This window comes from Cataglyphis hispanica, chromosome 7 (assembly GCF_021464435.1).
Source record: "Cataglyphis hispanica isolate Lineage 1 chromosome 7, ULB_Chis1_1.0, whole genome shotgun sequence".
Lineage (NCBI taxonomy): Eukaryota > Metazoa > Arthropoda > Insecta > Hymenoptera > Formicidae > Cataglyphis > Cataglyphis hispanica.
This window is the reverse complement of record NC_065960.1, coordinates 7,506,467-7,767,936: the sequence shown is the minus strand read 5'-3', so window position 1 is coordinate 7,767,936 and position 261,470 is coordinate 7,506,467. Positions and strand designations below refer to the sequence as shown.

At 36.9% G+C, this 261,470-nt stretch overlaps 14 protein-coding genes across 40 annotated transcripts; 6 read left to right on the top strand and 8 right to left on the bottom strand.

Annotated features, from left to right (window-relative positions):
• Positions 1 to 26,801: 26,801 nt before the first annotated feature.
• Positions 26,802 to 50,939, top strand: LOC126851014 (signal-induced proliferation-associated 1-like protein 1). The gene is given in 15 exon segments (XM_050594532.1): positions 26,802 to 27,007; positions 41,993 to 42,170; positions 42,423 to 42,902; positions 43,003 to 43,251; positions 43,489 to 43,660; positions 43,662 to 43,882; positions 45,059 to 45,270; positions 45,628 to 45,869; positions 45,941 to 46,047; positions 46,297 to 46,531; positions 46,815 to 47,189; positions 47,431 to 47,697; positions 47,890 to 49,395; positions 49,524 to 49,724; positions 49,810 to 50,939. Coding segments are annotated over 15 exon segments (4,866 nt in total). The 5' UTR covers positions 26,802 to 26,839; the 3' UTR covers positions 50,063 to 50,939.
• A 5,348-nt stretch (positions 50,940 to 56,287) lies between these two features.
• On the bottom strand, positions 56,288 to 59,259 carry LOC126851036 (menin). Its single transcript, XM_050594596.1, has 4 exons — positions 58,403 to 59,259; positions 57,990 to 58,300; positions 57,785 to 57,924; positions 56,288 to 57,639 (listed from the first exon to the last, which is right to left on the bottom strand). The coding sequence occupies exons 1-4, from the start codon at positions 58,965 to 58,967 to the stop codon at positions 56,838 to 56,840; spliced, it is 1,818 nt and encodes a 605-aa protein (XP_050450553.1). The 5' UTR covers positions 58,968 to 59,259; the 3' UTR covers positions 56,288 to 56,837.
• Positions 59,260 to 60,719: 1,460 nt separating this feature from the next.
• On the top strand, positions 60,720 to 76,096 carry LOC126851038 (uncharacterized protein DDB_G0284459-like). Of its 4 annotated transcripts, none has more exons than XR_007687625.1 (4): positions 60,720 to 60,933; positions 61,135 to 61,254; positions 61,974 to 62,143; positions 71,900 to 72,036. XR_007687625.1 is itself a non-coding variant. In XM_050594597.1 (3 exons), the coding sequence occupies exons 1-3, from the start codon at positions 68,865 to 68,867 to the stop codon at positions 74,869 to 74,871; spliced, it is 1,698 nt and encodes a 565-aa protein (XP_050450554.1). In that variant the 5' UTR covers positions 66,259 to 68,864; the 3' UTR covers positions 74,872 to 76,096. The 4 variants fall into 4 exon arrangements, 1 of the variants encoding a protein (XP_050450554.1); XR_007687626.1 differs by lacking the exon at positions 71,900 to 72,036 and adding an exon at positions 62,918 to 64,294; XR_007687627.1 differs by lacking the exon at positions 71,900 to 72,036 and adding an exon at positions 62,217 to 62,911.
• Positions 76,097 to 80,163: 4,067 nt separating this feature from the next.
• LOC126850967 (E3 ubiquitin-protein ligase TRIM71) lies at positions 80,164 to 86,420 on the bottom strand. The gene is made up of 7 exons (XM_050594458.1): positions 86,380 to 86,420; positions 85,850 to 85,945; positions 84,708 to 84,837; positions 83,432 to 84,562; positions 82,969 to 83,268; positions 82,279 to 82,854; positions 80,164 to 82,127 (listed from the first exon to the last, which is right to left on the bottom strand). Exons 1-7 carry the CDS (start codon positions 86,418 to 86,420, stop codon positions 81,456 to 81,458), a joined length of 2,946 nt encoding a protein of 981 aa, XP_050450415.1. The 3' UTR covers positions 80,164 to 81,455.
• A 4,778-nt stretch (positions 86,421 to 91,198) lies between these two features.
• Positions 91,199 to 96,316, bottom strand: LOC126851025 (DNA replication licensing factor MCM4). Of its 2 annotated transcripts, XR_007687622.1 has the most exons (10): positions 96,030 to 96,316; positions 95,630 to 95,946; positions 94,656 to 95,548; positions 94,216 to 94,538; positions 93,845 to 94,122; positions 93,361 to 93,761; positions 93,052 to 93,262; positions 92,752 to 92,914; positions 91,624 to 91,854; positions 91,199 to 91,366 (listed from the first exon to the last, which is right to left on the bottom strand). XR_007687622.1 is itself a non-coding variant. In XM_050594572.1 (8 exons), exons 1-8 carry the CDS (start codon positions 96,187 to 96,189, stop codon positions 92,819 to 92,821), a joined length of 2,679 nt encoding a protein of 892 aa, XP_050450529.1. In that variant the 5' UTR covers positions 96,190 to 96,316; the 3' UTR covers positions 92,446 to 92,818. The 2 variants fall into 2 exon arrangements, 1 of the variants encoding a protein (XP_050450529.1); XM_050594572.1 differs by lacking the exons at positions 91,199 to 91,366; positions 91,624 to 91,854 and having other exon boundaries at positions 92,446 to 92,914.
• A 67-nt stretch (positions 96,317 to 96,383) lies between these two features.
• On the top strand, positions 96,384 to 100,260 carry LOC126851048 (equilibrative nucleoside transporter 1). The gene is made up of 11 exons (XM_050594611.1): positions 96,384 to 96,926; positions 97,185 to 97,336; positions 97,430 to 97,511; positions 97,586 to 97,758; positions 98,117 to 98,211; positions 98,314 to 98,364; positions 98,479 to 98,711; positions 99,106 to 99,343; positions 99,456 to 99,541; positions 99,621 to 99,820; positions 99,895 to 100,260. The coding sequence occupies exons 2-11, from the start codon at positions 97,194 to 97,196 to the stop codon at positions 100,004 to 100,006; spliced, it is 1,413 nt and encodes a 470-aa protein (XP_050450568.1). The 5' UTR covers positions 96,384 to 96,926; positions 97,185 to 97,193; the 3' UTR covers positions 100,007 to 100,260.
• Positions 100,261 to 100,634: 374 nt separating this feature from the next.
• On the bottom strand, positions 100,635 to 103,528 carry LOC126851072 (protein-L-isoaspartate(D-aspartate) O-methyltransferase-like). 3 transcript variants are annotated; one of them, XM_050594669.1, is made up of 6 exons: positions 103,268 to 103,528; positions 102,975 to 103,192; positions 102,444 to 102,583; positions 101,942 to 102,167; positions 101,752 to 101,837; positions 100,635 to 101,673 (listed from the first exon to the last, which is right to left on the bottom strand). In XM_050594669.1, the coding sequence occupies exons 2-6, from the start codon at positions 103,033 to 103,035 to the stop codon at positions 101,497 to 101,499; spliced, it is 690 nt and encodes a 229-aa protein (XP_050450626.1). In that variant the 5' UTR covers positions 103,036 to 103,192; positions 103,268 to 103,528; the 3' UTR covers positions 100,635 to 101,496. The 3 variants fall into 3 exon arrangements, with proteins under 3 accessions (XP_050450626.1, XP_050450627.1, XP_050450625.1); XM_050594670.1 differs by having other exon boundaries at positions 102,975 to 103,166; XM_050594668.1 differs by having other exon boundaries at positions 102,975 to 103,172; positions 103,268 to 103,527.
• An 811-nt stretch (positions 103,529 to 104,339) lies between these two features.
• On the bottom strand, positions 104,340 to 107,391 carry LOC126851071 (protein-L-isoaspartate(D-aspartate) O-methyltransferase-like). Of its 10 annotated transcripts, none has more exons than XM_050594660.1 (6): positions 107,130 to 107,391; positions 106,397 to 106,503; positions 106,133 to 106,283; positions 105,257 to 105,482; positions 104,829 to 104,920; positions 104,340 to 104,703 (listed from the first exon to the last, which is right to left on the bottom strand). In XM_050594660.1, the coding sequence occupies exons 2-6, from the start codon at positions 106,444 to 106,446 to the stop codon at positions 104,521 to 104,523; spliced, it is 702 nt and encodes a 233-aa protein (XP_050450617.1). In that variant the 5' UTR covers positions 106,447 to 106,503; positions 107,130 to 107,391; the 3' UTR covers positions 104,340 to 104,520. The 10 variants fall into 10 exon arrangements, with proteins under 10 accessions (XP_050450617.1, XP_050450614.1, XP_050450622.1 ...); XM_050594657.1 differs by having other exon boundaries at positions 106,397 to 106,500; positions 107,130 to 107,390; XM_050594665.1 differs by having other exon boundaries at positions 106,133 to 106,272; positions 107,130 to 107,387.
• Positions 107,392 to 108,992: 1,601 nt separating this feature from the next.
• On the top strand, positions 108,993 to 113,382 carry LOC126851047 (facilitated trehalose transporter Tret1-like). Its single transcript, XM_050594610.1, has 4 exons — positions 108,993 to 109,395; positions 110,867 to 111,434; positions 111,508 to 111,706; positions 112,050 to 113,382. The coding sequence occupies exons 1-4, from the start codon at positions 109,332 to 109,334 to the stop codon at positions 112,674 to 112,676; spliced, it is 1,458 nt and encodes a 485-aa protein (XP_050450567.1). The 5' UTR covers positions 108,993 to 109,331; the 3' UTR covers positions 112,677 to 113,382.
• A 61-nt stretch (positions 113,383 to 113,443) lies between these two features.
• LOC126851055 (WW domain-binding protein 4) lies at positions 113,444 to 144,881 on the bottom strand. 2 transcript variants are annotated; one of them, XM_050594629.1, is made up of 9 exons: positions 144,809 to 144,881; positions 144,329 to 144,406; positions 144,007 to 144,098; positions 116,331 to 116,538; positions 116,122 to 116,223; positions 115,795 to 115,869; positions 115,362 to 115,593; positions 114,620 to 114,956; positions 113,444 to 114,189 (listed from the first exon to the last, which is right to left on the bottom strand). In XM_050594629.1, coding segments are annotated over exons 3-9 (1,176 nt in total). In that variant the 5' UTR covers positions 144,009 to 144,098; positions 144,329 to 144,406; positions 144,809 to 144,881; the 3' UTR covers positions 113,444 to 113,969. The 2 variants fall into 2 exon arrangements, with proteins under 2 accessions (XP_050450586.1, XP_050450584.1); XM_050594627.1 differs by lacking the exon at positions 144,809 to 144,881 and having other exon boundaries at positions 113,445 to 114,189; positions 144,007 to 144,415.
• On the bottom strand, positions 129,829 to 136,309 carry LOC126851060 (calmodulin-lysine N-methyltransferase). Its single transcript, XM_050594638.1, has 2 exons — positions 135,131 to 136,309; positions 129,829 to 132,211 (listed from the first exon to the last, which is right to left on the bottom strand). Exons 1-2 carry the CDS (start codon positions 135,782 to 135,784, stop codon positions 131,858 to 131,860), a joined length of 1,008 nt encoding a protein of 335 aa, XP_050450595.1. The 5' UTR covers positions 135,785 to 136,309; the 3' UTR covers positions 129,829 to 131,857.
• Positions 144,882 to 145,642: 761 nt separating the features above from the next.
• Positions 145,643 to 147,759, top strand: LOC126851064 (post-GPI attachment to proteins factor 2-like). The gene is made up of 4 exons (XM_050594646.1): positions 145,643 to 146,246; positions 146,535 to 146,781; positions 146,878 to 147,090; positions 147,173 to 147,759. Exons 1-4 carry the CDS (start codon positions 146,055 to 146,057, stop codon positions 147,298 to 147,300), a joined length of 780 nt encoding a protein of 259 aa, XP_050450603.1. The 5' UTR covers positions 145,643 to 146,054; the 3' UTR covers positions 147,301 to 147,759.
• A 23-nt stretch (positions 147,760 to 147,782) lies between these two features.
• LOC126851051 (L-2-hydroxyglutarate dehydrogenase, mitochondrial) lies at positions 147,783 to 151,697 on the bottom strand. Of its 9 annotated transcripts, none has more exons than XM_050594622.1 (8): positions 151,486 to 151,697; positions 150,641 to 150,786; positions 149,821 to 150,016; positions 149,272 to 149,484; positions 148,836 to 149,027; positions 148,478 to 148,749; positions 148,136 to 148,315; positions 147,783 to 148,056 (listed from the first exon to the last, which is right to left on the bottom strand). In XM_050594622.1, the coding sequence occupies exons 2-8, from the start codon at positions 150,727 to 150,729 to the stop codon at positions 147,861 to 147,863; spliced, it is 1,338 nt and encodes a 445-aa protein (XP_050450579.1). In that variant the 5' UTR covers positions 150,730 to 150,786; positions 151,486 to 151,697; the 3' UTR covers positions 147,783 to 147,860. The 9 variants fall into 9 exon arrangements, with proteins under 9 accessions (XP_050450579.1, XP_050450580.1, XP_050450578.1 ...); XM_050594623.1 differs by having other exon boundaries at positions 150,641 to 150,772; XM_050594621.1 differs by having other exon boundaries at positions 151,546 to 151,697.
• A 3,953-nt stretch (positions 151,698 to 155,650) lies between these two features.
• On the top strand, positions 155,651 to 241,873 carry LOC126851029 (E3 ubiquitin-protein ligase TRIM9). 3 transcript variants are annotated; one of them, XR_007687623.1, is made up of 10 exons: positions 155,651 to 157,198; positions 161,323 to 161,598; positions 222,218 to 222,313; positions 223,021 to 223,414; positions 224,804 to 224,836; positions 232,408 to 232,580; positions 236,697 to 236,835; positions 237,886 to 238,116; positions 238,927 to 240,924; positions 241,100 to 241,873. XR_007687623.1 is itself a non-coding variant. In XM_050594582.1 (9 exons), exons 1-9 carry the CDS (start codon positions 156,707 to 156,709, stop codon positions 239,253 to 239,255), a joined length of 2,163 nt encoding a protein of 720 aa, XP_050450539.1. In that variant the 5' UTR covers positions 155,651 to 156,706; the 3' UTR covers positions 239,256 to 241,873. The 3 variants fall into 3 exon arrangements, 2 of the variants coding, with proteins under 2 accessions (XP_050450539.1, XP_050450540.1); XM_050594582.1 differs by having other exon boundaries at positions 238,927 to 241,873; XM_050594583.1 differs by lacking the exon at positions 224,804 to 224,836 and having other exon boundaries at positions 238,927 to 241,873.
• The last annotated feature ends 19,597 nt before the right edge of the window (positions 241,874 to 261,470 follow it).

Here is a 261,470-nt window from a genome sequence, read left to right as displayed (position 1 = left end):
ATCCTAACACAAGATGCAGTGAATACTGTAATGTGACAAGATATCGATATATTTCAACGTTTACTCGGTAACGATGTTGCTTTTTGTTTAACAGCATTATTTCTCTCGATACTTATTAATTATTGAATATCATCAAAAAATTAAAAGGAAATATTTCTGTAAAAAATTTATAAATATTTTTTTATTATTATTTGATATACAATTTTTATTAAAATTTTCACATTTTTTTTTTTCGATTGCATTACAAATATTCTACATAAAGGTGTGATAATTTTCTTTTTTTTGTAAATTTAAAAAATTAGTTGAATTATATATAAGTAAAACGAAGGGTAAATCGTTATATCAAATCTATTAAAAAACTGCACGTTGTAACATGTACATAGTGATTGGTTACGCTTTCTATGCGGCACACGATGCAACGTCGTTCCTTCGGAATTCGAAGTCGCCTGTTGTTTCCTTCGACAACGGCGTGCAGACACAGACATGTTTCAAACACGCTTATTCCTTCCCGGAATGCTTAGAAACTGGCATGTTTCGTGTGGAATTTTTCAGAGCAGCTGCAGACGCATACCTAATCGACTTCGACGTTCTGTCTGTATATACAGATAGAGTTTATACTTTCATGTTTATAGAAGCGCATGAACTATAAATTTTATCATAAATCATGACACTGATATACTCGGTACACAATGATTTATACATATCTTTCTCCATTTCTTCTATACCTGACCAAGCATTAATAGTAAACTATTTGACAAAAGTCGAGTCGATTTACAAAAACGCGTCGTAAACATAATTTCATGCAATTATACATATATATGGTTTTTAATATTAAATAACTGTGTAAAAATATAATTCCTCGAATAAAAATTTGAATTGAAAATTTCATTAAAATTGGAGGAAAAAAAATAAGGAATTAAATTTATGTATTCTTTATCTATTTGATACTAAAATACTGAATATATGAAGAACGCGTACTCATTTTGGGGCTTGCGATCTTTCTTCTCTACAACTTGGAAGAATCGCGAGATGATCGCCTCGCAGCGACACGCGTGAGACACGCATAACGCGCGCGTAAATTCCGGCCGATTCTCCAATTAATGTGTATCTTACGGTGCATCTCGCGGCAACGCATCGGGAACGTATACCTGACCGAGAGTCATTCAATGCCATGCTCGACGGCGACTTAAGCCGGTTTCACGCGGAGTATCGTATCTTTAGAAATGGAAGTGCTTTTAAACACAGGATGTATTTCGGACACGCACACAATATTACCATATATTCTTTTCCTTTTATCGAGCATTTCTATATAGAGAAAGAAGAAATATTTGCTAATTAGTGCATTCGGTTAACGGAATATTTCTTGTTAAGAAGCGGATTGATTTTTCCCCTCTATTATAATATTCGGTGAAATGCCGAATTTTTCTTGCACTTTTAACAATTTTAAAATTAAATAGAGCCTGATATTCTATACTTCTCTCAATCTCTATTAACAAGGTTTTCATTAATTTAATGACATATTTGCAATTCGCTAAAATTCTTATTTTTCATTGTTAAAATTTTGCTTTTTATAAAATAATTTTTTTTTATAAAAGAAAAATTATTTTTTGACGAGATTATTCGCGCGTGCGTCGAATATCCTGTCTTTGTCCTGCCATAACGAATAAAACAAGAAATCTGTCGCTGTAATATAATACGGCATAAAAGTGGAGCGCGTCTCGTATAAGTATGATACGGGCTTTCGACCGTGCTACGTGGGGGAGTGCATTGACTTTTCGACTTGATAAACGTCGGTGAGCGAGGTGGAGTCGTCGAGTCAAGTCGAGTCACGATGTCGGTCGCTTCCTCTCTACGAACTCGGGAGAAGTGAGAGCCTCCTCTCCGAGGAAAGGAAGAAGGGGCTAGGGGGAAGTGGCGGGAATGGGAAAAGCGCTGTTGGAAGGGCCGTTGTCTCGAAGATGAATTCTTCCCGGACTGTGTGCGAGCCCTCTCGACCCCCTTTCCTTTCGCGGGCTCCGTTTGGCTGGCGCTTTTAAAAAAAAAAGATCCGCTTGTCACCGGGGCCAAGTGATAGACGAAAGGCAGAAGAGCCTTCTGGAGGACACCAAGTATTTGAAGGGAATTGGTGGGGAAAAGGGACTCACTCTTTTTATGGGATTTTAATGGCTCTCGAAGGATCTCAATGAGATTGGGGGAATCGCGGGTAGATAAAGAATTTTCGAAAGGCCACATTGTGCTGTCGATAGAATCGGCTTTTATTGTGCATGGATGAGAATTTACCTCGAGGCGCGCGGTTACGGTGAATTACGATAATTTATCAAGACTCAATGGGGTGGTTAATTTGAAGAGGAATTTTTTTTCCTTGCCGTGCAACAGTTTATATACATGAATTAATCGTCGGAATTTCTCGGCGATAACAGTGAAAAATTGATGTCGCGTATAATTGTGAAGACTCGCGTTGTTATCGCGGGAAGAAGTTAAATTTTAAAATTGAGAATTAGAATTGTATTCGAAGTATCATCATTTCCATGCCTGTGGAGATGACAATATATCTTTTTTTCTCGCAATTATTATGGATTCGCAAAAATTGGAGCGGTTAACGGGTTAATCATCTTTCCGCCGCGTCGGTCGCGCTGTCGTTATCGCGTAGCTACGATTTCACAACGCTCTAATTGCCCTGACACACCTTGCTCCACGTATCACTTTTACGATTACGCTGTTAACGCGTCGAACTCGTTTGGCACAGTAACACCATTCACTTCGATGACGAGCTACACCGACAACAATGTAATATATTCAATGTACGACTTTTCTTTCTTTCGCGAACCCCCAATCTCTCGAAGGGAGGAAATTCCCTATTGTATCTATCTTTACGACCGCCAATAGCTCGTAGCGACGAAAGAGAGAGAAAGAGAAAGAGAGAGAGAGAGAGAGAGAGTGACTGGACTGTTTCCTGCCTTGATAAAACTTCCCCTCTCGTCGCCGTCCAGTTATTAGGAACTATCGTGCGTTGTCGGCTGGTGGGACGGGATACAAGTTCTTTAAAACCAACCAATCGCAATTAATTAGGGCCGGAAGCGCCGATTGGCCTCTTAATAGTTCACGAGAGGCCGTCGTTCGCAGGCTCTTTCATTCGAGCTCTTTGCTTCTCGTCGCGACTTAATGAGTGCGCGATTGCCGCTCACGCCGCACGTTCGCGATAGAACACATACACAGACACACACAGTTTGATATCGACTTTATCGATTTTTTATATGGAACTGGTAACACGCTAGTCAAACGATAATGTAAATATCAAATTTAGTTTTGATATTTCTCTGCAACTTTGTTATAATTAATTCTTAACAAAGAATGTAGCAATTATATAAGAAATATTATATATGAGTAATACATATATATATATATATATATATATATATATATATATATATATATTCATATCTCGAAAGTAAATTAAAGATAATTTCAAGATAATTATTTCATAACACAACTGCAAAAATTAATTTAATTTAATCCAATTTTAATTATTACCTCGAAATTTTAATTTACTTTGAGATGTGTCTAAATATATAATTCGAATTCTTTTTCATCATTGTCGAAAAAACATTTTTCTCATAGAATTTCATTGCTATTTTTCCAACATTCGTAACTCGAAATTACACATACGATAAGCTACTTTCTGCCGGAAACGTTATTCATGATCGTATCAGTAACGGTGACGCCGGCTTTCTTTGAGAAATCCAATAAAAGGCGATGGAATCTCCCTCTCTCTCCCCGCCCCCCTCCCTCCCCCTCCCCTCATCGAAGGAATGCGCGCGATGGAGATTTCTGTGGGATCGTTCCAAGAAGGGCGGACGTCTCCCTTTTCTTCTTTGGGGACGCCCGTATCCCGCGTCCTCTTCCATGCGAGATCCCGCATTCTTTCGCATAGCGGCTGCATTGTTTACGCGTGAACGGCCGCGGCTGCGCAACAAAAGATGCAACAGCACGAGCACGCGTTTTCCCGTACGCGCGTGACCGCCACCCTCGAGATAGAAATGGAAGCGCGCACATAATGTATGTCGCGATGGAGAAAACGGCTACGTGAAAAATGTCGTGGGGTGCGTATTTTAATCCGAGCGATGGAATGTCGGATAGGGGGGACGCGAGCAAACGCGGAGAGGCATTGAGGCACCTATTCGGAACCCGAACCCCCTACAGATGTGCGCCCTTTATTCTGACACAATAATGCCAGCCGAATATTACAATTTGTTTTTGTTACAATTACTTCGTGGCATAATACATTGCGAATATTTATCACGAGCAAAGAAGCGAGTAAGAGAATATACTAATGCATATTACACGGAGTCATGCGATTTGTATCGCGTTTTTTTTTTTTTTTTATTAAGAGATACTGCCATTAGAAAAGAAATAATTATCAAGATTTGAAATAATTATCAAGATCTTGTATTATTTATTAATATTTTTTTTTATTTTGTTCTTTATAGTATTGATCAGCTGATCTGTAACTATTTTGAATATTATGTAAATTATAAATTACATAAAATGCGTTCTGGAAAAGCGCACAAGTTTTCATTAAGAGAGAGATGACTAGAAGCTAAATTAAGAATGACATTTATAAGAGATATCAGATTTGACACACGTTGGACACAACCAATAACTAGGATATATAAAAATAGATGTCATTCGTATATTAGATATCATTGATTGGAGTTATTATTACTATTCGATAACTGCGTAGGTACTAGATCAGCTCGCGAGAGTGTAGAATTCTTTTGGAATAACATGGATGTCATAATTTTAATATGAAATAAATAATGTATAATATAATATATATTAATTATATATATATATATATATATATATATATATATATATATTAATAATATATATTAATATATAATAATTTATATATGATTTTATCATAATATGAATTATTATATGTCGTATGTAAAATCTGAGGAGAAACGTGTAGGGAAAAATTAATGAAGAAGTGAAAGATGTTCTTCTCACGCTCTTCTTCTGTCATGTCGAGTAACTATGTTTCTCTACATGATGACGGATTGATTATATTTTACGGTGCATCCTCCTCGTGTACGGATGAGGCGACGAATATACTGTTACAACGCAAGGCGCAACTAACTGTAGAACGTTCGCCGTAGTTTAAGACTCGATTTATATATTATAGGCATGATTATATCACGATCCGGTTGCTAGCTGATCAAACGATGGCTCTAAAAGAGCGATCTCCATTTCTAATCAAAGATAAGCCAACTATAATTCGTATATATATGTATGAGATAATAACAGATAGCGTACAAGATTAAAATTTTTATGGAATTATTTTTTCACATAACACACATCCCAGTCTATAAAAGTCAAAAATCGCATAAACTATATTTTATTATATAATATATTGATAAGAATAAATGGCTTATTATTAAAAATAGAATTTACGCTATTGAAATTTTTAAATATTTCAAATAATAATAAACGCGATATACGTCACGCTGTTCTAAAAATATTTGTCAATTTCTCAGAAATAAGAATATAAAGATTTCAATTTGTCTCTCTGTCCCATCCGTTATTCTCTATTATTGAACCTTAAGTAAAAGTGTCAAGTGGTCACAGACCGTTGCATCAATTCGGTCACTATCTCTCGACGCTCGCATGACTCGTCGCATTCGCGAGACAGAATCGACCAATATACTGTTACGACGCCAGCATGCGACTAACTGTAAAGCATCCATCGCCGTAGTTGCGTGCCGTTTGACCGCGAGTCAAAATTATCAACGGCGGAGCAACGCCAACGTCACCTGGCACACGAGGAGAGACCCCTCGCTGCGCCTTCGTTCGCTCGATCCTACGGATTCGTGTCAACTCGGACACGCACGTGACCGCGTGCGCGCGCGCGTGCGTCCTTTCCGGATTATCGCGCGTTTATACAGCGTTTATTCTCATTCGTCGGAAATGACGCGACGTTTTGTCAAGATATGGGGTATCTAGGTATTCAGAATTTCGGGGAAAGATATAGGAGGATATCTCCATCGGATATTATCTTAAATATTCGGATATTTGACTATTAAATATCTTATTGTGAGCAATATCTTGAAATATCGTTTATGAATCAGAAAAATATCATCTCTTATCTATTTTACTTATTCTTACTTATCTTTAACTTCTTTTATTCTCGATCAGTTGTACGTCTTGGAATTTATGAGGCACAGTGTACATCGTAGAATGAAAACGAACTATATAGATAGCAGCTGATGTTGAAGATGGTCGGTTAATTGGATCATTCATATGCGTCGTGCGATTCATTGTCGACCGGTTACTGCCTCCTCATCATTTTAACGCTTCGTCGCCTCTTCCCGTCCGTCTAGCGGCAATCCGCATTCATTCATTCATTCATTGTCAGTGTCTATTTTTCTCTTTTTGCGTCTATCATTCACTAGGCAGTTCGGAACACTTGATGTGAAAAATCTGCGGCCGCTTTGATTTCATTACCGATAACGTCATGTGTTTGGTTCCTGATAACTCCGGGATAGAGATACGTATATATGTACGTAAATTTATGCATACGTTGCATATATTCTATGCAAATGTATTAATAACGCTAGTACTTATGCAATAATAGCGACATTTTTATTAGAACGTAAATTTTAAAATAGATCTTCTAGATAGATAGTGTGCGAGTAAAAAAATTATATGATATTGACACACGATGCAGAAGATGTTTTTTACATCCAATATTAAAACGGCAAAAAAAAATCGGCTCGTAATTACATCGATAACGTGAGTCAGAAATAGATTTCTCAAACCTCAATGATATTCGTCTTTGTCTCTCAATCAGGTTCGATTAAAATCGGTGCACATCGGAATGTTTTATGACGAATCTAATAATTGCGAAATCGTGAAAAGCACTGATCATCATTGATCCATTCATAAAAACAATCCGCGATCACGCCAATAATCGACCGTTAAACGCATATGGACCATTTGCATATGCATCTCCGCACCCGGTACGCAGCTACCGCGGTGTCGAAAAGAGCGTGCGTGCATTCGACGACAAAGTCCCGCAGATGTTGGGACTGGATCATCGCACGCGCGGCGAGGAAGGGGGTGGGGGGTGGGGGGGTCCGAGATGCCGTTAGTCCGGAGAATCACTCAGGGCACACGAGCGATTCGCCAAACCGCGCGAGAGATAGGAACGGAGACGCGTTCACTTCTCGTTATCTGAATTGGATTGTAAGAGAAATTTGGAGAAAAAAGAAACCACGATTAAAAAGATATTTTTATGCTTCTAACTTTTACATAAAATGTATTTGACAATAAGTATTGATCTACCTAAGCTTCGAACATATTTCTTGACTCTCTTCTCAGTGAGGATATTTAAAAGTATCTCGTATAGATATCTCTCTTTATATAGTGTTCATATACGGATTCGTTTATTCAAAATGAAATATGGAAATTTTATAAGCGATCATTTACGTGAATGCTATTTTTAAAAAAATTTGCAACAGTGAGACATTGCGGAAGCTGTATTGAAAACCGGGTCATATTTAAGTTGATACATTAAAATAGTATCTTTTTAGCCGCTTATTGTGTATTGTATATTGTTTTTAAATTTGCGAGAGATGCAAATACAAAGAAAATAACTCAATCCGATGCAGACATCGTTTTGGCATTATCATATTTCCCCCATTTTTCCTGGAAAAGTTCTCGCCTTTAGCTTCGCAAGCCGTGCCCAGCAGTTATCCAGCCGCATCCTCGTTTCACAAAGGAATTGCAAAATGATCTCGGTCGCGTTTGCAAGCATTACCGCTAGCACGATGGGCGTTGTTCGCAGAACTTGGGAAATCACTTTTCCATCATCACCGTTGGCAAGGTCGACGCGATAGGTTGAACAGTGTTTGACGCAATGGAGACAATCTGAATATTAATGTATCCCATCCGCAATATGAATTTTGATCGACCGATGCTTCAATAAATCAAGATGGATAAACTTAACGCACTATCGTGAAGTTGCTGTAGCTCGTGAAATGTCAAAATATTTTTTCATACAATTTTCTAAGATATTGAATTTAAAAGTGTATGTTGCAAAACATTATATATGTGTGTAGTGTTAAAAAATATATATATTTCAAAATTTTAAGAAACTTGCAAATAATATTCTAAGATTTTATGCTTTAAATCTGGCAATGGGGTGTCGCCTTATAAAAGTTTAGAATAGGAATACACATACACACACAAATATACATACAGAATAATATGAAAAAAGGATAAGTTAACAAAAAGTCTGAGACATGTGGCGAACCTCGCAGCGATGTCGCGACAATCCTAATCTCCCCGTATCACATTTCCGACAACAATGACTGCGAAGCCATATGATCGGCCGACCAATCCTCTCGTTTCTTACCTTTATATACGTACTGCTCTTTCTGGGTCAGGCGGTTCCGTGGTGTTCTCCATTGGCCTTTCTATTTCAGCGCGTTGCTCACCGCCGTATGTCGGCGGGTTATGCGTTGTCCGATTGACTCATGTGAACGATCAGGAACAGCGAATCTGTATGCATGCTTAATTATAGTCAGGTGTTCTTACAGCGACAGTCATAGTCGCTACTGTGCGAAGCACAGTAACCATCAACAGAGCGAAATGTTTAATTTGACTTTAATTCAATTTGTATATTTTTCTGGACCGATGCAAACCTTTGTCTTAAATGATTTATTAAAATTAAGGGAGATGTGTTTAATTACAGTACACTTTTTATACATGTACATACACATCTTTGTATCGTATATTTATAGTTATTGTTTCAAAGATTATAATTATTTTTTAAATGTAATTCCGCATATATGGCCTTTATTAAATCCTCCTTCATTAAATTATTCAAGACAAACTTTGATCTCAATAATTAGATTGTACTAATATGATGTAACTAATAATTAGATTCACTCTGTATTCATGAAAAAGAATTCAACTGTACAATTATATTTTTAAATTGTAGATGGGTCAATTTATTTTTGAATTCCAATGGATTATATCTTTAATATATAAATTTACACATTTACGCACTTTTTACAATTTCTTTGATAGCGAAACTAACGAGATAAAGAGCGTTTTATTTTTCTCTCAAATACTTTATGTACAAAAATCAAATAGATTGAGGTATAAAGTTTAAATGTGCGTAACGTCAAAAGAATCGAGCAGATGTATTTGACCATGGCCGGCTGCTTCGCCACTCGTAAAAAACCATTGGACGGTGCCTAACAGACCAAGAATGTCGAATAGCCGTGGAACACGTCAATGATATCCCCGTCAATGAACCGTGGCCGTCGTGCATTCTCGCCGAAACGTGCACGTCAAACTCTGTTCGACGCTATTCTCGTTGAAGGGGCAAGCTCGGGCGCATTTTCAATGGTCTCGGCGACGAAATGATCATCGTGTTATTTTTGCAGTCGAACCGATTACCCTTGCCTTTGTTACAATTTCGCTTACTCGTCTCTCCCTGCACCTGCGTGAACGCCAATCGAGTCGCGTTGTTGGCGCTCGTTGTTTTTTCAGCCAGCCTCAGCTGCCGCGACTTGTACGTTCGACGAGTAATCGACGTGGTTCTTCGAAACGATTCTCGATCGCGAAACTCGATGTTGTATTCAAAATCCCTCAACTATGACGTATTGTATTGATGACTTTGAATAACGCGAAGTCTCTCTAGTTTCAAAAAGTGGAGAAATACATTTGTTTTTGCGCTCGCGTTTTCGTCGATACAATGCATATAATTTCTCCCTCTTTTAAATTTCTGCACAACTAGCATAAAAAGGCTTACAGAGAGGGTAATGTAAAATAATCAGAAGCCGAGTATATTTTATAGAAAGAAGAAACATTTCATATATCGAATTCACACACAGCCGTTCAATTGCACGTGTTATACATATATATATATATATATATATATATATATATATATATATATATATTTTCTGTCAGTATCGGTTATGTAAATATCGCTAAACGGGTTATCATTTTCTGCGCAGTCACGCACGCGTTTAAGTATATGACGCTCGGCTAACAAATTTCCGCGAAAGTATCGCCTTCGCGTTTTCCTCAGGGCGGAATGCGCGAAGGGTGGAAATCGTTGTCTGCGAGGGGCGGACTAATCGCTTAAAATGCTTAAATCACTCGTAGAAGGGGTCAGAGCGGGGAGGGGGAGGGGAAGCTGCCTCGAGGTGCTTCGTCTTGTTCGTCGTCGGCCTTCAACGGTCTTCAGCTGCTTCGAGTCGCGCCCGGTGTTTCGTGAATCGCGAGCGACCGATAATTGCCACGCAGGTGCAGCTCCTTCATTATCATTACCGATACCAATGCCTCTTGAAATCTCGCGATGCATGCGCGATTAACAACAGTGTATATGATCTCGTGAATTGAACTTTCCCTTCGGCCATTCCGCCAGCGTAAATATCCGGGGCGTTTCTGTAAAGTACCGTTTTCTCATCGATAGGAACAAGTGGATTTTGTGTGCGGAAAAAAAAGCCCTCCCTGCTCCTAAAAATAATTCCCAAAAATAATTGTGTTTAAAATAATTTCAATTTTTCTACGATCAACGTGACATATAACCATTATGTTCAATAATGGTCGCTTTTAAGATTGGAAAAATATACGCGATTTGCATCACTATTGTCTCGCATTACTCATTTATCTTTAATTATGATTAAATTATGATAAAATGATATACAAGGCGAGATATAAAGAGAGAGATGGGGAGGGATTTTTACCGCACATATATATCTCTATCGAATCAGAATGATGTCTGCAATTCATTCAACAAGACACGATGGAAGTTGATTAAACGTGACGTATATCTTTTTTATCGACTCTATTGTTTTAACGTCATCGAATAGCTGGAACTTTAAATAATAGAAGAAATCGGTAGATTCTCTCTTTGGAAGATTTTTGTTCAGATTCGTTGGATCTCTCTCTTCGTCGCTTCTTGCCGAGCGGCTTCCTGCGAGTAACTCTCCGCGCGAGATAACAATCGGCCCCCCCATTGTGGGGAACGAAATGTTCTGACAGTACAAACAACACGTCACGGTCGCTCGGCTCTAATCACGTGAGATAAAGGGGCTAGATAAGGACTAACGCAGCCTCGATCTACGATACCGCGAAATATGTTCATTCATACTTCTCCTTAAGATTGACGCGCGTTAGTTCATGCGAGAAAGCTGATGAAATCCGATATCTTCCTGTCGACCGTAATAAAGAGCGATCGCGCTATCGAAAGAGCCATATCTCGGATATCAAACGAAATTCGCGTGGTCGGAGATTTTTTAAATGTAGGAAAATTCTCTAATGCGATGAAAATCTCGATTCGTTTTATGAAAATCGGATGAAATTCTCTCGATTTTCTCGATGACATCTGCGATCATGCGAATTAATATTTTTTAATGCAGATTGCACCAGATCTCGCAAGCAATAGATATGTTAATAATGTTCGTATATTCGTGCTTACGAGTACGTGTACACTCCGGACACACATGTGTGGTATCGACTGATTTAACCGACTAGATCCTCATGTCATCCTGTCAGTCACGCATGCAGTTGCACAATTGCATCGTGCAATGTCGTCGTCGAGGATTCACCGCGACTCGAGCCAATCTCGATTATCTACAGGATGGGATTTCTTCCATCTATGGGAGAAATCGATCGAGAGATGCATTAATCATCGAATGATTTCGAACGAGGACTAATGCAGAGATATATTATATGAAATTGATGTAAAAAATAATCTTTTACGATATTTCTATGTGAATCAAAATTAAGAGAATTATTCTCGAAAACTATTAATTATAATTTCGAATTATTCTCAATGATTTTCATCTCGAACACCATGTATATACCGTCGGCTTCGTATGCGCATAACGGCAGTGAAAGCCTCGCCGACCCGCGATCACATGCGCTTCTCTTAATACCACGGGATTCTCACCCCAAATCTAGTTAACATTCGCAAAACAAATATGGCTCCTTGGCATTTTGTCTTAGGTCTCCGCGATCGATCCATGGATAGACACTCGCGATCGTGTTTAAATGCCAAGCGCATCTTGTCAAACAAGAGTGATTAAATGATTCGTTTAAATTTAACGAATTCGTATTAATCTCCGATATCGATGTAATCGATGTATTTACTCGTCTCTATACATTACTCATTTATATTTCTGCTTGAAAGAGACCTCTTATGCGATCGTCGTTACGCACGCCAATCCCGCCGGATGCGTTACACGAAAATGACTTATCCACGCGCCTTCCGCCAGCGACTACTACTCGGCACTAGCGGCTACTATCGGTCCGCGCTGATCTCCGCCGTCTCTTCAGCCCTGGAACGACGGAAAGCTACGCAACGATTCGTGTCGGGTATGCGATGGTATAGGTGGTTGCAATAAAGAGCGCATAATACACCATGCACGATGCATCCTGAATGGCGGACGGCGCCAATTTGTATCGCTGCGGGCGATGAGCGCGCGCGGGATGCGCTTCAGGTGACTTTCCGCTCTCCTTCGATCGGGCATTCCGCTTTCGAAATCTGATCGCCCGGTGGCGAATACGGTTTGCGAATGTGAAAAAAAAAAAAAAAAACTAAGAAAAAAAAGAGGAAGAATATCAATTTCGTTCTGTATGAGCGTCCATTATTGAGCGCCGCTTTCTAATCGCGTAGATTGCGAAATTAATTTATTGAATGCATTGTCATTTTGTTTCTTTAATCTTTCCGTTACATAGGCAAGATCCTCAATGTATTTTAGTGGCATTAATTAAATGTATTTCACATTTTTGATGATTGAAAATAGTGTGTTGAATTTTTTAAATACAAGAAAGAAAATATATCATATTTCTAAAATCGTTAAATATAATTATTACATATAATTATATTTAACGATCTGGCAAGAAATACCTTTCATGAGATACAAAAGACGATTTTAGCATTTTAAAAACAAATTTCATTTTTGCTTTAATGATATAAAAAAAATTTATCATTATTTTTTTCAATTAATTCGATTATTTTTTTTATTAATTCTGAAAAAAAAAATATGAAATATTATTCAGGCATTCCAAGATATATATGTGTTAATAATTTATTGACACAAAACAATGTAGACAGACTTAGAAACTTATTTAAAACGAAACCGGACGATGTGTAGACGCAAACATTACGTTCGATATATCGATCGTTGAGAAATAGCGAGAGAAAGGATGAGGGGGGCAAGAGGAGGAAGTGGAATCGCAGATCACTGGCTTGAGAGAAAGAGCCAGACATGATCCACGGGCCGTTCTTCCTGCGGCTATTTTTCTGTTTTTGTAGACATTGATGCGCGGGAAGAGGGTGGAGAGAAAGAGAGAGAGAGAGAGAGAGAGAGTAAAGGAAGGCAGGACGCGAAGCCTTCGGGCTTCAATCTATTAACACGCTACGGCGATTACGCCGTCCTGATGACCTCGTGGGAGTGCATCTCCGCCAGACATTTTTTCTACGGTGGCTGGCTCGCTCTCTTCTTTCTCATGCTTCATCTCTCGCTACGCTCATCATCCCAATTCCGGCTTACTCCGGAATAATAAATAACGCATTGCCTGAGGAACAATAGCTCACATTTGCGCTTGATATATTATAGATATGTAAACTCTTGTGCTTAATTTATAATTTATGAAAGCAATGCTCGTAATGTGATTTTCTCCTCCTTTCTCTTTTTTTTTTTTACATTATATGGCATAAAACTAAAAAGCGAAGAATAATATAATTATTTGCTAATCTTTCTTTTGCAATTTATCAATATCTTTTTATAGAGACTGTGTGTGTGTCTCTTTAAAACCACTTCTTTCTAAATTATTAAAAATTTTTTGTATAGTTAGGGATTAACCATGCATGTCATTCTTAACGATCGCAGAAAGATGCGTCGAACATCCTGAAAATAAGGCAATCCGGGGGGGATACATATCCGATTAAGCGAAGGTAAATGGGGATCGGCCGCGAGCGAAGAGCGGCGAGGGGACGAATTTCCGGTACGCAGGATCGTAGCTAGCCCTCGACTCTTCTCTTTCAGATTCTCTTCTTTCACAAAGAACAGAGCCGAGGGACGAGAGCATGTCCTTTCCTTTATGGCCTCCAATACTGGAGGAAGGCTCGTTTTCTTGCCAGATGACGTCCACCTCGAGAAAGGAAAACCGCTCTGCAGCAAATCTTTTTGGAATGCTGTGTTCCCTCTATACAGTACATAATGGTTCACTATCATCATAAAACAATTCAACGCTAGTTTGAAAAATCTGAAATAATCTTTTTTCGAGGAAAATTTGAAGAATCGTCATTTTGATTAATGATAATTAATTTTTTTAATATATTAATATTGATATTGATATTGAAAATGTATAATAATGATTAATTATATAATGATGTATTATTTTTAATCTTTGAACAGAAAAGAATTGTGAAAAAAATTACCAGAAAATTAATTAAAATTACAAAATGTAATTTTAATTAATTTTCTGGTAATTTTTTTCACAATTCTTTTCTGTTCAAAGATTAAAAATAATACATCATTATATAATTAATCATTATTATACATTTTCAATATCAATATCAATATTAATATATTAAAAAATTAATTATCATTAATCAAAATGACGATTTTAAAATTTTCCTAATATATATATATATATATATATATATATATATATATATATACTATTTTATATAAAAGAAGACTATATAGGATTTATGATCAGAGTAAAACAAATATGAAAGATATTTTTAATGCGGGTACTTTATAAACATTAGTTGAGTAAATAATTCTATCTGCTACTATCGTAATATAAATTCCTTAAACAACGCAGGAAATTAGAATATGACTCATTGGCTTTTTTAATCACAACAAATAGAGTGATCATCCCAAAGGGGGAAGATAATTTTTCCGAGAAAATAATTTGCTTTACGAATGTATAAAGCACTATAAAGTAGAACGACACGTATGTGCGTGAAAATTTATTACAGTTGATGAAAAATGTTACATCGATTACAATCATCGCGTTGCATTATCCTTAATTAAAGCTGGAACAGTATTTAAATATCGCAGTGTTGCAATCTCCGCGTTATATTGCTGCTTGAATTACGAGTTTTAATACATTCGCATAATTTTCTGTGCAAATTAATAAACATATACCTACCTGAAGGCTTGCAAACGGAGTTCACGTGATTGATTGACAAGTTATTTTTATTAGAATTTTTATTAAGAATTTTCAATCATATGTAATATAAAGTAGAAAACTTTGGAAATTTGTGAAGAGATAAGTTTAGCTTGTTTTAAATGATATTTATTTTTATAAAGATTTTCTTTACTTTAATAATCAATTTAAAATAGAAATTTATTTGCCAATTTTATACCGCAGTTCTTTCGAGTTTATAGATATTTTTTTCACAAAGAATTTTTGTTGTCGTCTGTTAAGAGCAGATTAACCTAAACCCTTTTCGCGTGTTGCTGTTAGTCTTTCGACGCCAGAAAGGGAGATGATAATCGCAGTCGCATTGTATTCAAATAATGATTCAAGGTTTGTGAGTTCTGTTAGACGTGACACGCAACGCAATTTTTCCATGCAGCTTCCCCTTTCACGTGAATTACTATCATTCTCTGCAAGTGAAAATTCTCGACAGAAATTGCAAAAATTTTATAAAGAAATATGTATTTTGCAAAATAATATATTTTTTTTTTTTATTTTAATTAGAATATTGCATGAAGATAAATAATCTTGGCATTTCTATTTTATATTCAATACGCAATATTTACATAGAATAACTTGAAGTTATGTAAAATCTAACGCTAATGAAAAACATCGACCGACATTCTAGGATGAAAATGTATGTATATTTATTATTACTACCAACAGCTGTAATTGTACGTACACGCGACGTAGCATCGATTATATCTGCCAGCAATAAACTATGCGCATTGACAAGAAGTTAATGAGAAAAGCTTGTGTGCCATACGTAACATATACTTTATATGAGTTTAAAAAGAACGAGCGAGGCACGCTAGTGCTACGATGAATGAAGCAAACAGAGTTGAAAGCGAATATCACGGTAAATTAAAGCACCATTTTTTTGACATCATTAGTATGTAGATTCGTAGTAAACAATGTACCCTTTGTCGCAATACGTTTAAAAGTAAAATTCGTGGGGGGGAGGGGGGGGGGCGAGAGAAGGCGAGAGAAACTCGACCTATATAAATAAGTAATAAGGCAAAAGGGTTACGCTTAAGGGCCCAAGAATTACGCAAATACATCACTGCGGGGCCCTCGATTTCCCAGCAGGGAAGAGGCCCCCCCTTAACACTCTCCTTCAAGGGAAAAGAAAGATGGAGAAAGAGAGAGAGAGAGAGAGAGAGAAAGAGAAATAGAACAACGGAGAAAACGTCCGTAGAAGCGAGAGCGAGCGATCGTTCGCCATTTATTTACTCCGGGATTTAATCGCATCCGCTGACCGCCGTTTCCTGTCGCTACGGGCAGCCCGTTTCTTGCGCGAGTGTGGGACATTAGAAAAATATTAGTCGCTCGCGCTCGCTGGCACGTCGGTCGAGAGGCGAGGTAATAACGTTATTCCGGTGGCGCGCCGCGACGAGAATCTGAAATTGATGGTCGCGGTAGCGATTTCGTAATTGCCCTACCTGTGTACGTACGCGTTGGCCTTATTTATTGCTGTGTGCCATTATGGGCTTGCTATTTTTGATATAAAGAAGGAATGTCGTACACACTGAGAGATGCTGCAAATATTTCTTCACATTTCGCTTCGACTGTCTCTTACATTTTCCGAGATCACACCGCATCCTTCATATTCTTAAAAAGCGCGATCGCTTTGTTTCGAGTAAACGCTCGTATCGTAAACACCATCTCATCCTTTCGAACGCATAACTTTGAGGATTTATCGTTTACGTAGAATTATGTATAACCGAGGTATACCGAGTCGGAACCGCGAATCATTGTTGCACCAGAGGTTGAAGTTATTATTCGCAGAGTTGATGTCCCGCGGTTTGCATCATCGCGAATTAAAAAAAAAAGATATTCTGATTCAAGAATATTATTTCAGCTGACAAGTAGATTGTCCTTAAATAATATTTAAAAATTGAAATATTTTTCTAGCAACCCTAAATAAAAGTTGACCCATTTTAACTAATTAATTTTCAAAAATCTTTTTTCTCAACAATTTTCTAAATTTTTTCACATTTCTGAGAAATTGTTTACCTTCCTCTTACCGTAAAAAATGTCTTAGATCCGTCCCTGATGCAGATCGACGTCTTTTGCATTTCTTTTCCTCCCGCGGACGAAGATTCGATCGGGAGGAGGAAATCGCGGCGGGGGCCCCCGTGCGGCTTTGATGGATATCTGCCGGTAAAAATTATCATATATCGCGGAGCGGGGGTAACGACCGACTAGTACGGCGAGATCCCGGCGCGTAGTATGCGTGCGCGCGGTGCGTATCGACGACGCAGCGATGACCAACGTGTGCCAGGCTCGCTTCGCGATTCTCGATTCGCGTCGTCCGCGTGCGGGGTCAACGTTCGGATACGTCGTATGTATTTCTTTGCGACACGCAGGAATCGATCGGCGTTAAACGCGGCTAGTTTGTGCATCCAACTCCGCCGACCGGCGCTCGCGATAGTTGACACTTGAGCACGCACGTGGAAAAGTGGCCGTCAAGTTGTCGACATACACATTCGAACGGACAGATGATAGCCAGTATTATGTCTGGCGTGATTGAAAAGAAAATAAGAAAACTAAGAAGCAGTATTTTTGATAAGAAAAAAAAAATAAAGAGATTAGTTTATTTACATTTATATGAAAATAGATCAAATTCTTTTTTTACTAAATTAAGACTCCATCTGAATTTCTCTCAAAAGCCATTTTCTCTATTCCTCGCGAATCTTATTATTTTCATCATTAAAATTTTATCAATTCAAGCGCTTGATTAATGTCATTCGACTTCAATTATAATTTACGTCACTTGAAGAGTCACCACCTTCGCGATGAGAAGATTCGCTTCTTCAACACGATATTGACATTAGAACAACGTGGCATTAAAAGTCGACGTGCGATTTACATGCTGAAAATGGGTCTGTTTGTTTTAGCTGAACTGGCTCTCCATATTGGAAAGGAAAAGATAAACTCTGAACTAGTGCAGCCAGTTCAGCTAAAACGAACAGACCCATTGTCTCGGCCAAAGAGTCTCAGGCAGCGCCGTGAGACAATCGTGTCAGACCCATCGACGACACACGTGTGCGACATCGCTACCGAAGAAAGTGCACGCGGCCAATCGCTTCCGAGAAAATGGCATAAAGTGCAAGGAAATACCCGCCGTGCATTGTTTCGTCTGTCGGTTAACGTCGGAGAACCAATCGTTTGCTAGTATCGTACATAAAGTTTCAACGCCGAACGCGTAGTGATCGATGTCTGTGTATACGGAAACCAGAGCTCTCTGGCGACATCCTTTTCTTGAAACTGTGTTTTTCTCTTCGAACGTCTCTCTTTCTTCTTCTTTCTCGACGATTTTATATTAAATTTGTCTTGATTTCTTATTATTATTTAGAATTTCGAATTTATTAATTATTTCGAATTCAAACTTTGAGGTGAAATTTTAAATTGAATATTTAAAAAAAAAAGAAAATATTCAGTATCTGATAAAATATATTTTTTAAAATAACAATACTCAACTTTGTGAATCATTTTATTGAGAATGTTCTTACTTATTAAATCTTAAGAGGTAAATGTAAAGAGAGGAAGACTAGTAAATCTCGAATGAATTTGCATTGCAATGAAAGGACGAGTTGGCTTAAAATTTCCTTCTATGATCCTGAAGCTTTAGCGAATCGTTATTTAAACTTCACATATTATAGAATCTACGCGTAGAGAAAAAAAAAAGACGTATTCGACATAATGTATAATATTTGCAGCGCCGACTGTAGTAGTCCCTTAATCTTGGAGAGTCTCGCTCTTATACCAGCGCGAGTTTATACACCACAAAGAATATAACTATTACTAAAGAGAAAGAGAGAGAGAGAAATACGCTATTCATATACACACCATTGGCTCATGTATCCCATATGGCCGCGCGGTCGTACATTTGCGTGTTATCGCTCGGCCCGGACTCAAATGGGTTTAGAATTACAAGACAAAGTGAGTGGACCGAGTGCATTATCGCATGCGCTGACATCGTGAGACTTCGCCGCTCAATTATGCAGCTGCGCGCGCTCGATGTTAGCTTTCCTCTTCTTCTTTGTTCTTTCTTCTTTCTTTCTTTCTCTCGTGGCGCTTGCATTATCACATCTGGATCGTCGATTTTAAGTATTACCCATGGTAAAATAATCTCAGATATATGTATAATAGAGTACTTTTTCTCCCATAATTTTTTCGCGGTGTACAAATTTGAAACTTAAAACTAGAATCTTACATTGATCTCGAAAAATTCCATGAATATTTCACGTGCATATTGAAAACTTGTCCTCGACCATAAATTAAAAATTCAGGTAAATTTGCAAAAAAGAAAGAGGTGCATAAAGAACGCGAGACAATTAATCTTTAATTTAGAGTTTAATCTTACGAACGTTTTAATTCCGAGTCAAACTTTTTAGACACTCGCGAGTAATAATCTCGGATGATTTCCTCGTTCGGATTTGCATTTACGAGGCGAATGTTTCGGGATTTATCGCGACGAACCTCTCGGCATCGCCGCGGTTTTATCGGCGTGCACGCGGTCCGGTCGTATTTATAGTTTGACCGTTAAAAACAACATGTAGCGCCGACTTGCCGCGGCTTCGGTGGCCCGTTCAACGGGCCACGTAGAGTACGGGACCGGTCTCTTAATCCTCACTCGAAATAAACACGCACACGTGCGCTGTGCACCGTCGTCGCGTCGGCAAGCAAAAACACGCCTTCGCTTCTCGACATCTTCGAGACATTACCGATCCCATACGTTTTACGACGACGAACACCCGTTATATACTTCTGCGATCGCCCGTCAAATAGAGAATTTTGAATTTCGCCGATAATGAGATTTAATGTCATTCTAAAAAGTGTCAATAAATGACACCATCTCGTTCATCGATAAATCCATCAATATATGTAATCGTAAATTCTTCATAATAAACAATAAAGAATTATAAATTTTTCATAATTATAAATTCTCAGTTTTCTTAAAGATATACAAAATATGTTAAAGTTGTGTGTAGAAAATTATGAAAAAACAAAAACATAGATAATTGAACGAATATATATATATATATATATATACATATTTTTGAATAATCAAAAATTATCAAAAAAGCTTCGATAATTTTTGTAATCCTTTGTTGACATCACATCATACATTGTACTGGTAAAGTTGACGTGTGGGATACACAATGTAAACAAAGAGAATCGTTCAAAGAGTCGTAAAAATAATCGTGTCAGTTCCGTTCGAATCCCTTCGGACAAAGAAAAAGAAGAAGAACCGTCCATTCAGAATGAAATCGAAAGGATAATCCGAGAGAGAGAAAGAGAGAGAGAGAGAGAGAGAAACCGTGCGGCATATGCGCTCAACACACGCAAATATCCTGTATGCTATGATCGACATATGTTCTCATTCTTTCTCGCCGCGCTCAACCGCGTTCGTTAATGAATATGCTAATATTGCGTTGCCGGCATCTGTCGCTCTCAATTTAATTGAAACCGCTTTCATTGAGCGTCGACGATTTTCGTAAATTGACGAACGAGCGGGCACGAGATGCTTTGTTTATTGTATCGGTTTTAATTAATTTTACCAATTATTAATCGTGTTCTTATATCCCGAATTTCGCGTTACTTAAATTTCTTTCTCACCTTGATAAAATCGATAAGACTCATCAAGGACCAAGAAATTCTTCATCGTGGGATTATCACAGTAGTGGTCGGTTTGAGAGAAGGGCTCACCTTCTTTCGACGATCTCGGGTGCGAGTTAGGTCCAGTTACAAGCTGATCGTTTCCAAGTAACGATCCCATACACGGGGATCGCCGGACACTTTGGGCCACGAATATGCGCACAAACGATGTTGAGGTGATTGGTGAGAGGTGGGGGAGGGGGGAGAGAGAGGAAGGCCTCTTGCCATCGACAAAAATCTGCTTGCCCCGCGGTGAGACGCGCGGCTTACACCGCCCGAGTCATTATCTCCCGTAATGGCAGCTCTTAATTTCATTGCGGCCCCCATTGGCGAGGGTAACGGTACGCATCTTCGACGCAGACACACTTGAATGACCAATGTCAACCGGGATCAATTAGACAGTTTATCAATGCGTGAACTGATCCGGAATCACATCGAATGTCTCTTTCGATACGCGTGAATTAGACGACACAAGATGACTTTTAATTGTCCAAGTTGTGCCACGTGTACGGAATAAATGGAGAATGACGATATTGTTCGATATCGCGATCTGATAGGATAATTTTATTTTAATTTCTATAACCAGTTTTTAATAAACATAATAATTTTTTTGCTCTGTTCTCTTATCTGAAATTTTAATAAATAATAAAATTTTGGATATGCTGTGCGCATATTTTCGCAATCCAGGCGCCTCAGATAAAGGTTACTCGGTGTATCTACAGATATCTGTCGACTGGATAATCTTTCGAATCTTTAAACGAGGGGATCAGACTAAACAAGAGAGTCGACAGTAGATAGAATAAGCAGCGGTATTACTAAGCCGTAGTGTTACGGATCGTTTTACTCGAGCGGCTAGTGAGTAATAGACTGGTTCCAAGATGCCGTATCTTTCATCTGGTTTTATCTTTAATAATCGAGCTAAGGTCATAACGTCGTAACTGTCCTCTGACAGGCTCAATGGGACAAGCGTTCGAAATTCTGGCGATTCGGTTTCATTATTCATTTTCATTTTACTATCGTATTCGTAAATGTATATGAATCTCACGAAAGTCGGAAATAAATTTTATTCTTTATTATTTTTTATTTTTAAAACAAAATAATCAAAACGCAGCGCGATTTCGCGAAAAAAACAGTGGCGATATGACGGAGAAAAATATGCAGTGATCTCTCTCTTTCTCTCTCATTCTCGCCTTTATTTTCTATAAACACCGTATAACAATTCCCAAATTTTTTTTATTACGAATCTTTTTCTTTCTCTTTTCTCTCGTGTGTTCGTTCTCGTCAACCTTTTCGTAAGCTGCCATAAATTTGCGCCAATTAATGCTGATGAATGTGAAACGTTTGCATGTTAAATCACGAATGGTAGGTTGCATTCTGCAAATTTTTTTTAGCAATTCTGCATCGGGCAGGTAGAAAAAAGTAAGCGCAAAATCAATTCTTTTTTATATATAAATGTCTTTTTGGAAAACGTTATAAATTATATGTTGAATGAGAAAATTATTTAAAAATAAATTAGACACGTTTTAACTTTCAATCATGTTCAAATTCAATTATTCGTCGCGAGTTGTGTAAAATCGTTGCGCTGTTTTAAAGGCAATTAATGCATTTCCTTTTCAAATGCTCTTAACATTATCGCTAGTGAAAGTATAATGAGTATCGTGATGGTTGCGGAAAAAAATAGCTTTATGTAACGTGCAATGCGTTCAAATTTATGCAGATGCTGAATTAGGGAAGACTTTTATTTGCTTATTCAAGCGTATTTATATCCGCTTACATTCCATAAGACGAAATGCATGTCGTGCATATATGATTCCATATCATTTCTCGTTTACCGATAGAAGGCTTTCGAAATTCCATTAACGTTATCGCGACATCCCATTTTAGTGTAAGTAACGATAGATGAGCGAGCGACTTTTGTCATGAAACATCTCCCGTAAAGATCTCTCGGAAATATGTCCAAGCTCGACGAAAGATTCAAAATTCCAATTCCTTTGAGAATTTCAAAGTGAAACATGTGTATCCGGTTACGTAAAACTTCCGTTTGAAGATAATCGAAATACTCGTAAGTGAGACGCGATAACGCACACACCCATACATCGGAAATTCCAAGCGAGTTTGCACTCGCGAGACACCCCGTATTATCTCACGATATGAAAGGAAGAGCGAACAATAAAATAGCTCACCTAGGTACTTAATTATCATGGCCGCTGAGCATCATGGCGTTAAAGCAATTTAATAGCGCCGTAATTAAATCAACAATTAAAATTAAATCGTGTCCCGGTCCCTTGTTCTCAATCCGAGGATACCTCCCGGAGGAGCTGACACTGTCACGTGGATAAAAGACTCGTTACGCAACAGTGATGCATATCGGGTCGATGGGACCTCATTGTCTCCGTATGCACCTGTGTACTAACTAAGAAGGCAACCAGTAATTAACCGAACAAGAATTTACCACGATTATCGTCTACTATGATCTTAATTCCGCAGCGACATTCCGCACAAGTTATTATTATCAGAATGACTACGTTGCGAGAAAGTGCTTTTCAAGAAGCACATATTAAGTATTTAATGCGTAATGCACTGCATGGCAACTTTTGCGCATTGCTTTATCTAGTCGAATTGCGCGCATAAAGACATGATATTTCAAGAAAACGTGTACTACCATTCTTAGGAAGAAAGTTAAGAGAATGTGAAAGAATAATTATCTCTTAAGGAGGAGTTAATTTGAGCTTGTTACTCTCTAAACAGAAGTCGTGAAATATTTCTTACGTATAATAAAACTCATTTTTTCTATAATATATAATAGATATAATATATATATAGGAATTATAATTAAATAACTTTGTGTTCTATATAAATTTTTAGTCCTTTTCATCCAAAATAGAAATTTCCAATAAACATTACATCTAACGAAAACGATTAAATAGAAGCAGTTTTATAGATCGACAATATTTTATCTCTCTGTTCCATCGAATCGAAGTAACAGAAATTTTTATTTACTCTCACGGTTTTTTTATCGCTCCTTACATAAATGGCACTCTTGTGCGATCGATCGAAAAATCGATTGATTTTATCGAAATATTTGCACAATATCCGCCTATAAAAAGTGGCAGTTCTCCTTCGATTTACCAATATTTGAATATGCGATTGATAAGCCGCGATTACTCACGAGATATTATTTATTACTATTCGAGTCATCTCTTTAAAGCAATGTGTGTATTACTAAACACTTTTTATTAAAATATTTACTTTATATTAAAATATTTTTAGATATTTATTAATAGAAAAAAGTATTAAAAAAATAATATAATTAATTAATATATTAATATATAAAAATCTCTTGTTTATTCATTTTCTGCAAATAAATATTGTCTCGAGGAAAGATAAATTTAAAGAAAATGATTATTTGAAAGTGAATATAAATATAATGTCATTCTTGGGATTAGGACGCTATTCTCGATACACTTTAGCGGAGCGAAATAGGGATTCTTCCAAGGAATCCTCTCGCGAGACATAATGAACGGCGTGGTTGCTTACCTTGAGCCGTGATGCAAATCATCCAGTTACTGATTATTATTATCCCTTCAAGAATCGCCTGTGCTAATGCGCTCCGCGATTAGGTGTTTCACCGCCGGATCGTCGTCGGAGATTCACTCGCGTTGTAATGGCCGATTCCGCAAATGGATTACCGCGTACAGGTTGCACTAGAATAAGAACGTTAACGTTCTCGCGACGGTGCGTTTTGCACGACGCGTCTGTCGCGATGACTTGTAAAAGGGACAAACGATTATGGGGGGTATAATAATTGGAAATAACGGGGCGCTGTTTTGCTGTGAAACGACACTTGTTACGGAACAAGATCCGAAAATCTGTGCGACGCGCTACTTGAAGGAAGAAAGGGAGGAAGAGATCTTCTTAGCCGCGCCCTTTTTGTACTTTCTTCGGAATGCAATGTTTTGTCTGCCTTCTTTACGTCTGAGTATATATACGCATTCCTGAGCGTAGAAAGTGTAACATAGCGCGCCTAAGCAGAACATACAATGCTGAGTCTCTTTCTCTCTCTTTTTTGCGTGCGAGAGTTTCTTTTATCACGCATATCGGAAATGCATTCCAACGCAGTGCCGCGAATACGTCTGTAGTAATATTTCTCACAAGTTCTTTAGGGGAAAATTTATTATTTACGTCGCATGTGTTACGAGCCTTTGAGTTCGCGTTTATGTTTCTTCACGATCGTGAAAATAGAGACAACTTTTAAGATTTCGCATATTGTTAGAAAAATATTGGACTTTAAAATAAATTTTTCATTATTAATTCCATGATTTATGAAGCAATTCTTCATTTTCTGTTCAAATTCGTAATATTTAACTTTTATAATTTTACAATGATTTTATATTTTGAAATAACGCATAGAATATATTTGCAAAAAGAAGTATTGCTTATGTGATACATTTTATACACATAAATTTTATTTTACCAAACTTGTTATATATAATTTTATTCGCGAATAATTATATCTTAAGCCACAAATTTATAACCAGAATTGTGTGCGTAAACATGTGTTTATGCGCAATAAAATCTTTTTCTATCAACAATTATTCTTAATGAAGGCTCGTTTTATTCATCAAGGGATACAATGTACGTTGATGTATCAGACATTAATTGCACGCAAGATAACGATTAATCAAAGCTACCCCACTGGAATAACTAATAATTATCCAAGGGAGCAAGCTTTCGTAAAAGGAAATGCGTCTTGAACGTGATTTTGTACGTTCATTGAAAAAGTAGATGAGAACGATGCAATGAGCTGGATCAAGTTTACACACACACACACACATACACACACATATAGTCAGCTGAGTTGTGATTACGTCTCCTGCTGGCGTCGCTAATCGTTCGCTTTTTGCTCCGTTGTATCGAAACGGTTGCGTCTATAAACTACTGCAGTTTTGCAGATGTGTCACGTCCCGACAGCACTTACTTTGTTCTTTCGTTGTGGCTGAGAGCGTAAATGGGACCCTTTCAGAGGCGAAAGCGAGGGAGTATGTAATTCGATCCGCAAACAAGATCGCGCTGCAGCCACAGCCGCAGCCGCGATAAGTAATTAGCTATAAACTCGTCGAAGCTTATGGACTGATGAAAGATATTTGATCGCGCAAAACTATTTTGTTTTCATTAACTCGATATACTGTATACGTGCGTGTGCCTTTTTTTTCTTTTCCTTTGCATCTCAATCAAATATATTTCATACGAGTCGCCATAATATACATTCGCGATAATTTTTATTGATTACAAAATTATTCCTTCTCGGACAAATTTGCAACTTGATTAAAAAATTGATCGAGTACGTTGTTTTCCGATGAATATCGTTGTAGAGAGAGAAACCGATTAATAACGATGATCGTTACAGAATATTTGTCCATGTATTTAAACGCATAGACATTTACATTTGCATTGACAGAAATCATTTTTAATTTTAATTTTTAATTTTATTTTTTTTTTATTTTACTTTTAAAATATTATTTTGTTTAAAAAAATGTATGCAATTATATGCCACAGTATGTCATTGATATTCCTCGCGAAATGTCAATATTGAATGACGTAATACGTAATTGCAGGGGGTAATCCCGATGAAAAGCTCGAGTTATCGGTTCGATTATCGAATCGAGATTAGCGTTACGATGACGAGGAGGTAGAGGAGAGTTTCAGGTATGTCCCCCGTTACGCAGGGCTAGGCTCTCATCTCCCCATCTCCCCCTCTCCCCTTCCCTCTGCGAGAGGAGCTGGAACACGTCGTTGCATGTACTCTCTCGTGCTCTGCACGAACGGACTCGCGATTCTGCTATTGTTATCATGCTGGATTCCCGCTCAGTTCGGTCATGACCACCGGGCGAGCAACTGCTTAGATTAATCGGTCGCGCATCATCACGCGATGTCAAAAAAGATAATCCGTGGCATTATAGACGCGATGACGTGCTTGACGCCGTCGCCGAAGAAGCGGAAGAGAGAAGAGAATGATAGCGGGGACGAGAAAATGAATATGCCGCGAAATGACATGTTGATTGCAGACGCTGAGGAGAAACTTGATTCCGCGGAAAAGGTACGGTTTAGATATGCTTGAGTCTTTTCTCAACACCGTATATATTTTTTATTTTTTACATTAAAAAAAAGATTTAATTATATTTCCTCCTTTAATACTACTCCTATTATTATTATGATTATTTTTTAATGGATAAATATTGAAAAAAAAAACTCTCTTATCAGATTATTTGACATTTATTTAAAAAAAAAAATCGACTCCAAAAATTCATTAGAGATTAATTTTGTCATTAAAATGAAACGTTGCAATTTTTTAAGTACGTTGAATACCTGTTGACAAGACCACCCTGAGAATGATCGCGGGAGATCATATAACGATAGCCTATCAGGTACGATACACTATGCACTCGAGGGTTAAGGTCTGTCGTGCGACGCGACGCGATGCACGAGCCTCGTGGATGACTCACTGCCAGCGGAGAGAAAGAGAGATTCCACACACACACACACACACGCGCGTACCCACACTTTCTCATTTCTCTCTCGACGATCCGGAACCGAGACGACGCCGCCGACGGTTCTCGCATTCCTGCCCGATTGTCCTGAATCGAATGGATACATTCCTGAAACTTTACCGAACCGTGCTCGGAATGCGGCAACTATCGCGTACAAAATATGCGCAGCTGTCCGACATTCGACTTGCAAATGAAATTTTCATAACAGCGCGAGTTTTTTTAAATTTTTTTTTTTTGCAGTTACTCATCCGTAATGCAAATTGCGCAATCGAATGACTAACGCGCGCGATTGCCATTGATAATCCTGTACGTCCTGCTGGCAAACTTCGCTGATCGCGATTACAGCAACCGCAATCTTTGATGTATGCGTTTTTCGCGCGTGCATTTATTAAAAGAAAAAAAAAAAAAGAAAAAAGGTTAGCCATTACGATATTGTGCGAACATTTCGCGCGAACGATTAATGTTCTAGAATTTGAGGATGGAATTAACGTTAAAAATAAGGATTATAAAATTTTGCTAATCAGAAATTGATCTTAATTTCGAGACATCTGTAGCAAACTTTAATGCACCGCGTATACCGTAATATCTCGTCCGGTCCGTAGCGGTTTCCAAGAGATATCCTATTACGGGACCGTGAAATATTCGTCGTGTGTCGGCAATAAAGTATCGCGATATATCAAGCGGAGATAATAAACGGCTTCCAAATGTCGGAGTCAGCTACTGCTGGTGGTACGGTTTAATTCAATTCTAAATGCACCATTTCGCAAATGTGATCGCGACAAGAATTTTAATATCTCTCTTCGTTATAAAAAATTTGTAATTATAAATCAGTATTCATATATAAAAGCACTCTTGTGCAAAAATGATTAGAGCTTTATGTACTTAAAAAGTCATCGTAAGCTCGTAAAGTATATACTGATATTTGATTATATATATATATATATTTTTAATTGATTGATATATCAATCAATTGATAATTATTAATTTTATTATTGGAAAGAAATTATATTCAATTCATTCATTATTTTATTTAATCTAAATTCGAGATAATGATCAGAGCGCTCTATTTAAAAAAGTCATCGTAAAATATATCAATCATTAATAATTATCAATTTTATCATTGGAAAGAAATAATATTTAATTAATTCATTATTTAATCTGAATTTAGATTAGATGTATTGATTATTAGATTAAATATATATATTTTCTCTCAAATTGTTTATTTCTTTTTTAAACTTTTCGTTATTAAACTATATACAGTTAAGCGTTTTATCCCATCAGGGACGTTCTCGGGGAACAATCGACGCGTAAGAAACGCTCGTCGACAGAATCTCCGGACCTCCGTCGCGAACATTAACAAGAAAATTTCGCATGTGTTTGCGAGCCGAACAGAAAAAGGGTTGAGAGGCCGATGCCTCCGCATGATGTAACCGCGTAGTAGCAGTGCGGAGTGACTGCCCTTGGTGCTTCTTCCTCTTTTTTTTTTTTTCACAAAGGATGATGATCTCGATTACATTTAGTCCCGTGAACCTCCTTTCCCTCCGCTCCCTTTGCTACCCCTCCGTCTTTAGCTTCCTTATTCTCTTATTGCTCGTCGTCGTTGAAACGGAGTCTGTGATTGATGGTGTTGCGCTTGTATATGTACAGTCGCTCGATACGTCGATATACCGTTAACTTATCGTCTGCATTGTGTCGAGTTAAAACGGTGCGAAGGCTTCGTGATCTGTTGCTCCAACAACGGTGCGAGTAGTTGCGCCGAGTTGTTTCTTTCTAAGATAGTGGTTCTCAAGCTTTTTCTCGCTCTGAGCGCAATAATATTTACTGCTAACGCAATCCTTCTTCGTAAGAGCTTGCGATACATATTGCTTTAAATTAGATAACAAATATATAATATTCATATTTATTAAGCGAGAGAGAGAGAGAAAGAGAGAATACATATTTATATATTTTAAAACAGTTTCTAGAAACGATGGGATTCAAGTTGACTGAGATATACAGGATATGATTTTTTCTTCTTAGATTTATTTTCTAGAAAGAGATAGAGAATTAAAAATTAAAAATAGACAAAGATAGTTATTTTAAGATCATACTTCTTCTCAATCGTTCGTTAAGAATAAAATATTGTTAGTAATATAATAAACCAATTTTATCGTTTCTTAACGAGAGTTTTGTTTAGACAACATACACGTTTCAGACTACCAACATTTAAAAAAAGAAAAAAGAAAAAGAGAGAGAGAGAGAGAGAGAGAGAAGACTCGCGAGATTCTTCGGGAAACCATAAAACGCCTTGGCATGACCGAGTGTTTTTTGTGTGCCGATGTAGGATCCGTCACATTGACTGCTGGAGAGGAAGAAAAAAAAGGAAGCGGCGGCTTAGCTTCGCCCATTATGGGATGTAATGCTGCCTACGACCAATAAGATGAGCGTCGCGGTGGGAAGCGACCGGTCGCGCGTCGAGTTCGTCGATCCCTTTTTCCTTCGTGTTTAACTCGGGACGATTAGAGACGCTTCGCGGAAGCCAAGTGGATGCGAGGATACATGGCTAGCGCGCTACATCTGTCCCTCTATATTAATTGACGTCTCTAATCCGCCGTGGATCTCGTTAACTCGCGAACGAGCGCGCTTAATAATGTTTACCCCTTTTATCCTGAGCAAACACCATACACTAATAATACCATCCCGGCGCCTACGGACACACTTTGATTTTACGTTATCAAGTATTCGTGCTTGGCACAATGCACGGGGACGATTAGCATCATATGTGTGTGATAACGCTTTGAGAACATTAGACGCAAACTAATTACTCGGCTAATTAGGCGCTTTGCACGTGATTAACGTCGATTAATTCGTAATTATGGATAGCCGGGGAATGCGTTGCGGGTGTAATCAAAACTCAATTTATATCCGCACAATCACGCGTATATATTATTAGATAAGTACGATATTACTCCGTAATGCTTTCGATGAAACAATCTCGAGCCGTAAATAAGTAATACGGCAACAAATCGCTATTTCGTCAGATAATATCATATAGACCGCGCACTCACGGACAATCGCATCCCGCTGCGAGATATTAAGTTCGCTTCTTAGCGAAGGGGGAGGTTTACGTGTGAGACGGCGCGCCTGCAATTAATTGTCTCTCCCCGCGTGTCGGGATGATGTACCGGGCTTATCGTCGAGCGAACGCTACTTCGAAATGCACTCTCCAGCATTCGTCATTACGGGCACTCTGCCCGCGCGCATTCTCTCTCTCTCTCTCTCTCTTTGTTGCCTTTATCGCCTACAATAATCATTATCCATTGCAGTCCCATACCTTCTTTTTTCATGAAGAAGCGCATTTGATTTGCCACTGATTTTACTGCGCACCATTGCGCTCCGCGCACGATTTAATATACATCGTGCACGCCTGTGCGCAATCAGAGGAATATTAGAGACATTTATCATTTTATATAAATATGTATAGTGGGTACCCCTCGAATTTTTTCTCCGTAGGAATATTCAGTCACGCCGATTGCTTGCCTAGCATCCATAGAAATTTTGAACGCGCCTTCGGTTCTTACAAGTGTATACGTATATAATAATATATAGAGCAGGATGTCTATGGAAAAACATGGAAAATGTGGCATTCTCAGGGCTTCCTTTCGTGGAGAAATGAGGGAATTCTTATGGAATTTTATTGAGACTCGGGGAATTTTTTTTAAAGTCCTTTCTTTGATAGTTTTATTCCTTACTCTTTAGTTTTCTTCTTATATTGTAAGCAATCGGCAAGTCAAGTGAATTATGCGTTTAAAATATATTATAAATATATGTCTATCTCTTTTTATATTATATGTATTCAATTACAACAAAATATTGAATATATAGTACATATTTTTTATTGCAATTTTTAGTCATTAGAATATTAAGATTATAAAATGCGTATCATTAAAAAACTTATTTTAAAAAATTGCACCAACAAATTTTTAAAATATTCTTTTGCCTGTAATTTTGTAGAAAAATCTAGAAGATAAGAGAATTTTTTACAGGAATGAGTAGGACACTTTGTAGAAACTCTGAAGAAGAAATTCTTTTCTCTCTCTCTCTCTCCCTCTCTAAAATATTTTATAGAAATAAGAAAGAGAGAATCTAACAATAAGTATCTGTATAAAGAATTTTCTCAAAATTTTCAAAATCATTCTTGCATGTAGGCTGCAGAAAGACGAGGGAGAACACGCAAAATCATCAATATCGCGTCCGTTTTATTGTTGCGTCGCGAATTTGCATCTTCGTCAACAAAGATAGTCTCGATCTCACTCTCTCTCTCTTTCTCTCAGATGGCGATGTCCTGATGGGACGAACGCGTCGGCGTCCTTGAATTCACATGTATTAACATTTACGTATGTATATGTCAAATCGACTTCTGGAACCAGTCGCTTGCGCACCATTTGATTTCCGATTATTTACATATTTTTTCTAAATTGAGTAATGCAATATATTATCGAATTTCTTTCGTTACAGAATGTTGAATTAAAACGTCAAGTACATTAATTTAATAACGAATATTTAATTCGCGAAAAATTAATAGCCGTCTATTCACAAGCGTAATGCATCTACTTTAAGGCAAAAGAGAGCGGTGGAAAAATTAAATTACCATTTATAGCGTTTAAGAAAAACCTTGGATCGTACATCCGTCTAAAAGAGGAAATCTCTGTCGGCGTCCATGCGCACGGGATACGCACGTTCTGCTTCTTCTACCCTCGTCCATTATAACGCGCGAGCTGAGCTTATTTACACCGCAACGTAACTCCGTAACTTTGCATGTTTCACGGCGTACACACAATAGGAGAATTATAATTTTTAATTTTTGGATAAATTTGAATCGCATTATGCCAATTAATCCGCGACCGGACGCTCCGCTTCGATGCAGCCGCGTCGGGAAAATTGCTCTGCAAACATACGAGTTATTATGTTACAGCTATGGGGGCGGAGGGGAGGGGGAGATAAGTCGGAGAAGTGAAATACGATTTTGTAATCAGCTGTTCGCTCGCGCAACATAGCTCTCTCAACATGTGTTATAACAACTTAATAACTCTGCTATTTGTTATCTCTCATATTTTATGCACGAGTTAGAATTTTCATAAATAATAATAACGAATTTCTAAACAGCATTATCATATAATTATATCATATAATTTACTACTCAGCTATAATTAAATACCTCACTTCTTCTTATGCATTTAAATTTCTACCATGCTTAATATATAATTTTTCGAGAATCTGAAAAAAATGGAATTATATCTTTATAATAATAATTATAATTTCGAAATAACATATTTACAGCAAGCTTACATATATCTCAATTGATAAGAAATTGCGATATGTTGTATCACAGCGTATCTTGTAATTAAATAATTAGCTTTAATTAATCAAAACATTCCTTATCTGAGATATTGTTGACTTCTTAGTCATTAATTCGGATTTCCGAAGGAAGTTTGATAACCTTCGATAAGATCGGGGACCCGGAAAACTGTAGTTGCATTATATAACGGCTTTAACTCGAGATTGATAAGCCTGTGTCCAATTGTAGCTGCTGTGTCACGATTAAAAAAGCTGCCCGATTATTTATTGCCGCTTACGTCTCCGCGTCAGGTACTTACGGCGCGCAATCTTTCCGCGATAATCTCTCGACAGGAAGTTCAGCGAACGGCTGTGCATTTATTCTCTTCAGGAAACAATTAACGTCCATTCTCGTTCTCATCCGCGTTAATCCGGTCGCGAGTTCCTAGTCGCGATAACAGAATACTCTTCTTGTTATCTCGTTCTCGCTTTCTTCGGCGAGATTTTCACGCACGAGGGGACACTCGCGAGAAACACGGGTCGATCCGTATTTTCGCCGCCGCTGCGTACGAAGGGAGAGGAAAAACGATACTTTTCCGAGTATATCGGGAATATTAATGATTATTACGTCTCGGGGAGAAAGCCAACGCGCGCGCGTCGCTCATCGAGCTGGCAAAAACCGGACGCGAAATTAATGTTCGCCTCGCTAGAAATTTCTTTCTCGCCGGGGATGCGCGGACGCGCTGGCATCGTGTTTGACTTTTTTTTTTGTAATTTGTATCAAGTTTTGGTCATCACGCCGGACATATGCCACTTGGAGTAATCGCCTCGTGAAATTGCTATACAGGATGATTAAAGCGTTACCGTCCATCGATCTGACCCTTTTCAATATGCATAGATAAAAATGTATGCATGGGAGAACAGCGCGCGTAAAAAAGTTACTATGTAGGATGGATCTTATTTCGAAAAGACGAAGAGTTCTCAGACGATAATCTTTATTCTTCGTTCATTGCTCTTATTGCTGGGGCGTTTTTCCTTCGTGACGATCGATATTGTCGCCGAAGACAAATACATGTTTACGTTAAATAGAGAAAAATATAAAATCCAACAATTTTTTTACAGTTAATAATTCTTTTATTCATATAGATAAAAAATGGAGAACAATTTTTTTTAATCACAGTATATGTATATGTACACACTGAAAAAAACAGTTTTAATAAAACTTGCGGTTGCGTCGACTCGTTAAATGTGATGATGCTCCTCCTTCTATTCAAGCACGGAATAATTAAAGATATAATGACTTTCCCACTGCGGTATAAAGAGGCGCGAACGCAATCAGCGGACGGAAACCGACGGAAAAACATTTTCCGGCGGCAACGCCTATTATATACTCAGTATCCTGGTTTCGTGAAAGAAGTGAAGCAATATTCCATGCTCCGCATCTTTATGCGAATTGTGCGTTCACGCTCGAGATACTCGAAAGGAGGAGAGGGCGAGGCTCTAGGGGGAAATGCGAATAGTTTCTCCCATCGTGATGGAAATTCGCGTAATTAAGAAAAACTTTATTACTTATAGTGTTGTCATAAATAACGAAGGGAGCAAGATCCTATTAGAATTCTAAAAAAATCTCTGGGAAAGAAAGGCAGAACTTTATGAATTATAATTTAAATTTTATTGTCATTTTATTATTTTAGTAATTTTATTATTATTGAAATTTTTAAAATAATATATTAATACAAGATTAATCATAAGAATTAACACGAGCTTGAGAATATATTTTTAATGCTAGAAAACATATATCTCTGATCAGAAAAGATTCTTATCGCAAACAAATTGATATCAAAAGATATCATTTAATTATTCCATTTTAACTTTAAAAGCGTATACAGTATCTCTGGAAGGATTTGAGATTTAATATCATTGCAGAGCAGGAAGAACCCTGTTCGACTCATCATATATGGGCAGCGATAACTCTCATATAGTGGCTAATAAAAGTCGCGTGTTATCACACGTGTACTCGCGATAGTGGCCTCGTAAAAGAGCGGGCATATCTCTCTCTCTCCCTTATCGCGCATTTTTATCTCACGCACAATTGCGTGAAAATGGCACCGTATTGTTCACGATGTTCTTTCTTAATCTACTCTCTCTCTTTCTCGTATTGCATTAATATTACGAGATCCCGAGGCCAATGGCTAGAGGAATGAGCGCAAATTTTATGCCTCTTACTTTTGCAATTCTTTCTATGACACCTTCAAGAAAAATTCGAGCTGCTCATCGCGCGATTGCTGTTCTCGAAAACATAATTCATTCATTACGTAATCCCATAGCTCAGAGCAAATGCGATTGTTATTCAAATTCTAAATATTTTCTTTTAATAGAAGTTATTAAAAATAACAATTTGGTTTTTCAAATTAATATAAGTAAATCAATTTTTGTTAATTAGCATTGCAGTGTAATCATCTGTCAATGCGAGTTTATATGATTGATTCGATCGCGCTCTTAGCAAATCACCCAAAGAGAATCGATATCTTTTATAATCTGACATTTGTATTTAAGGATTACGAATGAAGAATATATTTCACGGTTGCGTTCTAAGAAGGACATCGCGGTACTGTAGATACGTAGATCGCATCGGGAATGCGCAGCATGCATTTACATAACTAGTTCGGATCTCATCGGCATTGCGTTTCACGCACATATACACACGTACGCGGTGCTTAAGAAATTGTGGGATAACTACGCGCTCGTATTATCGAGAAATAATGTGCGAAAGAACGTTGCTCGCGATTTCTTCATTGAGTATCGGTACTTGCATTTCCCATCGTAAGGAATCCGTGTCACGAATTAATTACTAATGACCTCGCTGTACATGCGAAGAAAGATACCTTGGATTGGAAGATTTATCTGAAAGATACACATTATGCAATATTCATAGATTCGCTTCTCTCCACGATCGTGCAATGTGACGCAAACTTTATAAAAATTATTTTAAAAAATTTTGTTTTACACTTTATAATTTTTTATGCTGATGTGTTAACCAAGTTAATGGAATCTTGTAACATTTAATAATATAGACCTCTTGTTGACTTGAAAACTTATTTTGAGAAAATCAAATTTTTATTATATATAAAATTAAATTAATTTTATTATATATTATTGTATATTATTGAATATATTACTTTTGAACAATTGCATCTTCAATTGAATTTTCCTCCTTCCATATAGCTCGTAGAGACCTTGACTTTTCAATTGTAGCGAAAATATGTGGAAAGCCGCAATTTCGAAAGTGACTCCCTTTTACTTCTCGGATGTAGTGAAATGACAGTGAATTCTCCATGAGTTACAATACACTTGGTTCTGCTCGGTGGAACATGGCGATGCTACGAGCGGACCATCCGTGAAACCTATCCAAGCGGACATCCGATCCGAGAGAGAGAGAAAAAGAAAAAGGGGAAAGAGCGAAAGAACGAGAGTATAGCAGAAGGATACCGGACGATGATCCACCTGCGCGTCTCGTATCTGCGATGACGCGAGAACACGCGGTCGCACGCACTTCACGACGTGTGCTCGAATCACTCTCGGCTTTGCGGTTGCACGCATCGCGAGCATTCCCACAGCGTGGTACGCGCGGAAAAGTCGTCGCACAAGTGCGACTTGGTTGCGATTCCGCGACGAAGAAATTCGATACACCGGCACATCAGGATTTCTATCCGGCAATCGAGGCGTGAAAAATTTCGGAAAATAACATTGCAAGTAAAACGGATTGTTTTTGGTGACAATTATTACAAGATATTAAAAAATTCTTACATTAACTTATATATAAAATCAACTTTCTTAATTGCATAATTTAAATACACGTGAAGTTAAAGCTGAGAGAAGCACTTAATCACCGGATACATCTTATTGATTAATTTGACGATATGATATTATAGCGATAAAACGAAGATAGCATAAGCAAAGATAGAAATAAAAGAACTTTAATATTTTACAAAATATTCCACGTATATATCCACCGTTGTTACGGATTGTTGCGTAATATACTGCGGGATTAAGAGATGACTAGACGTTGAATATCGACATGACAAGCTCTATGTTATACCAGCATGCGAACACGCCTAATCAGACCTTACCTTTTCATCTCGTCACGCCTTTGTCCAGCAACAGCTGTTTCGTGCGCTTCTTTCGAGATTGCATTAATTTTTTTTTAATTAATCAAATTTTCCTGTCTTTAAACGGCTTTTTTGAAACTGGAATGCACTCGATATGCGAGCATGAATAATTTACAAGAAACTTAAGTAAGCGGGTCACGCATATCCCGCTGATCGCGAAAAGAGGGTCAACGTTAAAACGCGCAGATCATAAATAATCGCGATTATTACATTCCGCATGCCACATATATGTCTAAAATGACCGCGGATCTCTGGCTTCCTTTTACGTACCGTATCATTCGTCGTAGTGTAGTCAACCACAAACCAACGCCCGCGCTTGTCGGTATGACAACCGTCCGCGACCGGTTATCGCGGCATTCGTGAGCTTCTCGGTAGTTCGAAGGTGGTCTTCTTATCTCTCGGAGTGGCTGGAACGTGTAACATCAGCTGTCGTTCTCTCCTTCGTCGACTCGGCCATGACTTTGTCGGCGAATCGACCCGACAAAGTGCATGAAATGTACGCGGAATGCATATACGCGCAGGATTTTTAAAAGAGAAGAGGTATATTTTCGTTTATATATTATTATAATTGTAGGGTTATTCGACATCAGCCTCTCCAAGTAACAGTAGTCATTAAAATAATAAATCATAAATAATCGTCCATTCGATGTATATTAAACGTTTGACATTAAGCTGTCAAAAGTTTGACATTAAACTGTGTAGCTGCACTTGGGCGTAACGCATTTTCATTTTACGATAATCACCCACCTATCTCGTTCCCGTTGGACGAGCCGCATTGTTCGAATGTGAGAGAATCGTCGCATAAATCATCGCGATACAAGGCCGATCGCACGTGAACGAAGCACACGGAACAGCTGTTGCCGGACAAAGGCGCGACGAGACGAGACGCGTAAGCTCTGATTACGGTGTAACATGGATGGCTCGTCATGTCGATATTCAACAGTCATTGGTTAGATTTCTTCATCTCGTAATATATTACACAACGAACTATAAGACGCTGGATATACATGTGGAATTTTATAAAAACTTTATTAGATTATCAAAGATTTTTATTTCTTTGCTATATCTTTATTTTAATTCTCTCGTTCATATTTTGCCGTGTCAATTTAATTAATTATATGTAATTGGTTGATTAAATGTTTCTCGAATTTAATTTTAATAAAAATTCACAAATTATATAATTAAAAAAATTTTCTTTAATTTTTAAATAGCCATATTATATAATAATAATATTTGGCTGTACAATAATCGGTAGCTATACATAAATATAATACACATAAAAATTTATTTCAAAAATATTCATATATACAATTATGCGAGATATCTCTCTATAACATGACTATATTCTTAATACGGAATGATAATCTTAGATATTTAGATAAGCATCACGCGTCCTTTTATATTACGCATTACGTTCGATGTGTCATATGTCATATATATATATATATATATATATATATATATATATATATATATATATATATATGATCTTTGAACGATTGAGAGTGACTGCGATTATTATCATACAATACAATCGTCGGCTGTTTACGGCAAACATAACTATTTCCTTCCGGCGGAACGAAGCTTATGCGGACACGGTTGTCCTTGGTGAGTCGAGAGCTCGATGAGTCAACTCCGCTTGACCGTGGGATTGCTTCTTAAGTTTCTCCATTATCGCTTCACCGACTGAATTTCATCGTGCTCATTTTTTCGCGCTCTTCAGCCGCGTGTTTCTCTGTTCGTCATGTGTCATTTTGCCGGTCTCTCATTTTATTAAATAATCATTTTATTAAATAATCATAAAAAAAATAGAATAATACATTGTAAAAGCTTGGGACGCAAAAACGACGGCTGTGAATGGAATGCGAGAAGATGAAAAAATTTAATATTTAAAATATATTAAATTTTTTTATATATTATAAAATTAAAAAAAAATTAAAGTTATTATATTATGAAATATATCATTAAATACATTATATTAAATACATTATAAAAACATATTTAATATGTTTAATATATTTATTCGCAAAATTTTCTCTACATTATATAAATACAATATTTTATACTTTCTTGCCCTTTTCTACCGTGCAAAAATGCGCCGTGTAATTCTAGGACACTATGTTGTATTTTCCAGCGGAAAGCAAAAGATCTCCTTCTCCGTAAAAGTCTCTGAAAGAAACGATCGGAGCCGCGTTAAAGACGCAGTTCGCGCGTGAAATGAATGCGGCATAGAACGCGGTATGTTTTACGCACGCTACCTTGAAATAAAGACCCGCGCCTTATGCAGGTCGCGGCTACTTGTTTTCTCTGTGTATTGTACAAATTCTCACCCACGCGTTCCAAAGCATACGTGTGTCTAACTTATTACGAGGCAGAGGAGATGCGTCTGGTACTTTACGACTACCCGTACGGATTCTGTGAGTATCGTTATTGTCTCGCTTCGAAAAATAGAAACTATTTACAGCGTATTCACGATGAAGCGAGCGTTGTGCGTGTCTTTAATGTAACGCATTTTGAGGAAAAAATAAAAAAATAATTTTAGATTAACAATAATTCGTATAACTGATCGCAAAAAATACGTCACGCGTACAGTATCTATGAGATCACAAAGACACGAGGTAGATGAACAGCGCAAAATCAAGTTCAGCGTCCTTTTTACCAATATCTCGCAAAGTGTCGGCGTTTGAGATTTGACGTCGCGATAAACGGGACGAAGATTAATATTCGCGATGCGCGCGCGTGCATTCTCGGCTATGGACGGACGTTGCGCATCCGGTGTGCATGCGAAACGACGGCGCGAGAGGAGTGCGAGCGAACGCGCGGCAGAGAGATCGCGCGGAATGCGCGGAATGCAACGGGGGCCCCCTCGATGATCTCGAGCCGAATACCTTCGGGGTACGGAGCTCCCTGTTTTTCGCGACCCGCCGTCACTCGTCACTCCGTTCCGAGCCGAGGGCGAAGTTCGGCACGTCGATCGCCGAATAATCGCGGCGCGTTGTACGAGAAATCTGTGGTTATCTGATAGGAGGCGAAGCTGCTGGATAGCAATTGCATCCTCGAGTTGCATAATTTCTTGTCTACGTGATAACAAAAAAAAGAGAAACGGACATCTGCGATTTTTAAGAATGAGATAAAGTTAAAATTATTAATATTTCTTATATTATTATTAATGTAATATAAATTATTATATTATGATTTTTTATTAATATTAAATTAATATTTTTTTTTATAAAATGAAATTTATAATACATATAAGTGAAAAAATATATTTCTAGTAAAATGTGATATCTGTATAATAAATTGTTTTCTCTTCTTGAAATTAAAAGTTGCAATAAAAATGTGTACGAATATAGATATTATTAAAATTGTACTCCTTTAAATTAATAAACAAGATATACAAAATACGTATAAATTTATTATGTCACACGCACGATGTAAATAAAAACTAGGATAACTCGAAATAAATTTATATTCTCTTTGAATATAGAAGTGGACATCTGTCGGCACGACTGTCCGTACGTTTGCCCGGGGTTAAATAATGCGATACGAATCCTGGAACCGTTGATATCCGCTGCCGGACATACGCCTTGTTCCCGGATACGGTGCGTGTCGTTAGAATAATACGGTATCGGTCGACAAACACAAATGCCGATTTCCGCGCGCTCTTGGGTGACTGGGGCTGGGGGGTTAACAATGCGAATGACCATTCACCGGACACGGTTCGGGCGAGAACCGGTCAACGGTCTACGATCCGCTAATTCCGGATCGGGAGTCAGAGTCCCCCGCGTGCGGCAGGTGCATCCGACGATGCTCTCGCATTGCGTAGGTGCGTACGTACCGTATCGCCGGCGAGGCGCGCGTTGCGCATTTTGTATGAGGATGTGGAACGGGATCAATTAACGCTCCCTGCCGCGGAAGAGAACGAGAGAAAGAGAAAAAAATCCAGACGGCGCCAGTTCGAATGCCAGCCTTAATCGGATCTAGAAGAAAGATTGCGATCTTTCTTTTGAAAGTTCCATTGCAAGGCGTACAAATTTCCGCCAGTTTCTTTCGAATTGGAAATGCAATATTCAAATAATAAAAATATTTACAATGGATCAGTTTGGATTGTATAAATATATATACTAATATATATATATATATATATATATATATATATATATATATATATATAATTAATTTATATATAAAGTATTTAATTATACGCATAATCTTATAAAGAGATGAATATGAAAATTGAAATAAAATTAAAATACACTGTGAAAAAAAAAAAGAAGACACATCAATAAAATAATTAATTTTTCTTATCTCATATATTATTCTCATGAGAGAGAACATCGAAAATTACTTTTAAGATTAAAATATAAAAGAGATTAAATTATAGAAGAAAAACCGTCGTGTGTGTAGGGTAATTTTATTATGTTAATGATAGGACAGTGAAAATGCAATTTTGGTTTTTGAACCTAGAAATCTAGTAATATCGACAATGACAAGCAAGACCGATGTTCCTCCGCAATTTTTAATACATCCTATCTCTACTCTTTGCTTTTACCTCATCCCCCGCCTACGTCTTGCTATCGTAATTAAGGGCCAATTTAATTAAGAGGGAAGGATAAAAAAGAAGTCGACAACGGCACGACAGCCACTTCGCAGGATGAATGAACTCGTCGCGCGAATATGTAGAACCCTTGGGTATATTTTTGATCTGTGTGTGTGTGTGTGTGTGTATGTGTGTGGGTGTGGGTGTATGTGTCTGTGTCAAGCGTGAGATGCGCGTCTGCGAAAGGCTCAATGATTCTAATTAGTAGTCCTAGTTTGCGCTTGTTTAAAGACACTTAGTTTATTTCTACTTAACTTGCGTGACAACCAACCATCCAATTTCTTTTTTTAACTAGACGTGAATAACGCAAAAACGTATTTGGCAAAAATAAATGTATTACTTCATAATATTCCAGATGCTATACAAGCACCTGATGTCTATATTATTTTATTCTTACATGTTTCTTCGTATTTATATCTTTTTTTTTTCATATTTATATGTTAATATAGAATGAAGAGATGATCGCGAGTTTGCCAATCAACGGCAGCGGCAGCGGAGGGCCGGTAAGTCGCGTGGGTCGTGGATTGGCTCTTCACAGGTCCAACTCCAGTTTGGAGCTTCCGCACAGTCCGGATCCTGCTTCCCGGGTGCCAGAAACTCCTCTCAGGAGAGAGTATGGATCTCACGGTACGAGTCGAATTTTTCAGATATTTCACAAAACTTGAAAGACGGACAAAAATAAATTCGTAAAATGTCCATCGTTTATGGTTCATTCCAAGTTTATTTATTTATTTTTTATTTTTTTTTACTGAATTTTATAATTAAGAAAAAAAAATATTTACATATAATAATATATAATTTCGATCTCAATTTTTAAAGTTTGCTTTTTTTACTTTGATGTAACCATTGCATAAACATTTCGACTTTAATCTGTTATAGGGAGCATCGACGTAGTGGCGCAGTCCATTACAGCCGGCGAGAACTTCTTCGCTATACTGCAGGACTTTCGACCGTCAGAGCAGCGCGGCGTCGTCGCCAGCGATTATCTGCGCCGTGTTCATCAGCAGGACGGCGGCGGCCAGCCACTCGACGTCGACGAGATCTGTCCGACTGGCGCCGGTTCCAGTCCGAAGCTACGACTGAAGCTAAACAGACTGTGGGGCGGTAAACCACCGCGGACGATGGAGGAGACGTGCACCAGCCCGATGGTGTCGGCCGACGTAGAGGAGCGTCATCGGAGACGCGCGTTCGCTCACTACGACTGTCAATCGTTGACGGCGAATTTGGGCTACGCCGCGAAACTTCGGGGAATTCTTTTGGCCAGGAGAAGAAACACGGCGACCGGAGCATCCGCCGCTAGTGCTCTGAGAGCCTCCACGCCCGACGAGACTCCCGAGGAAGATGCCGGTGATGGAAAAGGTACGTTAAAAAAAAAAAAGATATGAAAAGACAGAAAGTTAAAGAATCGTGATTTGCTTTCTCTTTAGAGGATCTCACTTTTTACTGTTTGCGGTTTCAGGCAACGATCTGTTAGAGCCGTGTCCCTTCTTCCGCAACGAGATCGGCGGCGAGGGAGAACGCGAGGTTGGCCTTACTCGTTGCTCGAATGGCAACGGAATTCACAGACCGCCGCTGTCCTATGGTGTCTCCGTCTTGGAACCGCCGCCCGGAGAGACTCTATGGAAGCACACTTGTCCGTTACAGAAACGACCCATGCCTATCGAGAGCGTTGACGAGGGAGCTCATTATTACCGACGATATTTCCTTGGTAAATGAATCAAGATACACGCCAGCTTACGCAAATCTTTTGTCGCGTTAACTAAAGAATTTTTGCGAATTAATTATAAATCATATAACGCAATCTAATTTTTTTTATCTGAACAAGGAATTCATAGCGTAAAGGGATTAAATATAAAAATGCGCGAATATAAATGCAAAACATTTTGCAAAGATTTTAATAATTTGGTCGAGCACAATACAAAGAGAAAAAAATATCCTGCCGTAGGACGAGAGCATCAGAACTGGTTCGGTATGGAGGAACAATTGGGACCTGTGGCCATCAGCATTCGCAAAGACGTCAATCAGTATCGCGTGATCGTACGTACATCAGAGTTACTGACACTACGCGGCTCCGTGCCCGAGGAAGCTCTCGGCATCAGGCCACAAGGCCGGCCGCCTACGAGAGCTCTTGGAGTTGGTCGCGCCGGAAGTGCAGATGGGCTGCCTGAGGCTTGGCACGCCCGCCGCTGAGGAAGCGCTGGCCAGATTGGACGAGCAGGGATTATCCAGCAGGTACAAAGTCGGCGTCCTGTACTGCCGGTCCGGCCAAAGAACCGAGGAGGAGATGTATAACAATCAACACGCCGGTCCAGCCTTCCTAGAATTCTTGGACACTATCGGTACGTTATTCTTCATTGCAAGTTTTATATGATATTTAAAGTCAACGTAAAGTTCTCAAAAACTTCTAGTGAAAAATAGAACATTTGGTGACGGAAATTTAAAACATACACTTTCGGTAAACAAGAGAATATTGAAGATATTTTAAAGAAATATGAAAATTATAAGTAATAAATTATATTATTCTTCCGCTTTTTATTTTAACGAAAACTCATTGTCTTCACTTTTTGACAAGGCCATCTGTTTACTTTTACTAATTTGAATCATGTTGAAGAAACTACTATGCCTACTACTATGTATAATTCAGTGATATGTGATTCCCATTTATTATTTCTAATGTCTTTCTATCTTTCTATCTATTCTATCTATTAGGACATATTTCCTTGCAGCAAGAATATCTTCTAGATATACGCATTAACAAGCCAGTTAACAGAGTTTAGTGAGCCGGAAATCTCTCATCAAAAATCGATAAAATTATTCTCTCGTAAACATCGCAAATAAAAGCCAGAGAAGATTTATACATGATCTTATACGTGATTTTCATTGGTTTTTTCATGGATAATTTGAGACGCTTTATCGCTGATTAACCGATTCAATGTTTCGAAATGATTTTACCTAATGCACATCGTAAAGTTAATCATCCACGAATGCATGCACGTAATTTTGCGATCGTTATATCTGGATATCGCGAATCGTTGCCTTGGTTATCCCTATTAACGAATTACTGTTGCTTTCTAAAAGAGAAACGCGTGTTCTATTTTTTTTCCAAGCGTCACACACATCGTTGCTTTTTGCGTCGCTTCCGCGGGCGTCACATCGATGATTATCTCGATATTTAATTTGTGGAAACGCGACGCGTTTCTGAAACTAATCTTCAAAATAAAGGAAACAATTTAAAAATAAATTTATATAACATATTATTTTTTTCCTTTTTTTTTATAGTTTGCTGCATTTTATATTTTTCTTCGAAAAGATATGATCACACAATTTCCATGAAAAATATTCTTTTAATATAATAATTATCCATGACTAAACCGCGAAAAACAAAATTAATTATGTCGCTTGATGTGCGAATGTAAGTGCGCACACAGAGGAAGTCGAAGACACGTAACGACGACGGCCGACAATTCTTGGACCGCGCGCCGGGCAATTGAGATAATTGTAGGTTTTCATGACAGGCCAAAGAATAAGACTGCGAGGATTCGAGGGTTACAAGGCCGGACTGGATACCAGAACCGACTCGACGGGTACGCACGCAGTAGCGGCGACGCATCGTGGAGCGGAAGTCACCTTTCACGTGTCCACCATGCTACCCTTCACGCCTAATAACCGGCAACAGTTGCTGAGGAAGAGGCACATCGGAAATGACATAGTCACGATAGTTTTTCAGGTACAGTTCTACACTTAACACTGTAAATTATAAAGCCGCGCGATTACGCAATCGTGTAATAATGAACATATAAATATGACGCACAGCTCTCGGCGACGCACTAGATTTATTGTTGCAGCCTGTTTGCACACCAGCGAAATGCACATCGCAATTATGTTCGAGAATGAATCATTATTTAATTTTGAGATCAGATTCTGGATTGCATACTTACGTCAGAATTTGTGAAATGATTTATAGACATTGATGATACTTTCATTAAATAGACTTTCATTAAATAGAACGAGTATATTGATGTTGCCTGTTACTAAAAGCTTGTTAATAAAAGTTTAATCAAATATTTTGTAATTGCATTTATAGGAACCTGGTGCATTACCATTTAGTCCGCGAAGGATACGCTCCCAATTTCAACATGTATTTATCATTGTGCGAGCCATAAATCCTTGCACCGACAATACACAGTACAGCGTGGCAGTGTCCAGGAGCAAAGAAGTACCCATCTTCGGGCCACCTATTCCACAGGGTGCTACGTTCGCTAAAGGAAAGACTTTTGTGGATTTTATTCTGGCCAAGGTCATAAACGCCGAAAATGCAGCTCACAGGTAAAATGCCGTGTTCTTCGGTTTTTATATGTCGATAAAATTAATCGAGCTAAATTTATACCTTCCTTCAGGTCTGAAAAATTCGCCACGATGGCCACGAGAACGAGACAAGAATATCTGAAGGATCTGGCTACGAATTATACAACCACCACAGTTGTTGACACTGGCCAAAAATTCTGTATGTCGCAAATCCTTTTAGAATCTTCTCTATTTGTTTTTTATTACAGTAGTAGAATTTTGAAATTTATATATTTTTACTTATATATTTTATTTCTAAACATTTTTATATGCGATTTTCCAAATAATAAACTGATTATTTATAATTATTTGATTTGTTTAGTATATTAAATTATATAATTAGATAACAAATTATGTAAAATTGCAATGGCATTTCTGAAATATATGTTATTTCTTTTTTGCAAAACAGCGATGCTCTCCTTCAGCAGCAAAAAGAAAACCACGGTACGACCGAGACTTTCCTGCGACGCATCTCAGCGCGGCGCGATTTGCTGGCAGGTCATACTCGAAGATAGTAATCAGAACACAGATTGTTACTTAGGTATAAGCATAGACACCATCGTGCTGATTGAAGAGCATTCCAGGCAGATAGTATTTGTCGCTCCGTGCGTGAGCGTGCTCGGATGGCATGCTCAAACAAACAGGTAATCATTCTTGAGTTCTTTTAATTAAACCAAATTAAAATATTTTCATTCATGCACGCACGGACACACACATGTATTATTTTACAATTTTTTTAATGTCAATAGAAAATTAAGTTCTTCAATATTCAATCGCAATTAAATTCTGAAATCGATTGTTAAACGCGCAACCATCACTTATTGCTTTACTGCATTATTCAAGATCAATTTATCGTAAGAACCACTTGCGGACGATCGGAAATCAAACGACTGATTGCATTCGTAACATTTTTGCTCTGCGTCTCAGTTTAAGATTGTATCATCATCAAGGCGAATGCATCACCATACACGTACGCGGTGATTATGGCGAGAGGGACGAGTTAATGGAAATTGTGGCTCGGCTACGTGCCGTAACTCAAGGTGCACCGGCTTCGGAACTGTCGTTGAAGAGGAACAATCTTGGACAATTGGGCTTCCATGTTCAACCCGACGGTGTTGTGACGCAGGTCGAAAGTATGGGGCTGTCGTGGCAAGCGGGCCTGAGACAGGCCTCCAGGCTAGTCGAAATTTGCAAGGTGGCCGTATCGACCTTGAGTCACGATCAGATGGTCGATTTGTTAAAGACCAGCGCCCAGGTTACCGTCACCGTAATACCGCCAACTAATGATGGAAATCCGCGAAGGTATAGTTTCTTGAATATTATTTTCTGTTAATTAATTTTTAATTAATTTATAGATTCGGGATGAATTTGAAGTTCAATGAATCGGACGTAAATTTCTTTTACATCGCTTTTATAAAGTTAAATCGCGCACTATTTTTAGTTCAAATAATAAAATTACATTAAAATAAAAACGCGTTTTTTTTTCTTTAAAGGTTATCAAAGATATTAAATAATTTTTTTAATTCTTTTTTCTACACGATAGAGGCTGCACGTTGCAAAATTGCCATTATCTGTCGAATAATTATGAAGGAGATTATGAGAACGTGACAAGCGCAGATAATACGCCGAGTCAGCAAACGGCAATGTCGCATCAACGGCGATACGATCGATCGTTCAGCCCACCGCGATCGAGCAACAGCTCCGGGTACGGTACTGGATCAAGCTCTAGATCGTTCAACGATCCGCGGTTTCCGTTGGAGGGTACAATGACTAGCAGCAGTAGCGGACACAGTAGTACCGATGATCGTTGGTGAGTGAGATCAGAAAAATGAGATCACATTAACCCCTCGCCACTCATCATAACATTAACAAATCGTTCCTTTTCGAACTGTTGATCGTTGAACGTATAAAATTGTGTGTGACATCTTTTCATCAGACTCAATTAATATTAGATGCACGATTAGAAAACGAATCAGAAGAAATAAAGCATTTCTTATTCTAGGTATGAGCTTCTAGAACCTCAAGATCAAGATGGCAATCATCGCGCGGACGGCACACCACCTCCATTACCAGCGCGACAAAACTATCAAATTGTGACACCCAGCAAGTCTGGACAGAAAAAGGACAAGTCTCATTATGCCAGTGCCAAACAGCTCGCGGATAGCTCAAAACATCGCGAACATAATCATGAACACTATACGAAAGAGAGCAATTATGTATCGTCGAAAATGATACAAGATAATAATGCGCGTCATGAGAATTATCAGCGACAGCTAGACAATGCACATCGCGGTCAGGAACACGTGACGACGAATTACGTGAAATTGCAAAAAGAACGTTATGAGATCAAGCAAGAAAATTTATACGCTTCTCAGAGAGAGCTCCATAAAAACGATACGCAACATCATGGTGGCCATCAGAAGCTAAGTGTATCGAATTCATTGCCATTGGCGCATAATGCTGTTTATAGCCTACCAAAATCAGGCAGTAACAACAATCTCGGCAGGTATAATGAATACGAACAGTCTGGCAACAAGTACGATTACGAAACACCTACAAAAGTGGACAGAAGTTCCAAGTACGAAATACAAGAAGAGAAAATTGTTGAGCGACCAGCTGCCAAATACGAGCATGATATACGAGGATGTCATGAAAAGAGAATTGGCTATGAGTATTCGGAAAATATTTACGAGAAGAGGAACAGCAAGTACGATCTAGAGTTGGCTAAATACGAGATGGAATGTCAGCATGTTGGCAATGAAAGAAAACATAACAATGACGGAAATAATGAGCACAACCGAGAATCCACGAAATACGAGATGCCGCACGATTTCAAAGTAGGCGAGAAAGTCACCTGCCTGAAGACTAGCATATCGGAGCGACCAGTGCACAAGGTTAACGTTGATTACCGACAATCAAAGGATTTCCCGGCGAGTTTACCCCCGGAAGTTAGAATATCTGACGTCAATTGTCCGGAAGTAACTGCGCTACCTAGCGAGGATGAGCTGTCAAACGGCTCTGGCAGCGTATCGCCCAGACTGCGACGGGCCAACAAACATCGCGGCGGCAATCGCACCCCGTCCAGTGGCAGCTCCAGAAATCAAAGTCCTCGACCAAAGCCGGGCATGAGAAACTCGCACAGAAATTCCGCGAATTTGACATCCAGCACGCTACAGGAGGACCTCATGAGACTGATCAATCCCGATTATATCGCCGACGACAGCCAAATAGTTAACAATAATCTCGTAAACAGCGTTATGAATCCGAATCAAAATTCAAATAAAATAAACAATAATATGCTGGAGATTCAAAACAGATGCAGATCAAGAGAGAATTTGTGCGGCAATAGCGCGTCTACCTTGAGCGTATTGCCTGCGAATGGACAAGAAAATGGAAACAATGGATCGGAAGTGATCCTGACGATGGCCAGACCAGCCACAGTGATTTCCAACGCCAGCACTGCCTCAAGCCCAGCACCAAGCGAGAATAAATTGTCAAAAGAAGAAAGGTGTGAAAAATGACGGACTTAATACTCTTAATTAATAAAATTAATTTTACACACACACTAAAATAATAAATGTAAAATAGATAACGTATAATGATTAATCATCTTATAATGTAAAAATTTTTCTTTAGATTATCGCCACGTGTTACAAAACCGCTTCATCCAATCTCGAAACCCCATAGCAATCTGACACCGATTAAAGATACGAAAAATCACAACGACGCGAATGTGGATTGTTGGAAGAATCAACATGCGGATTCCAATAGATCGATGAAACAACATCCTCAAGAATGGTCCGATGATAGACTCATCGATGGATGCAATGCGAATACGTAAGTAATATAATACGTAAATAATATATGTGAGCATACGATGACACAATGTTGAACACGATTGATGACATCAACGTTTCCGCAGGAATTCCGTTTCGGATTTGCAATCTCATCTATCGACTCTCGAATTAAGAATGGTGAGAGAGACACGTTTGCGACTCTCATTGGAGGACGAGGTGCGTCGATTGCGCGATGAGAATCGACGTTTACAGGAGTCCGAAAATCTACGACTTTCCTTGGAAGATGAGAATCGTCGTCTGAAGGACGAGAATCACGCAGCTGCGCAGCAACTTCGGCGTTTCACAGAGTGGTTCTTTCAAACGATGGATCATCAATAATCAGTATAAGAATAAAATTAGGATGTTTTATTGTCCAATCAATGTTTCAAATGTTGAATCATCAGATAGCACGATAATCAATAAGCTATACTCCTTTTTTATTTCCACTATCATAAAAATTATTTACAGAGATCAAACTTTGCGTATATTCTCTTTAATATTCTTAAAACATGAACTAAACGAGTTATCTTTTCTCGATCGTTAGATCGATTGCATTTATTTCGTCTGCATTTTGTCGCGTTGCTCGGATCGGGGCATAATTTTTGTAAGTGCAGTATTAACTTGAACCTGGACATGTAGATGTTACAGATCGATCGGAGATAGCCGCAAGGGATTGCGGATGCATACAGTATAAACAAAAATATTTTATCATTCGCAACTTTTCTCCCTGGGCAGTCTTTGATATTTTGTATTATATAGATTCGTTAGATTTTATTTGATTGTAAAGTATATAAGTTACCATCGTACTATTTTCTTGACTCGAAAATTAGTGCGTTGCAATTAAACTATTATTTAGATCATATTTCCCAAAACTAATTACTGTGCATCTGGATTCATCTTTAAGAGGACAGTGCACTTTAAAATATATAAATGTTTGATTTTACGAAAACGACCAAATGACCAAATATTATTAGAAAAGCTAAGAGTTATTACTTTAATTCTGTAATTTATTATGCCTTTTATATCAGTCATCTAGAGTGTTAATGTAGAAATTTCGCACGTGCTAAAATGCGAAGGACGCAAGGCGCTCACTGCGTCTGCGTTATGAATTCTTTCTTTTTCATAAGTAACATAAAACATGATTTCGACATAATGTACAAAATGAACGTTTATTGAAAATCGTGAATCGATCAATAAAAAGAAATATATACTTCAACACCAATCTCATTTTTTAAAAAGGACCAAATGTAGAATATATTTTCATGCTCTATCAAAGCATTTAAGAACATTGCATTTACATAACATGGATTACATAGTAATATGTGCATGTAAGAAACAGGGATAGAGAAAGGATAGAACTAAACTGTTACCACCAGTTAGAATAAAATAGTTTATTGTAATCCACAGAAAAAAAACAAGACATTTCCATGATGCCTTAAGATCTGTCTGTCTCACTGTTACTGTCAGTTTAACAATTAGCTGCGATTACATTCCCTTCTGTTTGAAACAGCGAAAATGCTACGTTTCGCTGCCGTATCGCGATATCGATAACAATTCTTAATACTCGATACTACCGGATCTATAGCTAGGATCCGGCCGATTTATGATCGGATCGGATTATGCGTTTGGTATCCTTATAGATAAAAAGAAGCTAGGCTCGCTGCCAAACGATATCGCGATTCGGATGATTTACGCTGGTTATCGCTATCTCATTGTATCGCAATATACTTATCCTTCTGTTCATTACGGAAGAATATCGCGTGTTCTCTTTCTTTTTTCACTCTTCTCTCTCCTGTTATTTTATGACGCCCATAGATCTGGACAGTCGATTTCGATCGTACAATTATCGTTATCGGTATTATCCAGAGGCAAGCAAAATATTACTCCATTCTTGCGAGCGTCACATCTCATCACATGTTCTTCATATCTGACAGTCTATTATTTATGCGTTAAATCTGTATGTGTATCCATAATTAGTTCGTTTCTCTAATCTCTAGATCTAGGTATACTGATGTCCGAAGGACATCGCGATTACTGCGTCTTCTGAGAGAAAAGTGATTATGCGAGAGAATATTTGACTGCTTATAATCGAAACACTGTGAAGTAATATTTTACACAGCTCTGCATGTGTGTATAACGCTTATATTACCGAGGCTTCTCTTCGGTTTTCTTCGCTTAAGTACATGAGAAGTTTTATGCCTAGCAAGAGTAATTTACTCGTAGATGTAGATGTAGATGTAGATGTTTAAACACTCGAACTTAGTTTTATATTCTAATGTAGCATTTTCTCTATACAACTCTCTAATTAACATGTCCCCACATGGAAGTACATCTCCATTACGAAGTTCTGAATGAATTATCATCAGCGTGAATAAATCTCGAAAATAGGAGCACTTTACGCAGAAGATCGGTATAAAATGCTCGGACGTTAAAGAACTATTTTAATAAAACTTAACATCATTAACAGCGCAAAGAATCTAAACTCGTAACGGGTCATTCGTTGCAAGAGCTCTTCAATCGGCAAAAAATCGCGTATCATTCATCTGTCATGGAAATTAATGAAACACGATGAGTCGAGCGAAAGCGAAAGAGATGTAGTTCCGGCAAGAACTTTGAGATTTCCACAAGATAATTACGTTTTCTTGCCGGTTAAATTCGTGTGTCTGTGCAAGCCAAACAAACATATAAAATCGAAAAATATTCTAAAGACATCTCTAGAAAACATCTACAAAAATTTAGAGAATCTTTACGATATATTTCAGATATTTCTATTAAACTCAGAAATCTTGTCATGTTGCGTATATGCCTCAAGTATCAATCTTGCGAAAAGCAACGAACAATGAGGCTCTTATTAAATATATCTCGTAGTTATATATAGCGTTAAACGGATATTCGCATTTAAGATTCCGATTAGAGACTTGGTATGAATACGTCAGTGTCAAGGAAACGATAGCTATAAGCGGAATGAGTTGCGCATGACAAAAAGATTGATCGATTCTATAAAGCGTAAGGAGACTAACAGCGTAGCTAAACACGTGTCCGTCTATGAATCATGCACGTTCAGCAAGCGGACATTATGGCACACAAGGATAAATAAAGATATCGGATGGATTGAATAAAGAGCACCAGTTCTCACATTACGAGAAGCAAAAAGCTTTCATACACAAGTATTGAGATTATGTAACAAAAATCTCGTGGAAAAATTTTCTGAATAAAAAGGATCACAAAATGAGTAGCTGACACAGAGCATTAAAAAAAAAAAATTTTTACTGAGCGATAAAATATATGAGATTTTATATATTATCTTCGCGTAATTAATTTCATTTAATTTTCTCGAAAACTTGTTTTTACTCTATATATATTTTATATATATTACATACTTATTCAGCTGTAACAATTAAGAAACATTGCCAATTATTAATAATTATAGTTCATTTATCAGAATTTTAACAAAAATTCTCATTACGGATTGATGTATCAATTAATTTTTTAAAACATGCTCTGATAGAATTTTATATAAAGTGATTGTTGCTACAAATAATTCCCATTGATCATTTCAATTATTTCATCGTGATAAAAAGCAAAACGACTTCCAAGAAAATGAATTTAAAAAAAAAAGAAAAAAGTAAGAGAAATATATATATGTATATGGCAGACACTATTTTCTATTTACGGTAATACGGCATCAAGTTGGAAGTAAAAAGGGCACAGCATATAAGAAAGACGGATATAAAGACGGAGATTAATCTACCGTGTACAGTTTTCCACATTCTACAAGATATTTCATCTTCAAAATTTCAAGTTTTAATGATGAAATTTTTTTACAAACTTAAAATGATTTTTTTCTCAACAATTTTTTACGAAGTCTATTTGCAAATATTATTGTATATTAAGAGAACTGAATTTTTGGGAAGGACTCAAATTTCATAAAATCATTTATCGATTGATCATAAAAAAAAAATTTAAAGTAATATTTTCCCAAAAACGCATTATATATTATATAATCGCAAATTTCATTAATAGAATATTCCAAAATTATGCATCGTTAAAATTTGCTGTGATGAGGATGAAACATCATGTATTTCGCAATTCCGAGCAATCGTTTACGAACGAAAGTGAGAAGACGTGACTTACAAAGAGGATTTCTCATGAATATCATGATGATTTTATCTATCTTGTTTCGTAATCGTCATTTTCGATTGCTCAAAGTCGCCACTCGTTTCACTCGCACGCAAGATTTGCCTGATTCGTACGATTGATGGCCGCATACAATCCGGCCGGAAAATTCCGGTGAAAATCTACAAAAAGTATAATGTTTCACGATAAATTCGCCGATCATACGGTTGTCGTCGGGACGTTCCAGCGAATATTACATTCTGATTTTCTACGCTCGTAAACATTACCAATAATACGTCGATTCGGAGGGCGCGTCCTCCGTTAAATACAAAAATACTGTTCTGATGCATCATATCTCTTCACCTATTATCCCTACCATTATGCACATTATAATCCCTGTAGTCTTTAACGCTCCGTTATCGTGGACGAGGAAAGAATACTGACACAAAAATATAACGAGTATATGTGTTTGTGAGAAAAAAGGGAATTCAGGAAAAGTGCGATTCGCAATTATTTCTATTTCAGGCCTGGTTGCACCAACATCGGTTTTGCGACCAGATGTTATCATAATTCTGACATTCGCCAATTCGGAGCAATGACTATAAAGTATCCATTATAACAATATAAATATTATAGATAATTATAAATATAGAATATATTATACAAAAAACGTCGAGAAATGTGATTTATGCTATGATCAAGAATACGGTTCCTCCAGATAGTAGTATCTCGTTGAAAACTACTGCTTTTTGCAATTATCTTTAAATGGATAATTATGCATCTAATTTTCAATGTGGGCATTTCAGATTCCACTAAAAGCCACTGCTCGGAGTTTGTTAAATCATCGTTGGTGCAACGTAGTCTTGATAGACGCCGACCAAGAAAGACATATGATGATATACGTCAAAAGAGAAAAAGAGAGGAGAGACAACGCTATAGCACAACGTTAATATAAAAAAAGGAGCAACAACGGAGATGACTTCAACGAAAACGATCGTTCCGCAGAAGAATCTTGCGTGAATTTTGGTATGCGCGCGTTGTGCAACAGACTGTCACTGCGTATCCATGTTCCATGATTAACATTAATACTACGTCGTTTAAATAATCTTTTTTTTTTTATAATCGCGGCGCGGGCGTGAAGCAAAATCTCGTCTCTTTTACCGCGCCGTTCGTTTCTTTTATAAACTACGATTATTAAATCATATAATTACATTTATATATATATATATATATATATATATATATATATATATATATATAATATACATATATATAGTATATATTCAGCATCACAGTAAGATAGCCCTTCATTATTAAGTTATCGTCGATCAGCTCGGACCATTTATATTTTCATTCCTGTCAACAATATACTGTACAACAATCCGCTTAAACATTGTCAAAGACTCCTCGGTTGCGAACGAGTTTTTACATAGTGTGAATAGATGACGGAAAATATCCATCACACGCGAAAATCCGAGACAAATGAGAAAGTATTAATTATAAGTCGTGTGAATCATAATATAGCCAAAGAAGAAGGCATAACTGCTAGTTTCAAGTTTTAGTAATTTTGCGCGATTAATGAAACGTGATGATAATCTTAATGCGCGAATGAGTCGCCGTTCTATTTTTAAGATAAATTAACAAACAAATGATGGACAAACTAATTTCTAAAGTTCGCGAATGAAAGCGTCACAAACAGGTCTCAGTTCTCATATCGTCAGATAAATATATGCACGCATTCTTATACTAAGAAGGAAGAGAGATTGATCAAACGACACGCGATCTGTGATACTGATGCGATCGCGTACGCTTCTATTTTCTTTCGCGCAAGTAAAACGCGATGTCATCTCGCATTCGGACGATTCAGATTCAAAGATGACGCACTGTCTAACGCACTGTCATTTCGCCCCTATCGACAAACAGTAAAATAGAGAAGTCTTACAAATATACATAATCTTACAATTATATACTCTGAAAATAAATAGTTATATAAAAATAAGCGAGAATTTTATGCTTAAAATACCTTAAAGTAAGAACTTAATTAGTTTGCACCACATACGGAGTGGAATGTGTTTCTCTTACTAGAACATACAAGCGTAATTCTAACAGAAGTTCAACTACCAAGTGTAAAAAACATTAACGGCAACGTGTCAATCATAATCATCGATAGTGCAATAGCTCAAATAGAAAAAAACGTGAATCAATAAATAAGAGTGCAACAAGAGATTATAGACGTATGACAAAGACGATTACCGAGAGAATTAGTCAGCGATATCGTCGGCGAATTGTATAATTATATAATTCGTAGAATAAATATATATATATATATATATATATATATATATATATATATATAAATAACTGTGCTCCAAAAAGAGATTGGTTTACCCATGGAGACAGATTAGGTACAATATTCGATTCTTTTTCTCATTTTCAGCCCCTCCCCTTGCACCGCAAGTCACAGCTCAATGCACTGTGGAAGAATCAAGAGATATTTACACGCAAAATACTCGAATCGTTGACAATCACGAGACAACTCGCGATCTCGTCCGTTAACTTAAAGCGGGGAAAACTTTTTTGTACTTTTCTACAAATTTTCTCTCCATGCCTACTTTACACGCTACATATCTAACGGCGATATATCCCCGACGGTAACGTAAACGTTGCCTCGCAAGTACTCGTGGCGTCGTTGCAAAACGAGAGGAGCATCGTGGAGAGCTTCGTTCAAATCAAACGGCACGAAATTCATCACGATGCTCTCGGGAGTCGAGATTCCGAAGAGGACAATTCGCGTCCTAAAAATAATATCGGCGGGGAAACACCGATAGCGAGGAAAGTCGGTTTAACTTTAATGACTGTTTTGCGCAAACCACGCTGGATGGCCGACCATTGCGTCTCGCATCTGCTCGAGCTCGCCGAGCGGAGTGTTAATCCCGCTAAGTGTGTGGTGGCACTTTCAATATTTCACTATACCGAAACGTCGGTCGAAGATCTTATACTATTCACGACGTGTCCTCTTAGGACGCTGACTTACTCCCACGTCATCGTTACCGCGCGACTTCTTACCGATTTGTACCTGACTCTGCGCCGTCAGCTGCAACGAGATTGCGTGGGTGTTGAGTTTTTCCGCCAGTAGGAGATCTTTGAGACCCTTCATCTTTTGACTATACAACGTTATCTTCGGCTTCTCATTCTCGGAATCCGTTTTTACTTCGGGCTCGATCTTCTCCTGGGATGTGGAAGGTGCCGGCGGTAAAGTATCGTCCGGTGGCGCGACGAACGGCTCGCCCCCTCCCTGCAGTAGGTAATCTCTGTTAAGTATCTTTTCGCTGCAGGCTGCCGTCAAAGCTTGAATACTAGGATGCGTCGATGTCGAATTGGAGGGCACTTTAGACTCTAGACTCTTGATTAAATCTCGCGCCGCGTTACCCCGTTCCTTAGTCTTGCAATAATTATTGTTGTTGTTGTTTAGCGTCTCCTCGGGACTCGTCTCTCTCTTTTGCGCTTCTTCCTTCTGTTTGGATTCGATTTCGTAACACTCGATGACAACTTGTGCACGAATACTAGCATCGAATTTTGAAATTGTATTTACTAGCGGCCGAGCCCAACCTATATGCAGCACGGGGGTGTTGGCGCCCTCCTCCCACTGACAAATACCGTCGTAAAACCTCAACAGATAAGCGAAGCAGCGTGGTTGCCGCAACAAGCGCTCATCGACACGTACTGCGTGCGGTATTAATTCATTGGCGATTTCCAATAGCTCCTTATATATTTCGCCGTCGTCCCGGGAATAATCATATCTAGATTTATAATAAACACATATCAACATAGCAGCAATATTTAACATATTTATTGTCACTGATGTATTCAAAGACATATATGTAGTTGTATCTAATATGTTCAAAACGTTAGCAAAAAAGACTAAAAATAAAATCAAATACTTACTTTCGCAGAACATCGGCGGCATCGGCCCAGGATGCAAACGCATTCACATGTAACCCATTGCGATACAAGTATCCTCCTTGATAGGTGTAAGGATATACATGTGCGTTCGCATAAAATTTTCTAGCGGATTTTACAGCCTCCTACAAAAATATTATGTTTAGAATAGATATGAAGAAAAAATATCCAATATTTTAGCATGACAAACCTGAAAGAGATCCATGGGTGGTGGTCTTCCTGGTGTGGGCGCAGCCTCCTCCAATTCAGCAAGATTACCCAATGCCATGGGATATCTCGCTAAGTGACCCAAGTCATACAGCAACCACAATAGTTCCTGCTGGACCAGCGCCACTTCAATTGCGTCAGTAGTTGCACTTAGACTAGGATTGATAGCTGATACTAAAGTAGCCACTTCCAAAGCTCGATTGCACACCATTGCTTGACCGTTTAAATATAACCATGATCGAGATGCTACACCAGGCTCCACTGGTTGTCCACGTTTATCCTCGTTTCCTTTACCTGGTAACAAATTACGATTGCTACGTTTATCTTTAATTTAAAATTAAAAGATAGAATCTAACAAAGATACTTTACACTCTTTCAAGGCTCTATATAACGTACCGTGCCATGTGACCTCTGCTGTTTCTGTTCCATCCTCTCCATATACCACCCACGCGTGATCCTCTGACATGGCAAGATGCACATCCTTGAATCCCAAAACTTGACAGCCAGCCACCACAGCAAAGGCGACTCCGTAACAGTCCAGCTTATTCGTCGTCAAATAACTGTAGAGACTCTGCAGATGCGCGCGGTCCTTGTAGTAGCTCCTGGTAAGCGAGTTCCATATCACGTCCGACACTTTCTTGACGAGCTCCCTGGTAGCGTACTTGGTATCATATACGGTGAGATCGACGGCACCCTTGATCACCGCGTGGAATTTGTCGTAGAGCGCCTCGGCGATGTGGTACTCGAAAGCCGGCAGCATCGGCTCGTCGTAGACGGCGCTCTCCTGCGTGGTGAGGACGCGATTGCACGTCAGGGAGTTCTCCACGGCGCCGACGAGGATCGAGAGCAACGCGAGATCCGGCTCGGCGCTGTTCTCCAATTGATTCTTGAAGACCTGCACGATCGCGGAGATGCTCCGGATCGGGAACAGGGCCCTGTCCCTGTCATGAAAACCCGCCATGTCGCGTAAAAGGCCCGCCGGATAACTGGGAGGCTGGGGACGGCACGCACTCGCGCAAAACGACGGTGGCGGCCGACTAGAGATCTACAACACCCGAATCAGACTCGTCATGTCTATTTTATCCCGGTTTAAGCGGCGCGCTTCTGTCAGAGAATAACACAACGGACGGTATGCCCCAGGTCGTGTCTGCCGATTCGGGTCGTCGGTCAAGGCGCGCGCGTTACTCGGCTCCGCCAGTGAACGCTACCCCTGATGCGCAGATTCCTTACATCTCCGCACGCACGACAAAAGCCGCGGCGACACTGCTGCTGCCTGCTGCTGGTGCTGCTTCTTCTCGCTTCTCACCCGTCTGCTCTCTCATTCACTCTCTCTCTCTCTCTCTCTCTCTCTCTTTCTCTCTCGCTATCGCGGCCGTCCAACGGCGTCGCTCGGAGCGTTTCCATTCGACCGTCGTCGAACGCCGCGCCACGGTCAGGGATAGAAGCCGGTAGAAATTTCGACGGGTCGCGATTTTCGACGCAATACATACGGAAAAAAAGGACACGCCAATCGGGCCAATCAACCTGCCGCTTTTTCGGAAATAATAGATATGCGAAAACATAACGGGAGATTGATTATACTGCGTCGCGCCGTCGCATATATACAAGAGCCATTACGTCAATTGCTTTTTCTCTCTTCTCCATTGTAACGAGTGAGGATAAATATTATTTTTTTGCATTCTAAAGCGAAAATTGAAACCGATGAAATTTTTGATGGAATTTACTTTTCTATGCGATATGTGGATATATATATATATATATGAAAAAAGATACGTATATATATCTCTATCGCGATAATTGAGGCATCTCCATTAATAAAGCTGAAAAATACGAATATTTTACAATAAAAATTAAAACCGTAAAACGAAAACCAGTGTTTTCGATAGGTACACGTCATAGAAAAAAATATATTGGTTATTGCGTTTTATATTGTACTGGAATAAAGACGAAAATAATTTCTACCTTTCACAAAATAAAAATCAGAAGCTGCAATATTTATAAATAAATTTTTGTAAATTCAATTCCTTATGATACAAACTCTGACTTATAAAATATAATTTATATTAAAATATAGATTTAAGAAAACAAGATTATATATATATATATATATTTAGAGATAAATTTTAGTTTTTTATTATATTAATTTTCTTTAAATATCTCGTTTTCTGTCGTATATAATATCATTAGACAAAATTCACGTACAAACAATTGAGGAAGCTTGAATAATTAGGACATATCTACATTGTTATATGATAATGATTAGTCGCATTGAGCTCTATAGCATATTGGAGTGAGCCCTCAAGGGTTGAGGAATGACCCAATTTGTAGAAAAGGATGCGTACATTCTGGGTGAATCCGCTATCTTTGTCAGAGATTCTCTGTTTAGTTGATCTACGTAGTATATCGTAGTCAAAAACATTGACTTTACATATATGTACTATTTACTTTACTTGAATGGAAAAAAAAATAAGTCACAATCCTTTCCAATTTCACTGTTTAAATTTCTAAATAAGACCAAAATATTTTCTGCATCATCGTTTTAATTGCTAATAATAAAAATCCGATGAGAAATTTCTTTAGTTGAGATGGTTATTAATGTAAAAAGAAACAGAGATCCAGCCAAAAATACACAGGTCTCTTTCCAACTCTTGCCCCGATTATCTATAGGATAGTATAGGAAAGGCTCAGTTCAATATACTATAGAGTGTGCAGTATAGAGTCCAACATGTGTTAGTCGCTTCATATTCATCTGTTGCAGTTGGTTGCGCGTCTTTCGATAAAAACATCTTTTCTCAAGTCCATTGTCACCGCTTCATGTTATTGAAAACAACAGAAGACTCATACAAGAGCCGGTAATCGCGTTTATCTTAGCATTTGCATTTCCCAAGCATTGCTTTTTGACTTCAAGATGAAAGTAACGATCAAAAGTAAGTATATTTAAGGAACATCAGCAAGTTCTGTTACTGTCCAATCTTTATAACAATATAATATACTTGTACAATTCCATTTAATTATGTAGAGTTTTTAATCGCATAAACGCGGTTATGTTGCGACTTGTATTTACAAATTTTCTCCGTCATGAAGTATCCTTCATATAGACCACCTAACTATCAACATTCTTTCTTCAGGTTGGACAGGCGTCGCCACCTGGCGCTGGATTGCCAACGACGATAATTGCGGCATATGCAGAATGCCGTTTGACGCCAGCTGTCCGGATTGCAAGATTCCTGGGGACGACTGTCCACTAGGTATTTTATTTCAAATCCATTATTTTATCTCCCATTTATAAATATTACATACAACGCGATAAGTACTCAAAAGTATGATCTCGGAATCTATTTACCGTAATATTTATTTACTATAAATTCTGCATAAACATTTTTAAAAAATCATATTAAAAATTATTTTAAAAAATCATTGAAAAAAAAAATTATTTTTATATATATTCCATGAGTGGAAGAGAGGAGAATTGACAGGAATGATTATCTCGTTGAAGCCTTTATAAAATCGAATCATTTATTTGAAACAAGAAAGAATTGCAAAAAGATATTTACTTCACATATATAGTTTCGGTCTGGGAAAGATTATTATTTTACGTAGCCTGGCTCAAAATCACGAAACGTATATCGCGTACAAGCGTAGGAAGTGCGTAGGGGGAACGAATCCCTCTCGTAAAATGCCGCCGCGGCGGGAACGCTTGTCCGCGACGGCGCGCGATATCGATCGACGCGTGCTGGTGCTCGGGAAGACAACGCGGCTGACACAAGGGCGCCGGCTGCCTCTTCCCCTCGCCCTCGTTCCGTAGTCCCTCGCGCGTATCGATGCGCGTGTGCGAGCGACGAACGCACCGTCCACGCAAACGCTCTTGCCAGGTGCGCGTTTTATGCCCTTGACGAGAGATCGCCGGCCGATGTCAACGTGGACGAAATTAATTTAACGCGCGACTGACATTGCTATCTCGTTCCAGTCTGGGGGCAGTGCTCGCATTGTTTCCACATACATTGCATCATGAAGTGGCTGCATTCGCAGCAGACCAGTCACATCTGCCCGATGTGTCGCCAAGAGTGGAAGTTTAAGGAGTAACCGCCGACGCTTTCTGGACGGGCCCGCAGGTGTCAGCACGCAGCGAATAATCAGGTAATAATGCGTATCCGTACCTTGGACTCGACGAAATATGGATGTAATAAACTAGATGAATAATTCTTTTTAGGGCATGCTAATCTCTATAAAAAAGATTTTTAGATTTACACGAGCTGAATATTTGATGAGCAATCGACCCTATATAAGTCTGTTAAAAAAAAGACAGTTACAAGCAGCAGCAGATGGCAATACGCTTGTTAACATCTATCTAATCGTAAACACATTTCTTAAATCGATTCAATACGTACATGTATACTATTTAGTATGCTGTTCACTGAAAACTCAGTCTCCTGACGAAACTGGTATAAACGATTTATACGAACTTATGTTCGTTTTCCTAAGAGAGAGTGCATTTGTGTGTGTCGCTATAAATTTAGAACATTATCTAAAAAAAAAAGAAACCACCCGCTGAAGATTAAAATTCCGCCTGCCATATGACAACCCGACGTGCATTCTCGTACGCAGTCGTGACCGGTGCAACCGGTTCGCAATCATCGCTTTTTTTACGGATCTTGCATCTTTCCATTCGATCTTCCTTCCAAGTCTTTGGTATTCTTATCTCAGCAATATGTAAATCATTTCTACAATCTTTTCTCAGTACACATGAAATGCATACATACAGAGAACATACATAAGGAGAACATCTCAGAAATCTTAACTATAATTGTAAGATAATGTTTATTGTGTGTGAATTTAGGGACCACACAATTTTCATCATTGTTGAACTTATAAATAATTTCCGCATTCTCAAGAGGCAAATATACGTTTCAGGTTCAAAAGGTTACCATGCGGCTTATCAGGGTGACCGTATCTCTATTTTCGTATCTGCACATCGTAGATGACGCATTCGTTCGGCTCTCGTTGAATTATTAATAAGTCGCATACAACGATACGCGCTGTCAACGTCTCGTGTCAAGAATGTAACGTAATAGCCGCGTGCGGCATAATCATTTTCTCAGTGATTACGGTACCCATCGTCCGAGTCTTCTTTTTCGCTTTAATTGCGGGAACGCAAGTATTTTGCCGACATAATCATGTGCGAGGAAACTCCGACATGTCTAATGGAACGTGGAGCATGCATGGAGTAAATAGTGAAGAAAGTCGAAGTAACACCGTGCGAGCGTATTATTTTTAACGTTGCGATTCTATTTCGCTCGTTTTGTGAGTCAATTTTATGTTTACACATTTGCAAAAAGACTGAATTATTTACTAACTGTATTCTCAATACGGCCGCATAAAACGGTGGTCAAAGTACACAAGAATAGCATGCAAGTCACGTTTGAATTCCAAGACATACCGTCTGTTAACAATTGAAGAGTATTTACTAACATTTCTTATTTATTTACCATTAGCTTTGTGCCAAATATATTACCGTAACATATTTTGTAAGAAACGTAATACATTACAAATTTGTTTATTTATTGAAACGTTACGAAAACGTTAAGAAAAAAATTATTGAGAGTGTTCAAAATATAGTATTATTTTTAATGCAGCACATTTTCCAAAGGCTTCCAAAAGCGAAAATACTGAATTATAACGCGTATGAGATATGTTGAAAAAACAGCTTTTTTAAACTGCAAAGGCACTAATCTAAAAAAACAGTTTACTAGCATCGGTATTCGAAACACGTATCTTGGGTCGTGTATCTCGAGAAACCCCATGACACAGTTTCGAATCGAAACTGTTTTGACGGTCGCGTTGTAGTATAGTATAGCCATTGGACGGGAATATCTATGAGCGATATAGAAATATACTCACGATCCGATTTCGACCGATCTAGGGACCGGCCGGACCGTGGGGGCGCCGATTTGCATTTTATCGGCGGGAGATCGGTCACAAAAGTGGAACGGCTGGGTTTTTTACCCGCGCCAGAGCGAAACAGAGTGTGAATAAATTCCGAGCCCGCGTTTTCCCGGCCGGCCGACGTGCCACTTTGGCCTTAATTGCGCCGTGAATGGGCGGGCGGGATAAATGCACGCGGCGATCGCGCGCTGATAACGCGTATCGTCGAGATGTCATCCCACATAGCACGCGAGTTTCTAGAATGGAGACGTGTTAGAGATACATCCGAGGAAAGTTGCATCGAATAGCGGTTAATGAAATGTAATTTGATATCTTGAACAAAATATAAATGTTTTGATACGAAAATCCGTAAGCATATATTGTAAGCCTTGTGGTCGTCAAAATTTATCAAACTATGTATTATATGGAAAAAAATAATTTTTATTAAAATTGTTTTACAACACATATATCACAACTTACTTGCAAATTATTCCGCGATATATTACATAATACAATATAATTCTTAGATTAGTTTTGAAAAAATAAATTTCATATGAAAATATGATATGTCTCGCAAAATATGATATATAAGATTTTATCTTAACAGAATATTAATTACATTCCAAAGATACTCTGAAGATATTCGTATGTGCGCATTTTTAAGGATATTACAATTTTTTATCTCTGAGCGAAATATAATCGCATTAAATTCTATCATAAAAAATAATATGAAGATAATATAATAATAAAATAAAAAATCTTTAAAATTTTCCATAGATCTTCTAGCGATTATAATATTTTACAAAACAAATTTTACTGATACAGCAAATTAAGTAATTTAATTTGATAACGATAAAAGTAACAACGAAGTAACTAGGTACTAATAAAGGAAGGGACGCTAAGGACACCTTTAATATCAAAGAAATGAATGCATCTCTATTTCTAAAACCCCTTATATAAAATCGGAGTCGAAAATAAACTCAAGAGCAAGGCATGTTTGCAACGATGTTTTAAAGCAGAGAATCGCTTTGTTAAGACAAATTACGCGTGAATCAGGGAGATAATAGTTTACTTTTACCGCGATCTTCGAGCATGGCGAAGAAATGAGAGAAGAAGAAATGAGCGAGAAAGCTAAAAATTGTCGTGCAAGCTACGGCACTGGAGAGCGGACCTCCTGCACCATCGGGGCAGCTCATCGCGAGACGGAGGGGACCTAATGGGTCCCTTCCCTTTTCTCTGTCTCGCTCCGTTCGTCACTTCCTTCGATCATCCTTCTCCTTCTTCTTTCCCTCTTGCCCGTCCCAATCTCCTCGTCCGTTACGGGTTATTCTCTCACGCGATACCACCGACGATACCACCGGCGGCCGCGTTACATGTACACCTACATCCGACTCTGGAGGTAGGCGAGACGGACCGCGGAGATGGTCGGCCCCGAGTCCAGGTCTCGCGTTTCATAACATGTGACTTCTACTTTTTTTAATTAGTGCTAATTCCATGGCAGGTGACTTTGTTGTTTTCGTCCCGATATCTTTTTGCATACGCGCGTCATATTTTTGCATTTTACATTTACAAGAATCTTGTAAATGTTTTTTTTTTTATTTTTACTTTACATTTGCGTTTGAGTTTTTTTTTTCACAAAATATTATGACGTCATGGAAGAAAATCGGAAATGAACGCGATCGATAAGACGCTCTTTGTTCGAATTCAAGAAAGTTTATTGCAAATCGCCATTGCGTTCGCGTCGATGCGAGTAATACGCTTTCGAAATGAACGCATTTGCGGATAATTAACACCTGCACTTAATATGATGTAAAACGAAGAAACGATTTGTGACGGATACCGTGAAGTGCAACGTGAATCTTGTTATTTCATCGAAACGTCATGACGAAATCGGCTTACATAAACTTATAAGTAATCTCGGACAAATATTATATATTTAATTACGACTCGCCAAATACATAAAACACCTTGTATATAAATGAATAACTCTTAATCTCATTGTATCTATTTTATCGAATCCTATGGGAATCATACATGCTTTATATCGATGATAATAATAATTAATAATAAAGTAAGAAATATTATTTAAAATATCACAATATAAAATATATAATAATTCCTTAAAATTTTGATAACTTAATCATAAAATAAGATAGAATCTTTTTAGAATTAAGTTTTTTTTATTTTTTTCCAATATTTCTAGCAATCAAGAATTATATTTGTCCTGAATTTGAAAAAAAAAAAATATATATATATATATATATATATATATATATATATATATATATATCATGAAAGAGCAACATCCGAGAAGAAATTTCAGTGCTTCGACGATGTTAGAAAGTGCACGACCGCGACTTTCCGTAAAGCTTAGAACCGATAATCACTTTTTCCCCAGCTTCCCCGTTCTTTTACGTAATATGCCGAGCGCGTTGAACGCTCCGCGTTTTTCCTATCGGATCGAGAGAACTCGTACAACATCGGCGCGATCCTAGCATGCTAAGAGACCGCGTTGAACCCTCGTCATCTACGACCGCGGGTCCTCCTTACATTTACCTGCTCTGTTGCCTCTCTTCTACATACACACAGGACACGCTCACCCATCGGTTTACTCGCTCACCCACTCGCTGACTCACACATCCGCTCATTCACGCAACACGCAACAAGCCTGCACGTACATTCGTTGACTACCTGACGAGAACTCGAGCTCGGCCAGTCACGTGGCCACGCTGATTGCGAAGGATGTTTGTGGGATCGCAAAGTCAGTCCGCGGCGGACAGTCTGTCGAGAAAGAGAGGATAGAGGCGGCGCGATCGGATGGAAGAGAAGGAGGAGCAGAACGGAGAAGGAGATACTGAATCGGGGATATTACCTAAGGTCTTCGTCGTTGCTCTAGCTCTACCTGTCCGAAGGCGTTCGGAGCGCGTTGTTTCGGCTCGCTTCTTCGTAACTTTGCGAAATATATAAAACACTCGGCAAAGTGTTGGCGCGATCGAGAGCGGGAAAAATCTTCGTCGACGAGATGAAAAGAGGAATCCCCGCTATTTGGAGCTATGTGGATGGAGGGAACTCCTCCCACGAGGAGTTTTAGAAAATTATTATAAGAAAACATTTACGTTGGAGGCGAAGAATTAATCATTCTATTGTGCATTAGAAAGTGAGGATCGCGTGATATTTTGCGGTGCACTGAAACGTGGAAGATGTGCAATGTGACGCAGAGCGAGACTCGGAAGTGAAGATGCGGATGAGATCGAAGACGAAGTGATTGAGTGTTTCTGCTTTGCAACGCTGACGAAGTTTTATTTGTTTTTTTTATTTACATTTTCTTCTTCATCGAACTGTCGAGTGAATTTTTAAACAGAGGATTCCAGGAAGGAAATATAACAAAGGGATACATTACATTCGGGAAAGCTTCTGCAAATTCATGATAACGACCGATCGCGAATTTTTAGTACGCGCTGCGGAAGCGGTATGCGGTAGAAAGTTTATTCGCGACACGCGATAAACCAGATTCGTAAAGAGCAGCGAGACTGTTGGAGAATCTATTTGTATACACTCTTCATAAAAAGAAAGCACGAACGATCGAGATAGAAAGCCGAGTATCGAGACCGTAACAACATCTCGAAGATCAGCCGGAATAAAAGTTGAGTTAAATAAATCTCCGATGAAAAATCCAAGCCTTCTTTAACGTAGAATTTATTAACCAACGCAAAGATATTTAACAACAAAGTGATTCCTACAAGGTTTTGTATATAAAATTACTCTAGTGATTTCGCAAGATGACACATCACGATCGCAATTCGTTCGCGAAGGAATGAAGAATTTAAGAAATTTAAACCGCGCATGTGAGAGAATTAATGAGCCAACTATGTTCACGATTTTCACGGAATTGCATGCAAAATCCTATCGGTGGTGATATCGCGGGGCATCGGCACGATCGCGACCCGCTTACGAATAAAGAGGACGACGTGGGGACTTGAGGGGAGAGAAACGAAAGAGAAGAGACGAAAAAGAAGGAAACAGTGAATCGATGCGCAGTAAGATTGCGGTGATTTCGCTGGCGCAATAGTGTAAAAGCGTGTAGCGACGTTGCACAACACTCCTGTCATTTCTGATCCGCATTCAGCGTACATGCTCGTTCATGCGTTTTAAGCGAATGGAAATTCTCACACAAACACGTAGCTTTGTAAACGATATCGCTAGTTATCTCGCATTTCAAAGGAAATATCGACGTTTTATTTATTCACAATCGCGATCGCGATTCTAATAACGAAACACTATTGTCGCAAATGTTAAATCAATTTTTCTGTTAGAAATTATTTATTTTTCGATTTTAGAAGAGATAGTAACATTTTGTTGATTCATGGTATGATTCATTAGTGGAAAAAGTTTATGAAGCACGTAAAACACTTTATTTATCGAGAGTTTATTTCATATTTCTCACATTCATAACTGATACGTACGCGATAAGAATGATGATAAATGTATCGTCTCTTATCTTGGAAATACCCGAACGTAGTTTTCATCGCGCCAGGTGAAGGTGCCACGCGTTATACTGACATATAGTGGATAGTACGCATATTTTTATTGAAGAAATTGTTTTAGGGAAGTAGGCAATTAGTTGGTTCGAGAACTAAGATCTAATTAGCAATCGTAACTAGTCTTTATTTAATCATATTATGAAATCATTTTATAATGATATATTTCACACTTTGAAGTGCTGCATATATCTTTGTTAGCATGACATTTTAAAAGCTGTCGCTAATATTACGAATGACATAAAATTAATGGAACACCGTTAATCGACATTAAAGTATTTTCCATCGAGAATTTCATTTCGAATGTGACATTTTGTCGTATTAAATATATACTTTCGCACAAATAAGCGCGTTGTCATCGAGAAATGAGCGGTTAGGCGATCCGAAAAACGTGCGGAATGCAGTTGGCAACCAGTCAGAGGCCTCACCCGCCTCCGGTGCCACCTCGGCCGAGTCGGCAGGTGGTTGCCGAAGCCCTTAAGAGGTCGCCAAGGCCGCCCTGTCCTACTAGACAGGCACCGCCGCCGCCCAACACGAAGCCCTGGAGATCCAATCAACAACAAACGCAACAGCAACAAGTGGACCCAACACCGGGTGGACGCACGATCGTGTATGAGTCCATCAAGGAGGATTGCAAGGACGAGAATGCGCCCGACGATATGCGAAATCGCAAGCAAGTGCGAAACACGATCGACAAAAATGCCGAGAACAGTCGGTTAGAAAATGCAGGCAAGATCGCCACGTCTCATGAACACCATGAGGTCTGTACGAACACTAGCTCAGGAAAGCTTTATCCTACGGGAAACATCCCGGCGAACATCGTGCGGAAGCACAACAGTCTGACTGAGGATCAACGGCCTCAACACAGACTGGAGACTCAAAGAAATTCCCGCGGGAAGGATTCGATTGATTTCGGATCGGATTATCGAGGACGATGCACAGCTTCGCCAGGTAAAGATCAACGGAAGGAGAGTAATTCTGTCGCCGCGACGGAGAGAGTCGAAGCGACGTTGACGATGACGAAGCTACCGGCAGCTGTCAGAACTGTCAACGTGTCCTTGGAAGACGGGCATCATGCTTCGTTATCTAGTCCGGATTCCGCTGATGGGCAAGTCATGGTGAGTCAACCGGAAAAATGCAACGGCAATCCGGAGAGAGAGGCGGATGACGAGCAGGTTAAATCGACGCCCACGTGCAGATCGTACTCTGGTGAGCAGCAGCAGCAGAAACAGCATCCGGAAATTTTCTCGAAGGCGAAGGGAAAGGCTACCGGGAATGACGACGCTGAAGCTGTATCCTCGATCGAGAGATCGACGAACGTCCCGAGCGTTGACCGCGCCGCCACCGCGGTGCTCGTCATGGACGAACCAGAGCATAAAATCGCGCATAGCGATCACGAGGACAATAACGATGATGATAATGACGGCGACAACAACATCCATCGACAGGATTGGCTAGAAGCAGGAGTCCATTACTCTTCCACTCAGATCACTCTACACGGAGACGACATCATCGACGGGGATCGTATCAATGGTTACGATCATCACGAGGAGGAGAGGATCACTGATCTTGATTTTATCAGGTAGATCGAAATCGTGATAAAAAAAAAAACGACTATCTTACAGAATACGTTATTGGATCATTTACAAATTTATAGTAATGCTAATAATTAGATATAAAAGATATGAGACTTTTTCTCTTGTCAAATGGTAATGGACTTGAAACCTTTTAATTGGAAATAAATTGCTTTTTTAAGAGGACGCACGTAATCTGAGACTCAAGGTGCTCTGCTTAGTTTTATGAATCTTTTACTATATATTACATTTACAATAACAAAAAGATTATATTACGTGAAAAAAAGTTTTTTTAAATATGTTACGAAGCTATATTTTAAAAATAAAAAAAATAATGCTTTAATTTAAGAAATTAAACGCTTCAAATTTTTTTTCTACATTTTTATTAGAACGCTTAACATGGATTTTTTCAAGCAATTTGACAATTCTTATTCTGAGCGTGCAATATGACTAATAAAGATATTGTTGAAATGCTACATTAATTTATCGATTAAATGATCTTTTTGACGTCACAATGCGATAGAATGTATCAGTGCTAACATATTAATTGATTGAGGAGCGATAGATGCTAACGTATTTAATTATCGATAGCTGCAGAGAGAATTGCCTATTGTTACCGTACGCGTTGATCTGGATTCAACGATTTGGAGATACGAACGTGCCGCTTTCTCGCGTCGCGCGATAAATGCCATGTCGACGAACTATAAAAACTGACCGTTCGTTAGTGTAACTAACGTTAAAAACTGCACGGTTTTCCTCTCTTTTCTATCTTATTATCAGATAGTCCCCAAATCGCTCTTGATTTTCTCCTTATTATGAAATTTCTTATCATTTTATCATTAAATTTTAAAAAAACACTTGACATTTTGATATTAAAAATAATATATAATGCACACAAACATATATATAGCAAATAAATACACATAATTTAATTAATATTAGAATAAAAAAGTATAGGAAGGAAATATATATATTTTCTATTTATTTTATATACATTACTTTTGAAAAATAAATGCAAATATAGAGATTAATATATAAATATTCTCCCGTTTTATAAAGAATTTATTAATCTAACAATTAAATTAAATTAAGTAATTTTGAAATAAACTGATATATATCGCTATCTATATTATAAGCTATGTTTATCAAATCAATATTACTTATGTCAATGCATCGAATCGATTTCATTTCAATGTGCGGAGAATAAAAACGAAACAGATAGGCAGAATCAAATCAGATATCGATAAGAATGAGCGCGCACTTGTACGATTTACGCGATGAAAATAACCGCAGGATAAAATGAGTCATTCACGAAATCCTTCGCCTTTTCGACCGCAGGCGACCGACACTCTCAAGACAGATCGATTTTTATTCCATAAAATGATCATGTAACGGTATCCCCCGTTTCCTGCGGCCTCCATCATATTTCGCCTTTGGCAATTTACAGGAAAGAATATTCGACTCCTCTCTCTCTCTCTCTCTCTCTCTCCTCTCTTTCTCTCTCTTTCACAGGTATTTTTCCATATACAACTAAGTTTATTTCCCTCGCGGATTTCTGTTTATCAGTAAACGTGTCACATGCCAGAGAACAGGATTAGTTTTAAATTAAAATATATGTCTTGATCAATACATTAATTCAGTCATGTTAATGTATACATACTTGCAGGCATATTTTAGTCATTATAAGTATATATTTAATTATTAAAAAATTTTATCTATTAATTTTGTCACTGGAAATTTGTTGCAGTATCCTATTTATTAAAGAATAGGCAAATTGATGATGTCACTTCTACATTAATGGCATTACTCGTTCAAATGTAAATCCGCCATTAAAAGTGAAACTTTGCGCTTTGTTCCAGTATACAAGAAAGGATCGCGATGTCTTCCTTGCAAGGATTACCCCCGTTACCTAGGAGCCTGAGCGGTTTCAACCTGAGCGGACGCGGCGAGAGCGGCGAGCCACCTCCACCGCCCACGAGGTCGTCAAGTAAATCCCAAAGAGGCAATAAACCGTCGTCATCGAGGCCATCGCCACCTGCCAGACAGCTCACCACCCTGGATACCCAGCTGGCGGTGCTCAGGAGAGAAATGGTATTCTATTCGAGAATCGTTTGCGTACTCTTTCTTTTTCGCACTTTCAACGCCGAGGAATGCGGTCTCGTTACTTCATTTGGGAAACGCAACCCTCTCGATACTATTATAAATTTCTTCACGAAATATATAACTTCTCGGCTTTTCGTATAATTATTACGTACTTAGTATGACGCATTTTTCTACAGTTTTTTTTACGTATTATTTATTTAATTATCTACTAATGGAAAAGCAATAAATTTTACTGACATTTAAAATTTTTTTTACAAGCAATGTTACGGAGCATGGTAAATAAGTGGCTGAAACAATTACTATCGAACAAAAACAGGAAAGAATGGCTGAAATACTTTGAGAACAACTGTAAAAATATTGGAACATTGTATTTTACGACGCGTAGCAGTATCGTTCGAGATACAGCAACTGGTAAATTGTCGATGCTGTGTTCAAAGTGGTGTCTAAAATTGTGCATCCTCTAACACGGTAACCATTAACTCCAATAGAAACCATTAGTCATCCGCTGCGATGCGAAATGTATTTACGAGCATGCAGGAAAATTCCACGCGTCCGCATAATACGCGTGATTTAAAAATAACTGTTGAGAGATTTCCGTTGTCATTCATTGATCGTTGAGATGGAAGTCTATTCGAATATCATTTTTTCGCGAAATAATTTGTGTCATTTGAATTTTTTTAATTTTATTCTTTACATTTTTTCCACAACTTGTTTTACAAGTTGTATATATTTTTTTTTATTCTTCCATTATATCTTATTTAAATAATTTTTTTTTTCCATTATTTTTTTCTTTCTTCTGACTTTTTGATTTCTTCAAGATACTTTTTTTAAATTGTCGACTTTATTGTTTTAATGTAAGCTTCGCAATTCTCGCCACTCCTTATCCTCGATATTTCAGTGCGTCGTTAATCCGAGCACGTTCCGTGAACCGTCGTCATTTTCTAGTCATTCTCAGTCGTTGTCCACGTCTGTTACTCCTGCTTTTTTTTCTCTCTCGATTCTTCCGCGTTTGTTTGGGCGACCCGACCGACCCGTTACCTCGAGGCCGCGATCGCGTGTGAATAAATTGCGGAACGCGATGAGCGTGTATTTTATGCGTGGGATCATAAGCAGCGAATGAAATCGTATCATAACGCGGTAGAATACTTATATCATACTCTCGTCGTATATAGAGATTCTGCTTTTTTAATGGATACATATTACGATTGCAAATTTCTGTTTGCGCGACAAAATATGCAAATTTACTACTTTAGATTCTTTTGACGATATGTTTTTTTATATTATCGATATCATGCGCGATTCAAATTTTATTTTGATTAAAATTGTTACATGATATCGTGTACGAAATTTTTATCTGCAGATATTTATCTCGTTCACAATACATAACATGTTCACAATATTTTTCATTATTATCTTATAAGAATAAAGATTCTTCGAGTGTCCTACTGACCCGATGATCTTGCGAATTACTACTCGTTTCGCACAAAATTCTTGCTACATCGATCATATTCGCTTAGCATTCACGGTCAATCTTTGCGAAATTAACTCGTAACGGGACCTCGTGTAGAATTTCTCCAAAGGAAGAAAGACGCTCGCGTGACAAGTGTTTTGTTATCGTTCGCGCTAGCATCTCGCGTACCTAAGTTAGGCTAATAATTTAATAATCATCCAGACAACACACGATGCGAACTGGCACAACCGCTCCCACGCTACCTTTCGACGGGCATCACTCGATTCCTTCGAGGAGGAGACCCCCTTTTCCTCCCGATCGCTCTCTTTCACCTTCATTCTCTTCCCTGCTCCTCGTTATAATCCTTCTCCTTCCAATCTCGTTTCTCGCACTTCTCTCCTTTGTCGCACTCTTCGCCGTTGCCTCGAGTATTCTTCTCATACTCATTTTACGTCTCTCTTTCTATTCGTTCCCACGACCGCCGAGTCGCTTGGAAATACGTCATTTCAATCCGTAAATCATAAGGTAACATTTACCTTGGTGACCGTATAGTAAAAGTGAATGCGCCTCGTGCCAGGTACATTGCAATTTCTAGATTGAGTTCTGCGAAATTTCGCAACAATTCAAAGATAGCTAAGAATAACAAAAAAAAAAAAATAATCACGAATTTGTGTAAAAAGAAAGAAAATGATAATTTTAATAAATAAATATCTTCTTTTTTTCTTTTTTCGAATAAAATTATTTGTATGAGAAATGACATAACGAACTTGTATATATGTACTTCTAATTAAATACAGAAATTGTTATACTTTCAATAAACTTTTCGATGCTGTAAAAAAATAAACTTCACGATAATAATCGTTTCTTTTTTATTGTTAAAAAAAGAATATACTTTTCAAAATATCTATCGAACTTTGCTATAACAATTTCAATCTATTTTTGATCTTCGATTATCAATCTATTAATATTATAATAATTATTTTTACATTTACATAGTTTGGATTGCGGCAACTCGACCTCTCTTTGCTATCGCAATTGTGGTCCTTGAACGAGTCGATCCAAGAGTTTCGACAATTGCTACAAGAGCAAGAGGATCGAGCGCCTTCGCCGTCGCCCAGCAGCGAAGAGGGAGACGACACATCCGGAACGCTTCCGCCACCACCTCCAAGAAGGCCGGCGCCCACGCTGCATCATCATCGACCGCCGCGACCGCCTAGGCTACCCAGACCATCAGCCAGCGACGAATCGCCATCGAGCGAAGAGTACGGAGCCGTTTGACGTATCGTTACTGAGAGGAAGAAATACTCGAGAAAGTCTCGATCCTCTCATCGCACTTAAAGCGGCGTGTCTTGGGGAACGCCGATATATACGAGAAAAGATCTCGAGAGACTAACGTGAAAACAGAAATTGCGAGGATGGGCATTTTCTATCGGCAGTTAAGACTCGCATGTGATGTGACATTTAATTACAAACTACTAATTCCTAAAGGTACCTGCAACGTTATTTGTCGGGTTACTCAAGGTTCTATAAAATCAACGATCTATAAAAAGGTTTAATTCTCTTTAATTCTCGATTGGGATCGACTCAATCATTTGACCGAGAGAAATTATACTCGGTAAATAAATCGCAATTGTACACACGCAAACGGTTATCTATTTAAGGAAGGTGTTGCTTGAAGAAATTATGATCTATGACGCTGCTTTAGCATGAAAGAAGGACTTGTAATCAAATGGAAGATTATGATAGTTTAACCGTTATTGCGGCGATCGTTTTCCTTATGCAGGGTAATAATTGTTTTGCGCAGGCTGAAGAAGAAGAGTGTTGATTTGCCAATTCGCAACAACCAACGACATTCCGTATATGTCGCACTCTCTAGATTAAAAAAAAAAAAGGATTCGATTGCCACGAGTGAGAGCTAATTTTAGCTCGGCTGTTCTCCTCTCTACTTGTGATAGTGCTCGAAGGGGCCTTTGATTAATGATAATCACATCCATATTTGTGCAGATTAAGATTCAAGACTTCGCCCCGCCGCGAAGCGACCATAACAGATCCGAGCCCGTTGCACCACGATTCTTTGGTGCTATAGTCCGAAAAATAGCACGATTTATTGACATCATTTATCTAGAATCTAGAAAATAGCTAGTGAGTTTGAAAGAATTACGATGTTCTTTTCTCTTTCGTGTTTTTATACTGTTGTGCTCATTGCAAAGTTCATCCTCCTTGTTGATATTCTCGAGTTACTTGCGTAATTAGATCTATTGTACACGCGAGAAGGAAGAAAAAATATATCTTTGAAAAATATAATTAGCGGGATTTCTATAAACATGCGATTTCCCACTAAGTATTCTTTTCTCTGTGACATCCATCGAATTTCCGTGCGTATGATATTTTCGAAAAACTTAGGATTATCAATGTTTTGCAGTGTTCTTTCGCTTAGATTAGCACGAGTTGTGTATAAAGATATGATGTAAGACTATGCAAAATAAATTAAACTTAATTTAAATATACTGTGTCACATAATTACAATTTTTTTCATGTATATATACTGTCATTTTGACACAGATAATGATCGACAATATTACGTCTCTACTTATATGCTACATATATGCAAATTGCATCTTGCACTTTAAGATACAAATCAGCAACAGGGTGTGTACGGAAATAAATGACAATAGCAGGTCAGCGAGGATGAAGAAATCGCTGCATATAGTCTTTGTGTTATGCAAGGTGTGATGCAATATATAATCTCTACTACATTATTTATTCTAATCACATGTCATTTAATATCTTTTCGATGTATATATAGTTTTTAATATTACGATATAAATCATGAGATATATAGTAAGAAAAAACTAGTATTTCAAGAATATTTTTGCATATGTAAAAAAAGATACAATTTGTTAAAAAAAGATACAATTTTGTACTAATTAAAGAGACCATTTAATCATATTTTCAACATTATTTTCGCGATCATTACGTATTATATAACTGTAATAAAATTTTATGTTTAAATCTATAATCTTTCTTTTTAGAATTTCTAGATTCTCTTAAAATTGCAATTCTTGGAATTTTAACTAATTAACTATTGCATCATTTTTTTACATATTATATTTTTCTGATATTTTGTAAATTTTTTTCGCTATTTAAATTTTTGGACTGAAAATTTCTTTAGGAATTTTCTGTTTATTTAAATTTTGAGGAAAAGAGAAATGGAATCGTGAAGGATCTGAGGATGAAAATTTTTCGGACATTACTGAAGAAATATTATTAAAGTAACCTTGGCATTAAAGTAATATAAATGACAGAAAAGGGAATTTGTTTGATAAATGCATTTCTATAATTATTTTGACATGTTTAATCATTGAAAGTTTATCTCTTCATAAATACTTAAACGCACGTAAATTGGCGGTCAGATCTAATACAGATACTCATACGTAGATATGCACGCACACGGACACATACGCGGCATTCACAAATTATTCGTAATCGAATGCCGATCGATGAAACGTTTGCGATTCTACGATTACAGTGAATTTGTAATTTTAATTGTTATTTAAAAATCTCGATGAACGATGAAATTTATGATAGGAAATAAAATATGTAGCATTTTATCATAAATATGCAAGTTTAGCGCCGATTATTCAGGAAGAAGCTTTTACAAAGCATTTGCGAAAAAATTCATTGTCAGTTAAGCCATCATTAAGCCAGATATTTTACAATTGTAACGTCAAAATAGGAACTTTGTAACATTCTTTCTTATTTTTATTCGTAAATGTTACATCACCGTGAAAGTGTGTTTTATTTGTTATAAAACTGTAATTTTTATCGTTATGCATAACGTTATTTTTTACAATAGCACGTTAGCCAACTTCGATGTTAATGGACTGATATTTGATAATTGATTGACTTTAGCGTCATCTTTGCTATCTTTAATCGCAAAAATATGACGTTAACCTAATTTCATAATCAATTTGCACATTCCCTCATCTTTTTCATGCTTTGTTCTTTTACGAATTACATAGTTTGGCACTGCGTTACTATTAAAAGAAAAGTTGTTATAAATTTTTATATGAAAGAATTTTCGATGAATTCGCTGCGATTTATGCGTTTCCTTTCCTACTTGCGCTCTGCGCATTGCGCTTTTAATATAATATACATAATTCATACTTCTCGGTTTTTTAGCATCCATTGAACATCGATGTTTGATACAAAAACAAACGAAAAACAGAGGAAAAATGCAAACACAAATAAACTTGCTAGCTAAATTATTTCTGAATTATTTTTTATGCATAAATGTAGCATAAATATGTATAAAAAATTTACAGAGGGAAAAAGTATATCTTTTTATACAAAAAGAAATATATTGCACAAGAGGCTGTCACATAACATAAACCTGTGTATGAAATATACAAAAATTATAATATAGAATGAAAAATTGATGCATATAAAAGAAACGCATCATCAATATGATTTGAAAACTTAATTAAAAAAGCATCACGTTTCTTAAATTGATTTTTTCTTTTGTGCTTAAAAGCTAATAATAAATTGCTAATTGTTGTATGAGCAAATTTATGATATGCAAAATGAGTGTGAAGAACATTCTTTTAGTGTCTTCTCGGACAGATGTATGTTATTTTTGATTTTTATTTGTTTAATTATTTATTTTGGTATATATTTCCAATTTCTTCTCTTGTCGCGTCTTTTATTATTCTCATATATCTCCGCAACGAGACAGAAGAAGCGTTAGTTTAATATACCCGTTTTTCAAACGGATTTGCGTCATATAATCCGCCGTGAGAACCTGTTTTATAAATCCGTTTCGATCGTACCTGCGTTTTGGAATGATATCTGCGCGTGTGTAAAAATAGTATCGCGAATGCGCGTTTCGAAATGACGCGAAAGACATACATCGTCCTTACAGAATCGAAGAATAATTTTGTGATCTCAGGTGACCGTCGACGCAATTTATATAGGAAAAGTTGATTTTCATTAAACATTGCATGTAATAGACGTTATGTTTACAGATATATTATCGTCTCTAATATATGTAGAAAGTTTTGCCCTAATTACATTTACGAGAGATTGTTTAAAGAAAGTCGCACGCGATCCCTTTCGGATCCTGTTATCGAAGTATGTATTTATGTATGTGTGTGTGTGTGTGTGTGTGTGTGCGTGCGTGCGTGCGTGTGTATGTTTGTATATATGTGTATATGTTACGTGCTTTTTTATCATATAATTAAAAAAATACCATCGCGCGATTTTCTTTTTTATCATACAGATATATCATAAAGTGGACTCGCGTTTTTTTTTTTGTTATTTTCTTGTATGTTTAACACAGCCAAAATTTGGCATCACACGAATGTGTGCGTTGCATTGAATACTAACACACGACATTCGTGTCAGATGAGGTAAGAGAGTGAGATAATAATATATCGTCACTTTTTTCTATATTATCGCCACTTTACGAGATATTCGAGCAAATAATCAAATCATTTCTCGCATATGAGACATTCATAAAAAAGCATTGTTATCTATTATTATGCAGCGCATCTTCCACTCTCACATCAGGCAATTTCTTTTTTCTCTAAAAATATTTTTCTTTTATATCAGATGCTACTTTGCTATTTTTGAATATTAATTAACAATAAGTATAACCTACAGAGAAAAGTCTAATATTCTTTCTAAAGAACGAAAACGACTAATGCCAATCCACAGCTTATAGAGGTAGAATTATAGCCAAGGATACAACACTGGTTGTTTTAGTACCAGAATATTCATATAATACATGGAAGTATATGCTGAAGGGGCAAGGGGCAACGCGAAAATTTGCATATGGATCCGAGAGAGTTGGTAGACTATTCGTGCGACATATTACGATAATCGCAATAATAAATCGCACATAATACGTGTCTCGTTAATACAATGGCATTAAAGATTATGCGAATATACGTCAGATGAACGGCAGAATTTCAATCGGACCTTGTTCGCCAAACGACGCCAAAAAAAACAATCAACACTTCCACTGCCGTTCCCTTAACGAGAAATTTCTATCGCGGTCTCTCTCATACACACGCATGCATAACTTTGTACTGATCGTCTCAACCGTGATAACGATTAATTCACGTTAATGTCTAACATAATATTAGATAATTATCCCTTAACAATAAACTTACCCGCTAATTCTTAACGATACCAATTTATATTGATAATATATGTTTCCTCCTCGAGCTAAGAGAATCGTAACGCGCTAAATGCGGGGATTAAAAAAATTGGACATCTCCCCCGTCTGTCACTTTCTTATTTGATACTTTCTCATCGACATTTTTCCGTTTTGTAGTTCAAGACATTTCATCATCCATGATATTGTGTGTATATATGTATATGTATCCGATATTTTCCCGTTTATTTAATGAGATGGATTGAGTAATTGGAAAGAATACGGAAAATTATTGGGTATTTTAAAGTTCAACTTAGATTAAAAATATTTTGCTTTGTTCTAAACTAAAAAAAAATAACAAAAATTCTTGCGATTAAATTTATATTTAGGAAAATAACAAAAATAAAAAAATATAGTCACTGTGTTTTTTAATTGCTGTTTCTTCTTTCTAAAATCGAATTAATAAACAGAATCGTGTTCGGCGTCGAATTTGCATTCAGGAAAAATACACAATCATAGTAAAACTGTTTTTTTTTTGTTTTTTTCAAATTTGCAGATAAATTTAATTCATGTCTTAATAATATAAATTTTAGACAAGACTAATAGTATTTCATTAAAAAGTGTGAAAATAGAAGAAAAAAGTTGATTGCAATTCAAAAAAGACCGAAATCTTCTAATAAATGAACCTTCTAATAAATAAGAAGCATTAATAAAATATTATTGCTGGCATTATGTGAATTTGCCAATTCCTCGTTAATTTCCTTCGTCATCATATTTTTCTAACAATGCACTGCTGATTAATCGTTCGATCAATTATGCAAAACGTGTAGCGCATACACGGTTCTCTTTCTCCGCTATTGTGCTTTGTTTCAAAATTTGTCTGCTTTTAAATTGAAAAATAAATATCTAAAAATATCTAAACTACATTTTTCGATGTGTCTATCCGACTATAACATGCATATAACGCATTATATAATAAAATTATAAAATATATATACGACAATTGTAAAAAATAAAGACATTTTATAAAATAAAATTAATAACAATAAAAATAAAAAATCAGTAATAGAGATTAAAGATGAAAGTTGCATTTTCGATGAATATATATTGATAGATATACCAAAATAGTAAATTGCCGTTTTTTTCTAGAAAGAGGGGAATTAAACGACCGATATATAAAACAATTTTGTAATAAATAAAAAATAGATGAGATAGGAGAAAATAAACAGACAGGTACATAAATAAAAAAAATTTGGAAATAACAAGAAATATAAGAAAATAGATAGATAGATGAATAAATAGAAAAAAATCTAAAGATGAAAGAAGAAACTAAATATATAATACATTTTTAATTCCGAAACCGATCGGAGATATGTGTGTAACATATATATGTTTATATGTCGATAATTATAATGTGGCGTTGTGCATACGCGCATAACTTTCATCTCTCACGATTATTACCAACTTGTTATTTTTACTGCTGATATTTTTCTTATAATTTCTCGCGTTTTTAACAAAACGTTATATTTCCTAGCGCAATTTACTGGTGGCAGAAAGTGAATAATTAAAAATCTCGCCACGCGTTGCAATTGTAAAAGTTGCGGCACTTGATGCCGTTTGCACGTTCGATGCAAACAAGAACTTTGTCCTTCTTGTCTACATCTTTATTGATTCGCGGAGGTAATGCATCCGATATTTTAGGATATCAACCGAACATAATAGCATTCCTCGATATCGGGTCCACATGATGTTCCAGCCTTACCAAACGCACATAATTACGTCCGTAATCCGTGAAGGCCATTCTGCCATCCCAGTGGAGGGTTACACCGAGTGGACGATCCATTTCTTCTTGACCCGGCTTATACGAATAAATTAACGATCCGACCGAGTTGAATGCCTTGATCGAATTATGGCGGGAGTCCGCGACGAGAATACTGCCATCGTCGGCCACTATTACGCCCTGTGGCCTTTGAAACGTAGGTGCGTTTTCCTCGTTTTGCCCGTCACCATTTTCCCCGCTGCCGTCCTGCTTCTTCCCCTTTAACTCTTTCTCGCACTTGAGTATTCGCATATCCGTCATATTGTGCTCAATTATTAATAGATGATGATTGTTGAAATCCGTGACGATAAGCTTGCCCTCCTGATTGAAACAAATGCCACGCGGTGAGTCCAGATACCTGAGCAGGTGCGGCTGACCGCCAAACATGCGCAGCGGAATACCCTCGGCGCTAAACAATTGGACGCGATGATTCCTAGTGTCTGTGACTGCGATTTCGCAAGCGGTGTTTACCGCCACGTCCCATGGGTAACAGAACTGGCCTTGTTTCTCGCCATGCTCGCCAAAGGATCTCAAGAATTCACCTTCCATCGTTAAGATCTGAAACAAGATGATTTTATATTAAAAGTTATTTAGATTTAAAGATTTAAATTATAAAAGATTTTATATTAAAGTTTAAATTTGCTAAAGAATCCCAATCTCAATATAACGCGAAAGAAGGAATACTGAGATCGAAAGATATGCCACGAACCTGAATACGATGGTTATCCTTGTCGACCACGATAAGACGACGTCTGGAGTCGACGGCGATTCCGGCCGGGCGATTGAATTGGCAAGGGCCATTACCGTAGGTTCCAAATTTTCTGACGAGCGTGCCGTCGTCGCGATAAATCTGTATGCGATTATTGGATCTATCGCTGATTATGATGTTACCCTCATTATCACAGGTTAATCCCCACGGGCGGCAAAGATTTTCGGGGTCATTCTCACCAAAATGACCGATGATTCGGACATCCGTACTCTTGATCTGCAACTCGGGTTTCCTATTCGGAAGAACAATGCTGCGCTCGAAATTCGATATCGGACGACCGCGCGGTATCGGTTGCATCATTTGCTCATTTAATCCGTACGGAAAATATGATTGTGATAATTTGTAATCACGATTCGGCGGGAGACGATCTCCGATCGTGCCCGGACTGTTCACCAAGACGTTTCCGCCGTTAGCAATAACGGCTAGTACATTGCTATCGGAACTCTTGAATGATATCCAATTCTCCTCTCGGGTGCACCTGCTCTTCATCTTTCGACTCTGACGAATCTGCCAGATCTGTGAACATAGAATTAAAAAAAAAAATACGAGCTATATAATATATATCTTTATAGAATAATTTATAAATATTAAATCAACATATATCTGACGTGTAAAAAGATTGTGAGATACCTCAGCCAGCACCATGTCTTTCTTCTTCAAGAGATCGTCAGGATTACACGGGAGATTAGGAAATCGCGCATCGTAGATAGCGTATTTGAGGGCGCTTACGGCCTGTGACAGCCGGATCTTATCCTCTTTCAGATGCATATATCTATCGTGAAGAACCTCAAACTTCCATCGTCGTGCTTCCACAATTTGTTTAAATAATTTCTTTTCCCTCTCTTCCACAGCAGACCACATTCTACGTGAGAAGAACTTGACGTCAGTGAGTGCCTCCCTGGTTCTCTGATCTAACGCTGCCATATCCAACTGCAAAAGAAGTGTACAACGGATTTTTTTAGAATCTATACTTTCAGAATTTAATTTTCTATATTTATTCTTTTTTTTACATTTATGCAAAAATATGCATAAATATATATATAATCTTTTTTGAGAAACTTTCGCATTGATCGAGTAAATAAAATTGACTTACCCCCATATTTTCCATATCATCCGCGAGAACGTCTATCCCGAGATAAGCTTCGATCAATACTTCTTCAGCTTGACGCTGAGCGGACTCGATGAACTCTAGGAGATCGACCGTCATATGTTTGCAAATACAATTAGAGGTACAGGTTTTGCAAATCGGCCTGCAGCAAGTCTGACAGTAAAGCAGCTGAGTAGATGGATGTTCATTGCAGTGGTACGGCAAAGTCTCTTTTGATGAATGGTCAAGCGATTGATTCTTCTCTACCTCTGCCGATATCTCTGTCTCCTGTGTTACTTCTAACTCCTTCGTCATTAACGGTACGCTAGGCACATCCTTCTGAATACTTGGACTACATTCATCACACATAAGTGATCGTAGAGTTTCGATATAATCATCCTTCTCTGTCTCACTCGCTATCTCAAGCTCCTTCGGTATATCAGTCTGCATATTCGGACTATGGATTTGTTGCTCGGATACAGATGATTTTTGTTCGAAATAGGTCTCCTGCTCCATATCCTTCGTTATTTCTAACTCTTTCGTTACCAATGGTATCAACGGTTCGTTAGGCATATTTTTCTGGACATTCGAGTTACAGATTAGCTGGTCGAGTGATTGTCGCGCGGAATAGTTGTCGTTTATGTCCAGCAAACCAATCTTGAGAAAATTCATGTTGAGATCTTCGAACGGCTCGCGGCAATCCGTTTGGCATTTCTCGCTTCGATTGGCGCTCGAAAAGCTCAGACCGGAGACATCTGGTATACTAGCATCTTCAAACATTCGAAAATATCCGAAATCGTCTGGGGAACTGGTATCCAACTGGCGAACCGGCGAACGATTTGCTAGACTGTCATCCGAAGAACCTGGTCGACTGTTACCTGTGGAGCCCAGTGAATCGACAACCATAGTGTTTTGATCGTATAGCCTTGAAGATTGATATGGAAACAGGGGATCTGTTTCATCGAGAATTGAATGGCCTAATAAATTGTCACTTGGATGCTGTTGTAAAAGTTTCTTTGGAGAAAAATGCTTCAGGAACTTCTCCGGACTGGGACTTGAAAATGTTCGAGTTTTTTTCGCGTTAAGTCTTTTTGGTGTAAAGTGTTGATCTTCTTGCTTCCGAGACTTATTTGTCATCTGAAACATATTCGTTATGCGTATTTCACGTGTATTTGCGTACTCGAATACATACATTACGTTTTTAAAAATGTTTTAATGTGCAAATCTATGTGTGTTTTTAAATATTCCTTTATAAATTACAGAAGATATATGAGTTACTTACTTGCATGAAATGGCGATTATAATCTATCCTGTTACGGGGAGATTTGAATTGATTCATAGTGGCTGGCAAAAATGACTGATAAACCTCCAAGGGAGCGTCTCGTGTCGTACTATTGAAAAATCTTGTTTGCCTGAAACGATAGTTACGACGAAATGTTGAAATACTGCTATATTGATTAATATTTTGCTGTCTTTTTACATTTTATAGAAACATTATTTTCCATTTCAATTGTCAGCAAATCCATTTCAATTTCAGCAAATATATTACGAAATCAAATAATCTATGCAAAGGAGAATCGGATTCAATTAATCATGTTCCACTTTCGTATTGTAAATTTAATTGAACTTTGATATTTTCAGTTTGAGAAACCCGGGAGGAATAAATATATCCAAGCAAAAATTGTATCCAAGTAAAAATTGTGATTTTGAAAGAAATTTTATAGCATTGAATTGACAAAAATAATTTTACTCAAATTTACTTTATTATTTGAAAATGTATTTCTGCTTTATTAAAAGCACCTAATAGAAAATATATCGAATGTGTAAATATATCGAAGTGACCTTCCCATTTATTCGTGATAAAGAAAACACCACGTTCTCTTTCGCCACACATGTTTCCGTATATACATATTCACAACACTGAAAATTCATCTTTTTTCAAAGTTATAACGGTTTCAATCTTTAGTAAAGTCAGCTTGTTCATTAAACTTATCAATTTATATTAAAAAATGCGTTTCATCTTGCAAATGTTTTCGCGACTTCTATTATAATGCGTAGAAAACTGTGCTGTTTGCGAATCTGCGCACTGACTGAGTGACATTTTCGCTTATTCGAAGCAATGACTCGATCGTTATAATCAAGAGTTATGAAGAAGAGTTTTGAAAAAAAGATATAATGTTAAAAATTTATACGATATTTTTGATATCTTCGCTCGATTTTATATATTAGCCAAGGAATCTAACTGATCAAAAAGTAATGCGTTAAAAACAGTATAGGTATATAATCCGAATTATGAAATGATCTTATCGCGTTCGCAAGATAAGTTTACCTGAAATTCGGAAATCGATTTAATCGACACATAAAGATTTATAAATGTGAAAATTCTCTTCGAATCGCATAAGAAATCAATTTTGTAATTTATACCTGATCCTTGTTACTGAAACCACTACGGCCTGTCGTTCGCACCAAACTAACTGATCATCGAGAGTCTCTTGTTGACAATATTCGGTTTCAAGATCACTACGAGGTCGCTTCGTATAATAGTGTATAACAGTGTATCTTACTTTTATTGCATTACTTTTTGTAGTAAATTTCTTGACTAACTTGATATCAATTATTCCTTAGCTAATAATAATAAATTAAAAGCGAACACGTCCATATAATATTTAAATAAAAATATTCCAATACTATATATTTTTTAAAATCTTGTCTTGAAATTTAGATTAAATTAATTAAAGAATATATTTTTGTTATTTGCTCTTTTGCAATAAAAAAATCTTATTGTTAGATAATTTATTAAATAGAAGAATTATTTTAAAAATTATATTTTCGTATTAACGTTTTATATAGAGATAATATTTTGTTATTAGATTCCACATTAGATCGTGTATACAAGAGAAAGTTCACTCGCTCTCCAACGTAATAAACATAACAAGCAACAAGTCCGTGTTTACCATATGATTCTCTGGATTAATCCCAAAATCATAAAGTTCATGTCCTTTTGTTTTGCCGAAGCTATATTAAAACTAAGTTTAAATTCTGTTCTCTTTAGAATGTGCGAAACGAGCACTCGCTTTAAGATCATTTATGTAAATTAGCGACATTACTTTTCCACAACTTTATATTTATTCGTAAAAATTTTTCTATTAAAATTCCATTTTGTAATGTCAAAGTTATATAAGACTTTGCAAAAACGGAAGCATTTACCGAACGATTATAAGTATCGATGTTAAGTTAGGCTTTGTCTAAACTGTCACATATACATTATAATTTTTTAATGTTTTTTCTCAATGTAATTAAACGGGAAGGACTTTGTTTATTAAAATACACATACACATGTGCAAAATATATGTACAAATTATTGCTGGTATTGATCTGATAGTAGAGTAAGATACTAAAGATGAACTTTTCGCGATAATTAAGAATCAAGACATGAAAATAATAAAATACGGAAATAATAAAAACTCAAATTATTCTTTTTCTGTAATATTTATATTCGCGGAAGAACCTCATACAATAGGCATGTGATAGATCGCCAAACTTGTGTCTTTTTCCGGATGCTTTATGGCGTTCGGCAGACCGTATCCTTGAAATCGCCATGGCGACCAAGGTCAGATCTGCTTTTCCTCTAGAGAATAAAGGGAGGAAGGAGGAGAAAGTAAAATGGCCGATATCTGCGTGTAAATGTGTCGTGTGCGAGCGCAACCGCGGGTACGCTATTGTGTGATTGTGCGGGCATGCGTGATTGGATATATTCATCTAAAATATACGACGGGTGTGTTAGCCTTTATATATACCTATATAATTTAATTAAATACCATCGGTACAAAATCCTTCGTTCTTGTTCATGTATCGATTCGTGTATGTGTATATGTGTATTAAAATTTTCATACAGTTTCATTGAATAAAATAATAATACCGCGAGAATATGATTAAAGATTTATTTTAATATCCATGTTTTTATATTCTTTTATATTTTAGATTTATTTTAATATCCATGTATTTGTATTCTTTTATATTTTAGATTTATTTTAATATCCACGTTTTTATATTCTTTTATATTCTTTTCTGTACTCTTTAATATAGCCTAATATCCATGTTTTCATATTCTTTTATATTTCCAGCAGCTTTTTTGGTATATTTTATAAAGTTTTGCATAAATTTAATGATAATGTCTAGAGAGAAGAGATTGTATTTAAATATTTCAGATATTTTCAAAATAATTTCCAAAGTTTAACGTTTGATATCTTGACATCTAAATCAACTTTGAAATCAATGTCTGCATTTTTTTCGGTGAAAAAGGTCAAAGTTTTCCGGTTTCGTTTTCACTGATGGGCGCCGAGTGGCATCGTCCGCTACTTTCGCTCTCGTTTCAATGTCACAAAGGAAACGCTCTATGACAGCAGGTAACACAGAGAATTGCAAAGACGTGATGTTTCTCAATAAATATTGTAGAAATAATAGATATAAAGACAACGTAATATAATAAATTCCATAATATTTAGAAAATGTAAAAAAAGAGCCTGGATAATTAAATAAAATTAGTAAGTATTAATGAAAAAAAAAATAGTAAAATAATAATCTGCTTTGATCTTACCTTTCGTGTGAATGCTCTTCCGCGAAGTAATCGAACTGACGTGCAGCAAGCATGCCTCTCGGAATTTATTTGTAACCGCGTGTTCTTTCAAGATTTAACGCCTTCGATGACCAGACGATATACCTGATCTCTATACCAAGTGTCGGACACAGGTGAATAGAATCTCGGCGTGTCTCCTACTGTAGAAAGAGAGTCACAAATTTTTTTATATGAGAAATTTAATTAACCGGGATAGATAAAAGACTTTGTTAGCCGGCTTGTCTCGCGTAAGCTTGAGCTCGACTACTTTACTTTAGAAAGAGTAGTTGGAGACAACTAGGGCACATTATTGAGCTTTTCTCACATTTTAAGCTTCTAAATTCCTCTATCTTTATAATAATTGTCATCTGTCTCCTACCCTGCGCGCATCCTACACTTTCCCAACTTTCGCTCAACCCTTTTAGAATCCGTTCTTACTTATATCTCCACTTCCTTTCTCGTAAATGTTAAAAAAAGTTTTTAGCATTTACAACGATTTATCTTTTATAAATTATATCTTTGCGTAAATTATTAATTATAAAAATAATACACTATGTAATATATATAATAATATATATAAAATATATAAAAATATTTTGAAATAATAAAAAATTTAAATAATAAAAAATATTTTGAATTAATAAAAAAATAAAAATCTGATAAATTCAAACCGAGGAGTAAGGAGACTAGAATTATGAAACATTTAAGAAATGATTAACAAAATGTAGTCATACAAAATAAGTCAAATATAAAATATTACCGACAAACACTGATTTCACGAAACTTAATTATATGACTTAAATATGACTTTGATTTTTTACAAAATAATTCAGATAGAGAAATGATTTTTAATACAGATGTCGACGCGTCCGAAGATTGAGAAATTGAATAAATTTCTCATTAATTATTTCAGGAATGCGCGCGATAAAATCATAATTTAATCAGATAGATCGTAATTTAAAAAGTTCACAAATACAATTGTCGAGGGGATCGCGTTTATCCGGCGATTTTTTCCGCGTGTATTCTCGACGATTGCACGATTCTCGCACATGATAACGCGTATCTCCGATACAGAGATTCTAGGCGGATTCGACCGGAAAAAGCGGCCAGAGAAGGAGAAAGGAGTCGTGAAACACTCACTTGATGTGTACACGTCGGCGAATGCGAGCCATCGCTCGTCGGGAAGGATGTCGGAGAAAACTTGAAGCAACACACCACTTCGCGACAGAAACCTGTCAGTCGAAGATCTCAATCGTGACGTTTTTTTTACGCCAGTCACCCTCGAAGCCGGGTCGCGGCTCCAAGTCGAGCCGGCGCGCGAGAGAACTGTGTGATCCGCCCTTACTCCGGCTCGCTCTACCTCTGAATCATCCACGTCGCCCACGTATCGCGATGCCGGGGGAGCAGAGCGTAGGTGACTCCTCGCAAACCCCTTCCCTGGGCAACGCCATGCGGTTTCACGATGAGGCGCCTGCGCCCGGAAACCATGAATGGAGGCACCCGCTCAATGCCGGGCAGGACTTTTATTTGCTCGGCTCGCGGGAGCACTGCGGCATCCAAACCCTCCTTTTCCCATCCCCCTCCCCTCATCCTACCCTTCAACGACGACGACGACCTTCAGCCGCTAGCCAGGGTCGATCGGGCAAGTCAGATTTCATCCCGAGGAACAGGTGTTGCATTGAGTCACGCAGGAGCGGTCAATCCTCCGTGGATCGTTAAACATTATCAATGAATATGTCCTGGGATTTTTACTTGTCATAAATCATTATCAATTTGTATTACACTTACAGCTTCAAAGCTAGAAAAAAAATATTGTAAAGTCTATATTACATGATCCATCATTGTTAGATATAATTTAATATCCGCAAGAACATATAAGCAGCAATATGTTGATAATCAAAATTTAAATTACCATCAAGATTACATTTAAAAAATTTCAATTGATTATCTTTGAATTTTTATCAAATTCTATTGTGGAAAACTTTAATGATAGTCGTTATCAGTCTGAAAAATAATTAGAATTTCAATTTTCAAAAATTTCTTTGGAGAAAAAAAAAAGAGTATTTATTTTTAAGACCCTTTGTTCTAAAATTCCCCTACATTATCCTAATAATCACTTGTCAGTTAAGAAGCAGAAAGGAGAGCTAAAGATATAAAAGATAAATCCGAAACATATGTATGTATGGATAAAAAATGATCTCTCTTTTGTGAAAAGAAATGCAATACCAATACACTCGCGTGGCGATATCGAGAAAACGTTGAACGAGATACTAAGAATTAGCGGGTGCAACTTTATGAATGGGCGTGAGGGGTCACGCGGTGGGGGATGTCGTGCTGCTTTAACGATCGAGTGCACCCCCGCTCATCCTCCCTCACCCTTTCTCTCTTTTCCTCCGTCTCATTTGCGATCTTTCTCTCTCGATTCATCCCTTCCGATACGCGATTTCATTCTCTTCCTCCCTCGCGCACATATACATGCGCGCGCGAGCGCAATTGTATCGGTCGTATGTGAGTCGGCCATTTGCAGATAAACGATACATACATAGTGTACATAGTTTGTGCGTAGTACACATTTACGGGGGTGAATCGCGCGTGCATGCTCTTTCACATATATATATATATTCGCGCGCGGGCGTACGAGATACTTTCGCACGGAGTTGAGAGCATAACGGATGGCAATGTTTATATAATTTTGAGAGCTAATAAATTACTTGAATCTATTAAATGCGTGCGGATCGAATTTAGAAAATTAATTCTAGAAATTTGAATTCAAAGTCGCATTACTGATTAAAAAACAAAAGAAAAATGATTTCAAAAATATAACTTCATTAATATAAATGATATTAATTTCTATAATAGAGTCGAAATTAAATTTTAAGAAAATTCACAATTTAAAAATGTCTCATTTGCATGTGCAAGATACAAGTTTTTAATAAATCTTTGTTGAGTACAAAACGTCAGGACATTCTTTTTGTTTTCAAGAAAAAAGTTTATTAATTTAATAAGCTCTGACATTTGCCGGAAAAAGATTTTCTTGTTAATGCGAAAGAGGATAGAGAGATAAAAAAAAAATGCACATTAGTTTCCTAACTATGTATATATAAATATTATATACGAATATATGTAAGTAGATATTAAGATAGTCAAAAATTGTCACTATGCTTCCAAAATACATCACTTAGCTTCTATTAAAAACCATTCAGTATGAAGTACTTATCTTTTAATGACAGAATTATTTAATGGCATATACTTATATTATGCAGCAAGATTATTGCGACAGAGAAATTATTGCAGGAGTTAGCAACGTTCCTAACAGCTGATTTGATCTGAAAAAAATCACATTACATCTGATTGATTCAATACCCGATATATTACTTATTATGCTTTTACGAACTTTTATTCTTATTAATTTTTTTTTCCATAACAGTAATTCTTTTAATAGCAAATTTAATAGATTTAGCATGAAATTCTAATATAGTTTATTTCGTCAACAAAAAGTTAATTATCGGGAACTTTTAGAAAATGACATTTGAATTCAAACGAACATCGTTTTAATGCTCCGAACATGATAATTTGGAGATACCTAGGTTCTCCTGCCATCGATGCGTAGCGAATATCGTGATTCGGAGGGGCGGAAGTTACCCGGCGTGAGTGGGTAGGACGTCGATGAACGAGTATCCCCACCAAAACTACCCGGCGCTTAAGGGAGCGTAGGAGTTTCCAAGGTCATCGCAAGAGCAAAACTACGTAGTACGACGCCTCCGTCGCGACGCCCGCGCACGAGGCGTAGGCGTAAAACATATATACACGTCAGCTATAAGATAGTTCAAATTGTCAATGGCAATTAATTGCTGCATTTTAAGCCAATATTTCGTGTAATTATTGTGATTTATACGATATCAATGCGTGTGAAATCGAATAAACGACATGAAAATAATTTCTTATTGATAATAGAACATATGATCATTCTACAAAATTAGATATATATGTTAATAACAGCGCTCAATATGTACGAGTATCAATTCAAGCGTCAATATTACGAAACTCCACATTACCATGTTTATAAAAAATTGTGCGTTCTATTTGTGCGTTATATCATTTATTATCGACAATTATTTAAATGCTGTATGGAAAGTACGCTAAAAAAGATGTTTCTTAAATTATTAAAAACAAAGTATTACGACAAAATTTAATATAATAAGAAAAAAATCTGGAAAGATTTACTTTAATTCAAGAAGCTTATAAATAGTTATTTATAAAAAAATATAAAAAATAAATTTTTCAAAATTCCAGCTATAAATTTAATATTCATAGATATCAAAACTCATACAATTATAAATACTACATACAATTATAAATTTTAAAAATGAAGATACAAAAGAGATCATATCATTAAAATATTCAGTTTAAAATGATGTACGAATTTTAAGCTTTGAATTATATTCGTTATTTTACTGTAAATAAATAATTTGAAAAGAACTGTTTGAAAATTAATGATGCAACTTATTATAAACATTCTATAATCTTTATAATTGTTCGTAATATTAATTATTAAAATTTCACATTATCTATTCTGTGCTATTTTGGATTAAAAATGGATTTTATAAAAATCATAATGGAATATAAAATAAATTTTTACAATAATCTCTTTCATATATAAAAATATTTAGCAATTTTTTTTTCATAGAATACACCAATGAATAAATTATACCTGCATATTAATCGTCCAGAAATGTCCTACGCAAGATGCTACAAAAATTGTAATAAAAATAATAAGTTTAACAAACACGAATGGTATTTTTGCCAGTTACAATTACAACACCATTATCTTGCAAATCTTTCAGAGTATCTTCAAACATTTCACGCGTCACCAACTAAAAAGAAACACAGAATTAATCAAGCATACATTCTTTGGATAAATGCGTATTAGAAATAAAGTGGAATAATATACAAAAAAAAATAGATGAAAATAAATGCAGAAATGAGGTACACAAGTAACGAATAAACTTACCATACTGGATGATTCTTTTAATTCCGTGAAAATTTTTTGATAGTTTAGCGTCGGTGTCTTATCTTTGCCCTTAATGAGCTTCTTCAACGCTTCCGTCAATTCCTGCCTACGTTTTCTCGCAGCTAACGACATGCCGGTCGTTAGAATACTAATATCGATTTTGCCACTTAGTGGGTCAATAGCCGATTGCTTCAACGCTTCCCGATGTAATCTGACAATATACAAATGTTACAATAAATTGCATTATTAAAAACGAAAATATTGCATTATCTAGGTATTGCCTTATTTAGCCGTTTTGTGTACTCTCACCTCCAAGCTTCTTCAACATCCACAATTTCTACTATATTGCTAAATCGCATTTTAGCGTGTGCCTCAGCGAGTCTTATCAGTGACTCCAATTGCCTCGGATAGGCTGTGATTTGTCCATGACCGCTTCCTACTCTACGCATATCGACGTAAGCTTGGATCAGCCTCTGTTGGCTCTCCTCATTGAGAACAGGATGAACATGTTCCTTAGCATAAGCTATGTAATCACGTAAAATGCTCATATCTACAATATCATCCTCTTCCTCTAGATCAGATTTATAATACAATGATACCAAATGTCTAGCGAGTTTTCTGTCAAATATCTCGTCCTGAGGATCCAGCATGAGAAAAATTAAGTCGAAACGTGACATTAGTGTATGTGGTAACATCACATTTTCTATCACCTAAAAACATATGTAAAGATTTATAACAATTCGATAACATTATACTAATATTCAATATTGATTATCATTCAATGGATATTTACTGTTTTATTTTTATTCCATTGCGACTCGCAAGGATTAGCCGCTGCCAAAATACTTGTTCTCGCATTTAATTGACAAATAATACCCGCTTTCGCAATACTCATTGTTTGTTGCTCCATAACTTCGTGCAGCACCGAGCGCGTGCTATCGTTCATTTTATCGAACTCGTCAATGCAACAGATACCATTATCGGCAAGAACTAAGGCGCCAGTTTGCAGTACTAATTGGCGACTTTCGGGATCTTTCGTTACAAATGCAGTTAAGCCGACAGCGCTGGAACCTGTAAAAAAAAAGATTAAGCAATATACGAGATAAAATATACGAAAACAAATACTAAATTGAATGTTATCGCTATCAAAAAGTATATTTATACCTTTTCCACTACTATATTGCGAGCGCGGTACCAGATTAAAGACGAATTGTAGCAGCTGCGATTTACTTGTACCTGGATCTCCACATAAAAGTATATTTATTTCGGACCGAAAATATTTCTTACTCGATTTACTTTGTTCTTTCTTTGTCCCGCCGAATAATTGCAACAATATTCCCTTCTTCACATCCTCGTTTTCATAGATGCTGGGAGCAATGTGACGTGCCAATCGTTCATACACGTCCTCCTTTTGTGACAAGAGTTTTAATAATTCTATTCTCTCTGGTGGAAATGCATGATCCTTGCCTTCCTCTTGCTCGTACAGTCTATATGTGTAATAAATAATCAAAAATTAAAATATTTTATACATAATTAATATAAATTATAATATATACAATTGAATAAAATATAAATAAAAAGCGCACATCTGAAATGTATCTTACCGCTTCGAATCTTGTTTTCTGAAGTGGACAACGTCAACGTGCGTTCTGTAAATAGCGCGTACATTAGATTGTCGCGGATTAACGCGTATCGGTAAGGCACGATATATACCAGTGACGGAAACTCTGTCACCTGGTGAAACAGCATCAACTAAATTATTATGTGCGAAAAGTACCACTGTATGAGGAGTTTGACCAGCTGGCATATCGTCCGGCGATTCTTGCAGCTTAATCATTTGCTTGTCAGAGAAATGACTGCGATTGTGTATCAAGTTGAAGCAGTAATTGTTGTTGCAATGTGTACACACCGTTGGTTCAGCTATGTGACCTCTGTCGATTTCTACCGTCGTCGTAAAAGAGCACACAATACACTTGAAGAACGCCTCTCGCATTTCCGGCATAATATTCGATGTTCTAATAACCATACCAGTGATCGTAATCAACTGATCTATGTCTTCAGGATTCAGGAGACGCATGCTTTTGGTTCTGGTAGCATTGTAGGGCCGTACTTGAATTTGATGCTCCAACACCGCTGCAGGATATCTTTCAAAGAACATTTCATTTGCAGTCATGTCAAAAGCTGGTATCACTTCTTGTGGATAGCATATCAATCGATTGTAAAGCTGTTCATCAAATGCCTCGAGATGAGCACAGTTTACATTCAGGTAAGGTTCTTCGAGCGTATGTATCTCTTCAAGCTTTTGCAAGTAAAGTGGATCTGATAGATTCATGTTCTCAGGCAATTCGTCATTCTCTGCTTCCGGATCGATAAATCGTAAGATAAATCGTTTAAATTGTTCTTTACATTGATCTACTACAACATTTGTACCCCAGATGACTAACTGCGGACCATTTTCAGTTTCTGATGTTCTTTGAACATTGGATTCTTCTGGTATCTATCAATAAAATTTAATAACATTAATAATTTAATTAATAATATCTATATGTTAATATCACTACATGATTTTTAAACTTACTTCAGCCAAATTAACTTGTCGCATACGTCTGTCAGACTGAACATCTGGCCTCTGTCGCACTGGTGTACCTCTAATACCACTGCGAGGAGTGCGAACTGATGCCAAGGAGCTAGGTGTTCCATAATTCAAAGGAGAAGATAACTCTGCTTCGCTCATACCCGCAGCAAGAGGGCTTGTTTGTACCAATCGATTCGGAGAAGACAATGGCACAGAGGAAAGACCCTCCGATGATGGTGCAATGGTCTCCTGTGCGTGACGGCTGCCCCATCGTAACGGAGTGTCTACCGGATTATTGCCTGGTCTCCTCTGAGGCGTACCTATGTATGATGCAAAACAAATATTGTAGTTCATATACATTTCTTTTTCAAAGAAGACATTCCATTAAAAAATATTCTTCAACCTTGTCTCATAGAAGTAGAACCAATGGTGCTAGGTGTACCAGCAACCGAAGGAGCTCTGACAGAGGTCGGAGTCCGAGGCTGTCGCCTTGGCGTGCCGTTCGTCGAACCATCATCATCCTGCGGAACAGGGGTCCTCGGCGGTCTCATAGGACTCGACATAGTTGACAAGATTGCGTGCAACAATTTTATACTCTTATTCCAAAGTATATTCGAGACAGGAATAACCTGAATACCTGCCGCTCAATTTCCCGCGCAATTGCAAGACTAAATTCATCAAGAGGACGCTAGTGTAAGCAGGAATGAGTTTTCCTATATTGGCTATATTTTCTATACCTCATTCGTGTAGCCACCAATCAGCTGATCGACGCGCGCGCGCGCGCGCGTGTCACGAAGTTTGGCTTTTCAGCTGAAGTGGAACAGAATAAAATGAGATAGATATATATTTGCTAGTTGAAGAGAAAGAGAGGAAAAACAAGAAGAGGGCAAGAAGTTCTCCTAAAAAGAACAAAACTCGTGTCAAAGCATACCATTGCGTATCATTATAGTAGGCAGTGGCAGGCAGAGTGGTATGGTGTATACATGTATGTACACAGCGTGTATAATGCAGTCCAATAATGTAATCGAAAAATGTCAATTGTTCGTAAACGCCACGAGCGATTGGCTAGACACGAGTCACAAACGTAATCAGCCAAAGCGGATGATGCTGCGTAACAATTAAATTTTTCTACCTGAGTCTTTCATTCTCGGAGCATGGTCCATAGTGTTCCAGACTCATTCGTGATCGCATCTGAGATGTATCAATTGCTTTCGACGATTGCACGTGTTTCTTTTTAAATTTCTTCGCATTTGAACCACGACGTCTATTCTTCACGTAAAGCACCTTTGTTACAAATTCTGTGAGTATTTCCTGTACTGACATATGATTGTTCAGTTTGAAGGATATTTTATCCATTTATAAATCTGTACAATAAAATTTCGTTGATGATAAAATATCAATGCACAATGTACATCTACAATGTTTAAAAACTGTTACGTATATTTGTCATATATTATTATGTGCACTGATTTATATTGCAAAGCGATGCAAAGAAATTACATACATTTTTTTGTTTTAAAGTCCCTTATGGATCATTGTACAATTTGTTATCTATCAGGAAAAAGTCATGTATTCCATCAATAGAAGGCCTTTATTGGGAGGTGCATCTGATAGTGAATTCGAAGATGATTTAGAGACTGAGATAGAGGATTCTAATATTGCAATTCCTGATGAAAAACCTTTTTTAAAGCCATACGAGCCACATGACAAGTAAGTTTTTCACAATTCTGAGATTTAATTTAACAACTATTGCTAAAATCTATTTACATCTGTATCTATAATTTTTCTTTTCGCATATTTTAGGTATAATTTTGCATATATTGTATTTTACTTACTTGGAATAAATACATTAATCCCATGGAGTTTTTTTATTACTGCTGATGATGTAAGAGACTGAGTTTTATTTTTTTCATAATTATGTCTGCAATATTGTTGGCTATATAATGTTCTTTCTTTCAGTACTGGATGTATAAATTCAGAGAAATTCATAATGGGACAAATCTTACTCATACATATGCAGAATTATTTGAGCAAAAGACGGATCTTCAAGCTAGTTTTACATCTTATTTAAGCGTTGCCAGTGCGTTGCCAAGTACTCTTTTTTTAATAATAAACGCATTTATTAGCAAGAGGTGGGTGAAAAGTCATAAAATAATTGTTATAAAAAGTATATGTACATGCAATATTTATTTGTATTTATCTGTTTTATAGAGTGATTTAAAGTTAAGATTTTTTCTTGATTATTTTTTTGGACTTAAATGCACTATTGAAATTAAAAACAGTTTAGAAAAATTGAAAGAAATTGCATAAAAATTACAAGCATAAAATATAGTTAAAATAAAATTTTTATCATTCCATAACTAATTATCTTGTTGCAATTTATTTGTATTAATGTATTGTAAAGAAAAGTTAGAAAAATTATAAGCAGCTTTGAATCATATATTAAAAAGTGTACACAATTTTTAATAATCAAAGTCTCTAAATATCTAGAATCTCTCTAACTGTAAGGATGGTGGGTTCTCAATGTACAATATTACTGCTATTTATCATAACAACTTCATTTGTTGAAATGGACACTGACAAATGTAAGCAATCAAAGTTTATTTTGTCTTTATATTCATTACATCTTATAATAATTAGAACTACTTTTATTATACTTTAAAAATAAAATAAAACTTTATTTTTAGGGCAGAACCCATTCCTAATTGTTACTTTGATGACGGTTGCACTCGTAAATGGTGTGTATATGCCTTCAAATAATTAAATTTCTACAAAATAATAACAAAAATATAATAATTCCAGTGATAGTTTTGTTATAAGAATATATTATTGCAATAATATAAAAATTCCAGCTGCAAGTGCCATTTTTGGAGGGAGTCTAATGGGTATAGTTGGTAAATTTTCGCCAAAATATATAACTGCTATGTCCGGAGGACAAGCTCTTGGTGGAATATTTACAGCCCTAGCAGAAATTTGCTCTTTGTGGATAGGCGCCAGTCCGGCTCTTTCCGGCTTGGTATATTTCATTATTGGCGATATCGTGCTCCTGTTATCATTGATCGCTTACGTCATTTTGGAGAGAACGGTAAGTTCATTTTATCAAATATACTAGGATTAACTTGCCATCGAATTTTCAATCCTACTAGCCATTATCATATGCAAAATGAGATCATCACTAACAGTCATTGTATTTATATCGAGATGCATCGGGATACAGGTGTTCTATAATATATGCTAAGTTACTTATGATAAAATGATAAAACGCATTATATGTGACTCAGCAGCATAGCATGTGTCATAGCAGCATATTGTATTACTGTACAATTTATTTGTCGAGAAATAAATTATATATAATTCGCTCGAGGAATTCTCAAGCTTTATCGGCTTTATAGAAGTTTTTTAAATTCTATCAATCGAATTTACAAAATCCAGTTTAAATTATTGCTCTAATAAAAACAAATCTTTATTTTTCTTTTTAGCCATTTTTCAAGCATCAAATGATAGAAAAAGTACCTGATCGTTTAAAATCTGATTATTCAATAAATGGAGAAGTCAGTTTCTCGGCGGATTCAAATGTATCCTACACGCGTATTATAAAAAGGATTTGGCATTACGGCGTTAGCATATTTCTTGTATTTTTTATATCGCTGGCTGTATATCCGGCGATTACTGTTTTAGTGGAGAGTCAATACAAGGGGAAAGGTCATGCATGGAATGGTAAACAGAGAGACTTTTCCATCATGTTTCAATATAATATTCCACATCCCGCGCGATTTGAAACAAATAAATTTACGAATGAAAGATAAATTAATGAAATAAATTTTTTTAGACATATATTTTATACCTGTGGTGACGTATCTCATCTTTAGTACGGGCGATTATGCTGGAAGAGTATTATCCGGTATTTTTCAATGGGTGAGAATTTGTGTTTTAATTTACAAAGTTTGCATTGTTTTTATGCAAAATGTTTCTATCACTCGTTTTGTCATTACAGCCGAAATGTAATCCATGGCTCGTGATGTTTATGAGCGTCGCTAGAAGTGTTTTTATACCTGTACTTATGTTTTGTAATGCGCAACCGCGACATCATCTGCCTGTTTATATTCACAATGATATATATTACATTTTGATAACTATCGTGTTCGCCATAACTAACGGTTATCTCTGTAATTTAACGTTTATTCTTGTGCCCACGTAAGTATCAGCTATAAAAATGTTCTGATTATAATATATTTTATGCTATTACCTTATATATTGACTTCATACAGAGTTGTGGATAGCCAAGAAAAAGAAGTTGCATCTGCAATGATGGGAGCTTTTCTGGGTATAGGATTAGCATCTGGTGCAGCGCTTAGCTTGTATATGGTAAAGGCTCTTTAATGTTTAATTATGTAACTGAAGATGGATGTAAATAAAATACTTAATTTCACTGCCTATTTTGTACATTCCAAATCATATAGGATCATAAAGCAAAGTAAAATTTTAAATATAATTGTAATGAATGTAATAATGTAAAATCTGTTCAGCTGTATTTTCGATTACCATTTTCTCAAACCATTGCTGATGATTTGCAGGAATTTTTCATTTTTTTGTGGACAAAAATTCTTGTAGCTCTCGACGATTTTACTAAAAACTCGAACAGATCTCTGTATATAAATATAATTTTTTTATGATTAGTTGTTAACTTGTTATAGTTATATGACACAATCACTCATATTCTATTTGACTATATTATATATATATATATATATATATATATATATATATATATATATATGTGTGTATAATACATTTTACACATACAGATACGTATAAATACACATGTATAGAATGATAATAATTGAGCAAGCTTTATATTACTAGACATATCGTGCAATTTATATAATTTGTAATATATTTATTATCTAGGATGAAATATGATTATAAAAATGTTTATGTAATATGTATATATAACATGAAAATATATAAAGTATTTCTGATTTTAATTATTGTATATTTTAAATATATATTTCTTTTTAAATACATATATTTATTTTTAAATATTGCATCTATATAACTTCAAGAAATACAGATCAATTAAATCATAGAAAAGAAAAGGTACATATTACATATATTATATATTGTTTAAGGGTCTTATTATACAAAAAAATGTAAATAATTTTATATGTATCGTTAATAAATTACTTAATTATATATAAATTTCTTTTCATTTAATTTGTAAAATGAAATCTTGAAGAAACTCAACATAAAAATTTATCAAGCAAATAAATAATACAAAAAATCAAATAAAAATTATATTTTAGACTTTGGCTTAAATTGAAAAGAATTTCTTATGTCTTAATTATATTATGTAAATCAAAGTTTTATGTAAACACAACTGCAAATTATAAGTTTATTATTAATATTATAATTTAAATATCATAGCTATTAGTTTAAATCTAGTTCTTTTTTTCGCACATTTACTACTCATATATGTATATATAGATTATTTTTACATAATATTTAAAGACTAGATAATATCACCAATCGACATTATTGCATACTTAGATTCAAAAAAATTTTCTGCAAACAAAAATTACGACAATATATAGTTGTTTTCTCAAAAAAATATAATACATTTAATAAAATATGATATCAAAAATAAAAACTTGTTTCTATTGTTGATTTCAAAGATACAGAAATATTTTCTAATGCTAGATTTTAATTAATATTTATAAAAATTTTTAACAAAATTGTCTATTTGATGTGATTGAATAGTTTTTCTGACACGTTTTATGTAAATAAAGTTGTGCACAATGTTAAAATAATAAAATAATACTCGTAGTTATAAATAATAAAGCGGCGCTCACTTATTGGAGCCGACACGTATCTCATGATCGACGATATTGTCGTTCCCTGTCGGTGAGTGGGACGAACATCACTCCTATTAATGGCCGCTGCTTGATTTTACCATCCATGGTCTTATCGATTTGCACTAAGGTTTGATCCGAGTTCTCTGCGCCCATTGGTAGTACTAACCGTCCACCAGGTGCTAATTGATCTATCAACTACAAATCGCAAGATTCTCCGTTTCTCTCTAATATTTATCCAAGCACATCCAAAAACAATTTGAACACTTCACTTACCGCTTGTGGCAGTTCTTTGGCGGCTGCTCCCACATGAATAGCGTTATATGGTGCACGATCAGGATACCCCAATCTTCCATCACCAACTAAACAATTACAATCGTAATTAAATAATTTCATTATATGAAAAAAGTGAGACAATTTATAACAAGCAATGTATATAATTGTTTAAAAATAAAATTTTATTTACCAACTAATTCCACACGTCCATTGCGCAAAAGTTCTGGATGATCGTGTCGAATGTTTTCTTCAGCCATTGTTCGAAGTTCTGGAATATGGTCGATTCCAACAGCTAATCCATGCGTTCCTAACATAATGGCCATACATGCTGTCAAGTATCCTGAACCAGAACCAACATCTAATGCCCTTGCACCATTATGCAGTTTCTCTTCAAGTAATTCCAGGGCATACGCATGCTAAAGAATTTCCATTTGTCTTCCAACTTGTAATTTTACTTTTATCATTTTTTTTCGCTTGTATATATATGTATATATGTGTGTGTATATTTATTTATTTACTATTATTGAAAGTGACTGAGTGATACTTCATTTCAAAATAAAATTTTTTTGCATATCACATTCAATCTTATAATCTTTCGATCAATAAGTATTAAATATATATATATATATATATTATAAATAATTGACATTTTTATGTGATAAAAAAATAAAAGTCAAATTAGAAGATTATACCATATGGGGAGCACTAATGGTGACGCCGTAACCTATCCCTTGTGGAGCATCTATATAAGCATGGCTAGGCTGAGTGTATTTTCCTCTATCAACAGAATTCATTGCCTCAAACACTCTATCAGATTTAATCACTCTGGATCCTAAAAATAATTTTGATTAATTACAATATATGACATAAACAATGTTTTGCAAGGATGTGTAAAAACAAAATTTTATGAAATTTAAGTATCCATATATTTTCGATTTATCACAATCAAACTTTAAATTATTCTGAATTAAAACATAAAGAGGAATAATTATTCATTTTTGGTTAATTATTTATTTATTTAGTCTTTCGTTTAAAATTTGAGTAATTTAGATTCAAATATAGAGAGTAAATTGTAAATATTTCTTTTTTTCATGAAATAATCTGCGTTTTCTAATCTTAAAGCGACAAAAAAAAACAGCTTTGATGTACAAGCAAACAGAGATATAACATCGGCGAGTGAAATGATGTGACACAACATTGCATAACAGTCGCGCGACACTTACGCTTGAGATGTTGGACGAGTTCCTCATTGCTCCTACCGTGATAACGTCCGTACATAGCCATATTGCATGCGAGCACGACAGAGGAAAGGAACGCGAGCGTCGAGGAATACTCGACGACGCGGATCCGAATTTTGGAGAAAAGCGTGGCGGCAACCGGCTTGTCGGGTCAAAACAAACACTCCAATCGATGATCTGTCACTTTCGTTTACCACATTAAACTATTTTTGAATGTTCGATATGCACCTAGCTATCCGTTAACTCTCGATAAATGATTCGTTTTTCTTAAAACATACCTGCCGACCGCACTTATTCCAATCTGCTCTTTTATGACTCAAATCAACTGTATAATTTAATATTAGGACACAGTGACCGAGTATCGCTTCACCCTTCACCAACAGATCTTGCGATAGTTCGACCGGATCGACGTGGATTGCGAGATTACCGGGGCGAATGTTGAGCAATCGCGCGAACTCGTTGCGCACGTCGCTTTTCAAAATAGATGTTGAAAACGTCGTAGATTGCCGCGGATCTATAACTCGTCGAAAGCAACTGACGATGTGATTGGGTGACAATTTTCGATTGGCGGATGCCACATACACGTTTGATCGATTCCCCGCGAATGTCGTTCGATGTCGAAATGATATCCATCAGTTTGATATATGATGCACGTGATTAGATAATCCAATAATTTATATAGAATAAGAATTTATCATATATATATATATATATATATATATATATATATATTTTATTATAAATTATATGACTAATTTATGCTTTATCATTAGAATTTGTATTAATAAATATAAAGTTTAAAATTAAAAATGAAGATTGTTTGATAAGCTATATTTTTATGTTAATTTGGTCTTTCCTAGCATCATATAATACTTGTTTGCATAAATAACAATTGTTTGATAAGCCATGTGAGCTAACTTTTAGCTTTTCTTGTACAGTACTTATTATTTGTGTAAATTATATTATTATATAATTTTTGAACATATATAGAAATATATTTTGGATCGATATTGTATAATACATGTGAGCAAGAGTTAGAAACAGAATATACAATAGTATATATAAAATTGCATTTTATCTCTCATATATAAAGATTTAACTTTTTATTATTAATTCGTTACAATTCTTTGCTTGCATAAGAATTGGAATATTTAATATATATTATCTATAAAAATAACATGGATCATCATGCTGCAACAAATTTAAACTTTTATAACTGTAGAATATGATAATCGCGCGCGAATTGCAATTAACATAAATAATCAATAAATATATTCATGGCTCCAATTCACAAAATGTTAACTAAGTAAATAACATAAAACTAAAGGAATTAATAAGGGAGGGAAAATATATATGTAAAATATAATTTATTATATTCCTAATCTCTCGAAAACGGAGCATGTTTCATATTTATGCATGCATCAAAAAAATTGGTTCATTAATACAAATTCCGATTATCGTTCATCGACGGATTGTTTAACCGCTTGCTCGAATTATGCGTTCGCTGTAAAGAGATTTCATTCTAAAAACTCTAATTACGTAATTGAGTAGTAGGATCTGTTAGAGGAACGTAAGAGACTTGCATCAGTTTCTTCTTCGTGATTGTGCCATCTGTATTCTTGTCCACCTGCAGTAGATCTTGAAACCTTTGAAAACCTTCTATAGCCACGACCGGGCATATTAGTCGACCTCCTGGAGCTAGTTGGTTTATCAACTGTAATAATTTGCACTGTTTACTTTATAGCACGATTAGCAGCCTTCTTTTAATACATTTTCATGAAAGTTTTCTACATACTGTGTGCTTTACTTAATCCTATATAAACTCTATATATTGCTTACATTTACCTCTTGCGGTAAAGTATTGGCTGCTGCTCCAACATGTATAGCGTTGTAAGGGCCGTCAGCAGCATGTCCCAATCTGCCGTCTCCCACTAGGCGCATTCATAATGACCTGTTGTTAGTCGGCAGTCTTTATCTTTTACCTTTACAGCAAAGCCATATAGTCAGTGGACAGTGTTCCGTTTGACTCTTCACGGCAACGTACATACCTACTCCACGTGAATGGATCACGAGTATCTTTTATTCGAGTTATGTAATATTTTTTGAACGTTTTCTTTTTTTATTGTACGATAAATTTGTATAATAAAACGAGAGACGAAAGAATGGCGTAATATTGACGCATTAAAGGAAAGAGCTTTGATTGTCAAATGGACATTCCAAGGTCGATAACAATAAGACATAATGTTAATAAAGTATTGGCAGCTTACCGATGAATTTGATGCGGTTTTCCTTGAGAAAATGAGGATTGTCCTCGCGCACATTCCTAGTAGAAATCTCTATGAGCTCAGGAATATGCTCGATACCAATTACGCATCCGTTTGAACCTACCATGTAAGCCATGCAGGCTGATAGATAGCCTGAGCCTGAACCAACATCAAGTGCCTTGGCGCCATCAAAGAGTTGATCGGAGAGAATTGATAATGCATATGCATGCTGTAAAAAATATAATGATATAGTGATTTATCGAATTATTATTGAACAGATTAAACAATTCGAGAAATGTACATATTATCTTCAATGATAAGATAATATATAATAATTGACATTTATAGTCAATTATTAAAAATTATCTTATTATATATTATCACATATTATCTTCAATGATATTATTATGTCAATACTTGAAAAATTTCTGATTGTCTCAAACTAAATATGAGCTTAATATAAATAACATAAAGATGAGATAAAATGAGAAGGAGAGTATTCTTTGTTATCCTCATTTTATGTGTATTAAAATCAATTTATACATATTTTATACAATAATCAGACACATCAACAACAAATATTAAAAATGTATTAAACAAAAAAGATATATTCTATATATTAAAATATAATCTATATATTAAAATTTTATTTAAAAAACTTTGTAAAAATTGTATTGAGATAGCTTAACCATTTCTTTCTCTTTCTCTCGTTAGATTAATAATTATATTTACCAAAAATATATAATTTTTATATATTTCTTTTATTTAATGTATAAATACCAAAAAGATAATCATCTGTATACAATTTTCTTCATTATACAAAAAAAAATATCAGGTTTTGTAAAATTTAAAATATGTGCAATTAAAGCATATGCTTACCATATGTGGTGCACTGATTGTCACATTGTAACCAATTCTTCTAGGACGATCAAGATAAGGATCCGATTCGTGGCAATATTTTGCTCTGTCAACAGCGAGCATTGCAGCTTCTGCCTTATCCGTTGCCAATATGCCAGCATCTGTAAATAATCTGTCCCTAATTGCTATACATACAAATGATTGTGTCCAACAAAGAAGAACATTCAATACTATTGTTCGCATTAATTAAACCAGCCTTGTGATGATGACACAGGGATCATTTACCTTTCAGCTTTGTCACCATCTCTTGATTTGTAGTGCCGTTGCAGTGCCATGCCATGCTTTGTGAATTGTCCCGTACAATTCACAGGTTTTGCAGCATAGAATATCTGCTAAACATAAAACAACATACAGATTCGACTGACAGATTGACAAAATAGACCTATGAGAACAACTTATAACGGTCGTATAATTCACGTGACAATTTTTTAAGGTAAACATCAACGGGATGAAGAAAAACAAAAGGTTAAATAAACACACCTCAAAGACTTCAATAAAATCTCATTTATCGCGAAGATTATCGCGTCCTCATTCCTCTTGTACATCCGTGTAACATGGCCGTGAGGATATAGAATACAGGTAGCGAATAGCGAATTTAAGGGAGCATTACTGGTGGGGATTATAAAACAGCTGATACGGTACGCTTATCGATTTGCTCTTCTCATTCGCGAGATAAGATATATCGTGACGCGCAAATGTAACCGCGAATTTCTTAGCGATACGAAGATTTAAATGCTACCAGATGAAATAACTTGGCAGCTTATTCGAATACACATCGTGCCGCAAATAAAAAAGAAAGTGATACAGCATTATTTGACATGTCATTGATAAAATATCGAATAAAATAATAATACCAATTCTCTTATTTTAATTTCATCAATTTAAAACTTGGGATGGATAATTACGAATAACGAAATAAATAATAAATCGTGTTTTCATTTGAGAAAAGATTACTCACCGAGAGAGTTCAATTACATAACTGTTACAATTCTATTTGTGTCGTCGTTGTTACAAGGCATTCTGAGCGGTCGATCGATTTTGCGCATTTTGAATGAGAGTTCATAGTCGCGTCAGCTATAGATAGAAGAACATTTTCCGCGCGAATTTCGTCCGACAGAGATTTCAAAATATCTTTTTCAAATAGCCAAAGTCTAATTGGCTACATCTGAATAAATTGTGACATATACCGTCACACGTCACATGTACCGATATAAGTCGCGTTGTAAAAATGCGTTCGAAAATTTTATCCATGAGGTAGAGTAGTTTCTGATTGACCAATCAGAAATCGTACAATAAACTCTGCTCTTTTTCCTGATTTCCTCTTACAGATAGAATTACCGAACTCACTTTTAATCACGTTGCGATTGGTACTAATGCAACATCAAACACGACGCGCAATATTTGAATTTAAAAAGAAGATAGATCGATCTTTAAAAAAAAAGATCTGTAAGAAACATGTCTTTCTATCTTTATATATCCTCTTTTTGAAAACCAATTGGAAAACCAAATTGGTCCAATTGTTATCATTTTTTAATAACCGTTCAAAAATAAATGCTAATATAATCATTTGCGCGCGATAAACAAATTATAATTTTAAAAGTAAATATGTTAATTATAATAAACGATTCAAATTATCCAAAAAGTTAACACAATTTCATTTATAATTCAAATATCTATAATAAAAGAATTCAGAAGAAGCTTATTTAGCTAAAAGTATTGATCAATATGTAGTCAATATAAAAGAAAAAAATATAAAAAATTATTCAGACATATTAATTCAATGTCAAGAAAAGAAATACAAAGATAAATAATTTTTTTATCATATGACCTGTGCCCCCTTAATAAAGAAACCGATAATAAAACATTATTATTCGCTCAAATCTAAAGCAAATACTAACAGATTTGTTATTTTGTGAAGTAATTAATATAAAAGACTTAATGTTGATTAAAAGTTTGTGACAAGTATACGACTAAAATTAAATAAAAAAAAAATTAAAAAATTTATAAATATGTAAGATGGCTTGTACTAGATCCGGTACAAAAGTTTGTATTTGCATTGTCGTTCGATATCATTCGAATCATCAAAAATTACACATTTACCGTACGCGTTATCATGCAAATGCAGACATATCTTTCGTATCACAATAAGCTCGCGCCAGTCATAATTTTATCAATCAATTCGAAATCAGTTGCAAAGCGGCATAAATTTTTCGGTATGCGCCGACGAATATATCATTATAAATTACATTCGCTTGTGTACGTCGCAATAATTTAGAACTACAGTAAAAAAAGAAGACATTATTATTCCCAAATTAATAAACAGCCAGGCCCTTCTTGAAAAAATACTTTGCATGATGATAGCTCTTGAATAGCTGAAATATAAATAAAGCATCGACAACTGTATCAACTTGAATATCGCATAAAAAGAGAACTTTTACTTATAATGTAATCTTAATCAATATTTCTTTTAATATACCGTAAGATTTCTTTGGTTTATAAATGTTAAAAAGCTACCAAATATGTCAAGGATATGTACAGGTATCTCTATTTGAAATGTATATTTAATGACTTTTCTTCTCTTTCTTATCGTGCTTTATAGCTTAAACTGTTTATAGATAAAAAATCATTCGTTTCTCAACTTAAATCTCATACATAATAGTTTCATTTCATAAAATATATATATATATATATATATATATATATATATATAAAATTTTGTTATTATTATATATATATATATATATATATATATATCCTTGACATATTTGACAATGGTATTTATGAATCAAAAGTACTAAACACATTGCCGAACGGGAACGCGATGATAAATCCGATAAAATAAAGTATTTGCTATGTGCAAAGAATATATACATGTGGATGTCTTTTATTCGCATATCATTTATTGTCTTTAGCGAGAATGACGAAAAGATAAGGATGTTCCTTGCAACAAGAATATGTGCGCGAATAGCTACCACTATAAATTAAATTATAATACGCATGTCGGTCGAGTACGAGACGTGAGGAGCTATCTTCCTACTTGTGCTAATGTATTCTCCATCGTTCGTGAATTCTGTCCATCCTCGATTCCGGGCTTGTGTCTATCGACAATCGTGGAAGACGTTACCGTTGCGATCGCGCTTTTGTTAAAGAACGACGTGCGATGGAAAAGCAGGAGGAGTTGCAGGAGCCAGGCAAGTTGCGGCAGTTTGTCTTCGCGATAATCGGTGAGTTAGAAAGGAAGAAAGGATTCTCTTTTCTTTTTCATTCTTCAAGAAATATATCTTGTGACGGATCGACATTTTTCAATAACAAACGGTAGCCCTTAAAACAAATAAAAATAATGAATAAAGACTCTTATGAATATATCATATAAAAAAAAGCAATAAAGTCAGGGCGATGCACACATGTTTGATTACAATCGAATTGCATTCATATTTTAACCAAATGATAGATACAATCACAAAAAGCGTACGTTTCGATCATTTTTTTGGACTATCTTCAGCGCAATTATAAAATACAAAATATATTATATTAAAAATGTAACAGCAATGTTGTTGCATGAAATTTTGAGACAGAAAAAGACTGTCTACTAATATAATATATTACCTTAAAAATTAGTAATGTAAATATACCAAACTTAACTAAGTCATGTTGTGAAAGAAAATGTTATATACGGATGTTTGAGACTGAATGTTTCCATCAAGTTTTTTAATATCGCACGATATAACTTCACATAAATTTTCCAATAGCCCGTAGTAACGTTTCGAATAGCTTCAATGAATGATAGAAAACCAATTGATAGAAAAATAATTTTAGAGAGGATGCACAATATAATAAAATACATAAAAGTCTCGCTCTTGCTAGGAGAACTTCTGACTTAGAAATATTACAATTATCGGAAATATAATTCCATCTGTCCGAATCAACTGTCCATCGCCATTTCAATAGATATATTTCTAAAAAAAAGATTAAAGTTATCATTAATATGAATCTCTGAGAGTTTTCCTACCAATTTGAAGCTATTCGAAATTTTACTATGGGCTATTGAAAAACTTTATATATCATGCAATAAAAAAAAACTTCTCTTTCGAACATCTGTGTGTAACACAGTTTGCTTTTTATATAACGCTGGGCGATTCACTCAAGTTCGAGAGTTATTTGCATTGCCAGTTTTTTAAGATAACATGCTTTATCAGAAATAGAAAGTCTCTATCTCGAAATTCCATTATATTACATTTACCTTTTAACAACATGAGTGACTCTTGTTCTACGTATTATTGCTGTTACATTTTTAATATAATATATTCTGTATATTTTATAATTGCGCTAAAAATGTTTCAAAAACGACCGAAACGTATACTTTTTGTGATTGTATCTGTCACTTAAAGTTAAAATATGAATTTGATTATAATGTATAAAACATATGCCCACAAGTGGCTCTTTATTGCCTTCTATCTCCTTCATAAGTTAAAAAAAAAAATAGAAAAATTAGAAAAAAGAAAAATATAAAAAACAAAAATATAAATTAAAGTTTTATAAATAATAACTAATAGTTATTTACCTATGAATAAATAACAGTTAGCTAAATAAAAAACATTACAACTCTAAAATATTTATCAAGAAGAATCTCTTTAATTAAAAACTCTCTATTAGATTTTTATTGATTATTCCGTGTTATATATGTATTCTTCGTAGTAAATCTATCATCGGTATCCTATGGATTTATGATGGGATGGCAATCACCGTCAGTTCCGCAACTACAAAATCCATTGCCGGTCGTAGGAAGTGAACCAATGACGGACAACAATATATCCTGGATGAATGGCATTTTATGCCTGGTAGGCACTTTCGCGACTATGCTGCTTTTAGTGATACCCGACAAGTTCAGTCGAAAGAGATTCGGTTATATGTTACTGTTGCCGATGATACTCTCCTGGCTGTTGATCATTTTCGCCACCGAGCACTTGCACATTTACATAGCGAAAGCCCTGAGCGGTATCACTGGCGCCGGTGTATTTTTCCTGGTGTCGAATTATGTGTCGGAGATTTCGTGTGACAGCATCCGCGGTATATTAGCAAGTCTCATAGGATTCTCTCTCAATACTGGGATACTGCTGGCTTACATCTTAGGTGGCATGATGTCTCTATACCATCTCGCTGTAATTGGTGCGATATTGAGCGCATTGTTCCTGATTACTTTCGTTTTCATACCGGAATCGCCGGTCTACTTAGTGCGTGAAAATCGTACGCGTGAAGCAATTAAGTAAGTAATCTTAGGAGAGAAATATTCTATTCTTGAAAATATCGCGACAGAATATTGTTATTCACTGTTCCAGATCATTGAATCGGTTAAAAGCTGGAAACACTTCGGCGGTAGAACAGGCATTGTCGCATCTACAGTTGCAAATTAAGGAAGTCACGTCCATGAGATCCGCCAAGTTGTCAGATTTATTTAGAGACAAAGCGACGATTAAAGGACTGATCATCATCTTGGGTTTGTTTTTCGGTCAACAATTTGCCGGGATCTTTGCGGTGGTAATTATCGATAATTATTTATAAATTCGTTTGTATATTTGTTTCTTCATCTGTATTAAATTATCTTTACTTATAAATTCAGATATTTAAAGCAACATTGTCCTTACTCATAGAAAATGAAAAAATATTTGATCTCACACAAAATGTTTTATGATAAAATCAAATTGAGTGATACAATGATTTAAATCATTTTCTCGCTTTTCTCAATTATTATTGATTTGATATATTAACAAAAAATCACATTGAAAGTTGTACAAAACTTTCTTTCATTCATTTTCTATCTACTTTCATTCATTTTCTATCTTATAAAATAAGTTGATAAATTTTTGACTTTTCCATTCAGATCAGTTACACGGAGAGTATTTTCCAAATGGCCGGCAGTTCGTTATCGCCGAACACATCATCCGTAATTGTAGGAGCTATCATGCTCCTTGGTTCGTTTTTATCAACATCTCTAATAGAGCGGATGGGTAGACGACTTTTGCTCTTGATATCCTGCGTAGGAACGTGCACGTGTCATTGTGTGCTCGGCGCATTCTGCTACCTCCAGAACTTAGAATATGATATATCCGCTTACGGTTGGATACCAATCGCAGCACTATCCATCTTCGTAATAGTGTATGCTGTAGGAATGGGCAATGGACCCGTTGTGATTATGTCTGAAATATTCAGCCGTGACGTGACCAGTATGGCCTCGATTGTGGGTCTCACTATGTGTTGGGCCGCATCTTTTGTCATAATAAAGACTTTCGCCGATCTCATCGTTTTACTAGGTACGCACGGCTGCTTCTTTTTCCTCGCTATCTGCTGCGCATGCAGTTTCTTGTTCTGCTTTATATTGGTGCCGGAAACTAAAGGACGGACGCGCGAGGATATTGTGAATGAACTCAATGGAGAAGTGCAGTATGAAAAGAATAAGAATGTTAAACATATCATCGAAACGGACTTGGTGCATGCGACACACGTGTAAAAATGTTTTCCGTATATATAGTGTTCATCTGAAAAAAATATTCTAACAGAGAGATTTATAAAAAACTGATACCTTCATTACTCAATTTGTCTGCTCTCAATGCGAATTTCTGTATATATATATCCTGTACATAGCTTTATGAAAAAATATATCACCGTCACTTTCTTAAAGATTATTTTTTATATTGAAAATATGTACAATGTTTACAATAATTTTTAGTTATCTTCATATTGCGCACATAAATTAACATTTATATATTCACTATTTAAAATTCAGTTATCTGTTTAAGTATTTATTTTATGTAAGTTATACATATGTGTGCAATATTTCTATATGACTTAATATATTCCAAAAATAAAATAATCAAATTTGCAAATTGCTTCATAATTGTAACGATTTTAAAGAGAAAATGAGTCTCGCATGTATATTTTAGATGCTCTGTCTCGTGAAATTTTGTTTTATCAATATTAAATATGTCAGAATGATACGCAGCATATAATATAATGTCATATTATAAATATGTTTTACAATGCAACCATGTGCATTTGAGTACATAGATATGGTGATGTTGATAATGTTCAGATGATAAACAAACAAGACTATATAGCAAACAAGACTATATTATCATTAAGAACAAAAGTTATATATAAAAAATATATATACATATATTGAATTAATATTCTATTACTATATATATATATATATATATATATATATATATATATATATATATATATATATCACACACATCCCATTGATATAATTATTCTTATTATATTAATTAGATCTCTCAGACATGCAAATGTATCAATTATTATATTAAAAATATTAATTAATTAATTTTAATAAAAATAATGTTAATAAAATAGGAAAATAAAATTTTTATATAAAATGGAAAATTAGACTTTTTATTTATAATTGAAATTATATTAATGTATATATACATATATACATATATAGATTATATTCCAGTTAGCAAGCACATCTAATTTTGATGTCAAATGATGTTATTTGGACGTCAAATAATGTTATTTTGACGTCAAATGACATTTTGGCATCAAATGACGTTTGCTATCTGAAATAAGATAATATTTTTTTTATATCCACATATACCTGTGCACAGTCAAGTATATATAAATAAAGAATCTATTATTTTTATATGTAAATTTCCAACCCATGAATATTATGAGCTGCATATTTGTTCATACAAATTGTCCATGTTTGTTTAACAAATTTTTAACAATTAAATAAAAATATATACAAGAATACTATATTCAGAAAAAAATTTTGATGCTAATCATCAGTCGTTCTTTTACGCACATTCTTGTTACCAATTTTTCTTTTCTTAAAAGTGGTTGATGCATCCTCGTCATCACTATCATTGATATTAATCTGTGTGACAGTTTTTTCCTTAAACGTCCTCTGCGGAGGCGGTGGTTCTGTCTTCTCAAATATAGGTAGTTGTATCTGCTTTTGTTTTTGTGGCAATTGGAGATCTACTGGTTTTTTTTTGCTAAAACATAAAATATTTTCGCATCTTTTTCTCCATGTAAAATTGTTCTATCTTCGAATATGAAAGTGCACATTAATATACAAATAAATAAACGATACAGCTATATATTGTACATTAATCAATTAATAAAGCAATTAATATAGCTTAAACTCTATAGTAGTTCTTATTCTTAGTTTAAACATTTTTTTTTTAATTTTCAATCATCATACACAAATATAAAAAAATATAAAAAATCTAGTATCTTTATATCTGTTAATTTAATGATTTGAGAAAGTATGCATTTAATTGTAAAAATATAGAAATACTGTATCTTATATATTCGCACTTGAAAATTAAGAGCAAAGATTTGTCGCCAAATGCGATAAATCTCTGTAAAAAATGTCTTAATTCATCTTAGCGACCGGAATAATGCAACGATTCAAATATTTACTTTGTCTCCACAACTTGCCAGGATCCATAAGGTTGTGGTCTCTCGGGCACACTGTAGTCTCGCCAGTAAGGTCGTTCCTCTTTGGCCGCCTCCTTCTTTATTCCTGTATTTTCGTTGTCATCTTTGATATCGTCATTTCTAGCAGGATGTGTCATATGTTCCCTCATTTTCTCTCTCTCGAGATTGGCCCGTTGTTCCTCGAGAATATCCGCTTTCTTGATCGCTTCCTCTCTGTCCAATTGTTCCATAAGCTTCTTCTGGAGCGCTTCCTCTTTCGCCTCCTCTTCTTGTTCCGCGAGAGTCATATAACCCTCCTCCGGTGGCTCCCAAATCGATTCTAATATATACCAAATGATGCTAATTGATAAGGAGGATTTCTCGGATCAGGATTTAATAGTGTGATGTAATAATATAATTTTGAAATGGCATTAAAAATTTAGTTTATAATATTATCTAAAATACATATAAGTATAAAAAGAATTTTATAACATAAATTGGGAAGGAAAAAAAAAATGTAAATCTAGAAATTGTATGATTCTTAATTAAAAAAAAAAAAAGAAAAAAAACAAATGCATAAAAAAATTTCATGTTATATAATCCCTTATTTATAACTAAATAATAAACCTTGTTATGTTAGGACAACTGACAAAGAACAAGACATCAATACAGTGCTAACGGAATCAAATATTCAAGAGGTAGACGAGAAAAAAGATAAAAAAAAGTTTGACAAAAGTATACACACCGTTCGTCTCGATGTGCCAATAGTAAGTGTATCCTTCGGGACTGAGAGCTTCGTACCACAGTTTTCTGACAGGTGCGGTCGGACGATCGTCCTCCTGGGCCTTTCTCCCCTTTCCCTTCGTCTTATTCGCTTTACTCTTCCCCGGGGTCCTGTTCTCGCTGCCCTGGACTCGTGGAAACGACGGAGCGGTTTTTGACAAAATCGGATCACAAGGATCCACTTTTGGTGAAAACTAGGAATTCATATTGGCATTAATAAATTGCATCCCAGTTTTGTTAGGAAATATGGATGCGTGTGTCAAGAATAGTTAGTCTTTTCACAAATAAAATAAATATTTTTCTGATTTTATTAATAAAAATGATAATTGATCATTTTTTGCTTGATCATTACAACCATTAAATAATTAGAAAAATCAATTTGAAAATCTACTCACCTGTTCAGTGTTACTTCTGAATCTCGGTATCGTCTCCGGAGCAGCTAGTGGTATGCGATTAAAATTCTGAGGCGTCTAGAAATATATATATGAAATATATGAGATAAAACATTTCCAAACATAAATATATTACTTCGGATTATTAGACTCCCTTGTATTTGTGTAATAAATAGAAACACAATTCTTATCTTCGCGTAATTCATAAACATATTCGTTACATCTAATATTGATCTAATTTTTTATATTTAATATTATTAATTTAATTTTTCTCTTAACGTAATAAACGTATAAAATTAAATATTAAATATTAAAAAAGTATAAACATACTTCTCTCGTTTCAATCTTGTTCACTTTCTCTTTAATAATGTTTTGAACAGTCATATCTCGTGTGTTATTCTCGACATCCTTCATGTATGCAGCCATTGCCGCCTGTATGAAAAAAAGGACGATTATGTTATGATCATTAAAAAAAAAAAATAATGATTATGTTATTATTATATAATATCAATATCTACAACGCAAATCAAAAAACATACATTTTCCATCTTTTTAAGATCATTCTCGAATTTTTTGTTCTGCTTCGCCTGTTTGGCACTATTTTTGTAAATTTCTTTGAGCCGCTTGCTGACATTTTCCTTATGTTTCTTGCCGCCCTCGTGGAAGTCGATACTCGGTTTATTATCGGCGATCCAGCACTTGCAGAAGTCGCAGAACTTGCGGCCTTGGGACTTCCAATAGTCTGCCCTGCAATCGTTATCGCACAATCAGAGGGACATATAAATATCATACGAAATGACATGACAGCAAAATGTGTCAAATTGTGTGTGAATTTGATACGTTATATATAGACATTTTCTTCTCATGCTTATAACAATCTATGTTCTTGAATCAGCTTCTCATACTAGTTCTAAAAATTTTACGAAGTTCTTATCAACATTAATTATAAGAGAGAATTATATTTTTGTGTATTATATTCCCGAGATTAAAATACATACGATTCGAAATAGTTGAAAAGTTCTATTTTTGTCGGCATCGATTAATGAAATAAATTATTCAGCTGTATGATTTGCGCTATGTTTTCGTAACAATTGTTAGAGAAAACACGAATGATGTTGCTCGAAGTCTAGAAGAAATATTTTCCCCTTCGCACCGAGATGAGAACAAATTAGTTGGCAATTAGTCTCCGACCTACGCAGCCTTGAGCGTTACTCGACCTTCGCATTACATCTCAGTTGCGACTAAAGGATTCCCGAGGAGCTCGGTAGGGGTTCGAAAAATCGTCGAGATTTGCGATAAACGGAAACTGAAGAAGAAATATATATGTGTATATATTTCTAGAGATTTTTCGCATTTTTTTAATTCTATTTTCGTAATTTATATAAATTAAAGATATAATAATAAAAATTAGATAAGTAAAAGCAAAGTGCGATAAAATTTCGGTAAAAATATCAGACATCAAGAATCTCTTTCTGTCTCTCTCCCTTTCTCTTTTTATAAATTTGGCCAGAAAATATTCGAATCTTTATTTTACTTACTTTTACGCGATTTTACTTCACGCGCGCGTTACATTTCGTATATTTGCTTGAATGAACTTTTGCACCATCGTCAGTCAGTCAAACTCAGCATACAAATGAATTCCAACGGAAAGAACGTAGTTGAAGAAACGTCAAACATATTCTTGGGAAAATCGAGCTTCAATTAGAAGCCGTCAATTAGAAGAGAAACTACGTCTAATTATTACTCGAAGAAGGTTGGGAACAAAGTTAAAAATGACTCCGTAATTTTGCCAAGATGCGAACGCGGATATTTTTAGATGGAAATTATTCTAATCATGCTCAAATTCGCAGTAGCGCATTTTATTCATATTTATTATATATAATTATGTAAACTTTAATTTACAAAATTTCCAAGAGAAAACTTCATTTAGAACTATCAAAATTGCAAGCCTTTTCTACAATATTCATATCAATATTGAAACTATCAGTTTTAGTTAATAAAAAATTACGACTTAATAATATCTTCTGCATAAATGCAATTAATTGACAAATAAAAATTAAAACATAAGCTAAACTTATCAACTGCACGCAAATATTTAGCATCACATGTTTTGCGATAAAAAAAAAAATGGAAATGGAATGAAATGGTAGAAATTACTCGATCTCATTAATTGGCGTCAACATCAATCTTTGGTAGCTGAACGAATTAATTTACTTCGTTTGTGTTTTCTGTCGAATTACCCGACGAAGAGTCACACGAATAAAGTTTCAACCTGTTGCTATGTCAAAAGATTTTGCCGCAGAAATTCGCTTTGACAATAAACGTATCTCGAAGGCATTCGTTTTCTATTATAAGTATTCCTTGCGATGCGCTCTATTAACATTTTATCGATGTTTTCTAACTGGTATTTTATGCCGATTTAATTCAACTGTAATAAAACAATGTAATGAAAACAGCATCAAGATTAAACGCAGATAATAATCACTGATTTAAAAAAAAAAAAACTTTTATATTCTGCTATTCTTCTCTCTTATCAAAAAATGAAAACTTCTTTACGTTTACTTTTAAAAGTAACAATACAATTCCTTCACCGATTGTCAAAATCTTCATAAATGACAATTATAATATAAAATTACAAAAAAATTTGATTAAAACTTGATCTTAAATGTATCCTAAAATAATGACTGTATTAATACAAGGAGATTAATGATAATTTTTCTGAAATGTGTAAGTAAAATAAGTCACATCATGCTATGATAAATTTTAATATTTGTACCAGATAAACAAATTTGCCTAAGATAGGCCAATAATAAACATTCATCAAATTATTGTAAATAATTCAAAGGTGGATTAATCCCTGAAGCATAAATCGATTATAGTGTTTCGCTACACAACATTGTTCTCGGTTCTCTAACAGCAATTGAATCTAAATAATATATCTAATTATCTATCAAAAAAATACAAACTGTATAAAGCGCAGATGTTGTATAAAATTGTTGTATTATTAATATAAACAAAAAAAATATATAATCGATTTAATTTTTTTCTCGCCATTCCTCTCAGATATGCGTTTTAAAATTTGTATCCTATAAAATAAATTTATGACAATACGATAATTTCGCGAGATTATCTTCTTTTTCATACTATCTTTCCTTTTTTATATCTTTGCTATACTCATATTGTTGTCTTTATTTTCTCAGTGATCTTTGACATTACAACAGTCTGTAACTTAGACCAGCGATCTTAATGAGCGATTCCAAACATGTGGCACAACATCGCATGAAATAATCACACCGCAGATGAATTAGGGCAAGACGTTAGAACGAAATTAGGCAAGATCAATACATAAGGTTTCAAGGTACACGGCCATTGGCCGATTTCCAACGTAGGAATATCCCTCCTTTGGCGATCCTCCGTCATCCCTCGAGAGCTGACGGTTTATCACATCTATCATGCATCGTTGCTTTCACGTGCACGCCGTAGCATAACTTGGACTGATGTGTATGTATATATGCGCAGCGGCTGTCAAACGTGTCACCGTAAATCCGCTTTTGTGCGGATGTGGCTGCGTGCATTGTTGCGGCGCAACAGGTTCCCAGATTGCGTTCAACGGATATAAATCAATGATTGTCAAAACGCACATTCGGAATTTATCGGCATAAATTTCGTCGTGCGATGTATGATGAATGTGTGGTCGTTAAAAAATCGCCTCGTTATTTATAAAATTATGTAACATATATTTTTGATATAACAGACCAGTATTAATCTCTCGATATTTTAGAGACGCTTAGCTCTCTTAATACGAAAAGTCTAATTATAATTCTCACGTTGAGAGACGAAACCACAATCTCTCTGCGCCTTACCAATTTATTTTATTAAAAGATGCTCCGCGACTAGCGTTACCGTCCTCTTTTTTAGAGCGTCCGGGGATGTCCGGGGTTTAAAGAAATTCATAAATATTTTGCTTTTTAGATTTAATTAACCACATTATGTTCAATCATTTCAATATAATTGAAGTTATCAACCATTCCAAATTAAAAACGTGTTTAATTTATTCATTTTACTCTAAATATAATTGAAAACGTCTGGGATTGCAAGCAAAATATCCGGGCTATTTAAATTCTAAATCTGAAAATTTTATTATGGCACCTCTATCCACGATAATCTCGGTTAGATAAACCGTATCAAATTCAACGTCTCACAGAGAACGAAATTGTTATTGCCTGCAACAGTATAGCTAGAGATCTTGTTATATGTATCTCAGCACGGTGTCCACAAAGTACGCTAATGACGCGCGTCCATAAGCAGTTTGCGGATAACGAGGCAAGTCTAGTTCTACATACTGTCTATACATAGAGCGCTGCGAGTCACTATTAATACGAGCTATTATTAATAGTGGCGGTCGGTCGGGACAGTTGTGTGCGCGATTTCCCGACGCGATTCCGCGCCCCTTCGAAGAATCGCGTCATTATTCGAGGCGGCCAAACAACCACAAATACACGACAATGGAGGATTCGCCAACATCTTCTCCCACATTCGTTGCATCCTCGCTTCCTTAGCATTACATCAGAATAAAGCCGCGTATATTCAACGTAAACATTGCATATTTCCACCCCAATCTCACTTTACCCTTTTCAAATCGCGCATGTTTTTGTCGAATAAATCAGAGACTATTACATTACGTCAAATAATAAAGTTGACAAGTTTTGTCACCTTGATATTTGTTATTTTTCTTATAAGATGCAAATGAGATATCACATATAGATGAATAATATTGTAAAGACAATACGATGTAATTTCTAAATAAAATCTGAGATTTACACATATTCTTGTCGGAAATTGCGTTAAAGTGAATTTATTGGCGATTACACCTTGGCCAACAACAATTTGGACGAAGCATCGCTCGGATTTATCAGACGAAAACAATGATTTTACATCCGATGCTATTCACGTGCTCGCGTTTATACATGCCGTTGGTTGCCGACAATGCCGAGATTGTGCCCTTGATTCGGCCGCTGCGATGCACATTTACGGCCATTATGCGCATAGTTATTTTTATGCGACGCTGTTCTTCGTTTATAGATGAACTGACAAAGTGTAATTGACTTTAGAATAGCTCGGAACTTATAGCTCGGAACAATAGCTTGTTCTTTTCCGATGATATAAATATCGCGAAAGTAATAATAATAATGTCAAATAAAAAAAGCATAAATCGATATACAATATTTAAAGCGACCGATATATCATCTTGTAATTAGCGATATCGAAAATCACATATTCCAAAATATATCCGATATAAGAATGACATTATCACAGGACGCGATTTTTTTTTCGGACCCTATGCGTCTTGAGAGATAAATCGGCGCAAGAAATAAATGGAACTTGCTTAACTGCTTAGTTACTTCCAAGTGAACAATGTCGGCTCCGAAACAATCGGCGAGAAGATAAATCGCGTTTTCTTGCGATTGTACGTTAGACCATGCGAGTTTTCGCACGAAGAAAAACTAGTTCTTGGTAATGCTGGGTAAGGCTGCGAAATCCACTTATGATTGTGCTTATGGCTTGAAGGCGAATTTCGTACTATCAAAAAACGTCGTGAAATTCAGAGCGCGATAGCACCACGTACATTATGCAAATGACATGATCGGTGCTGCAAAAAAAAAAGCAATTCTCCCGAATAAAACCCCTATAAATTTCGCCATGCGCCATCGTTATCGAATTTTATGTATAAATTCTAACGAGTAAAAACTATATTTTATTTTCTCATTTTGCAAAGTGATACCCGAGAGTAATTCAAAGAGATGCGTAAATTGCGTAAAACATTATTTTAACATTATATATATTTTAATATTATTTTGACATTATATATTACTATTTCATTTACATTTACAAAACATTTTTTGAATAAAGTTTTAATACCGAAAATGAGAGATAACCTGAATTGACGAAAATAAAAAAATTCAAAAAATGATTGATAAAATAAAGATGATTAATAAATGATATTTTGCGCCGCTAGATATTAAATCTTATTTGTGATATACAACTATATAAAATAATTATTAAATCAAAGCTAGCGCTAAGTAATATTATACTGAAATCAAATCTAAACAAATAAAGTCCACAGACATGGTGAATCTCGTTGGTGTTAAAAATTGAAAACACGTTCACGAATCCCGGGATCGTGTTGGTCCACTGCTGTTTGCTTTGGCAGCTAGTTAACGTTCGACGCTTCGGCGTTTGCCCGCTGTCGTACATCCAGATATTTTCGACAGGTTTACGTTTCGAAATCACTCTTCGCGTTACCCGTTTTAACCCTCCTCTTCGCCTCTTGTTAGACATGAATTTCAGAATGCTCGTTGAGATCAAGGTTCCCGAAAATTTATAGTTCATTAGAGACCGAAGGATATACTACTCAAAAGTTTCAATTTTATTACATTGTAGCGTGATCGTAAATTATAGTTCTGAGAAATGTGGCTTGATGAATTGGAAGAAATATTTATTGCTTTATGATCATCAAATAATGTTTGATAAATAAATATATTGATTCAGGTACTTAGATGTCTTTTATATAACTAAATTCGGGGGGGTATTATTTCGATGAGTTTAAGTTTTTGTTCTACATATATGGCAAAATGTATTTCGCGAAATCTGTATTTATCCAGATTATATAAATTTAAATTTTTACAAAATTTTTTTTTGTAATAGATCGTACGACAAATATGTAAATAAAAATATAAATCGTCTCACGCATAAAAATGCTTTCTTTTGTATTCTTTTAACACGTATCGGTACAATTTAGCGTAGCTAATTTTTCGAAAACGCCAGAGCACATTCATTTTCCAAATTTTCATTAAAAAACTATTATGAATATTTATTTCCATAAATCACAACGATAAATCATTGTCACAGTTATGACACAGATCGAGCAAAAGCTCATGAATAAAGGAACATTTTAATCCTTAATCGTACTTTTTCATGTTCGAAATTTACAAGCGACATTTCATAAATTAACCCCTTGACATACAAATAAAATGCGCGTCGACGCGTCCAAAGAATATCATTTAATTTTGCTCAACTGGACACTCATGTATAAGCTTAGAAACAGAACGTTTTATTTTCAAATTTACATAACTTTCAATATGATTGATATATACTGATAATGTACAATAATTAAGTAATACTATAAAATAATAATTTAATAATTCTGTAATGTGTGAAACGCGATGTTCGCCGAAGACAGTTTTTGACGTCTCGGAGACGTCAAAGTCTACAATGGCACATAAAATGAATGACGTCTCTCAGACATCATTGTATGTCAAGGGGTTAAACATCGGGCGAAAAAGAAGGGAAACTTGATCTCTTATAGACGTCAGAACTAAAGATTAAAGTAGATTAAAAGTTTTTGTGCGTAAAGGTAACTCATCCTGCTACATTGCGTTTAATCCTCTGAGCCTTAAGAAGGTATACTAACTTGCACAACAAAAGAATATTAAATTTTTTAAAATTTTAAATTAACATATAACGAGTAAAATTCATCTTTCACAGCTTTACTTGATATCCGTTATGCGAACTTATTATCATGATACATACAGATTTTCTATTCTTTTTTTCTCTTTCTTCTCTAAAATAATTTATGTTAATTAGTAAAATAAAATGTAAAGTAAAATAAAACGTACGGAGATTATAATTTCACGTGAGTTTCGCATTAAAAAAATGTTTGCATTAATCAATTAACGATATGGCTGCGGATTTCACGGATTGACTTGCGGGTAAAATATAAAATATGTTATTTTCGTACGATTTCGTAAGGAAAATTTACCAAACGACACAATGTTGGCAGAACAATTGTTGCTACTAAACGACGCAGTATATCATGGTTACAGTAAAAACGATGGTCCGCATTGTTCTAATTTTGTCGCGTTCGATAGTAAACAGTTTCCTATTTCTCTTTGCAAAGTGCGCCGATGCACAACTATAAACTGCAAAAATGACCTCGATCAACATCGGAATTAATTTGTTATCATTATCGCAAATATATTATGTATGTCGAAATTGTATAAAGCATATGCGAAAAGATTGGATAAACATTTTATTTTTTTGTTACATGTATATAAATAATTTCCCCTGTGTGTTTTGTGTACGTATTATACTATTTTACTAGAATTAAAATTTCATTTTTCTGTATGTATTTTTAAAAAGAATTAATTAAACATTTTCACGTAATTATATGCGCATACCTGAACGTGTACCTGATACGCATAACGCGTGCATCGCTGTGAGGCATTGTTAAAAAAAGCTTCATGTAAAGCTTCGTATAGAAATCGATAAATTATACAATGTAAGAATGATGTCCACCTTGATGTTGTCCATCTTATTATATCAATATCATTTATTATTATGCGATTGTGTATATGGCAGCAATATAGGATGTATAAAAATGCATATTTTGACTCGACAAGTTAAATATAAATATATAACAATTGTATCAGTTCATATTTTTTTTCTCAGATATATAAATAGATAATAAAGTTATACTATCATCTATATAATTTCTTTAATAAATTTCGATAGAAGAAACTTGCGCTTATTTATTTTTCAGAGTGAAATAAAAGATGCTAAATTTTCTAGCAAATAGATTCTGACTTCGATAATGATTTATAAATGAGAGAAAATTCATGATGTTTTTTTTATATGTCCTGTATCATATATATCGCGGCGTACGTGCACGAACTGCACTGTCGTTTCCACACCCGGCTTTTCATTCGGTGCCTTTGTTCTTCGGAATTTTTTTCATGGGAAGAAGGAAAGAGAGAGAGAGAGAGAGAGGAGAGCACTTACGACATATAAATATCTTTATATATCATCGCTACTTGTCAGAAGCAAGTGACTCGGTTAGACATAGAATGTCCGTTAGAATCCATGAATCTCAATCGGGATGAAGCACAAAAGAAATGAAGGGCTTTCGAACCTCGATTTCTGCCTAATTTAATAAGAACGAGGGAAACTTCTCAACAATTCGGATAAATTATTCGATTAAGTCAGTCTCGAAAACGATTAAAGTTCCATACATTGGGTCCTATTTAAAATTTAAAATAATTTGCATTCATAATCATGTCTGATTATATAGAAAAAAAATATATATTTATAAGACTTTTTACGCTTTATTATTTTAAAAAAATATGACAATTAAAAAAAATATGTGTATAATTAAAGATATCGCAGAAGAGAAAAAAAAAAGAAAAATTAAATTGCGATATAAAAATGCCTTCCATTTTCATGCAAGATTGTATTGTTGAAATGCGTTTATGTGCATCCCCCCGTGCTTCGTAGATAATTTGCGTGCATATATGTAGCGCACGTAAATATTAAATCCGCAAGCAATGATAAACGATATATCAGGATAATGTATGTCGTCGACGAGCATCATCGCGCATTCATTGATAACAATCAACGTCACTTAACGTCCCGCGCAATCGCGTTCTGTCGATATGTAGGTTTATAGGTCGTAACAATGCAAACAATGACGAATACACTCGTCGGAAATTACTCGGCGCGAAGAATTGAAAACGTCCGAAATTACGAATAATTGATCAGACAGTTAAGACAATGGCAATAATTATGCGGAATAATCGCTAAAAAAATAGTCGAAAATCGAGAAAAATGATGAAGGAAATTGAGCAAAAAATGTATCGAAAAATCAGGACAACTGCCAAGTCAGTTCTTCGGAACACTTGTCAATTAGATTTAAATAAAAAAGACAATAATTTCAACATCACACTTTATTAATTGAGAAACACAGCATTCGCTATTATTTCACTGCAAACCGCTATTATATAAAACATCTTTTTCTTTTGAAAAAACGAGGCAGAAAAATTCATTCGCGTAAAATCGGATAACGTTATTTTTTTTTTTTTTACAAATTACAGTCCGAATGGCGTAACGTAATTTTAGTATGCAAATTCAGTTGATCGGTTACTCCACTTTTTCGCGAAATCGTCAGTGAGCGTAATTTCATATCCGTATAAATTGCGATCTCAACGGGAATGAGCTAGGCGGTTTATCCAATGTCCTGCGACGTTCTGGAATTCCCACGTGCGTGGCAAAGGAATTTACTGTAATGGCGGATAATTCGAGCGAGATAAGAGACACTCGAGGGGGACGGGGGAAAGGTGGAAAACGATTTTATCCCGAAATTGTAAACTGCGCCATAGGACGATGCGCCCGGGAAACGGTGGACGAAACGATAGCGACATTTATAGCGACCTCTTATAGCGACTTAACTGTATATACGATAATAAATTTCTAGATAGAGCCAACACGACGAATAACCTTTTAATTAAATTCTATCGCGAGTCTAAACTCGAATTTTTTATTTCATGTAACTCGATGGGGACGCGGTCATTTGTCGCAAGTTTGTAATTTTCGTCATTAAGGGAAAGAACTAAAGTTTTAATAATACAAACTTCCCCGACACTAAAAAAAAAAAAAATACAAATCAACACACACTTGGGGCTCCTTTTATATAAAAGCCGTCCAATTAGTCTCGGCTACGAGACGAAACAAAGACGGTCGTAAAATAATCGGCAGCAGTTCGTCGAAGGGCCATGCCGTGTTATTTTTGGAGTATTTCTCGACGTTGCGTTTATACATGTTACACGGGTGTTTAAATGGAGGTTCGATGTCGAAATAAATATTATTAACACGTGGCAGGCACGTTATATCACGTCGTGACGCCGTTCAATTCCGCTAGTCAAGTTCCGTTTTTTTTTTCTCCAATATCCCGAAACGTGGAAAACTGCGATTGTTTTACTTATGTTTTGGATCCATTAGCGCCCATCTGACTAATAAATATTGGCGTTGCTTGTTGTCAATCATAAATTATATTTTCCATGAATTATCATCGCTCCATTTTAGATATATAAACGGTTAAAAGAAATACTGATATTCTAGTAATTTAAAATAATTATTGCTATAATGTGACACTTTTCATTTTTTTAAATTGGCTCTATGAGCGCTTACTTAAGATATTTTAATTATTAAAATAATATAAATAAAAGAAAAAGAGAAAGACATAAATCTAAAATTAATAAACAAAGATAATGTTCAATTTAATTTCGCTTTTATTTTAAAGCATAGTCTTAAATTTAAGATTATTGCATAAAAATACAATATAAAATTGAGAGATTTATTAATAAATCTTTATTTTTACAAAAGAAGTACAATATAAGATAGAGGATGATCACAGTATATTGATGTGCTTCGTAAAATATATAAAGCCGTAGACAGAGCCATTACTTCGGCCGAATCTGTCGGCCGTAAAACAACCGAACGATTGTTTAACATTGCAGTGCCAAGCGCGAAGATACCGGCGGAAAAGTTTTGTAGAGGGAAATTTATGTTGGAAATTATGCGAACACGCGACGATGGCTGCAAACGTAAGTTTGTATTATTTGCATCGCGTCGTGCGAGAAAAAAAGAAATCTGATCGTCGTTGTGTGTCCAATAAAACGGCCCCTCTTAACGAGCTCGCGACGGAGTCGTTGCATTTTCCCTATAGACGTTTTGACCTCCTTACAGAGATCTTCTCGCGATATCCCATTGCACATGTTAATAATCCTCACGTTATATTTTCACACCTCTGGTTTCGAATTTTCAGATGGTATCTTAGCTATTTAATGAATCGAGGCTACGGCGCGTAAAGATGAGCCAACTACTGTTTCAGTAAAACACAATTCCGTGAGTCAACACTCTTCTTAAAGAAATTTAAAATTTATAAAGCATACACATTACATTACATGGTTGTATACGAAAAATATTTTAATGTAATATTTGTTAACAGCACACACTCTATTGATTATTGTTCGAAAAGCAATTATTAGTTATTTTGAAACTGATTTTTCCACACATAATTTCATCCATGAATCTCTTTAGAAAAATTTTTACGTAATATATAACTCAAAATTCTTTTGCGCTAAATTGATAGTAACGTGATAATTGAAATATTCCTTCCGTTTTAATTAAATAATCACTGTCGCTAAATGTGCGATTAAATATGGCGAATATTAGCTGATGACAGTGCGATTAATACATTCTGGGGTTTTTGTCGAACGCTTATAAGAAGCTCTTTAATGTTCGATCCTGATCAGCTGTTTCCTTTGATGAGCGATGCACTTGGGTGGCGAATGCACTTACGTACTTTAAAATCTCTAGCCAGGCTAAAAATCTATTCTCAGCGGGGCGTGGAAGCCACGTTTTTGTGTGGACGCAATGGAAATTTACTTACCGCAATCGATCAACCTGGACGCATGCACTTAGTTACACTGATTTTAATGAGGCCGCGCCGCAGAAAAAGTATCTAATTATATAAACGAATCGCTGCCGCGTGTTCTCCCTTTTTATAGCTCTACCACGGTTGTGAAAATAATTACGAATGCGTGACAACATGAAACGTTCGGACCTAAAAATAATATGCATCGACCCTAAGGTATTATATCGCCATTAATCATGATTGAATATCAGTTACATGACAATAGCGTCTTAATATCGCACCTGCTCATTATGTATCGATAATGATATGCCTCAATTGACATCTGTTTTGAGAGACATTTAAATGAAATAACTTGTTCAAATATCTGCATACTTTTAAAAAATATGTGACTTATAACGCAAATATAGTCACGAGGACTGCAAATTGTGCTCTTGTTTGAAGATATCTTCTCGTCTCCGACAAGTATTAAAACAGTTCTAAAATAAGCAGTAAATGTAAAGATATAATTTGACGAGATGAATTCTGTGTAATTTGTTGATTTCACCAAATTTAGAGCGACGGAATTTATAACTTCATATCGTACATTTCACAAAATAACATGTTAAGCCGAAACGAAATATAACATATATATATAACACATCTTGCAGATAACAAAATAAATTAACGAACGGTATTATACTCGACGCCTTCTTAAGATTGATTTTGTTTTCCTGAGCAATTTATATTCTGTTGTATCATTCGTTACGAAACACAGTTGCTAATCGCAATCATTTATCAGGATTTCCATTTTTATATTTCAGCTGTAATCTTTAAATCAGATCAAACTTGCAAATTGAGCTCTTTGTATTTATTAGAGAAATTAATAATTGTACAATTATATTATATATAACCCAGTAAAATTTTTTTTCCATTATTAGCTTCGTTTTATTTCGTCAAATTGGAATTTTATTATAATTGACAGTCCAATACTGAGAGTTTAATTATAAATTAAAAAAATATAGAAAATGAAATATTTTTATTTAGTTTTAATTATTATTAATTATTAAATAAAATCTAAATATTTTATTCCGATCGATGGAAAATATTAGTAACTCTTGAAAATGCGATCTATTATTGGCTATTTTGCTTTATTCTGGGATGTCTGATACGTTACATAAATTGCAACGTAAATGTCAAAACTATAGACTGAAAACACGTGCCTTTTAAAAACTTCTTAGAGACACCTGACTCAATCTAACTTGACGCTAGAAATCAAGCAGACAAACCCAGGCGATGATTGCGTCAGGTTCTGGCAAATGTGCAGAAAGAGGAAGGGAAGACGGATACTTACGTACATAGTCGATTACACAGACGGTATCGAGACGGGCAAATATAGCTATTACGCGACAGACAGAGGAAAGCAGGATGTGTTCGACGAACAGTATTATTTATTCTGACATGATCGCGTCGTTGTAGTTTCGTCAATGGCGTTTTTATCGTCGCGAGTGTAACGTGACGATTGTATTATCTTCGTAAGTGTGAGAAAAAAAAATGCGTCATTTTTTACGCAAATAACTGAATTGAAAACAACTTATTACTAGAAAGATTTTTTTTATATGTACATGTATATAAATGACTCTCTCGCGAACTACGAAGATTCCATAAATTCTCCATTTAGTTACGTAAATTAATAATAATGAAAAAATGTCGACTTATAGCAATTTTAATTTCTAAATTTCTAAAAGATGATTGGAAAAAGACGATCGGACGTTAGAAAAAAATGTGATCGATTTTTTCATGAAATTAGCTTTTTATTCCGTGATGTAATAATTTAATTGTTCTTATTAATAACAATTCTATTTTTACACGAGTAGAGAGAAATTTTACGAATATTAAGACGTAAGGAGGTATCACGTGTGAATGGGAGTTTGGCAATCCTGTTGACTAGATCTTTAACTATGTATACGTATAAATTGGTCCTTTGAGGTAAAATGTTTTTTTTTTTTTTTTTTCTTTTTTTAGAACGCGCGATATACTTAAGAAATACTTGAGAATTCTTTTGTCACAAAGTTATACATATGAGAATCTCTTAATAAATAAATAAATAAACCATTACACAATATACGTACAATGTAACCAAGATAAAATCGACCTCTATAAGAATCGCTCTTTTACAAGTTTGCTTAAAATTATCCTGCAATTACATTGTTTCGATTATAACGATCTATACCTGTATCTACATACACTATACCTGTAACAAGCCTAATAACTAATATTTTATTTACGTTTGGTTCCAGCGTCTATATCGCTGAATTGGCAATCGTCAATATTCTACTTCTGCCCGGCTTCGCTTTATTTTTGGACCCAAAAAGCGTTAATTCTTAATTGATAATATTGATACTTTTTTTCTTTATCCAAGAATACGGAAATGTCTTTTGACGCAATTAATAGAATACACTGTGGGAACAATACAATCTATCAATTATAATTCAGTTGTATCTAAACACGATTGGTCCTGTCAACTGCAAAGAATGAGGAACTCGAGAAGTATCTCAAACCATTTATTTAGAATTGAAATCTTAATGATTAATAAAATGATTAATAAAATTGCCGATATCGCATTGCCATATTATAAATGACACTCTCTGACACAGAGTTCGAGACTCAATCGTCTTTCCGGTGTTCCTATTCTCAATTCGATATAAAATCAGGTACGTCTAAAAAGAGTCTCCCTATTAAGAGTCACATTTCAACCCCGGATGAAAAATATTATAAGATATAATAGACAAGATGATTTCTATTTTGAGATATTTATAAGTAATTTATAAATATACTTTATTATTAGAAGATTAATATATGTTACTTATATGTTACTGATTTAATATCCCTGATATTATTTAATCTTCGGCTACTTTGACCAATTTCTGGCTCTATTTTATAATATAATCTTCATCGCCACGATATAAATATATTTTAAAGATATAATCGTAAATTCTACATTTTTAAAATCTAAACTTTTTTCTGCCTCATAAGAATATTCAATCAATCGAAAATTTCCACTTGCCATTAGTACTCGTCTTCTGTTTCCCTATATATGCGTAAAATGATACCAAAAGTCTCACCCGCTACGAGAATAATATCTGCGGGCCTCTCGCAATATTTTGGATTAATTTAAAGCGAAGGATTATAGTTCGTTATATCACACGGCAATTAATATGTATTCGTAAATATCTCCGCGCTATAAAATACACATTGAATAAAAATAAATATCTCTGCTAAATTAATTATTGTGCGATTGAGTGCAAATAAATAAATCAGATGTTTTGAAAGCACAAATACAATTTTGATATATTTGCACTTCCAACTATATACGCATTTATCTATAAAATATCGGACATCTACCGCAAACACTCATGGGTCAATTAACGAGGAATAGGTCGAGTATTGGTTTAAGCTTGATTCTCGCACGGAAAATCTTCCTTACAGAACTTTTCCGATAACGGCGACGATGCGGAACGATGCGTACCAGCAGAAGATCGATCCGCGAGTGCATGCGAGCACTAAACGTTTCGTCAGATGACTAATAAAAAACCGGCCTTGACATTGTCAGACGACATGGAGGCAGACTTATATGCACTTTTATGTTTTATTATATGATGAATGTGTTCTCTCTTCACGCGATATATTCAATCTTTTCACTTAATTCTATGTGCGCGAACAAGATTCGTATAAAAAAAAAACATATTAGCGAACGCATTTTCATTCCTCGCCGAGACTCCCGTCCGGCTGGTTGTCCTCGTCGTCGTCGATAGAGCTCGATCATCCGGGCGGAGTCTTCTTCTGCTTCGTGAGCTCTAATAATACCGGATAGTGCAGATCTGGACAGTATTCCGGATTGTTTTCCAGCAGTTCCAGATGCCGCGACCATACCGTATCGTCGTACAATTCCGTCTGTCGCGCTATGAAACCGCGTTTGATCGACGCCTCGGCAAACTTCTGGAATGTCGTGCCGCGTCTGGGCGCCATCACTAGAGCGACCCCGTCGTCGGCCAGCCAGCCGTAGATCGTCTCCACCAGGTCCAATCGGACGTCGTCGAAGAAGAGACAATCTGCGCTCAGAATCACGTCGTAAAAACCCGAAGGCAGTTGCTCGTCGCCGACGATCGTCCGCGTCTACATCGAAAAATCACAATCGAGAATCCGGATTTCAGTCCAGCGCTAAAAATGGGATCAAGCCTATTACGCGTGTATGCGAGAATGCCGATTCAAATCAGAATACGAGTATCGCTTCCATCGAAATCGAATAAAATCTGTAGAATAAGATTCGCCACGTGCATTTGCAAAGTACTTACAAAAAGAGTTTGGCAAACTCGTAGGAAAGTGGAAACTTTGTATTAATGTAAGATATGACTCGAATAAAACTTATAATTATTTTCCGTAGCGGATAAAAAACGATTTTAAAGGAGTAAAACAACTTTTCAAGACTTTTGAAATAATTTTTTTTTTTAATAACTTTAATATCTTTGAAATCTCATTAAAATCAAAAAAGTTAATTATAAGAATTGTTATTTCTTATAATTTGAAGACAATATTATAAATATCTAAAATATTGTGAAAGAATAACGTATTTCTTTTTTTTGTACTTTATTGCGAAAGAAGTAATCTATTGTACGAAAGATGTTTCTCTCTCGCGTAAAGAAGGATTCGAGAAAATTCGGATATAACTGAAAAATATGGACTTATCCGCGATATATTTTATATAATTCTAACTCGATCAAAAAAATAATTAAATTTGCCAACAAAATAATGAAAATCAAATGAATCAAATTAAATCTCACATATGGTCTTTAATAAACAAATTGCAAAAAGAAGAAATTGAGAAACCAATCGCAAATGTCAGATACGTTGAAAAAACGTTCAATAGTTCAACGTCAGATTTTTCAGATAAATTCGAAGATAGGGCAGATAGACGAGTGAAGACGAATATCGTTTTTGCAATTAATCTTGGTCAATCGTTCGATCTTCGATTTTGTTTCGACGGTGCACAATCCTGCTCGATCCCGGGCAAGCGGAAATTTCCCACGAAAAAGATTGCGCGGAACGTTACGAGCTACCGGAAGAACGCAGAGGCTACATTATGGAGGCTACCGGAAATGGAGCTAAGATTTAGCCGGAAATGTCCGAATAGTGCGTCCATATATCCGACCCGAGTATCACAATGATCATGCGGGGATTCTACACTTCCATGTAGGTACATTTATACCGAGAAAGGAGGATACATATGTACGTACGAAATACATATTTTCTACCTACGTTTTTTTACCTTTTTAAGCATATGCGATATAAAAATTTAATAAAATAAAGCGATATTATAAAACAGTATCATAAATATTTTACATAAAAAATACATAGCAAAAATAAATGTATATTGAATATTTAATCTAGAACAGAAAGCTTCTACAATAAAAAATCAATTTCCAATATTAATTTATCATTTGAAAATGTGAATTAAATTTTTATCCAAGATAAATTTAGAAGAACAACTCAAATTTGTATTAAAGATAGGTCTTATTGTTAGTTCCCTTTCCATATATGTTTTCAAAGATATCCTCTAGATAAATTGAGTGACAAACATATTATGAAATCATGACGTATTTCGAAATATGCAATGATAGTAGTGTCTTTGTTACGTGACCCTATGATTCTAGCACGTGCTTCGCAAAACATATTTTATTTGCACGTGCTTATTCCACGATATATTTCATAGAGATGTCATAAGTTAAAAAAATTTACTCCACCTTATCATTTTATCAAATTGTCGGAATCTCTCTTGTGTCTTTAAATTTTTCCGAGGAAGCTTCTTCGTGTTCTATAAAAATAACGGACTACTCGTCGTCGCGAGATCGCAAATCGCCATATGTTCTAGAATCGCGATTCCCGATTACTTTATTACGGCATAAGACTTCAATTTTTCTATTCATCGACTCGCGATGACCGCGATGATTCATTGATGACGAGAGGCGTGCAATCGCGAAACCAGGCGTATCGACGATCCGTTGGTTAGCGAACTCATCGTCCTCATCACCGATGCGGATCACGTTGAACTTGGGAGTTTACGAGACGCGTTATTCGACCGTGGAACCGACGACCGCGCTGAATTCTGGCGGTCGCGATTAGCAATGTTGACCCTTCAAATCTCAATGTCACTTGCAGATTCTCGGAACTCATACAAATGCAAACGCTTTTTCGCATATCTATGATACATTCCCAAAATCCGTACACGTTACTTAAAATTTGAAAAATCAAAAATCAAAAAATAAAATAAAAAAAGAGTATGCGTTTTATATAAAAAATATCGAGCCGCAATATATATTTCTTATTATAGTTTATGATAATTATTAATTTATTCTCTACTACTCTTGGTTAACGACGCGATTGGATTTTTATTGAACATAAATTCTAACACAGGCTTAAGTCACGTAATGCTAAAAAAACGTAAAAGCTAAAAAAATATTCTTTTCATTAATATCCTCAATATTTAATTTCCGGCTTCTTTGTGCGACCGCACGCGCTACTGCTGCAGTATTCCTATCAAGCTTCAATATCGCTCCGATGTTGCTTTGAGAATATGCTTTTTCCACACGTGTTTTATTACGCACTCGCGGCCCTCTGTTCACAGCAATCTGATGGAATACGGCTTATCGAGAAGCAATGAAAACACGTTTCATATTGAGAAAATAAAGATGTTGAATTAATATTTATGATAATTTAAAAGGAAAATATCGCGCACCATCCACGATTAGAAGAGACAGAATCGATAAAAGAGAAAAAAGTTTTATAGATACATAAATTATCAAATTTATCGGAAAATTAAAGAAAGTATCTACGGTCTATCGAGTATCGCCTCGAAATAAAGTTTGAAAATTCCTAATGCAATTCTCATTGATTCTCGCCTGTTTGCCGATCTCGTGGTCTAAGCACGTGCTATTTTAATCGCGCGCTCACAGTTTCGAAAGTAATTCCAGACTAATTCGAAAGGAGAGAGAGAGAGAGAGAGAAAAAGAGAGAGATATCTCGAAAGTGGACATTCACCTTAACCCGATTACCATTGACCGCCGCCTGTCTGAGGGCCTTGGCGGCCTGGGCCCACTGCACGACGCCGCATTCCACCAGATGCGTCATGTCATTCCTGGCGACGATGCAGCGCACGTTGTCGACGCTGGTCACGTTGCCGTCCGTGAGCGTCACGGCACTGGGATTGCAATACTTGGCGACAAAGACGCCGGCTAGGCAGCTCATCCCGCCGCCGAGTTCGAGGACGCTACGGTTCCGGCAGAGACCACGATTCCTCAGCAAGTAGTAGGCCAGACATTCCTCGGACGGCCAGACGCACACGTTGCCGGTGTTGTTGAAGCCGATCAGCTCGCTCGCGGTGAAGCACTTGCTTATTCGACGTATCTGCACGTTGTACGACCGGCCGTCCAGACGGGCCGAGTACTCGCACCAGCTGGACTCGCCGTCCGCCGGTGCGTTCACCAACGGCGCGCATTCCAGCAGACCGAAGCTGGTGAATCGCCTCACCGACACCTCCTCGTCGGACTCGCTGCCGATCGGCTCCGGCGAGCCTGTCAGTGCTCTGGCCAGGATGCGCCATCGACGCTGAGCGCGAGTACTTTTCTTTGAGCTACGATCATCGTTCGTCTCGATCGAGGGTGCTTGTCGATGGGGTAGAATCTTCTGCGACATGTCGCGATCAAGAGCATCGATCGAAATCCGATAATATCCACTTTTCAGATTTTTCTCGATAATATTTTTATATTTCAGCAGAAAGATTATCTCCTATTATTTCTTTGACATGAAACGTCACCTTGCGAATGTTTACGCGAAAGACAACCTTCGAGAAATTCCGTCAGAGACTTCATTGACTTTGTCGAGAGCGGTGAGCTCTCACTTTCGCTGCTGCAAACTCGTGGGAGGCACGTGGGAGCAACGCGTGGTCTTTATCGCTTGTCAACGATTCGCCGGTTCGGAATCGAGCGGAATCGGCGCCGCTGTCTTTCTTCCCGCGACCGGTCCAGACACACATCTCCCCTCGGAGAATAGTTCGCCCCCGTGGGGCGGCTCTCACCCGGTAAGGACGGGGATGGACGAAGGGACGAGCCAAGACTAAAAGCACCAAGTCAAGTTCTAACTCGCGCCACGCGGACGTCGAGCGTTCTCCACGAGCATTGGATCGGCGCCTGCGCGGCGGCTTCCCTTTCTCTCTCTTCCTCGCGGCTTCGTGCCGGTCTACCTTTTGCACCGTTCGACGTCTCTCTGCGGATGTTCCCCGACGTCGGGGGAAACCCCCCGACTGCGTGTCTGTCGCGCTTTCGTAAAGATCTGGCGCGCTGTCGCTTGAGCCGCTGCGTGTGACTCCGAATTAGCCTGAGCTTTTTCAAGATCCGTATCTCAATGGCTAATCGGATTCAATATAATCTGTAGAAATGGCGTACACCAAAATTCATCGGAACTTCTTGCGGAGAGAGATATGATGGATTATACGCTGGCGGATACTCGACAGATTTATCATTCGAATAAGCGAGCTACATCGTAAGAATAACGTGAAACGTTATTGCTCGCTTTTTGCTCCTTATTTTGTGTGTACGCAAGAACGAAATTATCAAATCAATTTGACCGAGCAAACATTCGTCGTTTGCAATTTCATTAGTGATGCAGGAAGAATGAGCGAGATCGTAAGACAGATAAATACGGATAATGAAAGATAATAAATCAGCGACAAATATAGAAACAGGCAATATCATTTATCATTTCTTTCTCGTTCGCGCGTATCAGATTATTATTATTTTTACATCCTATTAAAGTATTAATGAGTTTATAGCTTTCGCTGACACGTGTTCAATGTTATCATTATTTTCCCCGACTATCGTATATTGTAAGTCATTATTTCCTATTTTTACGACGCTCCTTGTTCCGTCAATCTACTAAAACTACGAATGCTAGAACTTCTCGATAACAAAACGCCGGAACAGCATAGAATATTCGACAGGTGTTCCAGTTACGAAGTTTTAACGACGCGTGGGTTTTTGATAACAAATGTATACAACCAAACAATAATCCATCCGTTTTAAATTTTCCTTGACAATTTATAATTGATTGTACATTTTATGTTAGAGCGTTCATAAATTCTCGTACGTCGTTTGAATTATTTTATCTTTATTTTTGATGAAAAATAAAGTATATAATATTTTATATATATATATATATATATATATATATATATCTCGGATATATTATTATAATAAAAGTATAAAAAAAGGCAGAGAAAGAGAAGAGGAGGAGGGAATCGATATTAAATGCCCCGTTATAATATACAGCTGGCTTATCCGAGCGTGTCATAAACCTGGTTCCATCAGTAACTGGTCGCTTTTCGCGCATCGTGCCAAGGCGCAAACACATTAAACTGTCATTAAATTATGTTTAAATCTTGACCAAAGTTTTTCGACAAGCGACAAGAGGCACATTTGTTAATTGCTCCTTATTTAGTTTACGCGATTTTACGCCTCGCATAATCGGCAATCTCATTCAATCGGAAGCAAAATAAGATCAAAATCTTATTTTCATCGTCGACAATACGCGCAGTTCAATATTAATCACGTAAATATAAATTAGTCATTAAATTCTCATTACCTGTATGTATTTACAATCGCAAATATTTAATTGTTTTCCATCGTTCTATGGATTAGATTTAAGAACAAAGTTTACACAGATAATTTTGGATAATCTTAACTCGGTGACAAGATTTGGAAGTGAGCCAAAATTATGACAGCCAAAACAAATGAGTATAGGTCTGAATATGTGCGCATAAAAAAAATTATATTCTTTTTCGCAATATTAATGTTAATTTACGTAAATATATGATCTATAAAATATATATTTAAATATCATGAATATCTAATTTAAAGGCAAAATATAAAAATCGCGCAGAATTGTAAAAATTCTTAATTATTCCTAAAAAAGTATGTGTCGCGAGATTACAACAAAAAATTGGATCTTTACCACGAATAAATTCACGTGTAATCAGCAATTACATTTTCCATCTTACACAGATCTTGCTAACGGACGAAATTCAATTTCCTCGGAAATATATTGCTAGGACTAAGCCTCGAAAATCGATTTTGCTGTAGCTTACTCAAACTCCGAGTTATTTGTACTTTCGCACCTCAATGTTTTTCTCTCCTTTACCGCGGCAATTATACAGTACGCCATCTTATAAACATAAAAAATAATTGATGACAAAAAAATCACTTCTCCAGTTTCGCGAAAGTAAACATGGGGAACAGAATCGTCTATCGGAAATGCGATACCGAAAGAAGCATTAAATGTATTTCTATGTCTACGGACTTTCACATCTCCGCTATATTATCGCAGGCTCGGGTTTCTAGCTCCATTAGCGATTTATACGACGAAGCATGCGTCAAAAACGTCACCGATACTTGCCTCGTTGATCCGCACGTCCATTAAAGCCGTCTCATATCCATTTTCGAGAGTCAACTTTTTAATTATTTGCGCAATTCGTTATATATGCCTTGGAGAGATATTGATCCCCCTCCCTCCGATATATCCTGTCGTGGCGCATCGAATCGGTTCTGTCATAATTATAGCGAAATCTAATTTTCAATGGTCAATGACATCGCTCCGAATCAATCCGTATGGAAACAGCCGGTGTAATTATATTATTTTTATACAATTTATTTATACTTATATATCAAAACTAAAAAATAAGTGCCTAAAATTTTCAATAAACAAAAAGCTTAATATTTTTAATCGTAAGAAAATAATTGATGAGAAATTAATCGTGAGGAATAAAAAACTTAATCATTCATATATTTAGAATATTGATAAATATATCCATATTTATACAAAATAGTATAAATATATTGATGATATATTGACTGAATATTTATTGTGCAAGTTTTATAAACTTTAAATTACTAGAAAATTGAACCTGTTTCTTTGATAAGATCCTAAATATAAATAACAAATTAATTAATAGAATTATTTTCATATTTCAAAAAAATTACCAGAAGATCTCAAGAAACAGAAGCTTCTGATTAAATATTTATCGATTTTTCGTCTTAAAAGACAGGCAACGGTGAGATTTTTTGTGAGATATAATACTTCATATTGGAATTCGGAACATGTAATCCTGTATACGTCCCGGCGCAAATTCAATTTCGTTAAAGCGCAAGGTGATGATCTCTTCGCAGAGCAGCAATACTCCCTGGTTTCCGCACGCGTATCCCCTGCGGCGCTTATGCAACTGCATCGAGGCTGCGGGCACGTACATGTGCTATCTACTTTATATTGTTTGACACAAATAGAATCCAGTGACAGTGGTACTCGTGGTTTCCCTTCCTCGTGTCAAGCCGATAGCCTTTAGGCGCTATGCGACGAATATAGATATCTACCTTCGCATTCCGTGACTCGAGAATGGAAATCTGCATTATTTGTTTTGTACGCTCTTAACAAAATATACTTTATTATATTTTATATTATATTGTTAGTGTGTGTGTGTGTGTGTGTAGAGAGAGAGATTTTTATTGTTAAATATACATAAAATATCTATCGACAAGAGAAAAATAATGGAGTGACATATATTATTTAAAGAGAGAGATAGTTCCCGTAAAAAAAATTTTCAATTATAAAGAAACCTTGCTCATATATATTATTAATCAACCCTGTGTGTGTAAATATATATCGGCGCGCAATTAAATTTCCGCTTCTTCTCCCCTGCACTGTTACGTGTACTTGAAATATCTCATCTCCAGCATACGCGCCATGTGCGCTTGACATAGGATGCGCAGCAGCGATACTATTATTTGTACTATGCAAATGTGCTCTCGGAGAGAAGACGCGGACATAGACAGACATAGGAGTTATTCGATTTAATAGAGTTGGCAAACGAAATCGCGAGAGTCGAGAAATCGATACGTATCAAGGACTGTTTTATACGTACAGAATTGTATGATTTTACGATAAAAACAATATATATGTAAATCTACGAGGTTTTAGAAAGAGGATATTATCAAAGAGACGGTTTCGAACATTTTGTTTTTAAGCAATTAATTATTTATGTATTTAAATATGTTATAATTCTTAACTGTAATTCTAAAGAATGTTTTAAATTTTTTAAGTATTATAAAAAATTCATAAAATTCAACGGTTAATAATCTGTTATGGACAATAATTCTGTGTCGTGAAATATCTTTTGACTCTTTAATTAAGATATAATTTATTTGTGTGCACAAAAGATCTTTTCTTTCAAAGAAATATTTGTAATCATATTCGATACCAAATACTCATCTCAAATGTAAATTTAATTATCTTTATATAATGCGAAGACAAGATTTACGATGTAATTCGTTGGAATTGTCTAACCCGTAATACAGCCAAGCAGATAATCTGCAGAAGACGTTTGAAGACATCTGCAGAAGACGTCTACAAATCTGCGATTCGCCAAATCGTACGGAAATTGGTTCCTTTGATAATCACAAAGGACCGCAGATTATAAATACGATACAAAGTATCCAATATCTAAGATTATATTTAATCACATTTTATTCTTATTTTTACATATCTTATTGTTGATTATTCAAATTTATTATATAGATATATATAACATATATATTATATATAGAGAGAGAGAAAGAAGGATGCTTTTTATTTAAGAGAAATATATTTTAAAACGATCAAAGATTTTATAGTAAAAATTATATATGGTGGTCTTACACATGGCGCCCTGTATAAGTTTTTAAAAGCGAAGATAAAAATATTATTACACGAGTGTCTCGCGGAAACAAACTTCAAAAATTACAAAAAGTCATCGGAAAGAAAAGTCGCTAGAAGAGAAGGAGGGAGACGGAGAACAAAATGAAGACAAGCTGTCGCAATGTAGACGCGGTAAAATGGTATTGCGGCGTTCCTCTGGCAAGAGTTAGCGACGCAATGCGTCTAGGCGTCTCGGGTCAGGAAAATTACGTGACGACGTGAACGACGTCAGCGATGTTGGAAGAAGGAGAGACGTCGCCGTCGCGAAGACACGTCTTTTCCTTTCGGCGGGCTTCGCTGAAAAATCCCGCGGAAGCAAAAGCGGCTCTGTTAGCCAATGACGGGCGCCAAATGCCCCACATTCGCTTATTAAGGACAGAAGCAGACAATGGAGCCGCTATCGCCGCCAAGAACAGTGCATCGTTCTATGCAACTCGACACAATTACAGATGCAGTTATGACAGATGCGCGTAGAAGGACGTTTGAATTTAATAGATGATCGATACTATTCGATATACATCGCGCAAAAGCATCGGTGTTTGTAATCAAGAAAATATTCTCTAGAAAATTAAAGTTTTAAGGAGTGCAAATAAAAAGATAAATTATTTAAAATTCAATTCCTTCTTTTTCGCTGAGAAATAAAATTAAATAAAATTAAAATACTTATTATTTTACTTCAAATTATAAACTGCTTAATCTAAAGTCTAGTTTAAACAAATTTCGATGCTCTTTACTTATTTTCGCTAATAGAAAAAGGGGTATGTAAAAGGGGATTTATAAAATTCTTCGAAAAATACATGCTTCTTATACATTTTTTTCAAGACATATTGTGTAAATGTTTTCATAACAGAAAAAGCTTCGCTTAGGTGGTCATACGATTTTAATTTCGGTACGTGCTTATTGTAAGCACGTGGCTTTATTATGATAGGGTGCCAGGTTTACGCACGTGAGAATCGACAAGATAAGGCCGCACTCGTGTCAAGGAAGTTATATTTTTAGCAGATACGGGTACTGTGACTGCAAGCTATATGCGCTAAAATGAAGATATAGTATAGAGCGAATAGAATATTATATATGTGTGTGTATATGTAGAGAATAAAAGAAGGTCAAAAATTCAGACAAAATAAAACGATCGAAAGAGAAACTGCTTCCCGAAATAGTCTTTCTCGAATTCTTTCCGAAGTTCTAGTTCAAAATAGTTAATAAAACAATCTCAAACAGAAACGGACGTGGATCAATGAATGAACTCTTCGATCCTATTTTAAGAAAGAAAAATAATTATTATGTACAAAAATTTAATTAAAATAATTATAAAAATTAAAGAGATTTATACACAAAAGTATAAAAAACAACAAATGTAAAAAATATTATAAAACAAGTAAAGTGATATATGTAGAAACAAGATAAGAAATTTTTTTAGTCAAATTGATGATAAAAACGTACCGATAATCTGCCGCTACATGATAATTACACACAATAGATATACAATCGAATGTGGAATTGTGGGAATGGAAATCGCATTATGCAAAATACGCCTAAGCTATATGTACGTACACGGGACGGTGTCTGTAAACTTTTCCTCTGTCGTGAATTTGCGCACGTGGCGCGGGAATTAGTGATTCGAGATACATATAATGTAGATTATAGCCAGCTCTCCGTTATCAGCTAGGCCCAGATCATGCTATGCTATGCTATTTACGGTAAATAAATGATACTAGTTATATGCTGTGATAATAAACATGCCTATTATTAATTTGATGACTGATCGTTTTTTTTTATATAATAAAAGAATATTTTAATCAATATTGCACATTACAATATATGAAGATAAGCTTGAGGAGGGACATAAATTTCATTGATATATCATGTTACGTTCCGTTTTAATTCGCTACGACCTCGCCAGATGATACGAAAAGCGAATTTGCCTGACTATGTAAGTTGAGACACGTAAGTCGAACACACAGAACGGAAACACGTGAGATGTAATGCTCACATTTCACAACATAATTCTCTAGAAATAAACGGGAAAGATAAACGTTACAATCTCTCCTATTAATTTTCAATAATTTTTTAAACATCCTAAGCAATTCTTTTTAAATACTTTTATATATAATTATATATATATACGTAATTATATTTTTGATTTATTTCTTTTATAATATTGAATAATGATTTTAGACTATTAACAGTCTGTAATTGAATTTCCCTGTACATGCGAGAGAGGATATAATTACATCTTCTCTCTTTCAACATAATTACTCAACACGTAATTTCTATTACAGAATAGAGATTTTTGCACGGCAAAAATTAATTACATATTACGTTATATTTTGCTAAATTTACACAATATAGCTGAAACTTGCAATTAGCGAAAAAAATTATCTTAATCATCCCAAATAATCGTAATATTTCATATTGATTATTCCGATGATGAAATATGTATAACTGATATAAAAGTATGAGTTTTACATTTTTTTTTTCAATTTAAACGATAAGGAAAATATCGATATCTTTCATAAAAGGACTTTTCAGAAAAGGCGAGATATCAGAATATATTCATACATGATGTCGGCGCTATTGACGCTTATTGCAAAATCAGATGCCCTTTATGTTACGTTATACATATAGCGATGCTATGAGACGAACATTTTGTCGTATCGGGCACAGTATTGCGTCAAATAGTGTCACGATAAGAAATAAAATCTCTCGATATATATAAAAGCAGACACATCGATGCTCGAGAATTGCTCATACCGATTTAATATTTCTCACTATTCAAAATTTAAAGCAAACATTCTTTTGCAAATATAGAGATTTTGACATTGTGCAAGATTTGTAAGAAAATTATTAAGTATTAATTTTTCTTTAATAAATTAATTTAATGTAAAATTTTTCTCTAACCTATAATTACGTACGAATACATTTATATTTATAATTTTTTAATTACAACAATTTAATATATGTATAACAATTTTTAATTATATCTACTTATAATTATGTATAAATCTCCACAACATTGAGATCTCTTTATTTACAGAGTCAATTACAGACCCAATTATAGACTCGAGTAACATTCGAGTCTAAAGTGAGATTAGCGCAAATATACGTCTACGAGATAAAAAAATTGGGTTACTCACATTTTCGAATCCCTGCCGACGATATCTCACAGATGTTTTATGGACGATGGAAGAATCGATCCAGAAGACTCCCCATTAATTTTCACGCACCACTTTTTCAGAAGAAGGAAAGACACAAAACACTTGTTACATTCAACGTACCTAACCTCGTAATTTTAAGAATCTTCGCGTTCTCACGGACTCTCGCTTTTTAACTGTCATTACACGAATTACAGACAAATGATATAGCACGATCGATTCCGACTCGCGTGACACAGTCTATATGTAAATATATTTCGTGCAATAAACACTTGCAATATATAATAAACACTTTAGTACTTACGCGAAATCTCGACGCAACGTGTATGAAACGTCATCGCTGGCGGTGTTAACTGTCGCGTTTGACACAATGGCGCCATCTCTCAAGTCGAGAGTGTATTGATCATAGACATACAAAATATGTATAGATATAATAAATATATATTTTTTGTTCTACTCTCTATTGCGATACCTACTTCATGCGAATAAAGCGCACGAAATATTTATTTTTAAACAAAATCGTCTCAATGCACTTTACGAATCACTTAGGTTAATAAATTAAATAAATGTGCGAAATGATATTCACTAATATCATTTATCAGAAAATGATTCCGTAATACTTCATACTGTTGCGTCTTTAATATGTAATTGTACATATGTGCGTTTCTGCAATGCCTACTTGTTGGAAATTAACAATGTGATCTCATATAAACATGCATAAACAATGATTCACGTTTCGCAATCGGAAATTATTAAAATTTGATTCCAATTATAACTTGCTCACCAATTAAATGCGTCGCGATTCAGAATCGATCCGTCCCGCGTTCGCGATGTTTCGTTACCGACTCCGGAATGACGTTAGCAACGTCACGTCGATTATGGCGGGAAAGTGACACTAGAGAAGCTCGCGAAGCTTGACACTCACGCGGTTACTCGCAATTTCTAGAGACTCGATCGAAAATTTTTGAATTATGATTTCAATTACGATTTTCTTATCAATTAAATGCGTCGTGATTTAGCATCGATCCGTCTCGACGATGTTTCATTAACGACTTCGAATAAATTACGTCGGCAGCTTCACGTCGGTATGTTATAAAATTGACTATTTTTATTAAAACGTGACGATGAGCAATTCGAAAATCGCAAACTTGTAAACTTCACGCGTATTAATAATAAACGTTCGATTTGTTATTTTTATTACATTATTTACATATATTTTATTTTTATATTATATTTTTTTATTTATAATTTCTCCATTCCACATCAATATAGCATATAACTGAATTTACCCGAAAAAAATCGAAAAAGATCACATTTTGATGCTCTGGATATATTTTATATGCCTATAATATTGATGTTGGTATTTTTTTTGAATTTGAGAATAAATAACGAGAAAATTATAGGCTCGTAATAAATAAATAACGACGAGTTATACAACAAATATATAATGACATGCGCTTTTTACGGTGCTAAAAATTTGTACTTTGAGAAAATATATCATATATCTCACATATATGAAAATCATATAGCAAAACTTTTTTCATAGAAGGTTTTAGAGAGGTTTATATAAATTATACAATTTCGAAAATAAATATACGACAAAAATATATATGTACACTTTTTTAACGCGTCAAAATCTCAACTCTTCGAAGAGAGTTTAGAATTTCACGCTTTTTTTTGTGATGAGAAAGCCATCTCACGCGCAGGAACGAGAAGAAATTCGTCGCAAACGGCGTTGCGGCAACGGTAATGCGTCTAACTCGTGTTCAATCAATTCGGTAGCCTAACCTCAAACCAGTGTGTGCAATGCTATTTCGTTTATCATCTCGCGAGATCGTGCCGATCGTCGCGCGCGATCGTTCCCTCCGATCGGGATGCGAATCTCGCGTCCGTACCGCGAATGTACGTCCAAGAAAATACGTAAGAAGCGCGCTCCGCTAGTGTTTACATATCGACGCATTAACCTTATTAGCGCGTGTCCGCGCGTTATGACGTAGAGTGACGGCGGACTGCCGGGAGTCCAATATATCATGAGCAAGCTTAGATTAGGGTCAGATTATATCCCCTTAACCACGGAGGAGGACATGTCCAAGATCCGCGTCGTCGTACCGTTCTCCAAAGTGGCATGGCTTACCGTATCACTGCCGTTCCTGGCGTTCGTATTTTGCGTCGCCTGGTCGGTCCTGTATAATTTTGAACATTCTACCTCTACTCATTGCCAGGTACGATTATCGCGCGAAGCAGTAATGTTTTTTTTATGTTTCACGCACCCACATACACATACACACAAGGCTGAAATCATCTTCCATGATTCTGCATAAATAACTATATTTTTATAAGTTTCTAGTATGAAGAATATCGTATTTGAACATATCTTGAGTGTTGAAAGAAACTTAATAGCGTTAATCAAAAGATTTAGTAGAAATCTTAAAATAACAGTGTTTTTAGCGCATAAGCGGAAAGCTATATTTATGAAAAATAATTTTCTTTTCCCTGTGCAATTATTATAGGTATATAATTTTTTACCATCTGTCTCGGCGGCTATTGGTCATTACAGGCCTCAAAGAGATGTCTGGAAAACTTCCATAGCGCTCCAAGCAATAGTGAGAACTTTAGTGTTTATGATGTATTATCGTTACTATAAACAACATGTTTACATGTGGGCGCGATATTTAAGCAATATTGCGCTTGTTATGTATGCCATTGAAAATATATCTCTTGTGACATTGAGCTTTTGGACTTCCGATGAGAATTATAGTATGTAGGAGTATGCATATAAAAATTTCCATCAATAGGCATACGCGTATTTTATACAAGATATATAATGATTAATTCATATTATTTTTCTTACAGCATTTCATAAAATGTCTTTTATAATGTTCTTGATAACATCTTTTATACACATGTTCCTAGCGTATTATATTATGAAGAGTTGCTTGAATATTGCCAAAGATTTTCATGATTCTTCTTTGAAATGGAAACGGAGATCAATGATGTTAAATGTATTTTCTATATCAATAGCATGTTACTTCTTTTATAGGCATAATAAATATTGTGAACCTTTAGGTAAGGCAACATTAATTGACATTATTATTACTACAAAATAATATTCTTATTATCTTATATAGAAAGTCATATATAATTTCAGTATATTCTATGTTTGCTTTGAGCGAATATGGAGTTGTAATCTCAAATATGGGATATCATCTAACTGCAGCTTTGGATTTTGCTACAACACGTCTTATGATATCAGGAAATAGCCTCAGAATTATCTAAAATCATTTGATTCGCAGTTTGAGATTATAGTATTATTATGTGTATATTTGAACTTTATTGTATATTACTGTACATATCGTTTCAATCTAAAGTCTTTATATTAGTCTCAACTTTCATATTAGAAAATTATTCATTAGATAATTTACATCTGAGATAATTTTTATATATTAATTTATAATAAATCTTCAAGAGAGTGTGAATGTATTGCAATAATATATTAATATCTGAGGTATATATATCAAAATTTGTATAGAAATAAATTTCTTATAATACTTTAGATAATGCTAGAAATGATAAGTACAGAATCTTGTATATTTGCTCATTTTTGCTTTTATCTTTTATTATTTATCACACTGTATATAGAGATGTATACAAAAAAGAAAAATATATATATATAGGAAACAATTTTTTTTGCTTATATATAATATAAATTACATAACATGTAAAAAAAAATATATATATATATATACCTTCTTTGGATATCTTTTCTTTAAATACCCATTCTGTTTTATTTTTAATTTGGCCGGTTAAATACAAATATATATATCAACATCAATATTTTAAAGTTTGAAATCATGGTCGAGTTTATCAGCAATAAGTTTTGCTATCGCCATACTACTAGTTGCAGCGGGTGACGGCGCATTTCGACAATGCAATACTCTACTTCCGATTGTACCAGTGCCTCCGTCAAAAGCGAAATCGTCTAATAATTTGCCATCTTTATCTAGTGCCTGTGCTCTTACACCTGCTGGTCCTCTATTAATAAATTTATGAGAATCAGTAGAGAATCAATAAGAATTTTACTAAAACAGATCACAACACAAAAAATACTGACCTTTTGACATCTTTATACGTAATTTCAGGAATAAACTGTTGTAGGTCCCTTACTGCCAATGGATAGAAAATTGATTTTATCATTTCCTGGCAGCCTGGTATAAAGTATCGGAAGCATAGTTTGTATAAACCAGGAAATTTAGCCATTTCTATGCAATCTTTAATATTTATATCAAACCAGCTAAAACACAGGAGCAATTTTAATATCATTGAAACCTGGCCTCTAAACATTTGTGATTGAATGCATCAATAATTGTATCTAGATATATATTTTACGATATTGCTCTTAAATATTATCATGTTTGATTTTAATAAATAATATATTTGTAATAAAAAAAGTTACCTGTAGCCTTCTCTAGATAATGCGAGAACAGCATTAGGACCTAACCAGATGTCGCCCGCTATTTTAGGTGTAAAATGCACGCCTAGAAATGGGAATCTGGGATCAGGCACTGGATACACATTGGTCGTGCAGAGATGCCGCTTGTTTTCATTCAGAAGAAGATATTCGCCGCGAAACGGCACTATTCGCGGATTCACATCGCAGCCTGTCATTACCGCCAAACGATCCGAATGCAGACCGGCGCACGTCAGCACATACTTTGTTGGTATACACTTCAAGAAAAAAATCGTCAAAGTATTAGATATTAACACAATGGTACTACGGGTAACAAAATGTATCTTTAAGAAGAAAATCCTACTCGATTTTTCGATTGAATGGAAATGGGAGACAATTGGTCGTTTTCTTTCGATTCCGCCATTTCCGTGAATCCGATTACTTCGAAATTGAGGAAAATCTCACCCCCCAATTTCTTAAAATCTTCGGCGAAAGATTTACACACAATTCCCCAATCTACTATACCTGTCCATGGTGACCATATAGCCTTTTCTCCCTAAAAACAAATATAATTTTATCGATTATTCATTATTTTTTTATTTAAATTTTTTATTGCAGTCATATTTTTAATCTTGAATGCTAAAAAAGAAATTAAAATATTATGAAGAAAATATTATATGAAACGATAACCACAAGTTAAATTTTTATTATAAAATATATATAAAAAAAAAATTGACTCCGAATTGATAAATTGATAAAAAAGATTTTAAATATAATTCTTTTTTACTCGCATTTTATACCTTGCATTTTGGTTCGTATTTAGATATGCAATCTTTCTCAACGATTTGAACGTCCGGTACATTGTTCTTTGTAGCTCGATCGAAAAGCTCATCTAATTTCTTGACTTGATTTTGATTTTGGGCGACAATCAATTTGCCAATCTTCTTGTGAGGTATGTTGTTTTTGCAAAAGTACTCGTAGCAAAGTTTTAATCCTTCTACACAGAGTTTCGCCTATTAACAATCGCTAAATTAAAGGTTTTTTAATTCTTTAACTATGTGTGTATTATGCATGTAAATATATAAAAATCAATTTTAGCAATTTCAAAAATAGTAAACTTATAATTTATTTATAAAGTTTTAGTTTTTAATCTTAAATTATTTTTCTTTTATATTAGATATCAATGTAAGAAAGAACGATAATGATTAATAAGGATAATAATAATAATAATAATAATAATAAATAACATAATTTAATGCTCTTGTTAATTTCCATTTTTAAATTCAGATTTGGTGGTATTGACATTTCAAATGGCTGAATGAGAAAAATTACATTTTATTTTAGTTTACCTTCATACTTCCAGGAGTGTAATAAATGCCGGCATGTATCACTCCGCTATTGTGCCCTGTTTGATGCTTGGCTAGAGTACTCTCCTTCTCCACGATAGCCATCTTCATATTCGGATGTCTCATGATCATCTCGCGGGCGGTAGCGCAACCGAGGATGCCACCGCCGACGATCACCAGGTCGTAGGCGCTGCATGTGCTGAAAATTTTGTTCATGCTCACCCGAATATTTCTTGTATTTACGATGAGGTAACAATAGTTCCACGAGCTATTTTAAGCAATGTCTGTAATACGATTTTGTCTATCGAACGAATTTATTTTTCAATACAGGTTTTTCGATTAAAATTTATATTCATGAATTATTAGAGACAAGTGCGATTTCTTTTTTCCATTTATAATAAAAATAGTAAAGCAGGAAACGTTGGATTATTAATAAAATTAAAAATAGAATCAATCACATTCGAGACATTATTGTGTACTATAAGATTTTATAAAATATATAAGATTTTTGCAATAAAAAAGAGGAAGTTTACACATTGAGTATATACAGTATCCATATCAATCTGCGTTGTATAGCGTTGGTGGATAGCAAGTTATAGTTTTACGAAATACGTGAGATGTTTATTAATCTCCGGCTAAAGCTTATTATCAAGCGTTAGCCGGAGAGAAAATTTGGATAAGAACTTATTCTTAATAGTTTCGCGCTGAATTAAATGACGTTTGTTATTAAATGCTGTCATTCAACGGGACTTTGCGGGATAATAAACGTTCTGGAATAGGGGGTAATATCCGATATGTAAATCTCATAAAAAAATAAAGATACCTTGCGGCAGTAGAACCGTGACGACATAAATAATGTAGCTGCGGTTTGGTTCTCTTGGTTAGAGACGTTATCAAACTCGTCTTCATCATGTTGTATATGTCGTCACCTTAGATGATTCCGATTATATGTTTCCTACAAACATATCGCTAACGCTTATGTAATTAATTTCTCATATATTAACATTAGTCGCCTCTCGTATTAAAATAAATGTCATTTTAATTTTGATAAGCGTCTAATTTCACGATATTTCTCTTTTCTTTTTTGTCAATAATTTATTAATGACAAGATTAAAGAAATTTTCGATAAATCGAAACATTTTTCGTATACGATTTATGAAAATTAAAATTACATATATGTAATAATTATATACATAACAAATTATAAATTATTAATTTATTCTGAACTTTTAAAATTAAGGTTACTCGAACGAACATCCGATTTAATAGAAACTTTTTATCACATTTTTTAATTATATTTCTCCTCTCTTCCCAATTGCTTCATTCATACACGTGTCTACCACGTGGATCGATTACATAATACACAGGCATAGCAACATATTATATGTATTTTTAATGATCATACATTAATGCATTGCACGAGCACTGCGATAAATAGCTTTTATCTCACCATAAAATAGACCTAAAACCTTGAGAATATGCGCAGCATCGCGTTATCAATGTATATATATATATATATATATATATATATATATATATATATCAATAGAAAAAAAGAATTATTATAGCCGCACCTACATTAACAAGAAGACGAGATACAGACGACTGTATTTGAACTAAAACGATATCGAAGCTTATAAATATCACTTTCGAAGCTCAATATATTACTTCGTCGCGCGATGAAATGTTATCAGATAAGACTGCTCAGGTGATATGAAATTTACGCACTTTACATGCTCTCCCGCCGCACCAACTGTCATCGAGAATATTTTTCGCGCAGCGAAATATTAAACATGTGGCTCAGGAAAGACCAAGACTGCGATTCTGGCATTCTGGATAAGAATGATTAAAGATCTACATATACATTCACATTTTACATCTTTTCATAAAAGATAATGTAAGTTAGGTGGCTGTATAATTAAGTTAAAAATAGACAAATGTCATCGTCTCTGAGCTTTTAAAGGTTATATCGCAATCGTTAAGTCGATAAAGTTGATGCATCGACAAAGTGGCGCCGCACGCGGCAACTACGGGAATCATCTCACGCACTTCGGTTATCGACGTTTTCAAAATTCCAGTTACTCGATCGTTCGCGCCGCGTTCGTTTCTGTATCGCGTGAAGATCAGATTTATTCGCATAAATAACGCGCATTTATTAATTTATTCGCCTTTCTCGTAATGTGTAGTGTACATTGTGAGTGCGTGATCAATGATAAATGGCCAAGTTGAAACCAGAGCACGTTTACGTAAGTTTTTCAATGTTTCCTCAATGCAGGGTTATTACTTTTAGCTGCTATCTCTTTTCACGCCTTTCTCCATAACACAGTATTATATATTTCTTCCAATTTTAATGACAGAGAGTATAACAAATGTGCAGCTAAAAAGAGTAGCTCCAATATTATAATAATTGCAGTTGATATTATCCGTTCTTGAGATTTATGCGAAATAATAATCTGATATTAATCTGTTCTCTCTCTCGCTCTCTCTCTCTCTCTCTCTCTTGCTATAATAAAATAAGACATTATAATAAAATAAGATACATCGTAAAAGACATTCGAATAAAACATCTTTATAATGTGGCCTATATTTTCAGTTCATACTTAACGTCGGACATGTCGTCTTGATAATCGCAAGTTACAGTATCATACGAGATATTACAGTAATCGAATGCCTACACTCACCTCAAAGTTCATCGCTAAATAAAAAAATGAGAATAGAAACCGTTAACATGTATTCTCCATTTACGTTTGATATCAAATGTAATTATTTCGTATTATATCAATAAAACCCAGAATCAAGAATAGGCGTTTCGTGTTAGATAGATAACATGAAAAATGATACGCTCTTACCGTTAAGTAGCAGTCTTTAAATAGAGACGGGAGAGTATGGACAATAAACATCGCGCACTCGGGAGCGATCGAGATCGCCACATCGTCGATTTCGAAACATCTTTTTTTTGCAGGTGACAAATGACCGTGTCGATTTCGCTTCTCGACAAACAGCTTATTTACATAGAATCGTAAAAGTCAATTAACACGCTAAAATAGCGCGCTATTATAGTACATTATTATTCATATTTTCCTTCTTTTTCATTCTTTATCTCATATGGCGGATGGTATTTCACGTCGATCAATTTACAACTTTTATAGAGAGAATAAATATATCGAGAATCTTTGAACATCGTTTTTTCATAAGAAAACATGCACATAATATATACGATATAATTTTTTATAAATTTGTATATTTATATACGTTGCTTTTCTTCTAAAATATTTATTTTAGGAGTAAAAAATTATATAAATTTTTAAACAAGATTTTTAATACGCGAAGAAATATCCTTTTAATTGTTGTTATATCAGTGATATGTTTCTAATGGCATATAGACCTCGATAGCACTCGGTTTGACCTCGTACTTGTGTGTGAATTCTCGTTACACGTGGGTTCGAAAGAAACGGCGACGACGATGACACGGTAGATATTGTTTCGCCGAGGTTTCTCGCGAATGATAAATGACCATGTCCACGTTTCTCAGTTCCTCGTTGCACACGATGTATGAACGCGTACAAAGTCGGACGGTCGAATAGTTGGAGAGTAATTGTCAGTTACACGGCAGACGTAATCCAATTTATTATATCGGCAAAGGAAACGAGGTAATATCTCCGTGAGAGATAACGCAGGACCCGCATTATGCTTAACTGCAAAAGGAATAGGCGACAAAAAATGCTTGCACTGCTCGTACTTAAAGCTGAACATTCATAACATTTTCTTTCATATAACATACATCGCGCTAAAAATTTTAAAATAATTTTAACATACATATTTTATAACTGAAGAAATAATTATCGGAGTAATCCTATTGAGAGAAAATTTTAATTTTATTCAAAAATCTGTGTAGATCGAATACACGATTCGAGAATGAAACGGCCTGTATTAAAGCTGCCCATTATTTATATCGTATATGTCATGTTAATATTTCATTGCTCCAAATGCACCTCGCGCGCTTTCTAAGCAACACCCTTAATCCCGCCATCAATAATCCGTAGGCTCGTAGTATCAAGAGCATTATTTTGAAGATAGGAACTCCCACGAGCGGTCGAGCAATGATATAAATAAACGATCGCTTAATAGCACTGGCGCGGTGCCCGGTAAACAATTTCGATGCCGCGGTGATCCGTGGAACGGTTTCGCGATATTAGCGGTAAGTTTTGTTATCCCATACTGTGGACGGGAGGAACAGAGAGAGAGAGAGAGAGAGAGAGAGAGAGAGGGGGTGGGAGGGGGATGGATGAGTGAACGAGGGATATGCGCTTATAGTAGAATTTCACGGAAATTGGCGCGCCAGCGCGTCTTCTTCCGTGGTCGTTCACCCCGCGCCAACGAACGCGAGTCCGACAGTTTGATTAAGGAAGAAAAGTTTTGGGCCGAAGAGTTTGTGTAAAACGCGGCCAATCACGCGGCCGGCTGCATCGCATGCGGAACACGCCGCACCTGGTGTATATATGGTATTATATCGCGCGGATCACTCGGATATCCCTGCCCTTTCCCAAACCCTCTGTCCATTGTCCCGCTCTTCTCTCTTCCTCAAGAACCCCGAAGTGCCTCGCGCATCTCACCGCGGGAGAGAGAGAGAGAGAGAGAGAGAGAGAGAGAGAGAGAGAGAGAGTCTCACGCTATGTATCTCCGTTTTATTATCTCGCACATCAGCAAAATATTCTTGTATCGAGACGTCGCGAGACGCCAAGTTACTCGCGGCTTGTAAGAAGTTATTGCAGATATCCTCTGTGCAAGTTCTTCGCGTTCTCGCTAAGTAGTAAGACGATGTCGGCGGCAAAGTTGAAGCGGAAATGTCTTTATTTTCATTCGAGTTATCGTATTTAATTTTGAAAGAAGTAATGGGTTTTCTTCTGTAATGACTATATATAATTAAAATTTTTTGTAATTATTATTTTGTCATTTTTTGTAATTAATGGAAGCTTTTTAAACGTGTTTATAATAGAGGTGTTTATATAAAGATGTAATAAAAATTATGTATGATTATTTTCGTAAAGTTATAAAAATCAATGTAAAAAATTAATTGATAACTACCGTTTATATCGTTACGTAATTTGTTATTAACGTGTTAGTAGATGTTTTCAGCCACTTATAAATCTTCTTTAGATAAAGTCTGTGTACTTGATTCTCGAATGGCCTCGATACAACGATATGCCTCATGTAGGCGCGTCCCTGAGATATGCGTTCGGAGCGTGAAACCGGTTCCACGCAGCGTGAATAATTTCGCAATAATATAGCTACGCGAAAATCAGTCTTACGTTTAAAAGAAAGAAATTGAGAATAAAATAAATAAAATTAATATATAAATAAATAAATACTTCGATATAGATAATTATATCATTTATGTACATCAAAAGATACTTTAATTATAATTTTTTTGTTAAAAAAAATGTGCTCTTCATGTCTCAAGGCCTGATAAATCAGATATTATCTAAGACTACATATAGGGATGCAAATTAAATGTAGAGATGTTTTCTGCATCTTTGCAAGTAAATAGATTGTTTAGAAAAATTGTTTTTTGCCGATCAGCATTTTTGACATTTACACATTCTTTTTTTCGCATGTCAGGTCTTTAATTTTAATTTATGAAAGTGGGCGGATTATTATCGCATGTCTTTTGACAATGAGCCATGAGGAAGGAAACGCGAGATTGAAACGAGCTTGGGAAACCCTGCCTTCGTAAAGTACCCCTCGTTCCCCTTTACGGTCACGCTCCTGAGCGTGCGTGGCCGCGATGCGCGACGGTTCTTTGACTCGACGCCGGGAGTCAGTCAACCCGGTGACGGCTTCCAAGTTGCGTGTAGTTCTCTGTCAAGCGTTGTCCTCGGCGCTCACGAGTTCGAGCGAGGGCGGCAAATGCGTGTCCCGCGTGTATGAGTACGTGCGCCAACCGTTATATCGAAGCCAACGATATAGACTTGTCAACAATCTTCGAGGTTGAACGCGAGAGAGACGAGGAGAGACGACGAACGCACGATCTTGGAAAATGCGAAAAGCCCGCGATGCGCGCGATCGACAGGTGACACGTTCCCGCTGAAACGTGAAAGAGTTTGCGTTCCGCTCGCTACTAATAGTACGAGAAGTGTGTGTGCGTTGCGTTCTTGGATCACGCGATGGATCATCAGCGAGCACGCCGGTGAACGGATCGAGGGATTTTTTTTTGCGCGATCGATACGTGGGATCGTCGCGCGTGATTCAAGTGTGGAATTTAATGGGAAGCCTATTGGCATTATAGCGATGAGACCAGGAAGCACGTGTGATCGTTGAGAGCAATTTAGCCGTTTGATAATTGATAGAGAAGATCGAGCCACTTCTTCGACGCTTTCAGACGGCTTCTCTTATTCACGATTAAAAACAGAAATCTGATTTTGACAGTCTTGATTTATGTTCCGTTGAAGAGAAATGTTTTAAAGAAAATCTCTGCAAGACTCCGTTATTGCCTTAGACTACGAAAGTGCGATTTCTTCTCAACTTTGGAAGCATCGTAATCGGATTTTGATGACGAGCGCTTCTCCGATAGATCAGCCTATGAAGAAAGCATCGAGCGAGTCTCTTCACGACACATCGGAATAATCGCAGGAAAATACGCGATAAAGGAGGAATTCGCCTCCGTTCATTCTTCATACATCACATTTCGATCCTTTGGTGATCGGCGAAAGGGGATCGACCGGGACCGTCAACGCGGCCGCAACGTCGTCGCGTCGTCTGTCATCCTGAGGGAGAAATCCTGCAGGCCCAATTGAGGCGATCCGAGCTGCCGCGGCTCGAAAGGATCCACGAGGAATCCTCCACGGACTCCAGGACGATCGCCAGACGGCGAGCCACCGGTGCATCCACGATGGAGGACGAACTGCGGTGCCCCAGCTGTAAGGAGTTGTTCGTGGAGCCGGTGCTGTTACCCTGCTGGCACGCGTTGTGCCTCGCCTGCGCGGTGAATCTGCAGGCGCCTCCGGACTCGCCGCCGGAATCCACCGCCGACTCGTCCAACGCGCCCGGCTCGGATCAGGAGGCCGATAAGCTATCGATATTATCGGAGACCGATTCCGGCGTGGTTTGCAGCAGCACGTCCACGAGCTCGCGACCGGGCAGCTACGTCGGTACCCCGGGCAACGGCGGCGGCTTCCCGCCATCCGGCGGCACCCTCTGCCTCTCGTGTCCCATCTGCCAGAAGACCGTCTACTTCGACGAGGGCGGCGCCCACAATTTGCCCAAGTATTGGGCGATGCAGCACATTGTCGACAAATATCAGGAATCGCGGAACGCGCGGCTTCAGTGCCAGATGTGCGAGGGGGAACCGCGCGACGCGACCGTCGCGTGCGAGCAGTGCGAGGTTAGCCCGATTATATTAAACGGGGGTGTATAATCGAGGAGATATATGCTATTTGATGTACACCGGGGATTTGTGGAAGCACGGTATGGATGTAGCACGTTGCCGTACGGTGAGCGCGAATTTCCCGGGCGACGTTGGAATCTCGGGCCAGAGATTAGCGCGGGATTAGAAGTTTGATGAGTAATTGAGGTTGAATAAGAGTTTTACTGAGAAAGGATATATGGCGCGTGAGATTGAATATTTCTTCCAATTTAACAGTCATCCTCGAGTTAGAACGGACGAAATAATCGGGATTGTTGGCGATGTTGATTTAACTTTGGTTTAACTTTGGTTGCGAACATATGTTTAGCTAGGGTTGAGAACTCTGGAGTAATAGCGAAGAAAATTTCAAGTAAATATTCGGATGGAACTATTCGTTATTAATTTATAACGTTATTATTATTTTTATTATTACTATTTTTCGATTGGAAATAACTTTAATAAGTAGTATATCAAAATTACACTCTCTTAATTTATTGAAAATTTTGAAAATAAAAATTGTGTATAGCTAAAAACTTTTAATTAATATTAATATTTTCAAAAAAGTTTGACAAGGCATACAAGTTTTATATTGGCTGAATTAAGGAAGACAATTTACAATAATAACAGTTGTCTGCTTCATATACAAAATATATAAAAGTTTGTAATAAGTCTCCTTATGATAAAATACAATAATTTCATTTTTTACTCATCAGTTTTTTCTTTATTTGAGAATCGTGACTACGCATTTCCACGAAGCAAGCTTTCTCTATTTGTAATTCTATCTTTAGGAATATGTATCTGCAGTCTCGGATCAAACAAGAGGCCACATACTGCGACATTCGTATAAACTTTTTGTTACTTCTCATTTTCCCATTCGCGCGGTTCTGTTGGGAACTTTCCCCTCGGTCGCCAGTCGAGAAAAGGAGGAAAAAAGTCTTCGCTGTGGATTTGCTTAAAAATATGAAACTGTCAGGCCGTAAGGCGTTTTGTAAAAAGGAAATTGTATGGTTTTAATTGCGAAATTTTTGACGATATAATTTTTAGATAGATCATGTCACATTATCATCATTATCTAATGTAATCTTTGTATCATGGCGACATTTATCTCTTTCGTTGATTCCCCGTTTTTTTTTTTTGTTCTGATGTTTCAAATCGCTCGCTCGCTATGAAAACTTCTACCACCCGGTAAGATCAAAAAAAGTTCCCAGGACTACCATTTTTAACGATCGCATCAACCGTGTTTATTTCTCTTGTGTGCTTTCCTCATCCAGAGGATGCTCGTTAACTCCCCCTCGTTCTTCCCTGAAGTCCACTTCATAACTTTTCTCTTCGCGGTATAAGCGCACTAGAACCTCTCTCATCTACAAGAGTCACGTCTATATCGTTATCGGTATTAATATCGAGCATTATGGGCGTCGTGCGAGAAAGAGGGGAGATTTCATTAACGGCGAAATTAATAACAAAAAATTCTTATGAATCGTTCTTATCGCCGCGAGATAAAAATTTTTATATGCTAACATTTTTTACTTAAATCCTATAATTAAACATATATCTATCTTCGTAATTTTATCGAACAGAGAAAGAAACATCAAGATTATTTATAACCGGAGGTACTTTTCTATCTAATTTTCAGGCAAATTCAAATGATAAATTTAAAGATACCCTTTTCTCGCAAAATGCAATGAAGTAGAGCATTATTTTATAAATATCCGATTCTATTTTGACGAGTATACACGAAAATGCGCGCCTTGAATAGTGTAAATCGTGCTAAATAGTGTGTGCAAAATAAATTTTAACAATTTACTATTTTTTGTTTATTTTCTAAATAAATTTTTACTTTCAATTTTTTTTTTTCGCAGATTTGAAATCTTATATTTTTTTCATATCATTTAATTGTATTTTTTAAATTGTTATTACATCATTCTTTAAATTAATCTTCCTAGTTTTTTTTTTTTTTTTATATGCGAAAAAAATAAAAGACAATATTTCTCGGACGATTGTCAATTTCGATTCGCACAAATTGTTTGCACGATATATCCGCAAAAATCGTCACTACATAGCACTCGCACTCACGAAAAGAGCGATTGTATATTGTTCGCTGTTCCGTTTGAAAAGATCGAGTTACCGCATTTCGGAGTGTCGCGTCGCATGAAATATCTCGTTGCGCGACCAACATGTACGCCAATCGCATACCCTCGTCTCGCCTCCCACTTTCTCGCTTTCCTCCGAAGTGTTAAATTTCATTTTCAACCCTCCGTGTATTGTACCACGTTGCGACAAGTGGCGGATATTTTTTCTGTGATTTTACATTCTCGCCGTGCCGGTCGCTTCTCGTTTTGCGGAAAAGAGAGAGAGAGAGAGAGAGAGAGAGAGAGAGAGAGAGAGAGAACGATGTGCGGCGCAGTTTCACTCGTTGCCGGCAACATATTCGCGCGACGACAATGCCTCGGTTATTGATATATAACCGAAATGATATTATTTCCGGAAAGGAAATATCGAGCGTGAGCAAAGAATATTACTGATACTGAACGATATTGTCATGTTATTGTTTTTATTTCTCTATTATAATTTTTATAAACTTTAAATTTTATAAATATTCGTCATGTTATATCGTCTTTGATAATCATTATACAATTACTTTGTATGAAAATTAGTTTTTTAAAGTAAAATTTATTCACATCTATCTTTGTGCAAAATTATTATTATAAATATTTTACAAATATTTAAAATATTTCTTAAAATAAAATCAAAACAATATTTTATATTATATAAATTATTCAAAATAAATCAAGTAATATGAAAATAAATGATTAATTAGTTTTATAAATAATAAATTAAAATGATAAAATAAATAAATCATAAATTGCTTATTTTAATTGTTCGAGTAGCCCGATATAATCCCGGGCCTCTCTCTCTCTTCTTTTTTCGTTAAACATTTGTTGCTTCTTCATGGCATTCATTCGCGAAAACACGGTTAATTACGATCGCGCGTGCATTAATTAGTAAAATGTGACGATCCTACAATCGATATATCAACACGATTCTTTTGACGCTAATCGCACGTTATTATATATTTTGCGATGCGAAAACAAAATACCAAGTTACGATTAAATAGAAAATCATGAATAATAATAACTATGAGAAATGATCGCGAGGTAATATAAAGATGAAGCATTCGTTCTGTCTGTCTGCTCGAGTCGCGCTGCGTGAATGACAAGGCCATGGCATGTAAACAACAGCGTGCGGCAAAAATTCCGGCGCTCGTACTTTGTGACACGTAGCATACTGTTTGTTTACAACGGAGCCTGGCCTCGCTATTCAAGCGGCGAGATTCGAGCTGGCCTTGTCATTCTCATACATTCGGCGAGACTCGAGAGTCGCTCCGTCTTCGTATTATTTTGAAACGCGATCATTTTTCACAAGTACTATAAGTAATGATTATCAGTCCGCGCATATTTAATTCAATCATTGCTTTGTACAACTTTCTGGCTGTCTAGTCTTATATTTGATAGCGTTATCAGTTGTTTGAGAATCGATTGCGAGAAATATTACGATATGCCGATCATTTCCTGTAATTGCAATAAATGAATATCAATGTACGTGGTTGATTAAAGAGGAACAATACGTGTGAATATTGCGACAACGATTAATTCAACTAACGAAAAGGTATAATATATCGATTGTTTATTAATAATATTTCGCGATATTTATACATTGAAAATTTACTATTCAACGGTATCGGAATGAAATCGGTGTCATTCTCGTATTTTTCGGTCTGTGAAGAAACTAATATTCTTTAAATTAATAATTACTGACAAATTTAACTTTGCACTTATGTCACTTTTATGTAAATTTGATCGAATATTTGACGCTGATCAAAATGTAACTGAAAAAATTTTAGCAACGCATCTGAATAATTATGCATATACTTAATAAAAAGCTTAATAAATAAATATATTTCGAGAATTATGTTATTGATATTTTTTTATAGCTTCTTCCCATAAGCATTCGATGTTATAAATATCGAACCGGGAATGAATATCGCTCTCTTCTCTCCCTAATATTTCTTATATAAATACGAAGATGGATTATTCTTCTTTCAGGTTTTATATTGCGACGCCTGCAGAGAGTCCTGTCATCCGAAGAGGGGCCCACTGGCAACTCACAATCTGGGACCACCGAGAGGCAGCTGGCAATCGAACGGGGCCAAGGGGTCCCGACCGGAGAATACGCCGGTCTGCAACGATCACAACGGCGAAGCGGTGAGCCTCTATTGTGCCCTTTGCAAAATCGCGATATGCGCCCTGTGTCTTCGTGATCGCCACGCCGCTCATCCTCACGACGTCCTGCCATTGGCCGCTGCCTGCAAAGCGCAAAAGGTAAGTGCACATTTATCTTCTTTATATTCCAAATAATTTGGAAAATTTTCACGAATCCATATGAACGTTTTATCATCGCGATAGACATTTCGGAATGAGATAAATGTGATCCTAATCCGAGATAATCCGTGCGATCTGATTGAACGTGATAATATACAAAGTGATTACGTGACGTAGATTAGTGTTCTTAATCGGCGATCGCGGTCTGCGAAATACACAATATCGGAGCCCGAATCAAAACCTCAAACGATTAACGTGGACATAGCGTCGAGCGGAGGGAGAAACACACTAGGGATTTTACTATAGATTTTACCTCGGAAGAATGATGTTTGCTGGCAAAATACGCGGCGCGATAATATATGTATATTTGATGATGAACTGCGGCGCGTAATTTATGTGCGTAGCCTCGCGTGGGCAAAATCCGAAAATAATAGATGATGCGGTGCCAAGCCCGTTAACACGACCAATAATTGAGTTTCAATCCACCCGCTCTCTACACGCACTATACGCATTTCGATGCGCTTCGTACGCCGTAGTTTTGCGCCGAGTTCCCGCGTTTTCCATGCCACGCGATCTCTCGATTCTATTTGTGTGACGATCGTTTAGCGGAATCAACAATCAAAAATACAGTGCCATTATGCTAATCAATCATACCAGGCGTGTTTGCGTATCTATCGCTGAAATTGTAGTATAATTAAACGCAATGTAAAATATGGAGTGTGTAATTATTCGCAATTACATATTAATTAGTAACTGCGCGCGATTAGATACATACAATAATTACGCATCGTTCTATATAAAGTCGTCAAAATTTTAAACACTCGTGCATAAATTCGCATACCAGATATATTCTCCTCCATTTCGGCTTCAACTATCGTTATCGCCTTTTCGCTAGCGGTATCATTAGCGAGACTGCATTTTATCGCGAGGATGTTTCATTACGCCGCAACTTTTCGATATCGTATTAACACAATGCTATCGCGCTACTTCAAAGCACTTGCGTTATTACGTTCCTCCGTTCTCCCATCTCGGCGTGATAACGCTCCGCGGAAATTGTGCACGGATGACGGTGGCGAATAAGGGCAACGATCCCGCCGCGACGATACGCTCGTCTTGCCTTATCCTCGAAAATTGCAACGGACGGAATACGCGCGTATCGACACAATACCCGCGGTACCGAGTCCCGATCGACAGCTGGTTTTGATATCGCGTGTGCCGCGCGAGGGCGCCGAGTCCCCCTCTTCCCCCCCCCCTCCTCCTCCCTCGCCCTTCCTCCGCGTTCTCACGCGTGACACATACGTTGCCTTCCATTTTCGACGCTGACGTTCGGACGTCGACACCTGGTCACTTCCTGACATATGGAGCCTGCTTGCGCCGCGCTGGTTCCATCATCCGGCGCCGATGAAATCGCTTCCTCTCCGATTAATCTGATAAATTGCCCCCCGCACCGGTCCAGTCAAAACCGCCTGACTCCAGCAATTTCGTAATTGATTGCCGCCGGACAGGCGGGCGAGCTCCCGCTTTTGTTTGCACTCGCCACCCATTATATCTCGAGACGGCCGATAGTTGACCTCGATGATAAGATCGATAGAGTTCGTATAGTCACGCACCGCGAAAGAGAGAAAATTCCACGTACGATTCTCTAATTATCGATAGCCGGCGGTAACGTATGCCGATCGCCTCTAGCGATTTCGATTATGGATGATTTAGCGAGGAAACGTTTGAAATCGTTTTGGGGTTTACATTCGTTTTACGTCCTTTGTTTATTGGGTAAACACGACAGAAAACGACTGTATCATAAATCACCAATATTGAACTTGATATATTTGCTTTCTTTTATCCTCCAATGACAAGAAGATATTGGTCGCTCCATAAGAATAATAGCGTTGATACAAGATTGCAACAAATGTAAATAATCACAGATTACGCTTGAACAATCGCGTCTTTAAATGTTTCCTCCGTATAATTACAATTTGATCAAATGGCGTCTTCTGAATAATACATCACGTCGTTTATCGAGGTCAGATCGGAGAAACGCGCTGAAAGTACAGTCGCGATAAAGTATAATTTGCAATAGGCTCGTTTATCAGTGACGCCACGCGAAGATCGGCAACGGATTGCGCTGATCATAGTTCCGGGTGCGAGTCGCGAATCACATGTCAGCTGCGATTGCGCTCCCCGACGCGACCGTTACCGTCGCGTTTTGACACGTAATCATCCGTCACTGTCTTCTCTGTTCATCTCTCTCTCTCTCTCTCTTTCCCTTTCTCCTCCCTTCGACCGTCTCCTCTTCCTTCTACGCTTCACATATCGAAGTTGGGCGATTCCCCGGCCATTATTACACATTAATGTTGACGCACGAAGCAATACGCGCACGTTGCACCTGATATTTCGGTAATTAGTCTGCCTGTTCGTCGGCTAATCAAGGGAATGCAGGCATTCGTGGACCGGTATTTGTGTCTGTAATAGCGATGTAATAGCGAGCCATTCTGCGTAAGTAGCATTTACTTGAGATACACAAGTAATGATAAATAATGTAATAGCCTCCAATCAAACGTGTACGAAATCAGTTTTTTTTTTTTTTTAATGCTCACGTTAAATGAGTTATTTTCCTACGTCCGTGATATTCCCACTCTGTAATTCAAGCTTCTCAAGTAAGAGCGTGAGACTTTAATCCGTATGATGTAGCGATTACGTAATAACAGATTGAAACGCGTTACATCGCGTAATGATATGTTTCCTTGGAACGCAATTCGTGTAAAAGAAACTAGTTATCAGTGAGATAACGATCGTCCTAATTTCGCGACGTTAGAAAATTATTGTAGTGCTTATCGCTTCTATCGCGTCGCCTCGTGCGCGTTGGCGTTTTTTAATAATTGACGCGCTAATAGCTACGGCGATGGTCTCGATTGATTTTAAACGAAAGACAACGCGGCTGAGTGATGGCTGAGTAGGAAGGACCGCAATAATAATCGATCAGCCGGACTCGATTGTGGCCGCGTTCCCGACCTTAATTGATTCTATCGATATAAAAGGCCACGTTTTAATAAACGTCTGACGCGTGACACTCAAGCATCTCGCCATTCTCCGGTTAATTTTCTGGATATTTAAGACTTAGAAAGACGGCGTCTTTATAAAATTTCTCGATGATCTTATAAATTTTCGCTTTTATTAATATGATTATATCAAAAATAATATCAATAAAAGATACGTATAAGAGCGATAAAAAATAATTTTTTTTTTTTTCATTTATTTTGGAAAATAAAGATGTAATTTTTCATTAAAAAAAAAAATTTAAATTCTTTAAAAAGATGCGTATCTTGATTAAGCAATACAGTTTTGTAATTTTTATAGTTATTTGTTATTGAAATGATTTGTCTTTTGCGAAACGGATGTTCTTTTAAGAAAATTGCTCGAAATTTTGAGAACTCCGACAATGACAAAGGAAGACAGCCGCGCGTGTGCTCGCAGTCGAATATCACATTTGCACATTTCATGAATCTTGCATGAGCTTACGTAAATATATGCATAAATATGCATATCTTCGTATACCTAATGGTCTAAGTCTACAGCAATGTATTACAAGATTCGATTACTTAGTAGTTAGCGACAAATAGACAAGGGTCGACCCTGATCCTCTGTGTCAAGTTTGCTCGCGGGGAATCGATTGTTTGCAAAGGGTCCCGCGAACCTCCAGGCATCATCATGCAGTTTTCATAGCCTTTAAATTTACGAGCAAAAATGAAAGTATCTTCTTTGAGAAGAATCTTATTTAAAAATCGTTGCATAACAATAAGGAAATAATTGTAATATATTTGCATGGCTGCCTTACTATTTTCTACACATATGTAAATGTACTGTAGATACATATATATGTATAAAAAGATACTATTTCTGCCAAATATACAAAAATTTATATTTCACACGAAATTGTTATCATCTGAATCGAACTTAAAGTGCTGCTCATTTTCGAATAAGCTGAACTGCCTTTTCACACTATTAAGGCGTGCGCTCTTAAATATTTTCGAGTTCCTTTTCTTAACACCGCCGTATATAGCGTCTATTGAGCGAGACCTCATCCAGTCCTCTCGCGTCGTGGCGCCGTCGAGAGGAGCGTTCTCGGAGCGGTTGAGATCTGCCTGTTCTCCCCGGGAGAGCAGGCAGGCAGGTAAAAGAGACGCCGGAAGTCGACGGGAAAGGGGGGGGGGAATCGCTGTCGAAAAATCAAGGTACGGTAAGCGGCGCCGCGACGTTCGCAATTTCCGCGACTGAGGGGGAAAACGTCGCGTCTGCCTGCCTGCCTTAAACAGCCATGCCTCGATTCGCGTGTCACAAAGAGCATATCCGCGTACCGTGGCCCCTTAAGGCGGCGGAAAAGTTGGACGAGGTAGCGCGGGAGTAAGGACGTTGAGAGAACGAGCGAAGAGAGGCTGCCGAGAACAAACGAATAAGCGAGCAACGAGCGAGCGGAGCGAACATAAAGGCCCATTTAGACGAAAAGATCTTTAGTAGATCCGCGAGCAACACATTTTCTTCTTGAAATAGGATTTTTTTTTTTTTTTTTACAAAAAGGGAGATATCTTGCCTCTTAACACACATGGGAGAGAAAGGCTACGTCGCGTTTATCTTTCGAAATTTCGCACATTAAGCGAACGGTTTTCGTATAAAAGGGGGACTCTACGAATGCCGGTTTTAATTATCGTATAGAATTTAATATCAAAGATATAACAATGCAGAATTTGATATTTGATTTTCAATCGTTTCTATCTGGATGAGTCTCGGATTGAAATAAAATTATGAAATTCTCATTGCGAAAAATGCGTAAAATGTGATTGAAAATATTTCGATTAAATATATTTTATTTTCACCGAATTAATCACGCGCGAATAGCTTGATATCGAACTGACGGATAATCAAATCATTCACGATAAAAGCTCGTAGCAGATTTTATATATTCGGATTGAAATTTTTACTACACCGTAATAATTTATTAACTTAATTGAATTAAAATTAAAGTAACAATATATAAACTATTTTTAAGATTTATTCACGATGAAGCCGTGATAAGCAGCTTCAGATCTTTCAATATATCGCCTTTAAAAATAGAAAATTTTAATTAAATTAAAAATCTTATACAAAACGTGCGCGCATTTTTTCTTCGGATATGATATAATACGTAAAATACTAATATATTTTTTTTCTTCATCTCAAGATGGGATATCTTTGAATAGAATATCCTTATTATACTACTATTATTATTATTATTGTAATAAAATTATATAGCGTACACAGTCCTTTGCACGAGTCACGTACTAGCTGCTCTCATACGATAACCTTTGGAAATCGTTAAGTTTAAACGGGGCCTTAAGTCGAGACGCGAGTGAGAAGCAGAGAAACACGGCGTGGAGGAGAGAAGGGATACAGTCGTATACAGGAGGATTCGAAGGTAGTACACGTTCCATTGTGCTAGTATGCCACGGCTTGCGATATCGCGTGGTGTAGGAAAGGTTCAAAGTGCCATAGGGCACATGGGCGAAAGGAAGGAAGAAATGCACGAAGGGAGGAGGGGGAGGGAAGAAACTCGGGTTCGTGGCGAGGGGAGACAAGAGCGAGATAGAGGCGGCGAGGCGCAAACCGGCTCAGGACTGGTGATTCTCCGATATCACGTATTACGTATCACAGTGCCGATACATATGTATGTGTATGTTGCGTACCGTGTGTATGCGCCACATATACAGAGGCACACAATACTGTGCTCTGAGGGTACGTACTTGCTTTTCTTCCTTTTTCTTCCTCTTCCTTTTCGTTCCTCTCGTCTCCTTTTTCTCTTTCGTCCTCTTTTCTCTCTCCCCCCCCCACCTCCCCCCTAGTGTGTCCCTCTTCTCTCAACTCGCCGCCGCGGAAGGCTCGGGGGGCTCGTCTTCTTTTTGCCGCTGAAACTCGAGTCTCTCTCGCGCACAGCCTGGAGGGAGATCGTTTGCAAAGCGTACTTAAATACAGACACGCAGTATATTCCATGGAGCGTGTTGCATATGATAGCCGAGCGCGATCTTGGACGTCGAAAGGGTATGGCGTTATGGAGTAAGGATCTTTCTCTTTTATTGACCGGAACGATAGTGACTATGCAATCGAGCAATGGGCGATCGCGATCTCGTTGCTCATTCGCTATTCAGCTGACAAGACGAAGTCTGACAAAGATTGAGCTTCTATATGAAAGGAATTTTAATCTTTCGATTTTACCAAGATGCACCTTAAAAAATAATAATTTTAGAAAAATTATAATTATTGTAAAGAAAGAGAGCCTTTTCCAGGAAATATAAAAAATATTTGGCAGCGTTATTTTGTATTATATTAATTGAATAAAATCTTATATTATAACTATTTCGAGCAACAGCTGGATAAATATTTTTTTTTATATATATATGCACATTTATGTAAAAATAAATCATCAATTTTTCCAATATTATTTAACTGAAATTTTTTCTGAAATGAGTTTTATATCTAAACATCTCGAAAACTACATATATTTTAAGCTGCAAATATTTAAAAATTATTTTAAAAATATTATATTTAAAAATTATTTTAAAAATATATATATTTTAGTATATCCAGAGTTTTGAAATTTATAAAAATTACAAAGCGCAAAAACGTAAAGAAATTAATAGATTGAAAAGTCAAAACGTGTAGCATCACGCAAAATAATCGTAGAATCTATTATATTTTCAGAAAATAAATTTTCTACATTTTCTATTAAAAAAAAAAATCATATAAATTGATAGTTAGAAATATTCAATTTGCATCGTTTCTCGAAAGAAATCAGCCAAGATCGTCGAGCAGCTGCTACTCGAATGCGTGTCGGTCGAAACGACATTTCGGTAAATGCTAGCGGGATACTTCTCGGGTGAAATCGATATTTCGGATCGGAATAGCGGTCTGCGATACCGCTACGGTCTTTAAAGATGCAATATCGAGAGCCGGGAATATTCACACACGCGTTCATCGATGCATACCCGCGCACACAAACCATGTCGCCTGAGTGCAATGGTGGCCAGATGCTTTGCACGGGTGTGGTGGCAGTGAACCGCGGAAACCCGGTAGGACAGGTCAGTGACAATTTTTGTCGAGGTAACACGCAAAGAGAGAAAATCGTATCTTCTGTGAGCGGTACTCAAACGCCGTAGAAGGAAGGGAAAGATAATATCGCTGCTCGTTTCTCGCCGATGCCCGTGTTTCTCTCCTTGCCTTATTCAGTTGCATCTCCGCAGTCGAGTACCTTTATTGCGTTCCTCCTGCCTTCCGCCTTTTCCTAGCTTGCATCGCTGCGCGTTTAAATGCGTTTCGCGAAATTAACTTCTCGCCGACATCGTCACGAATACCCGAGTATTGTCTCCTGCTTGGCGACTTTTAGAGGCTTTTAGAACTATTTGCGGGAATTTCATTGTAGAAATGTTTCTGAAATTTCTGATACATGCGCAACTTAATGCGTGCGTATTTAATACGTAATTAGATAATGTTGTTAAATAGATGCAAGAGAGAATATGCTTTTTTATACTGAAAACATTTCACATGGAAAACAAAATTTTAATTTTAACCTGCAATTTGTCGTCCCGTGTAATCATAATTTCTTTTTTTCAATTCTATTATTTCATCGTATTTTTGTGCGAAAAATATAGATTGATGGAAGAAGTCGTTGACGTCAAAAATTAAAGATAGATCATTCAAACTTTTAATCCAATATCATACCTTCCTTTTATTTTCCTTTAATCTATATAAGGAACTATTCTTATCCAAGATGTTAACACGCGTTTCATTCGATGAAACACGCGCGACATGAATTTGCCAGCACTTCTCTCTTTCCCTTTGCGAATTTGTTCTTTTAGTTCGACCACTCGCGAACGACAGCGTACTCTCGAGCACCGCAAACGTTTCGTCAAGAGTACCTTCGGATTGATGAAAACCAAGGGAGCGCGGGTGAAAGCGAGGGGAAGAACATTTGTGCGCATTCGCTGTTTATCGAAGGGAATTGTGCGGTCTCTTTCACGTGTGCGCGTCCGTCGTCCGAAACGGTCGAGCGAGTCCCGAAAGGGAAGCTGCCCGTACTGTTGAGGATAATCCGCCTCGGCGAACAAAGTATCGAGGTCGAACGCGGGAGACACGTGCGTCCGGACGGCGTGCAGTTTATCCGGTTGCACTTTACCGGAAGACGAAGGCCCAAGTACATGTGTGGGAGAGGGAGAGAGAGAGAGAGGAAAAGATTTATTCGTCGCGTCGAGAAGTCGAACGCGTTCCCTAAATCTCGCTATTGATTCCGATCGGTTTACTGCGAATAAATAGGATTTTGTATTAGGAGAGAATTTTTTGTGCAAAGTTTAATCTTTTCCGAATTTTTTAACAATGCTAGTTTTTTTTGGTGTATATTCTGTAAACTGAGAAAATAGAAAATAAAGTCATTTTTGAGATTCTTGAGATCTTTAAATAACCATCTTTGATCGTTGCTTTGATCGCGAATAGTTGATTGAATGATGTTGCGCTGTCATATCAGTAGGAAATTTACGTTTGAGCAAGAAATTTTGCGATACATTCTTGACATTACTTGGTCGTCGGTATTCGAGTTCGTTGAACTCCGGAATGTTTGTGCGTCGCAAGTTTTCTCCTCCTGCCTGCGTGGAGTTTGTCCTTTCCTAACGAATTAATTGCAACAACACACGCGCGTTTCTTTAATGAAACACAATGCGCTCGTGTGTTTGTGACGTTTAAATTTTTTAAAAAGGTATGCCGTGCGAGCAAATATAATTCTGGTCATGAGATCGTAATGCGAGAGAGCACGTCGGTTTCATATATTTATAATTAAATTGTGACAAAGGACGGCTTGTAAATATTTTCCATGTAACCGAAAAACGTTAAATTAACACCAGAAATACGAATGGAACAGAAATATAAATTTTTACGATACATAAATCACAACTTTTGACGATTGCAATTTTCATTTCACCTGCGGCAACAATCTCGATTTTTTTTTACGTTGTATTATTATTTAAATAATACAGTAGTAATATTTTAAAATCTACAACAATGCGTCGCTGAAAAAGAATTATTTATCGCATACGTATAATAATATATCAATTACAATATTTCTCTCGAAGAGAGAAACAGAGATAAAAAACGATTAAAAAAAAAAAAGAAAAAAGCAAATGTAACTTTTGTAGATTTTTCTATCGCGTTGAAATGGAAAAACGATATCCGCATGTGAAGTATAGTTTGCGAGTTTTCATTCGCAATTCAGATAAAATCCCTGCGCAACGTATTATTGATGCAATTTTTCTTCGACTCGCGCCGCTTTTCGTGTTTCCGCGGATAGAACGTTCGTCTTATCTGCGATTCGTCGGGAATCTGGAACTCCAGGTTGAACTTATCTCTAGTCTTTCCGCAGTCCTAACCTCGGCATATCTGTCACGATTCTCAGCCTCGAAATACACGTTTCTCTTATTAGAGCTTAATTTCCACGTTTCATAGAGACGAAACTTATGTGATACTCCAGAGATTCGCAAGCGCGGCGTTTATTCTTGACAACTACCACAGCGAAATGCAAAAGCTTTGACGTATTAATATATCCGTCTTTAAGAGCGCATTTAATGCATTTAGCAGAAAGACTCATTAGGAAATTATAAAATTAAAGTTGTGTCATGTAAGAATTGTAAGTCTTCAGAGTACAAGCTTTTTTGCGAAGTTTTTTATTACTCTGAAGCGGCTGTCTCAAAAATATTAAGCTTGACAAATTTTACGAACAGAGAGAGAGGAAATTGCGCCTTACATTCGCATTTTTAAATGCAAGTTTAAATGTTTTACCAGCGTAGGATGGTCAAAGAAATCCGTTTAATTTTCATTCGTTGACAGCTCGTATACTCGAACAAAAAGGCAGACAATATAGCAGGGAAGGGAAAACCGTGAAAGAAAATGCAGAGAGCGCATTTAAATCGTACATTCTAGTATAAATATTAAGTACGCCTCAGAAAAATTTGCACACAAAAGAGTGCACGTGGATTAATGAATGCCCATTGACAAACCCAGACGGTACCTCGTTCTTCTTACAAAGTCCACGGTTAATTTAATCTTTAGATTAAAATTCGTAAGTCGCGTAATATTTGCACTGTCATTATTAAGGTACTTACATAATGTCAATCGTTTGTCTGTAAATTATTTCTGCGATACGCGTCGAGAAGATTCGTTCATCGACGTGATGACGACGAAAATTTTATTTTCGGCTCGGGCCACCGGAAGAGCCACCGTTCGATTTCTGTCGGACGCGTCGAAAAGTTCGATCATTCAATTAACGTCCGGACGGATCCGGCGCGCTGAAATTGAATCATTTGGTCTCGCGCTAGCGACGGGTATCCGACAAAGAGAGAGAGAGAAACTCCGGGTCTCAGAACTTCGTAATCAAATCACAGGCGAATCGTTAATTGCTTCCGCGTGCTCGATCGTAAACAACTGCATCGGCGATCGAACCTCTTAGGTCACGATGCGGCTCGGTTCTATTTCCTTTTCTCTCTCGTGAGCTTATTAAACTTCTTGACGTTCATTCGTACGAAGTTACATTTCGATTCCCGGGAACTTCTCGCTTCGGACAGTAATAGGAAATATCTGATGAACCGATGGAAGTCGAGCGAGGAATCGCGGTTACTTTAACCCCTCGAGAATCTTGTCCTCCCCCTCTTCCCGCTTTAATCAGACTTAATTGCGGCGGCGAACTGTCTTTATTACTTTACTATAGAAAGCTCTTTAATGACGCGTCAGTTGGGCTGTTTTAGCCCAGTGCGGTTATTCGCGTGGAATCGGTAACACAGCAATTGCGTCAGATATTTTGAAATGGAAGCGATGTTTAAAAGTTATCTGACATGACAGGCGCAGGATTATTGACATATTGACAAGAAGCGATGGCTTATAGACGGTCGTTCTGTATACATCTACACGCGCGCTCCGATATGTTATTAAAATATTTACGATCATCTCTCGATATCTCTATTTTATTCATGTATCCGTATAAAGTTCGTCGAAATATTCGTGAAAATTTCACAATGACGGATCCGTTATTCAGACAGTTTGATATTTTTTTTTATTATTTTCAATTGACGAACGTCAAGCTTATAATAAACGAGGAGAAATTTTCATCGGTGAAAAGTTTATGTTTGCTTTCGGATTCGTAGAACATTCCGTCGGATTCTTTGAATGCGCATTGTTTGGCTTACGTTTGTGCTCCGTGTCTCTGCGAGGTAAAAAAAACAAAAAACGGGGCACGTTTGAATAAAAACGGGTTAAAAGGACACGTGGTCCTTTCCGCGCGCGCGCGCGCGCCGGGAACATATAATCATCGTTCTACTCGACGAGTGTTCTTATTATGCCTGTCTTTGTCTCTCTTGGCATCTGGCGCCCTCGAATCCTCTCCCTCCCGTTCCCACGGTTTCTCGTGATCCTGCCGTCTCCTTTTTTTCCATTGTCGTCTTGCACGGAGCCTCGTCTCTTCTCGTTCACCACCTCATCCTCCCGTGTTAGTTCTCTTCGCGGAAGTTTGTCCTCCCATTATTATTGTCCCATCCTGCCACTCACTTCGTCCTTTATGCCACCTCGTCGAAGCCCACGATGTCACTCGAATCTACCATGGCTTACGATCGCGATAAAAGCCCCCCCACGCCCTCTTCTTCCTCGCAAGCTCTTTCCGCGCCCTTTTTAATACACGCCGCTTAATTTTTCATCGAGCAATCTCACCCTCCTCTCCAGGAGACTACATTATCCTTGTACTGGGGAGGATCGTCTCGGTTCACGAGATACTCGGAGATGCGATCCGGCGATATTTTTTTTATTTCGCAAAATATACAAGGTCTTGCATAATCGTTAATATTTCACATAGTAATAATCACGGTGATGAATCCGATTAAAAAGTTATGATTCAACATAACAAAAATAAATGAATAATGAACTATATGCATTGTACATATTTTAGAGCGATGATACGGAAAATAGCTTCCAATTTTTCGGTTACGCATTTATCATTTAATATGCGTTGGTTATAAAATATGTAACCGCCGTCGCGTACACGCAAATATAAATTCGCGGAAATCAAAAACGCAAAGCTGTGTACAGCTCGCGAACGTTATTTATATCTCCGCGCAAATTATATTTCGCGCGCGAACCATTCTTCGATCACATTTATCGTGCATTTTGACAAACAGAGCGACGTTTCGTGAAAAATAAATTTGCATCAGCTTACACACACACACACACAAGTGACTTTATCCGTTCCGGTCCGATTAATGAGTCATTGCTAATTCAGAGCGAAATTTACTTCCACTCGGGGTACATTTACGAGGTGTACGTACATACGTGCAGCTCGTCGACGAGCCGCCGTGTCACGGAAACGAGAATAAAGTAACGCCGTAACGGCCAGGGATCAGAGTCGGCCCACGAGCCATTATTTTCCCTTGATCCAACGGAGGGATCGCTCTCCGCTTGTGTTTTCCGTTTCTCGCGTCAGTGTGTGTGCAAGCTACTTTATATACATCGCGACGCCGTGTACGTGGCAATTGAACTTTCGTATTCGCCGGCCGTGATACTTGGTCTATCTCGATTCTCGCCATGAGATCAACTACGCGAAGTAGATCTCTCCCTACGAATAAATTGCTACCTAAAGTTGAATAACGCGGAACAGCAGAGTGCATTAATCATCCGGCTGAGAGATGCATCCTATAGACACGAACGTGATTTCGGCTTGGGGTAAGAACCGTTGACCAGAATGTCGGATTGATTTTCACAGATTTTCTGCGTATGAGTAAAAATGTCAGCTATATAAAAATTGTTTGATATTTTTTATTAATTTAATTATTGAAAATTTTGCGATACTTTAAGAAATGAGAAATATATATATATATATATATATATATATATATATATATATATTTTAATAATCGAATGATAATTATTAAAAATATAATAATTATAAATAAAATATTTATAAATACTGCATTGATATATTTTCAAGCGAAACCGTGAATCATCGATTTATATTGGTTTTAAACAAAAATATTTATATCAAGTGCTTTTATGCTGACGACGAAGAACAATGAGACTCTGTACTCATATGTCAGACACGCGTCGGTTTGAGAATCGATTTCTTGATGCGGCGCGTCTCGAGTGCTGAAATAAAGTTCATCGTAACAACGGGGAGCAGTCACCCCCACGAACCATTATTTCCCGTTGATTCAACAAAGGGTCTCGACAGTTTCGTACGCGATACGTTGCCCGTTCTAAGCAGGATGCGAAGGATAGGGGATTAAAAGACGAGGATTCGAAAGATGTAATAAGCTATCGACCTCATTTTAAAGATATTTCAATTCCCTTTAGCAAAGAGATGGAACTTTTCTTCTACAAAAAAATAATAGGAGGTTAAATGATCTTATCTTGTGGAATTTATATGTTAAATCTGCTATACGAATCTTAATAAGCCTCTTAATTACGTTTCTTTATTTGAACTCAAATTGGAATTAAGTCAAGTACTCAAAAAATATATTTGCAAAATTCACGCAATATTAATTTCTGATCTTATTTTTTTAAGTGTTCCTCAGTACATTAGCTGTCGAGAATCTTATCAGACAATAAAAATTCCGCTTGGTTAGATCAGTTAAGGACGAAAATTGTGTACGGGAGATATACGTTGATATAAATTATTGCGTTTTCAGCATGCGCGTCATTATCATCTTTTCTATTCGACGACCGACGATAATATACGCGCACCGACGATTCGCGGGTGGCCTTATCGCGTCGCGGAATCGATTGCTTATCTAACCGGCTGCATCGAGGGCACCGCACGCGTATAATATATGCGGCACGTGTTACACCGTACCAGGGGCAATTTTAAAAGGCGATTCCTCGTGGGAAATTAAAGCGCGAACGAGCCGAAATAGAATAGCCATACGAATAGCTCGAACGCTCGCTCGATTTCCGCTCCGCTCCGCGTCGCATCGCCGCGGCGATCTTTTTCGCGCGGAAAAAACCAACGCAGAAATTTTTCAGCTCACGCGACCTTTTGACACTTTTTCGACGTGTCGCCGATTGAGTTACTTGTTGCGTGCGTACCGCAACACGCGAGCGCCAAATGTTAAGTTCTACCCTCATTCGGAGTTCCGTTTGATCGAACGAGGAGGGAGGGCGATTTAGAGTTGCGTAAAGTGCCGGTTCGTTTGTCGTCATAAGTTTTCGCTAAAAACTTCGAAAAAACATTATCACAGAGATATTTCAGTGATCATAAATTTATTTTGTTATATATATATAATTGCACTTTAATTATTAAAATTTGAATTGGATATATTTATAATATGTGACGAATTGAATCTGACTCGAATCTTTCACACTGAATTTTGAGTCGAACAATAGATATTTGTTTATACAGGATACTCATATATGGGTTATTAATTTTTACAACAAAATTACAATCTGCAAATTTGCTCTAGATTAAGAATCTTTTATAGAACATTCTTTTTTTTTTACGATATATCATATTTCATTCATATTTTTTTATTTATATTTCGATTTAATTTGATAGAAAAGAAACGATGCGATCTCAGGCAGATATAAAGTTTAGCATTCCCTACTTCCATCATAGGGCAATCAGAGCGTTTTATTATTCGCATACCTTTTTCATGCATACAAATATTTGATGGTTCGATTATCTTGTAAAGGAACGAATCTTGCGAGGTTTTTGCGCAGCTTTTAATTTTATTAGGGCTACCTTTCTTTCTTCTCTCCTTCTCGTTGAAAAGGGACAACGATGTCATCCTCGTAACCGTCTTTTTAGCATCTCCCTACGGAATTCCCGAAGCTTATTAAACGTTCGAGTAGGCAACGTCGTACCTAACCCCCACGTCACTTCTATACTTCCTCTTCCTACGACTTTTAATTAATGAGGCCGTATCGATCGACGACGGTCGCATCCCCCGGTATCGAGAGAACCTCCAATTTGCAGAAGTACCTTCATAATAGCGACGATAACATCGTCGGAAGTAGTTTCCCTTTTCGAAATATGAGCGACCATTTATTTTGTTAAAATCACAAAGCACGTTTTTTGTCCAAAGTTCGCGTTTCACGATTTAGCGATTTCTTTGTTTCATTCTATTCGCGACGAAATTACGCGCTTCATGCTTGAATTTCGCCTAAATTGTAGCATCTAAATTCCGTGCCTTTCAATCTAATCAGAAATTATGAATTTTTAATGCGACAAATATTTTCAATTATTAACCGCTAATAATTTAGTATTGACAAAATTAATTATATATTCATATAAATAAAAAGATTGGAGAATTAATTGTGATTCAAAACAATTGAGGTATTGTTATGACAATTTTTTATCTACCTAGTGTTTCGGAAGCGTTCGAAAACTTCTATTGTTGATAATTTTCCAGTAAGTACACACGATGGGTCTCGGGGTAAATACACGAAGTAGATAATCTCCTTTCAGCGGTATTACGCGGGTGTGGCGGTGGGTTCCTTTAGACAGGATGGCCAGGAGGCCCTTCCAGACTGGCGGAGATTCTTTCAGCCACTGTTATTCGACTGGAGGTGAGTCGGGAGGAGGATTTCCTACGGGAAATTACTTTTCCAGGAAATCGCGCCTAAGGAGGCGACTGCTTGCGCGCAATGTTCGGGAAATCGGTTTCCCCGTAGTTCGCAAAAACGACAAGCCCCGCCATCACATCGGGATAAGCCTTCGTCGTCTTTTTCTCATCAAAACTGAACATTTGCTTCCCAGCTTAGCCTCTACTAACGGAGCATTATCCTCTGCCGATCCGACTATTCGAATATCGTTTGTATAACATGTTTTAGAATCAAATATATCGCACCTTTAATCGCACGGTTACAAGCTATCAAATATTAAGAGTATTAAGCAGTAAAAATAATTATTTCACCAAATGAAAATAAAGACACACTTTTATTATGTTTTCCGAGTTGTATGATTTATTACAGAGAAATTATCATATATTAAATAAAATTATTATCCATTTGTAATCTTTATTTAATTCGTTTAATCTTTTTATTTTAATTTCTCCGTTTATTAAGCAATATAATGTTTCTTATTAAATTTATTATATAAATTATTATATTCACATAATTAATGTAAAAAACATTATAACATATTAGTTTAATTTTTTCCCTTTTATTTAATTAAATCAATTCAATTCAATGACAGTGTGTCTGGCTTGAAAGCGTCAGTAGGTAGAGCGATACGTAATTGTTTCCCGCTTGTATCGAACTGAATTATTCTGGTGAATTAAATTGGTCGCACTGGGAGACGAACGTACGAGCTACTTTTTTACCGAGTGTCTCGAGGCGCTCGAGAAATATTTTTGGTCCAATTGCCGCTAGCTGGTTTAGCTGTTGGCGCCATGGCATCTCGGACGCAGTCTCAAGTGGCCGGATCACTTGACCCGACCCGAGTTCTAATCGGCAAATGGAGAACCGAGAAACGAATGAGAGTGGAACGACCACGATTTGGCAGGTGCTCTTACAGATGCACATTAAACACGCATGTTTTGGCGCAACGCATATCGATCGTTTGCGAGCGACTCGCGTGGCAAAAGCTATGCTGGGGGGAAGCTTATTTCGTTCCGTTATATTCGGAAAGATGTATTCCATGTCGAGTCAAGTAATAATCATGTAATAAAAAGCCCGAAATATATATTTTAACACGCTTTAACAATAAAGGTACGTTTTTTTTTCCTTCACACATTTTATTTGACGAATTTATAAGTGATTATTTCTTAACTAAATTGTCTAAGACTCGATTATTTTTATTTATCTAGTTAAAAAATGAAAAATTTTGGAATTATGTTTTAAATGTTTTTTAATTAATTTCGAGGAAACTTTATGTCAATATCTAGATTTTTATGTCAATAGTTAAATTAAATTTTTAATTAACTTATTGCGAAAAAATTATAAATTTATGAAAATATAAAATATTTAATATATATTATTTAATTTTTGAACATGAATTGAACGATTGGTTTTCTTAGCCAATGTACGCGCATAAATAATTATCGCAGATTTTAATAGCAGATTGGCGAGATGCGAACTGACGATTAGGTAATTGATCAAATATTGATCGACCTCGATTACCGGAAATTTGAGTTTGCAAATCTGCTGCGCATGCTGACTCGCTATTCTTACTTGTCTACGTAGAACGCGTAATTAGTTATCGGAATCTAATAAGGATTTTGCGCCGTACAACCGCCTCCAAAAAACCCGACTGGATTACCTAATGAGCTAATTGAGAACGACGCTCATCTCGTTAAACAACGCCGTTCGTCGACCCTAGATTCTGTCGATCTCGTGAACGTTATTACAGACGACGCCCAAAATAATCCAGGGAGAGCTTTGCCAAAAATTTCCAAACATGCTAATTAATAATAATAATAATAACGAATGAATGCCATTGGAGGATGAAAATAAATACAAAATTCCTGATTGATGAAATTAAATTTTTATAATTATAATTTTATGAATTTACGCTCGTTTTATATACATTTTGAGTTTAGCATTTTTATATTACATTTATATTATTTCAATATAAATATTATTTTAAGATATATTTAAATCAAGATTTAAGTCGGAGAAAATTGATGTATATATATATATATATATAATATGTGTTTGTAATAATTAATTCATTTATCGTTATAATCGATATTACTGCGTCTTATCAGGATAAACTGGGAATTGAAGGAAATGGAAGAGAAACTTTCTAGAGGACTTATACCATTAGATTCCGTAAATGGAAACTTACCGGTAAATGGCGTTGAACGTAGAACGGGATAAAACACCTTTCACGTGCATGGTCATCATGCGGCGAGATAGATCGAGGGAGGAGATAGACGCGGAAAGATGGAAGTCAACTTTGCTCTTCATTAACCTTACGTTTTCCTGTTTCATTTTGTAAACGAGTTTAATATCATCCTCCCCGTCTTTCTTTGAAATTGGTGTTGCGTGCGTAGATTACCAGTTGCGAATACGTCGAGGCGTCATGATTGTCGCGAGAAAGATTAATGCGGTTTATATCTTTGTAATTATATACGGCATATTCTTGGAAGCTTTATATATATACATATATATATTTTTTATTTATTTATTTATTTATTTATGACTCAATTTTAATAACTCGATTTTAATTTTCGATGAAAGAAAATTGCATATATTAACGCCAGTAAACATTCTATTGTGTCCCATAGCACGCGCTTTTTAGGCGAGTTTATTAATCACGTATACTCTTAACAATAAACGGTTGTTAGGTTCTCCTTAAAAAGCCTCGCGTCCGCCTGTATGTAGACGAACATTAGTCGTGTCCGGCGATTATTCACACTTTTTTCCTTCTTCCCGGACGAGCGTGGTCGATCCAGCGTTGACTCGAGAGAGCATTAAACGTGCTTAACATGGAATAATAATGCCATGTTTGGCCGACTCGGCTGCCGCAAAGAGGATGCTCCGATGCGTTCCACGCACGAAAATCCTTACTCACCCGCGCCTCTCGAAAGCATTTCTCTACGCCGTCTCGACGCGGTATTACGCTTAAAAATTCATCGGGGGATGAAGTTTGGTGCCAAGAAAACGCCCTCACTCATCTCTTCCGTAACATGCACTAGCAACCGCGATTCCAACATTTTCAGACCGTTTATTCGTCCAAACCTCGATCCGGGAATTCAAAGACACGCACGTTTTTAATAGCAAAATATCGTTTCACGATATATACATTTTTCAAATGTAATAAATATTAAATAAAAATTTTGATACAAGAAAATGTAGATATGTATAAATATATAATCCGAAAAAAGGGAAAGGTTAACTCTTCGTTGTAGGATGTGAAGAATGATGGAAGTGAGAAAGAGACAAGATTTGAATGAAAGTTTCATGAACCGTTGGTTGCGAACGCGAATATCTTCCGAAAGTTGGCTCAAAATAATTTATAGATGGGTCGAGAGGGAATATGTTTTCACTAACGCGGAATAAGTGTTACCGCATTGCTGCTGACGTCTGCTTTACAATGCAGATTTATCTGTGTGCGATAATTTATTAGTGCTTACAAATGTAGTGCGAAAAAGAGAATTTAGAAAAAATTTTTAATAGTCAACATACTTAATTTAATTTATTGTCTAATATTTTTCATATAAATTCGGATTTTTAGATTAATATACCCTCTTACGTTAAATAATGAACAAAATGCAGAACATCTGTGTACAATAAAATGAAAGATGTTTGTCTTCTTAGATGGGGCAGATTTCACGTTACGCGTTTGTTTTACGGCTTTTTGTGCTCGCAATTTTTTCTACTCCGAACCTTGATAAAACTGTCCGCGTTCGCACAGCGTTGGCAAATAGTGAAAACGCGACGAGCGAACGAATCTTCAAAGGGGAAAAGAGAAATCAGTTGGCCGGGTCGCTTTAACAAAATTAGTTTGTCCTACAGATTGGCTTCGTTCAAGGAATACACAGGAGCTACGAGCTCTCCGTCAATAGGCCCGAGAGGAAACCATGGCAAATATTTATTCCGACGATCGCAGTAATAGCAAATATAACTATTCCAGCGTGCCTGACCGGATATTCGCGCTAGAACGATCCGTACAATCAATTTTCCCTTATTATACTCGGCTCGCATATTGTTGATCCCTTTGTTTTGCGGCTTTCATAGCGCGAGATCAACATTGTTCGTGCATTAGAGAGCACATTGCAATTTGCAATCCGTGCGAATATAATAGTCCGATAATGGTCGAATGGTCGAGAGAGCACCCCGAAAGTTTAACGCTTACGAAACACAACGCGACAATTGGAATTTATCGTTAAATGTTGGCGCGCCCATAATACCCTCCATTCGAGTGTTGAGAATTTTCTGATTTTCCTGTACTTGTATCGCGACACTCGTTGATTACTAATATGAATAATGCGGATCGCTCTTTCGCGAGAGTTGCACGTATATATTATATACATAGCTGTGAAATATAATTTTTGGGCATATCGCGTTTCGCAACGAACTTGATTCGAGTATCAGCTAGCTCATTATTTAGCTCGCGTTTCATAAATTGATCGTAATTGCGTTTGCTAATTATCGCGCGTTCGTGAGTATAACTTACACACAAACGAACGTCAACGTGAATTATAAAAATATTCAAATGCGCCGTAATATTATTTTAGATTAACTCCGTTCCGCTTTTGAGCTTAAGCTAAATTAAACACCCCGGCACAGAAAGGAATACGAAATTCAACATGAATACAAAATAATATATTTTACAATTATGGTATAATTTTAATAAAATACAATGTTTTAAACGCGATAATATCGCACGAGCTAAAGCATTTTTTTTTTTTTATTAGCGCAATTAGAGATCCAAGAATAACATAAAAATATGTAATAAATCTGCCAAATTAAAAAACTTGGCGAAATTTTATTTTCTGAAATATTCATATTTCGAATTAATGAAAATTTTCAGCGTCTGCGCGCGTGCGATAGATGTGTACAACATCTCTTAATAAAAAAAATCTTTTATTCCGCGCGCGTCCGGCTTATATATACGCTGCACGCGAAAATATTCGTAATATTATGACTGTCGCGTATGCGGTCGTGCGAATATTCGTGCAGCGCGAATCCTCATTGCATGCTTATTAGTGCCGTTTCTCCCGACACTTAATCCCTAATCAGCGGACAGCCATCCACTTCCTTATCGCGATGACGCGCGTCGCGCTTTATTATATGTTTCGCGTTGCATATCCCGCGCGTTGTAATAACTAGGCTCTCGCGGACAATATAGGGATATATGAGCGCTTTATATACTCGGCAGGCCAATACTTTAATTAACAAGCTCTGCGATCGGCGTCCGAAGCATCCCCGGGCATTGGAAAAATGTGTGGGAGTATTCATTTGAGCACGTCTGTTTGGCGGAGCGACAGGAGTAAAGGGGATTGTTTGGTCGATGATAATCAACGCGATTACGACCCTTCGGGCGCCAATTAACTTTACAGATCGATTCAAAAGTTGAGCTTGACGTATTTAATACGAAGCGTTTTTCATTTTATCGTAAGCTCGAGTGTTCCGACACGTGAGACAATAAAAATTCGATGAAGCTGCGTAAAATCTGCTTGATTTGCATCCGAGTAATCTTTATGGCATAGATTTTTCAAGCATTTAGTTTAATGATTAAACATTTTATTTAAAATAACACATTCGAATATATATTGAGAGAGAAGAATTGTAAACAAACTTAGAAATATACAACACACATAAACAGACGGATAGTAATAAAATCATTGTTTATATGGTGCGAGAGAAGAGGGGGAGTCGACGCGTACTTTGCAGTCTGTACTTGCCTCTGACATCGCGACCTTCAGTAGCTGTATAGAGCTGTCGGGGCGAGGTCGAATTCGCGGCGTGCCGGCCGAGTCAAATAGTGATCGTCGATCTCGCGAGTAGGCAGAGATAATGGATGGTCGGAGCCGGTGGTATGCCATCTCCGTTTCCGCCGTATCCCCTTGGCATACCTCTTAAGACCGATATCATATTACGGGAATGCACGGGAGGAGGGATCGTGCTAACGTTGAGTCGGTTCGCTAAATTGCGCCATTAATAGCGGTACGAAACTCACCCCCGACGCGAAATCGTAGCTCCGAGCAGCGGATCTCTCCGAGATTCGCTCACGTGGCGGATACACGAAACCCGGGGTATCCTTTAACCGGATGGCAAGAATCTTCGCGCATCGACGAATACTATTTGTTTGCGGTATCTTCTCACGACACCACGATCTATTTCGGTCATCCGTATATAGTTTATATTCCGCGCACGGCAGGAGATATGGATGCACGAACGCCGCGAGCAAAGGTAAGGAGAATTCTCGTCACATATTCGCAGAACGATATTTCGCATCAAAAATTTAAATAATCTTTTCTTGACGAAAGTATCGGAGCATAAACAATTCTCGAGCTCAATAAGAAAGTGTTCTCGCGAATCAAGTTCCATTGCATGAAAATACGTGATAATATTTTAGTTCATTTTTTACATTGAAATTAGAAAAGTTGCAAGAAAATGTGGCATTTCATCAAGTTTTAATAGAGGACAAATTATTTCTTTAAGAAATATCGCTCAGCTTATTAAATATATATCTAACAAAATTTATATGAAAAGATTTTAATTAGCTTGAAAACATTAAAGAACATCTGCGTGATTATATAGAGGACCGTATCGCAATATGATATCGAATAATCATTTTTATTTGGTTGACTTTCGTTAGGAATCTTCTCCCTTCATAATTTGCTTGTTATTTCATCAACGAGTGATCTTATGAAAGGTATTAAAATCACTGTCTGCGCGCGTTTCATTATAATTAATGTTGCAATTAAACAATTCTTTCCGCCCGGCTACACGACAACAAACACTCAACGTCATAAAAACGTCATAAAAATGTAATAAAAACCGCTGCGTCTTGGAATTTTTTAATTATCCAGAGATGGAACAAATTTCTTGATTCTCCCTTATGCGAGAGATGTTTTGGCGCGAGTTTCTCTCTCTCTCTCTCTCTCTCTCTCTCTCCAGAAAAAAGAACTCCTTTGAAGAATTTAAATATTGAAACGAATCGACAAAATCATCCGCGTACAAACTATTCAATGACAAATCTTTATTTTTGTGTCAAGATTATTCAAGAGAGATAATTGATTTTGAAAAATTAAAGAATATGAATGGTGATTTTTTTTTTTCAAGCACAAGAAATGAGGAAAAAGATATAGAATTTTTCAGTTTAATATGAGAAGCTCAATATTTTCATTTAATTGAAACTTTAGTAATTTAAACTTTAATAAGTCAAGAGTCACGTAATAAAAATTGGTTTAATATATAACTCATAATTCGTAAATGTAGATCTCGATCATACGCCTTGTATTTTGCCTTCTTTTTTGCCGTCTGTTTTTATTTCTTTATCGACGAAATTCTATATCTCAAATATATATATATATATATATATATATATATATATATATATATATATATATATATAAGAGAAAGATTCATTTGAAACACTCTGTATATTTAATCATTTCATCGGGAAGTATGTCTTTATTTTCGGCGACATACACATTTCCCGGCTTTGATTCTGGGTAAATGGAAAAATGTTTATCATCCTACTCTGTGTGTCAAGGGCCAAGGGGGCTTTAATCGGTAGCGAGTAATCAAGGTAGATTCGACGAGGTAAATTCATCAGATGAAAGTAAATCGTGGAAAGGGAAACCGAGGGACGCGTTGTTGCATAGGGTCACACTGGCGTAACAGCTGATCCTGCGAATTTCATTCTCGTTTATAATTACAGAAAAGGAATGAGCCGCTGCTTGGCTCTCCGATTCTCCGTTAATTGTGCTTTTTGATATTTGATTAATATACATATATGAGCTTATTAAATTTTCGCCTCTTGAAGAGCGCGATTTGCACGATTATAATTTATAAATAATAAAGCTGCTCATCTTGTTTTTGAAAAACTTTAATGTTTGTATTGTCATGTTACAATCGTGTATTTTTAACGTTGTTATATTATATTAATTTGTTTTTGTTAATATAAATTTTTGTTTCGCATTTTGCAATTTTCATTGAAATTTGATATAACGCGAAAGAAATGTATTTGATATTAAAAAAAACACAATATATATTTTCATTTTTTCTAATTATACGATAATATTATGTTTTGCGAATAAATTTCAAAAACTTATTAATAAATCAAAACAAGATTTACTTTAATAAGTTACGGGTTAAAATGTAAAAATACTCAATTGTGAAATACTTAACAGGTTTTTATTAGCAAACTTTTTGAACTGGTTTCCGTTAATTTGCAGTCATAAATTATAAGCATAATATTAAATTGCATCTGATTTAGGAAATATTCGTACTTTATTTACAAATTATGCTGTTATCTGCAATAACATAATTATTGCATAGAATAAAATTTTCTGACTTATTCATCTTTTTCACGCGTCTCTAATATTTCATTTTTTTGCTTGAATTTTGCGGCTTCATTGATCACAGTAAAAATTTATCTTCGAGGTTTCTGCGCGTCCCTCGTTATTACGCCACTGATCGCATCTAAACGAAATTGGGATGGCGGTTCATCGTCGTCGTCGTCGTCGTCGTCGTCGAAAGGCGAAGATGCGAACGATGGACGCGGAATGATAAACTACGGTGTCGAGGGTTGTCAGAGTCGGTGAGGGAGCGCGCGATAGAAAACGATAGAAAAAGAAAGGGAAGAAAGAGCGAATTCGTCGTCGGAGTGACGACAGGCAGGATCGTCGGTCGGGCGCGTGCAAATTGCGCCTTAAAATGGTGGAAAATCGGCGAGCGAGCGCGAGGGTGCGCGACAAAATAAGTGAACCGTCTGACATTTATGGTCCGTCTCGGTATAGGGCGGGTACTCTTTCGATTCTAAGAAGTGTGGAGTATTTTAGTTGCGTTAATGCGCGACAGGAGCTGACGAATAAGATCATCTAATGTGTCATCTAAATAAAAATCTTCTATAAGCCACACATATTTCACACGTTAATATTTTTTTTAAAAGAGAAATAACAATCATTGTGAAAGGGCACAATATTTATAATAAAATATAAAATATATAATTTTATTAATAATAATTGAATTAATTTTAAATATTGAATTAATTTTTTAAAGTTGCGCATGTAAGGAAAAGAGACAGAGAGAGAGATCTGTGTTATATTTAATATTCATTTATTCTAGTTTGTGATATTTAGTACTAATAATTTTAGATCATAAATTTACACATAGTCAAAATTTACAGTAAAAAGGAATTATAACGGTTTACCACATTGAATTTACAAACCGCGAAACCACATTACCGTTATATTATCCGAGAACTAAAGTTTACGATGATACTAATTTGCAATATTTGGGCTCTGCTAATTTATACGACCCGGTAATATCGCATATCTCGTCGTTCACATTGTTTGAAATTTTAAACACGGAGCACTTCTCTATTACAATCACGCGGTCGATTGTATGCTGGAAAATATCTGGGTTCCTCCGATTTTCCCTAGTTACAGGAAAATCTTTCTGCGTCACCGTACAAAAAGAAGATAGAAACAAAGAGAAAGAAATAAAGCGAATCTTTTTGAATCGCCTTTCTCGCTCACATAGCCTCGTATAAGGGCTCTCTCTCTCTCTCTCTCTCTTTCCTTATTCGATTCTTATGCACGACGAGCATTTTGCCGGACGGGGGGAAGAGAGAGCGGCGATTACGATAAGAGCGAAGGGGACGGCGACAAGTCGACGAAGAGAAAAAGAAAAAAAAAGTTGAAGGACCGCCGATAAATTTGCCTGGATAGAGGCAAATCGGCGTATGAAATGGTAATTTCGGTCGCACGCGTTGTAGGGTGGCCAGGGGGATAGTTGATAAATCGCGACGGCACCGCCCTCAAAGCAAGATGGATGGGGACACGAAGAAGGTGAAGTCATTGGCCTACTCTCTACCGATTCGTGGTAAAGGACAAAGAACTATCCCTTTTGTCATTTTTATATATCCCGCGAAGATTTATTCAGATTTTCTAAACCTACGACGCGTTAGGAAATATGCGGATGATTATGTCAAATCGTAATGAAATCTGTAGGCACTAATGATACGAAATAAGAAATTTATTTTATCTATATTTTTACCTCCTTAAAAATATACATAATAATATAAATTTTAAACTGATGAGAAAATTTTACACATAAGCTGTTTCCTAGATTCCATTAATATTTGAGAGCGAATTAGCATTTTATTAATATTGTAAAAATAATCTTTATTTGTTAGTTCTTAAAATTGCAAATCATGATAAACAGTAAATGAAATTAATGCATACATTAGAATAATAATTAGATTGTAAATTCGTAGATTCAGCAATTTAATTATCATCCGTTAATATAGCTTTTAATTACATACAAGACGATTGTTTCAATTGCGTCGCTTTCAAAGCGCGACGAACTCAGACTACAAAGGGCAGGAAGGCTTCGTAAATCAACCATTCTCCACATTCGCCAGGTTTCTCTGCTCGCGCGCAAATGATAATTTACGTTCGTATCTTGTACGGAAAGCGCGTTACGAGGAACGAGATACGTTGCGTATCCTTGACGTCTTATCTTCGGTGCGAAGCTGCAGCAAAAGAGTGCGCGAGAGGGGATGATGCGAGCGGTTCGGGGGGTTCGGGGGAACACTCCGCAAACTAAAATAACTCTTGAAACACTGCCAGCCTTTGATACCCGCGTACGCACGTTTCTAAATAAACGACGCGCGTGCGAAAAGCACGCGTTCGCGTCCATCGTCGGGGAAAGAAATGCTGTAAATGTTCGGAGAACATCGAACCATCGTGGAATAATTTATCGAACGTCCGTCGTTTCTTCCTGTTGCGGTGCCGATCTCCGAGAGCTTTTGAATGTCGCTCGGTGTTTATCTATTTTCGAATGATAACAAGATCGGATAAAAAAATCGCGAGATTTTTGTCTATCGAATCGACGAGTAATAAAAATGAAATTTTATAAAGCAGATTTATACGCGCTTTATTTAACATTAAATATATGTGATTTTTATATCTGTTTATATATATATATATATATATATATATATATATATATATATATATATATATTTATTCGAATATTATTGGTATTTGAATTGTAAATTGAATGTGTGGGTGGATTAAAAATAAATTTAGAACTATATATGTATAATGACATTCGTGCCGTTGGGAAGGAGCCTTGATCATTTAAAGTGTAGGTGGATTAATTAATCGGCTACAGGCACAGGATGTTGGAGGCATAGCTACTATCACAAAGGGTACCGCGTCGAAGTATCGTAATACCGTTACCATGTCGCGCTAACTTCTGCTCGGTAAATATTTACTCGGTCAACACCATTCTAATGCGCAGCAAGGAAAGTTAGTTCGAAAAAGCAATGAGGCGATTCAACAGACATATGTTTAATCTCGGAGATAAACCCAGGAGAAGAGACTGTGATCGAATACAATGGGGAAGAAAAAATGATAGCGGAAAGAGGTTTTCCTCCTTTAGAAAGAATTTTACTTTCCATCTTTTGGAAACTTAACACGATTACGCGGCAGCTCGTTTAATCTACTTTTATTATTATATATAGGTCTTACACTATTTGATTATAATTAGTCGACTTTGGGAGTAGAAGCGAATAAATATTGAAGAAAGCGCGGGGCCGGCGATCTCTTCCGGGGAAAATTATAATTTGCAGCCACGTAAATCTCGCGTAAACGGCAAGGAAAGAGGGGCGAGGTGGGGAGGAAGGAATGCTTTATTTGCGTAGAAAGAAATGGGTAGAGACTCTTGTCGGTGCACGCTGCTGTTTGCCCGAAGAGCGGCGGTACTTTTGCGGTAGCCTCAAATATTTACAAGTCCCGTAGATTGGTGGAACATCTCATTTGAGAAACGCATATACGCACTGCATATCGCGGCTGCATACACCGGCGCTCCGACGTTTTGCACTTTTGCCGTTATTAGCTACGTAGCGAGAAAATTGCGTTCTCGCGTGTATACGCAATTGTATAGCCGGGATATAGTTTTATAGTAGATCCGTTAGACGCTAAGATACAAGCTCATGCGATGTCATTAAAAATTCCGAGGAACGCACCTCCTCGCCAAACGCACGCGAAATTCCGTTGGTTTATTTTATCACCTTGCTGCACAATGTTTAATTCGAGAGATTACATTGGATGTGTGTGTGTATATATATTATCGTAGCAGTTGTTATCTTTCGCGCTACCAAGTTTCACGGCTCTCTCGTACCGGATATATACATATTCTAGTTACTCCGATTGTCAGAGCAAAGTTCACGTTCGCATGCATGCATGCATGATATATGCCGCTTTTAAAATATATCACGTTAATCTGTAAGTAAATTTTTGTGTAAACATATAAAATTATACGTCTGGCATAACGATATTTTACATAAGAAAACTATATAAAAAAAAAAAAAAATTAAAGGAGGAAATTTGATATTAATTAAAAATAATAAAATTCTGAATATTTAATTATCTTGGATGGCTTTAAAAATTTATATTATCGAACAATTGTATAGACATTTATTATTCAATATTAAATACAGTCGTCTAATTCCCCTGACTTTCGTCTATACCGCACGACCGCGTGATTAATTTAAAAACACAAAATGTAATCAAAGCCACGGTGTAAAGAGTCTCGCAATCGGCGGGGGTCACGCCGTTTGTATCGGTTTGGTGGTCAACCGCCGCGAACGGAACGCGCCCGCAGCCGCGTATTTTCGCGTTTCATATACGCGAGTTTGCCAGTTGATTGGTGTGTCGGTCGACACCGCAACGGGATATATCAGCGTGGTATCTTAGATATTTATGATGCACACGCGGTCGCGCCAGTGCACCGCAGGATACATAAGACTAGAACCGCGTTACATAGTGCCTCGGTGCACGACATATGCCGTGACGTTTGCGTCCTTATCTAGTCTCCTCGCGATTATCTCCCTCTTTCCGAATTTAATGGCGGAAAATTCAGCCAGCTAAAGTCAATAAGTTGTCCCCCACGATTCTACGTGGGCCCCATTCGTACCTACCTACCTACTGTGTAATATAACTTGTACAGCAATGGCGTAGCTGCTCTCCGACGAGATTAATAACGTGTACGTAGGTGATTTATATTTAAATCCCCCTCGTACACGCTCGCAGTCATCACCCCTGTATCTTCCCGAGTGTATTGTGTAGGATTGACGAAAGGGTTATAACACTCGTTTGAAGAGAGCAGTAAAGTAATTTTTATTAGTTTTTTTATCCTTTTTATTTTTATTTTTTTTTGTAATAAAGATATTTTAAGATACGAGGATCAAAATTTTGGAAAAAATAAAATCTCAGGTTATTATATTATATAATTTGAGAAATTTGCTGCTACAAAGATAATAATTTTTGTTTTTTACAATAAATTTGATATAATGATATAAATTTTAAATCTTGATAAAGATTGAATGATTGCGATTTGGATGACGGAGAAATGTTAACAACCCGACAATCTGTGTTTTTCGCAACGAAGCGTTTTCTACGCCAGTGCATTGAACGCGTAGCAAAAGATGAGGGGAGGCCGAAAGCAATTTGTACCCTTGATGCAGGCTTTACATTTCGTTTCGGACGTTTATATTGTGCAATATATCGAGGGCAAGAATAGGCCTGCACTTGGCCACGCTTTAAATTGCCTCGAGAGAACGTGGTTTTACGCGGAAAATGTAATGTGAAAATCTTTCTCCCTTTCTTTGGAATCGAGGATATTGCTTAGCGCGTTCTTAAGAGGGGGCTCTTCTTGTAAAGGATTTCAGAAAATTCCTGTCGCGATACTCAGGTCGCTTTATCCTTTCGCAATTTCTTTTATGATGCATTTACCTATTTATTCATAAGGACCGAAGAATTTCTTTATAGAAAATGATTCTTATCTCGAGATCATTCTTCTCACAAATTTACGTAATAAATAGTTAGTCCATTGTAAAAGAGATTTGAGTGTAATAAGACTTTTGTTCAAATGTTAGCTTTGCTAACAAAGATCAATTATGCAAATGCAGACAAATAAAATCGATAAATTTCCAAATAATATTCAGCAATTGTCGTCGATAACAGCTGTCATCGTTCTTTTCTAATAAAATATATTATAAACTATTTTAATATAGACAACTTATATCTTTTTCTGTGAATAATGTTAAAAATCTCAATTATTATCATTTTTTTTTTTTTTTTTTAAAGAAAATAATCACGCATTTATTTTCCAACAAGTAAAACTATATTTTTGCAAATTTTTATTTTATCTTTGATTTCTCCGGGAAAATGCTTGATATAAAATTGAATTTGTGAAAGCTCGCGTATTTTGCATATGGTTTACGATCTGCGTACGAGCTTTCCGAGTCATCTCGCGTATCACTTGGGCACGAGGGGCTTCTCTGCTTTTCCTTTCATCTTCTAAAAATAACAGAGTTGTTGGCGAATCCCTTGCCCATGGATTCGAAAATACCGGAGCACCGCGGCATCGCTTTCGTTTTGCCAAGCGCCATACGCGCGATGGATATCGTCAGACTAGCCTCGTGCCAAAATCAAGCCCCGTTTCCACGTACTCATTTCTAACAGTGGATTGTGCGATGCAGGAGCGGTTCCAAGGAAACCGCGATGCATCGTTTGGCAACGGATTTAATTGAAGCTTAAAATATAGCGGACCAGTTGTTACAAAGTTATTGCGTCGTTGTTAAGGATATCGTGGAATATCAAAGATAATTCTTTCAATCACAATTTGCGAGTATACGTATTTGATTTTATGTGAAAAAGAAATACTCTTGACGCACGTCCGAGAACGATGAATAAAGGGCACGTCGCGTGTAGTACACTTACTGGAGCAAAATGAATGCGTGGACGAAGGAAAAAGTGACGGGATGACTTTTTTAATGCAATTGTCGCGCTATCAGGCCGATGAAGTGGCTCTCGAAACCCTTTGTGCAGTCGGCGTTTTATGAGCGAGTGAGAACGGGCTTGCGTTTATAAGGTCGCCAAAGTGCAAGAGTTCACGGGAAATAAATCACGTGACATTAAGATTAAAAATAGTGGGTGTTGTTAACCATCTTGGCGGAGCGGCGTATATTTAGCGCGCGTTTCATCCGATGATCATTTATATATCCCTTTATAAAACTTCTTTTATTACTTTTCTGCTCGCCTTGTGAGCGTCACACTATTTCGACGCAATATTTGCTGCCTGCAAATGTTTAGCGTACAATCGTTGATTCTCCGCGATTGTTACCTGCATTTTCTATTTGCTTTATTTCGCGTTCTCTCACGTTTTCTTTTCCGTCTCATTGCTTAGAGAAATATCTATGAGATAAAATAAGATTATTTAAAAAGTGTCATTATTTTTTAGATAAAGTTTTGACTTTCTTCCAAAACACAATGTTGTGTAAAATAATTTTTTTGATATATTTTTCTTTTTGTGTGTGTATTGAATTTATTATGTTTTCTTTATATTTCCCTGCTGTTTATTTTCTATATAAAAATGCGACAATATTCTACTGAATATTAAAGTTTATAACGTACGCTTACTTAGATACACACAACGTATTTCTATTTGTCATGCTTCTTTTCGATCTCCAGCGCGGATCAGGCGGTGTGCCCTTCCGTAAGGTACACACAATTGAATCTCCACTATTGTCAGTCGCGCAGATATAGGTAAGCTAGATTTCTCTTTGAGAGACGAAAGAATGCAAACGGTTTGTGCCGACAGTTCTGATTTGAATCGCATTGTTGCCCTTGCTTGCACCGGATCTTTTCGGATCCAGTTCCGTGACGGATGTGTAAGAACTTTCGAGACGTGGTCGCCGTGGCCATGTAATCTCTTGTACGTGCGGTTTGCCAAACACGAAGAATCATGCATGATCGAGTGTATAATCTTTGTGCATCACGCGGATCTTTTACGAAAAATAAATGGGATAGCTGAACTAATGCGAATAATGAATTGTTTTCTTTTCTTGCGTCTTTCATTTCGCGATGTTTCAAATTTTTTCATCGATAAAAATATCTATTACAAATTTTCCACATTACAGATGTTTCTTAATGATTCTCACATTAAATCACTTTATCAATGATGAGTTTGCATAAGCGATATGTAGTTATATATGTTTAACTGTTCGAGAACTTAAATTCATTATTACATGAAGCTCATTTTCCTCGTCGTTACGTCTACCTTATTATGTTGCGAAGTCTTTACGATAACGCAGATACTTTCCGCGGTTATCGGTCCCCAAACACCGAGGGGAAAAAAGAAGTCATGAATGAGCGCGGGCGCGCGCAAAGGGGATGACTCATCCCCTTAACTCGCTGCTTCCGTTTTACCGAGAGTGCGAGAACGTGGGTATTTATATATATATATATATATATATATATATATATATATATATATATCTCCAGCTGCATCTCTCTTACACGCGCGCGTGGGCAAAACATGTGCGTGACACACAGCGAAGAGACTATACATCACACCACCTTTTCGACTCTCTAATTTTAGCTCCGCGGTCGTCAAGCCCCGCGGACCGTCAGCTGCCAAAAGCTTTCGTGAAAGTGCACGCGCGGCAAGAAGAACGAGTGACGGCGCGCGTCGTTCCAGATCCGGTGTGATTTCGTAACGTGGCGTACAAAAGACGGCGGGAGAAGGTAGTAGGACGAATAAGAAAGAAAGAAGGGGATCGTGGAAAAAGGGTCGGGCCGAATGAATCGTTCCTTTCGTCGTTCTCTCTATCAAGTTCTCGCCACGCACGTGCGCCGATTGTCCCGAGATCCGTCAATCGTCCCGATTATGGCATTTATTCTCCGCGGCATCGAGAAACGGTTGCTTGACATTTACGTTGCTCTCACCACGACGAGTAATACTCGTCAATTTCCTAAAGTTGAGTTAACGAACATTGATTCAATCTGCCGATTAATTAGTTTTTTTTTTTTTTTTTTTAATATCCCGAAATATAATTTAAAAAGTCAATCACACCGAGAAACAACGTTCTCGTCGAAAAAATTTTCACTCTTTGTAAAAGGCGCATTTACGATATACGCTTGCGTACGGAGAATGAATTTTGGCGGTTTGAATGAAAAATTCGCTGGGCTACGAGAATGAGGAGACGGAGGGATATTGCACGGGAACTGTCAACGCCGATAAATATCCCGTGACGAAATTGCGCTTGTTTGACGCTTTTACAAAAAAAAGTGGAGAAAAGCAGCGTGTACATTCGCTCGGAAACGCGAAAACGAGGAGGAAATATCATTCGCTCGCGAATGAGCCTCGTCGAGAAGCGCACGCGAAAACTTTTTCATTGCCGTGGCCGCGCGATTTACAATTTTTATTTCATACTGCATTAACCTCCAAGTGAGTTTAATTTGAATCGAGCTCCTGGAATCTTTTTTTTTTCTTTTTTCTTTTTTCTTTTACCTCCTTTCTCGCCGGCGGGAGAACACACATGCACAAACGCGAGCGAGCGAGCGAGCGTTCGCCTCTCCAGCCGCGGTCGGAATTTTTTCAATTAATGCCCCCGTGTTGTTCGGAGATATAATCGTTCGACGTGTGGGAGGAAACGCACATGCGAGCGAGCACGGCCATAAAAATATTGTGAAATGTCGGGACTGACGATTGAAACGAACCGTTTGTTCGCCGGTGATGGAGGAAATTTACGTCGATGCAATTTCGACGCGTGCGTTGCCGTCTGGCTCTTCGTTCGGAATCTCTAGGTCGCGCACCTTATTTCGTTACCGCTCTCCATTAAGCTTGATGAATATTTACGATGCAGTAATGTTTCATCATATTTGAAAAAAATTAATATACAATTCGTTTAACTTTGATTTTTACTGCAGCGATATGTTTTTCAATGTCGAGATAGTGATACATTTGCGTTACAGTGCTAATATAATATACAGATAATATATTTAGTAAAATGTTAACAAAAGAATCATAAAGTGTATTCTTAGCATACTAGCATGAAAAGCGCGAGATATCTGGTCTTAGTTGTTTGAAAAAAAAAAAAAAAAAAATTAGCAGATAAAAGATATGCAAACAGAATTAATTTAGTCGCCACGTTCGCTCAACATATTGATAAGTATAGATACAAACAATTTCAAGGTGGACTGTACATTATGCACGAGGTCTGTAGCGCAGTAGGATAGGAACGAGCTGCGTTTCGCCATCAGCATTCATATATTCGGCCTCGAATCCACACCCTCCGGAAAATCAATACTTAATGAAATCAATGTCGAGTCACGTCGCTTCTATCCGGATTTGATTCCTGGTTTGGGAAACGCGTTGATGGATTCATCGCAGATAACGACTGTACAAATTACAGGCTATTTTTGACAGCTCCTATAATTGTCTTAAACGATTTATGAATTTTTACGAAAATTATCAAATTACGAAACTACAGATTTTGCCGATCTTGTGAATTATTTCTATAATTTCTCATAATGCGATGAATTTTCGGCTTTCGGAAAATATTGGCGAAATAAGAAAATTATTAAGACATATAATTTTATTAGAGCAAATGAAAAAATAAATAACGTATTGTCTTACGTTACATTTTCACGCTAATCAAATTTTACGGCGGAATAATAATCATGAAGTTTATTCTATAAAATCTCTTGAAAATCCCTTTTATGAGAAATTCCTTTGTAATATATTATTATTTATAAACTCCTTAAGTACCATTTAATGTTTAACGATCCGAAAAATACGACAATAGTCGTAATAGTCTCTCTTTCTCTCTCTTTGAACAATCGTCGTGATTTCTCTTCGAAATTTTCCATCACTGTTCTTAGCATCGCGCTATATCGCCTTTTCTATTGCGTATGAGAATCACCTTGACGGGCAATTTCGAGAGTGTTGGCGACGGGGAGCGACCCGAGGAGTAGTCCGCCGTCTCCGATGTTGAAGTTTTAAAGCCGACAACGGCGGCAGCTGCGTCTCAATTCGTAGCGCGCGATAATGTCGCTTTTACGAGGCGTATTTACGAGGCACCACGACTATCGTCGTCTGCCATATCGGGCGAATTCGAAGCGTTAGAATTTCAATCGCGTCCCGACGAGACGCGATGCACATTTGTATCCTTCGTCGAATAATACGACAGCGCCCGCGCACGAGGAGGAGAGTCCGCCGCGGCTTTATTGCGGAGAAAACGGGCCACGAAAGGCCTGGAAAGCCGCGGGACATCATCGACATCTCGCGTGGAATCGAGCAGCGATTCATCCGAGATGCGGGCGAATTTTACGATTCCGGACGCGAATCGAGGATCGAGGGAAAGGCGGGAATTATGTACGAGGTCGAACGGGTTGTGCCCCCGTGAGAAAAGTCTTGCGGAAAAGGAAATCACACATAGAATTGTTCCCATAAATATTACTCGAGGTCAACTAAATAATTCTACAATTAGAAAGAGATGGAAAATTGATATTATATTGTATTTAGTCAATTTCAATTCGTTGGAATGCTTTATAATAATATTATTTTTAATAAAAGGTAAATTTTATAATTGAGTTAATCGATAATGCTGCATATAAGAGAAGTAATTGGATATGTTAATCCGAAATTAATACAGAGAATTCGATATGGTACACATATTGTCTTTGATAAATTAATAATTACATGCTTAATCAAAGTGATTTCATGTAAAAAATGAAAACAAAGAAACATGTAAAATTAGTTATATCGATCGCTTTAAATGCTCATATTTCTTGAATTTCTCGTAACAATATACACCTCAACTTCCTGTAATTTATATTGTCAATAATATAATATATATGCTGCGTATATATATTTTCTACGGTAAACTAACTACGGTAAATCCATTATTGTTACGAATTATTATCACTACAAATTCGCATTTATATATAGGTAGACAAAGTTAACTTTATCCACCCTGGCTAAATTTCATTAATTATCAAAATTAATCAAAGCTAGAAAGCATAGTACGATTGCGTTGCACGTGGTGGATATAATATGCCGCGCATGTTTTCCGTTGGCCGCGTCTCTATTTAGTTTTCCCGACTTCTACTCAATACCCGCTGCCGTTGGGCAGCGTATAGGCAACATGCAACATGCAATTGCGAGTCAGCTTTGTACTATTTTACTCGTACTGAATTCCGCAAACACCGCGGCTCGCAACGAGAGTAACGGGGATATTTGCACAGTTTGGCGAGTAAACTAGTCCGGAGAATAATAATAATATATATAGAAGTGTGTCTATATCGGAGATTGCGCGCCGATAAAAATCTACCAACGCGCGTGAAGTTTTGCCGGATGTGTCATTACGATGTTGCGGTGGCAAAATCTCTTCGAAGCTAACTCGTACTTTATTCTAATTTTATACACGAGGGAATGGCGAGATACCGTGGAAAAGAAAAAAAAAAATCTTCGAACAAAAAAGTTTTATCGAGAATACGAAATACACGTTACGCGTTTAGCAGACTCGAATGATGGCAGCAGACATGTAGAGCTGGCCGTTCTACGATAGATAAACGGGAGGAGGTTGACGGGGAGAGGAAGAAACATTTTCATAACGCGACGGCAACTTTTTCCTAGCGCTATATCGAGAGGGAGAAAAGATCGGCGGCTGTCCGCTAGAAATGTTTGCCGAAGTTCGGCGCGCGTGTATGCTCGGTGCTTTTTGCCCTCTCCTCCTCCTCCTCCTCTCCCTCTTCTCCCGCATCTCCTTTTTCTCCCCCTCGCGCAACATCCCGCCCTCGCGCAGCATCCCCCGCGCAAACAATGCGATGCGCGCAGCTGCGGCTCTCCCGACGGAAAGTGACTTTTTTCCGCAAACAAACCGCACTTCCACCCTTTCGCCCCCCCCCTCCCCCCTCCCCAGTGTACGTGAGAAGGGGGAGAAAGGAATGAGGAAGAGAGAATGGATACACAGAGAGAGGAGTTAGTTTTCCTCTCGCTTAAATATTCGCCGGCGCAACGTCGGCACGTTGGCCGGGGCCTCGCCAACCGGAAATGCTCGCCGCTGCCGCGGATGTGCTCTGTCGGCGAAGCGAAATAAAAGAAGCCGGCGTAAAAAAAAGGAAGAAAGGGGTCCTATCGAAGAGGAAAAGAAAGAGAGAGAGAGAGAGAGAGAGAGAGAGAGAGAGAGAGAGAGTCCGATGAAAATGGCGAGCGCGGAATTTCATTTGCGCGACTATTCTACTCGTTCGTTTCATCCTGGCACAGCTTGCGGCATCCCTTTCCTTTTCCCCTCGCTTAGATAGGTGATGCGCTTTTTCCACGAGAGTCGAGCTGATCCGCGATCTCGATGTCGAAAGTGAATTTCATGGCCGACGATTATCACTGGCCGCATTGTTTAATCTCGTAGCTGTTAACGATACTTTATAATTAATCTGAATTTTTTTCTGACAATATATATAGTTTGCTAAATTTTGTAAATTTAATCGCAAAGGTTGTTACATTATTGAAAAATTGTATGAATATTTTAATTTTATAGACGCGCTTGGAAGAGAAGCTTTCTCGCGATGATTCCATTTATGTCTTTCAGTTTTTCAAAGATACACTTCGCGAGAGAATTTCTGTCAAGCTCTACAACTTCACAAGTTTTTCCAACAAGTGTTACGCCAAAGAGTCGTACGATCGCGTATATCTACGATCTCATACATAAAAGTCGCGATGCAAACTCCAAAGTTTGTCGAGGGGGTGGGGGATCTACATACGAGACCTTTCTCCCTCTCACGAAAATGCATTTTGCCAGAGAATTTCTATCTAGTTCCACAACTCGCGCGAGTCTTCTGAAATTTCGCAACGGACGATGGTGTCCGATCGATCGTGGGCTCTTGCGAAAATATCGCGATCTCATCTACGAGATTCAGGGATCGTCAAACTATTTCAAATCCACAAGCGGGGTAAGTCTAATAACTGATCGGAATGTCAACGGACTGGCGCCACGATGCTGAAGGAAATGCGACGTATAAACGGGATGCATCGCTCGAGATATGGGCACTCCGATAGATCGGCCGCCGCCAAACGAGGTCACGTCTTCGCAATCGGTTTTACGCCCTCTCTCTGCTTACAAATCCAACGGATGTGCCAAGACGTGTGAGCGTTCGTTTACGATGTTTGCGTTTCCTTTTACGATGCTCCGTGTCGTTGTCCGATCGAAAAATAGAACTATATGTTTCGCGAAAATCGCGCTCTTTCTCGATGTTGAAACGCGCTCGAGAATCATTCGCTTAGAGCGAATTTTACGCTCGTGACACTCGGTGCATATAGCGAGAGAAAGTCGAATCGATTATCGTGGAAGCAATTTTAATCTCTCGCTGTGTTCGCTTGCGACGAGAATATGCACTGTTTCGATTCTCGAGAGAAATCGCTACATATATAAAGAAATCTTTCGTTAAGTATAATTTCGCGTAAAAGTTTTGCGTAAATTTAACTCGAAACTTTGATTATACCTGCACGCAATTATGTTTAAGTACTCTTCTTGTTTCGAAAGTTTTCGTTGAAGATAAAGCTTCAGGCAGACGACTTTAGACAGACAATTTTTTTCTACTTGCGTTAATTGAGGTAGATACAGACAGTCGTGAACAGGTAGATAGGAATATAATGTTATCGAAACCGAAAGAGAGAGAAATTTTAAATATTATTTTATTTACTTTCATTACTAGTTATATCGATATTTGAATAAAATTTTATGCAAATAAAATTTCATATACTTAATATTATACTTCAAAGTAGATATCGTCAAACTTGATTTTCAGACTAATAAAATATCATTTGGATGGATTGTTTTTGAAAATGGAAAAATTATCTTTTACAAATAAAATATTAAATTTCTTGTTTATTTTAGTAAAAGGGATATTTTTGATTTCTTTAAAGATTTGTATTTAGATATTTTATTTTTATATAAATTTTTGATGAAAAGAGATACAATTTTAAAATTATTAAAATAATTCTTGTTAATTAGATGATCCTATTAATTAAATGTTCTCGTCTTGTCATCGACTTGCGTCTCGTCATTGCATGTCTGTTGGAACACGCCGTTCACGAGCCGCACAGACAGACGCTGTAATTATTGCGGAAATAAATGCAGCGATCCGAGTTTCCTCCGCATCGATCGGTGCGCGAGGGCTATCTAACCGTGAAAAACGTGCCTGGTGCGCCAATATCGAGCTCGAAGGGCCCGTAGGGCGCTTTCTCTCTCTCTCTCTCTCTCCCTCTCGAATAGGGCGCGTCCCTTCCGTTTTACCGGGGGGGATTACTATGTATCCCTTCCGCACTGGCGCGAAAAATACAACCGTATATAGTTGTAGATACACTCGTGCAATTACGGGGCACTTCGGAGTACTCGTTCCTCGAAAATATCATCGGGGCGTCGAAGTGCGGAGATGCATTAAAAACGCAACCGGCGAATTCGTGACCGCCGTTGCACGTGACACGCGCTTTTTGTGTCGCTCGCGCGTTCGTTTATATGACCGCACTCGGGCATTCGCGTTACAGCCTCTCACGATTGCGAGTGAGTGAGAGAGAGAGAGAGAGAGAGAGAGAGAGAGAGAGAGAGATGGGGAGAATGCAAATGAAATATTTTTACGTTTATCCTAGCGATATACCGGCGGATTTGTGGCGTTCCGTCAAACGCGACTGGTCGAAACGCCAGGAGTGCGCTTGATATATCGTCGCCGTTAAAATTATAAACGTTTTAAGGGCATTTTTTGCTATGATAAATTGTTGCAATAAACGCGGTATAGGTGGTTAAAAATATATACCGCCGCTTTTTTTCAAGCGTAATGCGTTTCGCGAATATTTTTTAAACGATCACGCAATATATTTCCATTGAAATTTTATATATTAAAATTTCGAAATTTTGTGTGCATCGAATGGTTAAAAATCACGTATAAGTATATTTCTGTTTATTTCTGTATATTTTTGTATATGAATGTTTATTTGACAAATATGATTATCAATATACATGCGATTTTTTCCAACGAATAGTGGGTGCAGATATTGTTTAGGAAGAATAATAGCGGGCGTTGTTTGTTTAAGGGAATTGCTCGTTAAAAGTATGTATTCGCGAATGCAGCTCGAATCTACTTTTTTCAACGCAAAAGTTCTTTTATATTTAGCAGATCATGGTCAGAGATGCGCGAGGATGGGAAAAAACAATTTATCGTTAATTACTGTTCTATGCGCTCGCTCGTTCTCGGCTCGTCGGTGCAACAGGCGTAAATTGCATTCGGCGTCGAATACATTTTGTTCGTTCGCGTTACATGTGAAAGAAATAATAAAAAAGAAGGAATAACCTTTCTACGCCTCGAACAGGTTATTTTACGCTTCTACGGCTGACCGGAAAAATTCCTCGTACGATCGTGAAAATTTTATACCGTCGGTTAAATCGCTTTGTGCTCGTTTACGGTATATATAAATAACCGCACCTGCGAATAACTGAATATAACGACGAAATTTAATCTCGTTTCTTCCAAATAAATTCATTCAATTTTAATTCTATTAATAATTATTTCCTGTTACAGACATATATATATAATTGCCGCTATGATTTAGAGAACTTCCGATTTAACGTTTATCTAACGGGCATGCTGTATTTTTTTGCTGTAGTCAAAGTTGCAATTTAACTTGGTTCGAGAGAAATTTTACCAAAATATTCTCCGATTGTTCGATATATATCTTTCACGACACGTCGCTAATAGAAAAGCTCTTGCGCCACATTTAATTTCGCATCACGCGCTCGGGTTAGCATCGCGTAAATACAGAAAAGGTTGCGCTCTCTTCCGTGCTTACTTGCTCTTACGAGAGCTTATCCTCCCCTTCGCGCAACGCCATCCGGTTTGTCCTTAACTACGTAAGTTACGGGAATGTTTTACGATGTTGGCGCGACTCTTACTCTCTCTGGAAAATCGTGAGGGGGACGGGGTGGGGGAGAGAGAAGGCTTGCGAGTAATGGCCGGTGTTCGATAAGCGCTGAGTAACGATACTAAGGTCCGCGTATTGTCGTGTGCGTTGCACCGTTTGCAATTTGCTTCGTGAGTATCGCCGTATGACTTTTTTTTCCCTTCTCTCCTCCTCATCTCCTTCCTTCCTTCCTTCCTTCCTTCCTCCCCTCTCCTCTCTTTCGATTCTGCGATTTTCTTCGACGATCCGTCTTCTATGCTTTCGACTTTCGAGACTTCGAAGACAATGTGTCGTGAAGAAGGATTAATGTTCTGTCTGGGTTTATACATTTCCGGCTTATATATATATATATCTGTCAGGTATCATCTTAGAATTTAAATGAAAAAAGTTATAATATTTTCAAATTAATGCAAATGAGAAACAACATTCTTTTCTCTCTCTCTCTCTCTCTCGCATTCTTCACTTTTCAATTACATTAAATTATATTAAGTTTTATGTGGATAAATTTGATTAAGTCAATTTAATTAAAGAGCATTTATAACTTTTAAACGTGAAACTTTTGATACGAGCTATTTTCGCTGCCGCTATCCTCGATATTTAAATATGAGAGACGTCAGGAAAAAACTTCAATTTAGATGATGAGACTGAAAACAAATTCGCATTTTGTTTTTTTTCTCTTTCTATGCAAAAGCCATTCAATTATCCGGCACGCAGAACGACCAGCTGTCACACTGACGTATCGTGCGCGGGGAACGGTGACAAAGCAAAAATCTAATCTCTCGCCCGTCGGGGGCCGCTTTTCCCGACAGGAGTTCAAAGGACGCGCTGCGGAATCAGTGCGACGTGAATCACCTGACACAAACTTTGTTTGCGCGGGTTAATTGGATAATGTTCCATGCGCGCGACTTGCGGCTCTTACGCATGACAGTGTATGTTCATATGATATACCACGAAATCGGCGATTAGGATGGCGGAAACGGGCGTGAGGACCACTAATTACGGCCGCAGTCTGACAATCGAAGACAAATCACTCACAGACGAGCAAACGCGATAAAATCGAGAAATACGAAAGCAAGAGATACATATTAGAAATTACCTACATAGAAAAGTGAAGAAATGGCCAGCATATAGAACAATTTATTAGTCATATTATTAATATAATAGAGGAAAACAAAAGTAATTTTAAGAATCGTTAAAACTGTTAATATTATATTTATCGCATATGCGATGCAAAAGCGAGATTAACGACAATTTTATTAATCGACAAAAAGTCAAATTTTACAGTTCAAATCAAAATTTATAAGCGACTAAACGCAGACATAAAGATGTCTTGCCTAAAATTACTATATTGCTACTGTAGAAAAATCTTTTACGTGTACATCAATTTATGAAGGAACACAATGGATGATTTTTTCGCAAATAGTTTTGCGTACAGTAGACTCGTTCTTTCTTTCCGAAGGAAGAATCTTTTCGCGCACGTGCAGCCTTCGCCAGTAAGAAGACTTTACATAGCGAGGATACGTGACGGGCGAACATTTAGAACCGTTGTCGGGAAAACGGGAGGAAAGCGGAGGAAAAGGAGCTCGGGATACTCGACGAAACGGCGAGCGCATGCTAAACGCGAAAATAAGAAAAGCCGGTATATAGGTAAAGCAGATTTTCATGTAAGAATAAGCTAATCTTTTATATATATATATATATATATATATATATATGTATATATAAAATCTCGTCCCGAGACTAATGCCACTCCTTTCACCGACCAACTTCGATCGTCAGTATTTACCGAACAATGGCTATTCATTTTTAATAGCTTATGATTTTTATATAAAGTTGAATACTGTATATAGACAGGACAGAAAAATATTTTTAGGGATATACATAATTCTATGAAATTCTCTTAGTAAATTTCATTAAATTATTCTAATAATATTATTCCTCTTGTCACTACAAATTTTTGTACTTTTATTATTTTTTTACAATTTTTTTACTTGAAATTTTCAAGAGCTGTCATTTATAATTAAAAGATTTTCGCAGGCATGAAAAGGCACACTGCAAATGTCAGTAACGATTTCAAGCATCGTTAGCAACGTTAAACGAGTCGAATTCGACGATGTATATCGGATATAAGCTCTGCTCGGTAGAGCTCGTTCGCAACCTACGCGACATCGTGATATTTCTTGAATTATTGCGATTTCAATCCGACGTCGACAATTTACTTCTCCCTCGGCATCATGCTCATAAATCATTCCATTCCGGACGTAACATCTCTCCGTGTTGTGTCGACGACGGAAGCGCAGTCGCAGCGCAACCAATTACCGCCTTGCGAACGCCTAATGCGTCACTCCGCGAAGCACAGCTCCGAATATTTCCCTTCTCCCAGTTTACCATGCAGCTTTCATTCCGACATAATAAATAGCAATCGTAGCGACAACCTCGAATAAACAAAATAAATAACTTCAGCTTCGCGCGGAAGAATAGACTGCAGCAAAAATCGAGAGAGCGATGAATGATATTTTTAAAATTAGAGAATTATTTCGATTAATGTATTTGAGATATATATATATATATATATTTTTCAGAATAAAAAAGCAATTGCTTTTTTAGATAAATTATTGTAATGCATTTTATAAAAATCATATTATAAAGTTACAAAAGATGTTTACGTCTTGCAAAAGAAAATCGTTCAGAGAAGACACAACTGTATTTTCGAGGTTTCTTTCTTGATTCACGAATAAAATTCCTGTACGGAAAATCCGCTTATGACGTATTTTATAGTGGGCGTCGATCCATAAGTTCCCGATCGCCAATTTATTTTTATAAAGCGCTCATTATGCGCTTCCCTCTTCCCTGCCATCGTTATGCATCGCGCCACTCCTTTCACGCTTCCAGAAATCGTTCCCCAAAGGTCATTCGTGTCTTCGCGTTCACGTGTTCGTATCATAAAGTAACGACGTGCAATCATTCGATCCTTCTCGTTCGACAAAGTCGACGACCAATTGCGCGGTCCTGGGAACTTTTCCAAGAGCATTGGCAAACGCGGCCAATTCTTCCTGCATCGGGCAGTTTTATGCCGTCTCCTCGAGATAATCGAATGGTATTCTTGAGAATAATTTCGGCCAGACTTGTACAATACAATTATCATAGAGAAATGCTTAAAACCTTCACGTCTCTATTAATAATCTTTTTTATAATCCTTAAATATATACTCGTGAATCGTGATTTTATCATCTTTTTCTACGCAATCTGTAAATGTTTTTAAACATAAAATACAGGATACGGGATCTCTCCGAACTATCAATTATATTCGGGTATTCGGAAAATATTGATAGAGAGAAATTTTTTGTATACTTTTAAGCAAATTTTAGCTTAAGTACATCACGAAATTCTATAGCTCGCACCTGCTATGGACACGAGCTGTCTCCGGCAACGTTTTAGCGTGATTGAGACCCGCCATCGCTCATTCTCTCCTTGACAGCGGCGCCATACCGTTCTAATGTGGCCCTTTTTAGCTCTTCGTTTCTTTCCCGACGCAGGAAAGAGACACTGTATACGTGTTAATATTAGGAAAAAAACTCCATCCCCTTTATTTCTTCGCGCACAAGAAAAAACGTACACGATATTTTTCTAAAAGAGCTCAAATTGTTTGCCACAAATATTATTCTTTCAATTCCCACGTGCTAGGCAAATTTCGCCTTTTATGGAATGATCGATATTTTCCTTCAAGAAATCATACTTTAATCAAATGGCAGGTGGTTTACCATGAAAAGCGATGGAAATTAAAGTGAGTTGCCTCCCGCCATTAACGAAGCACTTTCATCCGCCCCTATTCGTGGCGAGTTTATCCGCCGCCCTTAATGCATGCCGGCCTCGTTGCTATTATCCAAACTTATCCTCGCGCGGTTCTTTGGACAATTCGGAAAATGAGCCGGGATAAGAAACACCTGCCGCTGTATTTACGAAATTAAGCCTACGGATAATTGTCGCGGCGAACTAAAACCAACATATCCACCCGTATTTCGTTTTCATCGAAAAAGATTCACCGCGGAAAAAAAGGAAAAAAAAAAAAAACATCGCTCATTGTTTCTAGATTTTATTTTTATATATTATATTTTTATTTTTATTTTATATATTTTTATTTCATAATTTACATCATTATATTTTTATATATTATATTTTGTTAATTGAGAGAGAGAGAGAGAGAGAGAGAGAACATAGCTCCTATTCTTATTATCTCCGCTAGCTTGCTGTTTGGTTAGACAATCAATTAACGGGTTAAGAATTGGAAATTGTCGCAATATCGTTGGAATTGCTTCGCGATGCGGTCGACGGGGCTTCAATTCAAATCACAGAGGAGCGTGCCCGCGAAAGCATAACCGCGCGTTGTTAGCTCTTATAGTTGCCGAGCCCCGACGATTTTAGGAGGGAGAGGAGGATAATAGCCTCGTGCTTGCCCAAGATAGGTAGAACAAATATATAATTAACTCTCTCTCCTCTCCGACACGATGTGCCCTCCCTTCCCCCTTCCCTTCTCCCGACGTTGTCCCTCTCGCGTCGCAAGACGCGCAAATGTTCGCCCGGCATACGAAGGGGTTGGAGCGAAACGCTCCCTTGGTAGTAAAGGCCACTTTCACACAGTCTCGTCAGACAATTTGGAAAATGGCACGTGATAAAGGGCACCTGGTGTACCTTGCCCTATTAACACGTATTAGAATGATTATCGCGATTGGGAAGTAACGAGCCAAGGGGGGCTCCGTTTGCGTAGGGATGATCCGGAGATTCGAGGTCGTCAGACAGTTTGCTCACCGTCTGGACATTTGCAGAACTTTGAATGTAGGTAGCGTGAAGCCGCGCAGAGTTCGTTGCGATAATAGTACTGACTTTAATTAATAGTTATATAAATTGTGAAACTGTTTTTTAACGGAACATGAGACATCTTGCAGAAAATTTTGCAATCAAATGTGATTAAATGGCATTACTCGAAAATGTAACGTTTCGTAATTCGGGGATATTACATCACTACGTCACGCACTGTTTTACGACAGTGGACGATTCACTTGTGAACAAAGAGTATAGCGAATTAAAGGTCGTTTTGTGATTTTTTGACGAGATTTTTTTCATTTTCATGTTATCCCTTTCATGCGACGCGAATCTTAAATGCGACTGCGACGACAGTGAAACTGAAAGAGAATTTTAATTAATATTTGGCGTGTCGATAATATTTAGAGGTTTAAATTAAAGTGCGAAATGTCTCTTGTATAATAAATAATAATATACGATATTTTTTTGCTGATGCAACTAATGTATAATACTAATGTATAATACGCATTATTTATTAATTAGAGAAAATCGTCAGGTATATTTTCGACGAACGTAAAAGTGCCATCGAAATAATAAATGCATACAAAAGTACCGGTGAAAATATTTTTAAACCCCGCGTAGATTATTCATCGCGCAAAAGGAATAAATAACGGAGAGATAGCAATGCAGCTATTACACGTTTTAATTTCAGCCGCGGAATATAATCTGCGTCGCTCTTTAAACGTTGATCCTTCTCTCATGTTGCGGAGGGCCAATTTGGCAAATGAGCCGCGATAAAGGACAGCTGTTTCGCGCTAACGGACATTAATAATTGATAATTACGTCAGTCGCGAAATGTAACGTCACCTAGGGATTTGCCGAAAATTTCTAACGAGTGATCGTATGCTGCTATCAGCTATATATGATAGCGCGTGTTTGACGTGCAGCCATATTTTTTATCAAACGCACGCGTGCGCGACCGATGTCGCGCTTTAATTTTTCACGAATTGTCGGCGGAAAAATATTTCACCCTCGACTCTTCCGGACGTTTAACCGTGGCTGCTATTACCATATTTTTCTTCCGCTCTTTTCTCCTTGCCACTCGGAAAAAATACACATATTTATGGCATAAATAAAAGTTATATTAATCTCTATCTCTGATATTTGCTAACTAATATTTTTTTCGCAAATATTTTTAATATGATTTTTAAAAAATTTTTCTAGATAGACCTTGCTAGTTCAGTTTTTTATAAACTATCGCATTTCCATTGCGAATTGCTCGAAAATAACGTTCTGCCAGTTTAGATAAGCGAAAAATAATTTCAACCTATCGATTCCTCCTCCTCTCATTTGACAATTGTCGTTTGTTTTTCGACGGCGCGGCGCGATGCCGAATGACTCGACTTATCGTCGAGAATGTCGCTAATCCTCTCCGCGACTCGGTGCTAATTAATCGCGCGCAAATTACCATTAATTCGCCGGGATTAACGGGGATTTCTTTGCGCCGTACGGAGACGCACTCTCTCTCTCCGCGGAGATTTATTACGCCGCTCTAGATTAAGGCACCGTCTGTTTTTCGGACGGTGCGGGTGCGCGCGATAACACGATCGCGCGCTCCAACACTCGCGAAAATTACAATCCTCGCGGGGAATTAATTCGAACACGCGGGGCGTCGATGATGTTTGCGCTCCGCCGGGAAGCTTCATTTTTACGATATTATTTCGCGCGCGTAATATTCCCAATACGCGAAACATTCCTTTCCGGCGAGTAACATTGCGTAATTAGAGTTCGCTGCTGAACGTACAGTTCGCCATACAGAGTTATTAGATGGATTTATAAAATATGCGGAACATGAAAGTTTTTTAAAAATAAAACAAGTTTTTTCTCTGGACAATTAAAAAATATAATACAAATTTTTTATTTCTTATCACAAGCTATAAATAAATGATTTTTATATGTGATTTGTAAAAAAAGAAAAAAGCTAGAAAAGCTTTGTGTGCAAAGATATTTCATATCTTTTGAAATAATCGTCAGATTTCGCGCAAGTTGATTAGTTACACTATTTAACAAACCGAACCGAAGCTCATTAGATCGCGGAAATATCACAGAATTTACGTACGTGTCTCTACAATCGCGCGTTTGCATCGAGGCACGTTTCCAGTTCTCGTAATTCACGTCACGCAGAGAATAAATTGAACATCGCAGATACGCGTGTATTTTATTTACATTTCGTTCGAAATGATTTGCATTCCGTTGTACTATGCTATGTACGCGCGATATCATATGCGGTGGCTCTTTGATTCAACCGTAATCAACGAGACGATAATTAATATTTGCGTTGTACACGTAAAAACGATACGTTTTCGGTACCTTGTTGACGCTTTAACGACGGACCTTCCGTTATTTATTAATAATTGCGCTCGGCCAAGTATTTATATATACGCAGAGAGGTTTTCATACGGTGTTTTACGCTCTTTTGTGCCCTACACAACAGCATATTATAACTATTGGCAAACGTGATATTCATTCTGTATAGGCGTATATATCGTGCAAAGCTTTTCTCTTGTTCTGAAACATTACGTTTTTACATATTGCAGGGAATATTTGCATCGACATCGGTACGTCGACGCGTCATTCAAAATTTCCGATCGGGCTCTCACATTTCAAAATAACCGTTCTGCCCGCTGACACATTTTGACATTTACAGTTAAATGCAAGTAGCTCACGTTGCGCGACGGGCGCGTAAAAAATCTTTAGAGATGAAACGGAGAAAACGCGCGGGGAATTCATTCTCACGACACGTAGCTGCCGTAAACGTCGTCGGGAAAACATGTTCTCCCGATGTACTTAACTCACGGAATTCCGCACGCCGATCTCGGATAATGTACCGCGTCCACCAGTCATCTCGGCAAAAATGATTATCCCTTGGGTTCTCTATCTCTCGACAACGAATGGCCGCGAAACGAACGTTCACGTTATTTCTCGCGACGTGTGCTTTGCACGGTCGAAGATCAGATATATCTCCAGTTAATGTAATTCGTCTTGCAGTCCGATATACGCGGAATGTTGTCGTGTAGTCGAGTACTTTGCAAGAAATAATTATTTAAAAAATATAAGACGATATATTACGCCGAAAGTGAGAGAAGAAATTTATACAAAAATTTAGATATATTTCTGTCAGATCATTTGGAGATATTTTTGTTCTTTCCTGCGTAGAATTATATATAATATTCAATATTTATCCTTGAATGTCTCTTCGATGTAACAATGGTTACATAACGTTATATGCAATGCGCGATTTCTTTGTAATTTTTTTTTCCGTCCAGAAATAAGATGACAGTAAATATAATGCAAATAAAACAGGGCACAGCAGACGCGACACATCTGATCGCGTTTGTGTCCGTTTTTTTTCTTTAAAAATACCTCTCGAGGAAAGAAAAGCGCCACCGGAGGAATATCGAGGAAAATGTTTCCTATTTTCTTTCTATATTCGAGACACAATAGTCTCCGGTTTTTTACGCTTTCTCGTGCGTCGCGTATGCCATCGTCGTTGTCGCCTGATGTGTAGCTTCATCTCTCTCTCTCTTTCTTTGTCATACTCAGAGATACAGGGAGGAAACAAAGGGATGGAAAGGCGAAAACGAGATGCGCGCCCCTTCGATACAAAAGCCACGCGGTGCGTCGAGACTCGCGCCGTAATGAGCTCCTTGCACCCTTTCGTACCATTCCGTCCCTTCGCCGGTTTGTGCAACTGCTTCAACGCGACGCTACTATCTGCGGCCGCGTCAAGAAAGCCGAAGGGTTCCGCAGGTTTCACGTGAATCAATTCTACGTGATTATTCACGGATGCTATACATATATGTATGAGAACATTTTCATTACGCAAATCTTCGAGTTACTTGAAAAGATTTTCATCTTGAAAAAAGTCGAATTTATTTTATAATATTTTGGAAAATAGAAGATTTCAATTTTCTTTTCTTTTCTTTTTCACTTTCTCTTTTCAAAAAAGTCATATATTAAAATTTGATATATCTTCTTAATTTATTAAAAAGAATTTTTATAATAAATTAATAATTTATTAAAGATGATTTTCATAAATAATAATTTTTTTAAATTAGATTTAAACGATTTTATCTTATTTTAAATTTTGAACCTTTAGTTGAGAGAAAAAGAAATTCTACGCATTTAAAATTTCGCGAAAAAAAACATTGTGAAAATTATCGTGTACGTTACTTATTAGTTTACAGTAGTGTTGGTACAGCCGATTTTTCTCGAGGAAAATCTGGTAAGAAACATGGTAGTTTTGGGCCATAAAGCAATTAATTCCGCGCAGCTGCACTCAGCTGCGCCTGGGGATGAACGCGTTAGTCGATCGCGATAATTTTCGTCTCCCACAGGAATATGCAACTCCTATTACGGCCTGTTAATTGAACAACGTCTTGCTCCCTTCAAAGAGTGCTTTAAAGGAAACTCAGTTCTGATAGCGACGGTCTTTGGAGCCCGCAGTTAATTAATGTATTAATTAGTCGACTCGTTGAATTATTGCGAATTTTTTAATAATCTTACAAGCACGACGCCGTCATTCATATAAAATTGCCGATTGGATATTATTCAGAAAAGTTGCTGAGGCCGTAGAAAGTGAACGGTAATTTGCATTCAGAAACGGAATTTAAAGGCTTCGACGCATTTATGCGGGATTATGCAAATTCAATGTCCTCGCCTGTTCGGACGAGGCTTCTGAGCGGTATATCCACCCCCGATATTGCGGCGGTAAATATGTATCCGCGAGTTAAGTGAGAATTATTTTACGCCTCATAGATCCTTCAACGGGGTATTGCGCCAATAAAGTTCCACGCGACAGTTTAATACGTTAAAAACAAACATATACAGGGAGCGAAACTGAAAGTAATGACAGCTATCGATTTATCCGTGCACTTTGTGACAAGAGTCACTCACTGTTAGTATTAGAGTTATTTTTCTTGTAATAATCTAATTGATTATCAGGCATTTCTCGTCTATTGATGTAAAGACATTTAAATATGAAAAAAGAAAAGGATTTTTATATGTTGCAAGATTTTTTTACAAAATGGCTTATCGGATCTTTATGAAAATTAGTTTTTTATAAAAAATCTAAATTTTTGATGCAAAGGCTGAATTTATAAAGAGCACCTGCGACATGTACACCTGCGACATAATATTTGAATCATTTATATACCTCATTTTGAAATTTTTTTTCCGTAAAGTAGAGACTTTATGCAGTTTATAGATTTGATTGCGACGACATAGATAGTGTATTCAAATATATGGATAGTTTCTTTTATCTCTAGCATATGCTAGAAGCACGGATATACAAGCCCATAAAGTTTCGAACATATGGTTACGATCGTAATTTTTTTTCCCGCTGTATACTGTATGCGTCCGCATGTACAAGCAGCGCTTCTTGAGAGAAATATGTTATCGGTCATGTTCCTCGAGGTGGTGCATTGGATTTCTTTATAGCTGCATTTGCTAAACCTCCATGGTAAATTTCAAAGTTACGGGGCGATGAAAATTTGCAACTAGAAAGGCGAATAAAGACATTAAAATCATGCAAATAAATGAAAAGAAAAAGGTAATTTTTTAAAAATTCTTCAAACAATATAATAAAAATTGCGAAAAATATAAAATCTCTCATTATTTGAATAATTTTTTATTATATAGTATAAGACTTTTACATTCTTCTTTAACAAAATTAACATACTTATATCGTAGTATATCTCAACTTGTGTCTGTATGCCCGCGATATTTTTCAGCAGCTCTCTATTCTTTCAGCTCCACGATTCGCCAGAATTATTACAACGCCAAAATATGTAACCCGATATTTGTCATACCGGAAAAAAATGTCAAAAATTTGACGGTGCAGCGTGGTGATGGATTTTAAAAAAAATCGAGATTTCGTTCGACTCGAAACTCTCGCGCAATTCGCGGCTGGTAACAATTCCCCCCGTGTAATACCGCGGTGCTTTTACTTACGATTCGTAACCGTCGCGGAGCGATGTGCGCGTATTTAACTTTTTTTTTCACGCGCAGGAACGGCCGCGTGTGATTTAGTGACACGGCACTACCCCAGCGAGATATCGTCGTTCGCAGTCGACATTGAGCGTCGGATTTATAAGTCGAAACGCGGCAGCGCGAAGTTCACCCGCGCGTTCTCTCCTATCGGTCCGCCCGATATTTCAGATTTATCAATGCCGCCTGGTATTTATGAGCGCGTTGTTCGTATCGTGATAAAAGCGCGATACCGCATATTTATATGTGACGCTACATATATATGTATACGTATACTCGTAAAGATATACAACGAGAGCGGGTTAATTGATATTCTTTTTCGTATCTTGCATTCGATTCGCTGCAAAAACTATCGTGTACGAGATGTTATATAGAAGTAGGACGTAAGATCTTTTTCAAGATATTTAATTAAGCTTGATTTTATTCTGCACTTTTTTTTATGTATATTTCTTTCAGATATGAAATTGTGTTTCAAATTAATATTCAGTATTTTTAAATGAATTATAAAGCAGAAAAAGTCCAAGTCTAGAGATCTCCGCAGAACTTTTTCTTAAGCTTACTCTTTTCAATAAATTGTGGAAAATGAACAATATATATATATACGAGTTTTTGCTTTTACATCCTTGAATCGCAGAACGGTCTGTTATTCTTTACAGATTCTTCCCGTTGAGAACTGAAGTACGGACTTGTGTGCTATACAAAAGTTTTTGCTTCATTGCTTTTATATATACGTAAATTTCAAGTATTTCTAGCTTTTAGAGAAAAATTGATCGCAAGATGCAGCGAATATAACGAAAATATTTTATTATTTTGCTTGAAAGACATTTTTTCCATAAACTGGAATATAAAAAATTTTTTATCTTTATGAAATCGATCAGCTTTTATGTGCCTTTATACAATGTTATTGCAGCGCATTCAAAGTGCTCCCTTCATGACGGTGTACTTGATAAAAAATTTTTACTCCAAAATACTTTGTACAACGTAATATGACAGAAAAAAGAAAGAGAATTATTGCTCTTAATCTGAACTATTCTAGAGAATAAAATATGTCGATATCATTATATAATTGCTTCCAATGATCGGCAGCTCGAGTCGCATTCAATAAATACAATATCTCTACCAGATTTTTGCGATCAAAATATATCTTTTCATACAAAATTTTTAACAAATGATAATAATTTCTTACTACGTATAATAATAATGTATGTCATCATATGAATTTTTTTTCTTCTTATTATTAAAGAATTAGAACCGTAATTATATATGAAGGATCAATTCTGCTGTGTTCTGCATATAATCTATTCCTAGATACAGCAGGCACTTTCCCATCGTCGAGGTCACGGTCAAACGCAACATGCGGGTTTTGCAATCGGTAGAGAATGTGTCGCAGAAACGCAACGGTGAATCTAAAGGGGTTACGTCGCATATAACGTGGGCAGCCGTACATTTCAGATAGTGGATTGCATGGGGGTATTAGCTGTATTCTCTGCCACTCCCCTGTTTCTCTCGCTCATTTTGCTAAAAGAACACGACATTTCCTAATGGACGTAAATTGTCTCGTCGTCGGGCACTATCGTGAGTTCCTCTTTTATTCATCCGATTTTATGTCATCGTCGCTGTCTCTTTCTCCATCTCCTCTCCCTTGCTCCGTTGTAATATCATTCGTGAATATGTCGGCGGTTGAATAAATTTGTCAACTAATAATTATGGTACTATGATGTTATTGATAACTTTATTTATTTACATTTAAAATTCATTATGTTAACAAAAGTAACTCGGCAAAATTCTGATATTAATATCCACACGAATAATAATATTGTAAAAAGCTTATGATATCTATAGCTGATACTTCTTAAATCATCGAGAAAAAAAAAATGATTTTTACATTTCTGAAATTGTAATGTATATTTTAGTTTAGGGAGAGACTTTTATGCATCTTCATCAGAGAGTTTATGCACTTGGACGCGTCGCATCCGAGGAGGGACGGGGTTTTTGCATCGCAGTTGATTAAAAAACGAGGATACCATGAGTAGAGGGAGGATGTCGGACGGGGTCTCTGCCGATGGTGATCACGGGGCAGTAATTCAGAGGGTGCTTTTTCTTAGTGGGTGTAACGCGCTGTGCAATGAAAGTGGAAAATGCAACGCTTTTGGCGCGGATCGTAGGGAATGAAATGATGCTTTAACAGTCGACTCATGGTGTACTCGAAATTATTCGTAAATCACTTTCATACTTCTTGCTTTCTACAACGTTTCATCAACGAAACGGCATCGTAAAATACAAACAGCGCGAACAACATGACGACGAAGAAAGATCCCCGTGTTTGAATAATGTATAAGGTAGAAAAAAGTTATGTTGTTTGTAAAAAATAATTTAATATAAAATGTAAAAATGTATAGTTAATTTATTAAGTATACTAAGTGCCTTGGAGAGAACTTTCGAAGCGCGTAATAGAGCGTCAAAACAATCTCCGCGTCCGTTACCCTTGTGACTAACCCGATGCATCGGATCTCTCAGATCTCATTCGACATGCGTGCGGTTTCGGTCTCGTGTGTGCATCCAGCCGTTGCGTTTGTACGAGCTCACTGCTCGGAGCAACGACGCGGCGATAGACCTATCGTGTTTACGCAGGATGGTATCCATCGCGCGAGTGCCTCTCCGTCCGTCCTTTATGGCGAACTCGAACACGTTCCGGTAAGGGCGCGGATAAACGAGCCTCCGTGACAGCGAATGTATGTGCAGGGTGATACCCTCAGATTAGGACTGAGCATACTTGGATGTATTATTCGGAAAATAGGTATAACCATATGATATAAGAACTTTCTCTCTCGATCACGATGTCGAATTAATTTATTAAATAAATTATTTTATTTATTAAATAATTTATTAAATAATTTATTAAAAACGAGAGTCCAAAATTAAAAAAGTATGAACATGAAAACATGATAACAAGTTCTCGGAACATTTTAATATTATTGATGTAAATGTTAGCCAATTTTTTGCTAGAAATATTTTGCATGTTAATTTGCTGGATCGTGCAGTTGCTCCGTGTTCACTTTCACTCACTCGAAAAAAAGTTATCTATTTCAATGTTCTTCGCTATTTTCGCCTCGAGTGAACAGCGAAAATCACTTTAAACGGATGACTCCAAGGAGGGTAGCGCTATCCTCGCCCTTCTTGCTTCCCCACCACCCTCTTCGCTCCTCCATCCTCGAGTCGAGGGGGCGAATCGCGTGGGCTGTGACTATACGATAACGGACTCGTGCGCGATCTTACGTCCGGGCGTCGTAATATATATGTATATGTATGCGCGCGATAATGAATATCTCACCGGGGAACGGGGGCTAGAAATCAAGACTCCGACGAAAGGGGATACATTCGAGTGACCAATTATTCCGACGCACGAAACAGATTCTCTAGCGGCAACGTGCCACGCCTGGCGCAGATAATGAGAGACAACGGTGATAAAAAAAAAAAGAGGCTGCCCGCCTTTCGTTGAATGACTCGGAACACGAGATAAAACGACAGACTGCAGTTAGGCAAAAATGTGTACTCGATATAGCCGCGATTCAGTATGAAATGTGCGCTGGAATTTTTTAACTTAATATCGCGCGTTTCGTCAATGCACTCTCGTTTTATACGTAACTTTGTTTCGATGCTAATCGACTTTGATTTTCGCATTTTTACGCATAAAACTGTTAAAAAAAAAAAAAAGAAAATTTGCCCGATAATTTATGTAATTTTAAGAAGAGAATTTTTTTACACGAATGTAATTATTCAGACAATATGATTAAGAGTATCTTAAAGTATTCTAATAGTGTCTTAAATATAGAATATTGCATATAAATTTTTCTCTGCTCTAAATCTAAAATGGTCTAGTGTCGCTATATGCAAATGGTATATTGTGTGTTATGTAACAATGGTCGGGTCAGAGAGAAATCCCAAGTGCTTCGAGTTGACGGTGGATCGCGATCGATCGTGCAAACAATGGCGGAGCTCTCGAGCTTAATAAGTGCAAGGGTGCTTTTGGTACGTTGCGCTGCATGAAAACATCCCGAGAATTTGTTCGAGGAGCACCCTCGACTTTCGTAATTATGACCGCCGCCGTTCGTCGTACGGTTTAATTGGCGTCCTTAATTAACAAGTGCAATGGCTGCATTCGTGGGCGCAGCGTGTGCATTATCTATGGCAGAATTGACTTCTCCCCCGCGATCCCTCGCCGCGCTCCATCGGACAGAATATAGGCTGACATTTTTTTTTTAAGTAACCAGCTCCATTTGGCAAAAACCAGTATTAAACTCCCGCCGAAAAGGTGAGTCATGAAAATTCATAGTACTTTGCGCGAAACGTTATTCTCTGCAGGGAGACCGTATCGCGCAGGATTACACGGCGGCCGAATAATTTAAGCCATGGAAAATGGAATATATCATCGCGTAATAAAGATTTGTTTATTAGCGTATCACCGCCGTGACTTCAAAAGATGGATTTTTACCATACAAAGGCACAAAACAAATAAAATAACTTTTAAATTTTTTACTTTGCACCTGTACAGAGAGAGGCAAAAGAGAGAGAAAGAGAGAGAGAGATCTTTTATACGTATATCAATTTTTATACTTCTCAAAAGAGAGTTACATTTAGAATAAATAATTTATATTAATTTATATTAAATTTATTTTAATATTTTATATTAAATTTATATTAAATAAACGATTTATATTAAAAAAAAATATTGAATAAATATAAAGTGCACTTAAATATAATAATGTAATAGATACACAGATAGTACACACAGAGAAAATGCTAATCCAATATTGCGGATTTTAAATTAGAACAAATGCGCCCTTTTCGCAAACTCGCTCGTTGCTTTTTTCTTCAACCATGCTTTCTATAGGAAAGTAACTGTACTAAAGTAACGGAAGTGCTGCGGGACCTTGGCAGACTTTAATGGAATTACGCGTGGTTCGCGCGAAAGTATTAAGAATCGATTATTAAAGGGGGAGATGGTTGCCCTTGCAGCGAATCCGACGAGGTCTCTCCCTTGCGGCTTCCCTTTATAGGTGTACAACGCGGTGACTGCGGTAATTAATATAACAAAGAGTCGGGGGCCGCGCGTAAAAGGGACCGCGTGTCGGGAACAATCTCGCAGCATTCTCCATTGGTCGCCTCGCGCAGAACTTGGCGGAAAGTTGTGTTGAAAACTGCGGAAATTACCGGGCGCGGTCGACGTTAACTCGAAAGGAGTAACTTAATTACGCACGGGCACGAATCGCCGTAATACAAACTTTTCGTTTGTATTGGTGCGCGAATACTATCTATACGTGCGTATGTGTACGCGCGCACGCGGGTGATAAAGGACTCGGGAAATACTTTCGCCAAGTAAACGGGCAAAAATTCATTTCGGCTCGCCATTGTAGCGATAATGAGCCCCGACGTACCCTTAATTCGTTGCTTGCGAATTAAGAGCACGAGTATAGAGTTTGTTTATTTTTCTTGTGCCTTTCCATGTCTCCTCAATCTGCGTCTCGTTTCTTTGTGGCTACATCAGTGAATTCTTCTTACGCCGAATCGTATTATCGAAAATTAGTAACATTATTAATTTTTTTTTTCTTAATAATGCCAATCTGCAAGATGATTTCTGATGTTGACGGATTAATGTTTAATGTACAGTTGGAGAAGGATCGCGTAGAAGCGAAAGACACGAAGACGGTTCGTGTCAACGATGATGGAATCCATCGTCGATTACGTTCGCGGGCGAGGGATTAATTGGAAATTAATCGAGTCGCGCTCGAAACTTTGCGGAGGACACGGACTCCATTATTACGGCGGACTGCTTTCTAGTCCACCTCGTTTATACGCCGCGAGACATTGAACGCGGCAGCTCGTTTCGATGTAAATTGAAAACGGATGACGATTACGGATTGGCGCGACCGCCAGTATAAATCGCGGTTATTAATCGGCTTCGTTCGCTCAATAGAAATACCGTCGAGTTATATGCTTGATCTTTTTCTTTTTCCTTCTTTTTTTTATCGACGCGTGCCTCGCTCGTCGGGATTAATCCCTGGCGCGCGAGAAGCCCCTCGGAAACATCTTTCCACCTTTTCCCATTCGTTACCGTTTGCCCTGTAAATACAGTATTTTCTGAAAAGCGTTTACTGAAAAGCATCGGCCAGATTTAATAAGCTTTCGCGTGCTCTTCGTTAGGATTTTAACGAACCTTTCATCCGGTGCGATGGAAGTCTCCTCGACGATCTCCGCGAGAATCGAGCAAATCTACGATCTTTTTTTTATTACAAATCGTATATTGTTTCGGTTATTACATATAGTTATATTTTTATTTATTAGCATAGTACAAAGAATTGTATATAAAGATTGCGCGTTCGGTCTTCGACTTTTACGACCATTACGGCTGCCATCGATGTTAACAGAATTCTTTGTGGATTTAGCCAATTAACGTCGTCGACGAAAACCGAGTTTGTCACAACCGAAACAAATCCTGAGGCATTTTGGAATTGTTATTAGATGAGGAGTTTTTGTTGTTTTTCAACAAATTCTTCTTGAAAGTTACGATACAAAGAATGCCATACCTCATAAGTCTCGGAATTAGTATGCTTGTTTGGTGAACATTAAAGAAGCGCTCTTTTATAAGACCTTCGCATTCATAGAAATTCCAGAGACAAGCCATTTAGACGACGACTTTCTTAGTCAACTCGTTAGATTCGTATTAAAGTTTGTATGTTTATTATTTAGTCGCAGATGTATTGTCGAAGATCCATGGAACTTGTTTTTTTTTTTCTAATATACATTATAATCGAAATATAAAACATTTCTTTTCCGTGCGGATTTTTCTCGATTTCTAATTTTACAATATTCAAAAATATTACCGCGGAGATTTTTTTTTGGTACGCGCGAGTTTCGATGAAGTGACGAGGAATGTTCGCGGGATAAATCGATCGAGGGAACATCTTGCCCGCGGCGGCGGGCGTGCTGGATAGCTCGTCGTCCTGATGAAATCCCCGAGAGCTCTTTTCATGCTAATAAGATTTCGCCGGTCGCGCCCAATGGATACGCGGCAAAGCGCGAGGGAAAAGGGCCGCCGTCGTTGCTGTCGTCGACGATGTCGTGTTCGGCACGGATGAGACAGCAAGAGAAAGAGAAACGTACAAAGGAAAATGCGAGTTTCTCAATGTAGCCGTACGCAGCATTCTCCCACGGTGCTTTTGTCGACGCTCTAATTCGATATTTCGAGCGCGGTGCGCGATACCAGCGGATGCGAGAAAAATAACGAGTTTCGCCTGTCAACGGATTATAAAGGACACAACACACGTGAACCATCCGATGAAATTCACTTTAATTTCCGTTACGTTTTGCCGCGAGAAACATACTTAAGTAAATATCTAATTAGGGCTAAAATAAAATATAAGAGTAGACATATGAAGCTACATCTAAGCCAAATTATTAGGGCATAGTAAGTTATATATGGAATTAATTTGATAATTTGTTGCTATTTTTTGCTTTAAAAAATAATTTTTTAATCAAAATAATTTTTGTTCTAACTATTAAAAAATTATTACAAAGCGCTACATTGATAACTTAAGATTGAATTACCAGATTATTATAAAAAATAGCATAAAAGTCAAAGCAAAAAATTAATAATACTAAGATATCGTTAAACATATCATAATGTTGTCTGGATAAATGTAAGCGACGCGTAAAAAAATTCCCGCTTGCGATTCTATTGATCATTATATCAAGAATAGAGGAACAGAGAGGATGCGTTTATCGAATGTGCTACGCATGGTCCGACATTTTCCTGTAATCCATCGAGGCTTTATCGTGAACTTGCACGAGTAAATCCGCGTCTTCCTTGATGAATGCCGAGTGCCGTTGGTATCACGTGCATACGCGATCGCATCCCATTTCGACTAGCATGCATTGTCGTGTTAAATGGAAACTGCCGACGACGCGCCTTCGTCTCCGGTGAATTCGACGAAATGCGCCGGTCGTTGGTACGATCGATCCGAAGGTATTGTCCAGCGAGGAAAGTCGAGAAATGAAGAAAATGATAAACGAGAACTGTGGGAACGATTCCACGATATTGCGAGACGTTCGACGCATTTTCGCCCCTTGTAAAATGATAAATTAAATCAGAGTTGTGTAAATGCACACCCGCTACCAGATTATAACTTCCTCGATGTTCGCCGCGTAATATTATTAATCCCGAGCGCTACAAAGTATTTTACATAAATGAATAAGACATCGATTCTCTCTCTCTCTCCGCTCAGGTAACAAGTTTCGAACTGTTTTACGAATGAAGATCAGAAAAAGAATTAAAAATATGGAAATTAATGCGTAATGGGGCCATTTTTACGTAACTATTGTTCTTGTGCCTGTTAGAACAACTGTTTACACACGCTATATCAATTAACTTAAATATTCTGAAAAATCCAAAATTTATATACATTGATAAAACAATGAGTTTTACAAAGATTCGGCGCTTTATTATGAAAAGATTTAATTTATTTTTATTTATTTTTAAGAAAATCAGAATATGTACGCGGAAAAAATAAGTAGTCTTTTTAAATTCATGTAATATTTTTCAAAATCAGAGTATCTTGTCATTTTGTTTGTATTCTATTTCGCGTAATGCTTGATATACATACACGTCAGTTTATGTTACATATCTCGAGTTTATAGTTCCCCAGATTTTTCTTCGTAAAGGCTGTCACTTTTTTCCGCCGCGAGAGAAGAGCACTTTATGTCGTTATTGAACAAACAACGATATGTACTTAATACGAGCTCGTTCACGAAAGCGTGACTGTTTGCGCGTGTGCGCACTCAGTACAAGCTTCCTATATGTGAGGATGTCTGGGATCTATTTATCCATTGGAACCATCGTGACATATCGATCCAATATCGAACGCTCGTACTATATATATTTTTCATCTTTATTAGTTATCAATGTTCCCACTTACCAATTTATATAATTTCTGGATAATTTGTGTGGAAAGGAAAGAGAAGAGAGAGAGACATATTACATAATCTATTATACATACGTATACGAGATAAAAGTTATTTTACAACGTAAAAAGATAAGACATTCTATTATTTTTGATTTTATACATATAATTTATTTTTTTCTTTTTTTCTGAAAATTTTGCAAAAAAAAGAAAAAAAGAAGACTCTCCCCTCTTTCTACATCGGTGTCTTCAGTTGCACGAATGTTACGTCCATATCACGTCCGCGAAATCCCCTTCGAATCACCGCACGTTCCCTCACGTGTCGCGAATTTCTGCTGTTACAGACGGAGCTGTCGCAGAATTTGCAGCAGCTATCGGAGAGAGCCCGCTCGACGACGGAGTTCATTCAAAGGCTCAAAGGGATGACGGACAAAGTGCATGTGAGTATATATACCACGCCTTTGGCGTCCGTTTTACATTCCGTGTCGGTGGACATGTCACGCGGTACGGTGCCGTAAAATTGTTAAAAGATATGGCGTTAATTATATCAGCCCTACAATGCCGGCGCGGATTCATTTCCGATGGCCGAAGGGATGATTCGGATGTACAAAGAACATCCGTACGGCTTATCTTACATTCGCGGAACAAAAGCCGGAGAATGAATTTTTTTTTTTTTGATATCGGCGTTTATTTTTCACCCGTTCGTATTTTGTGAAGTGTGAATAATCAATTTGATATCATGTTTCTCGTTCACGATACTGTCCCGTAAGCCTTGTAGATCCATATGTGTATACGTGATATAAAAAGTATACTCGATACTTTGAAAATTAAATTAACTACTTTTATGAAAAACAGATTCGAAATTTATAGAAATAATTTTATAGAGATATTTTCTTATAAAAAAAATTATTGTGTTTTTACAAAGATTCTGATGTGAACAACAAACTTTTTCGAAGAGATGGAAAAAATGAGTTTTGCAAAAAAGATATGTCTCACTGAATATATCAAGCGGAACATATTTTTTTTTCCCAAGTACAGAATCCCTCAAGCGAGAAAAATCTCTCATCTCGCAAAAAATTCCTTTTTATCGTTCAGATGAGCTATTTCCCGATATCATAATCGAGCGAATCGATGCTGCTGTTCGTAGGAGGAATGCGTGGCGCTCGAGGGAGAAGTCGAGGATCGGGTGGCGAATCTGGTGAGCCTCCTGCAGGCGAGAAAGTCGCGACTGATCGAGGCCGCTCGGCAGACCCGCGAGGCAAGGGTGCGCTCGTTGCGTGACCAGGTGGCCAGATGTGCCACGCATCTGCAGGCAACCACGGCGCTGCTCACCTTCTGCATCGAGGCGCTGAAGGAGACGGACAGCGCGGCCTTCCTGCAGATCGGCGGCATGCTGTCGGTACGGGCGGCGACCGCCGCCGGCTCCTGGGGCGGCGCCGAGGGCGTCCAGGAGATAGCTCGTCTGCCGTTGCTGGATCTCACCCTGGACGACAAGCCGTTGCGACGCGCCATCGATCAGCTCACCTTCGTCCAGCTGAAACGTGAGTATCGTGTGTACGAGAGTATTTTAGATTTCCCGCGATCCACAAATGACATGAATATTTTTTTCTTCGATTGAAACGATCGAGCTCTTTGCATGCCGTCATTCGCGAATCTTGATGTGACATATAATGTGTCAGTATTTTAATAAATTTACATCCCCGTACGCGATCGACTTTGTCGACTCGGAATCTGTAACTTTTTGCAACTTGGATCCGAAAACTTTTCGATATAACTAGCAAACTTGACTATTTACCTTAGTGATTTTGCTGTGCACGAGACTTTGAAAGTCTTAATTAATTGCTTGGAAGTTTAGTGGAAGCATGGTATCTTCGGATCTACCGCGCTTAGAGAGAAAGTTACTCGGGAGTCAACGATATTTAACGTGAGAACCAATCGACAAATAATTTTGTTACAGAAACATGCGTAAGTACAACTGGAACTTTGATACGTTCCATTTCAGATTACATGTTTGTTTCAAGTGTATATATATATATATATATAAAAGAAATCTTTAAAATATAATCTCTGATTTTTTAAATTTTATATATTTTTCAATCAAACATATTCGTAATAATTTCGTAAAAATCTTATTATCTCTTTGGGAAAATCACTGCAGTAGATTTAATAAACTAGAGAGAAAGATTTAATATCCTGGACGTTATGAAGAGACAACTCGCGGAAATATCTCGTTGGCTCCTTGAAATTCATTCATCTGGTTTGTTACCCGAACTGGATTGTTCGTCACGGTTCGTCGAATTCTATAGTTCGCGTGGCGTATGTATGTGTCGAGTAAAGCACCGAGCATAAAAGCGACGTAAACTCGTTCGAAAGACGTCTTCGTGTACGCTTAATTGACTCGTAACTCCTCGTTTTCACGATTTACCCCGGATTTCGTGCGGGCGATTTATCTTTGCAATACCGAGCTGATCGCGCAACTTTGTGCTTTGCACGAGTCTTGCTCGCTGATAGTCGTTTTATCTTTTGCATAATAGACGAAACGAGAATTCTGCAGTGTAATTTCGATTATCTCGTTAAGTATATCCTCGCAAACTGACGCGATGGCTAATTAAATTCGCGTACGTAGATAATTAAAAAATTAACTACAATTAAAAAAAAAAAAATTTATAGTATACGCTCGTATTAATCGACTTAAAATATTGGAATTAAAGCAATTACGTGAGAGATGTAACGTGATTTATATCTGAATTGATAAATTGCACAATCGCTCGGATTAACGGAAAAAAAAAAAAAAGAAAATAAAAATATTGAATAAATGACTTTCGAGCGAGTTTCGTTTTGATGTTGTGCTTGCATGCGATGTTTATACATTAATAAATATATAAATATCTTCAACGATTACAAAATCGCTCTACGATTCCTGGACGCAGCATCAGAGGGGGAGGAACGATTTCCGACAGCAGGTAAATAAAAACCAAGACACGGAAAACGCAACTAGATCACCGATTATATAAGTAGCGACAACAGAACCGAGGGAGAAAAACGAGAAAGAAAAATAGTAATTAAGAAAGATGGAGGAGGCGTCGATCTTACCCGCCCGAGTCGTCTAGACGGGGGGTCAAGGACGAGAGGGGGGAGGGGGGATCGCTTAATAATTTTATGTAGCCCCCGGGAGCGGCTCCTTTCAAGCGTGCCTCCTCGCTCGTCGCCGCCGCCGTCAGCCTTGCCGTACGCTAAAACGTTTCAAAAGCGGATTAATTAGGTACCGGCTTTGCAGTAACTGCCGTAACGATCTGGAGGTATTAACTCGTTACGAGGAGGAGACATCCTCCTCCTTACTGTGCTCGCCGAGTATGCCGGTACCGGGTCTTAGATGCCCGATGTCGGGTCGGGAAATGTTAATCGCGTCTGATTAAGGTGTTTACGAACGTATATGGATAACCGAATAACGTTACGGCGTAGATAGGCAGAGAGGATCGCGTGAAGAGGTAGACGTAGCTCGATTCGCTCGAGGGGTAAATAAAATCGTCGATTTCGTCGACTCGATTTCGCGATAGAATTAACACGCGAAGTTGGTCAAAGCGCTTCGCGGTTAAAATTAAAGGACGCGCGGACGATTCGGGGAGAGCTCGTTCTATTTGCTTATTATACGTTAACGGATTTACACAACCGCGTCGGGATTTCTAATGAGGGTTAGCGCGCAAAGGTGAATTAATGAGATACAAATGTATTTAACGAAACTCGATAAATGATTAGGAGGTCGTGGAAAGCGCGAAACTCTATCTATCTCGCTCGTTTATCTATCGGGACATTTAATTCTCGAGCGATCTTGATACAAATCGAGTATATACGAAGGGTAATATCAGAAAGTTTCTTCATTACGCGCAGTTTACTCGTCAAAGAGCGGGCACGTCTCAGTTCGTTAAAATCTGCAATACTTGATTGGCAGTCACACGGAATTTCATTTACTTAACCCGGCTTTGCAAATAGCAAAGCGAGGAATGTGCCCCGCGGAAACTTCCCAGTTCGTCGGGATTTCGCGTAAAGTTTGCGACGAAATCGCTCGGGCGAAAATTTCCGGAATCTAACGAATGTAATATATATTGGAAAAGTATATATGTATACATGCACATATTACTAACGAGTTTCTTTTTCTCTTACATGAAATTTGGGGCTACTTCATAATTATAATCTAGTGCTATATTTTTTGCAAAAAAATAAAATATTTACATATGATTGAATAATTATTGAAAAGATAATATAAAGAATAATCAATAATTTGTAAAATTACTTTTGCTCTATAATTTAAAAATTTGCAAATGCGATTGTAATAACTGCAGTTATAACGCGAGAAATCAAATTATCGATCCTTAATACAGTTACAGCGACGATGAAGTTACATAGGCAAGGTAAAAACGCGAAATTCATTTATCGTTATTTGCGCGCGCTTGATCTGCGATTTCAATTTTTTATTAAAGCTTGAACGAACATCAAAAGTCGTCGAATCTTTTATCATCATGGTTCAGAACACGAGCAATTGATGCGATGAAACTCTGGAATGAATGTTCCCGTTTTCTTAAATTTCAATTTTATTGCGACGTTTTGATCGCCGGCAATTCAAGTTTTATGACACGAAAAATTGCGGAACTTTTCAGGATGCCGCTAAGTCTCATTATTATCTACTTCCGCGATTTTAGAACCGATCGGATCATCGCCTCGCGGAGATAAAAGTTTGTCACCATCGAGAATTCATGCGTCTTATCATTCGCTTTAATTTATAACGCGAATGCATCCAATTACGAGCGCAAATAATCATTATTCGGTAAAACATTACGATGATGCTAATGTATATATAAAGTGACACAAATGTAAAACGAAGATTACATTTATCTTATCTTGTCAGCGTCGACGGCAAGTAAACAGACACAAATAGTGTTATTTCTCGCAAAATAATATTTTTCTTTTTTTTGCATTCAACTGTTAATGAAAAAAAATTTGCCTGACTCATCGTCCTGTATCGCGCAGTATTTCTGTTTACTTGACAGAGGTTTCCCTAGGTTTCCCGCTATATAAACAGAAAATAGAGAACCATGAGTCGGCCCAGACATCGGGCGGAAAATTAAACGCGCGCTTGTCGCAGACGAGGCTGATGACCGTACAATGCGACGTTAATGTCCTGTACGTACGGTCTCGTTGAGATAACATGCGGGTAAACAGGGATTTTACTTCCTCTCGCTGGCAGATTAATTCGCTCATTAATTTACATGCGACACCGCAATCACGCTTCATCGTCAACGCCACCGATCGCTTTTAATAACAACGATTCTCTCAGAGTTCATATCACCGTATGTTGACTGTAATAGTAATTTATAGTAGTTTGTATATTTTGAGAAATTTGTGATTAAATTTTTCTATATGCGGTAATATGAATGCAAAATATTTTTTTCACAAAAATATTTTATTAAAAAAAAAAAAAGAATTAAAAAATTATTTTTCATCATATTCGTGAATAAAAAGTAGAAATTAATAGGCATTACAAGTTTGAAGTTAAACTGTCAAGTTTCTTTTCTCTTCCATTTCATTAACTCTTCTATCATAGTTGCTCAACAAGAAAGAGAGATAAATACATTAAATATCTATACTTACAAACTCGAAGACGTGAAGAAGAAGAGTTATGGAATTGTATCGAACTTTAATCAAAAGTATGTGTAGTCGAAGGACTCCTTCAGAAGTCTAGAAGCTAAGAAGCTTCTCGCGAACGAGATCAGTTGTCTCGCGTCGGGAACGAAAGTGTCGAGGCGGACGTGATTGTTACTTCCGCGTCGACGGTGAAGCGTGAAGAATCGTCTCCGGCGAAGAACTTCCTCAAGATCACGGTCGAGTCACGCGAAGAAGACCATTTTTCGCGACGTCGAGAACCGAGTCCGTCCTGCGAGAAGTTTATTTTCATCTGTCGGCAAGTTTTATCAGCGAGATATATTTTGCGCCGCGTTTACATTTTAACAGGCTATCGGCGCGCTCGTGCTTCTCTCTCGCTCCCCCTCTCTCTTTTTCCTCCTCTCCTCGCTGTATCGCCTTCACCCTTTTTTACACGTTTTTCTCACAAAGAGAACAGAATGAATGAGAGAAAGAGATAGAGAGAAAGCGAGATGGAGTCTACGCGAATATCGGATATCAGTGCGACGCGTCTCGCACAGTTCGATAAATCACTCGGATATGGGCATAAAGTTTCGCTGGCGTGTCGATTCGCGTCGGACCCATTGCAAAACTGTAAAAAGGGCGGCCGTAACAGAGAGAGAGAGAGGGATTTTTTTTTCATTCGTGCTCCGTGTTTCCACACGTCTCTGTCGAGCCGGTCCCCTTTCTCGGAACGGGAGATCTTCAAGTCACTCGCGTGCACCTGTCCCATCCATTAATTCTCGCTTTTACGAGCGCACCCTCGTAAAATGATCGATATTTCACGTGGTCTCTCGCGACTTTTTTAGGTGGTTTTAATTGACGGCGCGGTTCCGTTATTTCGCGCAACCCTTTCTTCCTTCCTCCTCTCTTTGCGGATTTTTTTTATTGTTATTCACGTTGCATTATAAACGTTATCGGTGCTAATTTAATTAATCTTAAACATTTAAATCATTTGAATAAATCTTCACTAACTTCGTTAAGGATATATTAAAGATATATATCCGTGCGTGTCATATATCGAAAATGACATTGTGAGAAATAATTGTCGACGCTGACTGTAACACTTGGGCACGTTGATAGCACCGATAAAATCCGACGAAATCCCGGATAATCGATAGTAATGTCGACGGTATAGAGCGGATGGAACGGATGGAATTTACCGTTCGAACGGCTCCATCGAGGTTCCACGTCGGATTACACGAGTTTTTGGATCGCGATAAGCGATGAAACAGCGTGAGTTTATTCTCCACCCGCGACATTCTTACCCCCGTACGGCATAAACGACTTTTATCTCGATCTTTATCGCGTCCTGCGCAAATTATGCGATCCTACTCGATATTGCTCTTGGAAAAATCAGATTTTAAAGCGATATAAATTTTTTCTTCAATAAGATAATTTTCTCCTCTACGAATTTTTTATCGGCAAAGCTATTAAGTTATCGAGTGATCGCGAGACGAACATTATTTTTTAATTTTTTACTAATTTTCTACTTGATGTACTTAAATGCAAATTGACGTGTTTTTTTCTCTGTATTTGTTTGTTGTTTAATTAAAAACGAGGACAGAAAATAATAATTGCTTTTCAAGAAAGAGAAAGAGGGAGAGAGAGAGAGCGACGACCTCAATTTGCATTAAAGCTCCGTTGGTTCAACGTCGAACATAGTTATGTAACGCTCGTGCCATTAGCCTAATTTCATAACGTGAGATACCGCAGGGACCTTAGAACGTGCTGCAGAGTAGAACGGCTCTCTCCAAGGAGACTGAACTCCATGACGATTTGCTGTCAGGCATGAAGCCAGTTAATTATGCATACACGTGTTAAGCCTTCCTTGACGTTGTAGCGGACAAAAACACTATCCCCCAAGTGTTTTATGTCTAGTGTTTACATAAAACAGAATTAACTGTTAAGTTTATATAAATAAACTTTGGAGCGCGCCTCACTCTCATCACGTAATATTTCACGAAATTAAAATTTAAACATAAATATAAGTCGACTTGACATTTTGATGACTTGTTTACTGTAATCAGTTTTTAATGTCGCACGTTATAATAAAATGTTCAATATTTGAAATTAAATCAATTCTCTCTTATCTCTCAACATATTATATAAAATAAACATATAACATATAAACATTATATATATATATATTATTATTATAAAATATATATATAATTTTTACTTTAAACTTTCTTTCTCTCTTTATCGTGATTTATTCATCGCGACAGTTTCCCATATAAAGATTACATTTTTCAATCCCATTCGAAAAATTATATTTTCCCATATAAAAGATTATATCTTTTGTGTAGAGAAAAATGTGATTTTTCATACTATTCGTCATATATATATATATATATATATATATATATATATATATATATATATATATTGAAAAAGTGTATTAAATTTTCTACATCATTGAATTCACGAGACAATTTCATCGAAATCGGAAAGATGATTAGTTTTGCGCGCAGCTTCCATAGGGTTTATTCCATAGAATTATCAAAGGCAGTATTTTTTCGTTTGCGCGAATATATGAGATGCTATTGAAATTCCATTTTTGCTTTGTAAAATAAATGTACATATACACTTTCATCGCAATTCCAGTCGATCCATTGATGTGTAACTTCGCTCTTTTCATCTATTGCAAAATACAGATTTTATTCAATTTATAATCTAGATTGAGCAGAATGTTATTTATCCGCAGATTATCACAAAGTAAAAATCTACCTCCAATGGACGCGAATGTGAAATTGTCATTCAGAAATAATACAAACAGGCGGGACACCCTATACAACAATTCTATCAAAATGTTAACTTGGCCGCGTTGTTTCTTTTTTGTGTTTTTAATAGCAACAACTTATTACAATATCAAGCAAAAAAGTCGCGATAACTTTGTGTTGTGACATATTTCTTTTATGACAGCGGCGTGTTTGACAAGCCTCGACCTTTTCGATCACGTGTTTACTCCACTACGCTCGCGGCGTTCGATCGAATTATGCTTGCCGACACGCATCCGGAATCGACGACTGAAACGGATAGGAGGCCGATAGTACATGGCGTCGAGAGTGTTTTCGAGATAAGTTTGCGCGAAACCGCATGCGGACGGCGCGCACCAAGAAGAGGAAATGCTTTCGGTTTATTAGCATGCCGCGCAAGTTAAAGGACGAGTTGACGAGCCGCGTCGCGACGTGCCGAGTTTCCACTGAAAGCCAGATAATTGCATGTAGAAGCATCAACGACCGCGTCTGCAGCTCGCGTTAACGCTCTTGAAAGCGAAGTATTCTCGCTAACATTCATAATGAATTGCTCGATCCAACGTCGATCGTTTCGAACGATCGCTCTCTTATAGCGGAAGCATCACGCGCGATGATTTAACAAGATATTTAGCGAATAAAATAATACTTTACGAAGAGAGAAAGAGACGGTATTTTATATAATTTTTATTCATTAATATAATTTTCCATTTAAATCTAAATTTTCAATATTTCGACAAACTCATGTTTTTAAATAAAAGTACGCATATTTTTCATGTAATATCTAGTATAGCTTAATAAGAAACGAATTATTATTTAAATTATAATTTTGCAATATGAAGAATCGATTCGAGAGTTATTGAGGAACTTATACCTATATATTCCGATCGAGATTTGACAAATTGAGATATGGCGCTCTGCACCGGTAGTTCAATACATTTCTGTCGGACAGAAATCTAGATAGCGGCGGCCGCGCAGTAATTTGCACGGCTCCGACTTGTACCTTAGACAGTCAGCCGTCGAATGGAATCGTGCGGTCGCGCGGCAACGACCAACTTCCATTCGTCGTTAGGAAACTCGTGGCAAATTCGTGGCAGCCCGAAACCCGCTTAAATTGTGAAATTATTGCCGCCAAAGGTCATCACCGGCAATCCGGCTTTCGGAGGCAAATCGAAATTGGGGCGAAGCGTCGCGGTTTCAGATCATGTTATATTTAAATTAGCTATCGCAGGTAAAACTATCGAGTCTCTTCTCAGTAAAACCGTTTAACGATCTCCGTGTGAGAACGTATTTTACTTTATTTTAGCACCTTTTTGCGATCTTATCCTCGGCTCAATGATTTGAACGCGATAAATTATTGAATTTTTAAATTTTTGTCATTTGTTCTCCGCGATGGTTCTCTATTTTTTGACAATTATTTTTTTGTTTTTAATTTTAATTTATTTGTCTGACAACTTGCTTCTTATGAAATTATCGTTGCTTCTCTAATGTGATTCACAAACTTTGTCGACTCGAAATTTACGAAGTTAAATGCTTTACCTAAATCCTTTCGTTACGAAAATGCGGAATGTTTAGCTACTTATTTGGAATACTTGCTAAGTGTGTATAAAGTTCTATCAGAGTGGAAAATTTCGAGATTGAAAACTTTTCTTAAACAGATACAACATTTATAATCTGCTTATAACTTTATTCTTACGAGTCAATTTTAGTTTACAAGTATTTTATCATTCTCTTTACCAATTTATTATACTTATATTTCCAAAACGATTATTAATGTGTTTTTTTTTCTTCTTCAGTCTTTAGTTCATGATTTCGAGAAAAAAAAGAAATCTCTTTTAAATCAAGCGGAAAATCCGTTATTTAATCGGCTTATCTTTGGTCATTTAATATCACAACTAAATCTCTATCGAATCATCGCGAATGTTACAACATAAGACTTAATCCCAAATTCGCTTATCTCGGAATTAAACGACATTATTAAATTCAACGTATTACTTTACTCTCACATTTCCATTTATGCACACTACATGCGTATACATATACCATCATAGTTATAGCAACACGAAGCGCTACTTAAGCCGTCTCGACGCACGTATTTCTAGCACCCGGAGCGCCTTTACTGATCCCCGAAGAGTGTAGTGCCGAGAACAACAGCGTCACCGTTGCCTGGCAGCCGCCACCTGGACATGGAATTATAGGCTGCGCCGGACAGAGAGGCCCAGCTATCGAGGGATACCTCTTGGAGTTGGACGACGGCTGCGGCGGGGAGTTCAGGGTGAGTAAACACCCCCGGTGTCCGCAAGAAATTGTACTTTCCGCGTCTGTCGTAGGACTATGTCGGTGGCTATCGGAGACGCCCGGCTCGGATCTCTCGAAGCTTTTTCGAGATCTCGGCCCCCGCGCATTCCTCCATGACACTTTACTCGTTGGATCCCTCATCGCGTTTCTCGTTCGTTTCTCGTTTTTTTTCTTGTCGACGCGACGGACGTCCGGCTCCGGTGTTTCTTTCTTTGCCAAATGCTCTCTCCTTCGTGTCATCTCGATGACGGCGATACGGCTTTGTCCAACAATGGGACACTTTAACGTTCTCACGATATTTTTCGTAGAATTGTTTCGGCTCGGACAAGATGATACGAGGAGACTGACTGGCATTAAATAATATTTGACGTTTGTTATTTCTCTCATGGAAATTTTGAAAATGTCGTATCAGCTTTCTTATACAATGTGAGCGGTGAATATTTTTTATCAATTATAACTTCTTCTTTGGGCTTAATTTATTTTTTGCGAGATAAAATGACGAATTGATCCTTATCTGTTTGACATAGAAATTCGTGATGTAAATCGAATCTAATATAAAATACTGCGTTGAAATAAAACACTAATTTTATTGGAAGTGATGCTCCGAAAGTGTCCATCGGTTTCGCTTTCGAAAAGTTAGGACGGAGTTTCCTTGCACTCTGATGAAATAAAGTTACTCGTAGTGCAAAAATAGTAAAAAAGGCAAGATTGTACGTGGCAGGAAACTCGAAAAGATCGGTTGTACATGTTGAACTAAACGTGACGGTGTAAACCGAGAGAAAAGAGACGTAAGTTTTTTTTTTATGCGCGGTAAAATTCTACCTTTTCTACCGACTGTTCCTCTTAATTTTTTTAGAATGCATTTTAATTGCATTTAAATGCAAAATTAGCTACAAAACGGTAGCATTTTTTTCTCTCTAGAATAAATAAATTATTACATGTATTTTGATGGTCCTTGTATTTATCGATTGATATACTTTCGTTAAATGACTCGAAAATTTTTTTGACATTGTTTAACCTTGTGTTGTGTCAGAAAATTATTTATTATTACTTCCTTGAGTTGCGAAATATATGCGCGCACAATTTTATCGCTATCGTATAACAGCTTTGTCTCAAATTTTATTGCTACAATACGATGATTTATATTACACGTAATAACATCAAAATGTACTTCACGGACAGATTCCCGGACATTTAACAAAAGCAAAGAGCCCGAATGCATAAAATGCTATCTTTCAATTCACCCGGAAGATTAATATCGGTTTATATTATGTGACACTGAAACGCGGTGAGAGAGCAATCGGAAAAAAAAAAAAAAAACATCAACAGGATTATAAAATCCCTTTCGATGGAAATTTGCTTCGCGCGCCGCGAAACGAATATCAATGCTGATTGTCCGTAATGTCCGATTGTCCGTTTATGCCTTCTGTGGAGATTTTTGTTACGAGAATCGCGAATAAAGGACTTTCCTCGACCACTCGTTTGCAGTGCATTTCCGGTTTGGCGAGGGCCGAATTCGTCGTATTTATTCTCGGATCGGGCTTTGCTCGGCCGAACTCGAAACGCCGTCTTTCACGTTTTATTGATCGTAAACGCGGGTGGCAATGAGCACCTCTCCCCCTCCCCCTTTTCCTCCCCTCCGAAAAAAAAAACGTGATAACGATTACGGCTAATAATTCAGCCTAAATAGCGCGTCCGAGCCGCGGCATAAAAGTCGGGGATTAAAAGGCAGTCTCTCGCGGAGCGAAATTCATGGTGCAAAGTTTGAAAAATTTGGGAATTAGTGAAAGGCGAATGAAGGCAGTTTAACGCGCTACATTAACTCGTTACGCCCGCAGCATCCGCAGAACCGGGAGATAAAGATCTCCAATTGTCTGTATGATACGAAAAAAATTGTATGTAATTTATAACAATTAAAATTTTTTTTTCTCCTTAGCGTGTACAAGCAAGTATGTCTACTACAATCATATAGAAACGATTTATGAATTAGGGAGGATTTTTTTCGACTCGTAAATTAAGACTCGGCGATTCGAAAGCGTTAATTCGAAATCCGCAATTCCGCAAGATTCCGAGCTTACGCGTGAGAAATGAGCGAGCCTTTCGGGACGATGGCAATTATTAATTGCCGCGACGATATCGCTTCCTTCATTAGAAGTTTTTATCAAATGACGGCAGTTTGAACCGTCGAACTGCAACATAATCCACGATATTAATGTGAGGCACTCTACCGACGGACGTGGAGTTTTGTAGAGTTTTGTTTTCCGCTATCGCAGGAGAGGAAAAAGTTGGAACAAAGTGGAAAGGTCAATTGATATATTATAAAGATTAGTCTTTTTCATACGGAATTTTTCTTTTAATCGTGTTAGATTTTTAATTCTTACAAATATTTACGTAGATTTAAATAAAAGCGATTATACAATTAAAAAGAGAAAGAGAGCATATTTTTTTTTTTTTTTTATTTTACTAATATCAGGTTTAAATTTCATGTATAAATCTTCGCGATAGTTTCAGTCGAGCTAAATGACATTTATAATGTTGTAATATTAAAACAGTTTTATACTCGAGATTACATTAATTCTCCTCGCATTTCGCGAAGGTTTTATTCTTAGAAACGATCCGCGCGAAGGAACAAAACATCCAAATTCACAGCAAAATCGACGAGAATAGCACGTATAATTCACACACATATATGAATACCGTGCGTTCGCAACACAAACGTGCTCCAAGTTGGGCTTGTAAATCGCGCGTCTAAATTTTCATGCTTTGTTAATAATGCACCCGGCGGCGCGTTGCGATACCCGGTGCTCGTTAACGAACGTAGCGATACCGCGAATATAAATCGTCCTCGTTGTCGGCGCCCTCCCCCTCGTTCTTCCTCTGCCCATCCTTGCCCGACTCGTCGCCCGAGTTCTCTTGATGGCTATCGGTATCGCACGGCCACCCTCCTCTCCTCCTCCCCCTCCCCTCCCCTCCTCTCTATCTCCCATTCTTTTAATATTTAAATCGAGCGCGTTCGCGCCCGAGTACGACGGCCTCGGGTTTCCCGGTCTCTGGTTTCCATTTCCTCGTAGTTCACTTTACCGTCGTTCCTACGTTCCTTCGGGATCGTCCTTCAAACTTGCGGGAATCTTCTTTGACGGATAAGGAGTTCAGCGGCGGATTTACACTAATCTTCGGGATTAATTTCACCTTTATGTTCTATTTTTGTTGTTGTTTTATTTAAGAAAAATATGCAAGATATATAAGAGTCTGATTTTTATTTGTGTTTCGAGAAAAAATCGTAACTTTTAGCATGCCTTATACATTTTTTCAAATCTCAAATTTATTATATTTATTGTATCAAGGCATTATAATTACGCAATATTATAATGGAAATGCATAGTTAAATCTAATAATTTTTATAATTCTCTGTGTTTTTGTTATCATATTTTTTATATAAAATTCTGATATAAAAAGAAAGTTATATTGATCATGTTGGAAAAAAATAATAACTATTAAAAAAGAATTGTTTGAACCGTATATTTTACTATTGCATCGCAAAACTTTTATTTCGATGTAAATCTGATAATACATATCTCGCTTTGTTTATCTGCGACTCGATGTTGACATTTCTTTTAGGAAAGTTTGGATGACAGGTAAAGTCCCCGCTTATTCTTATTGATGATGCCATCTCAAGTACAAGTGTTTGTTTGCCATAGAATTTTATTTCAGTCGAGTTGAACATTTCGATCTTTTAACCATTATTTGTATGAAAGTCGGTCTCGATATCTTATCGTATTTCTAAATAAATTATTTGTTTCTATATACTTTTAAGAGTTTTTAATTCACTGTATTTTTTCTTATCACACTTAACATTATTTCATATACACATTTACGCGTAAAAATATTTTAATATTTTTTTTTACACTATATGTATATATATATTATATCTTGCGCGTTTTGACAAGTAAGGATTAATTACGAGTAATATTATTTTCAAAGAAATTAATTATATTCTGGCGAAAATATCGTTCTTTAACGTTGGGAATAAATTACTCGGATGCAGTTGCAAGCCGCAAATTCACGGATGTCCCGTTTGAAATCTGATTCGCAGGAGGTGTATTGCGGCCGCGAGACTATCTGCACTGTGGATGGGCTGCACTTCAACTCACTCTATAATGCCAGGGTGCGGGCCTTTAACAGCGCCGGCGAGGGCGAGTACTCGGAACTGATCGGTCTTCAAACCGCGGAGGGTGAGATTTTTCCTTTTTTTCTTTTTTCTTTTCACGGTTTCCTGGGCCGAGTGCGCGGAGGCCTCGGCTGGGGAACCGGCGGCGTCGGTGTCGCGAGGAAGACGAACGGTCGTAAGCGACGTCGATTTTCCAACCGCGCGTGTTCCTCTCTTTTTTTTTCTCCGCGGCACGATCGCGTGATAGATGAGATGGACGGTGGACGCACAGAAACGAACGCGATAGAATGTCCGCCTAGTGACGTTTGCGGAATAATGCGATCGACAATTACAAATGACTCCCATTTTTATTTTCGTATATATTTCGGATACGGATTCTCGAGAAATTTCGTCCGATTTTATTATTATTGGGTCATAAATATTTCTTAGCAAAATCCTTTAGCAAAAAATTAAATGTACTCTTATCGTCTAATCTTTAAACAACGAATCGATTAATAACGAATATTGAACATTTACTTGATATCCAGATTTTTGTTTGCATTTTTAGTATTTTTTTTATAAAGTCGGACTAGTTTTTTTAGGTCTATTTATAGCATATATTTCTCGAAATGAGATATTAATGAGATTGTAGGAGAAAAAATTGATCTTTTTTTTTCGTATTTCCGGATAGTGAATAACTTGTGATATTCGCTGGGTGAGAATTAAATATTAAATTTCGACAATTCCACGCGTCATAACAAATTCTATATAAAAATTTTAAATGATTTAACATATTGCGTGATGTAAGATATGTCTCCTCTTTCCACATTCAAGTTTCGCAATCGCGTCACGTCGAGAGACCTCTTCGACGTATCAAATTCTTAAATTATTTAGCGGCGTAGAAAATCCGGGTTTTTCCTCCCTCACATCGTTCCTCGTCTCCCATTAAGATTCCACAATCCCGTCACGTCGTTATTAACATCGAGTGCGGCGGCGGCGATGTCGAATTCCCAATAACCCGGCACTTCGATACCCAGCGCTCGTGTAACGCCAAGCGTGCAGTTCGTTAAGCACGCTTGCGGATCCGTATCCGCGGAATATTAATCGGAGCTACATCCTCTCTGGTCCTTCACAGTGGCGTGGTTTTCGTGGGCCACCGGCGCGGCCGGCATACCGCAGGAGGTGTCCATATCGGAGGACGCGATGAGCGCGTCCTGTGAGGGCTACGAGCATCGCGTCGTCCTCTCGAGCGTCGGCTTCTCGCGGGGCGTCCACTACTGGGAGCTGACTATCGATCGATATCACAGTGACACCGATCCGGCCTTCGGTATCGCCCGGGCCGACGTGTCGCGCGATCAGATGTTGGGTAAGTCTAACATTGTTACCCTCTCTCTCTCTCTCTCTCTCTTTTTCTTTCCCTCTCCTTTGCTTCTCTTTCTCTCCGCAAAAAGGAGAGGAAGGTCGTGTGGTTTATCCGGCACCGATGAAATATTCATGCGCCACCCGGTACACTCCGGTACAGATCCCTGATTTGTCCGGAAATTCGGAAGCGAGAGATGTATGTACCATGTTTTCCCTGTGTTTCTTTTTTCTGTATCTCTTTCTTCTTCTATCTCTTATATGTCGCTGTAGATAAAGGAAAACGACGGCTAAGAGATTCCGAAAGCGCGCGCGGTTGTGCAAGATACTAAAAGAGAAGGATACTTTAATTCTTAGACACGAGGAAAACAGGTCAACGCTCTTAGAACTGATGAAAATAAAAAAAACGCGTTTAACGTAATAAAAGTCGATGGAAATGAATAATAAAAATAGAAATTAGACAATGTCTCCCTCACACTGTCTTGCGATTTATACTCTATTAACGATATAAAATAAATAATATAATGATTTACTTTACCGATTTCAATTATTTAGAACGAATAAAAAAATATAATGTTATACGTATATTTATGAAATTAATATTATTGCTATAAAATTTAAATATTTAAATATCCTCAAACCATCATATTTTACTGCTCGCGCAACGCGAAAAATAATTTATATAAATATTTTCATTTAAAATATACTCGGCCGCACATTCTACTTCTAACATTCCTACATTTATTCTGTCAAATCCTCCTCCTTTCCTCGAAGCTGGAGATCGGCTCGCGCAATTTTGCGACTCGTCTGTTCGCAGGTAAGGACGACAAGGGCTGGAGCATGTACATAGATCGGCAACGATCGTGGTTCATGCACGGCGGCGGTCACGCGCAGCGCACTGAGGGAGGCGTTCAGCAAGGCTCGACCGTCGGTGTCCTCCTCGACCTGGACACCACACACACATTGCGCTTCTTCGTCAACGATCAGCCGCAGGGCGGCGTGGCGTTCCGCGATCTCTACGGCGTCTTCTATCCGGCGATAAGCCTTAATCGCGGCGTCACCGTAACCCTCCACACCGCCCTCGATGTACCGCGTCATTTGCTCGCGCTTCACGAGGAGTATGTTAGCGATATGGTTCAAAGCTAGGGGTATCTCAATGTCCTCAAGAAGGGCCTGTCGCAGGAGATGGGCTCGACCGTTTGCACCGGTGACAGGTGCAGGGACTTCGAGTCGGGCCAGCTGCTGGAGAAGATTGTCGAGGAGAGCAGCCCGGTCGATGTTAATTGATGAGTAGATCGCTCTGAGAATACCTAATATGATCGTTCGTAGTGTCTCGGTTTTCAATCATCTCGCTCGGTTCGATGGTGCCCGGAATCGCTTCGAAATGTCTTCACGATATTGAACTTTGACTTTTTCGCCGCAAATTATGCGGCAACACGAAAGTGGTTCGATTTTCTCGGGCCCGCAATATTCCCTCTGAATACTTTGCAATTATTCGAAAATGTATTTTGCGAGTACAGCGAGTACATTTTATCATATCCGATTTATTAGAAATATTACTTTTTCATCTTTTATGTGTACGGAAATAGATTGTCCCCGAGAGTGTTAAATCTAAATAAAATTTGCCTCGCGCTACTTGTCTGAATATAAGCGGGATCGAGAAATGACAATTCAACAGGTCCGGAAATTTCGATGAGAAGATTTCGGCGCGAACCATGAAATTTTTTAGATCCGGTTTGCTTGAGAAACTGAAACTTAGAATCGAGACTCTAATTGGAGTCGGGATTATTTTTCCCCCTTTCGTTCGCACGATCAATATAGTCTCACGAAATCAGAGACTATCGAGATAATATTTCAATCGAGACGCAGATATTGCAAATATACAAGACAGTATAAAATCATTTAAAGATTGAGAAATCACTTTATTTTGAAGACTTAATGAGACTGAAGTAATTAACGCACACATGTCACGTAATCCATAAATAATATCTCCCCCGTCAGGAGGTCAAGAGAGCCGAGATGAAGTTTCCTCCGTTCAAGATCAGTACACTTTCTATTTATAGCGCGCGCTATATAAAAGCGAAGCAAAGAAAATATTTTTTCCTACACGTTTCTTGAATAAGAACAGTTTCTTCGTTCGTCTCGGAAGATTACCTCGCCTCGGCGAAGACTTAACGCACTTCTCAGAGTTCGATGCTTCCGTAATCAGTCAAGTAACTCTCCGACTACAATCTAGGAACGCATGTACTGGTCGGAGAAATTACCGGATACTTAATCGAAACTGGAAGAGCCTTGACCCTTGGAAGCAAGGAAATGTCCATTAGTAAATAGCCAAGTATCGTCACCGACAAACTTCCGTCGAGGATCGTGCTCGAGTAAAAGCGATCGGTCGGTTCGAGAGATCGCATCGGGAGAGGCGAAGAGTCACTCCGAATAAGTGAGGAGTCTCTTTGCGAAATTTCGTCGATAGAGGAAGAAACGTGAGTATCTCGCTCACCAGCCCCTCACCAGCGGCGATTCTCTTGGAACTTCTTACTTCGGGGAGCAAAGTCGAGACTCTGGGGTGCCCAAAGAGCATCTTGAGGGCCGACAGAAGGCATCGAGAAGGCGTCGAGTAGTCTTCTCCGTAGCTTGCATCAAGTAACCAGTAAAGAAACTCGACGATCGATCCCACCGGCCGGCATCCGCCGCATTTTTTGTCGATCGCGTAATTAACTATTTCATCACCTGCCGTCGTACAGAACCTTGATAATGTTGATTATCTCTCGAAGAACTCATCATTCGTCTCGCGTGATCGACGTACGAGACGCAAAAGGTATAAGAAAATTTTTGTCAACAATTTTTTATATCTTTTATAATGAAATAATTTAATTTTACGAGGGGAAAATGCCACTTTTTCTATATTTTATATAAAGCAACATTTTGGATGTAAATATACAAGAAAGATAGCGCATTTTTTTTTATCTGCCAAATTGAATTGATCGAAACAGACTTTCAACTTAATTCGATGCTGAAACAATCGTGCGAAAATCACAAGCATGAACTTATGAACGAGCGCTGACGAGGCGCGATCGACGACCGAGGAGACGGAGGATAATCGACGTAGGTAAGATAATTATCCTACACTATATAGGATGAGGAATCGGGGCTCCTCCCTGAGGAACACGCTGACCGAACGGTTCCTTGTCCTGCTCGCGTGATCGACACGCAGAGATCGCCTATCACCCATTATCCATATCGACACACATATAGGTGTAATCGCGTTTTGTAGGTCGTTAAGCTCCATTAAAAGATAGTATAGATAGATAAGACGTATAAAGCACAGTGCCGCGGCTTTAGTGTACAATAACATACGAATCGAGTATACGTTTTCTAGTCTTCGATAGAGACCCCCTGATCAACATTTCTCTCCTCTCTGTTTATTCACCCTTATTCCATTGTCCTCTCTTCCCTTCCCTTCTTTTCTCCCCCGCATTCGCGTCTACGGTTTCGCGCTGGTCCTTTTTTACGACTTTGTATCTCAACGGTCAGCAGTATAGGACGCTCGATTTTCTTCGTTATATTTCGATGTATAACGATAACCCGGAAGCGTATATTTCGCGCCGGGCATTGCGTTAGCTGATGCGTGCGCGCGCGCGTCTATTGACGCCATATGTACATAAGTGTATATATACATATGACTATATCGATTGTACCGCCGATAAATTTGCCGATTGTACCATTTACGACTCTGTATCGGATCAATAAAACGCAACGAAAACGTCCGCACGAAGTGACATATCTGGGGTGATCCCTCGATTCCATCCGACCTCTTCAGTCTCCCTCGTTGGTGGATTAAGGTATATGGAGGTCCCCCTACATATTAGAGAGATATTACAGAGAACACAGAAAATTTCGAAAAGCATTTTGTGTATTATTTGTTTTTTAACATCATATATTATTAATATTGTTTTCATATATTAATAATATGTTTAATAATAATAATACATAACATTAATTAATAATATTAATTAATATATTAAGATTATTTTAATATATTATTAATACGAAGAAATAGTACAACACACATTTTCGATACGTTATACATTTAATTAATTAAAATATATAGTTTTTTCTCTAAGAAAATCGAGCTTTGAAATTTCGAGGGAGAGAGATGAAGAAATGCCGCGCGATGATGTCCATAATTCATCGCGGTGGTCCCCTGCCGCTTTTCCCCTTCTTTTCATCCCGTTTTTCGCCCATTTGATCCGAAACTTTCGCAACCTCTCTTCAGGAAGTTCTCCCGCCGTTGCGCAAATTGCGACGAGTGGCCAAACGGCGGAGGAAAAGACCGGCGGAGAGCCTAGTTCGCGAGGGATCGAGGGAGAGAAAAAAGAAGCAAGGGGCGACGAGTGGTACGGGGGAGAAAGGGAGGCAGGGTGAGCTTGTGTGTGCCCCGGAGAAAGCATCAACGCGGTCTGGGCGGGCCTCTTTAACGAATGCAATTAGCCGTCGCGGCTGCGGCACAGGATCATTTTTCCCCTTCGGGCGTTATTTTATGTCGCCTTTTGCCGTAAGTTCGTTCAAGCACGGCGCTTGATTCGATTCGGAGATTGGAGGAAGGACGTTGCGCGTTCGCGCTTAAGGGCTAATCGATTTCCCTCTTCTTTTGCTCGTCGTCGATACAAAATAAGATTGTCACGATGCATCGATTTGATCGTCAATGGTCGCTTTTTTTCCGTTTAAATGAAATCGCGAACGAGAAATTCGTCCTGACATTTTCGTCGAGATCGTCTGTGTTCTAATAGCTTTTGGACATTCCTTGAATGTATAGAAAAATTGGAGTAAACTGCAAGTCAGACTTTCTACAAAATTAATTTAGTAAGGATGTGAAGCTGCGTACTAGGATTATTATTCGAGATGCAAAGCTTTATATAAAAAGTTTTTCTTTATATATTTTATTATTTTATAAATTAAATATTTAAAAAAATATTTCTTTTTTTTAATTTTTTAAAACATTTGTCCATCTAACATCGCACATAACGTCGGAAAGTACGTGAGGAAAGATAATTCCTTGCTTACCTTTTTGCGCACTCGTATAATCTTCAGAAAAGCAGTAATATAAGAAGAAGGTAAAGTATCACACCAGTTTACGACGCGCAAAAAACATTATAAAAGTTGTTCAATGCCTTTCTGGGAAGTTCTTGTCCCCCACAGATTACAGCCGACGGTGCTATTGGGAAGAAAGATGGTCGTGGGTGTAACTCGGATTAGAGGAAAGAAAAAGAAGCATTGAGTGTGTCGCGCGCGAAGGAGGCGCTTCGAGAATATTGTTACTATTAGGATCATCTGTTCCCGGGGGAAGGAAACAAAGCCTGCCAGTATTTTACGCGGACGTGATTAGCAGTTAAAGCTTTGTATATCATTATTCGATACATCAAGTTTTTATTCATTTGTGCGTGAAGGATATTTCGTAAAAGATAAAGTTTGAAAACATAATTTTTGACAATGTGCGAATCGGGATTTTTTCGACAAAAATCTAAATCAAGCAATATATGCATTTATATATATATATAAAACTATATAACTTTAAAGATAAAAAAATTTAGTAAATTAAGTGGATCAAAAAAATATGAAAAAATGTCTACGGAACTTACATTTACTTTTAGTTAATTTTAAATGTACTTTATTTTCAAAGAAATTTAATTCAAGTTTTTTAAAGAATAATTCCGAAGATATTTAATATTTGAAAATTTTAACAAGTTGCGCGAAAGATTGCGTCCGGTTTTTTTTTTTTTTTTTTAAAGGAAAAGTTTTTTTCCTTTAAAACCGATAGAGAATTCAGTCTCAAAGATTGTTACAAATAATCCTACATAATTTCTCGTAAGGATTTCATGCAAGTCACGTTGCAGAAAGACGTCGAGTTCTAGACAAAAAAGTAAGTATCCACGTATTCTGCTCGCTCGTTGACAATAATGCAATAAGGATCTCAAAGTAGAAGTTTCGCTCCTTTTACTCTCCTTGAAAAAAGTATACCGCGGCTTTTGAGCTTAAAAGTTAGTTGCGGAGAGAATCGGCGGCTACGCCGTGCACGTATTGTGACAGTGGTATTACATATATGTAACGATGAAAAATACACTTCGTTAAATACCGCCATCATGTAAGCCCGTGCTCTTCAAAATGTTTCGCACGGATTTAAAAGATTCTATGGGATGATGGTAAAATTTCAATGCTCCATTATCTCTATCGCATGGCGATGTGGATTACGTATACCGAGTTAAAACCTTTCCCATTTTTGTGTCTAATTATAAAATTCTTTTACATCCTTATTTAAAATTATCGATTTATTCCGGATACAATAAACTATTGTATCGTTCAAAGAAATCTCGATTAAAAATTATTAACAAACAATAGCTATAATAATTTAATCAAAAACATCTTACGAATTCAAAGAATATTTGTAAGTTATTGAAAAAAATATGTATTGATAAAAGAATTTCTTGAATTTTTGTCCATAATGACGCGAATAGAAAATTATCTGCCAGTACGAGTACAGTTACTATCTTACAACAATATTTGCGAAAATTATCTCTCTTGCGATCAAAACGAAAATGAAATACATTTTTAATAATTTTCTATGTTACCCAAGCTTATAAATTAACGGGACTCACTCAGTCCATTTACATTGTTTCTGCAAGCGGTAATCCAACATGTACAACGACAACGGTAAAAACAAGAGGAAAACGCGTATTTCCGCTTAGTTTTGTCCGCGGCAAGCCGTCTAGCCTGAGCGAATAAGGGGGGAAAAAAAAAAAAGGGCAGCCATCTGCCCTGGTCGTAGTCCAGTAAATCCAGCGTCCTTTTTCGCGGTGCGTGCGCTATCTCCGGCTGGTAATGGTCCGAATTCTCGGGATGCGGTCGAGACGCGGAAACGTGACGCTCGTTTCGGTCCAGGACGAGGAGAGCCGAGACACGTTGTCGATCCCCTGTTCGCGACCTGTTCTCCTCTCTTCCGCGCTCAATTTCTTATTTATCCTCGCGAGATTAAACAGGACTACTGTACGTGCGCGATCACCGAGGCGTACAGAAGGGTCGCCCTAATCGCGTAGCCGTGCGTAGCTCTCCATCGGCGACTCTATTAAAAAAAGAAGGAGATAGAAAAGATACGGGGAATGTTTCGAGGGGTTCGTTAGAGTTAGACCGAGGGACTTGTCCTAATACGATGGTTTCCTTAGATAAAGACCGAATTGCTTTGAAGCGAGTGTACGCGCGAGTTTTATTTACAGAAGATCTGTCAAAGAAATTTGCATTTGATGTCGTTTTCTATTTAATTGCTTTGTATATTTTAATTACGAGTTGCTGTTTAAGGATTTTATCTCGCGCGATTGATGAATTTAATTTTTAAATGTTTATGAAAGTACCCTTTTATTTTGAAGTATTAACATACGGCAGGAAATACGTTAATAACGCGAAATATTTTAATTTAAAATTATTGTATTTAAAATTATAAATTATATGTATTTATAATTTTATATTTTTAATAGAATTTAATTATAGATATATTTTATATAATATTTTATATAATTTTATTCATAAACTATCAATGAATATCGTGAGGTCGATTATCGTGTAACAATTATCATGATGTGAAATTTTCTTCCCTTGGGACTTTCCGTAAACTATTTTTATCACACCTGACTTTCAAATCTTTCGCAATAATTCAGCATTACGCTCATAAATATGTACCCGGAAGGTATCGATCCGAGGAGACTGGGTACATATTTTCAAGAGTGTTGAGCCGTTAATAAAAAAGTATTTTTACCGCAGTTAGGACTATGAAAATTTAAATAAGCAGCGACGGGAAGCTCTTCGACGGCGGCGCGACGTCGAATTCACGGTGGCTTTTAAGCTTCACAAGATCGTTAAGTATCTCTCGATGGATATCTGCGTGTCCGATGTCATCAGCGAAGTCTAAGCTACATTAATATCGTAGACTCGAAACTTCCGGCCGTCTGTGATTTCAATTATTCAAGTATCTTTCGCGACATTACATCGTTCCTTAAAAATTTTTATCTCAATGAATAATATATGTCGAGATTATATCGCTATACTGACAAAGTGTAAAACTTTGCGAAAAGAGAGAGAGAGAGAGAGAGAGTGCGAGTCTATGAATATGCTTTCCTCTTTTTTAGAATATAATTGCATTTTCGATAAAAATTACATTATTCTTAAAGTATGTAAAAAGCGAGAAATTGAAATCTTTTTATTAACATCTGTGCATTTAATAGAATTTTGCATAAGTTTTTGTTTAACCTTTAGATTTTCCTATTTGCAACTACAACGTAAAATTAAAATCATAATTAAAACAATAACCAGTTATTCCTAATAATATAAATTTTCGAGGAATTAAAAAAGATATATTTTTTGAATTTTGTAAAAACGATTATTTCAATATTTCTGTTCAAGCTTTCCGTTAATTATTAAAATTAGTTAAAAATTTATTATCCCTGGTGCGAGGAGGATGGCAGATATTTATTTTTATCACAAGTTAATATTCAATGTGCAATTACAATCTGACAGTGCTCATATATCTTTCATTTTATCTCTATCATTTATTTATATCGATTATTACATATTTCCAAATATTTAGTCCGAAGTTAACTTGTTGTCTCTCGATCGACAGTACATATACAAACATCTCTGGACTTTTATCGCAAAAAAATACAGATCAATGGGCGAAGACGAAGAAGCAACAAGATCACGAAAAAATAGAATCGAGAGGCATTTTTCCTCCGCTCAACTAGTTCACCCTTTTATCAAGTACACGAGCAGAATTTTTTGAAGAATCGCGATTTTAGTGGCGGCGGAATGTTTGCCAATATTGGACGCCTGATTACGATTACGCCGTCTGCCGTTCGCAGATCGAGAACCATTAGATTAACCCTTCCTTCCTTCGCCGCCGACAATTGTCGTTCCGGCAGGGGGATTAGAGGAACGGGTGTTTCGAAACGCAATTTCCGGGTTAACGAGGCGCCGACCAATGGAGCGAACGCCATTTGTGGAGAGAGAGAGAGAGAGAAAGATAGTCCACGCGCGCGGAATTAGCGCGAATTTTCGAGCCGATAACCGGGTCGAGTGCGAAATAATTATCGGGCGCCGATGAGCCGCGTTATTATTCCGGAATCCCCGGGAAATCCTCGGAAAACACACGGTAACACGCGTTTTCAATTAAAAGCATCGATATTGTTGGCGCGGCGCGTGCAGCGACCCGAATGATTTTTCGACCGCATCGACGGTAAATCTTATTTAATCGTTTACACGTACACGCGGATTAAATTCGACGCTTTTCGGGTCATTCCTCACTCCATCCGGTACATAGAGGGAGAGAGGAAGATTATTAAAACGAAAAAGATTAACTACGTGACGCGACGATATTATAATTATAATGCGGAGCTTCGTTAAAGAGATCAAAATGTTTGACGTATAATATAATATATCACATTTCGCAAATATTTATACTAAGTCTCTTAATTTTATAGAGTTACGAAAAATCACTATATTTATAACCACGTTATTAAGCGCGTTTCAACGAACAGTAAATTAAAAATTCTTGATTAACTACATAGTTTGTAGAATCTAAAATTTTCAGCGCTGTTTCTGTGTGTGTGTGTGTGTGTGTGTGTTCCTTTATTCCGATATGCGTTTATTTATCAGCTGGAATTATTTCCTGTGGTCTCGAGCGCGGTCTATATATCGCGTATTTTATACGCAATAAATTGTCCTCGCGATCTGACAAAGCAATACGTTTTGAAGTTCGTAATCACGCGATCGAATGCGAGATATACGCGCGCCGAATGCGGTGTACGTTACAAGGATAGGATTACAAATGGCCAGACGGCGTCGGATTCGCGTAGTGACCGTATCACAAAGCGTAAATGGAGAAATCGATGCTACGGCTTAAACTATCCGTATACACTACTCGAAACTCGGCAGCTTCCGATAGAGAGAACAAGAGGAGGAACTTAGTCCGCCGAATTCTCAATAAAGTTCCTCGAGGGTTCAATACGTCGAGAAGGACCAAGATTTCACGAACCAGTAAGTATGTATATCTCGTCGCTTTCGGCACAGAAAATTCAGATCGGCATCGACGAAAGATGACACGGGTGTATTTTTTACACGCAAGCTTCCCATTTAATTCTATACGTACTAAAGCATATGTTTAGGAATTTTTATTTTTAGGATAGTTGTAAAGCTACTATATATATATATATATAGATAAGCTTATTTATTTTACAAAAGGATGCATTGATAATATATATATATATATATTAATTATAATATAATTAAAAATTATAATTATAATTATAATATATATATATTAAGAAATTTTAATGAAAAAAGGAGAATTCGATATCGTTTATAGGACAAATAGTTTTATATAATCTTTATGGAAAAGACAGCGAAACGGATTAAAAGAATAATGGAACGATATTGATTGATATTAAATCTCAGCAAAATCGTTTTGGTTAACGCAAAGCGTATTCACATAATTAAATAAATTCACTCGGAAGCGCAATTTTATTCCTGGATTTCCCAATTTCATTATCTCTCTAATGCGAAAATTTATTTATCGATTTACATAATTTATTCTCATTTCGAGAATGATGCAACTGAAAATGGATCGAAAAATCATTTATCAATACAATTTGGCCACGGGATGAAACAGGTTTTATTTTATGAAAGAATATTTTTTAGAAAAAAAAAAGAAAGACATTCTGAAATAGCGCAAAACGTAGACAAGACATTACTCTTCTTACTGAAAAGAAGAACTATCCTTATGTGTGTAATATTCTCCTGAGGATTACACCGAGGGTACGTGAAGTTCTCCAAGTTCTCTCACATGGCACGCGTAAGGGATATTTTTGATTGGGGCACGGGAAGTAGGTTTTACACTTTGCAAAATGTCGCGAAAAGAAGCATCACTCCTAAGCGGAGTTGTTTTTTTTGTTGCGAGAGCTTTAACGTCCTCCCGGGACACAACGGAACGGTCTTCCTTTGCTGGAGAAAAACTTCCCCTCGGAGCCGCGAAAGCGTGAACCGCGAGTTTCTAAAATGTTTCGTATGCAAAAAAAGAAAAGAAACATCCCCGGGGAACGTTTTCCCCGCGAGCCTCCCGCGGGGAGAACCGCTCCGCTCCGCTGGGTTACTATCCGATGTAGATCCGCGTAAATAATAAATATGCAAAAGACAAACATTCGATGCTCCGCGTCGGTCACTGACTGAGTAAAATAACTCTGCTTAAATGCCGTCGCGTCAACTGTGTTTGCGATGGAACGGCGAACTACAATTATAGCACGCGGGACAAAGAGCCGTCGCCGATTCTCTCCGTTGCCGGTTCGCCAGTCGGGATTGTTCTGTTCCGGTTAATCAGCATGTTTCCCCGTAAGTTCATTACCAAAGTGGCCCTCGTGTCAATTGCAACTCACCGGCTCGAATCACTCCGTTAGCTCTCGCCCGAGCGACGGGGTGCGCTATTGTTTCCTGAAGACGTTTCATTGTGCTCTGTACATTTAGATATGTTGATATTTGCTAACAGCTGTGTATTTGTGCTCGATGGCACTTGGAGCCCTAAGTTAGAGCAATAATTTCTGCAAACAATTATATCGCTTTGAACGATCAAGATAAAAATAGAAAAAAAGTAATATATAAAACTTAACACATTTTATATATTGAGTTGTATAAATATTTAATTTTTGCCTCTACAATTCCATTTCGAACAAGTCCATTTCTATTATAAAGAAGAGAAATAATTATAATAGAAAATTTGTGAAGATACAATCGGAGGTCGACATAGGTCGTTATTTAATAAATTTATTAAAATTATATATATATATATATATATATACATATATATATATATATATATATATAATATATATATATATATATATATATATATATATTATATATTATATATTATATATATATATATATATATATTATATTATATATATAATAAATAATATATAATAATATATAATAATATAATAATAATATATAATATATAATAATTATAATAAATTAATAAAAATTTCTTAACAGAAAATACGGTTTATTATTGCAAGAGTATATATATATATATATATATATATAGATATACGGATAAGTGGATTACACGTATGAATAATGTAATACGTAAAAATCACATTAGTCATTCTCTACCGGAGTAAGATTACTTGGAATTAGTAATATACGTATATACATTGATTATATCTCTTAGAAATATAACATAGGGATTATATACTATAGTAACGCTGGCCCATTATCCTTGTAATATACGTTTTCATTTCATTAAGCTTAACCTACTAAGTTACAGGCAGCAGTTTTCGAGAAAATTTGTAGATCCCAAACGCCGCGTATATTTCATCTCATAAGCTATCTTACATCTCATCATGTATATAGTAGAATATTTACGTGAGATTTCTATTATACAGAAACTATTATATAGTTCAACAAAACGTTAGTGAATAATTTTTTGACACATCTATAATTTATTAATCTTTACTTGAGGTATATAATACATATATATTTTGAGAGAAACGAATATGTTCTTTATGGAATAAATCACATTTATTTAATTGTGGAAGATTTTATCGATACATTTAAAATTTCTTTTTAAATATTATATAAACGGAGTCTATAAAATTATTTTTGAACGCTTCTTCGCGGACGTAACAATAATTAATTTTCACTTGTTAAAAGGTAGATACTAGTAACACTTAAAAACATTGAGCGATATATCATATATTTCCATAAAAACTAATCCTTTGTCATACATTAGAGAGATGGTACATGTGTTAAATTTCTCAATGTGCACTATAATTCAATTTATGTATTTCTATCAATTTATATATTTCTCGGTCGTAAGATAAATTCTAATGTATGATTCTCTTGCGGAAAATGTCTGCTATGCAGATGAGTAAAGTTTTATGCTACTACACATAACGTCACCGTCACGGAACGTCAAATATTTTTACGTCATAAATTTTGAGAGTCGTCGGCTTTTCTATGATGGCCGTTATGTATTGTCCCATTTGGAACCTGTATAAAAATGTTTGAGGCGACAATAATGATAAAATGTATAGATTTTAACGCAATATTATATAATAAGATCTTACCAGCTTCTTGAAATAGCTTATTAAACGTTATATCATCTTTATAATTTACAATTTTTAAGTATTTATTATTACTACAAATTTATAAAAAAAAATATGAAATTATACATAAGTAGCGAGTAAATCTTATTAATGACGTCATTTGATGCAATTATCTGTTAACCTCATTTGCGAGAGGATTATGCGCTAACGAGAACTCATAAAAAAATTGTTGTTACGTTTTCCTTGCAATAGAAACGAAGAGTTCTCGACCGCGGGGACGTGGAAGGAAAGTGTCGAGGGAAATGGCGATTAATGTTGAAAAGAAATGGCAAAAAGTTACATGGCTTTCTGGCACGAGAAAAGAGACTCGGTATGAGGAAATGTGTGCCGTCCCTGTTAGAAATATTTTTAGATAATACATATAATATTGCGACGTGGGCAAAAGATATTTATGAAGGAAAAGCTTTCTCTCCTTTTTATATACTTATATTAATATAAGAAATAATCGAAGAAATTATAATTATTATAATTATGTAATATTTTTATTTATTAAAAGCTAGCTGGAATATTCACGCTTTCTCAAGCTGTCACTCACGATTCGTTAATTGCGGTCACGTTAATAAACTGTCATCGTAATTTGCCATACCAACGCTTTCATATATTTGGATCGCAACGAGCGACACACTCAATGCGCGACCGTTCGCAAAAGTTTGGCATTTAACTAATTAACGAGCAAACAGTAATGTCAACGTACATCCACATTGCGACGGATAGGGCCTGTTATTTCCCCGCATAAATACATTAATATAGTTTACTGTATTGCAAGTACATTTGCTGGAGCCATTTGTGCAAAAGTTACATGGCTTCCTGCAGCAATGGATATTATACTTCTCTAGCAATTATTGAAAAGCAATCTGCGTCTAAAAATGCAATCAAATTTATATAATAGAAAGTATTACAGATTTAATTAAAAACGCAATAAATTTTAATTCTACAATCATTTTTTTTTTTTTTATTTCCGCATTGAAAAACAAATCATAATATGTACATGTAAAAATTTTACGAAGCCAGATTAATCTTTTTTTAAATCACAGTAACTCTTTCTCTCTCACAAATACAATATAACGACCTTTATTTTTACATATCACAAAAGCAAATAAAAAAGCAAAGAGGAGAACCATGATATTATGATTAAAAAGTATGATTGTGGATAATTATGCGGAGATAACATGAATGCAATAAGAAAAATTAATGAGGAACGTTGGAAGAGTTTAAATATTCCGCGACTTGCTTTCCTTCTTTCTTTTTGCTGTCACAAATTGGTGATCGCGCATCATTAATGAGAATCTGTGGAATAAATTCATTCTCGTCCGTTTTGATCTCTAGATTAGAAAATTACGGAAAATTCTAAGGAAAAAGAGCAAAAACGCGGAATAATAATAATGAACTAGAGAAAGAAAGAGAGAGAGAGAATGTTTTTAACAGAATTATAAATAAAACTATGAATAGTGAAATATGAATAGAAAAATATTAAACGTAGATTAACAAATTCTACAATGACAGATATCTTGCAATTGAATTGATAATGATCCAGTATCATTTTGCGCGCGCGAAGTTTCATGATAATGGTATAACAATATTATAATAGAGATAATCCCTATTGCAACGTCTTTATTAAGCTGCATAATTTTCTTTGTCGTAGGAACGTGATTTTTCCAAGAAGACAAAAAGAGAAGATTTATCCCAGCTTTGCGCGTAATTTAGCTCGCTGCATTCTTCTCTAACTTTTCGCATTCTCCGTCGTTTTTCATTTCTCGAAGCGTAATATAATTTCAGCCGCATTGGCGCTCTTCTTATTGAAAAGTATACATGGAGGAGGATAGAAGCAAGTACATGGGCATCGGAACAGAGCAATAAGACGCTAAGATGCTTTCTGCAATGAGGAACAACGCAAGGCAGGGTAAGTAGGATACATCGCTGAACTCCGCGAAAAAGAAGGTAAAAAGTCCGCCGACATGCGAATCATAACGAGACGCTTGAGATCGAGAATGCGGCTCGCAGATGCAGAAAATGGATGGGGGGGGGGGAAAAAGCACGGGGATAAAAAACACGGGGATGTAATAACTTTATTTCGCGCAAAGAGTCTTTGTGCCGGGACGAAAAATAAATGGCTGAACAAGGGGTGGTGATTCGATGAAAGTTTACGACTATGCTCGTTAATGCAGAAAGAGCAGTGCGACGACAATCTATTTGATTATTATCTACGTATTTACTGCCTGTCGTATGTCATGTGACAGCGACGTTAAAATCAGGTGGGAAAAACTGCGAATGTGTGTGTGTGAAGAATGATTATATGTGTTTTTTGATATCACTTAATAAACAGAGTGGTCTGTCAAAACACTCGCTGCATCGGATGTACGCACAAATTAATTTCAAGCAAAAATGCACCTCCTGTAATGAAAATTAAATTAAATCTGACACAAAAAAAAAGACAAATTATTAATAAAATATAATGATTAATACAAATTATTAATAAAATATATTTATTAAAACAAATTATTAAAAAAAATATCTTTATTTTCTTGAATCCGAATATTATGATAAATATGTCAAGCTGTCGCGTGTCGCCGATCGGCTTTTCGTCTTCCACGCGAAAGCCGATTACGATCGGTACCTCCTGTAGGCTTGCGCGAATCTTTATCTTAATCACGTGCATCGATCCGCGAACGACGTACGGGAACGAGAGGAGAAAATGGCAGTGCCGTGCCGACGATCGGATAATGCAAATTTAAACGAGTAGCACAATTTAGCGGGGACCGCCGAGATGATACCAAGAGGATCTCTTGTTCTCGGTCTTCGTCGCGCAGCATCCTCGTCAAGCAATTGACGACGATGCACCGTCGAGATTCTGTGACGCAATTCTCTGACACGTCTATCGTCTTACGTTTATCCCGGCGCTAGAGTGAGACGAGAAATACAGCTCGGGATCGGGTAATACGCAGCAATAATATCGACAAAGAGAAATATGTAATATCGATGACAGGGAGGAGGGAAGGTCCATATGCAAAATAATGGCCGAGATCGCCGCGTATGAACGACGCGAGACAACGCGCTTCCGCGCTCACCGTTTTACATGCAAAATACGGGATAGCGGGATAAAGCGTGAAATAATATCTGCTATTGCTAGGTCTATCGATTTTGCCGGACCGATGGAAAATCTATCGTCCTCTTCCATTGCGATTCTTCCTTTTGCCCGTTTCAACAAACGGAAACTGGGAATATAAGCACGCGAGATGAAACGCGTGTATATGTCGGAAATTTTGCAGAAATCAATCAGGCCTTGTGTTTTACAGATTATCGAAAGGATTTATTGTAATTCTTCAATAATATATTTTCAAATGCGTAATGCAAAATTATATTACTGCTAAAATCCGAAGATCTAGTTTTCCATTAATTTTCACGTCACTTATTGAACTCATATCTTCTATAATCAATTATTAAAATGCGACAATTTTAATCAATTTCTAATAATTAAATAATTACATTTTTCAATGTTTTAAATTAAGTCTAGATAGAACGAGACGATAAGCGTAACATCAGATACTCTGATATGACTCGGGGGCAGATAAGGATAAAAGTACGTGTCTTTCTGAAGATACGACCGCGCAGACGAGATCCGCGTTATATTAGCGGGATACAAAACGGAACCGTGGTCGGAAAAGAAAAAGGAACGGCTCGTGCTGATACGCGGATGAAACTCGGATGTAAGCGAACAGGGAAAATCTAACGAGCTCTTCACTGTTCGGTTACGGGAACGAGAGCAAGGTGACTGCTGCCTGCCGGCTGGCTCCCTATCCCCTTCTATCTGAAAATCGGGAATAGCCTCGGGGCCCTTGGGGTTGCCGTCCTCTACGGTTACCGCCTCGTGCTCTCGCCCAGCCACCCCTAAACGTCGTAATTGGAGTCTACTCCCTTCTTGTACCCAGACTCCCCGCTCTCTCTTCGTCGCGTCATCCTCTTGCGAACCATATACGTACAGTTGGCGTTAGAATGGTGAGACACCCTTTTCAGTTGCCAAATTCTACAGATTTATTCTTATTAATTCGCTAATTAAAAAAAAATGAGTATGACTATTACAATATTATATATTATTATTATATTAGATTTATATTAGGATAAATATATTATGTATATCAAAAATAAATATATAATACAATTATCATGATAATATTTATATATTATATCATGTTATATATTTAAAATATGAACAAATTAATAGCTGTACGTGCTAAAAATCTTATTTCATATAATAACTATTATAATAACTATTTTTATCATAAAATATTTTTATTTCTCTTATATGTTTTTTTACTTGAAGATATCAGCTTAAATTAAAAAAACTGTATAACAGGGCCCACCGTTGACCTTTTTTAAGTCTTGAATATATACACGTTGTGTGTGTTTATTGAATTGTTGCATTTCATATCGTCGCGAACAATCGATATTTAATTTACACGCTAATTCCCTTTAATTCGTTGTCAATGTTACAACACAATGTTTCTAGGGTATTAAATTGAAATTAAGCTCTGACCACACCGCGTGTGATTATTCTCACAGTCTTGATAATGTATTATAAACTTGCAGCGTAAGCAGTAGCAAACATTTCGCGAATGTAAGAGATTAGTGTATGTCTTCAAGTGAGAGACTCGCTCTTTAAAATCTTTCTAAAATAATTAGTTTGAAAAAAAAAAAAACTCTGTTTAACTTTATCATTAAACTATTAAATGAAACATTGCAAACGATACAAATTGATGAATGATGCGCAAACAATATAATAAAATTACATTTACCTTTTCTAATTTAATCTCCGCAATACTTGCATGTATTAAAAAAAAAAAGATATAGTTAGTTACAGAAATTTATTTAATTCATAATTATAATAAAATATAAAAATAAACAATAATAATATCTATACAATAAAATATATTGAAGTAATTTCTTAAAAGAAAGAAAAAGGCAATATAATTTTTTCTTGTTATACAGTAACTTTTTTTTTTTCTTTTTGTCGAAAATCAAGAGTCGCGACGCTCGTTTGCGTTTTAACATTCAACAGGAGATGCAACGTGAGGTATTCGTGCACGGTATAAATTCTGATTTATAATGTCCGTGGCGGCCGATACTTTATGGAACTACGTGCATGTGCGATGGCTACTTTATGATCCAACCCCTCGGTCGCTTCCTGCCGTAATGAGCAGATAACGATAATTGTGGTAATAAACGGTGATGATAAGAAGCAACTTTCTTCTTTTTTTGGCACGCTAAAACACCGCCATGAGATGCCGTTACTATTTATGATCGCGGTGATAAATGCTTATTGCATGCGAAAGGAGAGAGTGCCATATATATTTTCAGACGCCTCCGCAAGGGCTAAAGCACGCTTAGGTACTTTTATAAAGAGAAGAACAATTCAAGAGTTATCGATATAGCTATTATATTCGTATATTACATTGTTCATCAAGAATTACGCAGTGAAATTCTAAACATGCCGCCGTATCAACCTTCGCGAAACTTGCATTATCACCACAAATGCGGCCGGTCAGTTCAAATGAGACTCGACCAGTGGATATGCTTGGGAATGCTTTATACAAGTTTACTATGCACGCCAAGTTCACCTAAACGTAGTTAGTCGCTATGATTACGCAACTATTGTTGTAACGTCATGTGGGGTTGATATTCGTATTCCAAATGTCTCTGTTTGAACGTTATCGCGTATGTGCGACCAGGTGGCGTGTAAAACTCGATAGAGCATTTATCCTCGCTCGACATACTTGCGCGAAATTAGTTTTAATTACGCGGCTTTTATGCATTACTTCCTTGGCAGTTACATCACGTTTTTCGCCAGAGTTCGTACTCGGGGAGCGAGCGAGCGATCTAATTTATCACGGTGGCTGGTCAGACAGTCGTGAAATTGCATTCTCGCGAATGCACGCCTGACATAACGCTCCTACATCACCGTCGAAACTTGCATTCATCGCTCGTAAATCGCATTATAATGTTACATATATAATTATTATCGTTAGGTATTATTGTTATTATTATATCATCGCCATCGCTAGCATTTTGCCAGAGTTTAATCAAGCGTCATTTATTATCGTAAAAAACGTTTTCTCTTTGACGTAACATGCACAATTGTACCGTCGCAAAATTTATCGCGTTTCGCACCCTTCTGTTCATCGTGAAGGTAAAGAAATGCAATCCTTAATTTAGCTAACGCGACTCAAAAGAGGATAAAAGTTGAACTCGACGACGAACTGTTACTTCGCTTAAAGTATATTTTGCGCGTGCACCTTGCGCGTTTGGCAGATTTACATATCGTAACGAAGATTTATAGCGCCGGCCCCTTATGATTTTATTCGCGCGCCAGGTTTATATTCATTAGCCGTCCCGCGAAATAAGGCACGCGATAAACTCGGCGCGCTCCGCTTAGAGCGCCTTTATGACAGGGATCTAGAATGATATTTGGCGAAAAAAAAATGCGCGTATACAGCTCACCCTATATGCATGACATTAAACAGGCACGGCGTGGCGTGCGCGCAACGTCTCTTCCTATAATCTGATTTATTGTCGTCCGAATATGAAACATTGTGGGCGCACGAGAACGCGCTTTGCATAATACGTTCCCGTGCTAGTTCGTGACGATCGTTTGCAATTTGCCTACGTCTAGCTTAACTATTTCATAAATTGCATCGCGTCTCGCTGGATGATGAACGTAGTTTACATGAAGCAGACTTCGACAGTTAGCTTAAACTTAGTTTGCGCGCGAACGAATAAATTACGCAAACGCGTGTTAAAATTCCAAAACGGCGATTACACGTTAACCCGAATTAGGCGAATTGTCCTCTATAAATTTGGTATAGAGCGAGCATATTTAATTTATGCGATTATCGTGTATATAATCGCTAATTATAATTAATCACTATGTTTAATTGTCGCAATTGTTGGTGCATTAGTAGAAAATTATTTCTCTATGTTCTATCACACGCCACACTCGATTTATTTTATAATAATACAGACTGAAGCTTTGTCGCGTAAAAAATATGTTCGTTTAATTTAATTTTTCAATTTTATTTTATTGCATTTTTTTATTTTATTCTATCGCACAATAAAAATGATTTTGTATACTCTTGATATTTTTAAATCTTAGAAATACGTGCATTGTCACATATTATTTATCTTTATAATTTCTATTTTTTATTGGTATATTTTTGTAATTATTAATCTACATTACTGCTTCATAATTTTGCTATTATCTAGCTGCGTGTTGCCTATTATTATTTCCAACGCTGCCCAGTTCTCTTCATTTCTCTTTCTTCCTAGCAGTTATTATCATTTATTCCCGCGACGCATCGTGCGTTTATCACCCCGGGCAGCGCATTCTGTTGCATTCGGGCTGTCTGATTTATGACCGCGACCGGCCATGCAGTTTATGAAACTGTACTCGGCGCACGAATATCCCGGTTAGATAATACATTCCCCGTCGTCACTCGTGACTTCTATACACTGTTCCATTAGCCGTGCAACAATGCGGATAATAGCAAGTGTCGCGGTGACAGTAATGTCAATGATCGCTTCACGCGAATAAAATTCCACGTCTATTCCTTCTGGTGGCAAGGACGTTGAAGATGAGAGCGAATCGAGAGCGACTCGATTCTTCGAAAATCTCGCAAAACTAATCGATCGCGCCTAGAGTGTTGTTGCTATAGAGAAAAATAGATGACTCTAAAATTAACGGTGACACGCGCGCTGAATAAAATATGAATATGTATGCTCGGTTAAATCTACGATGTAACCGATTGTAAATAACTCCCGAAATTATGCCAAGTATTTTGCATAATTTGCGCACAATAGCGGCGATAATAACTGCCGGCAACGAGCCTGATTAATTGTGCGACGCGCCGCCGACTCTCTCGATTTTCGGCGATTCGCTTGTTTTTCGTTATCCGCGATACAATCATTTTTGCTGTCACGGCCCGCATCGTCGTTTCACGGCCTCGTTTTACGGCGTGCAAAATGTCCCCGTAATCTGATTTATCGTTACGGACAGCGGAACAGTTTATAAAATTGGATGCGCTCGAATACTTCCCGTACGGTACACAGGCTGATTTAGTTAGTATCACTATTCTGAGCATCCCGTTCATTTCGTGACTGTCGCAAAAACTCTCGTGTTTCCGCGACCTGTCAAAATCTATCGACGTTAATGCGGATGCGCGGACAATTAAAATGATCGCGTTATAAAAAGGAATGTCTGATCATAGATTTTTCTTATCTTTTTCTGTAATATTTGATTAAATTATTATTAATAAGAAATAGTACATTAATCGCAGAGAGTTAATAATAATAAATGTTTAAAAAGATTTTTAAATACCTTGTTAATATATTGTATACATATATGTTATATGTACGGCTATGATTATTATTATTATTATTAGTGTAACACATTCGAATTTTATGAGAACGATCATTAAATAAATGAGGCAACGACAGAATTGCTTTCGTTGTTTAACGACAATTCGTGTAAAAAATAACTCACGATCTTCCTTTCCGCTCGTGGACCCTCTTTTTGCCGGCTCACGATCATTTGCTCTCTCGCGAGCCATGGCGCACGATCTCGCGCGGATTTCACGGTGGTGTACGACGTGCGAAATGTTCGCGTAATCTGATTTATTGTCACGGCCACGGGTTTTCAGAGAGAGGGCAGTTTATGGAAATGGGTCTCTCTTCCCGCGCGCGAATCTACCTACGTTTTATATGTGGGATGAGGGCTTCAAGCCGCAACAGATTCCCGCATTATCTTCGTTTGCAGCGGCGAACGTCTCGCCCTTCTTAATTCCATCCGGAGCTCTTCCACAATAATACCTCATTATCATCTCCATCCTCGTTCTTTTGTCATACATTTATAAAAATTACAACATTCGGCGAGTAATGAGACTCGATTGAATCGATCGGAATCGATTAGATTTGATGAGAGATTTTCTTTTTTTTTTTTTTCCTCTTCTTTTACATCGAACGTATCTCTTCGCGAAATAAAATCGAAATATACGGCGATATGTGGATACCCTCGGAAACGTGCTCACGTCCCTTCCTTCGAAATTAACGAGACGGATCGCTTTAAAACTCGCCGAACGCGCCGACCATAGATTCGATGCCGCGCGGCTTCTGGAATGCCGGCATTACCGTTTGCCTCGAAATGAATTTCGCGACGGAGGGCGGAAACGGGATCGAGCCCTACCGCGTGATTCGACGTGCATGCCAATTAACGGAGGCGACTATAACGGCCAAACTCGCCGGCGGACAGACGGCGAATATTTACGACCGATCGAATCAGGGAGGGTGGAAGGGGTGGGGGAGAGAGTTCGCGGCTATAATAGAATTCTGTCTAAATAAAGCGACCGACATTACGTGACCGTGCCTCGTAAAATTCACGATTTTCCATTCAGACGGCGAGTTTATGATAGAATGAAAGAATTTGTGATTCTCTGCGCCTATGTAATTCTCTCTCCCTCCTCTTCCTTCTTTGGGGGATGTGTTCGACAAGTTCATTATTACATTCTCGGTTCAATAAATTATAATATTATTTAAATGAGGAAACAATGCGACGCAATTTTGACGAAAATTTGCAATATGATGAATTATGATATTAATAGCGATTTAATAAACAGGAGAATATTTGTGTTATAAGAGAGAGAGAGATTATTTTATTGTCATTCATCTCATATCTCGCGGCTGTAAAAGAATTGCGCGAAGTTTATCATCAGTAAAATATACTACTATTGCGCGCAATTGTTTATCTTGCGTATATTATATTTATATAAATATATAAATATATATACAAAAGAGATATCAGACTTTTGATTGAATATCTACTTACAGATACGAAGACTTGGCACAGAAAAGGCTGCAGTTGCCATATTTTCGGAAAAAAATTTACGTGCTTTTAATAAATCAAGGGAAAAAAAGAATACATATTGCCACATTTTTCGCAAATAGATTTTATTATATTGTTCTATTAAATAAAAAAAAAATCTTAATTTATTAACGATACATGAATTTTATTTTTTTTTTAAATAAAAGTTTAATGTAAAATGTAATAATACTAAATTAATTTACATAAATATTTTCTTCATGAAAATGAGTAAATTTTGTTCTTCACATAAACGTTAGATTT

Coding starts and splice junctions, on each gene's coding strand:
- LOC126851038 (XM_050594597.1), top strand. CDS start 68,865: ATGCAGTTGGCAACCAGTCAGAGGCCTCACCCGCCTCCGGTGCCACCT. Junction 70,049..71,899: donor ACTGATCTTGATTTTATCAG/GTAGATCGAAAT, acceptor GCTTTGTTCCAG/TATACAAGAAAGGATCGCGA. Junction 72,132..74,589: donor CGGTGCTCAGGAGAGAAATG/GTATTCTATTCG, acceptor ACATTTACATAG/TTTGGATTGCGGCAACTCGA.
- LOC126851048 (XM_050594611.1), top strand. CDS start 97,194: ATGTATTCCATCAATAGAAGGCCTTTATTGGGAGGTGCATCTGATAGT. Junction 97,512..97,585: donor TTTTTATTACTGCTGATGAT/GTAAGAGACTGA, acceptor TCTTTCTTTCAG/TACTGGATGTATAAATTCAG. Junction 97,759..98,116: donor AACGCATTTATTAGCAAGAG/GTGGGTGAAAAG, acceptor CTAAATATCTAG/AATCTCTCTAACTGTAAGGA.
- LOC126851025 (XM_050594572.1), bottom strand. CDS start 96,189: ATGTCGAGTCCTATGAGACCGCCGAGGACCCCTGTTCCGCAGGATGAT. Junction 95,549..95,629: donor GACAAGTTAATTTGGCTGAA/GTAAGTTTAAAA, acceptor TTTTATTGATAG/ATACCAGAAGAATCCAATGT. Junction 93,762..93,844: donor AATGGAATAAAAATAAAACA/GTAAATATCCAT, acceptor ATATGTTTTTAG/GTGATAGAAAATGTGATGTT.
- LOC126851036 (XM_050594596.1), bottom strand. CDS start 58,967: ATGGCGGGTTTTCATGACAGGGACAGGGCCCTGTTCCCGATCCGGAGC. Junction 57,925..57,989: donor CACCCATGGATCTCTTTCAG/GTTTGTCATGCT, acceptor ATATTTTTGTAG/GAGGCTGTAAAATCCGCTAG. Junction 57,640..57,784: donor GCCGCCGATGTTCTGCGAAA/GTAAGTATTTGA, acceptor TTATAAATCTAG/ATATGATTATTCCCGGGACG.
- LOC126851064 (XM_050594646.1), top strand. CDS start 146,055: ATGAGCAAGCTTAGATTAGGGTCAGATTATATCCCCTTAACCACGGAG. Junction 146,247..146,534: donor CTACCTCTACTCATTGCCAG/GTACGATTATCG, acceptor CAATTATTATAG/GTATATAATTTTTTACCATC. Junction 146,782..146,877: donor GACTTCCGATGAGAATTATA/GTATGTAGGAGT, acceptor TTTTTCTTACAG/CATTTCATAAAATGTCTTTT.
- LOC126851051 (XM_050594622.1), bottom strand. CDS start 150,729: ATGATGAAGACGAGTTTGATAACGTCTCTAACCAAGAGAACCAAACCG. Junction 148,750..148,835: donor CCATTCAATCGAAAAATCGA/GTAGGATTTTCT, acceptor TTTTTCTTGAAG/TGTATACCAACAAAGTATGT. Junction 148,057..148,135: donor ACGTATAAAGATGTCAAAAG/GTCAGTATTTTT, acceptor ATTTATTAATAG/AGGACCAGCAGGTGTAAGAG.
- LOC126851060 (XM_050594638.1), bottom strand. CDS start 135,784: ATGTCGCAGAAGATTCTACCCCATCGACAAGCACCCTCGATCGAGACG. Junction 132,212..135,130: donor TCAATGGTAATCGGGTTAAG/GTGAATGTCCAC, acceptor TTTTCGATGTAG/ACGCGGACGATCGTCGGCGA.
- LOC126851029 (XM_050594582.1), top strand. CDS start 156,707: ATGGAGGACGAACTGCGGTGCCCCAGCTGTAAGGAGTTGTTCGTGGAG. Junction 222,314..223,020: donor GGATGACGGACAAAGTGCAT/GTGAGTATATAT, acceptor TGCTGTTCGTAG/GAGGAATGCGTGGCGCTCGA. Junction 224,837..232,407: donor GGAACGATTTCCGACAGCAG/GTAAATAAAAAC, acceptor ACGTATTTCTAG/CACCCGGAGCGCCTTTACTG.
- LOC126850967 (XM_050594458.1), bottom strand. CDS start 86,420: ATGAACTTTATGATTTTGGGATTAATCCAGAGAATCATATG. Junction 85,946..86,379: donor TTAATCCAGAGAATCATATG/GTAAACACGGAC, acceptor GCGACCTCGTAG/TGATCTTGAAACCGAATATT. Junction 84,838..85,849: donor GTTTCAGTAACAAGGATCAG/GTATAAATTACA, acceptor CTATCGTTTCAG/GCAAACAAGATTTTTCAATA.
- LOC126851072 (XM_050594669.1), bottom strand. CDS start 103,035: ATGGCTATGTACGGACGTTATCACGGTAGGAGCAATGAGGAACTCGTC. Junction 102,584..102,974: donor ACTCGTCCAACATCTCAAGC/GTAAGTGTCGCG, acceptor AATTATTTTTAG/GATCCAGAGTGATTAAATCT. Junction 102,168..102,443: donor CCATTAGTGCTCCCCATATG/GTATAATCTTCT, acceptor GAAATTCTTTAG/CATGCGTATGCCCTGGAATT.
- LOC126851071 (XM_050594660.1), bottom strand. CDS start 106,446: ATGGCACTGCAACGGCACTACAAATCAAGAGATGGTGACAAAGCTGAA. Junction 105,483..106,132: donor CAATCAGTGCACCACATATG/GTAAGCATATGC, acceptor TATTTTTTACAG/CATGCATATGCATTATCAAT. Junction 104,704..104,828: donor CTTTACCGCAAGAGGTAAAT/GTAAGCAATATA, acceptor AAATTATTACAG/TTGATAAACCAACTAGCTCC.
- LOC126851047 (XM_050594610.1), top strand. CDS start 109,332: ATGGAAAAGCAGGAGGAGTTGCAGGAGCCAGGCAAGTTGCGGCAGTTT. Junction 109,396..110,866: donor GTTTGTCTTCGCGATAATCG/GTGAGTTAGAAA, acceptor TATTCTTCGTAG/TAAATCTATCATCGGTATCC. Junction 111,707..112,049: donor TTGCCGGGATCTTTGCGGTG/GTAATTATCGAT, acceptor TTTTCCATTCAG/ATCAGTTACACGGAGAGTAT.
- LOC126851055 (XM_050594629.1), bottom strand. Junction 114,957..115,361: donor TTGGCACATCGAGACGAACG/GTGTGTATACTT, acceptor GGTATATATTAG/AATCGATTTGGGAGCCACCG. Junction 114,190..114,619: donor TGGCAAGTTGTGGAGACAAA/GTAAATATTTGA, acceptor TTTATGTTTTAG/CAAAAAAAAACCAGTAGATC.